The sequence below is a fragment of the Phoxinus phoxinus genome, assembly GCF_949152265.1.
Source record: "Phoxinus phoxinus genome assembly, chromosome: 2".
Lineage (NCBI taxonomy): Eukaryota > Metazoa > Chordata > Actinopteri > Cypriniformes > Leuciscidae > Phoxinus > Phoxinus phoxinus.
In genome coordinates this window covers 40,164,573-40,450,411 of record NC_136877.1, presented here as the reverse complement: position 1 = coordinate 40,450,411, position 285,839 = coordinate 40,164,573, and the positions used below count along the sequence as shown (strand labels likewise).

The window sequence follows — 285,839 nt, the reverse complement described above, 5'->3', positions numbered from 1 at the left end:
TTTTTTTCCAGCTAACAAAAAAAAGATTTTAATAGTTTTAGTTAACAATAGCAATGTTCTTTCTATCCTCCTTTTATGTTTCTCTTTGTCTCCTGTTCATCTCTTTTCTCCTTATAAGGTTCTTCTTATTTGCTGAAGACTTAGTAATGACAGTGCAGATGACAGAGAGTTCACACATCTAACCTCTCTCTTGTTTGAACGTGAGCCCAATGTTTATTTGATTCTTATCTGGATCCAAAACAGCATTAAGGTTTCTATCTGCCTTGACAGTCTCATTCATCTGCTCTAATTAAATCAAATGTTCTCTCTCTCAACCATCAGGAATACTGATCTAGTCGGATAAGAGAGAAGATTTGTCTTAGAATTCGCTGGTCTCTTGTCTCCAGCATCTGTCTCAGACTTTGTTAGTCAGACTGTTTCTTTAATGTTTGTTTACGGACATGTTTAATATTCTCTCTCTTACTTTTCCCCAACTCCAGGTATCTCAATGCCTATCCCAGTGATCGGACTGCGTAACAGAGATAAGGTCCTTATAAACGACAACTGTGCTCTGAACGAGGAACGCTTTATACTGGTTGGCTCTTTTGTTGCTTTCTTCATTCCTCTGGTCATCATGGTGGTCACGTATTGTCTCACCGTCCAAGCACTTCAGCGCCAAGCCACAGTCTTCCTCTACGAGGGCAAAGCCTCTTCTGAGCAGCCATTGCAGCCTCCAGCTCCAGCCACTTCCCAGTTGGAGCCGTCGGCGGCTCCATCGCGTCGCAGCAGTCTGAACTGTCTACGGATCAGCAACAGCGATGGAAACGCGCTCGGTCTGACCGTGCCCGCGGACACCATCTCAATAATCCCAAGTTCAGAAGCGCCGTCTCAAATGAATTCGCCCGCTGGACGGGACCCGAGTGGAGCCCGCGGGCGGCGCGGCATGATGCAGGCCATCAAGAACGAGCGGCGAGCATCCAAAGTGTTGGGTGTAGTGTTCTTCCTCTTCCTTTTCATGTGGTGTCCCTTTTTCATCACTAACGTTCTGTATGTCCTCTGCCGTGGAGCCTGTAACGAGCCTCTGCTCACGGAACTGCTCAATGTGTTCGTTTGGGTGGGTTACATCTCATCGGGTGTCAACCCTTTAGTGTACACTTTGTTTAACAAGACCTACCGAAGGGCATTTTCAAGCTACTTGCACTGCCAGTACGGACAGGTGGGGCTTAAACCCATCACTATACAAGTTCCTTGTCCATCCCATGCTGTCACGCCTATCCTGATCTGCGAAAAAGTTTCGATTGACCGGAACAGTAACTGCCGCAATGGGGACGGGAACGGAATCCGAAATCTGGAGCCCCATGACATGGACACTGACCCCGGACTGGAGCTGAAACTGGGAATATCAGAGCTCTCCATCAGCAGCGGTCACAATCACACAGAACACACCAGCAGTGTCTGAAAAATATCGTTTAGTTTGACCTGGAAAATAGGACAGGTGTGACAGAGCTCCAAGTGAATCTTAGATCTAGAGATGTCACACTTACAAGAACTTGTAACTCTCATCGACTGTATCACAGCATAGAATGTATGCTGAGTTAGCTACAGAAACAATAATCTGACCAAGGTCGGAAAAGGGAGATGGAATGTAACGTGCGTGTGCGTGCGTGCGTGCGTGCGTGCGTGCGTGCGTGTGTGTGTGTGTGTGTGTGTGTGTGTGTGTGTGTTAACAGGTTCAGATGTTTGAATGCCATTAAGTACTGCATGAGCACCCGGTCTCTTACTAAAGCAGCATTGGACATTATGAGACAGCAGTTTGTGTAAGATAGAGTCATAGCATCCTCATGTGGTCCGTTGAATTATTACAAAGAGACTAAGTGTGAATCCAAAAAAGAGATACTGTGTCATCCAAGCTAGTTGCATTACAATATGGATGAAGCTATGCCATCTAAATACATTTGCAAGTCAGATCATTGTTTGTGTAACTTGTAAACACCTCCAGTACGATATGCTGAATTCTTTGAGTGGCAGTAAAACGATCATAGAGTTGGGGGTCACATCTTATTTCCTGGCCTATCAATACAGAGGAAATGACTCCAAACCAGACCTAACAGAACAATGGGGTGAAAGTCGTATGCCAAATTCACACTGTAAAGGTGGCACCGAAGCGCTTTTGAAGTGGTGGTTAGGTGTCTTTACACAAACTGTTTAATGCTGCTCAGAATACATCTATTTACAAAGCAACTTCAATAGTATACATTTATAGTAGGCGCTAAGGTGGGTCAGAGCAGGCAAAATTTAGTCTGGCTTTTATGCAGCATTACGTCTTCACACAGAATTTTGAGCAGGCACTGAGCAGCCGTACATCAGTTGTGCAAAGATGCCTATACTTAACATAAAACTTTGATCAAGAATTTCAATTTGCATCTTTAATGCTAAAATGTAATGCAGTTTGAGCTTTAGTCCAGTCCAAACTGCTTCTCAAGGATTTTTTTCAGCAGGTATTAAAGTGATTTGCCTCTAGCTCTGGGGAACACGCTGTCCTGTGAATGTAAGGTTGGTTGTGCGCTGCCTCATCAAGTGGTCATGACGGAATGAGAGAAGCAGTAAAAGTGCACAAAAAACAAGAGTACTAAAACGATTTACTTTTTTTATGGACGAACTCTCCATGGCAACAGATGTTGGTCAGTAAGACCAAAAATGCTCATTTGAGGAATTCTTAGGTGGATATATAATGTATAAAGCTGTACATTTTTGCTGTTTTCCTGTGTAGAACCTTAGAATTTCTCCTGTATCACCTGCCCTTGTTCAAACTCCCATTTTTATACCATAGCCTGTAAATGTTTTACCAGATCCTCTTTTTTTTTTTCTTTTTTTTTTTACTCCCATCATCCTCACAATGTTATCATTTGGTGAAGCTGCTATTTATTTAATAAAAAAAACTATTATCATTGATTCTGCAGTACACCTCACTGTGGTGGTCATTGTGTTTGTAAAGTTTTGTAGATTGAAACATATATTTAAGAGTTTGGGTACATCTACAGTACCTACCTACAATGGAATCAAAGTGGTTCCAGGACCATGGACAGCGCCAGATGCATCAGTGGGCGGGGAATCTTTACATCTTAAACACAATTGCATATTTAAAATCGTTTTGTGGAAATTACATCTATAAGCCATCGGTTAAGATATTTTACTTCAGACTAGAAAAACAATGAATCTTATAAATACAGTTTAAGTAGGCTATGAACTAGCATGGAATTAATGTCAGTAAATTATATAATGTTTATACCTCTTTTACAAACTCTTAAAATTAGTTTGGTGTAAACTGCTGACAATAACACAGGTTGTAAAATTAAAAGCCACATGATGACGTAAAGTTAATCAAAATTGTGCTTAAATACAAGCATTGCCTTGTTATATGTTTATATTAATTTATAAATATTATATACATGTTTACTTCTAAAATATTTTACAGATAATGTACGTCTTTGGAATAAATATGTATATACATGTATTTATTATATATATATATATATATATATATATATATATATATATATATATATATATATAATCAATAGACATGTTGCCTACAATTTCTGTAAAATGTGTGTGTGTGTGTGTGTGTTTGTGTGTGTGTATATATATATATATATATATATATATATATATATATATATATATATATATATATATATATATTTAACAAGGCAATACTTTAAAAACATATTTATATGTATGTTTGTGTATATTTAAGTATATATATATATACATAGGCTATATACTTACCGGTGCTGCCATCTACTGATAGAAATACAAATGTACGGAATAAGAAACAAATTATGCATAGGCCTACTCTGAGCTCAAATTTTCACAATTTCAATTTAAACAGTAATTTACAAAAATATATTCCTAACATCCCCGCAGTGGGGACATTTCTGTTTAGAAAAGCTCATTAATTTGTCTTTACCTGTTTGTGCTTATAATGGGTTCAACCGACGACAGTACATATTGGAACCAGGCAATGTAGTCTTATTGGACCGTCCTCACTGTTATTTTGTAAAGATTTCTGAGGTAAAGTGCTCATTTTTTCTTCCTCTGCTGCTCCAGTCGGTCCTTATTTTGGTGGGAGGTGGTCAAGGCTAGAGTCTGCGCATGCGCGCAGGGCAGCGTTTATCTTGCTCTAGCAGAAGACTCGACGCTGTCAAGGAAACGCGCACGCACGCTGGGCGCATCGTTCCGAGATTTACAAACAACTGAACCTGTCTCGCGTACCGTTATTCATATTAGCCGTTGCAGATAATAGCCGTTCAGCGACGCATGCGATGTAACAATACAGTGGGGGAGAAACATACGGACCGAAATCAGAGAGACGCCGCGCCAGTGCTTGATACACAGGTAAACGGTCTTTTAATCGGTTTTGCATCTCTCATGGGCTTGGACAAAGCTGAGCTGCTAACGCTAACATCGCGCGCAAGTGCTCTGTTTTGATCACGTAAAAAGGCTGTGGTGTGTTTTGTTATGTGTGTTATTGCTGTAACGAGGATTAATGTAATACGGTGAAAATATTCGTAACATTGAGTGGGCATTTTATTATTATTTGCTTTGGTGAGAAATCATGTGGGACTAACAAATAAAATATGTTTTCAATTTAGACTGGTAACTTTATGAGAACTGCTACGTTATACATCCATATTTTTGTTTACATAATTTATAATAGGTCGATCTAGTTTGCCTAAGGGCTTGCTGTCTCCAGAATATATTAGATATTTCTTGCATTAACCTACAAAAACAAAATTATGGTAATTATAAACACAAAAAATAATGGGTGTATTTTTCTTCATCTGTCCACCCAAAGGCTGTTTATCTTTTCATATAATTACTCTCAGTCTCAATTAGGGCCTACCTGATTTTGTTAAACCCATGCACTTTGAGCTCTTTACCAATATTGGTTGCCTATAGGCTATATTATGTTGCATTTCTTATGAGCCTAAATATGTGGTTGGTATCATTTCTGAATAATAAATAATCTCAAAATTATTTAATTTTTTTTTAAACTGTTATATGTGAAAACATCTCCAGGGCCTCAAAAACTGCCCCAGACTTCAGAGGGTGTCAATTTGATCATGTTAGCCCAAGTAAATGGTGCGTGTCCACTGTCTAGCGTTCTCACCAACTTTGAAACGCCCCCCTTGATTGTGACTGTGTCATGAGCCAGAATGGATCTGTTTACTTGAACTTTAGCATTGATGTCAATTCTGTAAATGTACTGAATGGACATGTTCACAAGTCTTTAACGCCCAAGTCAAGTCTCAACAGTTTCTGTTTAGCTGAACTGTACGGTCTGTATTTGTACAGCAGGCCACCTCTCTGCTTTGTTGTGTTTTTGTGTGGAAATGTGTTTGTGTCCAATGCCTATGTAAAAGTGCTGTTTGCTGCTATTTTGCCTTTGCCTTTTGTTACCCTACACCAAAAAAAAGAAAATGCAAGCATGGTCTGTCTTTTGAGCCCAGCGAAAAGGGCTTTCTAGGTCACACTACATATCAGGCTACTAGACAGCTGGACTAAACCAGTGCCTGTCTCATTTTCTCTCTTTTATTCACTTCAGTTGTCAACATGAGTAGGTACTTCTTTAAATCATTTGTTTCTGGTTTTGTGAGCAAACCCAAAAACACACACAGACATACACACAGTCTGTTTTACCATTATGCTTACTCAGCAATTTCAGGCAGCGGTAGGGCATGATCGATGCTATGTTGTTGCAGTTACTTTACATGGGTGTCACGGTGGTCATCATTGATGTTGTGAATCAATCCACTTCTGTACAATGTCATCAATCTCAGACGGCTGGTCTGGATGTAGGCTTGCTGTGGTAGTCGGTGTTAAACAGTGTTCGACCGTACACCGATTACATTACTTGCCCACCGCCCCCACTGTCGTTTTGCTTTTTTTATTGAAATAAAAACCATTTAGTTCAGTAAGACAAAGGACGCTACAATTAGGCAAAAAGGGCCCTATTTTAATGATCTTGGTCTTTACTCTTTAGTCTAAGTCTTAAGCGCACGACGCAAGTCCACTTTTGCTAGTTTAACGACGGTAGTTTAATGGTCGGCGCACCCAGCACATGGTCTAAAAGGGTTGTCCCTATTCTCTTAAAGGCCATGTTGCAGGTTAACCACCACTGTCGATTAATGGGTACATAAATCACTCAAGATATGTATATCATTTTTAAAATGTATCAAAAATGGTCTTAAATACCAGTTTTTTACGTTTTTGGTATTAACGGTTTTTTTCACGCAATTCGCCGATGACGTCAGGTTGGGGAGACGTGGAGGAAAGGTAGCCTGATGGCCGTCAAAGCCGATGAAATGCATGGTCCGAGGAGAATGAGTGGAGAGTTGGTGAAGTGTCCTGGTGAGTTGCTATCATTTAGCAACGCAGCAATGAGATAACGACAAATTTTTTTTTACTGTCATTGAATAGCACCGAGTGAAAAATCAACGTTTTCTTTATAGTGGCGGTGATCATGACGTTAGTTCAGATAAGTAACGTTACCGGTAGCCTTTGTCATAGTACTGGTAAACTTTGTCTTTGTCATCTATAAATAGAAGGCATCGTGCTAGCTATATGGGCGTTTTTAAGCGTTTCTCTTCCTTGAACATTGAAAATGTTGTTGCAAGCGTAGCCGCCGCGTGTCTGTCGCGGTGTTTGGCAGGTGCTCGCGCGGGCGGTGCCATCCCGTGGAAACTGCGCTGGAAAGCTTGTGCTGTTGGGCAGTGAGTGTGTTTGGGTCGCTGGTCGAGGAGCTCACCCCGCAACCAGATGTGACTGAATGCTGAATGCATGCTGCCTGAATCCGTTTGTGCTGAAGATAACATACACACATCTCAGGCAGGATCATGGTCCCCTTCAAGCCAGCACGCACGAGTATTGTTTGTTTACTTTTTTCACAAAGTCTTATGAACCAACTTAACAGTTATAGGTGACTATAGATTTGTTGTATAGACAATGATCATGTTCTATAATCTGCGCTATCTGAATACTCTCGTCTACTACTCGTCTCTTTAGTCACTCTCAACGCTCTCAATGCGGGCTTTGGTTAACTCTCTCCCCAAGGTGACGTCATGGAATGCATTGTGGCGGAAAGGGGAATCGTTGGCGCTGTAAGATAGTACCTACTTTTTCGTATTATATTCCGTTTTGTGATACCCAACAACATAAAATACAATGGATAACAGTTTAAATGTTCATTACCAACAAGCAAATTGCACAAATTCGTTGAAAATTTTAACCTGCAACACGGCCTTTAATGAGTAATTTGTGTCTATGTTTTGGGTGTAACTTGAAATAAACCAATCAGAGTCACTGCTGAAACTAGCAAAAAAACACTTTAGTCGCGCATGGCGCCACGTTTCGCGTTGGTGTATGATAGGGCCCAAAGAGTCTGCTCTACTCCATCCAGCACAGGCTGTGGAGTCGTAGCAGGATTTCAGATAGATTTCACCTGTCATGTGTCGAGTGAAAGGAGAGATGACTGACATGATGATGGCGAGAACTTGGTGCTTGGTAAATATCGTATCTTGTAAAATGCGCGGTCAGTACTCCTATACACAGAGTATGCGTGATTACGAATTCAAACGCTAAAGTGAAAAGTTGGCTATCGAAAACCCCCAATTAATTTATTTAAAAAAAAAAAAACTCAGCATAACAAATTTTGTAACATGTATGCTGTCTTCAGTAATGCATTTCAAGACGGTTATTGTCCGGTTTCAAATTGCATGCCGTGAACAATGTTTGTTTTTTTGCATCTTATTCCGTAGGCCTAAATCTTTCCATGTGTTTTTTTTTTTTTTGGGAGGACTATGATTTTTGTACAAGTTTTGTGCAATGACCCTGAATCGGCCTAATTATGTACAGTAGCACGTTTAGAACCTAGTCAACTAGCCTAGTCATTTCAACCCACCAAGCTGATTTAGATAATGTTTAGTTTTGCACATCCCTAATTTGTCCTGAAATTTCTTACCCTCGGTTTCACAGGCTTAACTAGAAGCAACATGAACAGGAATTTCTTCAAATATGTCAGTGGGTGCCATTGTTTTGTCTCAAGATGCAAACCAGTAATCTTTTTTCTAAGGCACATTTATAAAAGGTACTTAAATTTAGGCCTAATCCTGACTTAGGGCCATTTCACAACTTTGTTTGGTCCGGATTTTCTGACTTTTCAGTTTGATCCGAATCAAAATTACAGGTGTGAAACCTCCCCTGGAGCCTGGACCACGGTCTGGACCAAACAGACAAAATTTGTTCCGACGAAAAGAGGTAGTCTCGGTCCGGATCAAACTGAACAAAGGTTTGGTTAATTTCTAGTGTGAAAGCATTTTCTGTATGGTTTGGACTTTCAGATCATTTACAGGAAGTTCGGGTGGTTCTCGTTGGATTGCTTGCAGTCTTCTCCTTTCCTGCCGGCGACGATAAAATGTTTGCACAACGAGGACGTTCATTTGGCGAATTTGAACTAGCCTCGAGTATAGTTGGTGCTGCAGGTAGTAATGCCGTAATAATAACAGTATTGTGGCAACGATATGCGTCTGTTCATTCATTCTTGTTAAAGTTACCTGCCGAATTGACAACACGCTGACGTCAGACACGCGTCCGTTTACAAACCAATCAATGTCAAGATGCAGCCCACATAGATGATGACGACAGGACGCAAGCATGTCATGTTACGTTCTTTAGTGCGCTCGCATAATGGCAATGTGAAACCAATCCAAAACTTACCGAATGTATACTTATACATTAAATGTATAAACTTTGGTTTGGACCTTAGTGCGGACTTTCAGGTGTGAAAACGCCCTTAATCTAAACCTTGTCTGTGAAACCGGGCCTTAAAGTCTCTATGTAATGGAAGTTGAAAAAAAGAAAAGAAACGCTTACATGGTTCACGACAACATTCTTTTAAAGAAAATAGATGAAATTGCATTAATTTTCATTTCATGCTGACTTTTTGTTTGAATATCAAACTGAAGTAATCATTCTTTTTCTTTTTTTTTTTGGTCTTCTCTGGGCTGAAGGTTTCATCCATCTCCATTCAGCCCACAGCCATATTTCACTCTCCAGTTAGCCCACCGCCTTCTCCCCAAACACCCCAGTTTATTTTTCCTGTTAGCCTGCCCCCTTTACACAGATTAAGGGATCCTTCCATGTCCAAATAAATCTACTGGAACTTCAGATACAAAGCAGGTCACAGATCAGAGCAGTCCTCAAAGCACTGGCTCCAGGGACTGACCCCTTTTGCTCCAAGCCTTAGCCAGGGGTTCATGCACAGGGACTCCAGCTAGGTCACATGGTGTCCTGGCTGATTTGTTCCGATTGTGCTGAATGCAGCACATTTAATTGTGTGTGACGGAGTGAGAAGAGTTCATGGGAGAGAGACAGAGAAAGCGTTGCTAACCCTCAAGCCCATCCCAGTTTAACACATGAACTCTTATTTAATGCTAAAGTTTGGGCTTTAGGGACCCTTTTTTTCATCTAGTAGCATTACAGCTTGTACGTGATACCATCAAAATCAGAGCTTTTGTTTAAATATCTGTCTGGAGCAAGATTAATATCATTAACAAAAACTAAACCAAAACTATTAAAACATTTTTCATTTGTTTCTCAATTAAAATAAAATATAAATAGTAGATAACTTAAACTAAATCAATTAGAAATGTTGCCTAAGCCAGGCACACAGTGCAATTTTTTTTTACAATTAATTTAGTTTTTGCTGTCGTACGAGCTTGCCGGCCATTTTTCTCTCTGGAGAAATCTTGTGGAAATTGTTGATGCTTGTATGGTCGCGGCTAGCATTGTGTGAGAGGAATTACTAGCCAAGCAGAGTATGTTACAAACACATGTATTTTCATATTTATTCTCAGTTTTCAGACTCCAAGGTCTGAATGGGCTTACCTGGTTTTGACATGTAAATGTTGGACCCTGCACTTTAAGCTCTTTACCAACATTTGTAGCCTATGTTGCATTTCTTATGAGCCTAAATATTCCGCTGGCATCATTACTGCATAAAAATCAAAAAAATAATCTCAACATACAGTATAGGCTATATATTTTTTTTTAAACTGTTAGGCTATGTGCATGTTAAAATATCTCCAGGGCCCCAAAAATGCCCCAGACTCCAGAGGGTGTCCATTTGATCATGTTTATGTTTAAAACATTAGTGGACTCGGCCCGATTTTGACCAGTGTATAGGCTGTCCCTATTGCTAAACCACGTCACATAGGCTATGAATATTATTAGCGCGCGGTGGCTGCAAACAGTGTGTGCATGCACTGACACACACACACACACACACACAAATAATCTGTTGTTTTTGTTGAAAGAAATGGCTGTATTGTTCTCTGCTTTTCACCAAATCGTTTGCACACTCGTCTTTTTTACTTTTTCTTTTTATATCCGAAACTAACATTGAAACCGAACTTGCCCGCCTTTAGTCAACTTACTGAAATAAATGTAAGTTTATAAATGTATGAAAATAAATCAAATGTAACCATATTTAAAAACAAAACTAATAAAAATGACAAAAGTACATGAACATTTAAACATGAAAACATATTATTAACAACAATAATAGGTCAAATATAAATTAAACTAAAATAACACTAATCTGAAGTCATTGACCCTGAAGGGAATAATGTGCATTTTGTTCTTTCTGTCTGTCTAACTATCTTGTCTGTCGAAGTGTTTGGCTTCTGCTCCTCTCCTCTTTTTTTGATCAAGCAACAATCGGGGGCATGAAAGGAAACCATGGCAACACTTCCTCTCAGTCTGCACTAATGACACTCTTGTTCTGTGTTCCGAACAGCACTGAATATTTAGGATAAGGGAACAGAATGCAGAATGTAATCGTATTTCCTTAAAGGTTTTTTTTTTTTTGGTGTCTTTGGTTGAGGGTTTGATCAGCATGGCTCCCAGAGAGCATTGATCCCGACATTAAATAGGGAAGGGAAGCCAGTGGTAAAGGGGGGATCAGGGGCTCTGGAATCTGAGCGGCTCAAACACGTCTGCTCATCAGATCGACCTGCTGTTTGCGCTCCTCTTGACATTTAAAACATCATTTCCTCCTGAAAACTGTTCAGTATAGGCTACAAGCTTTTCTTTCTGTCAGGCAGAATAAGAGTCAGTACGAGTGCGGCACTAACATTATTGCACTTTAATAAAATAATGTCTGAAACCACCACTCTGTTAACTACGCACAATATTTGAAGCAGAAATATGTTGCTGGTCACGTAATTCACGCTGCTGCGACTTGCAAGCGACCCCATTAATGTGAGCCACAGTATATGACAGATATTTATTATAGCATGATTTGTAAATCACAAACAAAAAAATGAAAAATCAAGCCAAAATCTAATTTTTCGTTTATTTAAACTATACAAAAAAAAAAAAAAAATGAATAAACGAGCTGTTTTTCATTTCTCGTTATTCCATTCCAAACAGGAAATGAAATTATCAAAAAGTACACAGACCATGTTTGCATATCAGCGTCTTTCTCAAACATGTAAAATTTGACATTTTTAAGCAATCAAACTCTGGTTCGGACCAAGTGTGAAAACACCCTTGTCAAAAAAAAAAATTCCCGATGCATAGCCTATCGATACCGAAATATCTGAAACCGCTTCAATACTAATTTTCCACACTATTGATACACTGATAGCAGCTGCGCTTTCTAGCTCTCTTCTCCTTTCTCCGACAGCGAGTTGATATACTGGCCTTCTCTCACTTACTTGTTTCATTCACTCCAGGTGAATAGTGTTGTTGTTATAGGGCCTGAATTTCAGTACGAGATTGCAGGTATTGCACATTATTTAACTCATTCTGCAGCTCAGAAGTACCAAATTGAGTTATTTTATTTACGTAAACACAGTCAATTATGTTTGTATGTCTTAGTGAACGTTTACAGTTGAGAAAGAAAACTCATGTGTAGCAATAGATGCATGCATGTTCTCTTAAAGGAGAACTCTGGTCAATTTTAATATTGAGCTCAATTTTTAGTAAATTTGGAGTGCTGTCAATACAGAGAACATGACAAAAATCGGTGTTGCCTACACCGTGTTATCCTCTTTTTTAAATTTGCACCCTATTGACTTGAATGGGGCAAGTTTTAAACCTGCTTTTATCCTCTTAACATCCTTGATGGGTCATTACAAGTGCCCAGCCATGTTGAGTGATTCCTTCAGAGTGAACACGGTGAATCTGACTGCATTAGATGTGAAAGATATTAATAAAAATGATGTTAATTCAACAAGCGCACATACCTGTATTTACTTCCTGTTTTCGGTCGAAGTCCAAAGTAGTCAATTGTCGAGTTCACGCGCGTGATCATAGGTAACTAAGCAACAGTGGAGACTCAGACTGTCAGCTGTCAGCCGAAGACGGTGCTGTGTGTTGTTTTGAGAATATCAGCTCTGATGGATATTTGTAAAAAAAAAAAAAATCTCATCTTAGTTACCTATGATCACGCGCGTGAACTCGACAGTCGACTACTGTGGATAATTTACTTGTCTTATGTAAATTCAATTCAGACTTTGAAATCAAGCTTCCTATTGCTGTTTGTAAGCTATTGCAACCGAATTATCCTATTGTAAAAACACAAATACAATGAGTGAGCAAACATGTAGCCTATGTGAGATGATGATAATAGTAATGTTATTATTCCTATAATAACCCACCGGCTGTTGTCAGGCTCCTTGTACATACACAAATTTCACTGGATTATTACAATTGTTGGCAAAATGAATGTGTGGAAATGTAAATTGATATTTTCTACTGAGAAACTACGACAAAATATATAAATAACTGGCCTAGAGTGCCTAAGAATTTTGCACAGTACTGTATATTAAACCAGTTATAGAAATACATTTTCACAATTTTTTGGATCAAATAAATGTAGCCGCAGATGGATTGCATTTGATTGGAACCTGTTAAGAGAATGAACGTCAGTGTTTGTGACTAATGATATAGGCCTAGTGTGTGATATTTTGCAAGCAGTCCGCAGGCACTTGGCTCACTTGGAGATGAGTGTTTGATCGCATTACATTGACTTTTAAACACATGCCTGTAGAGAGGGAGAGCTAGGCCTTTAATACCATTATAAATGCTGTCGGTTTCACACAGAGCAGATGATCATGCACTCATACAAACTTAATTAATGACACTGATGCACATCAAAAACAACATACATCCACAAAAGCGTAGTTCTGTGTTTAATATCATGCAAACAGAGACTACACACACGCTCACAGAGTCTGACTCCTACTGCTGTACTATAACTGCTCCTAATCAGATGATTGTGAATGAGTGTTTAGCGCTGGTTAATGAGGTGAACCTCATATGCTCATTGCTCTTAATATTCATATTAATATACTACTGCTTTACATTACCACACACATTACAGCAACTCAACAATTCACTCTGCTGCTGTCAGAGAGAGATGGGGAAATTCAGACATGCTTAGGTAGTCATTAAATAACTAAATGTGTGTGCGTGCGTGCGTGCGTGCGCAGTCCTAGTAAACCCTACGTTGTGGGGAGAAAATGTCCCCACAAAGATAGGAATATCAGGGGTTTTTTTTCTTCTTTTTTTTCTGTGATGTGTAGGGTTAGGAGATAGAATATACAGTTTGTACAGTATAGAAATCATAATGTCTATGGAATGTCCCCATAAAACATGGAAACCCAACGTGTGTGTGTGGTGATTTTCAGATCTCTGTGCTAATGTCTGTATCGGAGAGGGAGGGGCTTACAAGAGTGGGTGTGGCTCTGCTGCATTTCTGATGTCTTGTTGAGATGTATAGAAGGGATTCTCTCTGCACCATTTTTCACCATTCTCCCTCTCTCTCATTCTCTCGCTCTAATTCAATCCTTTCTCAGAAGCCATTTCAGTGTTGTTTCCATGGCAACATCATCAAGGCCCCTCCTGGCAAGGTGGCACATTTTTTTTTGGCTCTCTCTTTCTCTCATTCATTGCTTTACGTTCTCTCTGTGTGTGCTGTGCTTCCTATAATTCTCATCATTCTCACCATCATTTTTTCCAGTTTGTGTTTAAGGGTTCAAGTTTTTAATATTATTATAATATCATACTTTAGACCCCTAAACCCCTCCAACCCCTCACCCACATTTTTAGTGATTTGATTTCAGTACAAATTAAACTAAATGGAAATGTTGCTTTGGCAACTAGCTGAAATAAAAAGTTTTATTTTATTTCAAGTAACAACAAAAAAAAGCTTTTTTATGCTTTTGGTTTTAGTTAAATAAAACCCTAAATTACATGAAGAGAGAAGAGAACAAGAGAGCAGTGAGAGAGTTGGAACACCTGTTTTTATTTTTTTTTAAGTATGAGAATTTCTTGAATTTAAAATTGAGAATTTTCTCATACTATCACACCTAACACAAACCGGCAATTGAATTGAATTGAAAATGTGAAATTTAATTAAAAATTCTTAACCAACTGCGACCACAAAGTCTTTGCAGGATTGAGCCAGGTAGTTCTACGCACAGTGAAATCTTATTGGTCCAAAATCCACTTCATTTTATTCTATTAACAATGTGACTTTATCTGATTGGCTGAGATTGCATCAAGTTGCGCAGCAATTTCAAAGGAAACTTGATCCATCATGGCAGGTTAGGATATGGCGTTGGTAGTGACTGTGTTTCCGATCTTAGAGATCTGGCAATCTAAACAGCATTTCCATTTTGTATGCGAGTCAGCAGCAAACTAAAACTGTCTTGGTAGGTAACATTCCTGTAGCTCAACTGCCAGGCACCAGCAACGCCAAGATCATGGATTTGATTCCCAGTAGCATATCAAAATGCATATCATGAATTTTTTGAAGGTCAAAATCACTGGAAAAACGCTGAATGCATAAATGTAAATGTTGATAGATTAGAGAGCTCACAGTCACAAGGTTTTTAGAGACAGCCATGATGAACTGTCCTGCTTCTGAGTATTTTTCAGTCAGATCAGATGTGTCCTTTCATTCCCCTAAAACACATAGACAGATATTCTCTCTCTCCCTCTCTGTCTTTCCATTAACCCATCCTTTTATTACTTACACTTCACACAGTCCTGCCGAGTGCTCGGGGGAGTTAGGATTACAGCCCTGTCTCTCTATGGTCTCACTCATCTCTACTGCTTTATTCATGAGCAGACCCAGAGACTCAGAGAAGACGGACTGAAAAAGAGTGTGAATATTTCTGTGCAGTGTAATCTGTTATTGAACTGGTGTGTAATTGTTATGATGGTGTATAAAAGAAATCAGGCCAGCACTTGATGATCAGCTGAGCAAAATTCTCAATTTTTACATTTCCATCATTGACTGATAAAACATACAGTATCTGGTTTATTGCTTTTCTCTAATTAATAAACATTACCACTGTAAGGGATGCTAATAGGGATTAGAAGTGAAGAATAGGGGAAGAAATACAATTTTAAAGTGTCCCTATGGAGAGATAGACTAGGAGTTAGGATTTGGGAAGAGAAACGAGATTTCAGGTGTATTCCAGTGGAATAATTCATGGGGTGTTGTTCATTAAATTGGATGACCAGATCACAGTACCGCAGTGTCTGCTTCATATTGAAAGAGCAGAATCAAATGAAAAAAAAAAGAACTTAATAAGATTAAAACAGCTCTTGCTGCAGTTATTGGCCACGTACACATGAATGATCTCCTAAATTATCATTCCGTCTGTTTAAGAAACGGACGGGGAGATGAGTAGAAAAAAACCCTGAAAACAACCGTCGTAAAGGCATCCAAGTGCGTTAATAGCGGTCAGTGCTCTGCCTTTATTTTTCCACTGAATCTTTCTTTCTATAAAATTGTGTTCAATTATTTGTTGGTTGGGTGGTGTTCGGGGCGCAGAGAAAAAAATAAACTAATATTATAAATTATTATTACAATTTAAAATAACAGTTTACTAGGCTATTTTAAGATCTTTTAAAATGCAAGTTATTCCTGTGATGGCAAGGCTTTATTTTTAGCAACCATTATTCCATTTTTCAGTGTCACATGGTCCTTCAGAAATAATTTCTTATTATTTGCACAAAAACTGGTTGAAAACTATTGCGCTGCTTAATATTTTTGTGAAAACCGTGATACAAGTTTTTTATTAAAGATAATTTGATGAATAAAAAAGTTAAAAAGAACTGCATTTAAAAATAGTGTTAATTTATTAATTTAATAGTAATAACTTTTGAATGGTAGTGTAGTTAAATTGCTTTATTAGTATTTTAGTATATAGATGTTTTTCCATTCACTTTCAGACCGAAATAATAACTATACACACAAGAAAGCAGGAGCACTCACACAAATGTCTGCTGTCCCACAGGGCCATAACAGCACTCTTTTTCATGTCTCATTAGCAGCATACTAGCCCACTTTTGTTGCCAGGCGATCATGTCTGCATGCCCAGGTCACTGAACCATTGTGCCTGTATCAGTGTGTGTGATGCCAGTGACTGTCTTTATTAGTGTTTTTCTGTGGACTCGCAGTGAGTCCTGCTATGTATGGGTATGTCAGATGCCTGTATTAACTACAGGTGAAATTATTTTTCAGCACAACACACTTAAAGACTTTAAAGGAACACTCCGACTTTTTGGGACTTTAGCCTATTCAACTTATCCCCCAGAGTTAGATAAGTCCATACATACCTTTTTCATCTCCGTGCGTGCTATAAGTCTGTTTGACGCACCCACCGCTAGCCTAGCTTAGCACAAAGACTGGATGTAAATGGTTGCAGCTAGCATACTAATGCAAATAAGTGACAAAATAACGCAAACATTTTCCTATTTACATGTTGTCATTTGTATAGTCACAGAGTGTACAAAAAACAAAGTCACAAGAGACACAGACATATTTTAACCGTATAAATACTGGGAACTATATTCTCTGAAGGCGAAGCACTGCTGCTTGGGCGGAGTGATAACCGCAGCACCTGAGACGCGCTCTGAACGAACTCTCTGCTCCTCACCACGGCGCGTCTCAGGTGCTGCGGTTATCACTCCGCCCAAGTAGCAGTGCTTCGCCTTCAGAGAATATAGTTCCCAGTATTTATACGGTTAAAATATATCTGTGTCTCATGTGACTTTGTTTTTTGTACACTCTGTGACTATACGAATCACAACATGTAAATAGGAAAATGTTTGCGTTATTTTGTCACTTATTTGGATTAGTATGCTAGCTGCAACCATTTACATCCAGTCTTTGTGGTAAGCTAGGCTAGCGGTGGGTGTGTCAAACAGACTTATAGCACGCACGGAGATGAAAAAGGTATGTATGGACTTATCTAACTCTGGGGGATAAGTTGAATAGGATAAAGTCCCAAAAAGTCGGAGTGTTCCTTTAATATTTTTTAATTGGCTGGGAGGAAGGATTTAAATTTGTTTATTTTATAGCTATTTTATACTTTATTTTATAGTTATTCATTTTTCAACAATTTTGTCTGTGAGGGCTCCGTTTAAATGGATGTTTATTTTATAGCTCTAGAAATGACTCATAATTTCTCATTTGGTGTTTGAGTTCATTAGGTGGTTGGTTTGTGTCTTAACAGGCCTCTCTGTTTCTCTGTCTCAGCAGTAGTCAGTCATGCCGCTGGTGAAGAGGAGCATTGAGCCCAAGCACCTCTGTCGAGGAGCTCTGCCTGATGGAGTGGCCAGTGAGCTGGAGTGTGTCACCAACAGCACCCTGGCGGCCATCATCAAACAACTGGGCAGCTTGAGTGAGTGGCACCCTGGTTTTCATTTCTTTCTTTCTTGAGTTGTTTGTTCTTTTATATAATAATGTCATCTGTTGAAATAAGTCCCATTTGTTTTCTCACAATGTCGGAGGCTCTCACCCTACTGAAATGTCAGGGAAACAATCATTTAACCAGACTGCCATTATAGCCAAGTACTGTATACAAAATGTTTGATGTGAACACCATGAAAATATAGTTAAAATAACCAAAGCATGTTTTCCACACTTCCTCCTATTAAATTAAAACTAGGAGGTATTGTATTTGATCATTTTGATTAAAGTGTGCACCAATATAACAACAGGCAGAATTTGTTTTGCTAAAACATTAATATATGACTAAACTAGGGATGTGCAAGACTAGTCGACTAAATGGTACAGCTACTACTAGTCGAGATACTGAAAACAATAGTCGATACACAAGGACAGATTACTGTCCTTTTAATGTTACCGTGAAGAGCAGTGCGCGTGCCGCGGAAACGGAGTGTGGCCGGTGGCGCGAGTGTTAATGAACGTCACTGAGCGCTGTACCAGTCTAGAGTCCCAGGAGCTCCAAAGGATAAGAGGAGTGACGACAGTGGAATACGAGAGAAGACCAGGCATGGGAGTGGGACATTTAAGTTGCTTTTTGTCTATGTATGGGTGGCAGTCGACTATGAAGCACCTGCCGCTTACTTTCATTCTCTTTCAATATATCGCTCGGTATCTCACTATGGGAACGCCCCCAGGCGTGAAAGACTATGGAAGCACCAATTACACCATGTCTGTCCAAAGGATGGACCAATCACAGCTCATGACAAGGAGCCCATTCCCTCCCTATATATACAGCTGTGATCCCCCAAACGACATTCTTGTTCTCTTCCCCATGAAGACTTTCCTTCAGCGCTGCTTCAGTTCATAAACGTACTGTCAAGTTAAAATCTGTTGTGGATTCTCTGCTCATTACTGAGCTTCTCTGCTTCACTTTTATTAGCAGTGTCTCCTATCCTAGCTAATGCGTTAAGGCGAGCTAAGGTTACAGGATAGTCTGACTCACCATGTTGGTGTCCAAGGTACTGCTGGGCTTGCTAAAAATGAGAGACTTCACTAGGGTAGCAGCGAGGCGTCTGTGTCCTCGTTGGCACCTCGCGCGCAAGAGTGAGAATATCCGCGGAGTGCGTGATGACTCTTCGTCTGTGGAGAGATGCCTGTTTATTCCAGACAGGGGTTATTCTGGTGGGCGTGTCTCTGAGAAAAGTAGTGACGACCAATGCATCCCTGACGGGCTGGGTGGCTGTTTTTCAGGGCAGATCGGTAAAAGATCACTGGAGCCCTAGCTTTTGCAAACTTCACATACATATGTTGGAGTTGATGGCAGTCTCTCTGGCCCTGAAATATTTTCTCCCATACTTGGAAGGGTTTAATGTTCTGGTCAGGACAAACAACACGACGGTGGTGGCAAGTTCATTGCAACTGCACAATCTAACGCACAAGCCAATTGTCTGGGGCACTGCTCACTTTAACTCGGGCCCCGTTTGAACCACTGTAGAGTGTTCGTGTTAATATACTATACTTCTATGGGTCTTTATTCCCGGCGGGTTTACAGGCTCATTCTACAAGGGTTATGGCTACCTCATGGGCATTGTTCAAGGGGATGTTTGGTGGGAGATGCGTTACAGGAGTTGGCTATATCATAGTGAGATACCGAGTGATTGTTTGAAAGAGAACATAAGGTTACTTGAGTAACCCCGGTTTTCTGAGAACAGAGCGAGTTGTCTCACCAAGCTTCTACTCTCATATAACGGGGGAAGAGCATGCTTAGAATGCTGTTTTGGGGGATCACAGCTGTATATATATAGGAAGGGGGTGGGCTCCTTGTCATGAGCTGTTATTGGTCCGTCAGACGTGACGTGGTGTAATTGGTCCTTCCATAGTCTATCATGCCTGAGGGCGTTCCCATAGTGGGATACCTCGCTCTGTTCTCAAAGAACCAGGGTTACGCAATTAACCTAACATTTGTATTTATTTTAAAACATCCGTACATTGTTTACCGGTTCCCCCTTCTTCCCTGCGGCTTGAACTTTGTTACTTATTTAAAAGCATTTTAAATAGCCTAGCACATTAAAATAAAACACTTGGAAAAAGAATACCTTAAGAGGTAGGGCCTCATCTTTTTATTTTACCTCAGATGCCTTTTCTCTTCATGGAGAGCACAGAAATGACTGATCATAAGACAAATGAGGTGCGGGAGTGTTTTGAATTCGAAATAAAACAGAAAAGTTGTATGTAAGCTGTGCCATTTCAAACTGGCATAATTCCACCACAGCCATGCATAACCGTATTCAGGACATGCACGTAGGCTATAGGTGTGATAGCCGAAGCAACCAAATGCCCGTCGCATATTCACTTCAACTCCGAAAAAATAACTGAGTTTCAGAATCAGAATTAGAATAAGCTTTATTTGCCAAGTGTGCAGCGTTTAGTGGCATTTATTATGGGATTTGACTGTTTGATTAATAGATTGCTCAAATCGATCATATATACACAAGGCTTCAGAGGGTTTCTTGTTTTTGGACTAGTCGACTAGTCTGTTACAAAACTTCCGTTTAAACGACTGTCAAAATATCCCTAGATTCAACCGAGATGACACAAGCAAATTGTTTCTTAACCAGGGTCTTTATCTAGTTTTATCATCATGCAAACCTGCTTAATCTGAAGACACCTTTCTGGTCTACCAGCTTGAACAAGTTTTGCTGGTCCACTAGCAAGACCAACACAAAGCCAACGTGAAAATTAATTTGATCTTTTCAGCATGCCATTCTCTTCTGTCTGCATGTGTCTTGCAGGTCGTCACGCAGAGGACATCTTTGGAGAGCTGTTTAATGAAGCCAACAGTTTCTACATGCGTATGAATAACCTGCAGGAGAGAGTGGACCTGCTGGCTATCAAAGTCACTCAGCTGGACTCCACCGTGGAAGAGGGTAACATCAAGCATTAAGCTTTATCTCTAGATCATCTCCAGATCTTATCAAGCTTTCAGCTGTAGCAGGTAGCAGCTGGAGAGAGGCTGAGAAAGAGCATGTTTGCCTTCAAGTGCTGTCCTCTATAATGGTCTTCTTTTAGCCTGTAGTTAGAGGGATGACCCAGCTTTCTCTGACATGAAAGAGAGAGAAATCAAACTGTATCGCTTTACTCCTCCCTATACTCCTCTCATCTCTTTCTTTTGTTCTTCTTTTCTGTGGAATAGAAGAATCCAGTGCGCCTGGTGGCACCGTCTTTTGTCTCAATAAATGAAACGGATAGCATAGCTCAGCATGTCTCTCTGATGTCAGGCTGCTGTATGTGTTTTGATGCCCATCCTAGAACTTTTTAAATCTGCAAACACCCTGCCCATATGTAAAATTAAGATTAGGGCTACGTTACATGTTCTAACGATGTCCTCGTCTATTTAAAACATTCCGCCCCGCTGTGATCGATAACTGGAGAGCCGATAAAGAGGGTTTAATATGTTCCAGCTCCCCTGTGACCCCTCGTTTAGGGAGAAGAAACATCGACGTTTCTTTTAAAGTCCGAGCGATCCATTATCACCTGATTCACAGTGAGTGATGACCTCTCAACCACACCCGCGCTGAGAGCCAAGGCCTGCTGGGAATGCACACCATGCAGTTTCTGGACCGTGTGTGTGTTTATAGCTCTCTAATGTCTGTGTGTGTGTCTGTCTGACCTGATGCTGATCTGGGGTTTTATGTGTGCTGCATGCAGAATGAAGGCTTGTGAAGGAGACAGAAGTGTGTGGTTGTGTGTGTGTGCTAGCAGAAAGGGTGATGGGGTTTGCTGGCATTCATGGTTGTGTCTGATCCAAAAATGTCACCCCATCCCCTCCTCCCTTAATGTTCGTTCTAATTATTAATTTATAACCAGCCATCCACACTTAAAATCGAGTTTCTTTTGCACTCCAACAGACTGTATACAAGGACAAAACAGGTATTTAGAGATGTAAATAAAAAAATTAAACAAAGAGACAAACGAAGAAATCTGAAATTAATACAATAAGGCCTGTAGTCAGTATGTGATGTGGAAAGCTCTATGTTAGAGAGAAGTACATCATTGGATATTAATGTCTCACTGCCAGGATTATTCAAGTTCATTAAATCTAAAGCGGTAACACTTTACAATAAGGTCTCAATGCATTAACTAATGTTAATAAATAACTAGCATGAACTTACAATGAACAAAATATTTTTACAACATTTATTAACCTTGTTCATGTTAGTTAAAAGTGCATTAACTAATGTTAAAAGATACAACTTTTGAAATTACAAATGTATTAGTAAATGCTGAGATTAGCATTAACTAATATAAATAAATGCAGAAGAAGTATTGTTAGTTTGTGTTAAATAATGTAGTTCATGTTAACAAATGAACCCTTATTGTAAACTGTTACCACTAAAGCAATAAATAAAAACATTTTTGTTAATTGAAATGAAAAAAACGTTAACTTAAATTAAATTCAATATTAAAACTCAAACTTATTTTGTTTCAGCTATTTGCCAAAATTCAGCTATTCTCATTTGCATTTAGTTTATCTTGATATAATAAAATAACTACAACTTGAAATAAACATGAATAAAAACTGTATAGAAATAAAATAAAATAAAAAAATACAAATGACAAAAACACAAATCAAAATGAATAAACTTCAAATGAATAGGCATCAATTTCAAATATATATAACATGCACTGAGAGTTGCATCCAGGGCCGTCGCTAGCTGGGCGAAAGGTGACGGTGTCCCGCAATTTTAGCCGAGGGGGAAACCCCCACCCCCCTTCCGAACTGATTTCAAACAAGGGATGAAAAATGTGGCTCATAACTCATAGTATTTATTTATTTTTAAAGCAGAAACACCTTGTTTTATAAGTTGTCCCAGGTTTGACCTCATATACCCCATTCCTGCCATCAGATCAGCCAGTATGCTCAGCCTTGAATTATTAATGTTCAATAAAGTAGTACAGTGGCCCCTGAGGCACAGCCAGTGCTTTAATATTGCGAGTGTTCTCCAGTGGCATACATAATTAGAGGGTGATTGAGGCAGTCTATCATTCTTTACATCAAAACAAGCCCCGCCCCCTCAGTGACAGACAACCCAGAGACTAATGTAGAAGATCCTAATAAATTATTTAGTTTTGGACCAGAGCCAAGACATTAATTTCCACACGATGGCATGGATCACTTGCATCATCGTGACTTTGATGTTGGACAATATCTAAATAGCTCTTTCCCCCTGCTGTGCAGCGCTTTCTGTGCAAAAACATCATTTGTATAAAATAATTTTAGTCATAGTATATTTCTGTTGATAAAAAGGCCATTTAAATGTGTACATATTTAAATTGTGTGTGTATGTATGTGTGTATGTATGTGTATATATATATATATATATATATATATATATATATATATATATATATATATATATATATATATATATATATATATATATATATATATAATTACATTTACATTTTAGATTATCAATATTATCATTCATTTTAAGTTGTAAATATTTGTCATTAGTTATCACATTTTGTGACCCACTGTGATGTCCCAAGTTTTAATGTGTACACTAATGAGATTTGAGAGTTGAATTTGAAAGATTAGTTCCTTTTTCCAAATCCCACACAGTGTATAGATCATTACCTTGGTTTTGATTTGGATAGTGGCGATATACAGAACATCGTCACTGATGAAGCTCCACATTCTCCAAGTCATATGCAATCATTTTGCTCTTAAATGTGCATCTGATCTCATATATGTCTGTGCCATTCCAGATTAGTCCAGGGTGAGAAGCAGAGCATGTGAATAGGAGAATGACCATCTGCTGTCTCCTTGACAGCTCTGTCCTCTCCTTAAGTGACTTAAGCAGGGATTTCACACAGCTCTGCTTTAAGGCCCTTTACTCTTTACACTGATGACAGCTTGTCTTAGTCAAACCACAACTTTAATCACCATAATAGTAAACATTAAACCGATCGTGGGTAATGGCCATAAGTATTGGCTTATCATTATCCAGTCCTCAATGAGTGGCAGTTAACTGGCTGTCTTGTGGCCCACTGCACTTAACCGAGTATGTATTACAGAGGTGACGGTTCCTTTCTGGTTCTGGTGCTCGTGTATAGGCGGATCTTTTGTGACGTCATTGTTTATGTTTGTCGCGTTGCATCATGGGAATCGTGTGGCAAGAAACACCGCTAGATACCTGTAATTTGATTGTTTTGCACGTTTGGAGGAGGATTTAGACAAGAGGATGGTTCACTCTTGCTGTGTGGTCGATTGTACGGCTCGTTGGGGGCCTGATAAAAAGTTTTTTCGAATTCCATCCGAAAAGGATCGCGAAAAACGAAAGAAATGAAGTGGTTGTGTGCAATTAGGCGATTGAACCTGGACGCTCCGAAGAAGTTCCTGCAGCTTCTGATCGAGTTTGTGAGGCTCATTTGTTCATGGTTAATCTTAGTAACTATGTATTTATAGAAGATTGAATAAAAAAATAAAATAAAAAAGTATAATTTCTTCATGGTTAATCTTAGTAACTATGTATTTATAAAAGATTGAATAAAAAAATAAAATAAAAAAGGCTAATTTGTTTATGGTTAATCTTAGTAACTATGTATTTATAGAAGATTGAATAAAAAAATTAAATAAAACTAAGTCAAATCAACCGAGTCATATGTTTTCGCGTTCTGATTCAGGTGTCTTTTAGCACGATCACCCAACTTTTCGAGAAACAAAATAATCATAGGCCTCCAGACTTTTGAAAGCCTTTAATCTTTCATGAGTGAAGGGTCCAGGGGTTTCTATTAAATAAGAATAAATGTCTCCCCAGCAGATTGGTGGCCAAGACACGGGCGAGTCGGACCAACGTTTTTTGTCATCCCAGATCCCATATGGGCTTTGAATAACTTCGATTTTGTCACCAATACAAATTTTGAGCTTCTCTCCAAACCTCCTCCGGCCTTGAAATGTTAAAATGCTTAAATATTGTGGATTTCACCCGCTAACTCTCTTGAAAGTGCTCGTCGCGTCTTTACAGCCCACCATACTGTTTGTTTTGTTGCCACACAACCACTCGCTCATGCGTACAAAGATGTCAAAAAAGATCCTCCTATAGTAGTATGTCATTCATTATGGTAAGGATGAACCATTTAGCCTTACTTTGATCTGTCTTGCCTTCATATAAGTGTATTTAGTTTCATTGGTTCATTCTGTGAAATCTTAATATCTTAGATGGTCTCAATAAAGAAATGAATGCATAAAACCTGAACTCTCCCTCTGTCCCCCATCTTCAGTCTCTCTGCAAGATATCAACATGAGGAAGGCCTTCAAGAGCTCCACCATTCAGGACCAACAGGTGGTTTCCAGGAACTCAATCCCTAATCCTGTTCTGGAGCTCTACCACCGTGGAGACAAACCTCCCCCTCTCAATATTCTCAGCCCTTACAGGTGACATCATCATCCTCACTTCCACACACAGTTTTTTTTTCACTGACCAATTTTGAGATTTTGGGATATTTGTCTTCAATAACATGTCTTCTTTCAGACTTGTGGTGAAAAAAAAGTCAGTAATACACATTTAGGTCTTTATTTTACTACACTTTGTCTGTTTGCGTCTGTAGATTTCTCATAAACTCAACAAAAGTTGGCGTTCTAAATCAACACGCTGATCCGCGATCGCTGTCTGCACCCTGTCATCACATACACCGCTAGAAAGCCCTCCCTCTCTCTCTCTCTCTCTCTCTCTCTCTCTCTCTCTCTCTCTCTCTCTCTCCTGTACGATGCTGTCGTACAGGAGAGATTCTAAGTCCGAAATCTCCACTTCAGTAGCACCTATATACATCAAACTTTCCAGTCTTGTACCTAGTTATATTATGAAGACATTTACTGAGGGATTTGTAAATATATTATTCCTGTCCTGAAATGTATAACATTTTATTCCAAAAAACATGGCGAAAATCTATTTAAGGCTATTGACAGTATATTCTGATTTACAGGATAACAAAAGTAGATATCCATAAATCCCTCTGTAATTTTTTTCCCCATCTAATATGTGAACACAATGAAAAAATAATTTTGAACCTGGCTTTATCCAATACTCAGATTTCGGGTTTTTTTTCAATATATGCAAATTATTTAATATTTAATTAGATATTGCCTAATTTGCATATTTAAACATTAAATTACATTCTCATCTTAATGTAGGTAATCAACTGGGAAAGTTTCATGGTGATATCTGCTAGTTAAAATTTTTACCCTATTCACCTCTAGGGTCTCGCCTTAAATGAAGATATTTCCCGGCCTGGGGGAACATTTTGTACATTTTAAAGTGAAATACATCCATCTGGTGCACTTTGGGAGCAATATTAAGAGCTCCATACCCATTTTTAGTGACTGAATTAAAAAAATAATTAAGTAAAAAATCTTTGGCTTGTACCTGGCCTTCTTTTTAGTTGTGATAGTGTCTCAGTCCACTTTACCTTTGCACTTGGTGGTTTTAGAAAGCCAAATTATTTAAATAAAATAATAATAATAATTTTAAATTATTACGTTCATACGTCGCGTTTCCAAATGTGTGTTTAACTCACACCACATGAAGAGATTAAGTTTACTGCATTTGCTGTTGGATTTGAGTTCAATTGACAAATACTTTGTCCAAAGCAATGGCGCAAAACACAACATTAGAGATGTTTTATGTTATTATAAAAAAGTGCAAGTATATTTTCGGTTAATTTTGAAACTGTGGCGGCACAGATTAGATTGCGTCCCTGCTTTGTGCATCTCTGGTGTAGTGTGACAAAATGATAAATCACCTGCTGCTCATCAAGTTCACTCTCCTACAATGTTCTCAATCTCAAGTGTTGTCTGAAAGACCCATTTGTTTTAGCAAATTAGTTTGTTTAAACCATTTCTACCGTTCAATATTCTACAACCATCATATGTTCTTTCTTTATATAGAGATGATAAGAAGGATGCACTGAAGTTCTACACAGATCCCTCCTACTTCTTTATCCTCTGGAGGGAGAAAATGCTGCAAGCCACAGAGGACAAGAGAAAAGAAAAGAGGAGACAGAAGGTGTGTGTCTACTACTTGCGCTTTTTGTCCTGTTTCACTATCTGCTTTTTCCACAATCATGTGCTGCGATTGGGATGTCAAAAATACTGCAGCTTTGGTACCAAGTTTGTACTAAAATAAATGTTGTTGTACATGTTACTAACATGGTTAAGATTGACTTTAACTTGTCAACAAGAGCTGGAATAATGCTCGGCACGTCAGAGAACCTACCTTTGATTCCATGGCACTTCCAGGACCCTGGTAAAACCAGTTTCTCAGATTCATTTCCTCTCTACAAACCAGAAGCCAGTGTGTTTATATGCAAAGAAGAGAGCAGAAAGAAACGCGTCAGTGGACGTGTCTTTATGTGTGCATGAATGAGAGCTCTAACCCCCCCAGAATCTGCCCCTTCTCTCCAGACCAGCGGCTCAGGCCAGACTCACTCAGACCAGACTAAGTCCCACTCCAGGCAGGCCCTACTCAGAAGCCCCCTCCTGTCCTCCGTAAGAGACCTGCATTTCTGTCAGTCCTTCTATTCATCCGTCAATCCCTCTCTGCTGACTCCTGTTTATGCATCCACTTTCTTTCCCTACGGTCTCTTCACTTGCTTTTCTACTGAGTGCGTGTGTATGTTTAATGCATTCCCTGAATTATGTAGAAAACTTTCTTCACAGCATTTTCAGTGAAAGATGTGGACACTACTTTGCTTGCTTGACAATCTAAAACTCTTTCACCAAATGTGATTTGTGATGAAACCCTGGGCTTTCTGCAACATTAGCCTTTCTTTCTCACTCACTCTCATTTGATCTATTTCTCTCTTTCTCTCTCACACACACACTCACTCACTCAGGAGCAGCAGAAGCAGGTTGAGGACCCCAGTCGTGAGGTGAAAAAGGTTCGCAAGGCTCGAAATCGCAGACAGGAGTGGAACGTGATGGCGTATGATAAGGAGTTCCGGCCAGATGCCCGCTTCACACCTTCTCCGTACCATGGCATGTCCTCTGAAGGCTCCCTCTCACCGGACAACAGGTTAATGGTCTCTTTCACCTTTGACTCTGATCAATACACCATCATCAAAGAGGGCTGCAGTTCAGCATAACTCAGTACTGCCATCTGTTGACACTTTGAGCTGCCAACATCTGTTTGCATTTATAGAGAGACCTGAGCAGGGGCGTCATACAGTTTTCATTGGGGGGTTGTTTTGTTTAGTTTTTTGCTAGTACTATGTGTAGATATGTGCTGTAGATAAATTGTGCTGTCCATTGTTTTATTGGTGTGAAGAAATGGAAGAAGGATGTTTACTGGATTTTTTTTTATTACTATTATTTTAATTTACCATTTGAAAGTTTGGGGTCAGTAAGATTTGATTAATACTTTTATTTTATTCATCAAGGAAGGACTCATTAAATTGATCAAAAGTAACCGTAAAGACTTTTATAGTGTTACAGAAGATTTCTATTTCAAATAAATACTGTTCTTTTGAACTTCCTATTTAGCAAAGAATACTGAAAAAAAAATGTATCACAGTTTCTAAAATATTAAGCAGCACAACTTTTTTCAACCTTGATTTTCTTAAACACCAAATTAGCATATTAAAATGATAAAGGATCATGTAACACTGAAGACTGGAATAAGGGCTGCTGAAAATTTTACGTTGCCATCACAGGATTAATTTACATTTTAAAATGTTGAAATAGAAACTGTTTATTTTAAATCGTATTAATATTTCCCCCAATAGAACTGTTTTTCTGTATTTTTATCAAGTAAATTCTGCCTTGGTGAGACTTAAAAAAAAGAAAAAAGAAAAAAAAAGTGGCATGGTTTTGGCTCTTTTAACATTTATTCTGGTGCTTTGGCTTGCCCATAGACTTTAGAAGTCCACTGAGTGGCAAAATCAACAGTCAAAATGAGTATATGTGGTAATGAACAACAGAATACCACACAATAGATGCTTTCAATAGAGCTGAAGTTTGGAACTCAAACCATTTGAATTGCATTTAATGATTTTCTCTTCATGTCCTTTCCTCCCCTCTCTCTCTCTCTGTCTCTTTTCCGTCATCAGGTCGGTTGCCTCAGACATGGGTGAGCACTCTTACCCAGGCAGCCCCAGTCACCCGGCTCAACAGATGGCTGTGACCAGCGCCTACTCTGCTGCTGATGGCAAAGAGCACCTCATGGCCCCCTCTCATGTTCAGACCCAGTCCCTGGACCGCGGTTACCGGCCGGCCCCTTCCTCCTCCGCTCCACCTGGGAGACAGACCATCGGCAGGGTTCAGACCTCCCATGGACAGCCAGTCACAGACCCCGCTCTCAACGGACCACGCCCCCTGCAGGCTAAAGACTACAGGTCTGTTATTCTTTGGCTTCTCTTATACAGTATTTCCTGTGTAAAGTGTCTAAAGCAGAGTTTCCTAACTTTTTTTTTTTATGAGTGGAACCCTTATGATCTACATTTTTTAAATAATTTTAATTATACGTTATTTTTTATTTTATTCAGTTGTTTTATGCATTTCTTTTACTCTCTCATGAATCCCCTGCAGTTCCATCATATGAACCACTAGGGGTTGCAAAACCCTTATCTAAATTCTATTTCATTCATTGTTTTGTTTAGAGTCTGAATAATGTACAAAACAAATACAATCATGTGTAAAATTTTGCTAGCATCATGTCTGTGGCCAAGCACTGTTTTCATTCAAATTTTCGTTTGTTTACTATTTAGGATATTTTTTATTTTATTTATTTTTTTAGGTTTCGAGTTTTTTGACATTTGTATCTAGTATTCATTTTATTTTTTTTATTCCAGTTTTAGTAATTTTAGTACTTCAACTTAAATTTGTTTTATTTCAGTATGTCGGCAAGTTTTTTCAGTGAATTTTTTATTTTTCCTCATCTTTATTCCAGTTAACGAAACAATTTTTAATCATTTCAGGTTTAGTTAACAATAACAATGCTGATGCAAGAGCTTTATTTATTTATTTATTTATTTTTACAGCATAACATGGAGGGAGGGTTTTTGGTTCTTTTTTGTATTAGCCAAAAAAACATAATAAAGCAATATTTTCCGTCTTGTAGTGTGCTTCAAGCTTAAAGCTCATCTCTTGAGTAAAGTAGTTTGTCTGACCAATTTCTATCTCTGTTTGTATCTCAGTGGTCCGCAGTCTCAGCATCGAGAGTATTTCATTCCTCCTGCTCCTCCTCCACCTCCACCTCTCATTCCTTCCGCCCAGACTGCCTTTGACAGTCCCACTGGCCCCTCCTCTGCCCCGGCCAGTGCCATGCCATCTCTTACCCAGACTTACAACCCCTCTCCTCCGACTCCTGCCCTCCCTGCTTCTTACACTCCTTCCCCAACCCATCCTCCCCCCGCAGCCCCCCCTCCACCTCCACCTGGGCCACCCACACACCCCCACTCGCACCCTCACTCACACATCATGCCCAATGCCCCTGGGGAAGCACCAGTTGTCAGGAAGGGCCAGGTACCTCTCATCCCAATGAGCGATGCACGCAGCGACCTGCTGGCAGCCATCCGACGAGGTGAGAGGTCACACATAATGTAGGGTTTGGGTTTGAAGAAGTCAGAGGGTGACTGCAATCTATTTTTTTCTTGTTTCGATAGTGAGAATTGGCGGCATCATGAAAATAATGTCACAATGTAAAAACTCTTCATGTTTTTTTAAATATTTGATACATTCTTGATATAATATAATATTATACCATTCAAAGATTTAGGGACAGTACTTTTTGTTTTTTAAAGAAATTAATACTTTTATTTTAGCAAGGATGCATTAAATTGATCAAAAGTGACAATACAAAGACGATTATAATGTTACAAGTAATGTTATAAGTAATGACTGCTGAAATCAGGGTTGTATGATAGGAATAAATTATATTTCATATGTATTCAAATAGAAAACAGTTATTTTAAATTCAAATAATATTTCACAATATTACTGTTTTTGATTTTAATAAATGCAGCCTTGGTGAGCATAAGAAAGACTTCTTTCAGAAAATAATTAAAATCTTTTTTTATTATTATTTTAGGGTGAAATTTCAAATACTTGAGATTTACAAAGACACTAATATTACTACACTCGTATTACTGTGAATAGGAGAAATATGGTCCAGCCTGAAGAATGCAGTTTTTGTCATTATTTCAGTGTTTAGAGACTATGAGACAGTTGATGTTAGATTTCATTGGTGATTTCAAATATGAAATTGAATTGCAAGTTTGGTGAACAGCTTTGGAGAATTTGATGTTTCCCCATTCAAAGAGTACTTGCATGACTGAAATAGCTGCCCGAGAGGCGTTTCAAAGATGGCCGCCAAGTGAAATGACTTGCATTGAAGGAACTTTGAAAATGTGGCCTGAGCCAAATTTCTTAACAGTTCTTGAGAGGTTCACCCTTTTAGTTTTATATGAATTAATGTTCTGGCATCTTCTCTGGTCCTCCCCTTTCCATTTTTGTCTTATAGGGATCCAGCTGCGTAAGGTGCAGGAACAGCGGGAGCAGGAAGCGAAGAAGGAGCCAATTGGAAACGACGTGGCCACTATTTTATCGCGTCGCATCGCCGTGGAGTACAGCGAATCTGACGAAGACTCTGAGCTGGATGAAAACGAGTGGTCAGACTGAGACAAGAAAAACGACAATAGAGGAATCAAAAAAAAAAACATGAAGTAAGCGTTAGAGTGTAGGTTTCAGAGAACAGAATTATCACAACTAATGTAGCATGTCGATGTCTGTCTGCACTAATATAACATGGCTCCTGTGTTTTAAAAGAAGGGCTGCGTAACTACAAAGTCTCAAAGAGACTAAACCAGAAACTTTTGAATTTTAGATTGTACATCTTAAATTGAAGCCTTGACGGTGAAATTTAATGAGAGTTTTGACCCCATGGAGCAATGTCTGTTAGAGATCGGCTCATCAACGCAGTGGGCTTGAGTCCTCCGCCTGAGACTATTCATCACTCACTCTGAGTGTGGTGGTCCTACCATCTGCCCTCTCTCCTGCACTCTTTCTCTCTCTCTCTAACCTTAGAACATGACCTCATAATTATTAGAACCGCCAGCTGGATGATCATGCAATGTTAACGGTAGCTTGAAGGACCTAGGGCTGTGAAACGATTAATCGCGTCCAAAATAAAAGTTTGTTTACATAATATATGTGCGAGTACTGTGTATAATTATTTTATATATTTAAATACACACATGCATGTATATATTTAAGAAATATTTGCATGTGTATATACTGTATATATATATTTATATGTAATTTATATTATATATAAATAACACATTTTTCTCAAATATATACATTCATGTGTGTGTATAAAATATAACTATACTCCGTACTCGCATAAACACAAACTTTTATTCTGTATGTGATTTAATCGTTTCACAGCCCTACAGGAAATGGTCAGAAATATACCGTATTTGAGGCTATATACTAAATGATTAAGTAAACATTTTCATGTTCAAGCCCAAAGAAACAACTGCATTTGGACCTCTTGAATGCATTTGGACCAAGTATCAAGCAGATAACAAACCAGTTGAAAGTCTAAATAGCAATATTCTTGAGCGATTCGCTCCAATAGAGCACAAATACACAGTAGATGTTTATATTAGTGAAGATTTTCGTTTGTTAATGTATAAAAGTTATTCATGTTTACATCCCAGCTAATTGAACAGTATGGATGGACAATCTGAATCAGAAAATTGTATCAAGGCCGTGTATGTAAGATATAATCAAATTCTGCTGGGAATATAACATATTTTCTGTATCTAAGGGATGGCGGGAAGCTTAGTGATGATGTTTTACGTACTTTATTGGTGATTGCTATTTCCCCAAATTTAATTAAATAATTTAACCCATTTGGATGGATTGGAATGAGTTTTAGGGTTTTATTTGCTTTCTTCTTGACTACAAGTCAGACTTTTAAAGGACTTTGATAGTGCATTGGTGCATTCTGAATCCACCAATACATTAAAATCACAAATTGTGATTGCTGCTACTTGTAGGCAGTTACTGGTAGTGCAACTACAAACGACTTTAAACGACAGAACTGGGCTTTTATTAATCTACAAGCTCATTAAACGATACTTTAATACTTTGTTTTGAGGTTCAAGTGGTGCTGTGTTAGTAGTTATGGATTGTATCTTTAACTGTGTCGGTTCAAACTCTCTCTTTGTTTTTTCCACCCGGTCTTTTCAAGGATGGAAAAAGAAATCATAGTTTTCGGTGTCTTTTCAAATGGATACAGTTCATGGCCATCTGTTGCCTAAAGGATCAAACCATTCACTTGTCAGTCATCTCACTATAGCCACAGTAGATGTCACTGCATTGTTACCAAGGCAACAGGCACACCATAATTGAGCAGACAACAACGAAGACAGCTGTGCTTGTAACACAAACACAAATAGAAATTAACAGTGTTTTCTGTGTAATTGATCAACAGCTGGTTTGGGGTCATTATTTAATTTTAGTTTTGTTTGCTAGTTTTTTTAATTTGGAATCATCTTGCCCTCTAGGGTATTTGAAATGTTAAATATGCTAATTTGTACAGAATAAGAGCACTTCAGTATTTCAGCTTTTATTTATTTTTTATTTGCTTAAATGTGTCATTCACTGCACAAATAGGGAGGCTTCGAGTTTGAACTCTCCCAACTTAACAGCTATCGTGAGCTGTGTATTTAGCCTGTGTTTTGTATGTAAAGAATGAAGTCCTTTGTGTTTTAAACAATGTGATGTATAGAACTTTGTTAAAATGGCAGAACTTTGATTTATATAGATAATAAAGAGTATGAGAATCAATGTATCAAAAAAATAATATAATGTAAGCAAATGCTGCATGCATGTATGAACTGCCATTAAAGTGCTTCTTAAAACATTCCTGAGTGTGGTTTGTTTACATTTTAATATTTCCATTTCAATCTATTTATAAATAAATTGTACTAAGCTCAAAGCCATTTTTATTTTTATTTTTTGATGTTATGATTTGTTTATTGTTTTGTCTTCATACTGTATTTTCTTTAACTCCGGAACTATCCAGTGATCATAGAAAGCCTGGACTTTTTTTCTTTTTTGATTTCCAGGAATGAACAATTGGGATTAATAAAAAAATCTATTTTTTTGTGTGCCTTATAGTGCAAATCATATCCAAAACATTCCATCCGTTTCCCCCATAAAGTCACATTCAAATCTCTGGGCATTTATTTACTTTTCTTATTTATTTACATATGTACTCTAATATGAATCAATTAAAACTATTGGTGTGGATGCTGAAATGAATATCCACTCCAGCAATATCTACAACTTTTGTATTTATTGTTTTAATCATGCAGTAATCACAATCTACTACTAGAAAAGGACATTCATTGGCCAAAGTGTGTGGGTGAAAATAGAGCAAGCATCAAGTACCTTTTCTTGTATTACACAACCATTACTCTTAATCTCACTGTCTGTCCGTCCTTTCCTTAAACTCTGTCTCTATTTATTTATTTATGGATTGTAACCTTCAATTTATCCATATCATTTTTCAATTATGCTTTCTCATCTCCTCATAAATTGGCAGAGAACTGAGGGTCTTGTTCACCTGATCCAAACTTTGAGGAAGGTGTGATGTGCCTCCGTCACAGTCGTGACTTACAGCAGGACTGATCAATTGTGTGAATCTGTGACGCATCTCTCTCCAGTTTGTTTCTCTGTCCTCATTTTCTCCTTCAGCTATTTGTAGCTGACAAGTTTGATTTAAAGTGAATAAACCTGTTTGCTGGAAAATCTTTTTAGGGAATCAGGAAATTATTGTGACCGGGTGGGGACGTGTTAGGGGGCTCACTTAGTTTTGGATTGTGATTACTGTATACAGTATGTCGTGGCCACATTATAATTTTGTCAAGGTAATGTCATCCTTATGTTGTGGCCACACAATGTGCAGTCGTGGCCTCCAGTTCCTATGTTGAGGGAACAACATATTTTTACAACATACATTTCTTATATTAAAAAGGACTGGCATACATCAGTATGTGCCAATAAATTAGCATCTGTTTTCATTTAAAATGTTTAAATAACTTGTTATTGTTATTAGAAAAATTATATTAGCTACAAAAAGAAAAAAATATATTAATCTCATCCCACTTCACTTTCACACCCATTCACTGATATGTAGGCTATTTTATTTTTGTTTCATTTTTCACTTGATCTCATTACCCAATTAACGTTCTGTGTTATCTAATAGGCCTAGTAGGCCTACCATAGTCTATGTTTTGTAAACACTGTAAATTCCAGACAGTTGTGCCAATGAAGCTTTGATTTTATATGACTCTTTCTGTATAGGCACTTATGGGAATTTTTCACTGAGGCCATTTATTTTATTTTGGTTATAGGCTATAGGCCCCTATAAATAATAATATTAAAATATTAAACGACACGATCTGTGAATAGATGTAAACGGGTGTGGGATGGTACAGATAACAATGTTCTCTTGTAGGCCTATATTTTTTTTAAGCGCTGTCAAATAGATTAATCGCAACTAAAATAAAAGTTTGTGTTTATATAATATATGCACACACCCACATATATATAGATAGATAGATAGATAGATAGATAGATAGATAGATAGATAGATAGATAGGTAGATAGATAGATAGATAGATAGATAGATAGATAGATAGATAGATAGATAGATAGATAGATAGATAGATAGATAGATAGATAGATAGATAGATAGATAGATAGATAGATAGATAGATAGATAGATAGATAGATAGATAGATAGATAGATAGGCTATATGTGCCGATGTCCTATCCCGCTGGTCATTTCCTATAGGAAATAGCTATAGTGAGTAATTGTCAGAAAATGGTTTAGAAGGTCTTCTTTCCTGTTTTTTGTACATGTCTAATGGAGAACGAGACAATAAAGAAGGCTCGCTTCAAAGACAGGGGCAAACAGTAGCAGATGAGCTTGTGGTCAGATGAACTAGCGAGCTCATATTCAAGAGTGTTGTTTTGTTTGGTGCATGGCTCTCAAGACTTTCTTTCTTTATTGTCTTATTTAAAGTTATTTTTTAATAACTTTAACGGTACGTGGTAATAAAAAGAGGATATATTATGTGGCGTTCTATATGTTTGTGTCCTAAAGCAGTTATCGTGGTGACTGTCTCAGTAGTGCTGTAGTGTGACTCAGTGCTGTTGAGGCGGTGATGATACTGTCACCTCTTTTGACTAGGACAAAACGCACGCTTTTGACGTGTAAACAGTTAACACAAAAAGGCAGTACAAAACGTGTGTGTAGTTTCCAACCAGGCGAAAAGGACGCGTGACATACGAGATAAAATCAGTTTGAACGGGTCAGTGTCATTGGCTGCTGAAGGCTTGGGTCTAACCATTTCTGTGGGCTTAGGGGGGTTTAGCTACTGTTCATAGACTACCACCATTTAAGATAAGATAAGATAAACCTTTATTCGTCCCACAGTGGGGACATTTCTGTGTTACAGCAGCAAAAATTAAGAAATAAAAATATAAAAATAAATAAATAAAAATATACACATACTATAATAACAGTATATATACACAATACAAAATATAAACACAAAGAGGGGGTGGTCTACTGGGATCTACTGGGAACAGCTTTGGTTGTAAAGTCTAACAGCAGCAGGGAGAAAAGACCTTCTGTAACGCTCCTCCAGACACTTAGGATGTATCAGTCTGTGACTAAAGGAGCTGCTCAGTGATGTAACGGTTACATACAAAGGGTGAGAGGCGTTCTGCAGCAATGATGCTAGTTTTGCTACCATCCTCCTTTCTCCCACCTCCTGTACAGTGTCCAGGGGAATCCCCAGGACTGAGCTGGCCTTCCTGATCAGCTTGTCTAGTCTCTTCCTGTCTGCAGTAGAGATGCTGCTGCCCCAGCAGACCATTCCATAGAATATGGCTGAGGCCACTACAGTGTCAAAAAATGTCTTCAGTAACTCTCCTTGCACTCCGAAAGAGTCTGAAAGTCTGCTCTGCCCTTTCTTATAAATTGCCTCAGTGTTGTTTGTCCAGTCCAGTTTGTTGTTTAAGTGAACACCCAGGTATTTGTAAGAGTCCACTCTCCCAATGTCCTTTCCCTGAATGTTCACTGGTGATAAAGTTTGTTTGTGCCTACGGAAATCCACCACCAGTTCATGGTTCAGTTAACATGCCATAGATCAGGTTATTCAGCCGATCTATTTTGTCCTTTTTTTGTAGAACTTATAGAAATAATATATTTAAATTGCAGTTTTATCAACATTTAGATAAAAAATAAAATTGCCTTGTTTTTCTTCGCTCATGCCTTTGTCCCTATGTGGTTTATGTCTCTTGTATTGTCATTAAACCCAAGCTAAACAGCATGACATTATCGATGGCAAATTTGACAGAGAAGAGGATTATAATTGGTGAGTTAATGTTATTCCAGTATAGTTATCATTTAGGTAAAAAAAAGAAGACTGCACTTCTACAACATTTATTGATTTTTGCTCATGTTAATTTCAACGTTTACTAATGATTAAAATAAAAAGTTGTATTTGTTAACATTACTTACACAATGCGAACTATCAGGGTACTAAAAGGGTACACTTCTCAGATTATTAAATAAGTAAAACAAAGTTGTAAAAGTAAAGTTTAAAAAAGGTTATAGAAGTCTATGAAAATTGTAAAAAAAAAAAAAAATACATATTGTTGTATTACATAATATATATATATATATATATATATATATTTACAATACATTTTCAACTCTAAAACTTCAAGAAAACCCATGCTAAATATCTGAACAAGTTCTGGGCCAGATTGTAGGCTGATGTCTCAATAAATGAGCTTTAGGAAAAAATATTTGTGTGCAGTACCAACATTTTCCACTAGATGACATCCAGACTCCACCGATGACCCTTTGATTATCATATATGTTTTTAGTGATCTGAACCTTATGTTTCCATAATATTCCAAATATTTATGAAGTAGATATCCTAATAGTTAGGGCAGTAATGTTAATATTTGCTTTCAATTAAACCTCTAAAACCCAAAAATGTACGGAAAGAGTAAAAGCGCGTGTTATAGTCATGTTATAATGTAGAATGGCAAGTGTCCCACGGGTGTCGGGGAGGGGCAGTCTTAAAAATAGAGGTTAAAGACATTTTTATAAATCATAAATTCAGATATTTATTCTTTGAATTGTGTGAAAAGTATTGATAATTTGTATCCACTGTAAGATTATAACATGTTATCCACTTTGTCTAATTGTTTTATTATTTTATAATTTCTGGTTTGCTGTAGAATTGATACAATACAAATGGACAATGTTGCCAGTAATCAGTGCAATTATGCTTTAGGTATAAGGCCAAATATACAAGTTGAGTTTCACGAAATCTGAAACAACAAAACTTCATTTTGAAGTTCTGAGTTAAGATGAACAGAAGCAAACTAATTACCCATCCTAAATTGTACACACACACACATACATATAAGGGACACATAGGTCCATAGTGAACAAAAATGTCCATGTGCAGACACTCAAAAAATTTGAAGCATGGGAGTGCAGACTTAATTTTGGTCTTATTTTAAAGAAGACGATTGGCAAGTGAAATAAAAAAAGCTATATAGGTTTAAGTTTATGACAATTATTTATGAACAATATTGTATATAAATCATATATTTTATGAAATATGTTGAAGTAAAAAAAAAACTGAAAATCAAAACCATAAAACTAAATAAGTTCCAAATTTGAGGTTGATATCTCCAAAAACAAGCTTTTAGTAAGATTTAGTTTGGACGCATTTTCCCCATTAGATGCAGCAAAACTCCACTGGGACAGTAGAGTTTTTCGATCTCAAATATTACACACACACACACACACCAATTATAAACTGTACATAAGGGATGTTTTGTTGTTTAACACAATGTAGTTGTTTTATTTTGTGACTCATCAAACATTTTTGTCTTGTTTGCATTAGTAGGCAGAGGAACAGAAACAAACCTTCTCTGTGGAGCTCAGTCTTGCAGCATAGAAGTGAAAAACAACTGTATATAATATAGAACAAGAGCAGGGGGGCTTTGCTGTGGAACACCTAAGTAAGACCCTGTTCAGTAGGTTAAAGAGAGAGCGAGCTGCAAAGCACATAGTTATTGCATTACCTATACATTTGTTAACATTAAAATGTTAAATGTGAATTATTTTGGCAATCCTAGTGTAGCCTACTAAATGTCAACATACACAACATGAAAAATACTATCTCAGAACGGTTCTGAAATTACATTATATCATTCTTGCATTACTTTTTGCAACCTTCAAGTTATTTTGATGTAGCCTATATCTGGATTGTATTTCTGTATATTTGAATATTCTTACTTGATTAAATATTTTTTTAGACTGAAGATAGCATCTAAAGAGGTGTAATATGACATACTGTACATTAAAAATACTGTACATACATTACCATTACAGAATTAAAATTAAATTAAATTAAAAATGGAGCACCCCAAACAAGTAATTATCAAAAGAAATGACAGCAGTAGATAAATACCAATAGATTCTTCATTTGTGATGTGGAGGCAAACTGTAACTCGGGCTTTGATTCTTTCCGTACATTTTTATATGTGTTTTAGAGATTGAATTTGAATCAAATATTAACATTACTGCCCTAACTATTTCTAAATAGGATGTCTACTTCATACATATTTGGAATAGTATGGAAATATAAGGTTCAGATCACTAAAAACCATACATGGAAGTCGTAGATCTCATCGGTGGAGTCTGGATGTCATCTAGTGGAAAATGTTGGTACTGCGCACAATACAATCTTTCCTAAAGCTCATTTATTGAGACATCAACCTAAAATCTGGCCCAGAACTTGTCCAGATATTTAGCATGGAAGTTTTAGGGTTGAAAATGTTTTGGGACAAAGGCATGAGCATAGGGACAAACATTGGAACAAAGGCATGAGCGAAGAAAAACAAGGCAATTTTATTTTTTATCTAAATGTTGATAAAACTGCAATTTAAATATATTATTTCTATAAGTTCTACAAAAAAAGGACAAAATAGATCGGCTGAATAACCTGATCTATGGCATGTTAAATGGTGGTAGTCAATGAACAGTAGCTAAACCCCCCTAAGCCCACAGAAATGGTTAGACCCAAGCCTTCAGCAGCCAATGACACTGACCCGTTCAAACTGATTTTAACTCGTATGTCAAGCGTCCTTTTCGCCTGGTTGGAAACTACACACACGTTTTGTACTGCCTTTTTGTGTTAACTGTTTACACGTCAAAAGCGTGCGTTTTGTCCTAGTCAAAACACACGTTTTCAACGCCCATTTTTGTTACGATAGACGCGCGTCAAAAGCGTGCGTTTTCGGTGACCCCAAAGCGCACGTCAAAAGCGTGCGTCTTGACAGCCAAACGCGCGTTCCTGACGCGCGCTTTGATGCGAAAAACGCACGCTTCTGACGCGCGTTTTTTGTGTGCACAAAGCGCACGTCGAGAACGCGCGCTTTAATTGCAAAAACGCGCGCTTTTGACGCGCGTTTGGCTGTCGAACGCACGCTTTTGACGTGTCAATGTGCAATCGGACGCCTGGCCAGGCGTTTGTGAACACTTTGGCTTGCCATAATCCCTGCCTTTCACCGTGTGTTGGTTCGTGAGCGAGCGAGTGAGTGAATGAGTAGGCAGGTTATATGTGGGTAAACCTTACAGTCCTGCTGCCTCTTCTCGCATTCATTAGTTGTGATTCATCCAAATTACCAGCAGGATGCGCAATTTCTCACTTAGTCTACCATTCAATCGAGGGTGAGTTCTTCGTGTTGGTACATCAATTTCAATGTTTTCTTTGTGTTTAATATACAAGTGAACTCCATTAACCACAGTCCACCAATCTTTTCTTTCTCCCCCTCGTGTGCGTTTATGTGTGAAATAACAGGCAAGAGTTTACATTGCTGCTGCCGAGGGAAGCGAATTTTTAGCCTACCTTCAGCACGCGTTTGTTTTCAGTTTCAGCTTCCATTCCATAGGACATCACATTTTTCTGGTGTTTTTAAAAAGTTGTTGTCATTTGGTGCCACCCAAATCTATTTAAATTTGAACAAAATAATATTTTGAAGGTGATCATGGCGGCCTGTGACACGCAGGGCAGAAAAGAGTAGGCTTATTTATTTCTAACTATAAGGCTATGTATATTTAAAGCTACATTTTATATTATAATTACTGTTTTGCTACGGATGTGATATTAGATATCGTATTAGCATATAAGGGACCCCTACATTGGCCTAGCCTGGCTCCGCCCTCCTACGTGCTTCAGCTCAATTTTCATTTTCCTTCAGAGCTACGTCTGGGATTGTGGTGTATCATGGACTTTATGCACAGCTGCACTACTTCCTGAACTTTAGCCAGCTCCTTTGTTTCCTGTCTGCCATTATTGGACAAACTGATTAATCCAGGTGTGTCTGATTATTGTTGTTGGTCAGGCACACCTGGATTAATCAGTTTGTCCAATAATGGCAGACAGGAAACAAAGGAGCTGGCTAAAGTTCAGGAAGTAGTGCAGCTGTGCATAAAGTCCATTCTTGGGTTTTCTCCAGTCAATTTTTTACCGGTCCAATCAGCGAACAGAGGGAGTGGCTGAGAACGATGACGTTGAGGTTGTGCGCTAGTTTGAGTCGTCATACGTCATGACCAAACGTTAGCGATTGGTTATGGCAGATCCAGAGTGACTCTGAGCAGATCCAATAGTTTTAAACTTCAACAGAGCCCACAAGGAAGTTAACGCTTGTCAATGGAGAGAGGCCAGACTCTCTGTACAAATTAAATGTACGAGAGTCTGGTAGAACCAGGCTAACATTGGCCTACATGCCTGGTCAATTAATTTTTTATCATCATCGGTTTTGAATTATCTTACAGTTTTCCATTTAAAGTTATTTTTGCTATATTTACCTTTTTACCTATTTACCTTTAACTTTATTTGCTTCAACAAATTTAGTGTCAATATTGGATTTCAGTTAATGTATTAGGCTACATTTATGCTAGTATCTTACAGCAAATCAATAGGCCTATGTTTGGATGTCATTGGAAGTAGTAGGCCTATTACTATTCACTATTAGGTTATAAAGATTATATATTTTATTGATTATAACATATTGCTGCATTTAGAGTACAAATTTAAACATTAATATTTGGCTCCTAATTAGGGTCGGTGTTGTGCCGAATTTCGACCCGCCAAATTTATTACCCCCCTAGGATTGGTAGGTTTAGGATTAGTTGTGGGGGAGGGGTTAGGATTAGGCAATGAGGTACTGACTTCAACTAGGGGGTAATCATTTGGCAGGGGGTTGAAATTTGGCACAGCACCTGTTTGGGTGAAGTCACTAGGAAGATTGTTGTTCAAAGTAAAGGAGTAACACATATGTAATAACTGAGCATATATATAAAAAAAAAATTAGGAGATCCCCTATTAATCCATTGTGGTTTTATAGCAGTGAAGATAACTAGTAACTAAATTCTGCTGAAACTGTAATATGCCTAAATTTTCTACAGCAGGCGCTTCAACGTTGATCGCCCCTTCAAAAAGGCGCGAATTGTCCATCACCTCACAGCGTGGGCTCAGCAAGATCTCTGGTGTTCAGATCCCACACTCACCGTGATCCTGACAGCGTTACGTAAAACAGAACGGCTCAATAATTCATACGCAACCCTTTTAAAGCTGAGCCGCCTTCAAACGATAACCCGTACCGGTGTGAGTCCTTCCCCCTCAAACACACAGATGATAAAGACACCAAACAACCATAGGCCGTGATTGAGTTTGCTGAATTTTATTTGACAAAGTATTCTCCTCGTTTTGTTTTTTTCCTTTACCCCCTCTTTTTTTTTTTGTCTCGATATTGTCATATTTACAGTAATAAAAAATAAATAATTTTTAGGAAGGATTACATTCCACACTTACATTGCAATGTGTAGCATGTTCCTTTCATAAAGTGCATCGTATTTGTCAGATTTCAGTACACAATACAAATAGAAACAAACAAAGCAAGAAAATGATCAACAACGATTACATCACAGTATCAGAGCACCCATCCACATCTCTGACCGCTTGCTAATAAGGGCCACATAATTGTGCTGACAGTTTACCTACACAAGAACTTTCCTTTAGCTCTATAAATGAGTACAAAAGTGATTGTGGATCAAAGTGAGACTTCATCAGTAACAAGAGATTAGGATTTTGGAGAAGGGGCTACATTTGGGTGCAGTGGTTACATAACCCCAGAGGCTCTTCTAAAGGCTTACTCTCTCTCTCCTCTTCTTTATTTTAGGAAGGCGCCTTCTCACTCTAATGTCGCTGTTGATGGGAAACACAGAGCTCTGCTTAATGGCCCAGAAAACGGATTTCAAGTACCCCAGATAAATGTAACATTTCATGCTCTTCAAGGTTATTTTTAGCAGGGCTAGATTTAGTGGTAATAGAGCTTCCATGCGGTTAGGTGCCGTCATTCAGACGACCTCTCTCCGTTCATGTACGCCAGCAGTGACGTCATGACAAAGGACTAAGGTACGCTAGCCTCACTCTTAATGTTTCTTCTTTCTCTCTCTATAACTCTCAAAATGAGACCCCATCGCCTGTGCTGTAGCTGGGAATGCAGTCATCTTATATTTTATCCGCTACTGACTGAAGATATGTGAAATTCTAGATGGCTGGCTGCCTGACATACTTCAATTCTGTGATGATATCTGTGGTGTTAGTAATTGGATAGGTCACTTTTGAGCATGAGGCTGGGGGTGGACCATCTGTCTGTAGTCTGGCACACAAAAGGGCTGTCCCAGTCCAACAGAACGCTAAAGAGAGGACTGCATGGCCGGTAGCCGTACTGGGCTCCAGTGTCCAAGAGAGAGGGTGGGATGCAGCCGTTCCCTTGGCATGAACATGTGCACCACCTGGTTCTCTGGGTCTATTTGATAGCTTTTAGACCCTACTGTTAAAACTAGGGATGCACCGATATGAACATTTTGGCCGATACCGATCATTCTAAATACAGTCAAACCAAAATGTATTCAGACTCCTTCAACATTTCTCACATTGTCCCAGTTTATTCGCTATAGTTTAGAAAATGGTAATAAAATATGACAAGAACTCAGAGTTATCAAATCAGTTGATATTTCTCTGGTTTTGGCCATCCTTCTGTTAGACTGTCTCACAAAATGAATTAGGTTAAATCGCTGTCAGCTGTTAAATTTAAGTACACAATTAGATAATACCAATTTAGGTCAACTAATTACCAAGCAATGCTTAATTTTGTTCAGTCTGTGATTGTAAAAAGGTCGCATTAGCAATTAAAGAAAAAACACTTAGCAAAACATGGTCAGGTCAAAGTGTCTGAATAATGTTTGGTCCCAAATTTATATACATTTTACTGGTAGTCCACTGTATGAAGAATGTTTGGGTATAATATGTCACAGTTTACTTTATTTTGCTATCCTCGCTTACATAAATGAACTATAGTATCCTGCACCCACTAATAAAAAAATAATATCTGGTGTCTGAATAATTTTTGGTTTGACTGTATTTTAAGGCCGATAACCGATATATTGGATGATAAATCAAATTAAAAATTGTTATAATTTTTGGGAGCCTAATTACAAAAACAAAAGTCGCACCATTAAAAGCCATGTCCCAATCACACAATTATAATGTTCTCATTATAATTTTATGTAGCCTATATGACAGCACATGTTGCATAAAACTGTATTTTCCTGTATTTTGTAAGTGATTCCAATCATATTTCAAGCAATTCAAAATCATCATGGCGAACAGTGTGCAATAAAGTGTCAGCTGAAGAAAATAATCCATTATTTTTTACGGTACTTTAATATATCGGGCAAATTTTCTTATTGGGGCGATAACGATAACATAAAAAATGATCATATATCGGCCGACAACGATATGGTGGCTGATATATCGTGCATCCCTAGTTAAAACTATCCGCTACTAAACAAACGATATCTTGTCTGTCATCAGTAGTCAAGCTGCCTATAATCTGGGCACAAAGCTGTATTTGGACCACTGCAGGTTTGAAGGTGAATGGTACTGTGACTGTCGACACAGATGATGTTACAAACCATAATCCTTGTTTTTACTGATCTGATTAATGCATTAACTCAGTAAGACACTAGTACGTGAAATTATGGCACTTTCTGCCTTGTCAACACTCTTGTCAACACTTTTTGTTTCATGTGTTTGTTTTTTGTTTCGTTTTTTCCGTTTTTGCTTTTTCTAGGAAACCATTGATAAGAATACAGGTACTGAACACGCGCACATATACACACACACCAAAACGACATCATAAAACTCATGCCCTGATGTGTATAAAAATATACGTTTTCATACAGCATTGCATAAGAAAAATAACCGCTGCACCCCTGTACAAACTGAATCTATGGCATCCAATTGAGTACATTGTAGTGGAGATACATTACATAACGATAGAGATTTTCTGAAAAACATTGATATCTGCCAGGTGTCGTGTATTATAAGGGGTGGGTTATTTTTTTATAAGTGGGCACAGTGTGACAGGTCACTGAACCCCACTCCTGACATAAGTGAGTGGTGTATAAACAAATGGTCCGCTCACTCTCGCACACAGACACACAACCATTTAGGCGTATCACACAATCGCACAAAAAAAAATCACTGGAGAATTGTTCCACAGTGTCCAGACTGTGAAATAACTCCATGTAGAAGTCCATCAGGTTTTTGTACAGGTCACTAAGAGTATTGAGGTTAGTCAGAGGGCATCTGGATGGGCTCTCAAGGCCAACTTTGAATACTTGTTCTACAATGTGAAAGCGCATCCTAGAAAACAGTACATTTGATTTAAAGAGCTGAAACACTCTGGTCTCACTAACCTATTCTCAGAATCGTTTTATCATGTTCAAGTCAGGAAGTAAAATTAGCTCTGTTGATGGCCTCATTGTGATTGTAGCTCTGTCGATGAACGGTACATGCTGATTCATTATTGCAGAAGAGAAACGGTAAGGCCTAAATTAAGATTCTTTGCTGCAAATGAGGGGTCGTCAAAGAACAGCTGTGACATTCATTCCCCCCTCGAAAACGCAAGGCTTTGTTATGGTCATATTTCAAGCTCCACAAATATCTATGCATATAAAATATTACAATTAATCCTTTAGCTGTTAGTGGTTTCATTTGCGCCATTTTGAGAGTCATAGTGTTTCTCGGTTTTGTCTTTTGAGTTTCTTGTGTGTTTTTGGTTGTACAGCATAATATAAATCCAATTTGGCAGATTCAGTAATGTGTTTTTTGAAATCTCACATGCCATTTCAAGGCCTTTTGGGCTGAATCTTAACTTAAGTCCCTTCTGTCCCATTTTGGCCTAGTTATCTAAACTCTTAATAGGCCTGCATGTAGATCTATTTACACACAAGCCTGCCGCTAACACTGATGGAGTAATTGTGCAGTCTATACACACTCAGTTATATCTGATAATCGCTGGAATCATTTTGCTGTCCAGACCCAAATCTTTTGTCTCATTTAAGCATTCCTGTCCCAGTTGGTCTTTTGCAGAATTGCTTTGAAAGATGTTGTCTGCATCAAATTTACACCATTGTGGCTGACACCTCATTTCGCGCTTAAACTTTCATTAACCTGCCGTTATGCACCAAAACCAAAACGTGTGCTCGATAGATTCCAGAGACTATAAATGTGTGAAAATATGATTTGCTTCACGACTTTGTAGCAGCAGATATTTTGCTGTCATTAGGGACGTAATAAACCAATTCAGTATGTCTAAACAAACTGGCTTTTCCCAGGGAATCTTAAATTTATGAGATGAAGTTTCTCTGCAAATGACGTGTAGTAACAAATAAAAAGAGGTCTTTTTTTCTTGCATTATAATTTCAGTTAGTGAGATGATCTAAAATAAAAAAGTGATTTGATAAAACTGGCTATAAAGCGACAGATGCCAGAAGCGGTATAATTTTCACTCGCGGGACTGTGTTTTCTTTCTGTCATTCATACATTTTTAAGTGAACACGGATATAAGTGTTAGAGGCGGGTTTGCAAGGGAATAGCCTCATTGTATCTGCCACTGTCCGTGGTTCTGAAAGCACTCCCATAGCATGAACGTGTACATGAAAGCTGTTTACAGCTTTCTTCACACAAATCAGGTCGATTTTGTAATCATTTTTACTATTAATGGTGTTTTTTTAGATATATATTATATTGATATTTGTCACTGGGCCTGTACGACATACCTCAGATTATTCAGATCATGTCTACTATTTGATATTTTGTGACTGTGCATTAAAGACAAATGCAAATTATACATTTGCAGGTTGACATCTTGGATCTCAACAGCTACTGCACAACCCACAACGTTTGACTGGGATCCCATCAAGGGAAAACATCATATCATTAACACTGACACGGTACAAACCAATTATATGAGATAGACACAACTCATAGGTAGTCCGACCTATACATCGCTCGATGTCCTTGGCCGCAAGGAGAAGTTGGACGGCACGCATCCGCAGCAGGCTAGCCACAGGGATTTCTGGATGTCCGGATTTCTGTAAGCGTATATGATTGGGTTTATAACCGAGTTACAAGTCGCCGGCAGCACTGTTGCATACGTGTAGATCATTGGGTAGCTGGAGTCTGCCACGATCGAATACATAGCGAAGGGCATCCAACATGCGGCAAAGGTGCAGAGGATGACGGAGAGCGTGGATACACCTTTTGTGGTGGAAATGGCCATGAACTGGTGCTGAACAGCGATTTGCTGTGCGTGGCGGAAGGCAATCTTACAGATCTGTAGGTAAAGCTGCATCATGAGGGCAAACACCAGCAAGAACGTCACAGCGAGCACCACAGCATTGTTCTTGGTGACCGGCCGGCAGATACTGCAGCTGGCCTCGTCTCGGAGGCAGTTCCAGCCGAGCACTGGCATTAGGCCCAGGATGATGCACACCAGCCAGATGAGAACCACCACGACATAGGTGAATGTCACCGTGCGCTCTGTGTGGTAGGTCAGAGCGTTGTACAGGGACAAGTAGCGATCCACTGTGATGGCCAGGATGTTGAGCACTGATGCGGAGAAGGCGGCGATCAGCAAGCCGACGGAGATCAGAGTCGCAAACTCTTTGTTCAGCATATAGATGAAAACGAAGTTGAGAATGAGGCCAAGTCCTGCGAGCAGGTCCGCGAACGCGAGGCTCCCTATCAAAATGAACATGGGGGCTCTCAAGGTGGGCGTGTAGAAGAGGATGGCAATCACGATTGCATTCTCGCAGGAGATGAGCGTGCCTGTCACACACAGTGCAATGTCCCACGGGCTAACGGGAAGAGGCCTCAGCTCTGCCGTCCGCACCGGTGATGAGTTCCGCACATCCAGGATATTCCACGTGCCCGCCGTGGAGAGGGAAGAGGTGTTTTGAAGTTGGTTGCTCATTGCTGCTGCAAGAGAGTGAATCATAGCTGATGGTGGGGGGGAGGGGGTGAAAGAAAGAGAGAGAGAGAGAGAGAGAGAGAGAGAGAGAGAGAGAGAGAGGGGGGTGCGGTAGTGAAGATAAGAGAGAATGTGTATGTCAGTGGAAAGGCAGTGAAAATAGGATATCTGTCAAAAGAAATATGCCTGATGCCTCTGAACCCGATGACACAGTCTCTTGTTCTTAGGGCAGTCAATAAAATTACTAGGCTGAGTATGATATGCCTTTACAAAATTTGTCATTAGCTAGAATTTTTAGATTTTATAATTATTGCTGGCAAAGTGTTGATTTGTGGTTAATTAGAAATTAAATAGTCGTTGAGCACTTGCGAGGCGCAATTATCACATTTTGAACCACAAAAACAATGTTGCAAATTGCATCTGGACGAGCTGTAAATATGCAATATGTCGCTTAGTTTACTGCTGGATGTGCATTTCATTGGGAAAGGGCTATTAATCAAGCACCAGTCCCGACAAAACGCACGCACTTCACTTTGTTTCTATTTTTAGTAATTGTCTAAAAATAAGACGCGCCACCTCAGTGCTCGGGTCTCTTATGAAGGCATCGTGTATATGCTTCCAGAATCCACAATGATGCGCTTTTTCCTGACGCCATAGACGCAGACACATTTGAACTCGTTCGTTCATTCATAAATTTCCACCTCACCGACCTGGCTATATATAAACTGACCAAGAAAAGACTGCAAAGGACTCGGGGAGGTCAAGCCTCCGGCAATTTGTTTAAATACACTGGTGCCCGTTGAAAACCAATTATTGCAATTTAATGGCACGTTTAACTAAGACATATACATACAAAAGAAAGCACAAGTGCGCATCAGCATACGGTACCTCAGTGCCATGAAGCTGCAATGCCTTTTTCTCCCCCGAGCTCGCGCGCAGTCCGTGCCTGTCATACGAGAGGAGATGGAGATGAGAGGGGAGATGGAGGACCCAGAAAGAGACGAATAACAACATAAAAGAAGAACTAAAATGCGCTTTGTTTCACGTAGTTGAGTAAAACCGTCATCTTTGGCGGGTTAAGTCCTGTGGAAAAGCGAGGTGCCCGTCGGTTAACATGGCTAATTCTGTTGGTAGGACGATAGCTCTGCCTCGCTTGATATTCCCCCCATTGGACCTCAGCGATGATTCTCCCCTCTGACGTCAAGAGTCCTCACAACAGTCATGATCGAGTCTGTGAATCAGAGATGCTGTGGACGGAATATTAATAATAAAACACGTTCAAACAACAACACGAATCCCACTATAAGAGACAAGCGCGTCTCAGTCTGTGTCATTCCCCCGGTACCGGACCCATTGTCGCCGGCAACTGCTGCCGCTTTGCGCAAAGCAATTCAATTCTTTCTCCTTTTTTTCTCCAAGATTACCGACCACACCAAATTGTCCAGCTCACACAAAGGCAAAGCACCACTGTCTTTTGTTTTAAGTAACAAAATCTGTCTACTTTGCGCGTGTCTATGTTGTTATGCGTCTCCTTTTTATGACTTTCATGTGTTTTTTGCGGGATTTTACGCAACATATTGGAATTTGGCACCCGAAAATTCTAAAAGTATATATTTTTAATCGAGATGATTGTGTAACATCTCGATTCAGATTTCTAATTTAGTTGTTGTCTTTGTTTTATGAAGGATTGTAGTGGTAAGGATGAGTGTTCAGTGGCGCGCGTGCGTGCGTCTCCCACTATGAGGACACTTTCAAATACTCCAACAACAGATGTCTTTACAAGGCTGTTTATTTTTAGAAAGTCGCATTTCCTTAAATTGTGCATCTGATAGCAAATACTGGCAGACGGTTATGAGAATTAGTTTTGGAGCTGTAAATGGCATACAGGTTTTACCTGCTGTGACACTTGGGGCTGTTCTTATACCTCACAAAAACCTGTTAGTCACAACGTGCAAAAGAAAAACTGGACAAGGAACTGTACAGGATCAGACAAACAATGCATTGCAGGTGGCTTTTGTTTGTGTGCTGAAAATAGAGACATGGTGAGAAGGGAGGGCACTGAACTGTTTAAAGGAATGCTGTTTTCATTGCGTTTTCCCTGACAGACAATCTTATGAATAAGTAGTCGTGATCAGAATTACAATAAGTCTCAACATTGGTTGAGCATCGGCCCTGCAATGTCTATTCATTGATGGGAGCTCCCACCAATCCCCTTCACTCTCACTCCCCCATTCATCTTCTCTGCACAGCATTGTGGGTAAGCTATTACATCATCACTCTCTCACACCTTTCTCACAAGTATGCATGCACTGTTACAACAATAATCTACAACACCTTTCTGCATGATCGCACCCATATACACAAATTACCTGATACTCTTTACAAGTTGAACAAATTTGTATACATTTCGATGTCAATTAGCAATGCAGTTAAATCAATGCACACTGGTATTGGTATCTGGATAGACACAGGCCTATTTATTTGTCTCTTTAAAATCCACTTATTTAAATCAACTTGATTGGCCCTAGTAAGTTTCTTAGCTCTGTTTATCTTATTATTTGTAAGCAGCTACTGCCAACTACTCACTTTCTGTTAGACCATCTAAATAAACAAGTGCATGTCAATATAGTGCTTAAGTTGTCCTGAGATACTGTATTGATGATTAAATAAATGCATTGCAATCCCTCCATTCAGCTGAGAAGACTATTACTGAACCCATGTCGACCGCGCAAAAACCTGCTGACGCTTTCCAAACGCTGGAACTCGCTCGTCAGCAGATGCTGTAGCATTGTGTGCGCGGGTATGTGTGCATGTGACTGCCTCATCAAATGTATTTATCCGCTGTGAGCATGCCAGTGTGCTTCTATTCACTGTCTGTTTGAGAGCAGCAGCTTAAACACTCGCTGTGTGAAGGTTTTATTTACTGAGATTTTCTCAGTCGCAGCCCTCTCCAGTTTCAAACTGTTTTCAGTCTCCAGCGAGAGAGGCTCTTTAATGCAGCACTCTGCTTCTTCCAGGCTTCTTTCTGCTTCCTGTCTTAATGACACTGATGTGTATCTCTTGAGTGGGTGGAGCCAGTTACACCACCACAAAGTACAAAAAAAGGGAAGACGGCAATGAGAAATGGCACTGTTTTTGAGGTTTACACATTTTGAAAGCAAACAGTACTCATGGTCAAGGCCAAGGGTTTAATGCTCAAAGTTAGATATAGATAGATAGATAGATAGATAGATAGATAGATAGATAGATAGATAGATAGATAGATAGATAGATAGATAGATAGATAGATAGATAGATAGATAGATAGATGCACTGTAAAAAAATTGATGCGATTATTTATCACAACTTAAAATCCAACATTGTTTCAACTTTAAAAAGTATGTGTTCATGCTTGACTTAAAATATTAAGTTTAGTTAACTTTAGTTTAGTTTGGTTAAGTTGGATATTTAAGTTATCTGAACAAATTTTAAGTTGTTTTAACTAATCGCAGCCACATTTTTTACAGTGTGGATGGATGGATGGATACTGCTCTATCTAAACAATGGCACCTGTGATGCAAAACTATACTAATGGCTGATTAGAAAGGTCAATTATATAATTGTCTATGAAATGTCATTATTTAGCTTAGTTTCTGCGAAATGCTAAAATTTTGAGGTTTGTAATGTGCATTGAGCGGATAATAGCAGTTAATTGTAGTGCATATTGATTGATAGATGAGTTATTAGTAATTATGGGTGAAATGTGTCTAAAATGTCGCATGCAAGAAAGGTGGTGAAAAAAAAAGCTAGAAAGCTGTTTCCAGTCAAGATTTTAAGCAGCCTCCATAAGCTTTTCCTCCTTATCCATGTGTCAAACTGTAATCATTTCCTGTTTCAGAGAGAAGTGAGTGTGAGTGCATCAGATGGACGAAGAGAGCCAGAGAGAAGTGAGTGTGAGTGCATCAGATGGACGAAGAGAGCAAAGATGTGGATTTAATTCCATTTCGCGCTATAAGAAATTGATCTGAGTGTAACGGCCCGTTCACACCAAGAATGAGAACTGTATTAGCATCCGCACAAGTAGACGGTGTCGTTGTTTATTTTAAACAGGCACTGCCGTTAAGTGGTCTGTCACTTTAAATGCTGGAGCTCCTTTAAGCAGGATGGATTCTGATTTGATGTCAACCTTCTTATTGTACATTTGCTGGAAAAAAATGTTTTGAAAGTGATTCCGACAATATAGTTTCTCTGTCATTATCGTTATAGTTGTGGTGCGGACTCTGCCATTCTTTTTTATTCTTCAGTTCTTAGAACTTTATGGTCATCTTTATCATTATTGGAGTGAATGGACCTTTTTTTTTTTAAGAAAAAAATGCAGGACTTAATGACTGGAAAAAACATGCATACGTCACCAGAGGGAGAAGGGAATGTATGCAATATCCGAAATCATTGACCTTTTAAAATCATTACTAAGTGATGTTTTTTTTTGTATATATGTATATTTATTTGTATAGTCACAGAGTGTACAAAAAACAAAGTCATATGAGACACAGACATATTTTAACCGTATAAATACTGGGAACTATATTCTCTGAAGGCGAAGCACTGCTACTTGGGCGGAGTGATAACCGCAGCACCTGAGACGCGCCGTGGTGAGGAGCAGAGAGTTCGTTCAGAGCGCGTCTCAGGTGCTGCGGTTATCACTCCGCCCTATATTCAGGGGATATAGTTCCCAGTATTTACACGGTTAAAATATGTCTGTGTCTCATGTGACTTTGTTTTTTGTACACTCTGTGACTATACAAATCACAACATGTAAATAGGAAAATGTTTGCGTTATTTTGTCACTTATTTGGATTAGTATGCTAGCTGCAACCATTTACATCCAGTCTTTGTGCTAAGCTAGGCTAGCGGTGGGTGCGTCAAACAGACTTATAGCACGTACGGAGATGAAAAAGGTATGTATGGACTTATCTAACACTGGGGGATAAGGTGAATAGCCTAAAGTCCCAAAAAGTCGGAGTGTTCCTTTAAGTAAAAATACTGAAAGTTTTCTGTGAATGGAAGATTTAGGGTTAGGGGATAGAATATACAGTTTGTTCAGTATAAAAATCATTAGGTCTATGGAATGTCCCCATACAACAGGGAACCCCAATGTCTGTGTGTGTGTGAGTGTGAAAGAGAGAAGGAGAGAGAGAGAGCTTGCATTAATATCTGCCCCGAGCTGGTAATACCATGGGTCTAACTGGGTCAGTTTTCCCATCTAATAATGGCAGTATTATACATAGGTGCAGATAACTATTTATCACTCCTCTTCTTTCTTTTTCCATCCGATCTCTCTCTCACTTTTGTCGAGATCTGTTCTTCACTCGATGGGGTATTAGTCTGCAGCAGTAAACTCATGCCCAGTGGCAGTGGGGTCCGGCTGGCTTGCGTGAGCGGCAGGTTCCCATGTGTGAAGAGTAATCCCAAGGGGGGCAGAGACAAGTGTTAGCATCCACTCAGGATAGACTTTTCCACAGCTTTCACCCAAAGCCTCTCTGACTGATGAGAGCATGTCATTTCATATTAGCCCTAAGAGGGAGACAGCAGGGGTTTGGGCAATTGTGTATTTACGGAATGTGTGAAGATGATAGAGGAAGACGGAAGCTGATAGCGGGTCAGATGAGGCAAAAGCCAGCCAGAAAGAAAAGATAGTAGGGCTTAAGGGATGGAGTAGACTGAGCAATTTTGCTTCTTTTTTTTTTTTTTTTTACATTATTTTTATTTGAATTTTGCAAAATGATAAGCAATCATAAGGTACACGGCTTGTTTGGATTTTTACCTGCAATGAAATGGGGAGGGTTTTATTTGTCAGTGTTTAAAATATTTAACAGGGGAGGACTTAGTGATGCTAAAAGGGAAATCTTAAGAATTGGGTAATGATAACATTATGATGTACACAAAATTGATGATTTTTTTTATTGATTTTAATATATTTTTTTAAATGGATGTATTAATACCCAAATAATTTGTATCCAAATATTTTTGGAACCTATTGTCAGAATGACTTCTGTCAATCCATCATTTAGTCTGCTTTGAGGGGAACTATCTTCTGTGTATATTGTTGTTTTCCCATTTGGAAGTTTATTTTTCTATTTTCTCCTTAGATTTCACAACAACTTTTGGTGCGTTCAAGTCATGTCGGAAAGATCGTATATACAAGTCGAGCACACATGAACTCCACCACAAAGTTGTCTGTACGAGTTGGGGAGTGTCCGGGAGAAACATGGCGGAATACCACAGTACAAAGTGCACAAAATATGATAGCATTGTAATATAAATCAGGCGCAGCGTCAGTTCTGGCAGGTCACGTTAGTCAAGCACGCATCAGCTGATCCACGTCTACCTAGGAATACGACGCCTATCCCTGTATACATTATAAGCTCCTTCAGTATTATCAGCAGCTGTCGCGTTTCTCAGGAGCGAATTACCCTCCTTTATCCCTAGCTCCACCTCTCGCCCATTCAGGATTTGAATCAGAATAAATTCTCGAATGATATACTTTGAAATCTTGAATTAATGATATATGCATACATTCATGTTGGTTCTGTTCTGTTTACCCTAAGGGGGGTTATTGCTGCTCTCGCTGCTCTTATCCATGCTAGGCTGACTGGATGCGCAGGGGAAACCCCTCAAAGATCAACAAGCACACTTTTGTGCTCTAAGATAAATTTTGCTTTTAACCTTACTGTGAAGTTATACTAGTTAGACAGTTTTATGCTGTTTAGGTCATGATTTCGGTTCTCCCCTACTTGTTGATACGCTAGCACACGCTGCTAATAAATACAACTTTATACTCGCGTAGTCCGTTTGCTTTGTAATAACGATTATTGAAGTGAATAGAGACCTACCCAGCTTTGCATGAACTGTGTTGCTCCTTGATATTGTTAGTCCCAGCCTCCGTCTCGATTGGTTGGATATGCGGTGGTTCATTTTTTGACTGTGATCATTATGCTTTTGCCTCTATTTGGATACCTTGTTGTTACTTGCGTTTCACCTGTATGTCTTGAATATAGCCTTCGAACGCATATTGCAGCCCCTTTTGCCTACTTCTATCGGACACTTCATTTGCTGCTTTATAAAAGTTTGATAAAATTTCATCAGGAAGAGCTGTCACAGCATAAGCCATGTTGATACCAAACCAGAGCCCAGATGAAGTTGTCGGACGTAGCAACAGTATCTAAGGGGGGCGGGGCTTAGCCAAAGGTGAATTGTCAATCGTGTTTGACGATAGTGGTCCTGACAGAACAATATAATATGTAACAATAAAGTTTACAGTGGCTTCTTAAATTAATTTACATAAACATAAAACAGCAAAACACTACTGATGCACATTCTTTGTTCTTCATTTTATAGATTTTTGTGTAGTTAATTAAGAGTTGGTACATTAACGTTATGCTCCAACGAAAGTGACTAATTTCATAAACTCGACTTCCCAACTTTTAAATATGAACTTCCCAGGAGGACTTGAACACACCATTTTTTTATCAGAGTACTCCTCTATTAATTCTCTAAAACAGCTCCACCACTTGGTTATTTTGCTTTGGAATTAGCACCCTTAGCCTCATCTTTATCTTACAATTACTGAAGAGATGTCAAAGCTGATCTCTAGTCAATGCAAAAGGGCAATGGCTGTTGTTCACTCTGTTGAGGAGTCCATTGGGAATTGTTCTAAACGATTCACTGATCTTTAGATAATATTCCTCAACTGTTTAACCAATTAGCGTTTTCAGCTTGTACAGTTCCCCTGTGCACTGCTGTTAAAATTATAATCCTGTTCCAGTTGTGCTCTTTTGCATGATTAGTATTCAGTTCCTTTGAGACAGAAATCCACACATTTTAAATATTTATTTTCACACACCTTGCGAAGACTACAAAAAAAGAGACAAAAACCGTACAGATGCATATTTGAATCTGCATGGTACAAATGTGTATGTTTCAATAATTGTACATGTGTGATCACATTTGTATCAAGAATACACTCACACAGTCAGATAAAAACCGGTTTCTTTCACTGAAGAGTATCAAAGAGAGGCTCATTGTTTCATGTCTGGACGCGTTCTCATGGCAACCGATAAACGGTGAAACAATTATTTTACATGAACCGTCTGATGATTACACATTTTGTAAGCAACCAACCAATATAAGCTATACATTTAAGAGTGAATGTTGTTCGCAAGTGTAGCCTGCATGTGTAATCCTGCATCTGAATCACCGAGCCCCGGTCGTGCTTCTGCTTGCGCACGACAGGTAGGCTATGATGTTCTTCCTCTGCAGTGGTTTAAGTGCGCGTGGATACGCGATTGGATGACGTACCTCAAGGGGCACGGCAGCACTCCGGGAATCACGAAACTCTTTCTCTGTGAGATTTGTGTTCTGAGGCTTTCTGGAGCATCTTCAGATGTATCTCTTTCATCTCATATTGATTGCTCATAGTCATAGCACGGTTGGAAAAACAAAAACTCTACTTTAACTAGTTTGCCCCACATCTCAAAAGTAGGCCTAGCTGTATTTTAAGACGCTGGATGTGGTGTTTCACTGCATTAATGCTGAATATAATTATAGTGACCTTGATTATTTAATTGGGGCCAGTAGCATTAGACAGACAGTGAGTTTTAATTTACACCGCTGGGTGGCAGCAGAAAGCTACATCCAAAATAATGACTCGGTCGGTATAGTTTGTGGGGGTGTCCCTTACTCACGAACAACTTTATACATCATTAAGATAGCAACTACACAATTGTGATCTGTAATTGAAGCATTTGTTGGCAGGTTAATTGGAAATTATAAAATAGTCAAATACAAAATATATCACAGTCCATGTGCACTGACCATTCACTGTTCCCTGTTTTTTCTTCTTTTTTTTCCCTCAAACCTCCCCTCATTTAATTCTAAGTCGGTCATTCTTAATTGGTAGTTGTTGTTGTTTTTTGTTGTTTTTTACTTTACCATGCTAAAAATACACATATTAACTATTCAATATATGATACCTCAACTAGGCCAATAACTTATAATGGGGAACAAAAATGTAACTTAATCACCTTTTCTGTACTGGTATAGCCATCCAGATTATAAGTGGAATATTGATTGATATTGGTGCATATAAACTATGAGTCAGGATTAAGGAAATAATCTTTGCTATATAGTGGTTAATTTATTCATTCAACATTAATGCTAGTAAAGCATAATAAATGCACATGTAACACTTAAATTTGAATGAAAATCATTTCTAAGTCCCTGGTTTGGTGGCTGCCGCACGAGGAGAATGTAAATTGCCTCAGGCTGGCAGTTAGATGCCACTCAGGTGTGTATTAAACATGAAAGCACACGTCAATTTGTGGCAATATCATATCTTTCTAATGACAGAAAATTAGCATCTATCTACAGTATTGTGGATGTGAAAGAGTGCCTAGGAGCTAATAGCCATTAGAGCTTATTATGGTGATGGATGTAGATGCAAAACAAGAATTGTAGTACTTAAAAGATCATAAAATGAATGTGACCGCTCATTTTAACGGCTATGTACAATCATATAAGAGAAGGCAGGGGAGATAACAGCAGTTTACAGAGAACTCACATTGAATTTGTTGTTGCACTGGCCTCGTGATTTTAATCAAACATGATAGCAGTGACTAAACTGGTCTCTGAACAGCATGTATTTCATTGTGTATATTATATTTTCGTTTGAGAGTTGAGAGTGGGTGTTAAATGGCAAGAGATATGGTTAATGTGTTGGAGAAACTATGGGACAGAAAAAAACAAGGATGTAAAGTACTCAAACACACTAAAGTTGTCTCACTTTACTCCCACACCAGTCTTGAACGTCTTATTATGACTTCATTTCATTGTGTGCAAATCACTTAAATGTGTAAAATGGAAGTTTATTTCATCCATTCATGTTGAAACTAAACACCTTTTTTTTCTTCTCGTGGCATTAACTGAAAATGGGCAGGGGATTTTTGGTTCCGCATTCAATCTGGGGACCAGATTTGCAGAGAAATCGTTAATTTGTGAAAGTAAGTGTGAATTTGTAAGTGTACGTTTGTGAAAGTTTTTTTTTGTGTGTGTTTATTTGTTTGTTTATTCATTTATTTTTTAGAACAACATATGCAGAAAGAGACAAGCTATAGCGTTTAATGAAATGTTACACTAAGATTAAGAATAGTTATGGTAAAGTTTTGAGGGGTTTGTTTGGTCAAGAGTGGAGCTTGTGTAGGTGAAGTCGGTTATATAGCTGTATATCACAGTGTAAATATTAGTGGTGTAAAAAGTCTCCTCTCTCTTGCACTTCCTGCTAGCTACTAGTCAACTGCATTACCTTGACATGTCTGATTGTTGCTTTTGGGGTTCCTAAATTCAGGTATTTTGTTAAGAAACCTCATTAGGGACCAAAGTCCACAATATAATTTATTATTAATAAAAAAGTACGTCCATGTTCTTAAAAGCACATTAGACCTGATGCTGTGATTGTCTGACCCATTATTACCTGAGTCTTAATGTTCAGAAGAACACTGTCAATCAGCTCGATGTGTATAGCAACAAGTCATATTTCTTCTTCGATCCTAATAAACACCCTGACAGTCTGAAGTTTCAGACGCGTTCCTGTAGAGCATTGTTTCTGCATAGAGAACTGCAGTAAAACGATAGGTGAGGAAGTATCAGGCTAATCTCTCAAACATATATCTGTTGTCAAGCCATCCAGATGTGCTGACACACAGACGCTCTCGCGCTCTAGTCCACCCCTCCCATTCGATTCAAATCTTATCCGATGCTATGCGTACACGCGCGTATGTGCGCGACAGAAGCAGATTTGACAGTATCTAACCGCGCTGCGCGAGAGCCCACCAAGAGCAACAAGAACACACACACATATACACACGAGGGTCAACGGGAGCAGACAACGCACTATAGAGGTAAAACACCACATTCACCTTTTCATTTAGTCGGTCCAACCGCCGCAGACGGCATCGTGTGCGAGAGTGACAGTTGAGTCTATTTGTCCATTCAGAAAGTGATGGCCGAGTGCCGCGAGCATTAAATGAATCAAACCGTTAACAGTTTTATTCAAATGACGAAGCCGGAGATTGCTGCTCGCGTGAGATCGCTAAATTGTTTATGTACAACATAAATGCTGCCTGTAACACCGCTGTTTTGGGTTGGAAAGACACGAGAACACAGCTGGTGCTGGTGAGTCAGAGATATCTCTGTAAAAAAAATAATCTCCTCAAATCCAAAAGCCCATTAGACGCCTGCGTTTAAGTATTAGTAATGTCATTATTGAGTGGAACGTCTCTTTATTGCTCTGCAAAGCGACTGGTTCGTTTTCACACGTAGACAGCCAGCGCGCGACATCATAACAGGTAGTTATTTCATGTTTACAGGAGATGTGTGTGCTATAGACTGAAGTCTTGCAGAAAGCGTCGTGTTTTGGACATGGAGACATGTTAAGGCAATATGTTGGGGACAAGAGGCGTATTAATTTTATTAACAGATAGAAAGGTGATAACGGACTCGGAGTGTCGCGGAATCAGATGATTGTGAGCGCAACGAATGCGCAGCTGTGAACACACGCGCGGCGCAACAGTCAGCGAGTTCATGCATCTCTCAAAGCCCTGGCTGACAGCGACCGTCTGTGGATTATGTCAGATGGGTTTGTATCGATCCTGAGCGCTAATGGGCTTCACCGTCTGCATAAGGGTCAACGACGTGTCGCTCATTATTTTGTCTGTATCTATTTTTATTCAAAATGCAATTCATAAAGTGACCTGAATGCATTATACATTGTATGATGAATGTTTTCACTCTCTGAATTAAAAATCCATTGGATATGTGATGTTGTGAGGATTAAAGTATAAACAAGTGTGTGATGGTTTAAATCTGGAGATATATAGCCTAGGCTATATATATATATATTTTTTTAAATAATTAAAGGCTGATAAAAGGGAATTTAAAAAATAAGTTTTGTCTTATTTCTTAAAAAAGAGCAATGAATAAATTTTGTTGTAAAATATTATTAATAGGCTATTTAAAAACTTGTGTCTGCCAAATCAGTGTCATAGCCAATGTGCAGGAAGCCCTTTTTGTAATGTGATGAGAAAAGAGTAAAATCTTATAGGTGATATACACTCACCTATAAGATTTAAGTATTTGTACTTGGTGGTTACACAACTTTTTTACATTTATTTTTAGGCACGAAACAAACATGAATAAAAAAAAATCACAAGCATTGTGTTTTAGAAGATTTACCCCCCTTTTTTCCCCCAATGACCCATAATGCTATTGTGCAATAGACAAAATAATCCCCTGCGGAGGGTGAACCAACTCCAGGTAGTGGCTAGTTCCTCCTTATAAACACATTTAAATAAAATGTCTTCAAATAGTTTCAAGTTACGTATCACCTAGCAACAACCTCCACATCCCAGTTTAAACGCTCCAGTCTATGTTCGCAAAAACTATAATTTAAACAGAAAAGCATGCATACTACGCGTGATTTGGCACAGCAGCTAATTTGATAAAAAAATAAACATGGTCTTACCTAATGCAACAAAACAAAAGTTTGATTAAAATTCTGAATGAATGATATATAATATTATATATAATCACTAAAAAACTGTCTCTCATCTCGATTCAACGCAATCTCACAAAGTTCCGCTATAATCAATGAAGCTGACTGCACAATGAATCTCTTTTTTAGCCTACATAATGTATACACTTTGTTATAAGTTAACTTATAACAAGAGGATTTGCGAGCGTGCAGAACTCACACAAACACTCGGGCGCTTTGAGCGGTGAGTGGATTGATTCTAACTTAAACACGTCTGATTGGCCATTGTGTTCAAGAAATCAACAGATACGTTTGTGATTGGTTACATTGCTCAACGCTGGAAAACATGTTGTAAATAGAAACCTTTGAGACTCTCAAGAGCGGAAACACCAAAATCCGTTCCACCAATATTCTATAATTATGGAGAAAACTGATCCTAGACCAGCAGTTAACTACAGGCAGATCTTCCCTCTGAAAGCAATCAGAAGCAGAAGCAGTCAGTGGTTTGAGTGAGAAAATTCCATGCTAGTCTCAGCCTTATACAGGCTCCGCCTATTATGTCCATGTTGCTGTTAACTGGCCTTTGGTTTGTTCACTGGTATCTTTTTTTTTTGGCTCAAACCAATCAAAATAGAGGAAATGAATTTGCTATGAAAATTTTAGTTTCTAGAGCTTCCTGGGTCTAAAATGAAAGCAGAAGAGGTCTCTTTGGGAATCAATACTGCCGTTGAGCAATGCCTTCTCCGTTTCAGAGCTGACTTGGCACGAAGGAGGACTCAAGTGCAGTGAAAATCCTGTCCCCTGCACAGTCATGGCCTCGAAGTTCAATCCAAATGTCCTTTATGTCGGGGAGCCCCGGGAGTCCCTGACCTCTCCGGACCCTCAAGCCGAGCCTGGTGACGAATCATCGGACAGTGACGGGGAGCCGGAGGAGACCTCGCACAAACTCATCCGAAAAGTGTCCACGTCCGGTCAGATTAGAGCCAAGGTAGGATTTAGGGATATGAGAGAGAAAAAGATAACCGGCCAAATATTTTTTTTATTTATTGTTTTATTTTTAAGTAGAGAATTTTTTCTGTGAGAAAAGTTGCTGAAGTCACACTAGGACACCCCAAAAGATGAAGGGCTCAATACCCATGTGCACACACGCGCGCACACACACACGCACACACATTGTATGGTTGTAGCTGGAGTGCATATTGATCCAGGGGACAGTCGCTGATGGCTCAGAATCAGTCAATACTTGGCATGCTATGATGACTAGTACAGCGTATGTACAATATCAATGTCAGTTTGGACTAATGTTTATTCCTGAAACGGCAAAAGGATATGAGACAGTCATTAGCAAGCTTATTGTGTTACACATGGCAGAACCTCGTCTACAAAGTCGATGCACATGTTCTTTATTAATCAAAAGCCCAAATGCTGTTTATTAATTGAGTTCATTTTAAAATAGCATTTTCCTTGCAGAATGATTTGACAGTTTGGTGTAGAGGTCAGGCTGTTCAAAAACACAATGAGGGCTTCTCTGACCCTTGCGCCCTCACACATCTTTGTTTATTGTGTCAGCTTTGTGTTGCATTGTGAGAAGATGAGGACAGAAGAATTGTTAGAATTGTTGAGCAGACAGTGTAAAATGTGTCCTAAATTGATATATATATATATATATATATATATATATATATATATATATATATATATATATAAACTTCATATTGACGACAGGCACTGCAGGCAGAAAGTGTATCAGTATTTAGTGTCTCACCTGTGCTTCCCACCCCCAACAATTCAGTATTTATGTGTCAGGTGACCTTTCTCCTTTGACCCATGTCAGGTCCTGAGTGTTAGATGTGACTGCAACAGTGAGGCCACCTGTTTTGTAGCATGAGAGTCTGGTGTCATTGAAACAGAACAATGTAATGTTAGTTTGCTCTTTCGCCCACTGTTAAGCTTAGCAATAACTTAGTAACCAGGCCCATTGAACTTTCTTTTCATTTTTTTTCATTTAAGACTCTGTATTGCTACTCACAGAGTTCAAAGGTTTATTGCAGTGCCACCATAACAAATCATATAAGCTTTAGGCTTACCTTTAAACCGATCTCAGATCAGGCCTTTATCTGTGTGCAGATCAGGCCTTTATCTACTTCACCTTCCATTCCTTTCTGTTAAATAGCTGAAAACTGACCTCAGATCAGTTTAACCATCTGATCTGTTTAGAGTAAGCAGATCTCAAATAAGCAATGGCTTTTTGTACATGAACATTTAGATCATAGCTGTAATAAGATGAACCTGATCCCAGATCAGCTCATGTCAGTCATGTTTATCTTGACAGTGCGGTTGATGAAATGAGCAGAATATTAGTCAGTATCAGCAAGCCAATGAAGCTGAACTAATTGAATCAGGCAATTACACAGATGCCAAATAAGTTAACGTTTCATTTTGTCAATGAATGTCTAACGCTTCACTAGAACTTTATGTAGAAATTATTTGATAATTCTATTCTTACAATCTGGACATTTTTGGGGTCATTAAGATGTATGCTCACCAAGACTGTGTTTGTTTGTTATTAATGTATTTTAAAATATAATTTATTCCGCATCATTAATTCCAGTCTTCAGTGTCACATGATCCTCCAGAAATCATTCTAATATGCTGATTTGGTGCTCAAGAAACATTTCTTATTATTATCAATGTTGTGCTGGTTAATATTTTTGTGGAAACAATAATCCTTTTTTAGGTTTCTTTGAAGAATAGAAAGCTCATAAGAACAGCATTTATTTGAAATAATTTTTTGTAACAATGTGAAATTATTCACTGTCACGTTTGATCAATTTAATGCACCCTTGCTGAATAAAGGTGAATTTCTTTTTAAAATATTTTTCACAGAAAAAATTTGAATGTACTTTATGCTTGATAGTTTCACAAATATCTCCGTTTATCTTATTTAAATCTCAGACAAAATGTCCCTTGGGAGACATCTATGAAAATGTTGTGGTTTTTATTTACATTTTTCACATACACATTCACTTTGACAGGAAATAAGGGTGTGCTTACAAGCACTCTCCTTACTACTTGAGATAAAGAGCTTTAGGCTGACAGCTGCTGTTTCTGTTTTTGTTGTTTTGTTTTTTTACATTATCTGGACCTGAGTATTTGTACGCAGCATGTACTGTAGGCCTGGTTTCACACTTCACAGACAGGGCTTAGATTAAGCCAGGATTAGGCCTAAATTCAATTAGGACATTTAAGTAGCTTTTGTAATAGTGTCTTAGAAAACATTACTGGTGCGCATTTTGAGACAAAACAATGGCAGTGCCATATTTTAAGACGTGTCACTGCAAGGGCCGGTAATGATATCATTTCATGAATCATTCTGTATGACAAGCCATTGGTCGACTCAGATGTTCGGTCCAGATTATCTGGTAATGTGAGGCGTTTACAGGTCAAATCTTAAACCTCCCGATAAGCTCGCGGACACATCAGGGCCACCTCGACCAAATCAAACATGTTTGATATTTAGGATTTTAAATTGGGATGATTATGACTACATAAGTACTTCCACAATAGCTAATGAGAGAGACGAGTCAACTAATTTTGGCAACGGAGATGGAGGAACAGCTGGTCGAATATGACTGCCTTTAATGTCTCCTCATATAATATCTACAGCAAGTTGCCGCAACAGTTTCCATTTTTTTTTTTGCATCCGCTTCCCCGGTGAGATCATGTGAGGTGCTAAATCTGGCATGATAATCTTAGTCTAGTGTGTGATAAGCCACAATTTTCAAATATTGTAGCTTGTACACAGGTTTGAGATTTGAAAGAAGAAAATCTGTGAAGATTCCCCTTATGTCCGTGATGCAACCGGGTTTAGCAGTCGGTTAAGATTTATAAACTCCTGTAGTCTGAACCCGGATTCAGAGGCATTTTTATCTTCAATAGATTATGCCACAATAATTATTGCTTCCTGTGATACGCTAATTTTGACAGCACTAATCAAAAAACCAGTGTGTACTTACACCCGGAGAGGTTGCGTAAAGCCAGCCAATCAGACCGGAAATGACCATAGCAATCAATGCTTGCTATTTCTGTGTGCAATATGCATCAGACAGTCAATGAATGCTGATGGATTGTTGGAGGGTCATCAGACTATGAGACTAATGACAGGCTAATGGCGATGCAGAATTTGAAATTGAGTACAGTGATGAAACAACGATGAAAAGTAATTGTCTGTTTGTGTGTGAGCTTAGATTGGTGTCATGAAACACTGCATGCTTCTTCCTTTTGCTCATTAGTGATTTCCCCTTCATTAGCATACTTGTTAAACCATGCTACGTGTGACATGTCATTTCAGCCTGACTGGGTTCATTTATTACCTGTTGTTGGCTTGCACACACTGACATTTAAATGGGTAGAATCAAAGTTAACAACGTGTTGTGCGTTTTGTAGATGTCTTAGACAGTTACCCCATATGAGCGTTTTGATGATCTCCTTCAAATAGAGAAGTGAGCAGTGACTGAAATGTATTGGATATAACAATATAAAAAGTGTGTTTTAAGTTACTACTGTACATTTGACACCCTGAATGTTAAAAATTGGTCTAGGCCTAAATTAATACTTTTATCCGGCATTATTAATATGTTCGTGAGAAATACATTCTATTGCAAATAAATGATGTTCTTTTGATGAACTTTCTGTTCATCAAAGAATGCTAAATATAATGTATCAGTTTCCACAAAAAGCAGCACAACTGTTTTCAAGATTGATAACAATAAGAAATATTTCTTGTGCACCAAATCAGCATATTAGAACGATTTCTGAAGGATCATGTGACACGGTGCGTCGTTCACGTCAATTTAGCTATGCCATCACTGGAATAAAACACACTTTTTTAAATATTTTTAAATAGAAAAAAAAAAAAAAAATTAAAATAGAATTTCAAATTGTAATAATATCTCACAATATTACTGCTTTCATTGTATTTTTGATCAAATAAATGCAGCCTTCATTCAAAAACATAAAAAAAAAAATCATACTGACCGTAAACTTTTGAAATGGTGTTTGGAATGTATGTATTAGATTGGCTTCCGTTTTTTTTTTAAAGTTATATAATTATTACAGATAAACTCAGATCGTAATCCTAGAAAGGTCAAGCTGAACACATTTCATTTCTGGTATGCTGCACACTACATTCATTACAAAAGAGTAGGTAATGTGCCATTCCAAACATGCCCTGTGTGTTCCTATCTATGATTATGTTAATGATGACAGGATTAGTCAATAGGAGGAGATCTGAGAAATAAGTGTGTGCAGGGCTTAACAAACAATGTTTTGCAAATCCTGCTCAATTGTGCTGATGTAAATCTTTTGCCACATTACATTGCTAGCCTGGGTGACATGAATGATGATTTGTTCAAGGCAGTTAAAAACTGTCATCCTTGAACTGTGGTGTGAAGAGAGAAAAAATAGAGACAAATTGAGATGTTGTAGAAAGAGTTTGTTGTGTGTTTGTGAATTAGGAAAAAGAAGAGAGTAACAGTGATGTGTGTAGGTTTATCCTGTAACAGGTTTCCTCTGAGGGTCTCATTTATCAGTGTGCAATGTCAAAACTCTTTCTGTGTTAGATGGCCCTATTCTATTTCTTCCTCTCCAAGGGGTAAAGAATTACATAAGCTCTGTCTCTCTCGCCCTCTCTCTCTCGCTGCCCTTTTTGTTAGTGCCCTCATTAATTTTGTGTGCAGAAACTGGAGGCAGGCAAGGAGGAAAAGAATGTGTGTTGTTGTGTTTTGTGTGTGTTATAGCTGGGAGACACATTCAGTCCATTTGCTGAGAAACGGAATGACACAAGACATAATTCAGAAAGGGCAGAATTCCATGACAACTAATTAGCCGTGTCTCGGACCAAACGAGGATGACTGGTGTCCAGCTATTTAGTTTTTTTCTAAAGAAAGAGGTCTTATACAAAAGCAACACTTTATATTAACAGTTCGAAAAGCTGTAATTGTGAAAGAAATTGAGCAGGAAATGCAAGGCGTGCCGGGTGAGTGGCAAGGTGACTAAATGATGTAGCAAAAGACCAAGCAAAACATTTTGAGAAAAACAAAATTCTAGTAAGATGTCAAAATAAGGCTAGAAACGGAAAAGTGAAGATGAGTGCTTTCACTGTGGGTGTGACACTGGGGGATAAATATATCTTATTTTTTCCAGTTGATGTTGTTTTATGGTGATGTTATTATTTGACATTGGAACCAACGTTGTTAAATCAAAACGTAACATAAAATGTTTTTTTATTTATTTATTTTTCATTTAATCTGTATGTCTTTTTTTCTTCAAATGGGCATGTTACAGTATGGCCGATATTGGATATTTAATTGTTCATGCTCATTTCTTTCTCTTTTTTTGCCATTGCCTAATGCTCACTTAAAGTTCATTTTTAAAAACACTAAGAATTTAATAACACCATTAAATGCAAAAACTTTAAGATCTCAAAATTACTGTCTTCATGCCATAGATTATTACACAGTTTCACTTGTAGCATTTGAAAATACTGATCTTAATGTTAAGTGTTTTAGTTTTTATTTTAAATAATTTTAGTACAGACATCACCACTGTGCCACAGCTTCTGTATTTCAATCTGTTCTTACTGTTTATAGTTGGTTTGCATTTAGGAACTTCTTCCAAGAAGACTGTAGCAACATGTGAAAATTTGCCTAGGTGTCTTGAGAAGCCTGTACATTCAGACCATGTGGATGATGAGAGCTCTGTGAATGTTTCATGTGCTCCTGGGTGTTTTTGTTTGAACAGTCATGTAGATGATACTGAAGACCAACTGTATTCAGGAGGAGGTCAAGGGTCATGTTGTGTGTGTGTAAAACCCCTGTAGAATTACTTGAGGAACCGGGTAGTCTCATATGTCTAGGAATGACTGTGTTTTTCCCTTTGCTGCGTTTCCCAGAAGTTGACCTTATGTGTTATCTGAGAGTCACAGTGAGTTTAACCCTGAGTCTCAACCCACCACTTATGGCTCTTTAATGGTTTGGGTAACCTAAAAAAGGGATTATATAGTTCATTTTGGGGATTCAAGACCTGTGTCGCTTACTCTTACTGTAGCAATTGCATTTTTTCTAGTATCACCTATGTCAAATATGTCCAAGACTGAAAGAGCTGTAACTGAATTCTGCTAAAAAATCAACTAGACATCTTTACTCCACTTATCTTGTCTTAACTGGCGTTTTAGCTTTAGGATATATAGACAGGATGTCATAATCACATTAGACCTAAAATAGAACCTTGTTTTCTTATTGACATCACATTATGTTGACAGATAATTGTCTTTAATAAGTAAAAAGTAATTAGAAACAAAGACAGACTGAATGTCTGTCTCTAATCTCTTTCACCGGGAGACTTTAAACCCCTTTTGTATTGATGTTCTGTCCTAGTGGATTTTATGGGTCCATGTGGAGGAAGACAGCCTTAAATACATTATTACAAAGGACAAAGAGAGAGAACAGGGGAACTAGTAAAAGAAGACACAAGGGAGACTTTGATGCATATTTTTTCATGACCTTGTAATTACATCTCCCCCAAAAAATCTATTATTTAGTGTTGTTGAAAACTGTGTGCTGTTATTTGGTCTGTCCCTCAAATCAAACTGTCTGAAGATTCAGAAGAGATGGAGTAGTACTACTTTTATGGTGTATTTTAGGGCACTGGTAACTACAGTATGAACTGGCAAGCTGTGTAACACATTTTAAAACGTGTTCAGCAGAAATAATAATAGCATATGGATAATGACATGAGTAAATAATGAGTTAAAATTAACTGATCGAACTAATTTTTATTTTTAGATTAACTGAACCATAACTCTAAACCCTTTGATTCTTTTCTCCTGAGGATTTATCATTTGTTTCCCTTTTTGCGTTCACATTGTACCTGTCTCATTTATATCTCTTTCTTTTTTATCTCCCTTTCTGTCTTTCTTCCTCTCATCACCCCTCTCTTTCTCTCTCACTCTCTTTCTTTCTGGGTTAAACTTGAAAACCTAATTAGAAAAGCACCGTCCATCATTGCCTTGACAGTCCATTAAGGCAATGGAGCGAAGAAATGGAGAAGATAGGAGAAGAGAGAGAGAGAGAGTTAGGGAGACAGTGTAAGAGAGTGAAAGAAAGGGTCTGACAGAGGCCTGAAGGATCTCTGGTTTGTCCAGAAGGTGCCGAAGCGACAGGAAGATTGCAGAGCATTTAAATAACAGGAATAGCTGTCAGATCGTGTCTGTCTGTCTGTGTGTGTGTGTGTGTGTGTGTGTGTGTGTGTGTGTGTGTGTGTGTGTGTGTGTGTGTGTGCGTGTGCGTGTGCGTGCGTGTGCGTGTGCGTGTGTGTGTGTGTGTGCGAGAGAGAGAGAGAGAGAGAGAGAGAGAGAGAGAGAGAGAGAGAGAGAGAGAGAGAGGATGAGATGGAGCATTTTTTGTGTATATGTGTTTGGAAACAGAGGAGCTGTTTAAAGGTGTACTAATGTAAAGCTTTTTTAGATAAAATAAATGAATAGCACTAGGAATATAGGCTGGGTAAACCCAGCCCGATCTGCCGGCGATTTGATTTCGCCCTGCAGCTCAGGCTGGAAACCTGTACTTTTATCTCTCCTGCTTCCTTTCCAAATTTGCGGGAACCAATCACAAACTGGCTTAACCACCTGGCGCGCTATTGGCGGATTTAACATGATAACTATAGAGAAGCGACGAATCCAATTCCTTTTAACCTCTCGACGATGTTCATATGGCTTCTTTATATGGCTTCTATATGGCTTCTTTATTTTAGCAAACAAATCGCTCGACTGGGTGTAAATATATCACTCACTTTCATGTTTTTTTTTTTTTTTTGCACAACCTGCAAAAATTGCTCAATGTCATTGCTGCTTCTGCAAACCGCTGATCAATGCTACAAACCAACACGTTTGTTTTGTGCAAACTGGAGTTTTCGCGTCTGATTGGTTGAAGGACTCCAATTGCATACAGAGTCATTTGAACTGCCCGTTGATCACGCCTCTTGCGCAGTAGAAATACAGAGCAGACTCCTTCGACTAATGTTCGACTAATGAGCTTGGTCTGGTGATAGCCAGATTACTGGGAATAAGGAATCACAAGGAATTCAATAATTTAGGTTATAATGATTAATATTGATTATTGAATGATTTTGGTCCCTTAACAGTTCCATTAAAGATTCTTTTAATTTTCAAGAATTTTTGCAATCTCATTAACATAATTTTGCCAAAATGTTTACACAGATTGTAATGACTTTTTAATGTCTAAAAACGACTTTCTAAAAGCATAATTCTGTCCCATAGTTGGCCACACACACACACACACACACACACACACACACACACACACACACACATACACAGATACTGGCCCTCATTTATGAAAAGTGCGTACACCAAATTTCCAGCGTACACCCAAAACCACGGTGACTTTGCGATTTATCAATATGGAAGTTGGCGTACGGCACGCTCAAATCCTACGCCAGCTCAGGAGGTGGTGTACATGTACGCACGTTTTGAGTTAGTGCTGAAATGCGCAGAAAAACAATTCCTAACACCACAAAACGCACTGACAAACTAAAGATATGATATATTGTGACCCACTGTAAAATAACAACAACATAGAAATGATAAACTTCAGTGTTTATTTTTGTGAGTTAAGCCCGGCAGGTGCGCACGGACTGGGTTCAGTAATGAAAGGCTTTCAATGACCAAAAAATAATTCAGACTGACAAAATAATTAAAATGACATTCTTCTTCTTTTAAATAATAATAATACAAATAATAATAATAACAAAGACATTCTTCTTCTAAATAACAATAAGCGTCATTAATAATCAAAATCATAATAGCCTACTAATAAGAAGAATATTACAAATTGTCATGCAATTATTCACATCATCATCACTATTGTACACCCCATTACATGTGATGTCATGCGAAATTCAACGCTAATAGTTTCAAAACACGTGCTGTAAAATAATGCATTGTGATAGGTAATTTGCTCAGGCGGTGAGAGGAGTGTAAGCATAATCTTACGCCAACATATACGCCCGTTTCGACGCAAGATTGATAAATGAGGGCCACTGTGTACTGTATATTCTGTGTGTGTATGTATATATATATTAAAAAACAGTGCATAACAGACCAAAATGTAATTTGTTTTCTTCTTTCATTCTCATAAGAGTCTTTCTGACTACACTGGTCACGCTGTGTGTTATTGGTTCAACAAAAAACAACTGGCTCATATGAGTAATTAGTTTGTTCGTAAATCATTATTCACTGGTCACATCTGTGTCTCGGTTGCATACGTCATTGATGCTCCTCAGTTTAGAAAAGTAACCATTACATTCTAGAAATAAATAACAGTCAGTTTTATAATTACCGCATATAGTACGTATCCTCAATGTCATATGTGGTCGACAAATGTGATTTTCGGAGGCTATTGTATGTTTCTGATTCAATGGAAAAAAGTGATTTGTTTGTGGATCATTTGGTCTACACTGGTTAATAATAATAACAATTCATTACATTTATACAGCACTTTTCTCAGCACTCAAAGCGCTTTACATAGAAGAGGGGAATCTCCTCAACCACCACCAATTGGTTGTGCTGTATGTGTTTGATTCGCCAAAAAAAGACGCCACTCATAAGAATACTACATTGGTCATGCTGTAAAAAGAACCGGCTCATATGAATCATACGTGATTTGTGAATGGTGAGACTGACTGGTAATGTTGTAAGGTTTTGGTTCACTAAAAAGAACCTCAAAAGAGTCTTAATTCAGGGATCGGACTACACTCATGGTCAGTGCTCATGCTGAACTTCCTTTCTTTCTTTCTTTCTTTATTTCTTTATTTCTTATGGTAAGTGCACAGGGCACACATGTACAACATGCTTTATTTCCTACCATTTCTTTTTTATCATCTTCCATTCATGTTGTTTTCGCTCTGCTGGGCCCATAAGTGATCTGCACACAAACTAGCAATCCTTTATCCTCTGAAGAAAAGCCTGCTATAATGAGCTCTCTCTTTCTCACATTATGAGGGCATGTGTATGAGAGAGACAGGTGGCAGAGAGAGCAGAGGACAAGTGATCGAGAGGCACAGAGGTTCACAGATGCAGCAGGTAGCTTTTAGTTTCAGTCATCACAGGGGAACCTGGCACATGCGTCTACTGTGCATCTATTTTACACCCTAACTAGGTGCGATGAAGTGACAATTGGTAAATCAAATCTCTCCAATCTGCCTGTCAGTTGCTTTCTATTTCTGTCATGTCATTCTGGATAATCTCGCCCAGAGTGAAATCTCATTGGTTGAAACACATAGCTGTATATAAGCATCAAGTACGTTTTGATTGGTTCAAAAACCAATTTGATTGGTTTGATTGATTTGTTGCTTAATACAGCCTTTATTTTGTGCGTTCAGAAAAATCAAATGCTGTAAACTTTGCGGGTGTAAGACACAAGTGAAATTAATTACCCCAGTCATAATGTTTAATGTGTGTCAGTGAAAAAGAGGAAGAATGAGCTACTGGGTTGTTAGTATGATTGATAATAGTGTTTATGTCAGTTTCCATCTCTTTTCTTTGCTAATGAAGACAGATAGCACATCACAATATAGCATCAGTCATGACAAACACACTTAGCAGCAGCAGTAGCATCTCCAGTCAGGACAAAATGGAAGCCATCAGGCCATGTTGACGCCCACTCAGTTTCTCTCATCTATTTTCTTTTTCGTATAGTTTAAATGAAGAAAACTGAAGCAGGAAGGAAGTCTACTTCTGTGTTTCCTCTTTTGACACTCTCTGCTTTTCAGAGCATGTTTTGTGCCACTAAAAATAGCAACGGAGGGTTTTGATTCACACTACACACTCCACATAACAGGAAGCGTCCAGGGGTTACTTTAGTCAGGACAGAGAGGCACAACTTTAGTGTAGACAGAGTTTAATCAGATGTCATTGTTGTTGCTGTTGTTTTTTATCTTTCTTTTTTTTTCTTTTTCTTTTGTTCTTTCTTTCTTTTTTTCTCTTTTTTACTATCTATCTTCAGATCAATTGATGATCACAGATGGGTTCGCCAGTATGAGCAATGCACTTGCATAGAGGCTGATCTAGGTCAGATATGACTGTAGTCCAATCAACACTTGTCAGATGTTATTAGTACGTATATAGCACTGGTTCCATACAGCATTAATTGGGGTTGCACCGACTGTAGATTTGCAATGCCTGAGCCTCAAAATACCAGCAGTGCCACAGTATATTTCAAATGGTATTACGTGATTTATGGTGGTATATTGCGTGCAACAGAATGAAACACAATGCAGGAATTCAAAGATGAACTCAAAGATGCCCAAAACACCTGCCGTGACGTAGTTGTGCACAAGTCCACAATTAAAAATAGAGCATGTGGAAATAGTCACAGAGGGTCTGAACTGGCAATGGATGGTCTGAAGAGTCAGAACTGGTGGTTTTGTGGGCATGAGCAGTGCCAGAGTGATATGGTGACAATCTACACATTCATGCAGGCCAGAAGCCGAGAGAGAGAAAGAGAGAGAGTAAGCAACGGGGAGGAATGAGTCATTCATCGGTCTGGTCCACTCGAGGAGTTTTAGAGGAGAGAGAGACAGACCTCTTCTCTAATCAAAGGCCATTGTTCTGTGCCCGGCTCTTGTCAAATCTGGAGCGGTCCAGTATAAAAGCTCTCAGAGGCGATCATATGCATCAGCACTGCACCAAACAACACCGCAGTGTAAACACACATACACACGCCACTGTGAAAGCCTAAATTTACATGAATGCACACATTTAAGCACAGATGCATGCAAACTGAATGCGTAATGCAGATGATCTGGTTTCCAAAAGAAGCCCTCCAGTTTCTTGACTGAGGTTTAGATTAGTCGATTTGAAGGAATGCCAGCTGGTTTACCAATGTCAGGTCAACTACTACTACAGAAGTGACATGTTGTTAACACTGAGCTGTTTGGGGTGTGAGGTGGAAGGATCAGCATTTCTATATCTGGGCCATTGTCATCAGTACATGAAGGAAGTGGTTTTTGGTTTCATTTGTAAAGAAGTTTCATATTGTTCTTCTTCTTTCTCTTTTACCTCTCTCTCTCTCTCTCTCTCTCTCTCTCTCTCTCTCTCTCTCTCTCTCTCTCTCTCTCTCTCTCTCTCTCTCTCTCTCTCTCTCTCTCTCTCTCTCTCTCTCTCTCTCTCTCTCTCTCTCTTCCAGTAAGCGTTGCTAGCAGGTCAGTCATTTTTAGGCTAGTGCAAGTCTATTTGTGGCTGTGGTCAGGTCTGCAGGAAGATGGTTTTAGTGTGCTTGTTATTTCCTGTGACGTTCATCCGAATCGAGTCCAAAAATGATCATACTGAGAAACACACAAAGATATAGAGGAAGATTTGGCTAGATGAGTGAAACAGACTGCAAGCAAGCAGGGTGCCGTGACACGTGACATGGCGGTCAGATTTCCCAGAAAGCCACTCATGAGAGGTGTGATTTAGCAGAGGGTTTGCTCATCGTGTCTAATGCATAGAGGGAATATTTCAAACTTAGTGCAGAACAGATTAAACTCAAGTGCCTTACTTTAGAACTTGTCCTACTTTACCTGTATTCACCTTGTAGGTGAAACTGACACTCTCTTCCAGGTCATGGTTACTGGATGAGCTAAGAAGAAAGATGGAAAGAGGAAGATAAGGGAGAGATGAGAAGGAGAGAATGACTAGCTTTATTATCATGTTCTGCATTATCATTGTAGGACAGCAGTGGAGTTAAATACCAGTGCCAAACCAACATCCTCGAACAGCATGGCAATTTGCAGCAGGCTTGGCTCAAATCTGTTTCATCTGCATGAGAAGAATTGAAATCCGCCTTAACTGTTTTATCAGGCAGAAACACATTATTTGAATTATTAAATCATTATGTCTGTTTTTCTGATGTTAGATGCTTATCTGTGAGGTTAAGCTCTGTTCGTGATCATTTTAGTTTAAATATTGACAGTGGAGCTGAAGATGCTCTTGTTTTTAAGACAGCCTGGTATGGGAATGTCGCCAAGATGAAACTAATCCCATCTCAACGTCTAATCTTATTAGAACAGGATACACATACTCACTCTCTCCCTCTGTGGTACCTGCTGTCAGGTTTGATGCCAGAGAGGAGGAGTCTAGAATGATGTCTCATATTTCACTTTAAATCACAGAGACGTTTTCTACAAGTCCCTTCGTCTTGTTAATTTCACAACACTAGCAGTGTTACTCCACATGAAGCACTTGAGAGAGTGTATCTCATCCATATTTTATTCTATTCAGGCTGCGTTTCTTGTCTGTAACTGTAGATGGTCTGTTGTGACAGCGATCAGTTCCTTGAGGTTTCTCCGTTGTGAATGGAGCAACATCTCTCATTGTTCAGAGGGCTGAATTGTAGCCGAACAAAGTAGGACGGTGTTGTTTTCAGTTCTCAGTGTCAAATTTGTGTGCAGGTGGTATTATTTAGAAGAGTTTAGGTATTGGTTTGACTGAGTTTTATCCAGAACTGTGCTAAAATATAGTGAAAGAAGCATTTTGCTGAATGATGTTATGATTATAGCTCCAGGACAGAGAACATGTTTAGTTGCTGCATCTCTCATACATACCCATTCGCCCACACCCACACCCACACACATACGCACCTACATAGACTGTACGAAAGTATCCTAAAGGTTGACTTTTCTCTCTTTCTCTTTGAAAATTGAAATGGACTTTTACCTGAACTTTTTCTAATGTCTCAGTCAACATTACATTCACACTTGTGTTTTAGGAAGCCACACAATTAGAATATAATAATAATAGTATTAATAATTTTAAGGTTATTATTCAGTAATTATTTATAAATACTATATTTTAATATTTTTATTATATATATTATATTATTATATACGCTACAGTAAGGAAATTACAATACTTTTGTCCTAATTTCTACTAGCCTAGTTCTACCAGACTCTCGTACATTTCATTTGTACAGAGAGTCTCCATTGACAAGCGTTAACTTCCTTGAAGGCGGGTACTCTGTTGAAGTTTAAAACTATTGGATCTGCAGAGGTACTCTGTTGAAGTTTAAAACTATTGGATCTGCAGAGGTACTCTGGATCTGCCATAACCAATCACTAACGTTTGGTCTTGACGTATGACGACTCAAACTAGCGCACAACCTCAACGTCATCGTTCTCAGCCACTCCCTGTGTTCACTGATTGGACCGGTAAAAAAATTATCGGAGAAAACCCAAGAATATACCACAATCCCAGACGTAGTACTGAAGGAAAATGAAAATTGAGCGGAAGTACATAGGAGGGCGGAGCCAGGCTAAATTTCTACACTTGCGAGAGATAAATCCTCAGGCTTTTATTTTGACGGAAACTGCAATTGAGCTTTTATTTTGGCGTAAAACTAAATTTTCTGTGAAAACAGGTTTACAAACGTGTTACAAATTATGTAAATGTGAAAATAACGCGTAACTGGTGGTCGCTACATTCCCAAATGCACGCTAAACTCGCAGTACATGCAGAGATGGAGTTCATTCACTGTGAACTGAGCCGTACTCAGATGTGGAAAACACCGGTGTGAGCAAAGTGCACACTTCGATTTGAAGCACGCAGTGCAAACAGATATACACTTATTTGTACTCATGTGTATGTGTGTTTTTGCTTTCGGTGTAATGTTGTATACTGAATAGCAATTACTTTTTAGAGCTAAGAAGGAGGGACTGTGAAACAAAAGTGGTTTCAGGTAACGAAAACAAAAAAGGAGAGGTGTCAGAGAGAGAATGAAGTACTGTAAGTAGAAAGAAACTCCTCAGAGAGAAGGAAAACACAGGGTTAGGGTTTGGGCTATCAAGGTGTAAGGTTAAACCCTTATGGTTGTGCATGTGTGAGTGTGAGTCTGAAAAAAACCCTGCAGCTCTGAGGTCTGTACTTAATGTTAGAGTACATCCTGTCTGTGAACCCTTGAGCAGCGTGTATCATTTACACGACATACTATAACACCTTTTCAGCAGAGTCAGGACTAAATCAAACCTTAGTGCTTCAATTACACCCATCAGAAAACGATTTCTTCTATTCAAAATCTCTGGCAAGACCTGAGCACTCAACATTCCTCCTGTGTTTCATCATAAAAGTCTTTTTCAGAATAAATGATAGTCACAGCTCTAGAGAAGATATGTTCAACTTATCCAGTTTAATTGTATAGTACTAATAAATTCTCTAATAAAGTTCAAATAAATATTGTTTCAAAGCAGCTTTACAGATAATTGTCCCTTAATTATCCCTCATTCATTAATTAATTCGTTCATTGTAGTTTTGGACCCATTTGACTTCCATTGGACAAAAAATATTATTTTGTGTTTGGCAGAAAGAAAGTCATGAATAATGGCAGAATAAAAATGTTTGTGTGAACTATTCCTTTAATTTAATTGCTTCATTTGTAAATATTTAAAATAAGTACACCCTTTAGTAAAGAGTAGTGACAGATAATTTCTTCCATATAGAGTGCCGAAGTTATGACGTCACTTTGTAGGCCAAAACGCGGAAGTGAGTTAGCATTTTAGCACTTCTGGTTCCCTCGCCCTAAAGTCTATGGGTTTTTTGAATGGGTTTTTGCTAAATCGCCTGAAATAATGTCTGTGGTTAACAAAGCCTCTAAATGTTTTCGCGTTTTGATCTATGACATAAAACACACCAGTTATAACCTGCTTGTGATTTTTTTAAACGTTTATTGTGACTTAAAAACGGTGGTTGCTAACAAGTTGCTAAAAGGGACTACATCCTTTGGCGGGGACTTTAGACGTCATCATGACAAACAGGAAATCTCTCACTACTAACCCGTGTTTCAGCCTCAGGTTCTTTATTTCTGTGGAGAGACTGTTCGACAATGGTGTTTTGTTTTGTCCCGAGATGCAACCACAAGTCGTTGAATGAAATATGCTCGTTTTAACGTTAGTGCTTCTGAGATGGTAAAAGCGCGGTTTTTTTCTGGCGAATTAGCAAATGGTATGCAAACATACAATCAAACATAATACAGTGAAAGATAATCTTTATTAAAGTTTATTTTGGGCACAATGATCAGGCATAATAATCTTAATCACAAAGAAAATAATATTAAGGTTTATATAAACTAACAAAATAATAAACAAATAAATAAAACATTAACAAAAGATAAAAAAATCTCAGAGAGGCACGCATAAACAAAATTAGTTTCTAACATTTTTGGAAAAAACGAATGGGCAATATTTCTCATGAAAAAGTGGATAAGTGTTCATACCATGGGTTCATACACAGCGCAGATCATAATGAGCGAGCGTGTTTTTTAAATAAAGTTTGATGAAGCTTGATGATGACGTTGATCCGCAACCATGGTCAGAGTGATGTGCTGTAGTCCGTTAATAGCCTACCGTTAGCATTTTATATCTGATGGCTTTATTTAGGCTTCAAAATGTATACATTTTGGATTAACTTGTAAAGATTATCTTGATAGACAAAACGTGTAAGGCTCACAACTCTTTGTTGAACACAGATCTTATTTTTGGCGATTTTCCAAAAGTCTATGGGGAAAATGCATAGCTTTTCGATCGAGGGAACCCATGCGTTGCTAACTTCCGGGTTGGCCTACAAAGTGACGTCATTACGGCACTCTATTGTGTGTAAAAAAAAAGTGTAAGAAGGTGGGTTGGTTTTATACATCGGTTGTTGATTGGATGGAGGTAGATCTGAATGCAAGCTTACAGTCAGTTGTAAATAAGGGGCGGGGTTTATGTTGATTTAATAATTGGGAAAGTTCATCATACGTCACCAGATCTGCCGCAAATATGCCGTTTCACCAGAAGGTCGAGTTATGACATTTTGATTTAAAAATATGTGGTCAAGGTGCATTTAAAAAATAGATTTTTTTTTTTTCTAAAATAAAAAAAATTGGTAAATTTCCATTCCATGCTCCCACTGTTTTTGCTGGTTTTAGCCTAAAACTCTTCTCCTGGTTTCCAACTGGCATCTTTGATGAATCAAGCATAAATATCAGATACTAAACATGGTAAAAACATTTATTTGGATTGATGGGACAGGGAAATAACAAAGGAATTACAAAGGAAACTGCAATGCCTTAGGTCCCTAAGAAGAGAAAAGGAACTTTATTACCATCTAGCCATTGAATCAGGAAAGGCACAAAAAAACCTGAAAACCAGAGCAGAAAAGAGTAGAATGGGCCGTTGTGAAACTCAAAACTGAACCACACTTTATTCTGAATTGTAAAAAATATGTATGTTTCAAAATTGATGTCAAAGGGGATGACTGATTCGTGTCACCTTACCATATTCAAATTATTTTTGTACAATTGTGGTCCATTCTCAACTTTATGTTTAAAGGGATAGTTCACACAAAAAAGAAAAATCTGCCAAAACTTGTAAGACTTTCTTTTGCGCATCGCCCCAATAACTTACTTTCTTCTGTAGAAAAATATCAGTTTAAAGGATATTTCAGTCAGAAAGAAAATAATAAAGATTTGAAACAACATAAGGGTGAGTAAATTATTAAATAAGTTTTGTTTTGAGTGAACAATCCATTGAAGTATTTTTAAGCACAATCTACAGAAGTACAGTAATACTGTATTTTAGCTATACTGTTACCCTATGTTGTTCCTATAAAGCTTTGTTGAATCATACTCTGAGGAGGGGGAGGAGGGCTTCCTCGTGTTTTGCCGTCTTAATATAGTGTCACCATCAAGAGGGTACACACAAACACACACTGAGTGCAGGTGCAGATGATATAATTCTGGGGAGGGATTCTGTGTCACCCTGAGATGAAAGCACTGAAGCACCCTCTCCACACACCCACACACACACCTCCTCAATCAAGTGTGTTTGAGGGTTTGGGAAGGAAGAAGCATGGCTGAGTATAGAAACAGAGACAAAAAAAAAAAAAAAAAAGATGAAGCAAAAGAAGACACCGCCGCATCTGTATGTGCATGTGTAAGAGAAAACACAAGCACCATATATGTTTTTTTTTTGTGTCCTGCACTGCAAACCACATCCGTGCTTCCTCTGCTCAAAACGTCACAAACTTTTACTTTTGAATGTACCAACAAGGCTTTATGGCTTTACCTTAATGGCTTACTTTCTTCTGAAGAACACTAACAGAGATATTTTGAAGAATGTTTCAGTCAGAAAAATGTCATACAGGATTGGAATGGCATGAGGAGTAAATCATGACAGAATTTAAATTTCTGTTAAGTTATCTGCCTTTTCTGTAAGCACCACTATATTTTCTCCCTCTAAACACAACTTCTAATCATTAAACACACAAAAAAAAAATACTTCTCATCTCCGCTAATGGAAATATAGAAGCCTGTTTCCACCTCAGTGTAAAAAATACATAAAAAGACAATTGTGACTAAATATTGCAGCTGCAAATTTATTTTCCTAATTGTGGCTTTACTGTACATTTGTGACTATTTTCACTTAATTGTGACTTATATTCGACAATTGCAAATTTGTCATATTATCATAATTACCATTGTATGTCTTTATATTTTACATTTATTAATTTATAGCAGACGCTTTTATCCCAAGCCACTTACAAATGATAACAATAGAAGCAGTTCAACTAACAGTAGGACAAATATGTAAGTGATGATCCCTCTCAGTTCAATCTAACGCAGTACATGTATTATTCTTTTTTTGTCTCATAATATGACTTGTGTTTCTTGCAGTTGTGACATTGTGTCTCACAATTGCGACATATATACTTTTTAAAACTTTTTTTACTCAATGAAAACAGGCTTCCTTAAAGTAAAGTCTTGTTAAACGCACATTTTGCAATAGCTGAACCCCCGTGGCCCACTGGAATGACCCAGCACAGTTATGTTTTGACCTCTACACTGCTATCTACTTACAGTATTTTGTAACTGTCAGAAACTTGCCTAAGAGTGCGATGAAAGTGCTGGGTATTGCAGTGAGCACACCAGAGACCGGTTGCAACGCACGGATTTCACCACAGCATTCTGCTGGGCGGAGCCGGGGTTATTGGGAGTTGTCTTTGGTGCTCTCCTCTCACCCTGATGCTAATCAGTGCTTACTATCATTTTTCATGAGTTTTGTAGATTAAATTTAGTCCAGCTATATTTATTCTCAGTTTGGTCCCTGTCTGTGGCCTCTGACTGACTCTGTCTCAAAAGCCACATTGTGACGGGTTGAAATTCTATGTGTGTGTGTGTGTGTGCGTGTGCGTGTGCGTGTGCGTGTGCGTGTGCGTGTGCGTGTGCGTGTGCGTGTGCGTGTGCGTGTGTGTGTGTGTGTGTGTGTGTGAGAGAGAGAGAGATAAGTGAAGAAATAATATTGAGAAATGACTGCGTGTGGCAGAGAAAGTGTGTTTTCCTCTTATATTTACTCTAACATAGTTTAGCAGCCTCTCTCTATGGCTAACTCTCCATCATTCGCTCTTTCTTGTTCTCTCCTCACATTGTTTATCACCTGGTGCTGGATATTGGAAAGATGTCACTGGTAAATAGACAGGGTGCCATTTATCCAGCCCCTTTCCACTTTCTCTTTCTGTACTGTTTTAACTTGTCTCCCACTGCGTTTCTAATCGTGTCAAGCTGTGTGTGTTGCACAGTGCCCCAGGGACCAGAGTGTGTGTTCCCGTGGTTAGATTATTTTCTCCTCTCAATCTTTACCACTTGTCCATGATTGCTTGATGAAACAAGGAATAATGAGAAATGTTCACCTACATGAGACCGTTGGAGCTTTAGCAGAAGATTCAGGCAAGGCTCCAAACACCTGCTGGGTTCATAACCGCTGCTCTTACAATCTATATTTTCAATATTTCTCTTTATATCTATCTCTGGTGTTCCCTCTCTGGGATGAATTTAGCATTGTAGTTTTTAGCGTACACTCTTAAAGTGTAACTTTAAAGATTTTCAACCTGCTTTCTATTGTTACAATGTTGGTAGTATATGTAAATGAGCTGTTTACTAATTCTCCATGTTACCTGGACCGAGAAATTCACGCTTATTTGTCATGATTATAAACGCATCATACTTTAGACAGCTCCAGGGCTTTCATGAAAACTACAGATTATACTTCTGCATTTTTGTACCCCCACCCACAGACAGTCAGATTGATAGAAGGTTATTACCAGAACAGTTATTGTAAAGGTATTGTCTTGTCACTGAAAATGTATCATACTTTTAAACAGCATTATGGTAAAAATGGAATGCTATAGCCCCGTTCACACCGCCAGCGACACGCAGCGACAAAGCGACACGGTCCCATTCATTTCAAAGGAGCGCTGGCAACTTTCGGCGACACGAGCGACAGTGATTCTTGTTGAGAAATTTCAACTTTATGCAAATGAGAAGCGATTTTCGCGAGCGACAACCAATAGGAAAGAAGACTTTCAGTGGAGCTCACGTCACCGTCTCGAGTGCAGGCAAGACAGAAGAGTTTGAGGGCGATTTCACTATATGATTTGACTGTAACCAACCACATACATGGATATAATAAAATGCTGCATGGAAAAGAAACCGTCGACAGTCTCAGTGAGTTTAATTCATATTTATAGTTTGAGTGTTGTAATTTTATGATTCATTTTACAGTTCCCCCTGCATTATGTTGACTATTAGGGACAAGAAAATGTATTATTTGTAAAATTCGAATGACGTTTTAGTAATTTATGACAGTATGATTGAGTTTAATTTGTTGACTGATCGATCGGTAATCTAGTAAATGATTTAATCCACTGAACACTGCTGTGGTAAAATAAAAACTCTCCCAACAGCATGTTTCTTTTGAGCCTAATTCCTAGTCAAATTAAAATTATTTAGTTGTATATATCACTTGTGATGGTATTTTGTAGTATAGATATGGCCAGACGTGCAGTCTACCAATAACATTAGAGCAACAATACTAGGAACGCCCATAAGCGACTACACAGTAAAAAAAATGATGATTCTTTGCAGCCTTTAGCCACTGCCTACAACTCGCTAGATCCTTCACTGGAAACCAAAAGTAACTCCACTAAATGTTGACTCTTTACTTCTTGCGACCGGGAACAATATAAGTGACTAAAAGTTTGCCAGGAAGTATTTCCTACTAGAGCAAGGTGGTATTTGACTAGCAGACTGGTGGGAGTGGCCTTGGACAGCAACATGCATTATGGGTGTTGAGGTTTTCCTAAGACAACAGCCTTTTATCTCTGTTTTCTCTAGTCAGGTAGTATCGATTTCAAAAAATTGTTTAGCCTATCTACTGCATGGGCAGCCATGTTTTATTGAAAGACAATTTTGCCAGCATTGAAGTACCCCTTTAAAAATAAGAACCTCTGAGAAACCTTTTTCCACTTCATGTGCAGTGGAGATTTCATGGATGTTAAAGGTTCTTCATGGAACATTTACGCAAATAAAAAAAACTCCAAAACACCAAAACATGCACACGTTTGTGTTTCATTGACTTATTATATATAGAGCTAATCATATTTTCCATCCCATATCCTTTACTATGGCTCAAGATGTTTGACTAGTTAACTAATCATCCATCAACTGTCTAGCTTCTTAGTATAATATTTTAGTGCTTTGCTTTATCTTTTAGACAGTTTATGCACCATAAAAACCTCTCTGAAATTATTCCCTTTTTTGAAACCTTTCATCTACACCCTTGTGCATTCAGATGAACATTTCGCCTGCTGCATCACGTCTTCCGCACCACGAGCATCATGTTTTTAATGTCCTTTCAAGTTAAAAAAATATGTCTCGAGATCCCACTATGCCTCCGCTGCTAACCCGCAAACAGAACTGTCATAGAAACATTTAGCATTTGTATTAAGACATTATTTATATGTTTATTAAGCCGTTTCCCTTCTGGAAGCTAGGCTGGTCCCCATGCACAGGTTTTCAGGTTTTACTATCCCTGTAAGGATATTTGGTCTCCACAATGTAGGCAAAACTTGACCCACACACATAGTTACGCATAAAGACACTTGTGTTATCCCACAAATACAGTATGCCACTTCAGTCATTATGTGTTTGTGTGTGCGACTGCAATGCGGTGGTTACACAACAGCAGGGCCTGAGGGGGCGGCCAGAGAGAGCACACTACACACCAGTGCTCTTCACACTGACCCTAACAAACTGCGGAGGAGAATACACACACACACACACATGGTTATGCTTCCTCTCACTCACTATAGCTCCAAGCAGTGTCTATTTTTATTCACTTTCTAGAAATGTGCTCACATTGAGCAATGCCCTCTCTTAGAAAACCAACATCATGTAGAATTCTCCTTGGAATATTTTAACCATCAGTGACTTTGTTTTCACCAACTAGTTTTAATAATTTTGTTTAATTTATCTTTGTCAAACAAGGGTGATAAAGTAAACTTACATTTTCTGAAGATAATGTGTGTGGTGTTTGCAAATGCAGAGGTCGCCTCCACAATGCTAGGGAATTGTGGGTGGTTGCCGGGGCCTTGCCGTGTGGTTGCTGAGGTGTTCTGTGTGGTTTTTAGTGCATTGATGTGTGGTTGATAAGGTGTATTTAATTATTTTATTTATTTTTAGTGTATACCAGTAACAAATCTTAAGTCTGACTGTTTAGAGACACCTCTTTACACAATTTGAAGTATCATTCATATTTGCACACTACAAATACATTAGGCTACAAAGACACACAAAGCCTAATATTTACAATCATGCATGCAGTAAATAAATGGAAAAAAGTACTTAGTAATTCAAAAAATTAACTACTAAGGGTTAGGTATTTGAACAGATCCCTAAATGTACACTACCATTCATTAGTTGGAGGTCGGTAAGATTTTGTTTTTGAAATGTCTCGTATGCTCTCCAAGGCTGCATTTATTTGATCAAAAATAAAACGGTAGTATTTTAAAATATTATTACAGTTTAAAATAACTGTTTCTATTTTAATTTGAAAATGTAATGTATTGTTATGACACATCTGAATTTTCTTCAGCCATTCCTCAAGTCTTCAGTGTCACATGATCCATCATTCTATTATGCTGACTTTCTTATTATTATTAATTTTGAAAACAATAGTATTGCTTAATATTTTTATGGAAAAGTTTTAACTATCACATTTGATCAATTTAATGTGTTAAATTGCTGAATAAAAGTATTAATTACTTTTTTTTAATCTTCCCAACCCCAACCGTTTAAACAGCAGTGTAATGCAAATATGAACAATACAGTAATTATAGTGATGCTTTAGCGAGCACCACTAATAATAAAATAATCCAAATATTGTTTATAGTAAAAAGTCACAAATGAAGAGATGTTCATATGTAGCTCTTGTCTCTTAATGTTAGACGTCATATAATATAAATTTGACTTGTAAATCTGCCCGGTTTGCATGTCAAGGTGAACTTGTGGGCCTGAGAAACAATTATGGCCTTGACACATTTATATCGTGGTCTGATGTGGGCTATATTTAGATGGCTATTTTTGGTCATAAGCTGTATTTATTTATTTTTTTATTTTTTTATGATTCGAATAGTGCCGTCATTGTCAGGGTGTTCCTTGTTGTCCTTTAAAAACACATGAGATGCAAAGAAGACTCTGACTCTGGTCGATTATTTGAGAGATCTGTGAAAACATCTCTGCCTGCAACAACATTATCATATGCAAAGGAAGACACACACTGAGTTGGCAGCAGGATTGTTTTCTTCTTCGATTCCCTATTTGGCTTGTGTTGAGCGTTTGCGGGAGAGAGAGAGATGGTGAGAGAGGTGTGGATTCAGCCTTCAGTACCATCAAGAAGGCCAAAGGAATTTCCCTCTTTCTCTCTATCTCTCTCTTGCAGTGGCCATAGGCTATGTAAATTAGGGCCTTGCTCTGCTAAATAAAGAACACTCAAGAAAACAAGAAGGTATATAATAAGACAAAGACATGACAAGAGGGGGGTAAAGAAATGAAATGATTTGCACAGGCCTGAAATAGACAGAGAAGATGGCTTGAAAGTAGAGAGGACAGGAGAGTGGGAGGACGGTGAGGTGAGTGTCGGGTTGTGTGTGAGTGTTATTGAGAGCTGTGTATAGGGCTCATTTGCATGTTGGATGGAGCAAGAGAAGGGGAGAGCCTTTCACGCCCCCACTGAAGGACTACCACACTGGACTCACAAAAACAGACACACACATGCACTTAATTGGACTGGCATGATGACAAATTCACTTCAGGACTGCCAAAGTGTTTTAGCATATCTGCATACATTGAGAAATGTGCAAATAAAGTAAATTAAGAAAAGTAAACAAGTAACATGTAAACTATCATTAATGCCAAATTAAATTAAAGCACTAATTCATAGACATTCTCTTCTACACCCGTATAAACCCACACACACTTAGTCACAAACTCACACACACAGATGGAGTTCTTTCTACAAGAGCCTCTGAGTGCTCTCCAGCACATATGTACTGTAATCTGTACACAGACACACGCTCAGATTTGGCTCTGTCGAATCTCTTGTACTAACACAGTTTCTTATTAACATCTATTAGCAACAGTGTGACTATTTGACCTGAGACTATATGCAAATCGGAATACAAATGAGTTTTTTGAGTATGCGAAGTTTGGCACTTACAGTGTGCTTTCACAGGCTGTTTACCACGTAAAATACTGTGTCTGCATTCTCATTAAAATGACAGAGGAACTCCCTACTGCAGATTTGCTTCTCTTTTTTTTTCAGATCCAATTATCCTATCAGCACAACAATTTCAGTGAAAAGTTGAATTGAAAAATGGCATGAATCTCAGAATGTCTTTGTTTGAATGACAGCAGCACTGCGTGAGCTCCGCAAGTTTGGAAGCAAGAACATGATTAATGTCACAAATGTACTTTTTTCATTAGTGACCTAGAAATGCAGAATCTTAAATATTTCTTATTCTTAGTTGCTAGTATCTTTGCCATCATGGGAATAAATTATATTTTAAAATATATTCAAATAGAAAACAGTTACTTTAAATTGTAATAATATTGCAGAATATTACTGTTTAGTGTGATAAAAATCAGTTTAAACCTGTAAATAAAAAAAGTTTTAGGATTTTGAAAGAAGAAAAAAAGAAACGTAATGACTAAATTAATTTGAAATATTTAAGATTCTACACTAATTCTAGGTCACTAATCAAAAAAGTACATTTGTGACATTATTAATCATGTTCTTGCTTCCAAACTTGTGGAGCTCATGCAGTGCTGCTGTCATTCAAACAAAAGGCGGACAAAGACATTCTGAGATTCATGCCATTTTTCAATTCAACTTTTCACTGAAATTGCTGTGCTGATAGCATAATTTGATCTAAAAAAAGAGAAGCAAATCTGCACAAACTAGCAATGAATAAGAAATATTTAAGATTCTACACTAATTCTAGTTGACTAATCAAAAAAGTAAATTTTTGACATTTATCATGTTCCTGCTTCCAAACTCGTGGAGTTCATGCAGTGCTGCTTTAAAGGAAAGAGTGAAAGTCCTTGTATACTGAGTCCGAAATTTTCATATGCGTTTTTTTTCCGTATTTGTCATTCTGTAGCTCTGAATTGTCAAAACACCTCTCAAAATGCTTGCTACTTATGCAGAAAAAAACTAAGAAAATCGAACCCGAGTAAAGGAAGCCATAGTTGAAGAAACGAAAATGTGATTGAAGGAGGTGGTATAAGTAGGTAGTTGCAGTGCCCACACACACACACACACACACACACACTAACTGGACATCACTAGCTGTGTGTTATTGCTGGAATCAGCTGATTGGAGTGGTTTACTGTAATTGAACTGGAGCAGGTTATATGATCCTGTCTGATTATCCTGTGGAAGATGATATCAGCACATATCCTGCTTCAGAGACCAGAGAGATGGAAGATCCTCATTGACGTAAGGCTTGGTAAATAACAGTTTGTATGGCTACACACGTATTCGTCACACATCACGAAGCGGAGTATTGGCTGTCAAGAGAAAGAAAAGGACAGAGAGAGTGAGTCACAATTAGGTGATCAATGAAAGGCCTGATGATCCGTTAATGCGCTGCTGGGACTCTGTTGGTCACACTGGGCGATATGGTTTCCTAGAGGAGAGGGAGAGATCACAGGGTGCTGTGGAATCTCACTGTCTGGACACACACTATTTGAATATGTGTGTTATCGTTTCCTCTGTCGTGATGTCGGTGGTGGTGCCAGTTCTCTGGGTTCGCTCTATACTTTTAACTAAAGTACACTGCCGTTCAAATGTTTGGTCAGTTTTTTTGTTTTTTTTAAGAAATACATTAAATAAACAAAAGTGACATATATAATGTTATGAATGATTTCTATCTTAAAAGATCTTGAAAAAATGTATCATGGTTTTCACAAAAATGATATCACAATATTACTGTTTTTACTGTATTTTTGATCAAATAATTACAGCCTTGGTGAGCATATTAAAAGAGAAAACATACAAAAATCTGACCGACCCCAAACTTTTGTACATTAGTGTAATGTTGGATTTGCTTTGAAATAAGAGTGAATATGGGAAAGCATGCTCAATAGAATGTTAGCATGTTAACAATAGCTATACAGTAAATAGTTAGCTATGCCACATCAATAGGTAGCAAAGACTCTTCTTAAGTGTAGATGTTGTCTATACCACTCTCTTTGAGCTGTGTAAAGATGCTGGATTAAATTACTTTGGATCTTAGGGTGCTTTCACACCTGCCTCATTTAGTTCGGTTGAATCGCACAAGTTCGTTGTCCCCCTTGGTGCGGTTAGTTTGGACAGGTGTGAATGCACCAAATGCGGACCAAACAAGTTTACTGTACCAAACGAACTCTGGAGCGGTTCGTTTGTGGTGAGAACGTGATCCGACCTCGAACAGACCCAACTGCCAAAGAACTGCACATTTTTGGACTAAACCAGCTGCCATAGTCAGCTGCGCTGTGCATTATGGGATGAGGACTAATGTTTGTTGACAATATTTCTGGATGATGAGCATGTCACTGTTTAGCAGGTTAATTCTGACCAATCGAAGTGCTAATGGAAATACGTTCAAGACACATCTGGCCAACAAGTGATGGGGATGTTGTCACGCGACTGCATTTTGGTTCGTTTCATCAACTCAACTGATTCAGACCAGAGCAATCAGTGTGGTGTGAAAAGGAACCAAGACGCATGAAAAATGCTACAAAGTATAATTTTTCTCCCTTCAGATGTGAAAGCACCCTTAATTCTCAAAACTAAAGTCAGTAGACCAGATCTGAGAGAGGTCCTCAGATCCCCAGCCAAGCGCTGGCTTTGGCACCGGCACGATTATAGTGGAAAAGGGATATGCGTGTGTGTGATCAGCCTACAGGCCCCTGAAGAACCCCGTCATTATAAACCTTATTTTGGTTAACACGTTAAGAGGATGTCATTTGAATGTTTGGAAAGTTTCTGTTCTCTTCACTTATCTAGAGAGATTTATCTTTATAGAGATCATGCTCTGTGATTGATTAATTCAGCAGAAAATATTTCGCTGCCGGAGGAAGCCGAGCGCTGCCAGTAAAGAGAAGAACTGCTGACGAGACACACACAGAGAGCACACACACACATGCTGAAATATAATAACATTCACTTATGAACGCAGTCAGGAGAGGAGACGACACAGGTGTACAGCTGCGACCTGCGCACACAGAACAGGTGCTTGGTCAGGTGTGTGTGTGTCTGTGTGTGTGTCTCTCACTGGAAAGGTTAAGTGGAATGTTAGTCTACAGCTCTCTCTCTCTCTCTCTCTCTCTCTCTCTCTCTCTCTCTCTCTCTCTTTCTCTCTCTCTCTCTCTCTCTCTCTCTCTCTCTCACTCTTTCTCCGCTGTGTGTGAGTGTGCACTAAAATTCACAACATCTGTATGTGGTTTCACTGGTTTGTAATCTATCTTTCCCACTGGACTCGCTGTGTTGAGTGTGTTTATGTGTTAGGGATTTATTAAGACTTAATTAGGCTTGTTGTGTTTTATAGTTTCCCTTTTAAGCCAATTTTTGTGATTGTTGATCTGGCAACGCTGCCAACAACAACACACGCACACATACACAGTGGGACTGTTAAAGAGATGTACAACCACAAGCAATTCTTCACTCTTTATTCATCTTTACAGGGCTGGCATTATATTATCAGCTACTATCTGTTATGTTACAGTAATATACAACATTGTAAACAAAGATTGTCAAAGATTATATGAACTATGTTAACTTAAAGGATAATTCCGGTATTTAACACCTTGAGTCTATATTGTAGTTTGTTTTGGATGAACAAGAGTGGTGGACAACATTTTTTTGACAATGGTTCCTCTCTCTTGAGTTTTTGACTATAAAAGAATTGGCCATGGACCCATTTAACATTGGAGTCAATGGGCATGTCCGAAAATGTCATTAAAACAACCTTTAACATTAGTTTTCAAAACTGTGCAACTCACCGAGTGATTAGTGATGTTAGTTGATGTTCCAGAAACAAAAAGTGTTGCGAAATACAGTTCTACCAGAAAGACTCGGGAGATAAATTGATATAACAGCGTATATTTATTAACAGCCCAGCAAGCATGAATTTATAAAGTTCTTTGGCATAGGCCCCGTCCTTAGAGAGCAGGGTAGCGGAATCTGCATATCCTGCCTGAAGACGAAGGCAGGGGCGCAGCCGACCCCCCTGGAGGTTAAGGAAGGGACCATCCTGGTGGTGGTGGGGAGGATGAAGGGGAAGGTACCATCTTGGTGGTGGTTGGGGAGGATGGAGTTAATTGGCAGCGTCAGCATCTGCGAACTCAGACGAATGTAAGTACCGATCTTTTATACTGCGAGTGTTAGCACGTGATTGGTTAGAAGTGAAGTATTACGTGGCACGCTGATTGAGTCTTCCTGGCAGAACTTACGCTAAAGCTTTCATTTTCTGTCGTGTTTTATTCGTCATTTTGTAAAATCCCATTGAATTCTGTTGAAGGACTGAGTGCTCGTTAATATAAATGCGCTACCGGAAACGGAAAGGGGGCTGTTTACATTTGGTCGATGTAGTCTTTTTGCTCGCTTCCGTTTCTCATAAGGCTAGCGAGCAGAGCAATAAACAAGAAATAAACAAACAAAACCTTGAAAATATTGAAAGACGTGACCACTGACCAGTGCAATATGAAGTTGAACTCGACTGTGACCGTGAGTGTCCCGCGAGACATAAACATCGGTTATCGCCATCAAGTGGTCGGGAGTGTGCTAACGCTTCAGATTCAAATATTGAGCGGAAGTTACACGGTTGTGAAGTGTCTGAAAAAATAGTTCCACTATAGCAAAATAAACGGATTGGAATCATATATTGCGACGATATATTGTTTATAATCATCAACGAACACCACTAACCACTCGGTGAGTTTAACAGTTTTGTGAACGAACATTATTGGCTGTTTTAATGACATTTTCGGACATGCCCATTGACTCCAATGTTAAATGGGTCCATGGCCAATTCTATTATAGTCAAAAACTCGAGAGAGGAACCATTGTCAAAAAAATGTTGTCCACCACTCTTGTTCATCCAAAACAAACTACAATATAGACTCAAGGTGTTAAATACCGGAATTACCCTTTAATGTTCATTAATTAGACAAATAGCCTACAAAAAAGTGAATTCAGTTGGATTGAATTAAATAGAATGGAACTGAATCAAACCAAATTCAACTGAATACAGGGGGTCCATTTTGGGTTGTTAGGTTACGTAAAGTCAGCATGAAATGAAAATTCACCCTATTCATATATTTTGTGATATTGTAGGCTAGATCTTATTGTAAATGAATCATGTAGCCTATACAGTATGTTTATTTTTCTTTACTTTTTTGGACCTTGTGATTTTTTTTAATCAAAATGTCCAAATCATTCAAAGAAACGTCAGTCTTTCTGACGTATGCTGGACTTCTTCAGTCATTCTGCTTAAGCCGTGCCCCTTTCTTACAATCCACTACAAGCTTGCATTCATTTTTGATGGAAAACCAATGAATAACCGATGAAAAGAACACCTACTTTTTTTCCCTTTTTCAATTATCTTTTTCACTCGGATGTATGTCACAATACGTAAGAAAAGATTGCGTCTTTAAGCAACTAGCCACTTAATAGATGCTATAACTACATGGCAAAAATCTCTCCTTTGAAACCCACTGTAAAGTACTTATGTATTTTGACCAAATTACATGTAAACATTAAAATATAAATTGCCAAACGTTTATTATAATATATATTTTTGGAGTGCCTCTTAACATTCAAATGAACAAAATATTAATTTAGACTTGTGTGTTTTCCTGCTACAAGGCCTTTTACTGTAATAGAACCATCAGTCACATGGCATATCTGCATGCTATAATTTTAGGTCTAAATGCTCATTCTTGTAAAAAAAAAAAAAAATGTAACTTAACTTTTTAAATAGTTATTTTTTTCTTCTTTTATTGACAGTATTTCAACCATGTAAACATGTGCGTATGTTGTGGAGCAGACTATATTCCACTCACGTGTGTAATGAGGTGGTCTGGAGCCCGTGTGAGGGCTGGAATGTTGTTTATGGAGGGACAATGGGCTCTTTAGTGGAACACCGCTCATCCCGCTGCCACAGAAATGGCTGGGGATTGTTCCCGTGGAGATGGCACAAGCGGCAGAGCACTCAGGGTTGAGGAGGATGTCGTGACTGAGCCCAGCGTTTGCGTGTATGTCATGAGGGAGCAGCAGTGACAGGACTTCAATCAAAAGGCCTTTGTTCAGTCCAGCCAGCGCTCATGACACGAGCAGCAGGTGTTCACTCTGTAGGTGTTGTCACATCTGTGGGACGTCTCAATCCCTTTCTTCCTCTCCCTCAGCCTCAGCCTCCATTCACACTGTGTTTCTCTAGTCATAACCTGTTCTCTTTCTTTTAGCCTTGCTGATGCTTTTATTCATAGTATTGATTGTTAATCTGGGATTATTCCCTGTGTTCATTAATGTCTGGTTGAACTTCATTTATTTTTGTACATAATAGTTGATATTATAATTTCTGACACCTTATTTTATAATGTACATATTTATAGTTTTATATGTAAAATATATAATATATTGTATTTTTAAACGATTACATATTTTTTCATACAATGAAAAAAATAAGTACAAGGCATTAATGAATAATACCTTTGTACAATATATTTATATTATTTAGAATTATATTTTACTTAAATTTTATTTACATAATATTATATATATATATATATATACATTTTGTATAAGTATTATCATAGTTATATTTATTTGTTACAACTTCTATTTATTTATCATATATATATTTTATTTTATTTACTACATCTTTATATTTATTAGTGCCTTGTTGTAATTTTACTTTATTTTATTTAGCCTACATAATATTTTAGATTATAAATACAGAAACATATTTTATTTTTAGATTCAAATTTTATTGTTCCTGTCACTGCTTTTATTGTGTGAATAGATTTTTTTCTTTTGGGCAAAACATTACTTTAAAATTATTACAGTAATGAATACAGTTTTGACCTGCACTCTTTTTTAAAGACTTTCTTTTCTTCGTCAGTTAACCTGTCTTAATTTAATTTCTTCATTGTCTTTAGTCTTTCTCTCTCTCTGTCTCTCTCAAGGGATTATGTGAATCAGTCCCAGATTTGTGGCGTATGCTGGAAGCAGTCGTCAGTAATTCTGCAATGAGATTAGAGCGATCTCCCACAGCAGTGTGTGTGTGTGTGTGTGCGCGTGTGTGTGCGTGTGTGTGTGTGTGTGTGTGTGTGTGTGTGTGTGTGTGTGTGTGTGTGTGTGTGCGCGCGTGTGTGTGTGTGTGTGTGTGTGTGTGTGCGCGCGCGTGTGTGTGTGTGTGTGTGTGTGTTCTAAAGTGTCCTTCAACTTCCTAATTTGAATCATAATGGCACACTGAGATAATCTACATTTGGAACCAGCCATGTTTAATCAGTCAATACGGAGGAGAATTTCTGCAGGGAATCGTGTTGACTCTGATGCAGACACTAAATCTGACGCCGGGTTCATTAGGTTTAATGTTGGCAGTGGGCTCTGTCTCTCCATAGTCCGTACACAGATTAGCTGGCTCAGCTCCATATGTCGTGTGATTCTGCCAATCCCCCTGCATTTGTTTCGCTCTCTCGCAGGAAGTGACATAGCCTTTCATTTACTCTCCAGCAGCAGGTCGCCTTCAGCTCAACATGTTGATGTGGGAATTTGTGTTGATTTACAGTGTGTATGTGTGTATGGCCTGGTGGCCCTTCAGATCATCCGTCTCCTCGCCAACCGGGGGGGCCAGAGTAGTTGCTATGACAACCCTGAATGCCATCATAATATCACGGACCGCCATGTAACATCAGCTGTGAATATCCATGTTTCACAAGTGAAATTGCGCCAGTGTGAATGTTGTGTTTGGGTATGTTGATGTGTGTGTGTGATAAGCACACACTTTAGTGTTTTTGGGCTCAACAGAGACAGTAACAGACCGTTACAAATAACTGCAGTACTGCTTTAGCTGCAGCAACTACCGCCCTCTAGTGTCTTCACTATTAACTGCAAGCCACAAATGCTCTCATTCATCCTATTCTCATAAACAGAGCCATAAGGGTTGATGTCTTCCTTCATTCAGCCTTGCACTGTAGTTAGGAGATGTTTCATCTCATTACCAGGCTGTAAAACAGCAGACACATCAAGACAAGGAGGTTTAGAGCGACAGTAATATGTTAACTGAAGATATCAAAGAGATGAACATATCGTTTTGATCATTACAGTGTCTCCTTATCCAGCACTCACGAGAGAATCACATTAGAGCCTCAGCCTCCTCTTCATGCTTATATCTGGCTGTATTCCCTTCTTTTTCCGCCACTCACCAAATGCATCTTGCTCATCTTTTCCACATCCCACTTGTTTCTGTAACAGACACTTCTAGGTATGTTTCACAGTCAAGATTCTTAGATTATTTTTTTAAATGTTCTAGGCTAGCATGTTGGTTTGCTTTGGAACAGACTTGCGTACATCAGATGAGAAATAGGAAATATTTATTTAGGTTTCTTTGAAATATCAATTTTTGACAGTTTTATGCTAATGTATATATAGCAAGTTCAAAAAGAACAGCATTTATCTGAAATAGAAAGCTTTTGTAACACACTACCATTAAAAAGTTTGGGGTCAGTAAGTTTTTTTTTTTTTTTTGGGGGGGGGGGTCAAAAGTGATCAATCGATCAAAAGTGACATTAAAACATTTATAATGTTACATTTTTCTGTCCTGAACGATAGGAATAGGAACATCTGTCTTGACCTATAGGTGCTTGGGATTTTCAGTAAATCTGTGAATAAAGACGCTTACCAAACCAGTTTATCTAGTTCTAAATATAGACCTTTACACGCCTCTGTGTGTTTTCATTCTCAAAGGGTAGGTCCGCGCGTAACAGGATGGGCGGTCTTATCACTTCACCTGTAAGAGGAAGTTCTTTTTCAGAAGAAGGCGTGTCTTTCAGGTGCAGCACAAAGGAAGTTACTGTGTGAAAGTGTGTGTGTGTGTGTACATGTCGATGGCTGAAGGGACCCATCATGCCCAGGCTGTGTCCAGGCGGTGTGTGTTGCTTTGCTCCATTCTTGTTCGGCTGTGATGGGGGTGGGCAGGGAGATGCCAATTGCTTGAGAGAGGAAGACTTTTTGGAAACAACCTCCAGTAATTCAGTTAGAACAACAGAAGGACAGACAATCAGCAATAGCATCTCGTCACAGGTTTGGATAGGCTACTCCTTATATCACTGTGTACTTTGCTCTAGAGTGAGCACTGCAAACTGTGTTCGTGTGATGTTATTTTAGTGATTATGTGATTTGTTTGATTGTGAGGCTCATCCCGGTCTCATCCGTCTGATGATCGCTTCCTGTCACACCAGTTGACTCATGATTGGCTTTGTGCATTCATGCATATGTGTATTGGCTTAGATTTCTGAGACATGATGCATGATGTGTGTGTGTTTGTGTGTGTGCATCATAAGGTTTATCTGGGCTAGCAGGACATGCTTGTTTGTGCTGATCTGATTACCACAGCATTAATGCTAAGCCTATAATGAATGACAGAATTGGACAGTCTGGACAGTTAAAGACACATGCATAAAGTTCTGTTTATGTAATGCATCAAATGTATGTATGAATATAGTAATGAATGCATGGGGAAATTACTAATGTATATCCATGCATCAAGTATAGTGGTTCTCAGCCAGGGGGCCAGGGCCCAATAGGGGACGTCAGCAAACTTCCAAAGGGACCTCAAGATGACTTAAAATGATTTAAAATAAGACAAAACAAGCATGAAAATAAGCTAAAACAATTACAAATCTAGATATTTCTTATTATTTGATTCTTTTTGATAACATTTAATAATAATTTCTAGGTATGGCAAGCTCTAAAAAAATGTTATTAAGTAGAAAGTGAGTTTTATTGAGTTGTGGCCTTGAAGTCAAAAAGGTTGATGCTGATATACAAGGACAAAAGAGAAACATAAGCATTTTGTCTCAGGCCATCAATATTCAGTGGACAATGCCAGGTTATTCATATGAGATCTTTTTAATATCTCAATTGTTTCACCTGGAAATTTGAATGAATGGAGGGCTTTGGCTTAAGTATTTTCTGATTCATTCTCCTGAGACAAAAGTCTTGTTCAGATGGCGCTAGTCAGGTAAATTCATGTCTGTGTTTTTCTCACACAACCTCAGGAAAAAATTTGTCCCGACAAGAATATGATTGCAATTTGTTTGCAATGCTTCTCTTTTATTTTGGCCTCTGTTGAATACAGAGCACCTCCATTATCTTTTTGCCAGCTTTCTGAGTACAATAACATATGAGTACTGTTCAAATGTAAAAAGACAATTAAGAAGAGTCCAATCACAGGCCGGGTCATACCTGAGTATGATCCTCGCCTTAATTAATTCCTTTTCTAATTATAAACATATAATGTACATGAAATCACGGACATCCTAGGTTAATCAATGTAACTGAAACATTTGTTTGAAAGAATAATCCCTGTCTAGTGCTAAAGATCTTGGTAATCTTATATGTGTCTCCTATGGAAGAAATCTCAGTAATGTCACAAACTGTGCTGGATTTGCTATGATGCCAAAATGGTTGTCAAACCTGATCAGATTCTTCCAAAACCAGATTATGTGAGCTATGCTAACCACATTCATTTCATAGCTCTGTACTCATACTGAATGTTAATAATTAGATCCTTTTCATTTCTTTTTTGTTAAGGTATTGTCTAAGGTATTTTAGGAGCAGCTTCTGAGACCAACTGACACTTAAATTAAATAAGCTATGAATAAGTAAGAATGACCTTGTGGAGCAGCATTCAAAACAAAATAAATTAACCATTTATTGTTAATAGTTTAAATAGTAAGTTTAAATATGGCCTACAGGTGAAACTCGAAAAATTTTAATATCATGCAAAAGTTCATTTATTTCAGTAATTCAACTTAAAAGGTGAAACTAATATATTATACTGTAGGCTATATATAATTTTGATGATTATTGCTTACAGCTATGAAAACCTTTTCACAATATTCTAATTTTGAATTTGGGGTTTTCGCTGTAAGCCATAATCATTCAAATTATAACAAATAAAGGCTTGAAATATCTCACTTTGCATTTAATGAGTCTATATAATATATTAGTTTCACCTTTTAAGTTGAATTACTGAAATAAATTAACTTTTGCACAATATAATTTTTTTTCGAGTTTCACCTGTATAAACTTAAGAAAATTAGAAATGTCGCCTTGGCAACTGACAAAAATATTCAAGATGAAGTAGTAAAGCTAAATAGATTTTTTTTATTAATAATAAAAATAACACTTTTTGGGCCCTATCTTGCACGCAATTGACTTTATACACCGACGCATGTATCATTCCTATTTTGCACCCGACGCACAGCGGACTTTTCCCTCCACAGACGCACGTCGGTATATTAGTGAATGAACTTACGCTCCCGGGGGCGGTTCAGCGAAAAGAGGAGGCGTGTTCCGGAGCAAACGTTCCCTGGTGCTATTTTGCAGTTCCAGAAAACAATATCCGCCATCTAAAGTCAGTGGCGCGTTGCGCGTGTTATTCATATGGTATTTTAAGGGCGCATGCTTGGCCATAATGTGCACAACGCACATACACTTTGATTCTCTCATCTACACAGACGCAGCAGTTCCCATTTTTGCAAATCATACATTATTACAAGGAAAAATATTAACACACGAGGGAAATCATTTTGTGTCCATGAAGACGTGGAAAAATAAATCTAGCTTACACATTTACCCAAATTATTATACGCCTGTTTAACCGAAGCTAATTTGGCTGGGTTTCTCCCCTCCCCAATGTCACTTCTCTGTCTTTTACGGCCCCGATGAGAACGTCGGTCTCCTCGGCTGTGAGTGTGAACCGCTCTTGCCGCGCGCCTGGCAAATCCGCCGTAATAATAGCAATCCGCCATGGAACAAGCGCGCCTGCTCTTAAAGGGAATGTGAGATGACGCTCTGATTGGTTTATTTCACGTTACGCCCAAACCACACCTATGAGTAATGCAGCTACTTCAGGCCAACCCATTTTAGATTTGTGTCTGGCGCAAGAGTCATTTTTCCCACCGGTATAACAGCGCATCCACCCACAGTTACTTGCGTTTCGCACTTGATACTGTACTTGCGTTTCAGATCGTTAAAATAGGAACCATAATGCTAAGATGACATCTCTCATTCGTATTAGCATTTCTATGTAAAAAGGAACATACTGTATCTGCCTCCTGACTTCTGTTTTTATCACAAGATAATGAGATATCTTTGAAAGGATGTTGATGGAGAGATCAGCATGAACACTTAATGATCTGTGGCAATGGGTTATGTAGGATTAGCATTTATCAGCTCTCTCATCTCCGCTGATTCGGTCACCAGCCAAAACCCATCATCGTATCGATCGATGAGTGTTCTTGTGTGTCTTGACAGTCTATAAATTGGATCAAACTTATGTCTACAGTATATATCTCTCAAATACCACTTCCTCCTGAGGTCTGAAACGCACCCGATATGGCAGCTCATTCAGATTTAAAGGCATTAATTTTTAACATCTAACAAACGCTAATATCTTACACAGCAGGCTGACGCGGTTGCAGCATTAGATGCTCTCTAGAGTGTGTGTGTGTGTGTGTGTGTGTTGGTGGGGTACATCTACCATGTCACTTGACCATTTTACCGTTCAAAGAACTCAGTCTTTTATGCTCCTCAGTCTCCTTTGTCTCCTCCCGTTTACAACTTGAATGCATTTCTTTCTCCTTTTCTCTTGCTGTCTGTCTCCCATAAGCTGATATGATGCAATGATGCTCTGATTTTTAGTACGGATTTTTTAGATCATTTAAAGTTTTAATTGAGGTAGCCTATTTTGAATCATATATTCAAGGTTTAGGTGAAATATAATAGTTTTGGACATTGCGAAGCCCATATCAGTGAGTATCTCGGCTGTCGTCCGTGTCTATGGGTGCAGCCCTTCATATGCACATTCATTATAGTTATATAGTGTGTCACATGATGTATTTATTCATCATTTAGTAAAACTAATATGCTAAAAGACATGTGTGCAGCAGTTTCCATTAGCGCGCTGCATGTGTAGGATCTGACAGTGTTACTGAATGAGTCTTGGCTTCTTCAGGGCGACACCTCGGAGGTATAAATTCTCAGGCTGTGTGATTTAGTCTCTAATTAGATCGCACATGCACATACACACTCGGAGGATGTACTGCAGGGGCTGTAATCAGTTCATTAGGTTAATTACTAGCTGTGAAAGGGACTCATGGTCTCTGTGGGCGCTTTGGGTAATTGGTCTGGCTCTAACTCAACTTTAACCAGACTGTGCCATCTCACCCTGACTGGCTCATTGGACACACATACATACAGAGCGTGGAATCAAACACACTGCACATTAATCCGATATGATCTTAAGGACCGTCATTTTGTACAGTAAATGATGCAATCGGATCTGTTTGTTCAGAATGCGTGATCAATATCCGGTACATCTGCATCAGTTGCTATAGTGATGAACGAAGCGTCAGCGCAATGTCAAGAGACTTACTCATATGACAACTGAGAGCAGCTGCCAGTGAGGATGGAAAAATGGAAATAATATGAACTCACAAGGCACATGAGAGAACGTGACAGAGGCATTGCTGACTTCCATGCACAAGTTTTCGATATGACAAAAGTGTAAGTGAATATGAATGTATTCAGACACTGCTCCACCAGACAATATTGAGCATTTTGTGTAATGTTACATAAAGGCCATACAAGCTTTTCTGTGGAGAGCCAAACTAAATGTATTACTTGAAATGCAATCTGACCTTTCAGACTATTCATAAAAAATCTGATCGGATTTCAAACTGTATATGACTGTGATTTTAAAAATCTGATTTAATTTGGTTCTCTGCCACTGACAGATGAGTCAGATCTGTCCAAATACATCTGGTTTTTCCTGCCTGTCTGAACAAAGCTTTAGAGATCTCAGCATCAGCCTAGTTCTGTAATTATTTATGAGAAGTAGGAAAAGATTATGTTTTATATCTGAATCAACAAGGGATTTCTTGAGGGGGAAAAAACAGTCTGGGTTTTTAATGATTAGGATCTGTGTATTTGACCAGGCTTGGCTGAACAAAGAAAGTGTCTTCATTAATTTTAAATGAGTTATTATTTTTTTCTTCAATGTTTCTGGGTAGTGTAGCGTATTGCCCTGCATGCTGTTAGTGCTGCACAATCTTTGGCCACGTCTTTGGAACGCTGATCGTTTGAATGGCAGCTTTGTTTGCTGACAGCTCATTGGTGTTTCCATGGCAACTGATAGATAAGGGTGATTGGCTGAAATTGGGGGATTTTCAGGTGATTGTATTCAGCCATTCATTAACACATACAAGCAGTGTTAGTTTTTCCAGTAAGGTCAGTAGGTCAGTAAGGTCAGCTTATACAGTATATACTGTAAATTGATTTACTTATTTTAAGCATTTGGCAGTAGGTCACTTAACTAAGATTCCCTGCATTTTATTTTATTTATCTCTCGAATGGACAGTGTGGGAGTGTACACATTTGTTAATGATGCTTTTATTTCTCGGGGATTCAATATTTCAAGGACCATGCTATGCTTTCTTTTTCATTTTCTCCCATTGCTCCCTTACATATTTAGTGGAATGATCTTTCTTTCTCTCTCTTTCACTATCACAAATTACTTATTTGTTCAACTGACATTATGAGTATAATGACACGTGATTGTCCTAATAGCTGTTACAGCTTTTACTTAAAAAGCCACTCAGACCCGCTTTAACAGCAATTCTGAGGTCAGAAGATTACATTATTAAAGTTTTTTTTAATGGAGTCTTTCAATAATATTTATTAAGCAAAAGCCATAGTTTATAAAAAAGTAGGTTCATTTCAGAGCAGAGAAAACCTGAACTGAATTGAATTATTAACTTTTGATCCAAAGCAGCACCACAAGGCCATGTGTTTGCATGGGGACAACAGACTAGTGGATCTAATCAAGGGGTAAAGGTTTGACTGGTTAGCTGTGATTTATTTCCTTCTGATAGATGGCATAATCAGTTTTGGGGGGTAATGCATTACAAGTAATGTGAGTTACATAATCGGATAAACTTGCAAAGTAACTTGTAAAGTAACATTTTACTTTTAAATTTACAACTAAATATCTGAGTTACTTGTAAATAAGTAACTCAAGTTACTTTGTTTTCCCGTTTATAAATTAACACTCTCCTGTCCCCATGTTGAGAGAAATCGGAAGTGCAGAGGCGTTGTGTGCGCTGTGTAAACATGATGGTGATTGTAGCTCTACTCTAGTCTAGACTAAAGGTCCAGTAAGCATGCATTTACTCATCTCACTTGAAGAAAAACAGATTAATTATTCCTCTAAATGAATAAAAACAGTGAAATACAAACTCAGAATATTACGCAAACCTGCTATAGTTAAATGTGTTACAATATACATAGATACTTTATTTATTTAAAGGGTTAGTTCACCCAAAAATGAGTGTTCCAACCCCGTAAGACCTTTGTTCATCTTCGGAACACAAATTAAGATATTTTTTTATGAATTTCACTCCTTCATAGGCTGCTAATCGATATCTGCCATCCTAGAAAAGTTAGTAAAGACATTGTTAAAATAGTCCAAGTGACTACATATAGATAATGAATAGTGAGCCTATGTTCTGACGTACAACCCAGAAGCGCTGCGCCAACTTGACCACTTGTCTACTTACACCATATATTTCTTTTATTTGGCCCAAGAGTGCAAGTGGGTGGTAAGACTGCAAACTAGAGGTCTTCACGGGTCTATAATTTCAAAAGCTGGACCCGGACCCGTGCAGATCCGAGAAATGCCATAAATGTACTCCCCGGAACCAATCTGGACCCGTCTATTATTTGATAGCTGGACCCGAATCCGGTGGGAAGGCACAGACCCGAATCCGGTGGGAAGGCACAGACCCGACTGGACCCGATTGTTACATATTCCACATTAAATTGCTATTACAGTTTTTACCAACTGTTTACACACACAATCTTTTCATGTCACACGATTTTTGAAACCTCTCACTCAAAATGCAAAACTACAATAAGCTATTTCTCAGCCTTTGACTCAGTTTTCAATTGCATAAAACACTTTTTTCAAAACACTACACACAATTCTCGACCTAAAACACAAAAATCTAATGGGAAGTGACTTGCTTTCCTTTTCCAAACAAAATGCTACACTTATTCACCAGGCCACACACACACACACACACACACACACACTCCTCACATGTGCAAACACTACAGTAATTGCTGATCACACACTCACTGCTTTACTGTAGTATAGGCCTATGAATACAGTAGGTCACATGTCAGATTACCTGTTTTGAACAATGTATTCTTGGGACCCCCCAGGATCCCCCACACACAACAATTGTGTTCTTTACTGTATTCTAAAGAATATTTTTTTGGTTTACATATGTTTATGGTTTTTTTGTATGCTACTGTAAACAACAGTAATGTTACTGTAAATATTTTCTGTTTCAACATTGCATTGGTGTTTCCAGTGTAGATAATTCATAAGGTTTACAGTGTACTTGTCTCAGCAGATTACTGTCACTGTAGAACATTACATTGAAATGTAGAAGTCTATGAAAGACAAAAGAGCTTTAGATTTAGAACAACAGTGTTTGCATTATATATCCAAAAATTTACTATTATGAAAGAAGTGTTTGCCATTTGATGCAAATGCTTCATTCTGACATGTGTTTATGGCATTTTGAATGCAGTGTTACATTTTGAAGGAGATGTGAGGCAATTTGCATTTTGTGTGTGCAGTTTTGGGAATTGTGTGTAGAGTTTTGAAAAAAGGAGACATAGTTTTGAAAACGTGTGTAAGCAGTTGGGAAAAACTGTAACAAGTCAAATAACCATTTGCGAAAAATAAAACTTTTTGTCTTACCTAATTTTAGTAGCCGTCGTCTCCCTTTAATTGTACCTGACTGTGATGCATTACAATCCTCCGACAAGAAAGTTCTATCCATGTTATTCCTCTCATTATTCCAAGCTTAATCCACTCTTGGCGGAATAAGTCCCGCCTTTTAAGTATGAGAGCCAATAGCAATTGGTAAAGTCATTGTGTCACTGCAGAAGCTCTGATTGTCATAGAAACATTGAGACTGCTTATTCGCTTTAGCTGCCTGGATCAACCTGAAGAGCTTTTTAGCGCAATTTGTGTTTTTGTTTTTTTTACCTTATTTCCCGGCTCACGCTTTTCTTATCCTAATTTTACAAGTTGCAAGTTACAAAAAACACACAAGCAGTGCTGACTGACTCTGATCACGGCCGGGTGTTCTCCGAGTCCGATCGACTCGGGTATTACACACAATAATAATAAACCCGTACGGGTCCCGGGTCGAATCCCGGGTCCTCAGCTCTCGGGTTCTCCATGTAGACCACTACTGCAAACGTGTGTAGAACTTTTGATTACCTGGCCCTGATGCTTATTAATTTCACTTTAGGTGTGAAAGGGCCTTTACATTTGGCAAAAATAGAACTTTTGTTTTTTGTTATTAAAAGTAAACAAGCAAACCCCGCTCAGGTGAGGAAAACGTAACGCAAAAGTAATGTAACACATTACTTTCCTTAAAAAGTAACTAAGTGATGCAATTAGTTTTTTATGGAGTAATATTGTAATGCATTACTTTTAAAAGTAACTTTCACCTAGCCTGGCTCCGCCCTCCTATGTACTTCCGCTCAATGGCCTTCAAGGAAGTTAACGCTCGTCAATGGAGAGTACGAGTGAAATGTACAAATGAAATGTACGAGAGTCTGGTAAGGCTAACTTTCCCCAACACTGGGCATAAATACACGCTTTATACACAGATTGTTTCAAAACAGCTTTAGTGGTAACAAGAAAATGATTCAATGATGCAAACAGAGTTCATTTTGGCTGTACAGCAGCTCTAAAAGAAAATTGTGTAATAGTTCAGCTGAAAAGATCATCAATTATTAAATTAGTTAATTTCATCCATAAAGCTGATCTGTGGAAAACAGTGATGTCATCATCCAGCTCAGTTCAGTTCTCCCCAAAGTGACCCCAACTAAGCAAGCCAATATATACGTATGCATTATATAGTGATTCAATTCAATTCAATACGTCCCTGCCAACTGTGAACATCACAACTCGTACCCATGAAGTAAAAATGGCAGCATAGTCTGTACTTCTAGCCTGGCGTTGGCCATTCAGATAAAAGGGAATGCTGACGGATAGCTCTCCAGGTTTTATAACTCCTTGGATCTAATCAGCTTTGCTGTAAGGAATCGTGGGATTTGTAGTTCTAGCTCTATGTAGGACATAGCAGAGGCACTGTGCCCTTCAGATGAGAGAGAGGACAAAATAGGAGGATAAAAAAGAGAAATGAGAAGAGAATGACAGCAAACAGAGAAGGGAATTAACAGGGAGAGGCGAAATGACGCAAGAAAGAAGAGAGAAAGGAGAAATAGAAGAGCTGGGTGAATACAGAACTGAGGATTTGAGAGGAACTAAAAGAGAGAGAGAGAGGAGGATTAGGAGAGGAAGAGGTAGAGATTAAACAAAAATAGCAATCATTGTGAGATTCCTCTGAGTCACCATCTGACATCACTGTGTGTGTGTGTGTGTGTGTGTGTGTGTGTGTGTGTGTGTGTGTGTGTGTGTGTGTGTGTGTGTGTGTGTGTGTGTGTGTGTGTGTGTGTGTGTGTGTGTGTGTGTGTGTGTGTGTGTGTGTGTGTGTGTGTGTGTGTGTGTGTGGAACCAGCTCTGTTCTGAAAGGATGGAGTGAGTGATGTCTGGGTCTGATGTTTGTCTTGCTGTACAGAGAGGCTTCACTGGCAAACTCCTGAAGTTTAGTCTCTCACACACACTTATTTGTTTTCGTCATATTACATGCACAATTCTATTTACTGTGACTTTTATTGTGTTTTCATTTTTGACCTAATTATATTTTCTATACAGTATATTCACTAACCCTTTCAATTTTTGTTTGTTTTTGTTTCCATAGTGTATTTGTTTTTAGATTACGTGGGGACATTTGGTTTCCACAAAAATAGCAGACCCTGCTAAAAAAACAAAACTGACCCATATACATACATGCGAACATAATGAGAACATACATTTTATACAATTATTTTGATGTTATGTTATTTTTATATCAATCTAATTATAATAACTTTTGACTCAACTAATCCCTAAATCTACTTCTCCAAGAAAACATTATTTAATTTATTCTGTCAAAGGGGGGTTTTAAGAGATTTAACTACCTTCTGGGAGCAATTCACATATATTTATGAGCCCTGCTGGGAGTCATGGAGAAAATGAGACACCTGTTTGAAAGGGATGTAGAGAGTATAATCACCTGCAAAAGTGACTCAGAGGTTACATTGACATTGCAACTGAATGTGGCTCAAATCCTCACATGTGACCTAACATTTAAAATTCTGATCTGGGACAATTTGGGGCGGATTTACTAAACAGGGCAAATTAGCTTGAGGGTGCAATTCCAAAACAGCGCAGATGAGAGTGGGAAGTTCTGCGCGTGATCTACTGACGACTCGCAAATTAAAGAACACAGACGCAGTCAGATCATTTCCATAATAACTAACGCAATCTAGGTAGCGTCTGGTTTAAGACGTGCTTTTTTGGAGGCGGTAAATAATGGCGCAAACATAAGTAAATGGGCGAGCGGAAACCTTAAATCACCTTGCGTGATTCATTGAAATACTCTCCTCCCATACATTTTGCGTCTCAAATTGGAAACTCCTACAAATGCATATGCAATAAGGTCAGTGGCAAAAACAACTCTGTCCACGCCTTTTCAGCGCACATTTTTCACTGCATGTCTTTAGTAAATCCTGATAGTAGTTTTATAACGGCAAAAGAGTGTTTGTAAATCTGGCCCTTATGTAAAGCTGTGTATCTGATTTTCAAGTGTGAACAGTCATGATGAAATTTAAAATGCATTTTTTTACATGTTAATGCTAAAAGTTTGTCTATTTTCAAATGATAAGAAAATATATTATATTATATTGTGTCACATTTCAGGGTAGTTTGTTTAATGTATTATGGTCCATTTAGGAGAGTGTAAAGATATAGCCAGTGAGGTACATACTTTCTTTCCCACTAGACTAGTTTTTTTTTTGTGTGCAGTCTCTTATTGTCTCTGTGAATTCACTCCCTTCATGTGTACGTCATCATGACTCTTGGCAGATTGCCTGGCTAGGTTACTCACTTTGATTTCCTTAATGATTAGCAACGGCACTCTCGCTCTCCTTGTTTTCAGTGTGACAGCAACTAGAGACAGATATGCTGTCATTTCTGTCCCATCAGCCTGTCTCTCTGCTGAGCTGCTGGTGGTGTTCTGCCACAATACACTCATGAAATCCACATCTCACGTCATCAGAGGGCACACTATGCCCCTACATGTTCAGACAAGGACAAACTACATCGTGATTCGATTTTACTGCTTAAGTGGAAGTACAGCTGTATTTGATGACTTCTAGAAAGTCTTTTAGCTGCTCTGCCCTTCAGACCAGATTGAAGTGTCAAGGTTTATGATGAAAGTCAGCGATGAATTGAACACCTGATCATGTTTTGGAGGCCCATAGTGAACTTTATGGAAATGTTGCAGCTCCTCCTTCAGTGTTGTTGGATCTTTAATCAAGAATTTCGCTACGTGACAGATCAGGTTTTTTAAATGCTTTACCGTAACGCCTTTACAGCAAACCAACGTTTCCTATAAACAATCAAGCAAAGAAGGAGTGAAGGAAAGTGTTAGAGAGAAAAACTGGTTTTGATTGTGTTGTTATGGTAAATCTGATAGTGGCTCATAGATCGTTTTAACCAATAAACATGCAATTCCACATAAGTGTTTCCCCTGAAGTCACTTACAATGTGTGTAAAAAATAACTATTATCATACCGTAGTGATAAGTAGAATTCAGATTTCTCCAGATTTCCACAGAATTCAAACATCTATTATTAACAAAGCTATTAAACAAACATGCATGGTTTGGTTAAAGGGATAGTTCACCTAAAAATGAAAATGCTATCATTATATACTCACCCTCAATTCCAAACCTGTATGAATTTCTCTCTTCTGCTGAACACAAAATAAGATGATAGACCCCATTGACTTCTTAGTATTTTCATCAACTGTTTGGTTACCATATGTTCTTTAAAATATCTTTAGTGTTCAGCAGAAGAAAGAAATTCATACAGGTTTGGAACTTGAGTAAATAATGATAGCATTTTCATTTTTGGGTGAACCATGCATGTTTGTTTAATACATATTCTTTCTAATTTTATACTCTTGTCTATCAATAAGAGTATAAAGCTCTGTTCAATACATTTTATCATGTTTAAAACCAGAAACAGCAAAAAAAAGTCCACCAATTCCATCTGGGCCTGGTGATAAGCCATTGTTATTGAAGTAGGTCTACAGGATTGCTAATGCAAGTTGGAGCCGCAGGGGTTTGTGTGTGTTCATTTCTTATTATGATTTAGTATAACAAACTGAAAACTGAATTCCATGCACATGCAAAAGAAGCAATTTATAACACCAGTTAATCCATTGGGCTGTGAAGCAGTTTCTAAAAATAGCCAGTTCTAACATGGCATGAAAATGTTTCATTATAAAAAATGTGGCAGTAGGGATACATGAACAGAACACTATTATAAAATATGGTTGTATTTGCAATAGCTGTCTTGTACACGTTTTTAATTTATTTTCTCTTCTCTGCATTGTTTTGTAGAAGAGTGTAAAGGAGGGTATTCTACTCAAACAGACCAGCTCTTTTCAGAGATGGAAGAGGAGATATTTCAAACTGCGAGGCAGGACTCTCTACTATGCCAAAGATTCAAAGGTAAAAGCATGGCCCGTCTGGGATAGATTGAACCTCAGGTGGTGCTGAAATATACAGTAGGTGCTTGTTTCAGTGTTTGTTGGTGACAAAAACATGCTACTTTATTGTTGTAGTCTCTCATATTTGATGAGGTCGACCTCTCAGATGCCAGCGTGGCCGAGACCAGCACCAAGAACATCAACAACAGTTTCACAGTAAGCAAAACCTCTTTTCAATTACTTTATTTAAACCTTGTGAACCATTTTTGAATATGCCTATGTTTATGTAGGTATCTCAATCATTTTTCTCAATCATCTCTCGTTCTCTCCCAGGTTATCACTCCATTCCGTAAGCTGATGTTGTGTGCGGAGAGCAGGAAGGAGATGGAAGACTGGATCAGTGCTTTGAAGTCTGTACAGAAATGGGAGACTTATGAGGTCAGTGTCTGAACCTTCACATTTGAACCCCTCCAAAATCATTCAAAGCTTTAGTTAATGTGCAATGTGCTCTTTGTTAAGTGATCAATAAATGAAAGCCAAAGGAGTAACTAATATAATTGTAATTGTGTTCAGGTGAAATATTGATGTAAAGTAGTTAGTATGTCAATCCATGTGACTTTTAAATCTTTAGAGCTTTTTGTGAGCCAAAGTTTTTAAAAAATAACTCCTAACAGATCCCGGGCTAGTCTTTGTCTATAACAGTAGCTTATGTGTTGTATTTGACCTTTTCTACTCCTCAATGCACACAGTTTCTACCCAATAAAATATTTTAGAGATTGACATAATATAAAATGGCCATTGCTTTTTCACATTTTATTACATTACTTTTGAATTTACTTAGATAATTTAAATTTAAAACATTATGGCCATGTTCACACAGCAACAGAATACCGTTCTCAGTCCTCTATTTGAGTCCTCAATGCGGTTACGTTCACACAGAGATCAGTTGTTTACGGGAGTGACAAGTATTCTATAACCGAACTCACATCTGTCAATTTTCAGGACTCACAACAGCATTCTCGTAAAACCCGCACTGTGTGAATGGAACCGGTTTGGACCACTAGTTGTCTTTCACATCACACAGTGCGAGAGAGCCGCTCTACGCTGCACAAAGGCGTGTCTACTGTTTGTTGTGGGTTTTGTGTGTGGTTTTGCTTTTGGTAACTTACAGCAATGGATATATGATCTGTGTCATCTGAAGGTTTTAGATCCAGTCACTGTCCTCCACCGGAGCGGCTCCTGTTGGTTTTGTGCTCTACGCTTGACTGAAAAGCTCTGCTCTCCACCTAGATATAAAAGCTGCTGTCGGTTAATGAAGATTTGACGGATGAACTCGCGGCTCGATTGGACTCTTGTCATGTCAAAAGTGATAATACTTTTAAGTTTTTTGGACGTCGCTATCTTTGATATTACTTTGGTCACTGTCGCTATTGTTACTGGTAAGAGAACACTGGATTGACTCCCGTTGCACGTTCATACAGACCGTATTCGAGACGCTACTGTAAGTTGTTGTTTGAAAGGGACATTTCGAAACTCACACCTGTAAGTAAATGCAGTTGTCAATCCCAAAAGAGAGTAATCTTGAGGCCCCCTGGTTGAGAATCACTGCAGATCTTATTATTTGGATGTGTATTTATTTATAATGCAGTGATGTTGACATGATTTTTATGATCACAGGCCAGTCAGTTTAACATGGAGCACTTCTCCGGGATGCATAACTGGTACGCCTGCTCTCACGCCCGGCCCACCTTTTGCAACGTGTGTCGAGAGGCTCTGCCGGGGGTCACCTCTCATGGTCTTTCTTGTGAAGGTAAACATAAACACAAAGCTTTTTTTTCCATGTTTCCCATATTTGTTTTGTTTTTTTTCTCTCTCATTCATTACGAACAATTTGTTTGGATTTTCCCTTTTCGTGCCATTTACCTTTTCATGCGTTGTTTATTCTGCTCGTAGAACGAACAATGACGGTGTTTGTTTAGTGCGTAATCAAAGACTCATGAATACGAACATTGCCTTCAGCCTGTTATCCCGTTCTAGTGATGACCTGTTTATTGTTATCTTTTCTCTGCGTGTGTGTTAGTGTGTAAATTCAAAGCCCACAAGCGCTGTGCCGTGCGATCCACAAATAACTGCAAGTGGACCACTCTGGCGTCCATAGGAAATGACATCATTGAGGATGAGGATGGGGTAAGTGAAGCTTTTAAATTCTACATGCATATGGTCTGAGTGGTAATCTGTACCTAAATTAGCATGTTTGTGTATTCAGGTGTCAATGCCTCACCAGTGGTTGGAGGGAAACCTGCCGGTTAGTGCTAAGTGTGAGGTGTGCGATCGAAACTGTGGCAGCGTCCGCCGACTACAGGACTGGCGGTGCCTCTGGTGCAAAGCCATCGTACGTCACCTTCTTGCCCACTCTGTTAAACCGATCACAGTGCTGTGTATCAATATTGCATTTCACCCACTTCACTCTGTAAATATAAAAACTAGAAATACCACATAAACACAGTTTACAGGAAAGACTATGACATCATATCTATACAGGTGTGTACCTTGTGTAACCAGTATGCCTCCATCTGTTACACTGATGGATGTTAGCTGTCTGTGAGTAGCCAATAATATATGTCTCTGTACATTCCCTCTGTGTAGGTGCATAATAGCTGTAAGGAGCAGTTGGGAAAGGTTTGTCCTCTGGGTCAGTGTAAGGTCTCCATCATTCCACCCACTGCACTCAACAGCATCGACTCTGACGGTAAGGGTTGCCCTGGCAACTGCATCAGCTTAGCTGTCTCCATAACGCTTGTGTACATTGTCATATGTTTTTCGTTGCGAATGACATTATTTAGATCAAGCATAATTATCAGTGTCAGTTAAAAATACCATTGAATAAAAATGTTATTCCAGTTATTTCATTACTTAATATATATTTACACTACCGTTCAAAGGTTTGAGGTCAGCACGATTTCTCTCTTTTTTCGAAAGAAATTATTACTTTTATTCAGCAAAAATGAAAATATTTCTCAAGTAAATGCTGTTCTTTTTAACTTTCTATTTTTTAAAGAATCCTTAAAAATTTAATTAAAATATAAATCAGTTACTTTAAATTGTAATAATACTTCACAATTTTACAGTTTTTACTGTATTTTTGATCAAGTACATGCAGACTTGGTGAGCATAAGAGACTTACCGGTATTTCAAAAGCATTAGAAGAATCTTACAGACCTCAAACTTTTGCATAATGCATTCATCTAGAGATTTTATGGGAACAATGTCATTCTTAATGTTAGTAATGTTCTTAAAGAGACAGTGGTTAAAGATGGTTACATTTCCAAACATGACACCCCTCCCAAGTGCTTTTCCTCTCCTCTCCTTCTCTCATTCCCACTCTCTTTCCCCCCTCTCCAATCCCACCATTGTCCTTCTTCATCATCCCTTGCTCACTGCAGGCTTCTGGAAGGCCACCATTCCATCCTGCTCGAGTCCTCTGCTGGTGCTGGTGAACAGTAAGAGTGGCGACAACCAGGGTGTCAAGTTCCTGCGCAGGTTTAGGCAGCTTCTGAACCCGGCACAGGTCTTTGACCTCATGAACGGCGGCCCACAGCTAGGGTGAGATCAACGTCCGCTGACAGCACACTGCAATATCAATTAAAAGACTTTGTAAGGCAGTTAAAGAGTCAGGAATGAATCATTCACTGTAGCTTTTAAAACAACCCAACATGTTTATTTGATAGCTGTAACATTCTCACTAATTATGCACTTTCAATCTTAGAGCAGCTTTTAATAGTATTCTGTTTTGAACGTACAATTTTGTTGGCAAAGTGAATTTGCCCTCTGAACCATATTTGTTGTTTTTTATTTTTGTTTATGTGTACAGGCTTCGCCTCTTCCAGAAGTTTGAGACCTTTCGTATCCTAGTGTGTGGTGGAGATGGGAGCGTGGGCTGGGTTCTTTCTGAACTGGACAAACTCAGCCTGCACAAACAGGTCAGAATAACCAGAATAAAGTATTTTAATGAAAGCTTATGAAAATGTGCACTAGGGGTGTGCAACGGAGCCAATATCTGTATCTGTATTTCTAACAATCTTAATAAATGAATAAAGTGGGCAGGGCTTTAACCAGAAGTTCGTAAAATTACATAAGAAGCCCGTTTTGTAATTTTGGTCCCTTAGTTTTCATTTAACAAATGCCTTGTATAACTCGTAAAAAAAAAAAAAAGTTTTATATAGCTACTTATAAAATGTATTGAAATGTATCTTCTAATTGAAACAATAATTCTAAATATTAAATAAACAGGTAAAATATTTATTTTTATTTTATTTTTATTTACAGAGGATTCATCCACAACTTCAAATAAAAAGATAAAAAATAGCTGATTAGAGAACATGAAAGAAAATATTCAATAGTTAAAAACGGCTAAAACAACTTTTACTATCCATACAAATGCAAATCTGAACTAATTATATAAAGAATATACGTAAATGCCTCCCGTCTCTGGGAGAGAGTCAGAGAAACATATCATATCGTACAAGGTTTAAAACATTTTAATATTAAATGGTAGAAAATGTGTATGATATAATATTTTATTTGATATTACTCTTGACAAAGCTTGCGGCAATTTGATTTGATTGATTTTCAAAACCTCCTGAACGGTATTTTACATATGGTCCATTTTTATTTTGTCGTCTTTAGCTCTAGAAGTACCCTCTTATTGTGTTGTGTTGTGTGTGTAACAGTGCCAGCTGGGCGTGTTACCGCTGGGCACAGGAAATGACCTGGCGCGTGTGCTGGGCTGGGGAGGACTCTGTGATGATGATGCTCAGCTGCTGCAGATACTGGAGAAACTGGAGAGAGCTACAACCAAGATGCTGGACAGGTGAGAGACAAAGACAAAGAAGGAGAATGAATGAACGAATGAGTGGATGAATGACTCTCATCAAACTCATCTCTCTGTTCCTGAATGTGCGTGTCACAGATGGAGTGTGATGACCTATGAAGTGCCCACCAAACAGACTCCAGCCATTTTAAAGGAGGAGGACCCATTAGACTCCCCCCTACAGGACCCATTAGACTCCCCCCTACAGGTGACCTTTATTTCTTAAGCATTTACTAAGAGAACAGGTCTTTTAAATTGTAATTATATTTTACAGTATCACTGTTTTTACTGTATTTTTATCAAATAAATGCCATGTTAGTGGTACTTCTTTAAAAACAATAAAAACAATCTTAAATTGTATTTAAATGAGATTTTCTGTTTTAAAATGATGTTTTTAAAATCCAGATTACACAATATGCTGATTCTGTTGCCACTCACTTGACCAAAATCCTGGACTCTGACAAACACAGTGACGTTATATCATCTGCTAAGTGAGTAAACAGTTGATTTGTGTTTATGAATGTGTTGTGCAGGTTATGTTTATAGAATATGAATATCATTCTTTTTTAAATCCTTTTGAACCTCTACATTTTGTATTCCTATCTCTTTCATTCACAGGTTTCTTTGTGGAACAGTTAATGAGTTTGTGGCTGAGGTCGGCAAAGCTTATGAACGGGCCACAGAGAATAAAGAGGAGGCCGATGCTATGGCAAAAAAGGTAAAGCTGGAACACTCAACTCTCAAATAATAAGCCAAAGGAACAAACAAATATTAAGTAAAATCAACACACGATGAGCCAAGTGAACAGTTTAATAATGAGCGAATTAGCAGTCAAAAGATTAAACGAAGAGCTAAACTTAAACAAAGTTAAATGAAGAGTCAGATAAAGTGTTAAATGTCTTTGGTTCTTTATAAACTCTTTTGATTTGTGCGTGTGTGTCTATCTCAGTGTGCCATGTTGAACGAGAAGCTGGACTCTTTGGTTAAGGCTCTCAGCGAAGATGCCAGTGCCCAGGTGGTACCAGCCGGGCCCATCTCACCAGACGAGAGCGACACTGATCAGTCCAGACCCTTCAGATCAAGAGAGCAGCTCATGCTGAGGGCCAACAGCCTGAAGAAAGCACTCCGACAAATCATAGATCAGGCAGAAAAGGGTAATTCTTTACAATATATGAGTGCATTCATCAGTGGAAGTGGAAAGTCATTGGATTTTGGGCCAGTGTTAGAACACATAGAATAAACATCAAAAAGAAAATAACTCAAGCATTGTAAAGTACTCTAAGGCAAAACTTCTGTATTTCATTAAAGGGTTAGTTCACCCAAAAATGAAAATAATGTCATTAATGACTCACCCTCATGTCGTTCTAAGCCCGTAAGACCTCCGTTCATCTTCGGAACACAGTTTAAGATATTTTAGATTTAGTCCGAGAGATTTCTGTCCCTCCATTGAAGCTGTATATACAGTATACTGTCCGTGTCCATAAAGGTAATATAAACATCATCAAAGTAGTCCATGTGACATCAGTGGGTTAGTTAGAAGTTTTTGAAGCATCGAAAATACTTTTTGGTCCAAAAATAACACAAAATAAGACTTTATTACGCATTGTATTCTCTCCCGGGTATGTTGTCAATCTGCGTTCAGGACTCCGCAGTGACGCTGCTGACGGAAGACGCTGATGACGTGTTATCTGGTGCGCCCGAGCTTCGTTTACAGTCTGAGGAAGACGCACGCTATATTCAAGCTATTCTACATTGTTTGCGTGGATATCATTTTTTTAATGGTGCGTAAATGTGCATGTCGCGGATGAGACACTTTTACAGCGTGCGTTTCCCTCAGTCTATAAATGAAGCTCGGGCGCACCAGATAACACGTCATCAGCGTCTTACGCCATCAGCGTAACTGTGAAGGATTGACAACAGACCCGGGAGAGAATACAATGCGTAATAAAGTCTTATTTTGTGTTATTTTTGGACCAAAAAGTATTTTCGATGCTTCAAAAACTTCTAACTAACCCACTGATGTCACATGGACTACTTTGATGATGTTTATATTACCTTTATGGACACGGACAGTATACTGTATATACAGCTTCAATGGAGGGACAGAAATCTCTCGGACTAAATCTAAAATATCTTAAACTGTGTTCCGAAGATGAACGGAGGTCTTACGGGCTTAGAACGACATGAGGGTGAGTCATTAATGACATTATTTTCATTTTTGGGTGAACTAACCCTTTAAGATAATTGTGAGATAACATTTTCAAAACATGCCCAGAGAGAAAAACAAGGCTTCAGTAATTAACATTTTACTTTTTTACCATGATTGTATTTAAATAAGATAAAACTACAATCTGTGGTTTGCAGATACAGGAATGTACACGCATGTTACAGTGGCTTCTGGGAAACTTTACCCAATATTTAATTAGGTTGCTATTGATTGCTTTCTTTCAGTGGTGGATGAGCAGAACAGACACACTCAGGTACAGAGAATGTCATCCTCCTCATCAATCAAAAGAGGCAGCAGTGAGGACCTCAAAGAGGCGGAGCCACGTGAGTGACACACTCTTCTCGATTACATTTTCCCCTGCACATTTTTATCTCTTTAGTTCATTCAAACATTGGCATTTTGATCAATTAAAGATGTTCTTAGCACAATTGCATGAAAACTATGTGTTTGCATGCCCTGTTGAAAGTAAAAAAACTACATCATACAACACAGACACTGTCTAGAAAAGGTCGTCCCTCAGAACTGTCAGAAAAAAAAAGGCCAAGGATCACTTTAAGGAGCAACAGTTCATTAACATCAACTATATCAACATGCATAACACTGCATTAGCTCACATAAATGGCTGCACTAAACCCATTTTGCATGAATAACTGTTTTATTTATTTTATTATAAACATTTTGATTTAGAAAATATTTAGATTTTTATGTAATATTTCTCTAAATGAATCACTGATATATGAACGCATGAAATGAGTACTCTGAAAACTGAAAACTACTTTCACTGATGCTAGTTTTTACTAAATCTACTCTTGTCAGTGTTACTAACAAATGTGTGTAATCGAGTGAGCTTAGTTTAATTTGAATTCTTTAAAAGAAAATAACTTTAGCTTTAATTGACAAGTATTTGTTCAGTCAACTGGAAATTAGTTTTCTTAACTTTAAATTCACATGTAAACTACTCTGTGTATTTGTTTGCGTTAATTAATGTTTGTTTAATTGGTTAGTTACGTTGGGTGTTAATCAAGTAACATTTAATAACAAGTAACTCAAGTAAGAGTTATTTAGTTATAAGAAATATTATTTTTATTAGACTCATGAAATTTACAGTTCACAGTGCTCAAATATTTAAACTCATATGGTTTAAAGAAATCTGTTTCCTCAAATTATGTAACTCATTTACTGTATGTATATGTAAAATTAAGACAAAGATTTTCAGTCTTACTCAACTAAATTTTAAGTAAGCTAGTCATAATTATATTAAGCTTTGAATCATTTTCAAGGAGTACATCATACACAAAATACCGGTAATTGAATTAAACTACCAAAAATAAGTACCGGTAGTAGCATGAACTTATATCTAAAAGTAGATCATTCAACCACTTATCGAAGAAAAAAGTGAAAAAAAGTAAATTCAAAAGCTTTTTTTTCCAGAACAGTTTAATACACAGTTGTTATTATTGTACTATTGCTATTGAAGTTTTTGTAGTGATTCTATTTTTTTTATTATTATTTTTTTATGGCTGCATTTTGCACATCACTCTCTCACTCTTCTATTCCTTTATTGCATTGGCAGGTCAAAACACATTGAGTCCAACCACCACAACCCCTATATTACTGGAGAAGTCCGAGAGCTTCAGCACTGTGCTTTTCTCTGAAGAGTCTGTGTAAGACTGTGCAAACACACACACACACACACACACATGGCAGAGCTCTTATCTTTCTCCAGAGAAGTGCAGTAATGACATCTGAGGTTCCAGTAGCTCTAAAACCATGTTGACAGTGTAATATACCACAGTGTTTGCTATTCCACTCACCGACACACTAGTCCATCACAGTCTCAGTGGACATAAATCTATTTTTATCCCAGGCCTATATGTTTCCATCTACAGGCTGTAGGGCTCACATTTACAATGTTAGCATTATTTACATAATTATAGATCTGAAAAGAGTTGTTCTAGATTAGCTAAAATTTTATTTTTTTAATGTTTTTGAAAGTAGTCTCTTATGCTCACTGAGGCTGCATTTATTTGACAGATACAGTAAAAAACAGTAATATTGTGAAATATTATTGCAATTTAAAATAACTGTTTTCTATTTAAAATTTTAATTTATTCCTGTGATGGCAAAGGTGAATTTTCAGCATCATTACTCATTGATCATTCTCATATGCTGATTTGGTGCTTGAGAATTAAAAAAAAAAATTTAATTAGATATCTGTATTATATAATGTTTAATAGATCATTAGAAGCTTAGCACTCCTCATATCCATCACTATAAGAGACAGTTGCTTATGTGACATTGCAACAATTTAATCTATAAATGAATACATTTTCCTTGTGAATGATGTATGATGAATACATCCACCTTTTCTGTTTATTTAGCACTTCAAAAACATTTTTTATTCATAAGTCAGTCCTTTTGTGACTCAGCTTACACAATTCATCCTGCTTGTCTCTCTGTTCCACAGGCAGTGCACAGAAAAGTGTGTGATGAATAACTATTTTGGCATCGGGCTGGATGCCAAAATATCTTTGGAGTTCAACAACAAGAGAGATGAGCACCCAAAAAAGTGCAGGTAAGAAAGAAGAAATGTTTGATAATTGCAGAATAGGATCCATCAAATCCAAATGAAAATGTATTTCAGAGATGTGGCATTACTAGTTATAGTTTTGCTTTTAAAGTTGTTGTATTTTTCATTGATAATGTTGTTTATATATTGCTGATTAGAACAGTGAAATTTCATAATTTTTTTTCCACAGTAGTCGCACTAAAAACATGATGTGGTATGGAGTGCTAGGGACCAAAGAACTGGTGCAGAAAACTTACAAGAACCTGGAGCAAAGAGTCCAGCTGGAGGTATGAGCATGTGTTGGACACACAGAGAGAAAGGGAATGCAAGATGCTGACATTTGGGCAGAATGTATTTCTCCCTTTTCTGACCTTTAAGGGGAAGAGGAAGTACTCTTTGTGCCATTTACTTCACTTCACACACTATGAATGATGCTTTGCCACTGTGTATTTATGTGTAGATGTAATTTTCATCTAAGTGGTCATGGTTTCATGTTTCAAACGTTGTTCTGAGAAGCTGTACATTACATCATATGTCTCTCTCTCTCTCTCTCTCCCTCTCTCTCTCTCTCCTCTCTCTCTCTCTCTCTCTCTCTCTCTCTCTCTCTCTGTGCAGTGTGATGGAGTGCCCATGTCCTTGCCGAGTCTTCAGGGTCTTGCCGTTTTGAACATCCCCAGCTATGCAGGAGGCATTAATTTCTGGGGTGGCACCAAAGAGGACAATGTGAGTCCATCAATGAAACCGAATTTCAGTTCAGAACTTATAACTTTACTTTCCGGAGGGCAGTTCAGTTCAACAAAGTGAAAAATCAGAGTCTGTGCCGTTCATTTATCCTCAGTGCATCTTTTTAATGTTCTGAGCTGTCAATAAACAATGCCTCCTAGCCAGACTTTCTTCCTGCAAATATGACTTTCAGAATACATCAACCACATTTACAACCACTCATCAATCCATCAATATCCTTTCATCATTTTTCAAAATGCATTGTGGCGAATGGCGAATAAACAGGAAGCAATATGAAACTGGTGTGGCGAATAAATGGTGGAAAATAGAAAAATATGAGAGCGTAAAAGAGCAGTGCAAATGTAACAAGTATGATCATTTACAGTAAGCTGAAGTCTACATTTTAGAAAAATGTTAAGCTCTTGCTCATCCAGTGTTTCTTAAAGGTACAATATGTAAGATTTTTGTAATAAAATATCCATTTTATTACAAAAATGCATATTGTTATATATATTTCCTGCAGCTATGTACTTACAATATCCCAAAAGTTCCCAAAGATTTTTAATCCCAAAGAAATTTCCATTTTAAATAATGGCTCGTCCCTGGTCATTATATCCCTGACGTAATATTCGCGTTATCCTTGGTTTCTGCTCGTACTGCCATAGTAACCATGGCGACAGACGTGGACAACTGCGTTACGTCTAGCGGCACGCTCACGCTGTTGTTGTTTCGTTCCGTTCAAACATTGTGGACCATGGCAAGCAGACTTTGGGACAAAAGGAGAACTAAAATGAGGATCAATATCAGCGTGGTGTTTTCGAGATGCCAAGAGCTCCGTGTCCGTGACTTGACAGAGACTTGACAGAGACGCCACTCTTGCATGTACTTTATTAGACAGGTGAGCAAATAAAACAAATCAATGTTATATAGCTCAACATGATTAAATGTTAGAATATGATCTGTATGTTATTCTAATATTGATCTATATTGCTAGTCTCATATGGCCAACAAACTAACACATAGAATAACATTATAGCTTTCAACACACTCAAATGCAGTTTAGTGTGATAGTGTAGAGCAAGTGAAACAGCGCTGCGTTACCTAACAAGTTTAATTCGTCAAATAAACTGACCTGTGTGAGTAGTAATTCTGCACTTGCGGGTAGTTCGGTAGAATGAAATGTCCTTATTCCTTTATATCCGCGGGACTCGCGTGTGGCGCTGATATCTGTCTCTCATTAGCAATCGCACCCTGCTTCATACCACAGTCATGTTAAAAAACATCAATGTATTCACTCATCCATAAACATTATTAGATCCATCAGCTTGACGACAAGTTTCATAATTCCGCTTATGCGCCATCAACCTACGCCTTTGTTATTGTAAGAGGTTAGCGACCCCTAACAGGGTTACAAAATTACATATTGTAGCTTTAGGTACACAGTGCAAATTTTTTTTTGAAAAATACATATATAACAGAGGATAGCCAACCTGGAGTGATGCTGTTTGGATAAGTGTCAAATTATTTCCTGTAAAGTGGAAAACCATGATATAATTTCCCAGTAAGAATCAGAGTGCACACATAAGACATCTGGTCCTTCCTGTGTTTCATGTTTCAAGCTGCTTATCTTAACATATATATATTTAGATAGATAGATATAGACTTGTGTAAATAAAGAATAGTTCAGATTTTCAGAATGTGGTTCAACGGTGGACGTTATGAAATATTGTCTGCCATTGTATTTGTTTGTGTAGAATTTTGGAGCTCCATCGTTTGATGATAAGAAGCTGGAAGTGGTGGCTGTGTTCGGCAGCATGCAGATGGCCATGTCTCGAGTCATCAACCTACAACATCACCGCATCACACAGGTCTGAACACTAGGACACAATGCAGAATTTAACAATTATTATATTATATATATTATTATCTTCCCGTCAATTCACGGGTTGGAATATAAATTAAATTCAACTACACCCTAACTGGAATTTGAATCATAGTGACAGCTCCTTTGTTTCCTGTCTGCCATTATTTGACAAAAACTGATTAATCCAGGTGTGTCTGATTATTGTTGTTGGTCAGGCACACCTGGATTAATCAGTTTGTCCAATAACGGCAGACAGGAAACAAAGGAGCTGGCTAAAGTTCAGGAAGTAGTGCAGCTGTGCATAAAGTCCATTGCAATTCAAAGAAATTCAACAGTCACACGATGGAGAAATTAGTCCAAAATTATTTTTGTGACAACACAATAATTGCATCAGTAATTTAGACTAATTATATCCATTTTGAAGAGATTAGAGTACATTAGAGCATTCTGGGAAACGTTTTCTTCAACTGTGGTAAAAATGAAACTCAATTTATTAAATATAATGAAATATACAGAACTAAAATAAAATACAGTTGTCTATACTCTCTTTAAAATAAAAGTAACTGCTGTTGGGTAGGTGAATTTTTAAATGTTGATCATCTAATGTTGTTATGTGTATATGAGAACTTGTTTATGGGTTATTTCTGGTAAAATAATTTAATAATATGTATCATCTGGCAATTTAAATGTAATTTTTCATGAGTCATACGAGTTCAGATGTGCTTTGACACTGGCTGTTTCCTCAGTGTCGGCAGGTGAAGATCACTATCCTGGGTGATGAAGGCGTACCTGTGCAGGTGGATGGTGAGGCCTGGATTCAGCCTCCTGGCATCGTCCAAATTGTCCACAGGAACCGAGCCCAGATGCTCACCAGAGACCGGGTCAGTGTGTGTGTGTGTGTGTGTGCGTGCGTGCGCTCATCTTATTTTCTCTTCTTTAAAATATTTGTCAATCTTTCTGAACAGACCAGCATCGCTAATCACCCCTATGTGTTGCGTGATCACTTGTGGGATACTGGTTATCAACTGTCCCCATTAGACTAACCAGCAGAACCTCCTGTCAGTTTCACCAGAAAAACAAGCTTTTTCAGCTTAGTTTTGCAGATGAACATGCATACACTATCATTCAAAAGTATGGGGTTGGAAAACAAAAATTAAAAACAGGAAATGGATCGTATTTAAAACCGAAATTGAAAGGTTATGTGCATGTGCAATGACGTAGAAATTGTGTACGGATGTATAAGATGAGCTGTTGTTGAATATGTAAGGGATAATCCATGGCTAGCTGTGTATGAAACTTTTTTAATGCATGACGTGGAGGCAAATAACTGCCCAACGCGAAGTGCATTAAAGCTAGCCGTGGATTATCCTGCTTATACCATGGTCATTTGCCAGCACTGACAATTTAAGCTGTTATTGATGTTTTCAGCGCAATATTTGACCAGAAGGGTAAAACTGACGGTTATTTTCGTCAGTTACTGCTCGTTATATCTAGCATTCTGCCCGCTTTGAATCAGACACAGAGATAAAGTAGTGCGGTTAGATTACATTTATTTGAATGAATGAATTGCATTTAGTTTAATTAATCTCTCTCTCTCTCTCTCTCTCTCTCTCTCTCTCTCTCTCTCTCTCTCTCTCTCTCTCTCTCTCTCTCTCTCTCTCTCTCTCTCTCTCTCTCTCTCTCTCTCTCTCTCTCTCTCTCTCTCTCTCTCTCTCTCTCTCTCTCCTCCCTCCCTCCCTCTCTATCCTTCTCTCCCTCTCTCTCTCTCTCTCTCTCTCTCTCTCTCTCTCTCTCTCTCTCTCTCTCTCTCTCTCTCTCTCTCTCTCTATTAACAAAGAAACTGTGAGTTTAATTACTTCAAAATTGCAATGTTACCCCCTCATTCCTGAGAAATATAATGTAGCAATTCAGTAGTGAAGCTATTTGATAACTAAAAGTCGTGGACAGCTTTGATAAGTTTCTATACTCCTGTTTTGTGTGTGCGCAGCGCAAACTCCGCTCTCAGTGTGCGAGTGACATGTATGTGTGCGCTTCAATGAAAACAGTGCATTAATATAGACCGGTGATTAAACTGACTTGGAACTACCTGTGCATTGAACCGTTTTATTGGACACCTTCCAGCCAATCAGAATCGAGTATTCAGACAGACCATGTTATCAAGTGTCATAAATGACTGTGGTGTCAAAATTCTAAAATTCTCCTTCCACTCATCGTCTGTGAAGCGCTGCAGGACAGTCCTTGCTTCGGACTCTCATCCACAGACGCCTTGTTTTGGGCTCAGGAAGGGGTGTGTTTACTGCTTGATAAATATAAGCAGCGCGGCACAAAGCTTCATGTGCTTGTCATCTCCTAATTAGGACCTGAAACAGATAAATATTAGGTCTGCTTTTTAAAACAAAGAAAAGGAGGATGGTTACAGCTGGAAACTGTATAATCATGCAGTGTGCGCATGTCAAAAAGATCAAATCTGCACACAAACCAAACCCGATCACTTTATTTAGCATTCAAACAAAATCCAATCCATATAAATGTAGCTAGTGTTACATGATCCTTCAGAAGTCATTCTAATATGTTGCTTTAGTGCTCAAGAAACTCATTCTAATTGTTATCAATGACAGAGACCAGTAACTAGGCCATTGTACTCAATATTAGTGTAGATGCTCTGCATTCTGTCAACATTGTATGTTGCTGTGACACAAGGCATTCGAGAGCACGCTGAAATCGTGGGAAGACAAGCGGAAAGGAGACAGCCGCCCGGCCCGGCCCCGACTGAACTCCCAGCAGTCCATGGAGTATCTGACGGAGGAGGAATGCGCACAGGTTCAGCAGCTTGGCATAGTGGCAGAGTCACTCATCTACAGGTATGTCTGTGTGTGCCTGTATGAAGAGTCTATGACACCTACACAAAAATAAGTTTGTAACCCAACAGGAATGTCACACCACTGTGAATATCAATGCATATGAATGTGAGACGCCCTTTCATAACTATTTGAGGACTATTAAAGAAACAAACTCTGTCCATTTTACCTGGAAACCGCACCCATGACTGGAACTTCTAATTCTTAGAAATGTGACACTTCCTTGTATTGATTCACAAGTAATTTTAGATTCACAGTTGCATTTAAAGCCTTGTATTAAATGGTGTATATATGGATGGGAATATATGTGTTATGCTGCTGCTGAATGTGTGGTTATGTTTTGTAGGATCCGGGAAGTGGCAAAGACTCATAAGGTGGTGGAGCAGGAATTAGCTCATTCTGTCAATGCCAGTGCTGCGGTCCTCAGTGAAGCCTTCCCCTCCAAACCCTCCAGTCCTGAGGTGAGCAACACACACTTGTGACTAATATATTTAACAACTACATTCAACACACTTAACCAATTTATTCATTCTGTTTGTATGGCAGAATTGAATTCATTTATCATCAAGTTCAACATTTTTGATAAATCACCTAGATGCTAAATACACAGTAGGTGGTAAAAGTTTCTAAAAAAAATAAGTGAATGCGTTATCTGAATTCACCACATTTTGTGAATATATACATATCACATCGCTTGAGTCGAACTCCAAGCGTGAACTCCATTATGTGAACTCCACACATTGTGTAAAACCTGATGATCCTGTTCTCCAGCATGATTTGAGAATGATCCAAAGAGCAGATTGAGCTTCAGTGGAAGCAAGGAAGCAATTACAAATAAGTTAAGGTCACGAATGTTCTTTATAAAAAATTAACATTCTTTTTATATGGCGGGTTTAAATTTGTCAGGTTTAAATGTCATATTTTCAGTGTGAAGCCCTCTGTATATATTCTTAGTTCATATCAGTGAGTGATGTGATGAGGATCGGTGCAGTCTAGCTCTGCTTTAAAGGTTAACAGCTGCACCTTTCAGTCTCCAGCAGGAATAATAGCAGGTCCGTCCGTCCCGCTGTGGCTTTCAGCATGTTCAGCTTTGAGCTTCTCACGCTGTTCTCCACGGGACCTCCATTGACCAGCGAATAGAAGAATAACTGAGTGTTAATCACTGAACAGCAAGAGTCTGACAGAAAGTCAAACTGAACTTGAGCTGTGATTGTGTGTGCGTGTGTGTTTCTCTGCAGGTTTTGAGTCGCAGCACTGCTGTAGACATTGTCAACAGCAGTACAGTTCTCCAGCAAGAGACCAAGATGCTGCTTGAGGGAAAACTGCTGGTGAGCCGCCTCACTCTCTCTCTCTCACTTTCTCATGGCCTGTTCTTGTACACAAGTCATTCTGTATGAAATATGATAAAGGCATTTTCTGTGTATATGTGTGTATGTAGCAGTTGGAGTCTTCTCAAAAAGAGGAGCTTCTTTCAACAGTGGATAGTCTCGGCGCTGAGTTACACAAGCTGGAGGATATTCACTGGATCTGTCCCAGCATGCACTGCTCTGAGGAGGTTTGTCCTACTCCACATGTCTTTAGTCTCCAGTGGAGTTTCATTTTAGTTTGCATTACTTTTTCTATAGAACACAATAGTTGGATTCTGAAAGTAAAAAATACATTAATTTTCTCCAAAGAGAAGTTGTTTAGATATGGTATGATTTCAACTTCTTCTTTTTTTATCACAGTGCTAAATTCCTGATGGAGTATTACTAGTCAGTATTAGGACAAGGGCATGTTTTGTTTTCCTTGTCGTTCTCACAGAGCTGAACAATTTATCAGAAAAATAATTGTAAATATGATTACAGCTGCCTAATCGTGCCTATTTACCTGATAATAAAAAAAAAAACAGATTACAGCATTATATTTTCTCCCTTTGCATTAAGGGTTGCTACTGTCCATGTGCCTTTGCTGCATTGAGCATTGTAGCCAATCACAGACATGTTTGTTGAACGCAATGGCCAATCAGAGGCCGTTTAAACGAGTCACTGCGCCGAAGATGCATTTAACACAAGCCCATTGAGTTGTTCTTGACTCCCCGTTCTTTGTTTCACTCTAGGACCCGTCCCGTGTGTTGGTGAAAAGCAGTATGAAGCTGAAAATCATGCCCAAGGGCAAGAAAGAGAGAGAGAGGCTGCACAAGCAGCGGTCCAGCAGCTCTCTGTCAGGTAACAGACACAATCTCTAGCAGAAACACAGTATTACCAGCCTCATAATCTCTCCGTCGTGGTCAATTATTGTCAGTACACTCATATCCAGCTGCAGTGAAGTGTAATATATGTGGCTCGCCCATGTCATACTAAGTGCCAGTCGCATTGCCTGGTTGTGAACTAATAATCATCTCATGTAGCAAATATGTTTTGCATAATATTCCTTGTGCCATTTACAGATGGTTTCAGATGCATAATTAATCACCTCACAACCTTGATCTTGATACATTTGTTTGCACCACTCAGGATCTTGGGATATCAAAGGTGGGGTGTATGATGTGGATCCTGCGGGCAACTGAAGAGCTGAAGTGGTTTGTGTGAGGACACACTCTGCCACGGGATGCTGCTTTACGCCCAGTTAGGGAGGGCGTGACACCACCTGTGCAGACACATGATCCCCGTGTTTGTGAGCTTTTTTTGGAGGGGCGTGGCCCGGCCCGGCCCGGCACTGCATTACTGTGCTTCTGTTCCCTTTCTTCTCTGCCTGCGGATGGTGTCATGGGAGATGCTCATCATCAGGGAGTAGGAAGTGGACCGTCCACCGTCTCTCTCTCTGTTTTCAGCAACGCCACTCCCATGCACGACCAAATCCGTTCTCTTTTTCTTTTCTTTTTTCATCTTTTATTATCTTGCTACTTAGTATTCCAGCCGTCAGACACAAACTATAAACTTTTTTTCACTCTCCAAAGGGAAACAAAAAAAGACCCCGTCCTTTCGCCGCCTGAACAACAAGAAAGGAACAAACTAAATCTAACAAAACAATTGTTCTGAAATGAAGACAATTAAACACATGCAAAAAAAGAAGGAATATCCTGATGATGAATGTATGGTGGATCTGTAATATTCGTCAAACTGGCTGAATAGTTAATCTGCATTAGTCTCTGTAACTATCAAAGACCATCTCAGTTTCTGCATGCCTTTCATGCCCTTATGCAGGAAAAAGGTCTATTTTTTTTCTCTTTTTACTCTCAGATCGTCAGCCAAGTCGTGATGGTGTATCACTAGTGTCAATTGAGCCGTTGTTCTAGAAGCTTCAGTACCGTAACTCTTGTGCCAAGTGAGTAAATGGAGTGCAGTGGTTTTAAAGTGAGCTGTTTCTTTACTTTTTTTCTGCAGGGAAATCTTGTCAAAGGAAGTGATGCTGTATGTCGTACATTTCAAGATGTATTTTATCTCGCCTTGCACTTTAATATAGAAAACAAATGTTTAAGAGGCAAAGTAAAAAAAAAAGGTTGTGTGTTCTGTTTTATCATATGAAAACTGGTATCCCATTCATGGAAAACCTATGAGATGTTACATATAAGGCAGTATATAACCAAACTTATGAATGTTATTCCACTGTCGCCCCTCTCAGTCTGTATAAGGAATACATGAGGTAAAGCAAAACTTGAACTTGACTAATATATGGTATGGTTCTCAAGCAGTATTTATCAACACACTCCAATGGTACAGTTTTTCCATGAAAAGAAACTAATATACACAATACCGGACAACTTAATTGTTTTCTTGATAGTTGTGAGCCAAAGTCTAACAGTGTTGCTCTGTAAAAAAAGAAAAAGACATCGCAAACGTGGTATTGATCTGAAGTCAAGGTACTGATTGTGCCCCTAAAAGCTGAACTGTATTTTTTATTATTTTGCATGTCTTTGTTTTAAAGTTTCACATCTGTGATGAACTGTTGCTGTGTGCGGTTCAGTTTGGATTGACACAGCAAACACATTACTTGACCATCTCCACGTATCAGCACATCCATTATGACACTGGCGATCGGGCACAAGCGGAAGGCAATGATTTTATGAACCGAGAAAAAGAACCAAAACAGAAGAGATTGACTTTTTATTTGCTGGTACCAATCCTCTTCATCGTCAAGACTACTGTTTACTTTTAAGATGTACTATTTATCCTTTTTATTTAAAATATTTTTTTGCCATATGGGTTGCAGTCAAGCTTCCATGGCCTTAGACCCTGTCTGACTGCAATCGCCTACTTCAGGATTGTTGCTGTTGACTTGACGCAAAAATAAAGTGTGGCCATTGCTGTTTGAACTCTTGCGCTTTCTTGTCATGATTTCAGAGTATACTTAATCTAAGATGCGACGGTTTACCACGTCCAATTTAGAACATACTTTGGATTCATTGCAGATTTTTAGCTGGACATAGTAAAGCTTTGGGGTCAGTAATGTTTTTTTGTTTTGTTGAAAGAACTGGTGTACTTGTATTCAGCAAAGATGCTTTAAATTACATTGTTACAAAAATATTTTTTAAATAAATGCTGTGCTTGTGAACTTTCTATTCATCAAAGAACACTGAAAAAAATGTATGACGTCATCCACAAAAATCTGTTTTCAAAATTGCCCACATCAGCCTATTAGAATGATTTCTGACGGATCATGTGACACTGAAGACTGGAGTAATGATGCTGAAAATTCAGATTTGACATCACATTAATAAATTGCATTGTAAAATCAATTGTATTGAAGTACAAAACAGCTATTTTAATTTCAAATTTTTCACAATATATATGTATATATTTGTGTGTGTGTGTGTGTGTGTGGATCAAATAAATGCAGCCTTGAGGAGCATAAAATGCTTATTTCAAAACATTAACCCCAAACATTTGAACAGTAGTGTGTATTTTCAAACGCTCTATGAAACTGTGTGCACAACTAGAGGATACGAGTTTGAAGACTTCTCTTATTTATTTTAGCAGACAAAAACAATGAAAAACTACATTTACTTAAAAAAAAAAGTCTAAATGCATGAAAGAAGCAGCCCCACATTTGTATAAATATATCATGTGTTATTGTAAACAAATTCATAACTTCAGAAATACATAACCATTTGCACCGCAGAATAAATGTTCATTTTACTGGAGGGACATCAGCAGGCTCTTCTAGCTCAGGGGGACCATCTTCCTCCTGTTCTTTGTTCTCCTCACTCTCTTTCTTGTCCTCCTCCTCGTCATCATCGTCCCAGTCAGACTCACTGATGTCATCATCTGAGATGTACCAGTCGGGTTTGACGTTTTCCTGTTCTGTGTTGTTCATGTCATTGGTGACCTCTGGCTCTGGTTTGTGTTTGGGGTCCTCGAGTTTCCCCCAGGCTACAGCATGAGCCTTCCGCATGGTCACCTCCACTTTAGAGGGCACCATGTTCACAAAACTGCTCTTCTCGTCAATCACCTGACAAACCAGCAGTGGACACACGTCAGGTTGACGGCATTCAGGGATTTAAAAAAACAACAACATATACCTGTGTTATCGTTAACTTAAATGGTATTTTGAAATGGAAAATCTGTTTTTTTATCTCATACTCAAATTTCCAAACCTCTGTAGATTTTTAAGACCCTATTTAACATGACTAATTCATACAGTATTATATTTGATATACAATACAATAATCTGTAAATATTTTCTCAGGGTTTTTCCCACCACTGATTTGAAGAATCTTGACCTGCATACAGTCAAACCAAAAATTATTCAGACACCAGATTTTTTTGTATATAAAAAAAAAAAAAGACAAATGTTGCAAACTGAAAATTGTTAACTAAAATAAAAACTAAACTATTTAGAAATATGAAAAAATAAATAAATAAAAAGCACATAACAAAATTAATAATTATAAGGGATGCACGATATATCGGCCACCATCGGTATCGGCCGATATTTGATCATTATAATGTTAGCATTATCGGCCCAATAAGAACATTTGTCCGATATATTAAAGCTGAAAAATAATGGATTATTTCCTTCAGCTGAGACATGTTTGGTTTTGATTTTGCTTTGTTTGAAATATGATTGGAGTCACTTTGAAAAGGAAAATACAGTTAAGTGCAACATGCGCTGCACAAGTCTGTCATAAAGGCCTACATAAAATTATGATGAGAAGATTATAATTGTGTGCTTGGGACATTGAGAGACTTTTGTTTTTGTAATCAGGCTCTCAAAAATTATATAAAAATTTTGAGTTATCAAATATAAAGAATTATCGGTTATCGATATCTTCCAAAAATGTCATATCGGTGCGTCTCTACTAAATATTAAAGTGAAATTTACATTTTAAATATAAAAATAAAAGCTAATTCAAAATATGAATATAAACTTTAAAAGTATTTTTAACTACTTTTGTAAAATTGTTTCTTATGCACTAAACAAAAACAAAAAAGAGATTTTTTTGCCTTTAATAGGATTATATTGCTAAACGAAAGAGTCATTTCTAAATCATAACAGACTGTGAACGTAGAGCAATCTTACCCCCCATAAGTGGATGTCCTTGTGAAACACTTTGTCACCCTCAAACTGAATGTGGCATGTTAACTGCAGATTGATGGAAAAGACAGAAACATGTATTGATGGACAAAGACTCGGATGCATTGCTGTTTTTAAGGGATGAGGTAACAGGTTCATTTAAACTCACCACTGTGCGGTTTGCCTCCACATAGGAATGCTCTGGACTGGAGTTCTTGGCGTAGATTGTGACCACGACCTGGTTTCCTGTTTGGTGCCAATCATGTCGGCAAGCCACTTTCTTTTTGTCCTTCATACAAAACACAAACAAAACATACAGTCAGTAAATACATTTCTCCAGAGAGGGTTAGTTGGTTGTTTTCTGATTATACAATGCGTGTCCAGTGATCATAAAAAGTCTAAGCTCTTACATGTTTGGGGATCCAGCAGTGTTTTCCTCCTGTGCAGCCCTTCTGATCCAGGAAGGCGTTGAAGTCCGTGGTTTTTATGCAGCAGCAGTTCCAGTATTTGTATCTAGACAATGAACAGCAGGTGTGAATTATAATGCATTTCCCCTCTCAGCTCATAAGTACTGATAGTAAGAGCACTTTTGTGTGATCGCATCGTGATCTCTTGTTGAAATGGACAGCACATGTGGATCTGAAACCAAATGGTTCTCTGAGAAAAGCTTTATGAAAACAGGCCATGCTTGTACTGTAGGATTTTTAACAGATACAGGAACTATTTGTCTGTTTGAAGACAAGTATACCCGTTTCCAAATAAAGACTCAAATGTTGCAGTTTTCTTACCCTTCATGGAAGACAGGAGCCCCGGGATGATGCAAGCAGATCTCTGCCTCAGTCTCTGGACCCTCGTAAATCTGAACACACACACACACACAAACTTTTAACAACTACTCAAAGTAAACACACAGATGTACCTCACACCACCACACACTAAAGAAAGACATTTCTCATTGCTCCAGAGAAACACTCATAGTCAGAAACTCAGCATATTTACAAAAGCAAAACTTTAAAGTGCTGATGCTCCTAAACTCAGCACAAGCTCTGTGTCATCCGTTTACTGCCTTCACGCCTGAAAATACACTCATTTTTCTACTCTTCCAAATAGATAAATGAGCAGGAAGCTGTAATAGAGCCATATGTGTCTGTTTCAGTGGATAAAGGACAAAACACCATTAACAAGTCTGAGAAACCCAGCAATATGTGTTTAAAGGTACACTATATACTTTTTGGGGGGTTTAAAATTAACTAAATTTAATTAGTCGATACATCATCAATCTTTCTTCCAAAACGTGTTTTTGTCTTACCTTGATGCGCCTATTCTAAGTGTTTATATTTTAGACACAGCGGGATGGTTTTCGCGGGAAATTGATTACATCCGTCATTTGCCCGTGTGTGTCTCGTCATATCCATGAATAGATAAGTAAATTGATTCGGCTACTTTGACAAGTTTATGGTGTGGAAGTGGCTTAGGCTAGTTGTCACAACGAGTGAGAAAGATTGACAACATGGAGCAGCTAAATCTCCAACCTTCATGGAATCACTAGTTTAAAAAAAAAAACCTGAAGGAGAGTCTGCAGGCGAACAGATAACGTGACCAAGCAACATCGGCTTTTCGGAGATGAGATTTGAAATGTTGTAAAACCGATGCAGAGATGATGTCTTTATTACTCAACAGGTGAGGTATTTTATTGAACAGATGTAACTGTTCAACAGATGTAACATTATATGGCTGTTGTAGAGCTGAGCTGGAATTTATTTTCAAGGAAGCAGTTTACTACCATGTCTATTAATGGATATAGCTACAGCATCTTTAACTAGCCAGCTTGAGATCCTTTCCATCTAAACTGGTTATATCTTTTTAACCACAAAGTGAATGTTTTATGAGCAGGAGGATGACCATATCCGCACATTCACGCAGAGCCAACACTGTTCTTCCGCCAAATGCATGCCTTTTATTTTTTTAACCGCTAGAGGGCCACAGTGTACCTTCAATTCTGAACGGTTCTGCTCGTCGGGTTAAAGAATTGGCTCCTTTTCAATTCAAGAGATGAAATTTCTATTTAATTTGTCATGACCGACAGGGTACTGAAATGGAATGACAGGAAGAGGAATTTATTAAATTTGCAATTTAAAGTCTATGCTTATGTTGTCTGGAACCATGGTGCTTAAAATGACATTCAGTGCAATATATGAAATATCCTAGATTGAATTCCTATTGGTGACTTTTCAAACAATTTATGATAATATGCTTGCTGCTTATTCATAGTAAAATATAAAAAAATATTAAAAAAAAAACTACACTAACATCAGTTACTAAATGTAAATGTAGGCTAAATTATATTCTGAATAGCACACGTCCCTGCTGATACAGGTTTAGTTTTCACCTGGACTAAAGAACAGCTCTGCTGAGTAATTAATATGAAAAACTTCTGGGATTTCAGCAAACTAATCCATTAAAGATGATCCTTTCCCAGAGAAGGAAAGCTTTAAAAGAAGGCATTAGGGTCAAATCCCAGTAAGGAATATTTAGTCATTAATTCTTTCTCATCTGCTGCTCTGTCTCCATTCAAAAGTCAAATGCTGATCTAGGAACTAGTTGTAAGGAGCAAAGTTACACTAACACACTCGAGATTATGAATGATTTTCTTCAGTGGAGTCTGTCTGTACATGAAGCGCGGCAGTGTCATTCTTTAGTATGACCACTAGATGGCATTAAACTGCATATATTGTTAAGCAAGCTGATTTGTTTCATTGTGATGTACATATTACATGAGCACTTACTGTTTTGCATCCTGTGTTTTTGCACCTAACACCAATCACGACGTTTTGGCACTCTGTGGGACAGCGAGAGGGAAGAGGTGAGAGTAGGAAGAGAAGACAACAAAGTCAGATCGTTGAACAATAAGAGAAGCTTTATAAGACAACCAAATCTCAAATCTCAAAATGTGCAATAGTCACACTACGTATGGTCAATCCTGCAGCCAGTGACAACACAACACAACACAACCCAACCCAGCAGATCTGAGAGACAGCAGTGTTTCTGTGCGTGTTTTAACGGTCCTATAAAAGTGACAGATTATGGACAGGACAGGTGGACCTCATATCCACAGCTATTGCCAAGGACTGAAATGACCTTCTGCATAAACACTTCACTAAAGCAGTGCGGCTGACTGCCAACAAAAAGGTGATAAAGCGAATAATATGATTAAACTAATCATCGTTGTGGATAAGTAGAATCAATAAATATGCTTATTAATGTATAAAAGGGAAGAGAAAATTGAAATTAAGTTCAACTAAATTAGAAATTTGACCTTGGCAACAAGCTGAAATAAAATAAGTTCAAGTTATTTCAGTATTTCAAAAAATAAGTTATTTCAGTCAACTTTTATTTTGTTTTAAAGGGATAGTTCACTTCAAAATGAAAATTCTGTCATCATATACTCCACCCTCAAGTTGTTTCAAACCTGTATTAATTTCTTTCTTCTGCTGAACACAAAGGAAAATATTTTGAAGAATGTCAGTAACCAAACAGTTAACTGGTCCCATTGACTTCCATAGTATTTTTTTTCCCTACTATGGAAGTTCATATTTTCATTTTGAAGTGAACTATCCCTTTAAGTAGCAAAATGGTTTTAGTTTTATTTTAGTTAATGGTAATAACCCTTACTATTAAATACAGACTTACTTGCAACATGGATAAACATGATTTATGCAAAACAGTATTTTTGGCTGCAAAGATAAATATACATTTATTTATATTTACTTGAATCTTCATTCATATAAAAGTATGATGTTAATATAAATTCAATATTAATAATAATTAATTAATTATTTTTTGTTATTGTTGGACTGCAACATTATTTTTGATGACCTCAATGTATTATTATTTTTTACTTCAAAGATTAAAGTTATTTTATGATTTTAATATTAAATAATTGTATTAATGTGGATACATCTTTAAAACGAATTAATTTCATTGAATAATTTTAAGGACATTTTTGTTTACTTTAGTGTTGGGTTGTCAATTAATGCCCAATTTAAAATCTGGGTTCTGGAGTAAAAACCAGTATAGAGCCACTGCATTAGTATCGATCTGCAGTGAAAAACTATATTTTACTCAGAAACTGCTATAGTAAATTTAACAACAGCAAGTACCACATTGAATTAAAGACCTATTTTTGAAGTAGAGCGGCTGAAACAGTGTTTCCATGTAAAACGCACTCTAATAACCTTAGTTTTGTTTTATGCTTGTGTTGCAGGTGATCCGGAGCATGATGACCAATAGGAATAATGGGATTGCTCACCTAGCTTCTCTCTCTTCTCCCTCTCAGTGATCTCTATTTTCTCCAGGATCTGAGCCAGAGAGGGAGAGACCTTCACCTGCAGCTTTGCCTTGGGCTCTTCTGAGCTGAGAAGGAGGGAATCGAAAAAACATGTCACTGTCTGTTTGCATTCAACAGTCAGAGGGAGCTCGACTTCTAAGAGAGACATAGAAAGGGCTTCAGAGAATGAAAACGAATGAATTTGTATTCAGAACAATGTGTGGGTGAAAGAGCACGATGTGTGTGAGAGTTGCAAATTTACCTGGGTCTCTCTTTTTCCAGGGCTTCAGCAGATTTGGGTCCCTGGTAGATAATCTCTTCTCCACTGCGCTGCTTGACGTCTCCCTTCTCAGACGTCACCTCCGGCCGCAGAGGCTCCTGAGGCTTCTCGTCACTGTGACGCCCGCGGGTGCAACCCTGAGAGGACAAGCACAAGACAGGACCTGCCAATCAACATGTGACTGCAAGAAAGGAATTAGCAGACCCAGAGCAGATCAATTACATGTTTGAGATTGTATGAATGCGAATGACATTGTGAAAAAGCATTCAGTGATGTTTGATTATACTTGTTTCTGAGATTTTGTAGCACTAGCTCTTAACATTCAGTAATGCTAATTTGGTATTTAATGAGTTGCTTCTAATAAAAGTATCTGATAAATGAATGTTAAACGTCCAAGGGTGCCTCAAGATGACTTAAAATTATTTAAATGTACGGTAAGTGTGATTTCTAGACCTGGCAAAAGTCTGGTAAAATACCATAAACATCTGTATGTTTATAGGCCTATATTTATGCCAAGCACTAAAATATTTTATCAGGAAGAAATTATTTAAATGAAATAAAAAATCGAAAAGTAAAAATTACTTTCGCCTTCAAATTTTTGTTGTGGACAATGGGGCTTATGTCACTGCATTAAATTAGCATATTTGAAGACATTTTACAATATGATTCAGTTAGTTAACAACTGCATTAGGTGTCATAAAAAATTAAATGTTACAGCATTTATTAATCTACAGTAATGTTAATTTCTAAACTATTATTAATTGATTTCCCTGCAAAAAAAAAAAAAAAAAAAAAAACTGGTATTAGCTGGTTTAAGCTGGTCTCCCAGCATGACCAAAACCCCTCTAAAACCAGTCATGACTCAACCAGCTTGGTCTTTCTCTCTCTCAATGCCCCATAATACAATGTTCATTTATAGGCTACTATTTATAAAGTGCATTAATGTTAACAAATTGAGCTTTATTGTTAAGTGGAACACCAAAAAGGAGTTTTTCTGGCTGTCAGACATTTTCTGTCACTTTGTTACTGCGCGTGCAGGGCATGGAAAGCAGCGCGAGATGAAACCGTCACGATTATCATATTATTAGCATACCTTGATTGACAGGAACTCTGAGAAATCTGTCGTCTTCTTTCTACAGCAGGACCAGCCCTGAGGAGAATAACCCAAACAAAGAACCACATCAGACAGCCAAGAAAAAATAAAACAAAAACGCATGAATATTAGGCTCCCTATGCAGGCAAACACGCCAAAAATGTGCTTATCAGGTTATGACAGCGCTAGAACCGAGAGCAGCCGGCGGTCTGTGCAGACAAAGACACATTCTGAGCTCACCTTTAAGGCATCGTGGAAGATTGGCACTCCGGGGTGAAACTGACAGGCATCTTCAGGTGGTGAGAGAGAAAATAGGGGTTAGCAGGAGACGTTTATCTACAGAAGTCCATCCTCATTACCTTTTTTTATGAACTCGACTCAAAAGGACTCACTGGCATAATGGACATTCAAACACACGGACAGCTAAGAGATGAGCCATTTATGGAAGTAACATTTGATTAGAACACCTCCAAACGTGCCGGGGACTTCGTGGATGCAATAAACCTCTATGGACACACACTAAATCACATTTTTTCTATCAATATTATAAAAAAAAAATTTTTTAAACATGTTATTGGCTAAATGGTAGCTAGCTGGAGGCCAAAATGAAATCAAAGTTAAGCCGTGTTGTGGCCACCGAGACCAGCGGCTCTCATTCTCACTGCAATCAGCTCAGCTCTATTTATATATTTCAATTTCTAAAACAGCTTCACTGCAGATCTAGCACAGAAAGTGATAAAACACTTCTCCTACAGTTATGTCACTCTTAAAAGTTGTTGGTAGATTTATGTAACATCAGGCCTGTAGGCCTAATACCAACCATGAGCTTCACAGACAATTAAATTATTCAGTTTACTTTAAAAAAGTATATGATCATACATACATACATACATCGATTTATAAATAGTGGAAACAAATATATATATATAATATATATTTACAAATTACCATCTGAGTTTTTATCAGCATCAAATCGATCCCCGCAGCCTCTGTTGTAACACAGTAGAGCCATGTTGGCTTGTTTGATATTCTGGTTGACTTTGACTCTTTTCGTTGTTGATATGCTCTGTCCTGCGTTCGTCTTGGGTACTTATGAACTTGCCCGGCCCCTGAGAAGCCTGTCCAGAACTTTCAGCTGAGGAGAGATCCAGAAGGAACAACCACGTCCAAGGAAAGATATGGAGAGAGATGTTTGAATGAGTGGGCTGAATGAACTCTTAAAAATAGCCAGTGCCATGTGCTCTCTCTCTCCTTACAGCTGTTAGGGTCAGTCTGAGAGGGTGTCACATTCCTGAGGGGAGAGGGGGAAGGGGGGCACAGCAAAACCCTCTACAAATGCCACAGAATAAACTGAAACCTGTCTTTTTAAAAGTTAATTTGGGTGGGTTAAGTGTTTTTTTTTACTTAACTTGATTATCATTAATGGCAGACAAATCAACATAATTATGAACTGCATGTTGTTGTATTTTTATTTCTCAAATAAATACATACATGCATATTAAAATGTAATATGTAAACAATTTATAAAATGTTCAGTTCTGCAATTTCACTTGAACAGCTGTGTACTATTCTGGTCTCCTATTAAAATTCAGTGTGGCATATTGTGGCTTCTTTAAAATAAAAAAAAATGTATCTGCCGTATCTGATGAACATTAGAGATCAACCAATGTTGTTGTTTTACAACCAATACTATAATAAAGATTATTTTACATTCAAGTGTTCCCATAACTGATAGATAACTGATTATTATTTTAGTTTAATTTATAACTTACAAATGACTTGAAAATTACATTGATTTAAAAAAATCATTTTATTCAGCAAGGTTGCACTAAATTGATTAAAAGTGACTTTTTAAAAGACTTAACAAAAAAAACTCAAATTACTTACTAATTTCTAAAGGATCATGTGACACTGAAGACACTGAGTAATGATGCTGGGAATTCAGCTTTGCATCACAGGAATACAATTTAATTTTTTTAAATAGGCTATATTAAAATAGAGAACAGTTATTTTAAAGCTGCAGCCCTTAGTTTTTCCTCTTTGTCGCCATCTCTGTTCGAAATCTGCAATTGCAGTTGTTCACGGAATTATCAACTTTACGTGGGTTGTGCCCTCTTATATACTGTCTATGGTTGTGCCCTATGGTTGTTTCTCGGCATGATGGCACAGCGCGGACGAATCCAATGTTTTGAGAAGAATATGTGGCTGTCAATCAAAGCGCAGGTGTGGAGCTGTCATTCGGAATTACAGATTCTACTTTTTGGAAGTATGACCAACATAAGAATTTTCACCGGAAATGTCATCTAAACAGTAAGTAACATCCACTTTTGTTCTGACCAACTAGGGGGGGGGAAGCATTGCAGTAAATCGCACTGATTAAATCTAATGATCGCTTATCATATCACGTCAAACCGTGCAAATTATAGCTACTTTCTCACATTGTTAAAGGGATAGTTCACTTTGAAATTAAATGTTGATATGTTTTAGCTTACCTGAAGTGCATCCAAGATGTAGGTGTCTTTGTCTCCACAGTAGTTTCAATTTTGATATTTTTAGGTCAAACCGTTGTTGTCTGTCAGTCATATAATGGAGGTCTATGGGTACAGACTCCAAGAGCATGCACAGAGACGTCCAAATTAAACAATTCCCCATCGTTAGTGCACATTGATGGCCTAAGACACGAAACGAGCGGTTTGTGTGAGAAAACGAACAGTATTTATATAGTTTTAATCTATTTCAAGCAACCACGTCCTAGTGATCTGTTTACTTAGTCTGCGCAAGCGCCGTAGGGCGCCGGAATGCTCCGGAAGTGCTCTTAGTTCTTGATCTGTATATTCTGTTTCAAATAAATACGGCATACATGCCAACCCTCCCGATTTTTCCGGGAGACTCCCGAATTTCAAAGCCCCTCCCGAAAATCTCCCGGACCGACCTTTCTCCCGAATTTCTCCCGATTTCCACCTGGACAACAATATTGCTACACCATCCGTCACTGGGCGCCGTTTCAGACCGAACAATAATAAAGGTTACACACCTAGAAGTCAAGCGCGGCAATCAGAACGGAAAAAGAAGCAGTCTATGCGCTGTCAGAGCCGTCTATGGGTTTGCGAGCCTTCGCCGCACGCGCCTCTGCTGACTGCGCGCGCGCCTCCCCACGAGGCATTTATACTTCGCGCTCGCCGGTGTACTATTCTTTGAAAAGACAGGGTGCGACTCGGTGTAATTGTCCTCTAAACCATCAGGAATCAGCGGTGAGAAGAAGTCAGGTACACTCGTGAATGTTTATTTTAGTACACTTTAGTAGGCTACACCAAAACCACACTACAAAAGAATCGTGCAAAGCAGTAAAACAGATTATTCAAAAAAAAAAAATGGATATGAGAATGTAATCTACAACTAAATTAACGTTATCTTACATAATTTCTATGTTTTTATTTAGTCTTGTCAACCTTTTTATAAAACATGGGCATCAAGGTCTCAAGGTTGGCAAGTATGAAATACGGTTGTGGAAAAAAATTCAATGTTGTCTGTTGATGTCTCAAAATCGTCTTCCATTGCGATTTTCTTTTCCGTCTAAATAACTTTAGATGTTCTCAGTGAAAGGTAATACTGCAGAAATCTCTGTGTACACAATGAGTGACGTACATGCGCGAGAGAGCATTCCGGCGCCCTACGGCGCTTGCGCAGACTAAGTAAACAGATCACTAGGACGTGGTTGCTTGAAATAGATTAAAACTATATAAATACTGTTCGTTTTCTCACACAAACCGCTCGTTTCGTGTCTTAGGCCATCAATGTGCACTAACGATGGGGAATTGTTTAATTTGGACGTCTCTGTGCATGCTCTTGGAGTCTGTACCCATAGACCTCCATTATATGACTGACAGACAACAACGGTTTGACCTAAAAATATCAAAATTGAAACTACTGTGGAGACAAAGACACCTACATCTTGGATGCACTTCAGGTAAGCTAAAACATATCAAAATTTAATTTCAAAGTGAACTATCCCTTTAATGTTAACAACATGACAACATTTAATGCCCTTCTGATATTATTCTTGTTTTCGCATGGTTTCATGCGTTTCAAATCATCAAATTGATAAGTCTATTTATATCAAGTGCTGTGAGAAAAGGCTGTAAATCTTCACCTCCAACATTCTCACACACAATTAAGCCTACTAACAAGACACTTTCTTTATGTGTACAGATGTGACGTAATGACATGCTCGAATTTCCCGCGGAAATCCACCAGTAGGCTACCACTGGAGTTAAAAACAAGCTTACCATACTTGCTCAATTTATTTTGGATAATTTTTAACCCAAATAAGTTACGGACTGCAGTTCTAAATTCTAATAATATTTCACAATATTACTGTTTTACTGTATTTTGATCAAATAAATGCAATTCTAGAGGGCAGAAGAGACTTCTTTCAAAAAACAAATCTGACTAACACCACATTTTTTGAACAGCGTATAGCCTACATAGGATAAACCAATTAGCGAAAGCTTTTTTTTGCAAATACAGTCAGTTTGAGTCATGAAAGTCGAAAGGTAGCACTTACAGCTTAGTGGATGCCGTTTTAAACGGTCGTGTTCTCTGAGGGTGGGATTTGGGTTCCACAGCCACAGTGGAAGCACAAACTTTTCATCGAGCAAAAAATTGATTTCAAACTATATCTTAGAAACAGCTGACAGGCACAAACCACAAAAGTAAGGATTATCGATGTAATTAATAAACAAGCTGCAGAAGAGAAACCTTGAGGAATGGAGTCAGATACAAGTCCTGACTGTGTAGATGAATATTAATAGATGTTCAGAATAAGCAGCCGAGGTGAAATCTGTTAAAAATGTCCTTTATTAAGAAACCGGTGAGCGCGAGCGTTAATTCCATTTATTCACCAGGCATTCACTCGTGGTTCAGGTTAGAGGCTTGCAAGTTGCAACCATAAATTTTCTTCACAAATACAGACAACAAAACAGTCAGAGACTGAGACAGAAAGTAAGAATAAAATAACTTACAAAAACTGACTCAAGCAGAAGAAGAAAAAAATCGCAAGGAGGAATATAACATACCAGATCAGCACAACCAACCACTGATAAATCATAAAAGTAACAGATATACACAGAACCCGTCCATCACTACGACATCGACTGCTTACTAAAAAACAGCACCATATTTAATAGAACTTCGCAAACGTTACATGGAACTGTGAAACTTTCTCAGGCATGTCAGATACAAAAACATGCAAGAAAACAGGTACAAATTATAAAGCGATCAAAAGAAAATGGAGTAAAATCCATCACATCTCTTGGTCCTGGGTTGAGCATCTCAATGCAAGCGTACAAAAGACAGTTCAGGAGAGACTGGCATCATAAGATCATCGGCTTCAACCAGTGCTGTGTGGTTCATGAAGCTCACGGGGAAACCAAAGGCAGTTGCAGATGAAACGTCAATGATGAGGGGGTTTGACTCGGGTTTAGTTACAGACAACCGATACAAGCATTCTAGCAGACTTGAGAGAGTTGGTGTACACTGTACAAGCACAACCAGACATGTCTGATTCTCTTCCCCAACGATACATACCCAAAAAAAAAAACATTGACTGCACTAAGCGGCTGAGCTCAAGTTACTGCTTCAAATCAAGATTAAATAATCTAAACCACAATTAGTTACTTAGTAACTAATGAAACCGAATTGAATGTCTGGCCATATATTACAAGAATGTCGTGATGTGAATAGGAAAGACTAATTTAACCTCTCACAGAACCATTTTATCATGTAGATGGACTGTAAAGTTGGGGAAAAGCACCACAAGATGGGAGGTATTGCCGTACATCCTTTTCCACACACATCCAGCTCCACGTACACTGTTTGGACAATTTCAAAACAGCTGAAGTTGGTCTTAAAACAGAAGATTCACAAAGAAACATTGGTTGAATTTGCAGTTTCCGAGTCCACTGTCAAAAAGTGCTACAAAGAAATAAACAGGTGGTTCCTGTTGCAGTGAAACTCGTGCAATAGATTCAACAGAAATCACATTGACAGACGCATAAACGACACAACACGGCACTATACAAATTCGACCAGGTATTTAAAACGTGCGTTCATTAAAAACCCTGCATTATGGGCCATGAGGCAGGCATGAAGTGCAATTTCAAGAGGCCAGAGAAGAGCAAACAAAAAGAACCGGACATCAGGTCCTCCAAAAATGAACTCGAGAGCAATGATCTCCCTGCTTGGGATTTAACAGGGCTTCAATCTGATCGGATGAACAAAATGGCGGAGAAAGAAAGAAAAAATGAAACTAAACAAAAATAAAACAACAACTCAGGAATGAAAAGGGACTTTATTTATGTCAATGAAAGACAAACAAAAAAAAGTTAAACACAATCCCACAATTTCTGCTTTTAATTTTCACCATGCTGAATAAACTCCTTATGGTCTGCATAAATAAATGACAAAACATACAGTGAGGAAATCAGCATAAATGGAGGTTCTCCTTTTTTTTTTTGGCATTTTATGATAAATATAGATAAGAAAAAGTTGCTGCATTGCTCCCCGGGCTGATACACGGGGATGATGGCGCTTCTACTGATTACATATTTCTAAATATACTGCATATATCTCTGTAACAGGAAAATAAGGATAAAACGATGCTTATATGAATGAAGCAGACACATAGCCCGCTAAAAAAAGCCAGGACAGCTCCATGACAACGCAAAGGTGAAGAGGAGCCTGAACACCAAGCATCCCCACTAGACGTGTGTGGCACACGCTGACACATCGTTTCTCAAAGGCCGCTGCTCGGCTGAGTTTCCCAGGCCAGATAATGAGACGAGCCAAGGCGTATGAAATCAGGCTAAGTAGTTCAGAAGTAGGCCTACTCTGGATTTGGCTGCTCTTCCGTCTGGCCGGGTGCTCAAGATAAAGGAGGTGAGTCTAATACACTCAGACATTTGCTTTGTGTGCACAACCGCCCCATAAACACTAAAACAAAAGACTCGGGTCACAGTCTAGCAGCTGTTTATATGAAACATGGCACTCAGTGACCACAAGGGGGAGCTGTGAGAACAAGAACGTAGGGAACGTCTCTCTGCATAGCAGTGGTGGTGCTAAATATACATGAAAGTTTATTTCTTGAACTAGCTATAACTTAGCTAAACCAAGTAATCCAAAAGCGATATTCTCAGGTTGCCAAATAAACGTGTATTTTAAGACACATTCTTCACCACAGGCAGGGCTGCTAATGCATGCAGAGCTTTTAATTGTAGTTTTAAAAAGACAAAATATGGCTGAAAGAAAGAAAATGTGGAAAAGCTGTGTTCAACGGCATGTGCCAAGGACCTGAAACTGAAGATTACCATGGAAACCCCGGCTCATGATGGAACCCTTGCACATCTTGAGATCTTTCACCCTCCCTGAAGCTCACAATCACATATTCACTCTCTCACTCACGCACACACACACACACAGCCTCCGGTGACGGGATAATAGAATAGATCCTAATTAAACAACATCGCTCCTCAGTGCCCCGTTACCTTGCAAACCCAGCGAGAGTATCAACATTGAGCCTGCATATAAAAAGCATTCGGTCTGAAGCAGCTGGACCCTGACAGCGCTCAAAGGAGAATAAACTCACAAGCTTGTTAAGAGCCGCTCAACAAGGAATTAGTAACCCACTCACACACAGAAATAAGCAAGCAGAGAAACACGGTGCACATTGTTTCTTCAGAAGGGAGCACACAGCACGTATTACAGCAACGGTGTGGAACTTGTGCTGATGATTTTTAGCAACACACACACACACACGCACACACGCGCAAGCAATGACCACACTTGACCTGCTGGAAGGTAGACTTAAAGCTATAGTTCACCCAAAAATGAAAATTCTGTCATGTACTCAACCTCATATCGTTCCAACCAAACCTTATAACTTTCTATCGCACAAAATATGATATTATATTATAATATATTTTGAAGAATGTTGGTTACTAAACATGTTTCGAAAATCATTGTATGACAAAAAAATAAAAAATACAATCGAAGTCAATGGGAAACCAAAACGGTTTGGTATTAACATTCTTCAAAATATATATATATTATTGTGTTCAGCAGAAGAAATAAACGCATACAGGTTTGAAACCACATAAGGGCGAGCAAATGATGACAGAATTAACATTTTTTGGATGTACTACCTTTAAGTGGGCTGAACCTAGTGCAAATAAATGTGAAAGGATGCACGTCTTAAGCTTACAAACCCCAAAAATAATTCTGATAATGTACACATGACTGACTGTAATAAACATGTCATAACAGCTCTATAACATGTCTTACAGGTTTTTTCTTATAAAAAAGGCTCATCACAGGTGGAATTAAGAACTACATTGCTTGGCAGAAGGATTATTTGATATATCAATAAATTAAATGTTTGATACCTTTCTATCCTTTTTTATAACTGTTTTATAAAAACCATGTGAATCCATGGTTTACAGTGATTTTAGAACAGCTAAGCGGCGTTGTTAAACACAACCCAGAGTGGAGATTCTAAAATCACTGTAAACCACGGCTTCACAGGGCTTACTGCTTTGAGTTACTATGGCACAACCGCAACCACACTGTATCTCCACTGCCGTTCCGTCAATCCATGCAGAATAAAAACTAAACATAGCATGAAGAAACAAAGCAGGAATTATGGGATGATGTGAAGGCTGGAGTGGAAACCTGCTCTATAAACGGTTAAAGGGATTTCAGGAGGATAGAAAATGCTTTGGCTGCAAAAGCAAAAATAAAGATACCCTGTAAACAGACTAAAGGTAGATTTTAGCTATTGATTTTGGTTCCAAAGTTGGCAAACACGAGAAAGAATCGTGATGTCAGGCGCTGGGTACAGGAGCTAGCTTATGGCATTTTTCGGATTACAAATGTACATCATTTGGCAACATAAAACAGACCAAAATTCATGTCATTCTCCAAAATAATAATGAAAAAACAAAACAAAATATATATAACATGCTTTCTAGGAAAAAAAGATAAAAAAAATAATAATAATTAGGAACAGATTTTTCTCCAATGCTTCCGGTCACCTGCTCCCAGGGTGGGAGGTACATGTGGGAGTGGTCTCAAAGTGTGAGATGTAGTCGTAAATACATGCATGTTTGGATAACACACAGAAGAGCAAGAGCAGATATGTTTATCAGTGTCCTGGAAGTGACAAAACAAGGTGGGAGGCCAGTAAGAGGGGGCTCTTCATGTGGCTCGTGTAACAACAGTTAATGTGCGTGCGTGCAAGACCACCATCGTGTCTGAAACGACAACCCCTAAACCAGTATAAACAAAGAACTACTGACTGGCTGTTTTGCACAGAAGCCATCAGTAACAGTAAGACATGTTGATTGTTAACATTAGACTACTGAAAGAACTAGATATAAGAGACAATCTCAATGTTGTATATTATGTTACACATGAATGCATGTGTAAAAGTGCTAGGGGGTGCGAGCACCTTAAATAATGGGTCAAATTCTTTCCTTTTCTGTTCTGAAATGAGAAGCCAGGGCATTGTGTTATTGATCCATTTAAACATGTTTATGATCTAGTAACCTGCATTTTATTTGGCGATATTTGCCATTTTCCTGAACTCAGCACAGGCATCTTCATAACACAGCAAAAGATGACAGTACCAGAAAGTCCACTGTAATGGGCTTCAGATTTAATTAATATTAATTGTGAAAGAAAAAAAAAGAAGAGTGCTTGGTGCATGGTAATTTAATACCGGCAATAAAATCCACGATTTCCATGATGTATCACACCTGCCAGTAGACACAGTGCCCCAGGAAAGAAATAAACCTCAAGAGATGAGAAATGAAACTGTGTGCACTCTCATTTGGTGTGTGTGTGTGTGTGTGTGTGTGTGTGTGTGTGTGTGTGTGTGTGTGTGTGTGTGTCGTTTCAGACAGTGAGGTAAGCATTCTTGACACAAACACATTTCTCTCTATATGCACTCTTTCTTTTTGTCTCGCCCTCCTTTTATCCGGTGGTGTTCGGATCCTCCTCTCACTTGCTTGGTGTTCCTTTCAGCCGTCTTGTTTGGAGCTGTGCTGAAGTGCTGCTTACATGAACTGCATCTGTAAAAAGACACACAAAGAGTTATAAATGAAGAAAACGCCATCAAATCACTCAGTAATGACAGTGTGAATGCAGCAGTACTGAATGTCTGTTAATGGAGCATCTGTGTACTTATCACAGTCATGGAGCTGTGTGTGTGTGTGTGTGTGTGTGTGTGTGTGTACCTGGGCTCCGGGGATGGGGGTGAAAGGGTTAGTGGGTCTGAGAACAGGCTGGCTGTACAACATGGGTTGTTGGGTCATCACTGGAACCCCTCCCATCTGTCCTAGCTGAGGAGGAACCTAAATCCACACAAACATCCAGTGTTAATTTCTTTTCAGCCATTGACCATTTCATTCATCTACATAATATCCGTGCAGCCACTGTAAGGTCACAGTGCTCACCATTCCATACACAGGCACTTGAGGTGTTGTCATGGGAAACGCCATGGGAGCAGGAGCCTGTGGGTAACAAAAAGTCACAAATCAACCATCAATGCGCTGACTGATCAAACAATGCTGCACTGATTAAGGGAACAACGACATACTGATCAAACACTACTGTATGCTCACTCAACACCATTGTGCTCACTAATCAGGTTCATTTAAAGATCTGCTTTAATTGCACTCTTTTGTACCCACGACAGGCTAGGGGTACTTAAACTTTCCTGCACAGAAGCCTGGACTGGTCATGCAACACTGGAGCAAAAACATATGACTCGAGGATTTGACACGTCTCTATTACTAAAAGTTTCACTGAAAAATTACCCTTAAAAAGTTTGGGGTCAGTGTGATAAAAAATAAAAAAAGTTAATACTTTTATTCTGCAAGGATGCATTAAATTGATCAAAAGTGAGAGTGAAGACATTTATAATGTTACTAAAGACTTCTATTTCAAATAAATGAATCATCAATCATTTCAAATAAATTCAAATCAATCATGGTTTTCACAAAATTGCTTAGCAGCAAAACTCTTTTTAACATTGATAATAATAAGAAATGCTTTTTGAGCAGAAAATCAGCATATCAGAATGATTTCTGAAGGATCATGTGACACTGAAGACTGGAGTAATGATACTGAAAATTCAGCTTTGCATCAATGGAAACGGTTACATTTTAAAATGTATATCAAAATGGAAAAGTTATTTTAAATAGTAATTTTTGGTTTTTGATCAAATAAATCCAGCCTTTCCAAAACATAAAAAAAAAAAAAAAACTTACCAACCCCAAACTTTTGGATGGTAGTCTAAAAGAGTTTTCCCTAAAACACTTGCTTACCTGAATAACTGTCATGCACTTAAAAGCCTAACACCTCATTTAACACCTCATTCTGAACATGACCAGCATTGATTTTTACTCATTGGCATATAGCATGTATTCCTCAGTTTTGAAACGTAAGCAAGTTACGTAAAATGCAGTCCCTAAACACACACATTTGCACAGGTCTGGTTTGCAAGTCAAAAGATGAATGCATCAAATGCTACAGAAAGGGCACGGGAGACCGAACAAACATCTATATGTCACAGGGAAATCAACATATGACATTTTCTGTGTTTATCAGGCATGAAGTGGAAAAAGAGGGTGTTGGAAGTCAGAGTAAAGAGCCTATTCACACAGAGTATCCATTTTCAGCCTCTTCACACACAGAATGTCAAAATTGCCTTTGGGTCATACGGTCTGAAACCAGAGACTCAAAGAGACATCAAACTATTGTTTTTTAATTAGTCTCAAGAGTGCATGAAACATAAACAGTCACTGTGGTAAACAAGCTCAAGCAAAAAAAAACAATGCACCATATTATTAACAGCTTTGCCATAATTATTATTATAAGTTAAGGATTCGCTAATACTAAAAATGTCTAATGTTGTAATGTTTTATGTTACGCTTTTGTTTTAATCTATAAACTTTTTTTTACTATTTTGTCTGAATACATAAAAAAAAACAGTAAAAACTAAAATCAATCATTTTAAATTATACAAGTGATTTTAGGCATCAACACATCCTAATTTGACAAGGGTTTGTAAGTTGCTTCAAAGCACATGAACAACCAGAGTGTTTCTCATTTCCGTTCATATACGCAAGCTTTTCTAAATAACTAACCATTTTCACTCATGATTCATATCACTTTACTGAAAACTTAATTCATTAGACTGAATAGCTGTAGATAGAAATAAAAAAATTAGGTGTGGAGAAGCAGAGTGTGAAAGAGAGAGAAATGTGAGGGAATAAGAGTCGATCCCTCTCAAATGATACTCAAGATAATAGAATTTTCAGTTGTAGGAGGTACTTACATAACTAGTATAGAACATTCCAGTCTGCTGGGTTAAGCACAAGAAAGAAGATAGAGAGAAAGACAGAAGCATACAGAGTGAGGAGAGATGAAGACGTTAGACGCGGGGAGAAACAGGCAGAAAGATGCAGACCACAGAAAAGGTGGAAGGAGACAGAAAGAAAGACATTGAAGGTTAGTCATTCACAGACATCTGCTCTCTCTCAACTCATGCAGTTCAGAGGTCAAACTACACTGAACGCCCTGAGCGAGACAGAAGACACATCGCATCTCCGCACACACTAACACCTCACCTGCCCGACTGGATCAATACACACAAAACACACTCACACTCATATTTCCTGAAAATACACAATATAGTATAATAGCAAACAAGAGTAGAATTTGCCATCTCAATACTAGTGACATCTAAATGAAATCTGGATATTTGCTGTGAATTGAGCTTTCCAGCAGATGGATTGCTTTATGTTTATAAGTTTAAGAGTAGTTCAAATGATGTGTGTGTGTCTGAGAATAAGTCTGTTTACATATGCAAGAATGTCTGTATATATATATTAAGTAGTGGTTAAATGTACAGTCATCCGGTCACAGGGTGATCAGGGCATCAGGAAGTAAGGACCCTTAATTTTGCTATGACCCTACTTACATGGCTAGAGTACTAATAAATAAATGGACATGAAATATTGAGTGGAAATTATTGTTATGTGAGAAGAAATAGACTGCAGAGTGATATGAGAGACAATAAAAACTGCACAGAGATGTAGGAAATCATTTGCCTCGTAAATTATAGAGTTTAGTGTCCTTTGTCCAAAACAATTCAATCTGTCTATTAGTGTTTGAATATACACTACCATTCAAAAGTTTGTGGTCGGTAATAAATGAACACTATCATTCAGCAAGGATGCATTAATTTGTTAAAATTAGTTAATTTAAAATTAGCACATTCATTAAAAGTGACAGTAAAGATTGTTAAATTGTTACGAAAGATTTATCTTTCAAATAAATGCTTTTCTTTTTAACTTTCCACTTACAGAATCCTGAAAAACTGCATCAGGGTTTCCACAAAAATGCAAAGCAGCACAACTGTTTTCAGCATAAATAATAATAAGAAAAGTTTCTTGAGAAGCAAATCAGCGTATTAGAATGATTTCATGTGATACTGAAGACTGGAGAAATGATGCTGAAAATTCAGCTTTGTAATCACCGGAATAAATTAAATTTGACAATATATTAAAATAGAAAATAGTAATTTTAAATCATTAATATTCGACAATATTACTGTATTTTTTCATCAAATAAATGCAACTTCTTACTGACTAAAATCTTACTGACCTCAAACTTTTGAACAGTAGTGCAAGTATGTTTAGATGGCTGTATATTAGTCTGTGTGAGTTGGTGTATTTGCATGCGTGTGTTCTCACCATGTGTGGCATGGGCATGGCGGCAGGTGGCATGGCAGCGGGTGGCAGGGGGGCGGGGCTCCAGGCAGTGGTGCTGCTCATTGTCTTTGACTGCCAGTTAGTACCACCAGTCAACTTCTTCTCTCCAGGCTGAGTCCAATGCATGTCAGATCTGCATGCAAACACACAAAGAGAGTCAGAGAAGCTACACGCTGCCTCTTATAACAGGTTGAAGCACACAACCAGAAATCATTCAGATAATTAAATGTAAATCCTCACTTTTTGACTAGTGTTCCCCCAAACTGCAGGTCTAAAAAGAGAGCGCGGGAAGGAAAGAAAGAGACCATTAGAACAGCCTCACATCAGCGTAATATTGGAAGACTTACAGCAGTGGAGGCATCAGAGACCTATTCATTTCCCATAAGCTGGGTTTAATTCATCTCTGTCCCACAAGCGCACACACATAGCACCTAGCACCATATGGCTGCTGACTCTCTGTTCAGTAGAGTAGCACAAATGCAATTTGAAGGTCAGGGACTTATGACCAAGTAAATAAAGAAAGCCACACAAACAGACAAATAATGCTGCGAGGGAAAGGGACTCACTGCCTACGAGGTGAGCCAGTGACGAGTCCAGGTCATTGGCCAGCAGTTTACTGTCTGTATGATGGGACATGACCGGCACCTGACTGTGAACCGGCACCGTGGGCTTCAACAAGTCTCCTAACGCATCATAACCTGGAACAAAAAGGACTGATTATTCCATTGATGAATCCATTAAAGTATTATGAGAGTGACAAAGCACTTATTTTTGCTGCAGACAGGCACCTAACCAGAAGCGACACATCAAGCGACCAGCAATAAAAGCTATTAAGGACATTTAATCGTACGTTTGATTACCAATTCTGCGGTGTTGAGTTTTTTTAATCAATTAGGTATCAGTTAGACTTGACCAAACCAAATTCGCTACTGCGTGTTAGTCGTGATTGTTACGATTAACCCCTGAAAATGATCAAATTTAAGTTGTACAGATGAACAGCAGTATCAGATCAGTGCTCTGTATTCTATTGGTCTTGGGAAAGAAAAAAACAGGATCAGCGCATGACAACTCAATATAACTGTACATGAAATATCATATACGCTCTAAACGGAAGTGAAAGTGTCACATTGAGTAGCTGTAACACTTTCAGTATGGACACATAAATTGCTAGTTGCTGGAAACTTATCGCATTGGGCTGGTTAGATCATAAGTGTTATGGAGCAGACAGACAGGAGTAGGAAGAGAGAAAGCGTGCTGAAGTCCTGCTGATCTTTATAATGATGTGAGCAGCGGGGATGAGCCCCTGTGAGGCCACTCATGGCATGACAAAAGACCCACAGAGATGTAGAGTAGAGCATGAGGTCAGGATGGGAGGAACCACACTGAGATCTAAGAGGAAATAACATGGCAAGGGTCCTTAAAGAAACTGGACATTTATGACATCCCCTTTTCTTCTTATTGAGGCATTAAATTCAACATGGAAACTAAATATTGGCCCTATTTACCTTCTTACTACATGTTTCAGGTCTTATTGTGCATGATTAATCAGTGAAAAAAATGTATTTGTAATCTTCATTAAAATGTAATAAATCTTAACTGATTTCCCCTTTTTGGCTGACGTCACATAGGGCACACAGGATATTGATTAAATGTTATACTTTTGATATCAATTGAATTGGAAAAAGTGGAAAAAGAGCTGTAAAACTATTATCATTTTCTGTAACTAAAGTAAAAGCTGAAATTAAATAAAATGTGAATATTAGACAAATTAACTTATTAAAGCTAAATATAAATATTATAGAATATAAATAGAAAAAACTAATAATAAATGATAAAAGCACATCAAATTGCTAAAAATTAAAAATAAAATTAAAATAAAATTTAGAAAAATAAAGGCCAATGCAAAATATGAACAAATATTTGACTATATTTGTGTATAAACAATACTAAAATAGCACAGTTGTGAATGTTATTTCAAGTTGACTCAAACAGTTTCATTAATTGAAGAGCCCTCTGATGGTTTTCAAATGGTAAATAGCACAGGGCCTTTTGCTAATTCTTTTAGTACCGGTAAATGAGAGAAAGTGAGAGAGACAGTCTGCTGACACATGCCAGATTTATACAGTTTTACTTCCTGCTTCGCCAGCAGGAACAAGGAGGCCAAAAAAATAAAAAATAAAAAGAGGAAAAAGGGGTGGGTGGAGACAAACAAAAAGAGCAAAAGGTAAGAAAAAAAAAAGAGGCCAATGAAATTAAAAAAAGGAAGGAAAAGGGGCAGAGAGAGAGAGTATATTGGTGAGTGGAAATGTGTGTGCGTCTGCGTTCTGTGTTCAGATAAGGAGTGTAACAAGCGATTAACAGATGGAGAAAATGCCAGTCAGCACGCACGCACACACACACACACACACACACACACACACACACACACACACACTGGATGGATGAAGGGATGATATCAGACTGTCCACAGCCACAGAGCAGCGAAGTGAGCGAGTAAGTAGGGGGAAAAAAGCATGAGCGTTTCCCCAAAGAACATTCCCAATCTCTCCAGAACCGAGTCAGGCGGGCAGGTGCTGCACAATTGGTTTCAGCTTTCCAGTAGCAAAGCTTCACAAACTCACCATACAGCAAAACCAGCAGAAGAGATTTATTTTGGGTGAAGGTTACTAAGTTTTGCAGATATTAAGCGCCACAGCAAGGACCAAACCTTTAAAGATTAATAAGCGCAGTTTTGAATAGATCACACTTGTGAGATATTTTACCAGCTGATGGCTTCACATCACTATTGGAAGCTTTAGTCCCAAATACAGCATCAAAATCTACATTCATGGTGGGAATGGAAGCCATGGGATGAAGAGTGCTGCTCTCTAGACCTGAGAGTAACACACACACACAAAACATGGAAAGATGTCACACAACACATTAGGAATGTTGCTCTGCAAAATACCAATGAGACTGTTCCCTCATCTTTTGACCACTAAACTCCCATGACTTTTCCAGGCATTTGAGATTATTGGATAAGGATTGAAAAAAGTTGCTTAGCAATTCACTATCAACATTTCCTTGATTCTATTGATTTTCATGGATTTTTTTTTTCAACCTGAAGGGGAGAATAAATCAATCAATCAATCAATCATAATTGCACCAAAATAAAAATTGTTCAAAATTAAAGTTCAAATTCTCATCAAACATAATTATAGCCAATATGTGTATGTCTCATTTGTATATACTATTGTTGAAAAGTTTAGGAAAAGTGAAAAGTGGCTGAATTTTATTCAGCCACAGTGATTTAATATTAATGGTGACAGATATTTATAGTTACAAAAGATTTCTGTTTCAAATAAATGCTGTTTTGAACTTTCTATTCATTAAAGACTCGTGAAAAATATATATATTTTAAGGTTTCCGCAAAAAAAATGAAGCAGCACAACAAAAAAGAACGATTTATTACTGTCCCCAAACTTTTAAACGGTAGTGTACATGACCTCTTTTCTGGCAATATATTTCAGATGAGCCACCATTTAAATTGATTCTAGAGATGCACAATTCATCAAAAAAATTTAATCTGAGTAATGATATGGCCTATTAAATCACTGTTAATCTAAAATGGCCTATTATTATTCTTGTTATTTTGTAGTTTTTGCACATGCTATTTTAAAAGTGATTTTAATATCTTTTTCTAAATAACAGCAATAACATTTTTTTCAAAAGTTCCACATATTACAATTTACATCTCAATGCCTGTCATAGTAAATCGCAATATAATTTTTTGGGGGGCCAAATTGCCAAATATATCCTGTATATTAAAGTTTCTGATAACAGTTTCCATCCATCCAAGAATGCCATTAAATGCCGATTTTGTCTGAAAATGTTATTAAATACCATTTTCGGCCCAAGTGCTTCAGACAGCCGAAAATTCTGTGGATTCCTATAGTTATTGCACAATTTCTAATGTAGATAACAATATACAGCTTAAATCTGTGCCTGTGGCTCTTTCTCACTCCTCTGCTCATTACTCAGCAGTCCTTCCCTTTTTTTTTTAACACCTCATTCCTCCATCTGTCTACATTGGTGTCTTTGCGCTGTTAGTAGTATATGTGGGTCTCTAGAGGCCTGAATCTCATTGTGCGTCTGGCTAGCCCTCAGCGCACCTGCCCACTAGCTGTAAAGCGCACGCTCCAAGTGCATGCTGTGACCTACAAATCCTGGCATAGTTAAGAGTCTGGCAGTGTGTCTACACTCTGTACCTTGTGTCCTCAATTCACACTATCCCAGCAGATGTACTGAACTGCTGAAAATGAACTTCTGACACTAAGCAAGGCTCCCAACCACAGAGATACTTCCTCAGCGTAATGGTACCCAAACCGGTCACGCTTCAGAATATCTAGAAAACGTTGTACTAAACAAACACAAAAGGATGGATGGGTACAGAAAATTTAAAAACAAAAACAGGGTTGGGTTGCAAATCCTAGCGAGCTGCTAATCTAGACAGCACTTCAGGACATCACTGGGCCTACGATGCTCTAAAATGATTCCTATAGCACTGTCCTAAATTACGCACTTGATGTGGACTTCTCTCAAGTTTTTTCATGAAGTCCACAAAATTGTAGGACGTCTCATTTGTGATCTTTTAAACTAGAAGAGTGCTCCCTTTGGGGTCGTGATGCACTCTTATTATGCATTTTTGCAAAGCAAACACCACTGCACACTACAACCCAACAGTCTATACGACATTACACTACCTGTCAAAAGTATGGAATAATTAAGAGTTATGTTTTCAAAATCTCACTCACCAAGTCTGCACTTATGTGATCAAAAAAAACAAATATACTAATATCATATATACATATACAGTAAAAAACTAAAATATTGTGAAATATCAAAATTTTAAAGAACTGATTTCTATCTCAATATATTTCAAAATGTCATTTATTATTTAAAAAATATTGTTAATTGAACCGTCTACTCAATTTTTTTTCAATAAAGCATCACGGTTTCCACAAAAATATTAAGCAGCCGAGTCAGAGTTAACATTAATAATAATAAGAGCCATTATTAAAAAATGACCACCAACAATTATTGATAATAACTGAGCAGAAATCAGCTTATCAGAATATCTGAAGGATCATGTGGCACTGAAGACTGGAGTAAAGGCTGCTGAAAATTCAGCTTTGCCATCACAGGAATAAATTAAATTGTACAATATTCAAATATAAAACCATTCTTTAAATGGTAATATTTCACAATATTACTGTTTTACTGTAAATGCAGCCATGGTGAGTATAAGAGACTGCTTTCAAAAACATTTAAAAAGTAATTATTCCACATTTTACTGTACACAGTGTGAACTTAGAGGACACCAAGGGCTCATGGCAGCATTTGGGACAGGGAACACAAATACAGCTTGTAAGGGTTTGAAACAGACAATGTAGATAGGAATGAACTAGCAAGTGAACGAACAAATTATTAAATGAACATTTACTGCAAGTTAACAAAGGATTGATCTGTTCTAATGATTTTTCTGGAACTATATTAAAAGGTCAGCGATCTAAAGTGGTAAAGCAACAGAGGCGGCATTAGTGATGGGGTGTGTGTGTGTGTGTGTGGGTGGAGTGGAGTGGGCCGCACCTCCCCAGGCACTGCTGCTGTTGGAGATAGGAGCGCTCTGCACAGCAGGAACAAAGGCAGGCTGGAGGTCAAACAAGTCACTGGTGAGGTTTGGCATGCTGTGAGAGGGGAAAAAAACGGACGTTAGTACAAGAGTAATATATTTAATTACTACCACAGAGATTGTGTATATTTTGTAAATATATTGCAGTATTTTATGCTATTTTATAGAAAATGTAGTATTGTGTGCGAAAATATTTGAAGGTTTTCCATTACTAGATCAGAGGTTCTCAACTTATAAGACAACTTATAAGCAACATTGCCTTTCAAAAGTTTGGGGGGAGTAAGTTTTATTTTTATTTTTTTTGAAAGAAATGTATACTTTCATTCAGCAAGCACACATTTAACTTTAACATTGCAGATTTCCGTTTCAAATAAAAACAATTCATTTGAAGTTTCTATTCATCAAAGAATCCTGAAATACGGTATTCTGATATCTACAAATATATTAATAAGAACCATTAATAATAATTGATCACCAAATCTGCATATTAGAATGATTTATGAATGATCATGTGACACTGAAGAATGTAGTAATGGCTGATGAAAATGATGACTGACGAGTCTGACGTGTGTCTGCATGAGACTCCAGTCTGACGACTGTTCCAGCATGAGATAGAAAACGAGATACCGAATTGATACCGATATGAATTCTTATCCCATCCTATTTTCTGTTACTGCCTGAATTTCACATTATTTGTAGCGCAGCCATCCATAATCGCAGTAAGATTTATACTTATGATGATGGTGATGATGTAAAAAAAGACTTGCTATTATGATTGTCAAAACATTTGTTAGCCGAACTACACAATTTTATTACGTTTAGTGACAGCATGGTGCAATAATTGGTATAGGCTACTGCTGTGCTTTTATTATTGCTTGATACAAATTTTACAATCAGTTTAATTCTTGTGGGTTTTATTCCGATCTTGATTCAATTTGGATACAAATTAGGTACAGTAGATGTAAAATTTTCTCAAGAAAGAAAATCTCACCTACAGTAATGCTGTAAACATAAGCTACAGAGAGCCCTGTCAGCTGGTATTATTAAAGGTTAAAAATAACAACTCAAATTAAATATAGGCCAAATGTGTTTTTTATTACAACAACTTTATAATATTTTAATGATACAAGTAAAAAAAAAAAAAAAGTAATAGTGGACATATTTAGCAAAATACTAATTTATACTAATACTAAATATAAATATATATATATATATATATATATATATATATATATATATATATATAAAATACCATTTTTTTCTAGCCAACTTACGTGCTGTGGTCATTAAATGGCTTTCCTGATATAAATGTAACGTTTTGTGATATTGTACTCCAGCTATTTTATTGACCTCTTTCCGCGGCATACATGTCGGTAAGTTGTAGGCTACTGTATCTTTCAACACACACGTTACACACCTATTGATCATTCGTGTTTATTTACTATTAACTAGGCTAGTAAAGAGAGATGATCGGTTCACGTGCCATTTGAACTGATGCGCTACAGCGATCGGTCACATTTAAAAGCGCCAAAACGAGAGCGTGTGGAAAGGGTCAATTGCGTGAGTCTCACGGTCAATGCGTGAGAGTTGGCAGCTCTGCTAATGAAGAAAAATAGATTGGGTGTGTGCAAGACATACGACAATGTTTACAGGATGCATTAGGAGGAGGTCAAACTATACTCATTGGTCAAGTGATGCTGACATTATTACGGTCTGTGACACTGGCTCAGATTCTGTAGAAAAGAACAATTCTTTGTAACTGTGTGTAGTCATTAAGTTGGAAAAGCAATTCAGTTCCTACTTTAAGTGAATCTTAGTTCCTAGGACATCCACAACACATGACAAAATGAAAACACGTTTATTCTTTTGTGGCACTTATAAAAATACTTTGGCTCCTATTTTTTTCCCTTATAGGAGGCGATGGCTCCTTAATTTATTTTTTGTCTGGGGCCCTGTACAAGGCATTTTCATTCTCACCAATGACACATTTTGATTATACCACTGAGAACCTTATAGTCCAGAGCCAATAATCAGCAAACACCTCCAAAAAGCATTAAAAGTCAGACTGGGTGAAAAGATTGGGTCGTGACCACCTGTCCACATCTTACGACAACCAACTCACATCATCGGCGAGGCTGACTCCCACAACAATCACGAGATTCATGATGCCAACAGTAGTTTAAAACCAGCAATCAACCCAAAAAGAGCCAAATGCAGTGTATAAATTCACCCAGACATCTTTTAGATATTAAAAATCTCAAACTTTTGAGCAATGTGTATTTTTTGTATGTTTACGCTGAGCGTCATACATATTGTAGACGTATTGTGTTTTGTATTATCGTTCGTATGCTATAATATCTACTGCAGTCATGTACAGTATATGTCAATGACCTGTTTGTTGAGGGTGGGCTTGTGGTGTTGGTGAACAGGTCCATGCCCGCGCTGTGGTTGTTGACACTGCCCATAGACTGTGTGCTGGGGGAGGCGGAGGGGGTGTGTATGCCGATCTCCTTCAGACGCTGGTTCTATACAAACACAGGAAAAAAACATTCACAGAGAATGTAAAGTATGTTAAGACTGGGCTGTTTGGCTGAATACTTTTTGTAATGGTCACTGTAGAGCAGGACAGCACAGAGCATTTCCATATCTGAGCTCTGTGAAATCTTGACGAGCATGATGCGTTTTGAATTATGGGAGGTACTTCTGGATTGGTGAACTTCCACTCAAAAAGACAAACAAATTATGATGTTGTGACAAAAATACTCCTTATCAGTCAGTTTGACTGAATGAGCTGCCAATTTACCCTCATGTTTTATTTCCAGACGTCAGAAGAATAACGTCACGCTTGGTATTTTAATGTGATATTTTATGGTATCAGAAAAATATCTGTGACAAGAGCTCTTTACAGTCTGCTGCGTTTTTTTCCTTCTGATTGTTTTCTTTTTTACTTTGTATTCCACTGTAACCGTATGAAAAAGATTAACTATGCTGCGCATTTGTGGTCTGCTCTCCCGATTTAATTTAGGATACATCCCATGAATGATTCATTGGAATGCACTAAGAATCTCTTGTCCCGTTTCGAAAGCAAGTAAATACAATATTTGCTATCTGTCAAAATAATGGGAAGTACTTTGAAAATATTATCACTCAGTGCTAACATTACATAATATACAGTAGATAGACAAATATTACTTTGTTGTTTCACTCGTCTGTAATATTGCTGCAGAAATAATCAAGATTTTGGTGTTATTCATCTGTTAATGCTTTTACACTTTTAAACTTTACTTTTAATGTTCGATGGTTGAAGGGTGAGTAAAATAATGTTACTTCATTGTACCCAGCAATAAATAAAAAAAGGGTTTATTGAGCTGCCGCTGATAGAGCGATGATCGTTTACAGTTTAAAGGAAGTTACTCCCATAATTTGCGGAAAGCATCATGGGGCGTGCGAAAAAGGTGGATAAGAGATGGCTGAAATCAAAGATGATCTCCCAAGTCACTTCCCTTGACAGAAACTAGAACAGCCTAAACCAATCATATGAAAAGAACAAGAAAAGTCATAAATCAATAATATGTTGGACCATTTCAAGCCAAGCAAGTCACTAGAGTAAAATTAGTTGCCTTTAGATCAACCAAAACCTAGAGCCATGTCTGGTCTAAAGTCTGTCCATGCTGCCCAGAACAATATTAAACCAGGAGTGTCTTAAAAAAGCAACAACAGCAACAATAATAGTTATTATTATTAATTATAGTCATATCGACACAAATTATTTGGCCAAATGCAGCCCTACAAACAACCACAGCAAACCTGGAGCTTTTTTATTTATTTAAAATCTCATTTTAAATTGCAATCTTTACTAAGAAAAACTGATTTTTTTCCAGCCCTAGATTTTCTAAAGATAGGGGAAGTAGGTTGCGACATGTTGAGGTTTTATGCCTTTCGATGTGCCCTTTACAACACTGAGAAAATGTGGAAAGAAAATAAAAAACAAAAAGAGAAAGCGGTAGCTAGAAAACTTGCCCCTCCAGGAGTGTTGAGAAAACAATCACAAAGAAACACCAGTTCAATTTCACACAAACTTATTCGAACATGGCCTGTGTAAATATTTTGATGTTGGACTTTGAAATTGCTCTGAATGTTTGCACTATTCAGATACGGAGCCACGGTGCATCTGGGGATAACATTGTGCATTGTGCGAGTCTGTGTGTGTATTTGTGTCCCACAAGGTATGACAGTACCTCCTCCTGATGGGGACAAAGAAGTTTGATTAACCTCGCTCACCACTTACTGCTGGAGGCTAATCATTGAAGGTACAAGGGCGTATTGTATAAACAATCATGTATGTGTAGGACACAATGTTCCCAGAAAAGCAGCTCCAATCTCGGTTGCAAGTTGCAACAGCCTTCTCTAGGAGGAGTTGGGATATGTCTATATTGTATACTCTTTATATTCTATATTTATATATATATATAAAATCAAGGAGAGAACATGTTTGTTCACAGAACATAATGGGAGAGATCGTGGCCTACCTTGAGTGCTTGCAGACGGGCTTGCTCCTCCTCCAGGGCTTGTTGCTTCTCTTTCTCGTCCATCCTGCTGGATGAGAAGGAGAAGGACATCCCGGTGTTGGACAGGGTCGACACCGCATTGGACAGAGTGTTGGCTCTGCAGACAAAAACACAGATCCACACGGAAGTGAGATTTCCCTTTCATTTCTTTAAGACCTGATCAATTTAACACTGTTCACAACCCCAAAAGAAGTGGCTATTAGAGGATGGATACCCGACCCGAGCCCGACGGGACCCACCGGTACCCGACGGGCCGGGCCGGGTTCGGACAGATTTTTAGAAATTATGTTTTGGGTTCGGCTCGGGCTTGGTCACATCAGCACGATAAGGCATTGAACATTTTAAATTTAAAACAGCTTATTATGTAGGTAGCCAATGTGCCTAATGCTTTCACTTGATGCAAACGATCGTTTTTGTGATTAAAATACATGTAAAATATTACCATAACATCTGTCTTCCCATGTGCGGACATTTGTTTATGTAGCCGTGACAATGAAACACGTGCATAATGTGCGCGCGCCTGTGTTAAGCCTGTGCGCGCGCTGATCCTGTTGACATTTCCGATTGCCTTCCTACAGTTGCTTAATAAAAGCGGGCTTTCCACACAAACAAACGTACAATTGTCATTAGTATGAGAAAAAAAAAGGGGATTTTAACTGCCGGTCTCGGGTCAGGCTTGGACAAATATCTTTATGCCTGTTGGGCTCGGGTCGGGTTTAGTTACTGCTCTGTCGGACGCGGGCCGGGCTTGGACAGAAAAATCTCTAGTGGCTATATATAAATCTCTTGCTAATGTTGTTGCAGTATCACGTGCTGTTAAGAGGTGAGATACAGTAACTTAAATTTGACTACATATTTAGTTTTTTCTGTTTTAAAATGTTGAGATAATTGAGATGCCATTAGCCTAATTAAAAATGTAAGGTTAATTGCACAATAAAAGCAGTTTTATTTTACACAAAATGGGGCGCTTATTGTGCCCATCATATGTTATTGTATAACCAGCCTGCTACTCAATTAATCTTATTCAATCAAAAGACTTTAATTCGCCATATTTATGATCAATAGCAGTAATGGCTGTGAAAACCAAACACATGGTACCACCAAGAAAACATTTTTTAATAATATCTATATAAATGTCAGTGAATTTTAAGATTTGGTACATTCTGTAAAAAGGCTTTCTGGACCTGTTATGGATCAAATCCAATGATCATTGCTTTTCTTGTTATCTCTGATCATTACCATTAACTCATGGTAATCCAATCCTTTTTTCTCCCATCTATTGATAAATATGGTAAACATGGTAAACATGCTTGCTTCTCGCGCAAGAACGAATCTCATTGGTTCTCGCGCATCATGCCAGCACAGTTGAGTGTCTGTGTTTACCATATTTGATGAGCTCTAAGTCAGTTGTGTGAATCAAAGCCCAAATTAAACCTGGTCAAGCAGTTGTGTTTGTTCAGAAGACTTGGATTAACAGCTCAATTCATATGGATGCATTCTACGAAGTCTTTATGAACCTTTCAAATGCGTGAAAGTTTTATTTGGCTGACAATTACTTCCCAGACAAATCCCCAAATAGGGCTTTACAATGTGCTTCTGGATTGTTTGGATCAGTGGGGTTACGTACCTGTTGTCAGCGGAGAGCTCCTTGGTTTTCTTTCCCTCCAGAGAGGCCAGGTGCTGCTCAAGAGCCTCCAGGAGACTGCTGGGAGCCTGCAGGAGAAAGAGACGAGTCAAGAACTCAACAAAAACAAACAGCAACCGGCTTAAAGAGTACCACGCTCACACAGTCAAACACACTTAAAGGGATGTTTCGGAGTAATTTTAACCTAGGGTCCCTTTGCACCATGACCTCGAGCCAAAAAGCTACACTTTTTCAGCAACACCGGGTGATCACGCGAGACTTTTACGGCTTTTCCCAAATCACGGAAGTGACCTCAACGTCCGGGTTAGCGGTAGCATAAGCCATCAGGCAAATGTTATTTAAATAAACTGATGTACTTACAAACTTTCCAAAGCCTTGTTTTATGAGTACAAAACCTATTTGTACCACTGTAGAAGTTTGGTACCGTTCCGGGCATTATTAGTGGGGGGTCATTTGAGAGAAACAACATTCGGATCCATTTACGCCTGCACTAATATTTCTAAATAAGCTCTAACTTTAATAATGTTCGACCAAGGGGAAAAAAGCTTCTGGGGGGGTGTTTGACTCGAGGTCATGGTGCAAACGGTTGAAATTACTCCGAACCATCCCTTTAACACACATACACTCACTCGATCAACCAAAGTTTCAGCAAATAATAACAGGACCATGCTTTAAGCTTTTGTGAAGAGGAGTACAGGCAAAGGATAAACAAGCTCAGAAAACAAGAGAGAGGAAGAGTACAAATATAAAAAGAGAGGAAGTGGCATGCACACTTGAAAATCCAAACCTCATACTAATGACAGACCCATGAGGTCAACAATATAAAAATCCATGACATTAAACCCTTTACACTGGCTTTTGGAACTAGTACTTCAGGGTTTCTGCAAGACATTCTTGTGTTTTGAGTCGCAAATCTAACTAAAACCTTCCTCTGAGCCTTTTATACCGATCTAGGATTTATTTCCTTCGAAAATAATTATCTTAACTACATGAGGAATCATTAAACGATACAGATCAGCAAACACGGTATGTGTATGTTAGCACCTAAGAGCAGAGCACACACACACCTCGTGCTGTTTCATTCAAATGAGAGCAAATGTTAGCACAAGCTCAGAGCTCATGGTTGATGAAAAGAGCAGGTGCTTTGAGCCAAGTTTCCAGAACAGACAAATCGTGTATAAACTGCTCTTACGGACTAAAGGGAAGGTGAGCTATTTGACTGAGCCTAGCTGGCAGCGCTGGCCAACATGTCTGGATCTGATCTAGGTTGGCTTTTTCTCCACATCGCTGAGAGGGCAGTTTGGGTTTAATCCATCCCATAGCAAACAGAAGCCAAAAGAGAGGAAAAATACATGTGCAGCAGTCTACAATTTAAATAGAAGTAGAAAACGAGCATTTTAACTAAGCGGGAAAATGTATTACTTCCACAGAAGTGAGATAAAAAAGAAAGATGAAAGGGTAACAGCTTTTAATTTGCTTCTTTTCTGTCTGATTTGATTTCCTCTGAGAAGAGACGACGAAAACAGGCTTTTGATTAAATGGCTACATTATAGATGTGCGTGCCGGCTACGCAAAGGACAAAGTGAGGTTACATGAATTCTTCATCACAATCCTACAAACGAAGGGCCGCTGGGGCAGTTTTCTCACGTAAAGGCGAAACCAGGCATCGGGTAAAAAACATATAGCTCTCGTTCTGTGCTAGAGAGCTCCACCTTCTCCAACTTTGATGGCCAGGGGGTTTACAAGCATGAAGGCGCCATGCAACCCAGCAGGAGATTTGCTTTTATGCTGATCTGAGCCAACGATTTGATCAAACCATAAAGAGACAACTGCACGTCTGGTCTCAGATCAGCAGAAAAAGCGATGTACAGCCATGCCTGCAAAGTGACAAGGCAGAAGATGGCAGTTTGAGACACATTTAATCAGTTAGCCTGGTTTTAAAGGGATGAATCTGCTGATGCAGTCAGGAACAAACTAGGGCTGGGAGATATAGCTAAAAAAGTTAACTCAATATTTACCATTTGATTATATATGATATCTCAATATATACAGTATTTGCTCTTAAATTAGTGACTTTTCATTTAAGGGATAATTTTTTCAACCAGACCATTCAGATTTAAGATTCAGACTCAAAATACAATATAATTTAGTTAAGAAATTAATCACAAATAATAATAAAAAATACATAAATGTATGTATTTTTATCATTTAATAAAACATTTTATTATTTTACATAATATTATATATAAATTATTAATCAATATTACATATTATTATTATTATTATATGAATATGCATTTATATTATTTTATTTATATATTTATTTTTTAATCATTCTTCTCATTCCAAAACTATGTGGAACAGCACAACAATACATAGTAATAAACAAAAATCATTACCCAAATATTTTTGCAGAAACATTAAGGCATATCAGTTTTATTTTTTATATGCCCCTAGTTTCATTCAAAATATGGTATTATGATATTTTTATTAAAATATTAACATATTTATGTACCCATGATGAGTGCAAAACTGCCATAGTTTCTTATAAACATAAATATTATGGCTGGGCATTGACACAAATTTCACGATTCGATTTTAATTCACAACCTTGCGATTGGTTCAATTTAGATTAGATTAAAAATCAATTATTTGCAGTCTATCAGGTTCAGTAGATGACAAATTTTCTCAAGGAAAAAAATTTCTCAACCAATGCTGTAAACTATACCTGGAACCCCTGTTGGTACATTACTACAATATTAAAGGTTCAAATTAACTGATTTATAGGCTACTTACATTTAATTTATACATAAGGACGTTTTTATAGTAATAACGTTATAATACTAATTTTTTCCATGACACACGTTTCTAAAAAAAAATTAATAAACATTTAAATGGTGGTTGTCATAAACACATGACGTATTTATTCAAACATATATTAAAGAACAGGAATATGCAACATAGTGCATATATTTAGCAAAATGCTCCTTTCAAGACACGAAACGGATTTCGCTAAGTTGTACTTTATCTCACAAATACCTTTTCATGTTTATTTTGTGCTACAAAGTTTTGTTCATTCACCAACTGAAAACAGCATAGACTAAAAGATAGATTCTTGGGATTACCTAGATTAACCTAGCACTAATAAATATTAACGATGCTGGTTAACAACATTTTTAATATGTGGTAAATATTTGATTTATCACCCAGCACTAGTATTGGCCCAGATTATGTCAAATACAAGCAGTGCAAATAACCCACCACCTACAAGGTAAGATCCTCTAGTCGTCTGAAAGGAACAATAAACAATGTGTTACTACACAAGGAAATAACCTTTCATTCAGTCTGTTAACCCCGTTCTGTAATGTCAACACATTCAAACACAGATATCAAATTTGCAAAGCGTAGTTCCTTAAAGCTACACTGAAATAGTGTGATCATCACTAAACACACAATTGAAAGAGAACTAAACAGAGAGGGACTGTTTGATATTTGATCGAAGTTTTTAAAACCAAACACGAGAGGACGCCTAAATAACAGTGAGCATGGGTACAAAAACAGCACATCAGACAACAAGAGATAGGACGAAGACAGGTGGAACATGGAGAGAAAAGAAAAAAGGGAGAGCGGTGGTGTGATGGACGACACAGCAGCAGCATAGTGAGGAAGAAGAGGGGGAAACAGAAAGTGGAGATGAAATGTACACTGACCTGAGTGAGATCTGGGATGTCACCCTGATCAATCCCAACTTGCTGTGTCATAAAAAAAACAACAACAAAAAAGGTAAACAAACAAATAAACGCGGGGGGAAAATATGAAAAAGAACATAACGGATCAATACCTCATGCGGTGACTTAAAAATGAAAGAAATTAAAGTAACAGTGGTGTGGCATGCCGAGAGCCACGGAGGACCAATGGGAACGGACACAGACATTGATAAGATCTCGCACAGTTGACTCTGCCGTGTGGAGTGGTTAACATTCAAAAACAATTTTGACAAATGAAGACTTTTAAATGAGACCCAATGGGGGTAAAACAGCAATTTAGACAAGCATCTTACATTGTGATGGACACTGACTCATTTTCAAATCAAATCCCTGAGATATTTGACGCATCAGAAGAACAGCCAGTCTGAAAATAAACCAGACAGTCTAACGGCTGGCTGAATGGACGGAGCTGGGAATTGTGGGAAAGAAGGCAGCAGCATGGAAATTCATCAGTGTCAGAGAGAGAAGAGGGAGTGAGAGTCCTATTAGCACCAAACACAGATCGTCTTCTGGGCCAGAAGGAGAGAGAGAGACAGGACTCTGAAACTTTAAAGGTCTCAACTTAAGCCGCGTGAATCCACAGTACGAATGACAGCCATCAACGGCCACAGTATGAATGGCAGGAGACAAATGACACATGTTTCCACAATGTATACAGCAGTCTTAGTGGGGTACAATCCATGTGCAGTGTTCCCACACTTTTGGACCAATAACTTTCAAAGATAGCTTTTACAGTCGTTCATGATTACTGGATTAGGATTGTAGAGATTTCTGGGGGTGAATATACATATGTGCACTACCGTTATAGGGTTGGTAAGATTTTTATTTAATGTTTTTGAAAGTCTTTTATGCTAACCAAATCTGCATTTATTTGATTTTTTAAAAAAACATGTATATTGTGAAATATTACAAAATATAATAAACATTTTCTATTTTAATGTTAATGTTTTAAACAGTAATTTGGTTCCTGTGATGGCAAGCTGAATTTTACTCTTCAGTGTTACATGATCCTTCAGAAATCATTAATTAGCTGATTTGGTGCTCAAGAAACATTTTTTATCGTTATCAATGTTGAAAACAGTTGTGGTGCTTAATATTTTAGTGGAAACAAAGATAGAATGTTGTTTGTTTTTTACAATATATAACTTTGGATAGGAATATTTAGCAAATTTAAATATTTTGTAACATTATAAATCTCTTTAATTTCACTATTGTTCATACCTTTTTTAATATATAACAATATCAAATCAAGGTGAATATCAAATGAGACCCTAAATCAACAGATGCTATATAATGCTGATTCCAGTCTCTATTAATCCAATGCCCATTTTTCCACGATTCACACGAAGGATGAAATGCAGTGACAAACAAATCTTTTTGTCAGAGAAGGCACATGTATATTCTTATGGGCACAGTCCATGAGGATTGTGCAAGGCAATGTAATGCAGTGCCACAACACTAAATATGGTCTCTGTGCATGCAACTATCCAGAGAATATAAATTCCAGAGCATTGTGGGATAGAGAGAGAGAGAGAGAGGGATAGAGAGAGAGAGAGAGAGAGAGAGAGAGAGAGGGAGAGAGAGAGAGAGAGGTCTAGACAGCCTGTCTAAACTCAAACCTGTCATATCAAAATACCTCTGATTTGTGTGTGTGTGTGTGTGTGTGTGTGTGTGTGTGTGTGTGTGTGTGTGTGTGTGTGTGTGTGTGTGTGTGTGTGTGTGTGTGTGTGTGTGTGTGTGTGTGTGTGTGTGTGTGTGTGTGTGTGTGTGTGTGTGTGTGTGTGTGTGTGTGTGTGTGTGTGTGTGTGTGTGTGTGTGTGTGTGTGTGGGGTGTGTACCTCAGCCACTTTAAGGAACTCTGACAGCTTGGTCATCCTGTACAGAAACTTTTTATAGATGTCCAAAGCATCTTTGCACTGGTTTTTCTTCATATCAAAGTATTTCTCTGAAAAGGGAAGAGAGAGAGAGAGAGAGAGAGAGAGAGAGAACAGAGAGAACGATTAGCAGAGTGACTCAAATAGATAAAGACTGCAATTACCCATCAGAGGACTGTCAAAACACTCTGGGCTGACGGAGACAGGGGCATATAAAAGCTGCTGTAATGGTTCGCTCAAGGACAGCTAGCACTCTAATGCCTTTTCAAACCATCAACCTAAACGCCGTATGTTACAACATAAAACAAAATAATTAAAATCATGGGGAAATTACTGGCTTAACGACTGAATAATAGAGCTTAAACAAAGAGCTTAAAAAAAATCTAAATCTAAAATCTGACCTCACTTCATTTAAGGGTCATGAAACCCTAAAACACCTTTTTTTTCATGTTATCAGATATGTACAGGTTGCACATCAATGCAAACAACAATAACAGACGTGATGTTTATTATTAAAGTCCCCATCAAATCAAAACAAATTATTATTTTTTTGCTTTTAGTATGAATAAGTTAGCTTTAAGGTTATCTATAAGCTAATGTGCTCCAAAACAATGACAAAATTCACATTTAGAAGATTTAAGCATTCAAAACTTACAGTCTCTCACTTCCGCCAATATGGATCAACAATTTTATGACATTGCCCTGCACTTCATCTTCTCATCAGATTTTTTGTCCAATTAAAATGCTCTCTAGAATCTACAGCATCCCGCCCCAAATAGAGGATGAAGCTGTGGCTGAAATCAGTCACTTGTTCACACTATTACTAACGATTCAGATAGTGTAAACATGCTTTCCATTTGGGCGAATGTAGTCTAGTTTCGAGTGTGCACAGTCTGCTCCGGTCCACAGACACAATAGCTAAAAGTGGTTATTTTTTCTTTTTCTGAGCCATTTTGTTCTTCCGGTTTAAAAAGCAAAGTTGAACCAATGTCACGAAAAGTGAGGTTCAACATCAACTGTACGGTTCTTTGCTCAGAAAGCAGAATGACTTAACCCCTAAAGCAGAGCGTGAAAGAAGAACGCTCTCTAGAGTAAGAGGGAGTAGATTACTCTTACCCAACAGGTTGATGACGCCCTCATTATAGGCAGCAAACAGACGGATGGAGTCTTTGAAAAGCAGCATGAAGGCAGCGTTGATCACTCCGTTAGTCAGCTCATTAGGGTTAGCCTACAGACACACACCCACACATCCACACGAGAGAGTTCATATCATACCAAATAGCTTGGACTGAATCAACATCGATGTTGCTCTGGTAGAGTAGGGTTTTCCAACCTGGGGCTTAAGGGTTGCCAAGCCTACTTGAATTTATCACTTCAATCACACGAGTAATCAAATAATCTGCACTGTAAACACTGACCGAACTTTCCAAACAAAATCGCTTTCATTATAAGAATATAAAAAGAAGGTTTTCACACTGTACATATTCATGCATTCTGTCTGCACAGATTTTAATTGTTTACATATGCACTACTGTTTTTTTGAGAATACCAAAACATTTTTGAGAAATTAATACTTCAGCAAGGGTGCATTAAACGGATCAAAAAAGACAGTAAAAACATTTATAATGCTTCAAAAGATTTCTATTTTAAATAAATGCAAAATTAGGGGGGAAAATTACTATTTTCACAATTGATAATAATAATAAAATGTTTCTTGAGCACCAAATCAAGCATATTAGAATGATCATCATGTGAAACTGATGACTGGAGTAATGGCGGCTGAAAATTCAGTGGTGTCTTCACAAGAATAAATTAAACTTTAGCATATATTAAAATAGAAAGTAGCTCAATTAAATTGTAATAATATTATTTCACAATATTACAGCTTTTACAGTATTTTTAACAAATAAATGCAGCCTTGGTGAGCATAAAATCCCCAATCTTTTGAATGGTACTGCATGCATTTTTTAAATGGGGGTTATGAAGCATATAACTAGTAAAACAAATACAAGAGAAAAATCATTGGGAAGTTTTAAAGCACTTATGCATGTTCTCCATCACAAACCTGGAAATCCAGCAGCGCGTCCAGCTGGTTTTGAATGATAGGCAACGTCTTGATCAGCTTCTCTGTGTTCATGGTGCGCATGACTCCATCAATACTGCTCCATAAACAGATAAACAAACAATCAGTACTCGCTACTTACTCGCAATCTTAATTAGCGCTTAAAAAAACATCAACTACTTAATCAGCTTTTAAAAACAACTTAATTATCAGAGTAATGAGCTAGCATGATTAGATTGTGTCCTGCTGAGACAATGTGTTTGAACACAATCTTGACTCAAGGCAGAAGTGAGGTTTACCCACCCTCTTTTCATCTTGGTGAAGTCCACAGCCACCAGCCTATAAGAAAGAGCTTTCTCGTTTAGATATCTGCTGTACCGCCTGATGAACGTGGACATGTCATAACCTGAGGGACAGAACGAGGGGTTTATCATCAGTGTGTGTGTGTATGCATACAATGCTTTAGAGACAGTAAAGGTGTTTCTTACATACCTTGCAATGCACCTTTGTCAAGGAAATTGTTCAGATTGAAGAGCGTGTTTCTTGAGGCCAGATACTGAATGAAACGCTGCGGGTACAGAGAAGAGATGACACAAAAGTGTAAAGTTACATGCTAGACATAATTCTGCAGCTCTTAATCTGTCACTATGCGGGAGCGACTTCATCCCTGACATGCGGAAACTCCCCGCTGCCGAGTTTGCCGTACAGTACACCGTGTGAAATCTAGACCTGTGTACAAGACCAGACTCCTCTGAGCTCTCTTTGAGCTGCCAAGTATGTCTATTGCAGCTCCTCTCTTCCGTACATCCCCATCCCATCAGCTCACACAACTGTGGGTTGAAGAAGACAGCAAAGAGAAGCACACAGCATTCTAGGAGCTGTTGTGAACGGACATGATGGGAGTTTTGGGAATGCAAGAGATTTACACTAAGATATGATGCATTCCGAACTCATTCATGCATGTAGTGGACATGACGGGTAAACCGAAAGTAAAACAGACTCTTGAACGTTCATTGTACCCTTATACAGACCTCAAAACAATCTGGTATAAATATTGTTTAGTAGTAGTTAGTGATGAATAGAGGAATAATCATGTTCTAAAATGTGTTGTGGTCCAAACACGCATACCATATTGTAAAAACGCAAGAGACCTTGCATTTGTGACACTGATCTGCACAAAGCAACAATGGACCACCCACTCACCTGTCAATCAACCACTTTACTAAAACAAGGGTTTAAAGTCGTGATGTGACGGAAGTAGCGACAGATCTTCTCTGCCTTATTGTGACGTATATCCGAGTGAAACTTAACGAAAAAGTGTAGGGAGAGGACTTTGTTGATTGGATGGAGGCATATCTAAAGTTGATTGTAAGAAACAGAGTATAAGCAGAGAATTCCAACACAAGTCATCAGAGAGAAACATGTAGTTTCACAGAAATATTAAGTTATGATAATTGAATGAATAATTACAAGATAAAAATATGCCTGGATAATTAGTTCACAATAAGATCAATATTAATGCTGACCTTTACTAATTCTGCATCTTGAACACAGATTTTAAAGAGTTAGTTCACCCAAAAATCCTGTCATTAATTACTCACCCTCATGTCGTTACAAACTCGTAAGACTCGGAACACAAATGGAGATCTTTTTTTGATTAATCTGAAAGATTTCTGTGACACTGTCCCTCCTTTGATACGCAACAGCCACCTTGACGCTTCAAAAAGTTCATGAAGAGATTGTAAAACTAATCCATATGAATGGAGTACGATTGAATACGCTTTATATGATAAACAGATTTAATTTAAGCTCAACTGAACCTGCTTATCACATGAGAACAAACGTCTTGCAGAAGCTCAAACGTGCTGCGTAACCTCACTGCTTCTGGCACGTCAAGCGAACATGTTTGAGCTTCTGTTTACCATAACTGATGTGTGAGTGGATTAATTTTTATATGTGAATAAAAGCCTAAACTCAATCTGTTCATCATATAAAGCGATTCGGTATCTTCAGAAAATGTTGACAAAATTTTATGAAGTGTCAAGTGGTAGTTCCGTAGCTGTCAATCGAGGAAAGATCTTATTTGTGTTCCAAAGATGAACCAAAGACATGAGCGTGAGTAATTAAATGACAAAAAACTATCCCCATCCCTTTAATAACAGGTGCAAACAGCCTTCAACTGCCTGAAACACACTATAAGCTGGTACATCAACAAATAATTAGTAAGAAAATCTGAATAAAACTAATTGTGTTTCCTGGAACTGTATTCGTCAATGTGATTTATGGGACACTACAAAGTTATCAGCCACCAGAATGCAGTAAGTGTAACCTTGATCTTATTTTGTAAATCAGTGCACCAGAGAAAGAGTCAGCAGGAAATGTACTAGTTTTTACGTACTGGGATGGAGCCTTAGGCTTGTTTCACCTCAGGGGACAACCAGCATGAGGACCTGGTGACAGGCCCAGCGGTCAGGCAAAATCTGCTTGGCGCAGAAGAATAAAATAGACCTGGCAGTGGCCATTTCTGCCTGTGGCAAAAGTATTCTAAGGTCGAGAGTCACTGAAATCACAGAAGGTTCCTAAAATGCATCTGAAGGAACGGGAAGTTAAAAAATACTGCATTCCTAGAGCTCTGCTTAAGTTGGAGGATCAAGGGTGGCGATCCACAGTGGCGATCTCCCTGTAAATAGAGGGAGAGAGGCCACCCACCCTTTGAAAAAACCAATGATCTCTGATCTCAAAGGAGCTCCTGGTGCCTAGGGTGGCCCTGGTCATGTGATGGCTTTGAGCGAGTTTCCTCAATCTCTTTTACAATTTGTGCAGCTCTATTTTACTATGATTCATACATTAAAAAATGGACAATGGGGGAAATACTGATGTAACACAGGTGGTGCATGGAAAATATCAGCAAAAAAGGTTTTTAAAAAAAAAACGTGCAAATATAATAAATATTATTTATGACTTCATCCAGAGTCAGTTATTATTGACATCAGCCATAGTTTTAACAGCAGAAATCTCCAATGAATAGAAATCTATTTAATCTATTTCTATTTTTTTACACGGTATAAAAGAAAATATACAGTGTAGCGGTCTTAATATTTTTGGGAGTCCCTCGCAAGGTTATCAAATTTGGGGGGCATTAGCATCAAACATTTTGAAAATCGCTGATCTAGCAGTGTGTTCCCAATCATTCTCCAAGAAAATACTGGCGTGCTTCTGCTTTGCACCCGACCCGTGCCTCAAATGCTGGTCTAAAATCCTTCGGGATCAGATCAGAGAAGCGGAGTGAGGCAGACCGCATTCAGACCATGAAGAAAATCCCCAGGAAAGCAGCTGTGCGGAGCATGAGCAAGCTCTCTCTCTGGCACCATGGCTTAACCTTGGAGAGAAACCTCTTGGAAAATGCATGGCCGAGCCAGTGAGCACCAAAATGCAGAGAATTTTGCTCCATTCCGGAGCGCTAGATCAATATGGATTACGAATTCAGTGGAGTCTGCAAATCCACGCTCGCTCACCTGCTCCTCTGCATGAACGCCTCTATCCTACATTGCTTAGGTTATTCAAAATGTCAGAATTAAGGACGATAAATCTAGATTGATAGGCCAGGGAGGGTCCCGCATTCTCTGCTTAGCAAATAATTAATGTGAGAACAAACCTCAAGTAGTGTCAGAGTGAAGCATCATTTATTATTAAGGCAGGAGGCACTTCGGCAGGGAGCTTTCTCTCCCAAACAGAGGAGCTTCTATAACACAGCAGCTCGGGCTGGGGGAAGATATCAGCAATCTGGGAACAGGGATTGCTCATGTTTTAGCCGCTGATTTTGCACGTGCAGTCGGGAACTGATCCAGAAGCAACGCTCGAACTGCTGTGTGAAAACTGTATGTGTGCGTGTTTGTGCGCGAGAGCACTAACCCTGCAGGGAACATGTGTAAATAGGCTGCATGATGATGCCCTGATAATGTGCCGGCTGCTGGTCTCCGCTCTCTCGATCCATGCATGTTCTGAGGTTTCTATGGATACGGCCCGAGCAATTACTACGGTTAGAAAAAAATAAAAGCTTAAAGAAAAATGGCGAGCACAAAAAGATAATGACGGGATGTGAAAGGAGGCGAGTTGTTCGATAGCGATTATTTTCAAACACCAAACCAATTTTGTTTGTAAAGTTAAGAGCTGGAATTGCATCTGATTCACAATGAATGCCTGAACTAGAATACAAAGTGAAAATGGGTCACCAAATTGAAAAAAGCACCAAACTTCACACACCATGCAAAGCTGAAGTAGTTTCACGCTCACAAAATCTCACCAGCAAAAAAAAAAAAGAAAAGTAGTAGCCTAAATCATGTAAATGTAAACCATTCAAATTAAAAATGACCCTATCACACACCAGTGTGGGCAGTTTTTTATAGCAATGAGGAAAAGTGACAAAGCATCATGGATAACTCTACCCCCATGTCATTTCCACTACGTCGACAACCACAGAAAACAAATTGTCAATGGTTCAATCCAACAAGGTGAGTTCACCAATTCCCACATCTAGTTTATCCATATTCCCTACTTATGCATTACTGACTGATTACTGAGAAGCAGGTGTTTGTTTCCTGCCAAGATTTGCCATTCCTGCCTGCAGGGTAGAGAGGGAAAAAAGACATCAGGGGAGTGAGAGAATGTTTCATAAAGGTAATAATTACCTTACCTAGCGCACATCACTCACAAACAGCATCCATTATGCAAACAGATCCCACACAGGGACCTGAACTCAAGAGTCAGCACATGGCCAGAATGCTAAACAGCCCAATTCACAGCTATGTCAGAAAAGCCTTCAAAGTCAACATGAAACCGCATTTGCAGTCCATTCCTTTAGCGTGTTACTTCATTAATGTGACGCATTTCCAAATTTGACTGGATAAATCAATAAATGTTTCTATGTATTTGTATGTACGAGTGTGTGTGTAGTGTGTGTGTCTGTGTGTATAAACACACGTGTTGTTTTTTTAACATGTTACTTGACAGATTTGGTCAGATCACTCGAACAGAACTCCAGAAAACAGAAGCAATGTCTTACACCCAATTACACACACTTTTGAATTACTGTATGAAGGGAAACAAGATCTTGCAACTTCCACGACTCCATAGATTATACATTGCATAGCATTATATACAACAGCAACAAATGAATCTAGCGACTGTTCTCTGTAGTTCGTCAGCGCTGAGCACCTGTGTTCACACTCGCAGAGCATATTCAAGCCTGACATTTACACGGACTTAATAAAATTAGATCTCTAAATGCTGAAACTCTTCGGTGGTCTTGTGTTGACATTAATCTCCTGTGTTAACTATCAGCCAGATTTCAGAAAGGCTGCATTAATTACAGCAATAGCCTTAAACAATGCCTACAGCTATTTGGCTATTGATTAACATTATCCAGGAGCCCGTGCGACCTATGTGGCATCAGCTGCGCAAGAAAGACGTTTCAGATGTGGAAGGTAATTAAATTTTAATGAAAGATAAGACAACACTTTATTTTCTTCTCTGGACTAATATGCACTGCATAATGAGACCAGGATTAAATAAAGTAAATAAGAGTCAATTTTGATTTTTCTATAGACACAGCTGCATGTCCAGTGATGAGACAACAGTGAATAGATCAACCGATCACACTTTTTTTTTTTTGCTGAAGCAAAATTATTAATTGGAAGGGACAAATGTTTGACACAATGTTTATACCACATTCATTAATTCCATTCAATCTTCTGGTCAATATTTGTGTATTTCCAATTATTAACAAGTGTTTGTTTTGTCTATGGGAAAATTTGTCTTTTCAACTCAAATAGTAGTGCCCTATGATTTCAGAAAGCGTGGACAGAATCAAGGAATCCAATCCATAAAAATGGAATTGACAGTATAATGTGGAATGTCACGACATTTGGCAAATAAAAAGTAGGAATGCACACTTAAATCACAATATTAACCAAGTGTCTGTGAATATTCAAACGCAAAAAGGATGCCATTTACTTCTGAAGTCTGCATGTTTTGCATGTCTCTGTGTGAATGAGTGGCGCGGTTTCGCCAAACACACACACATACTGAAACACGTGTGGCGCTCATGGTGTTTTCAGCATCTCACTATAGGACAACACTTTCCAGGGCTGAATCTCCAGAGTAAAAAAAAGAAAAAGAAAACAATTTACTTTTTTTTTTTTAAAGGGACACTAAGTATCTTTTTAGGTATTTTATTATCTAAAATCAATATTTTTATTCATAAATATGTCCTCAATGGTGTACAAATACCTCGGGCAATTATCAGACTTATCCTTATAAATGAAGAATTAATTATCTTTATATACATGGGACGGGTAGGTCCACGGAGGCTTCCATGTAGTTCCGCCATCTTGCAAAACTATAATAGCAGAGAGGGACAAAAAGTACTAAGCCAACGCGTTTCCACAACGCGTTTTCGTTCAGAGCCAGCTGAAACCAGCAGAAACGCAGGTGCAGAGCGGTGAGAGGCGCTTGAAACTGCACCGGCAAGTTTAAAAGTCTGGATTGCATTGTTATTATGGACCATACATATGCCAAGCCACAGGAGAAGAAAACATCGTCGCCAAAAAAGTCAAAAATAGAACGTAAAATGCGTGGGATTTCCCCCTTTCTGGTCAATGTATCCCTGCTCCCCTCAAAGTGATCATAGTGCTAACAGACGGATCACAAAACTTATCACGGATCCGTGGTTTGATTAAAGTCAATTTTATTTTAAAATGATTACTCACTCACTCTTGAGCGTCTGGCGCGACTCACGCGAGTGATTTCAATGTAAAGACGCGTTTATGCGCGTCTAGAGGTCCTGCGGCGCTGTGTTTAGCGCGGCTCGGTAGACGCGAGCCTCATTCCACTCCAGTTTGCGCGAATGAGGCGAATTGCTATCACAGATAATGTATTTTCTATCATTTCACTGTAGCTCAGCATCGTGATGTAAAGTTAACGTTATTGCATGATCACAGTTCATATGTGTAGGGAAAGATAAGCTAATAGAGTAAAACTATTGCGTTAGGCTACTTCAGTTAATAAGAAAAAATATTTTACAATTCCTGCACATGCAGTGATGAAGTTCATGTTCTCATGATTTATTTTTATGAATAACAATGTTTCAAAACATCACCCCTCGACGAAGTGCTATTAGAAGACATCCTGTCAAAGCTTTTTGGTACATATCGCCTACCGTAGATGCAATGCGCGCGAGGCGCTGGAGAGCAAAATTAGTTTGGATGCAAAATACGAATTCACCACTAGATGGGAGTAATTCCTACTTAGTGTCCCTTTAAAGGAGTCATAACCTAGTATTACCTTGGATACCCATGCTCTATTTTAAGCCCCTTTCACACAGAGATTCCGGAAAATACACGGATAAAGTGACCCGGGATTTGACCCTGGTTCGTTTAAAAATGGTTCATTCACACTGCCAGTGATTTGCCGGAATCAGAGAGCGCGTTCACACACAACCCGGGTATGTCCCGGATAGACGCGTGACGTTATGATGTGACGTATAAGGTACGCGTCGAAAAGACGACGATCATTTTTTTTCGGATTCGGTCGTACACTAACGCATCACGTACCGTTCCACAAAGCTGGCGAACGATCTCAGCTTCGGCGCGGATTGCAAGGAGCTCTCGGGTCTCTGCTTCAGTCCAGTTTGCAGACATCTTTTCGTTCTTTCTTGTATCGATGACACAAACTTTCTTCAAACAGAGTAACAGAGTCGCACGATAACTACGTCATTGCGAAGGCTCGTGCATCATCACTACGACACACCCCTTACGGCATTTGTCCTGGCTTTTGTTCACACAGCGCGCGTTCCGGGTCTGAACACGGCAATGTTACTAGGTCCCCAACCCGGCATCGATCCCGGCATTAAACCCGGGTCGTGTTTGCGTTGCGAGATCTGATGCGATATTTTGGCTGTCGTGGACGGTCATTTTAATAATGCAAATGAGGGGCGCGTTGATTGGTGGCAGGAAGGAGGGGGGTTGACACCGCAGGTAACTTCAGCATATCATTCCAAAATGACATCATGGCGCAAGTTGTGAATGAACCCGACCTGGCGTTTATATACTGTCTGTGCCTGGCCGCGACCTACGGAATTCAACCGTAAATGCACGAGCCAGACTCTGAACCTGAGCTTGAAAGGGAAGATGTAGAGTCGATGGAAGGACGTCTACATCAAGATGTCTCTGAATGGTAAAGACAATCATTTTGACTGAGACATACATTATACCTTTTATTTAATGTAGATTACATTAACGGAGATGTAGTCTACTTTTTTTTATCAGCTTACAGTGGTTATTGAGATCAACGTTTGCTATCATGTGGTGTTTTTGCCTGGTTTCACGTTGTGGTTTTTTAGACATTCAAATTTGTGAACGATTCCGGCGTAAAATGATTAGCACAGACACCTAACGTTAAGCCAGTGGGAAGGGTTGTAGGAACCACGTCATTAAAAACGAATTTAATCCACTGGTCCCTGACAGCTTGGTCCGTTCTCGGGAGAGAAAACACATTTTGATTCTGGCAGTCAACAACAGAGTAACTCACGTGTGCACTACGTTTCTGCATCTTTCGCGACTGAATATGAGGGGGAGAGGGGCAGGGCGGGCTTCCTGCAGCATAGGTCTGCGGTGTCCATTTATGGTATATCCGGCCCCGTCTTGACGTCAAGACGGGGGAGAAATTAAAATCTCGTGTTTGAGTGCGCGTGCACGTGGGCTGGTTTACGAACCCTGGGATAAACAAACGCTTCACTTTTGAATATCAGCTTCACGGCCAGTGTATACTCGTTAGGCAATCATAACATACATTGATTCTCGTGGAAAAGTGAAAATTACAGGTCATGACTCCTTTAAAAGTTAGTCAGGATTAATCCTTTAAAATGTGATTCATTCAAATAATGATAAAAAAAAATTACAAAAAAAGGATTTTGGACAAAATATTAAAATGAAGGAAAAAGAACTACTTTTCAATCTACAAAAAATAAAGTAGAATTGGGGTGGGGGGGAATTGTGTTTTATCATTTCAATTAATTAGACATGGATTTTGATCACTAAAATTAAATTTAACCATTTAACAAATATCTAGTTAAATTTAAAATGGAACAAAAAAAGGAAACCAGACAAATTAAAACTGAAAAATAATTATTTGGGAATAAAATAAAACTATTTTACAGGGCCCGAAAATAGTATTGACAGAGAAGTTAATGATGAAACCAAAAGGACAATAAACTCTTTATTAAACCAACCTTTATTTGAGCCTCCAGCTTTAAATAGATCCACTGAACTTCCCTCACACACAACCTCTCTCAATCTTCAGTATTGGCTCACTCGCACACTCAGTCTTCCTTCGGTACCCGAAACGAACCATTCAAGATGGACAGCAGGGGCAGTGGTGTCCCCATACAAGGTTAAGCAATTTGTCTACTGTGTGACCCCTCATGAACCAGCTGATTAAAATTCCACCCGCTTCTCTTGCTGTCCCTTGCAATTTCTATCTTTCTCTTAAAGTTCCTTATCCCTAAAGTTATCCTACCTAGATGTTTTTTCAAACCCCCCTCCCTTCTCTCCTATCTCAACCCTAGACAACATACACTCCCAGTGACGTCGTCACTATAGCAAATTGTACGTTCGGTATCTGGGCCATCGTTGAGTGACATCGCCCTTTTTCTCTCCTATTCGCACAAACGCATGGGCAAACGCCCTTATCAACAATACCTTATCTGCGGCCCTTCCTGTGCCCTCTCACGGACTACTGCTGACAAGACAAATGTCCTCCAAACGTCTCTGCTCCTCGACAGACAGTGATAACCAAACGTGTGTTTTTGAAACCATAATGGGGTAAAGGATTAAGACCAGTCCTGACCTGGGCCAGACGTTCAGCTCCGATAACAAAAACCACCCCTGGCTGATTAGTGCCCCGTCATGCCATAGAACAGGGTGTGCTGAAGGACAGTCCTCCACGCTCACTATCTCTGACACTGGCGAGCACAAGACGTATAGTGAAGGGCTTTTTATTTTATAGTCCAAGGGAACTAACAAGGACACATGTGAGAGTCACTAGCACTGCCATTGTTTTTGTGTGTGCGTGTGCCATTGTTTCCTGCAGAATCTATAGTGCCAGAAAAAGTAATTATATCCATCCCGAGTTGTGAGCTTGCAGTCTAAATTGAATGTGATGAGACAAAAAGGACAGTGCACTGCGAAATAATGCCAGGACAATACAATAGATGCGTTTTCTTCACTGGCTCCCCTTGAAAAAAAAAAAAAAAAAAACAGTGCGACTAGTGTAGTACATTTCACAAAGTAATGACTCAACTCTTTTAATGAATCGTGCAAACTTCTGATTCACTGAATCCCACAAGTTATCTAACTGACAAACCGTCCCTTTCAGGACATGCTAAAAAATATAAAAAAGATATTGTAGCTAGGTAAACGTGTGTGCATTTCTAGAAAAGCTTATGTAGTAACAATGCATTAAGCAGGCCACGTGCACATCTAGGTCACGTCCTACTGTATATATCATTAATGTGTGTGTGTGTCATGTTCTCACCTACCTGCTGTTTATCATTACTACATGGACTACATGTTTGTGCTTGTATACAAGTATCTATCTAACTCTTGTTGCTGCGCATAAACTGAACACACTTTCAAACTCTAACACTGAATTGAACTATTAGCACATGCCTAAGAGTGTTTTTTCACTTCACTTTCAAAATGCATTAATAACGTCCAACAGCAGTTAAATATTTGGTCTGACAGTCCTACATTTCTATGAATTATGAAATGATTTTATATTTATATTAAAATGTACTATATAATACATATTAGATAGAAATTGAGTGGCATCGCTCCCACTTTTCCTCCTCATTAGTGACACCCCTGTAGATATGTGGGGGGGAAAATTCACCTTTCAAAAGTTTGAGGATTTCTTAAAAGAAATGAATACTTTTATTCAACAAGGAAGCATTAACTGTATCAAAAGTGACAGTAATGTTACAAAATAAACTCGGCAAATTTCCCTTTTTTGGGTCCTGCTACAGGAGGCATGAGGACTGCAGATGTGGCCAGAGCAATAAACTGCAATGTCCGTAATGTAAGACGCCTAAGACAGTGCTACAGGGAGACAGGAAGGACAGCGATTCATCCTTGCGCCAAACCACATGTAACCATACGTCCCTCCATTATTCCTTTTCTGTTGATCAAATGTCTGTGAAATTTTTGTCTTAGTTGGTGAATATACACAGTGGCGCAAAAAGTGGGTATGCGCTATATGTGGTGCATAGGGGTGCCAAAGCGATAGTTTAAAAAAAAAAAAAAAAATGGGGGGGGGGGGGGGATTTTATATATGTAGCTGCTGTTTTGCGTTTCTAAATCATTTTTGCATTTCCTCTATGTTACATAACATTTTAGAGGACTAACAGGCTAGAGGCGTCCTCATAAGATTCCATTATAGAATTCAGCGTCGTGAGCGCTGAGCGAGCAGGTACGAGTAGTGAGTTGTCGTCGAAAAAGATGGACAAAGCAAAAAAGCTGTCGGGGGCTAAAAATAGAAAAAGAGGGAAAATTAGATGGCTAAATAAGTGGATGGTAAAGGCAACAGGTATGATTTAAAGTGTGACGTCCAGGTATGTAGGCTACTGGCCACTGGGAGATTCCCGGTGGGCCGACGTGCTTTTTGGGCCGATAATTTATCTATTTATTTTTTGTCTTTGTCTTGACGGCCCATAAAACTTGTACATAGGCGGCCCATTAGTTTTGTTTTGTTTTGCTTAATTGGCGGCGCTGGGTTAGTGCCAGTGTAATTCATTGGTCAAGAAAAGTCAGCGTTAAATTTTTTTCTGACACCGCATGAAACACGTAGATCAGCGGCCCATTGGTTCTTTTCTTGATTGACACTGGGCTGGCCCAATCACATCTTTAATGTTAAGTATAGAAATATAGTCTTTCAAGTATAGAAAATAGTACAAAACTAATTCCTTTATTTTTCAGTGCATTTGGCCAATGCAGCTTATAGCTTCTTTTTTTGGATTCATCACTGTGGGATATAGTTCAACTGTATTAATAAATGATAATTTTGTACTCATTTCATCTGTTAGCGCTCACTCGTTCCTACTCACTCATTACATGGCACACTTATTTATTTATTTGGCAAAATTGTTGCTGCATATGTATACCCCTCTGACACCGGGTAGTTGCGCCACTGCATACACATCGATAAACATGATAAACGCATAATAGAAACACTGATAATAATAAGAAATGCTTCTTGAGCAACAATTCAGCATATTAGAATGATTTCAAAAATCATTTGATAGGAATACTTAAATAGACCGAATAAAATTATTTCTGAAAGGTCATGTGACACTAAAGACTGGAGTAATGACGCTGAAAATTCAGCTGCACCATCAAGAATAAATTACATTTTAAAAATACATTAATGTAGATAACAGTTATTGTAATGGTATTTCACAGCATTACTGTTTTTACCATATTTGATCAAATAAATGACTTTTTTCAAAAACTTTAAAGCATCTTACCAACCCCAAACGTAAGTACAAAATATTCATATTCAAATATGAATATTAATATTGATGTACATAAGGCCTCAAATGGTCAATAGCTTTGAACTAAGAAAATGTAATGCTATGAAGAAAACATAAATCCATTTACGTTCTATTAATTGAATTCATATAATATAATTTATTATGTTTTGTTAAATGTTGTAATGAACATGCCTGGATAAGGCTTTAGGCATTCAGCTGAACTTAGGAGTGTCACTCGTTTAGTCTTTCCAAGTTGTTGCAGGTCACTTTGACTCATTTAAAACATCATCACAGATTTACCGCAACTTAACACCATTGGATCTTCAATGGTAACTGCACAGAAGGTTGTCTGATATGAACCACAAATCAAATAAATAAATAAAAAGCAAGTTCAAGTGCAGAATCTCACCTCATTTCCATACATCATTAGGTGGTGTGTGGTGATGAGCGCTTTGAAGACCACAACCCAGCTGTTGTTGACGGTTCTCTCAAACAGTGTGTCAGCCAGCTGGGGAACGTTCACATTCATCTCATTGGTGCAGTGGATCAAGTCTGAAAACACACATGACGCACACGTTAGAGCGACACACATCACTGATTCGCATCTCGAATTGTTCTAAGACCCTGCACAAGATGTTCCAATAAACACAGCACATGGCAGGGCCCTCGCTTTGCGTGAAACATATTAATGCATCTGCAGCGGGTGCTAATGGAAGCAGATCTCAGCGGACTCTCATAATATCTCTCAGTATTCTACACAGAGGGTTAGACAGTCGTTCTGTTATGCAACACTCACAGACAAGCAGAGAAGAGAAGATCCATAAAGAGAGTCGCATCTTTAAATATGCAGGAGCACCCCAGTTTTGCTTTGCGTACTCGCATACGAAAGCAGCATCTTTTGAACGCCATCAGATGCTCGAAAACTCGTTTCTGTTCTGTCCTGTTTGCATAATGAAGACATTCCTCCTTCAACCCACAGTGTTCTTTTTAGTTCTTCAAAGGCAAAACTCTTTTCTCCCTTCCCTTGAGAGAAACATCTTTTCACACACAGAGCAGGTAATGAGGGAGACGACTCCTCCGTATCTGTCGGATTTTGGCCCTGTGGGCCTGTCTGTTGTTCTAATAGGGAGTTCTAGTAGTAAGTAGTGCAGCTCCCAATTGGAGTCTGATGATGAATCACAAGGATCTGGTAAAAGAGACGGCACACTAGTATGTGCTATACATCTACGAAACACACTTACAGCATGCCAGCGAGGCACAAATGGCCTATAAATTGAGGATGTAATGCACTAGTGTGGAAGCTAGAGTGTGTGTTGATAAGCCTCAGCCGTGTTTTGTATACTTAGTGGGTCATTATAATGAATGCCATATTGTTATTATTCTGTAAACGTTTTTCACAAGTAATGCAATTTAATGTTTACTTCAGTTGGCATCAACAACCGCAGTTATTTGTTGAGAGGATTATGATGTCCGTTAAATAAATAGAAATTAAATAAATAGCAGCACTAAGCTCAATGGTTTGATTCCCAGGGAATGCATGTAAAATGTATACCTTGGTAAATTGGTGTATGTACTAATAAAGCAATACATACGAATTTGAGATGGTTTGATTTTGCTCATTTGGTAATATTGTATTTAAAGAAAGGCAATAAATATATTATTGCGCAGACAATAAAAATATATATAAAGAATGAATGTGTTAAATAATGTTTAAGTCTTTCCTTCCTGTGACAATAGCCTTTTGAAGTGTAAAGAGATAGTTCACCCAAAAATTTAAATGTTGTCATAATTTACTCCCCCTCATGTTGTTCCAACCAGTTTTTTTCTTCTGTTGAACACAAAAGACGACCTTTTTGAGAAATGTTGGTAATCAAACATTTCCATAGAATGAAAAAAAAATACCATGGAAGTCAATGCCTATGGTCAACTGTCTGGCTACCAACATTCTTCAAACTATATCTTCCTTTGTGTTCAACAGAAGAAAGAAACATGAGGGGTGAGTAAATGATGACAGAATTTTCATTTTTGGGTGAACTATCCCTTTAATAATTAAACATTAGGCAGGATTGTGAAATTTAAGACCTCTTAAAATGATAATTAAAACTGTAAACATTTAAGATATGAGACTTTCTATGGCCTTAAAATTGTTCAAACTGAGTTTAAGACATTTTAAGACTTTTTGAGGAGCTGCAGGGACCCTGTAACAGTATCTGCCAAATGCATACATGTATTAACAGCATAGTTTGAGTTGTGCGAACAGATAGAGAAGATATTTTGAAGACTGTTGAAACAGTTGAAATAACTGTCGTAAAAACTTTAAATAATAAAAAAAAACAGAGGCATTTTTCAAAATATCTCCTTTAGTGTTTCTCAGAAGACAGGTTTGGAATGAAAGGAGAGCGAGTAAATTACAGAATTTTTATTCTTGAGTGAACTATGCCTTTAAATGAGAGAGATTTTCTTTCATACTTTTAAAACGACTTATAACTGAGCTATTTTGGAAATTTGGAATTGAATTGAGTTATGAACAGGAATCAAATCTGGAGATTTGTAGCAATAGCCAGCCTTAGTCGCTAGGGTGTTATGGGTGGTTGTTAGGTGGTTACTAGGTTAAACTAGATGGCTGTTTACTGCCCAAATGCAAATAATCCCTCCCTAACTCTAATGATATTCTGATCTCTATAAAACGCTCAGGGTCCCTCTTTAGTCATGTCTGTGGCATCACCCACTAGGGGGAAAAAACCTGATCACTTAGAAAAGTAATAGCACACAGAGGCACGCTTTGAGGTATCATTCATACCCGTAGCATTAAAAGGAGTTACGTGCCAACGTTTAGTACTTAGGTTGAGCAACAGTAATTGTATTGCAAGCAGCATTAATAAATCTGTGCGATCCTGAAGATTCAAGTCAACTCCACTGAGCTATTCAGCATCTCTTCCCTAAGATGAATGCATATTCACGTACTGTGACTACTATTAAAAACACACTGCAGCCTGTTGGGGGATGAGTTACGAGATTGCTGCCTATTCAACAGTGTTTTCCCCATTTCTCTCTCTCGCTCTTTCCTGTACTGAACTGCACCATGGCTTTTGCTTTCAGAGCTGGGTCTCCTTTCTTCTGTCTTGCTTGTTTTCTATGATGGTCAGAAGGAGAGCCTGCGAGCTGATTGGCTCCTTTGGGAGGGAGGGGGAGGGAAAGGGAACGAGAGTGAAAAACTCTTCTGAAGTGAGGATATGTGCTGATTTAATCAGATAAAACAGGGCACATTTGGTGGTATTGATCACAAATTCCATCGTCTTAAACGGAGAAAGACTAAGAGAGGCACAAATAACAGAGTTAATGCGTGCAAGAAACTCCCCACCCTGACCGATTGAAGCACTGGGAATGTATGTGGTTGAATGGCTGATTACACCCTGGATCAGAGCTTTCAGACATTGCATATCAGGGCTGTTTTCTTGCAATATTGTAATAATACTTTAAATCCCTGTATCAAATGTATGTTGGTTACTAAACCAAATAAGCAGGTTGCCTAAATAAGAACAAGCTATTAAACAGGCATTCCCCAGTCCAGTCAAAGCTACTTCTTTGGTCAGGTTACCATCCACATACTTTTGTCTCTGTTCCCTTCAGAGAAACATTCATATAATTATTTAATCCTTAGCACGTTTATATTTATTTAAAATGAATCGTGTAATTAATGATAATTAAAATATGAAAAAGTAATACTAACCATCAGGGATTTTTATAATGGTTTATCATCAAACCGGTAACCATTTCATCCCTACTTCAATTCCGATCAAATTAAATTGTGATGCAAATCAATGAACTGAATTATGACATATCGTATGGTACAACGTGTATCGCATCATGAGGTAGTTAGCGATAGCACATGCCACATGATACTAATCTCCAATTATCTCCTTTACAATGCTTCTGAGTGTCACACACCAAGTTCACAAAAGTAGATTCCCAGAGTGACTGAGAACAGGCAGCGTTTCACACCGCAACCTTTAAATAGAGTTTCTGACAGTGTTTCACTAAAACAGACAATCACACTTCCATGTTATCCCTTACAAACACACACACACACCTGCATGGTTCCATGCTGAGATGTGTGCACCAGAGCGTGAAATGATGTGCAGTGGTGAGAATCGAATCCGAGAAAGGCGGTGAAAGGAAGCTGTGGCCCAATGATGTCACTGCAATGCAGCAAATGAAGAGTGTTTGAGCGATGAGGTCACACACTTTCAGTCTGCCTGTGTCAAAGTCTTATTGTTAGCCTGAAAGACAACGAAACCCTTTGGAAACGTTCATACCGGGCTGAGCCTGCCACCAGTCAGAGTTGACAGAGGCTCAAAGCATCCTTGAGTTTCAAACGCACACGTCGCTGCCATAATTGGCCGATGGAGACTGGTTTGGAATTAAAACCAGCTCTATGCAAGAGTGAAAAATGAACAAAATTACAAATTAAAGCACGTTTGATTCAAAGCATGATTATTGTCTGCAGTGCCCGGGCTTACAAATTAATCTGGATTGAGCCTTGATGAGGCACAGGAAGTTTGGCAGGAAGCCTCGTCTGTGTGTGTCTGTGTGTGTCTGTGTGTGTCTGTGTGTGTCTGTGTGTGTCTGTGTGTGTCTGTGTGTGTCTGTGTGTGTCTGTGTGTGTCTGTGTGTGTCTGTGCGTGCGTGTGCGTGCGTGTGCGTGCGTGCGTGTGCGTGTGGAAGTAAATTGACCAGGTGGCCTGACAGTCTGTCCAGCTGTCAGCCAGAAGACCGTAGCTGGTGCTCACCTCTGAACCGCCACAGCTGCCATGCTAATTACTTGTTCCAAGTGTACTAATCACTGACTCCAGGTCAGTTCTCTGTGGCCCTCTGCTTCTGGAATAATGCACTAGAGGTGGATTGGGAACTGACATTTCAAAGTATTGCAATATGTTATTGCACAATATTCTCAGACAAAACCAGAATCCCAAACCAGTTTCATTCACTAAGCTCATTTAGAATATTCCAAATTAACAAATTCATGTGCGTATTAGGCTTGCTGCGATAGTCTGTGTTACCGGTGTTCAGCCATAACACCAGTTACATCACTTGCCCACCGCGGCACCGTCCACCACAAAGTTCTCCTGTGCGTACGAATATGAAATAATCCATGCAATTATTAGTGAATGAGAGACACAATATTTCTAGTTACATAAGTATTTTTGGGCTGACCACCAGTCAGGCCTGCTAAGTCTGCTAAGTTTTCGTGCTACAATAAACATGGTACTATCAAGGTACACATCATTACTAATTTTTCTGACGATGAAATGCCAACTCTCTATAAGCTCGCTAGTTTTATGGCTCTCCAATGAAATAAAAGAAGAAAGTTCAGTACTTCTTGTGCAAAGCAGTGAAGTCCAGTGAAGATGAATGGGAAATCAGTTCAAAAGATAAACGCTCGCAATTTCACAGTTCTAATCATAATAAACTAAACACAAAATGAAAATACTACCGTATCAAGACACTGACGTCAATATAATATTTGTATCATCTATAATATCGTCAATATAATATGTGTGTAGTGTGCAGACATGTTTACTGACTATATGGAAAGATTTATTAAAACAATTTCACTAAATAAAAAAATATATATAAAAAAGATTGTGATTTCCTTTGTGGAAATGCTAATCACTAAGATTAGAGGACCTCCAGAACTGTTGATGTTTTACTCTATGCTCAAAAACAAATGCTAACCTCTTTAACCTGCAGATAAGGACAGCCAACTGTTTTGGATTTAATGAGCGCAGTCTTTTATCGGCTAACCGCTTCAGCTAGCTTGAAGGAGAACAGCAAGGAGAATTCTTCTCCAAATAAACGTCTGTGCTCCCTCTGTCTGGGGAACCTGGGACCTCTATTAAATATAGCTGGGATTCTTTTTGAGAGCTTGTTTGCTATGTTTGTATCTCTGCCTCCATTTCCTTCAAGATGTGTGTTGATGGCCTTGTTGCTGTGATTGCGAAGTGCTGGAAAAGGAAATTATGCTCGTCTGGTGGATGGTCTGAAATGCGGTGAGACGAGGTCGTATTTGATCAGCGTTCTGGGAACATAAATGTGATGATGGTGACATTTTTGTAAAAGGCCTATATGGGATTCCTGAACAGTGAGTTCAGTGACACAGTTCTGTGGAATACCGCAGCTATTCCTCACATGTCATTCCCATATTTCTCCCTCTCTCTTCTTTTCTTTTTCACCAGGACAACTTTGCAACTAATCAGCAACTTGGGAGCACAGCTTGTAGAATTCTATAAAGCTCTAGTCTATAATAAAAAGGACAAAAGAAAGCCACACAATCATATATATATAAGATCAGCCGCCCTTTATTTCTCACAAAGCCCAAGAAATGTCATTTAAGGCAAGGAATAGCAGAAAGTAGAAAAATCGAATGCAAGTCTTTAAGCATGAATGCTGACGCATTAATGTCTACTGTCCAAAATAGCATGATCAAATTAGGAAAGGTTAGGAAATTAGGAAACTAGAATTCAGATCATTTATATTTGTGGCCTATATATATATATATCCTTTAAAAACGGATACATGAGAGGTTTAAGCTTACTGGAAGTCTATAGTATTATGTGAATGTGTGCCTCTATATTCGCAAACACCAAAAGAGGGTCATTCCGTGTCAACTCAACCAGAGGTCCCAGGCTAAAAATGTATTATTTTTTTTCTGCTGAAATAAATGCATAAATGAAGAAGAAAGCTAAAATCTTACATTTAATGAATGTATATTGACTAAGTAATCCACTATTTTGTAGAGGAAGGTCAAAATGACTATTTTAGCCTGAGATTTGGAGCCAAATTACAGGGGGGTAAAAATGACTTTAGAAAGATGGCAGCATCATCATTTTATTTTTACACGGAGATTGGCAAGTCTGTTAGTAAAATCTGTTGACAGGTTTAACAGATTGCATTATATGCCAACAGTGACAGATCAAAAATGGGGAAAGCACTTCTTGTGTTTTTTTCCCCAAGTTTGCATGCCCCCATTTGGCTCCAAATCTCAGGTGAAAATTGTCATTTTGACCCTCTCTACAAAATAGTGGATTACTAGGGGTGTAACGATACCTTCATTTCACGATTCGATATATATCACGATACTGAACTCACGATACGATATTATTGCGATACTCCCAAGACATATGATAAAAGGTTAACAAAAAATACTGTTGATTAAAATGCTAACTTTGATATTACATTGTGGGTTTAAATGAACAGGTTTGGACTTGGTGCTTGTAATTCAAGGACAATGGTGACACCAGAATAAAAATATTCATGATTCTGAAGCTGACCATTGCATTATTATACATTATAATCAACATTATATAGTAGTTTAATGTAGTACTGACACTAAAACTCTGAAAACATGATTTTTTTCTTATACAGTAATTTCTATTTTGGGTGAACTATCCACGATACATATTGTCACTATCCACGATACGTATTGTTGCATTTTTGTATTGCGATATATTGTGGCACGATATATTGTTACACCCCTATGGATTACCCATTACATTTAACATTCTGGCTTTCATCACTATTTATGTTTGTCTCTCATCGAAAAAATTACAAAAATCAAACAAAATTTGAGGCGGGGAAGTTTATGAAATTCGTTTGATTTGACATGGAATGACCTCAAACCGTTTTTTTTTTTTTTTTTTTACAAATTTACTGTCTTCAAAATTACATTTCAAGGATTACTCTCAGACTTCCAGTTATTATGCTTCCTTAAGACTGTCTGTTTTTAGTGAGGACACGGATAGCAATAAAAGGTTACAGTTATGTAGTATCCGAAAGTGAAAACATGTAGTTTTGCACATATGGGCGTGAGAGAAAAAAAGGGCTTTGAGAATTCTCTCCTCTGAGATGCGTCATAAATAAAGTCCCAGGTTTTGCAGAGGAGATGTCAGAAGACGAGCCAAGGGCTCTTATAAGGTACAAAACAAGCTATCAAACAGAGCCAAAGGCCCTCAGCAGCTATAAATAGGCCACATCAGCACTATGAGCGTGAAGGGAACAGAAGCAATGTGTCATGCAGCATGTGGAAGCTCTCTTAAAGTGGTGCAGTTGTGTCCTCACATTGAATGAAGCTCAACAAACATTGATCAACTGCTTCTCTACCTAAAAAAAACATCCTCTTTTATCAGTCAACTAGGGCTGGGCATCGTTCAAAATATTTCGATCCGGTGCCAATTTCGATACCTCTGTTTCGATACCGGTTCCTAACGATACTTTTTTTCGATACCAATTTTATGAAATCCATTTTAACAAGATTACATAAGATATTACCTCAGAAAAACTTTTATTTTTTATTTATTTAGTTTTATTTTTTCAGTTTGACACATGCTCCTTAGCCAGTGCACAAAGGAACAAAAAATGTTTTCTAAAGCGCTCATGCTCACCAAAGCTGAATTTTTAAATAAAAAAATACAGTAAAACTTTAGTAATATTGCGAAATAGTATTACAATTTAAAATCGTATCTCTTATATTTTTCAAAATGTAATTTATTCCAAAATCATTACTTCAGTGTCACATGACCCTTCAGAAATATGAAAACAGTTTGCTGCTTAATATTTTGGAAACTATGACAATTTTTTTCATGATTCTTTGATGAATAAAACATTCTAAAGAAAAGCATTTATTTAAAAACGAAATATTTTGTAACATTACACATGTTTTAATGTCACCTTTGATAACTTTAATGCATCCTTACTGAAAAAAAAAAATCTGACTATACCAACACATTTTTGAACGGCAGTGTACTTTCAGTAGGTTATTATTTATTGCAATATAAACACTGTCCGAGTGATCAACAAGGTATCTCTTCATTTACCAGTCGAAGACGGAGCAACTTTCTGCTCTGATGTTTACTCCGTGCACTGTCAAGGTCTTCATCCTATTTGTCGTGGTACCGGTCTTTGCAGCAATTATTTTACCGCAAATACTGCATCGCGCGCTGTTGGCATCGAGCCTGGACAAATGTACCCACACTTTTGATCGACTTTTCCACATCTTTAAGGTATTATGTGTGTGTGCTCGCATCTCATATGAATATGTGCGCGGAGAGTTTGTGTGTGTGTGTGTGCGTGTGTGCTCGCGTCTCATAAGTATGCGTGTCGAGAGTTTGTGCGTGCGCGCGCGCGTCTCATATGAGTGTGCGCGGAGAGTTCCGCGCGTTTCGTGTGAATAGAGTTTGCATTTATGTGCGTCGTTGTGCATTTCATATGTATTTGTTTGAGCGCTGCCGTTGACGAGTTAACTCCTTAGGTATCGAAATCTGGAACCGAACAACATGTCATTTTTCGATACTCGATAGTATCGAGGCAATTCGGTCGGTACCTAAAAAGTATCGAGACTCGGTACCCAGCCCTACAGTCAACGTACCGTAGCTCCTGGCTCTATTTCTGCTTGCTTGCTTCTAATACAACATGCTTTGGTGCTTAATAAATACAAATACAAACATCCATCATCCACAAAATTACAATGAGTTCATAAGTAAAAGCTACTTATCTGTGGAGCAATTTGCTCTTGCAGAGCTGATGGATGTAAACAGTGGACAAAGCATCCTGAAGGGTAATCTGTATTCTGAAAGGCTGGGTGGTATTTCCCAAGACATGTTTGAGAATGGCTGTTTTGTCTTTGCTGCACAGCATCATTTCAGCTGTCTAGTTCTAAATCAGAAGCACTTCACCTTTAACCCTGACACACTCCAGATTCAGACTGCTGCTAGTTGGATAGTCTCAGGATTATTGACTATGGGCGTAAAAGTCTGCTTTAGGCATAGCAGAACCACACACATTCAAAATCAATTAGTCTGGTGGGTTAACTGAATGACTAGTCAAATAATCAATCTTAAGAATGGTATCTGCATCAACTTAAATGCTTTTTAAGACCTGCACAAAAACAATTAATACTATATGGGCACATTGGGCAGGGAAAAGCAGTGTCTATGGTAACATTGTAAACCATAAAATGACTGTAAAAAAACAATTTTCAATTCAAATACAGGTTTGATAAAAGTAATTATTTTCACTATAGGCCTATAACCAGGAACGATTATATCGTGTCAATCAAAATCTGCAACTCACACTGTGTGAAGAAAATTTCGGTTTGAATTTAGGGCTGTCGGAGTTAAAGGCAGGGTAGGTGATTTGTTCCAGAAACATTTTTTGTTATGCTGGTTAACATCCTGATAGCAATCATTAAGTTAAATGGTCTAAATGTATTTATTTGTATAGGCTATATATTGCAATGGGGGGAATATTTGTGGGTCCACTCCTGATAATGCCAAATGTATTATGTTACCAGTAAAAAGTAGCCTACATTATTTTAAATTTATCTAGTCAGTGACAGAGTGCAAACATATTAGTCTAAAATATTTCTGTATTTTTAGCTTCAGAATCATGAATATTTTTTTAGATTCTGGTGTCACCATTGTCCTGTGCATTGGGTTACCAGCACCAAGTCAAAGCCCATTATTTCCACTCCCAACGTAATACCAAATTTAGCATTTTAATCAACAGTAAAATTTTTGTTGGCCATTTCCCATATGTCTTGGAGTATACAGTAGGCTATAGCAATAATATTTTATCAAGAGTTCAGTATCGCGATATGTATCGAATCGTGACATGAGGGTAGGGGTGTGCGATATCATGATTTTTGATCGTGGACGATTAAAATGTCTCCACGATCTGCTTTTGAAGAAATATCGTAGGATTGTGCATTCTACTAGTTTGCAGTTCTGGCGCCTTCATCTCAACATACTGTACAGCGCGACGTATATATTCACATGAAATGCAGAGGAACGGGACACTGTAGTTCATAAAATTGTATTATTTGCATGTGCTTTAAAGCCTTGCCGGTTACACATGTCATTCGCTGCTGATACGCTGTTCTATCGAGCGCTTTTCTGAGTGCAAACACCTGACGCGCACATGCACTAAAAGCCTGTCTAACAGCGCTTACTGAACCAAGTTATCTTTCGAGTCTCATTGTGCTAATACTGTCAAATACACACAAGGTTTACATAAACAAAGTTGGTTATGTCTAAAGTGAAAGAACAACAAAAAAATTGAGAGAAAATCTGCTTGTCAAATGTGTGTATAGAGAGCCTAAGTCCCTCCCCTTCCGGTTGACAACCATGGGACCTTATTTCGGGAAAAATATTGTATGGTAGTCAATGGCGAGAGACAACAAATATTTTTATCTTGTTTGAATTGTGCCCTGAATTACACATATGATGTTTGGCAATTTACAATATACATTTTAAAGTCAAGAAAGTCGCAGTTTGATGTAAAACTGTTGAGGTATAAGACTGTGAAAATAAGTAATTACAAAGACTACAAACCGAAAAGGCGCAAATGTGACATCATACCTTTTCTCTCAATGAATGAAGCTAACTTTACTGAAGCTAACGTCTGTCATGTTTTCTATAGTCTTACGATATAATCGTAACGTTACGCCGTGATGCCTGAGTGTGTTGTACCAGACTCCACACACACGAGCAACGATGACGTATAGTGCGAGACGAGAGATGTAGTTCATTGAGCGATTTTCACATAAAACTAAATGTTACTCTTCTGTTTTATGACAAACTGCAACTTTCTTGACTTTCATAGTTATATTTTAAATTGACAAACATCATATGTGTAATTCAGGGCTCAGTTCGGACGGAATAAAAAGATAAGTTGTTTCTCGCCATTGACTACCATACATATTTTTTCCGAAATAAAGTCCCATGAGACGGAAGCGGAGGGGCGGGACTAAGGCTCTCTATATTAGACTCGTTGCGTGCCGATCTTAAAGTGACAGTAGCCCTAATAGTAAACATGCTGCCGCTTGTCCTTAAAGGTTGTATCAGCGATTTCAGGCGCAAAAATAAATTATCACATTCATCTAATCTTTCCTAACGATCCGCTAGCTGCCCGCCCCATAAGCAAGCTGTCAAAAAAACGCATCTCTGTAGGCAGCCTAGGCTCTGAGATCGAGATACGATTGCTGAGATCTGCACACAAAAACAATTGCCTTTACCAACCACTCAAAACCAAAATAAATAGTGTTCAACCAATCACCGACAGGGGCTGGGTGTTGTGAGGGCTGAGAGCACGAGCGCAAAACCTCACAACACCCAGTCCCTGTCGGTGATTGGTTGAACACTAGGCCTATTTATTTTGATTTTGAGTGTTTGTGAAACCGATTGTTTTTGTGTGCAGATCTCAGAGGCTGCCTACAGAGACGCGTTTTTTTTTGACAGCTTGCTTATGGGGCGGGCAGCTAGCGGATCGTTAGGAAAGATTAGATGAATGTGATTATTTATTTTTGCGCCTGAAATCGCTGATACAACCTTTAAAGGGATAGTTACCCAAAAATAAAAATTCTGTCATTATTTACTCACTCACTCTAAAGTTGTTCCATACATGTATTAATTTCTTTCTTGTGCTGAACACAAAAGAAGATATTTTGAGGAGTGTGGCTAACCGGGCGTTTTCTGGTCCCCATTGACTACCATAGTAGGAAAAAATTATGGAAGTCACTGGGGTACATCAAGTGTTTTGTTACCCACATTCTTCCAAATAACTTTTATTTTCAACAGAAGAGGGAGACTTATTCGGGTTTGAAACGTCTTGAGAGAGTAAATAATGACAATTAAAATTTTTGGGAGAACTATCCCTGTTAATAAAACAACAAAATACAAAGAGCAAAACACTCACTGCTCTTGACTGAGAACTTTAATAGTAGCTTTAATAAGAATCAATGTACAATTTATACAGTGAAGTCTTTTGTGTTTTATTTTCATATTTGTTCATTTAATTACTTTCTTCAATGCTGTTAAATACACCTACTGTAGCTGAAAAAATAAAGCACTGTTTATTTCATTTGTATATTAAGTTGTGTATGTGTATCTTTTCTTTGTTCTTAATTTTTATTAACAAAGAAAATGACAAATAATTTTTATCTTCGCCACTTTGGCCTAAATGTCTGCCATTCTTTTTTTATTTTATATTTTGTTACCTAAGGCTTTGTTTTTAAAATAGGGACATTAGTTTGGCTGTAATGCTCAGTCACTTGCAAAATAGTAAAACCAACATGAAAAGGAATCGTGATAAAATCGTGAATCGTAATTTTCCTGAAAAAAATCGTGATATGATATTTTTGCCATATCCCCCACCCTACACATAGCGGTTCAAAATATGGGTTATCGGTCTACGTGATCTGCAATAATCGGTATCGGTCCTGAAAAACGCATATTGGTCGGCCCCTAATTATATGTGACTATATGCAACACAATTGTCAAAGTAACAGCTCTTTACATGAACAGGAGAGAAAATACATAAAAAAATATACATGCTTTATATAGGCTATGCATATATAGGCCTTATAAGCTGACCGCAATCATTACACACATGACTGGCAGAGAAAGAAAGGCAGCCCTGAGACAAATAGAAAAACTACTAAATAAAATTCCTTGATACATAAATAAAAACTTTTGCAAATATAAAACTGGTAAATAAAATGAAAATAAATAAACAATAAAAAAAAATCTACTAATTAATCAGCTTCGGCTGTGTGTCTGTCAGCGCAAGAATTTTTCGTGGCTTATTGTGATTAATAACACTCTAACGTGTCAATAACTTTAAGTAGTAGGCTACAGCGAGGTTTATATAACAATTTAGAATATCGATTTTTGAAATGTGTGAATCAATGCGAATAGGCAGAAGTTTGATTTTTTCCCCCACCCGTAATATTTATATATACATACACACATACATATAGCCTATACATATACTCAGAAACAAATGAAACTCTTGAAGAAAAAAACTATTGAATGGCTCTCAAAAATACGATGCTACAAAGCTTCCAAACTTAGCTAGGGCTATTAGTTCTTACTCAGAAACTCTCATTAAAGCTGCTTAGTTATTTGTAAACACAACATTTTCCCCAGTGGACTAATAAAATCCAGTGCTACCCGTCACCCCAAAATTGCATTAAATCAAGTCAATTTATGGATATGTTGATTTAAGCCTTCTTTTGTCATTTTTGTGTGCAATATCCATCAAGAGGTCCTGTAAATGTTCAGTGAGAAATCTGAAACTGAGACATGTGGCAGTGTCATTTTTGTACCAATCTGAGAACAATTCCCCAGTTTGCTTACTGGTTAGAATGTAAGACTGAGCACAGATCCCAGTTCAGTAAGCTCAAGTTCTACCAAAAAACAGTGTCCCACTCGCGGCTTCCAAAGAGGTCAGAGAGCAAAATCTGTTTGTTGACTCAGTACAAATCTCACTGCTGTTTGCAAAGAACAGGAAAGTGAATGCAAACTGGACAAAACTAAACAATACAAGATAGAATCTTCAAAAGAGAGAGAAAAAAGTGTCACATTGACATTTACTTCTTTGTTAGCCATCTAAATTTCCAATCTCACAGACTGCTTAAGCCAAAATGAAAAAGCAATGAATGAACACTGGGCTTAATCTGGGAGATAACTATGATAAATGATAGGGATGCAGTAATATTACAATTCTGGCAGATACACAACACATAAACCAATAATTATTTGAAAGTTATGGCTAATAATAACCAATAAATGTTGATACATTAAAATTGTACTATGTTTTATGTCTAAATAAATAAAAACAAACTAAAAATTAAACCATTTATAATGTTGTGTTGCTCAAATTCACCCTTATAAATATACAGATTACAAAATTAAAAATAGATATTCTTTTTGAGATGTGTTAAAGATTACACGTTATTCAATTGTGTTTTAAAAGAATGCCTTTAATTGAGCATTAGATGACGGCAAAAGTAATCTAAATGTTACCCGTCACAAAAAAATTCCAATATCAACCAACATGAATAAATTGCAAAGAAAATCTCTAATATCAGCCGATAACCAATATGATGCAAATGCATCCTAATAAATAATTATGACGTATATGGTCTTGACACAACATACGTCAGGCTTCTGAAATTCCCCAATTCTAAGAACCGGTTAGAGCAAGTCATGTGGAAATGTTTTCTGGATAGTACTTCTCTGCTTTGAGCAAAAAAAAAAGAGGAAGTAAGCAACACTTGACCTTGTGTAATTCTGAAAATATTGTGTTATGCAGTGTTTGCAAGATTAAAACAGCAGCAATGAAGCTGGCAGATCGGGACAGACTACCGTACTAGGCCACATAACCCAGTGGCTAACACAGGAAACAAATCCAGACAAAACATGAGGCTGTGTTCTGCAAACACTGACGAATCAAAGACACAAACATAAAACAAACCAATCAGGTTTTTTCGTTTGCTTGGCTGCAAGTCAGCCTGTGGTTTTACAGCACGACAGGTGCCGAAGCAGCCAGCCTCCCTCGTTCCATCGGGGGAATCACAGATAAAGGTCTAATAAGAAAGAAATCCCTTGATGAAGAGCATTTTGCACCAAGATGCATTTGTCTGTGTTCAGAATGTCAGACACGAGTCGTACAAATACTTCAGCAGCCCTCTGTTCGTAATCTCTTTAGACACTGCCTATGTGAAAACGAAACTGACGTGCTGCATTCTGCATTAACTCTGCTTTTGTCAAGAGAATCAATGCCTCAATGCACACACGCCTGTATTGACCTTCATCGCTCCCACACCATCTCGACGATGACTGTTAAAGAGGGATCACACAAGACGTGAAGACATTACGCACACCACATGACTTCAAACACGATGTATCAGAAACCCTGACAGCTGCAATTACTGATTCAAGCAGAAGTGGTTATTATGAAGCAGATATTAATAAATAAGCTGACTGTATGATGACATAACTGCTTCAACATTGCTGCAAAAACGCATATGTAATTACAAAAAACATAAAATGGGCCACAAAGTCAGTAAATGACCCTATACTGCCGCGTTACAGTGGCATCAGCTCCTTGAACTGACAGCGTCTTAAGACAGATCAGCATTCCCATCACGAGCATGTTCCAATTCATCACTGGTGTCCAGACAGCTGAGGATGTGCAAGCCAAGGCTAGTGGAACTGCATGCCAGGGATGCAGTAACACTTTGAGCTTTTTAAAAGCACCCAAGAATACCTGCGAAGAGACTGTGCAAGTACAAATACAGGATTTTTTTTATCTTTTTGGCATACTCACAATCAAGGTGTTTCTTTTTTGGTCCACTGACTTCATGCGTTGTGGCCTTGCAGAGAGCTTTGCTGATGGCTGATCCAGTCATGCTGTGCTGGGCCGCAGCGATGCGATCCGTGATGGACTGTCCTGACATTTTTATTCAGCTCTGAGATACGAAAAATCAACACTAAACTTGACCTGGTCTCACTGTAGACGCGTGTATTCTCACAACTATCTAGTATAGGAGTTGACAATTTTACAAAAATACACTGACTTGATGCAGTTTGATACGTTTGAACCGCCACCAAGTCAACTGGCACTAATTGATACACTTGAAGTTAAAAAAAAAAGGGAAGGAAAAGTTGACTTAACTAGTAAAAATGTCACAACTAGATATGCCGTAACTAAATTGGAGGGGGATCTAAACTTTTGTTAGCTAATATTACTCATACACCATTGGCACCAAGAACAGATACTGGTATCATTGAAGTCTGAAGATACAAAACAACTGTTGGAAAATGTCATAGCTATCGGTCAGGCCAGCTCAGAGGATTCAGGCAGAAAAGATCACCTGTCAGCCAGCTTGAGCCTCACCAATTAAGACCTTTTAAAAGAAAACAAACTGGATATAAGACGCGCCAGCAAACTAGATTGAGATCAGATAAGCGAAACTGTTCATTCTTGCCTGTATAAACCTGCTATTACACTGGTATCAAGTCAAGAACTCTGACAGGTTTTCTTGCGAGAAATATGCATAGACATACAAACCAAACCCTATAAGTGACTTGGCAAAGAGGCGGTAAGAAAGGTGGATTAACTCAAAAATGTAACTATACAGGTAACAAAACAAAAGTATTACGTAACCAATCAATTTAGGCGATTTATCTAATCAACAACCTAAACTATCTGCCCAGCCAGCTGAGTAGATAAATCACATCTGAGCTTGAATTATTGCTCCAGCTTTCTTATATTTAGACAACTAACGTTACTAACAAAAACAAATCCTGCTCGAGCCTAAGATATTCCTAGATAACACATAATCTTCAAAAAGAATGGTAATTGTTGTTAAAAAGAAGTCCAGCGTGCATCGCGACGAAGACAGCTGAAAGTGTCCGGCTCAAGTTGGACTCCAGCCCGGTGAGCCAGCGCGTCTAACCGGATGCCTGGTTCTCTGCCCTTCCGTCCCGCTTAAAGTCTCCTTTTAGTCCGCGTATACGACACGGTTCCGCCCGTGGTGAGAACGACAGACGTCGAGTTGCTTGGGACTGAATTGAGGGGTGGTTTAGCTATAACCCCCTGTCTGTCTCTGTATCTGTGGTTGTGGTTCGAACTGTCAGCTCTGTGTTATTCCGGTTTGGTGAAGAATGCGCTGGCGGAGCCGTTCAGGACAAAATGGCTTCGCTGTGATCAGGTGAACGAGGAGCTGGAGTTTGATTGGGCGGGAGCAAGTGGCGTTCACTCGTTCGTGGGAAATAGCGTTGCCACTTCTTACCCAAACTCTTGTTGTGATAGCCTACTTTTTTGACAGTTATTCCACAAATGAAGATTGCTTTTGAAAACCATTTGAATAAATATAACGAATAATATATGTAGATATATATTGATATATACATATATATATAGCCTATAGCAGTTTGTATATTTTTTTTTTATTCATTTACACATTATTATTATTTTTTTAACTATCAAAAAATGTAATTTAATTTGGCATTTCCAGTTGACATCACAACTTCGCGAACTTCCTGACCTGCAGTTCAATCATTAGCCGTTAGGGACTCAAAAATCCAGCTTGGGAATCAATAATGTTTTTGAATGACATGGCTTTTTATCGAATAAAACATATTTTATGTTTTCATGGGATACATTTTATATAGGTATTTAACGAAGGCTAATGTAATTTAAGTAGAATGTTTTGATCAAGGATCTTGTTTGAATTCCACGTAGGCCTATTTGGAAATCAGAATAAAACAATCAGTCACTGAGCTACTCGTTGTCTAACAGTGAGACTTGTTATCTTGTATAACTTGTAAAAAAAAAAAAAAAAAAAAGTTGAAAATTGATCAACTTATTTTGAAGTTTTAAGCACTGTAAAAACATGTTGTCAACTTATTGATCATACTTTTTTTACAGTGAAATAATACTTTAATGAAACACTATAAACAATTAAATAATAAATTAAATAATACAATTAAAATAAAATACATTATAAATACACATATAGATTCAACAAAAGGCATTATATGGCAAGTTACAAAATACAATAGATAAACAAACATTTCACACATTTTACTTGAACCTTTTTTATTTTATTAGATGTATAAATACTACAATTATGGAGTGAACAAATGAATAGCACTTAAATAAAAACAATGACCTGTGACCTCTAAAGCAATAAAACCCAGTGTCAGAGTCAAAGATGGTGTGAGCAAAAAGGAAATGTTTCTAAGGGAAAGTACAACATTCAACACACCTTTCTGTATGAGGAAGTGGTTTAAAACCACAATGGTGTCAACCATCGACTTCATTTGGGAGGAGCATGAGAACATGTATTGTTTTGAAATAAACTTTGTATGTATAAATAGCTTTATTTGAACTGTCACATATGGCTATATAGTGTACTTTAAAAACTGATGACACTCTGGCTAAACCTCAGAGCTAGCTGAACAAAGACAAGACATTTGTTTAAGTAAACCTGTTTTTTGCTATAGCTGTTTTGACAAAATTACTATAAAATTACTAAAAGACTATTCACGCTGGGGTATTCTTGTGCACAAAGACAATGCATTTGCAATGAACATTCATGTGTTTACACTGGAACACACACGCAATATTTAAGTAATCTACAAAAGTATTTCTACAAGATCTAGTACATTTTTGAATAGGCCTACTGGCAGTTAGGCGATGTGAACAGCTGGTGTGTCAGCCCCATCTAGAGGTAAGCAGATGCAATTATTTCCATGGCAACTAGATCCAGCAGTAGCCCTTGGCAACTGATCACTTCCCCAGGGAGCATAATGAAACAAGAGATGTTGATATGTAAATAACATGTTATAGTTCAGATTCTGCCATTAAATGTAATAGAACGATGCATTGCATCACTTTATGGATCACTTTATTCTTAAAAAAAAAAATCTGGATCACTTTAAATATACAAATTCATAAATTCTGTGGACCAAGAAATTAGAAAATGTGCATTTTTCACATAAATGGTTTCAATTTTGTTAGTCCTTGTATTTAAAAAAGCTCTTTACATTGACTGGAAGTATACATGTGGCACTGACTGTCAGATCAATGCAAACAGAGGATTTGTGAGAAGGATTTCTCTTGATTGACAGACCATCCAAAACCTGCTTAAATGGTTAACCCCTCACTTTCGTTCAGTCAATATTTGCATCATCCACATAGTCACATGTCTGATTCTTTAGAGGCTAAATTAATGCATTCACTGCCAACATGTCAGGCCTTTGAACTGTGAATTTAGTGATCATGTAGCAGGTACTTTTATCTAAAGTGACATACAAATGAGGAACGTCACAAAAAATGTATAATGCCCATTCTATCTAACAATAACATTCTGATGTCCTTAAAGATGAGCCTTCAACTCTGTTACATGAATGAAAAAAAATTATGATTTGCTGTTGCACGCAAGCTAACATAAACAGTCATGAAGATTGCTATCACACAATTCCTGACATGCTCTCATCTTCAGGTCCAACAACTACAGGCTGGCAGCAGCCGGTGCAAATGTACCGCAGCACGCAGAGGTAAACACTGCCGGACAGTCCCACGGCCAGGACCAACAGGATCAGACTCAGGTACGATGGCCCAGGCTGGTATGCGAATTCAGTGAGCATGTCACTGTCCATTACTGTGGGTAGTTCAGAGAGCTGTGCTGTGGTGGATTGAAAAGAGACAAGCTGAGTTTTATTTAGCAATTAATTTATTATAAAAATCATATCATCATGGTCTATTAGTAATATTTTAACTACTGTTGAAATCTCTGTTTGTGGACAGTTTATTATTTAATTAATGAAATTTGTATTGTTTAGTGATTTTTTTTTGTATGCACCTACAAAAATGTCCACTAACCCAGTCATGAGTCATTAAAGTATCAAATTATATTTTTAAAAAGGCCATCTTCTTTTTTACATTGTATTGCATAATGCACATGTATTCATTTTATTTCTTTATAAGGCTTGTATGTATTAATGAAGATGTGTGTTATTTCAGGTTGTTTTGTGACTTTTTCTATTAATTTTACAGGTCCACCTTGAAATTCACTGAAACACTTTTATATAACAGAATAGATACACCAGTTAATAGACACAGCATACAATTAATAATAACTGTTACACTTACGAGATTAATAAATGAAGAGGGAGGCTGTCTGATAAGATAAAAAGCAATAATAACAACACAATGGACAATATAAACAATATTTTATAAGCAAATGATTCAAGGCAGTATCCTACCTGAATTCAATGGGGAAATAAAAAGAAGCAGCAATTCTGTCCCCATCCACAGCATTATGTAGCCTGTAGAGTTTTACCGCTCTGTTGCTGTCGTCCTTGGAGGCAGCAAAACAATCTTTTTTATTTTATTTTTGAAAATTATAATTTACTTTTGATTGATCACTTCTGACTGGCCTGTTTTGGATAGGCAGACATACCACCGTCCCTCAGTTGTGCTGCTGCTTACCAAAATATCTGCTCAAACTTGATTTCAAGAAAACAAATTACACCGCCTCTCTTTCCGTTTTTTTCAAAGGTGATTTGGTCCCAACAGTCGTCAACCTTTCGACATCCCCAACGATGAGCAGAAAGCCGGTAGCCAAACAGTTTCCTGACCAAAGCACTTTTACGGAATTCCCTTTGCTCAGTCCGTAGCCTTATGACAACGCGGCGTGACACTATCGCATATTCTGGAGTGTCGAAGGAGCAAGTAGCACTCCTTGCTCTATTCGCGGTTTTACTACAACATACCTGTAAAGCGATCAATATCCTATCCTCCGGGGATGCTGTCAGACCAACAATTATTGCCCAACTCTGGAAATACTACAACACGTTTACAGTTACAGCACTGTGCGATGCTCTAATGCTCTATCATTAGCACGTCCAGCTCACCGCTCACAGCATATTCCAAACGATAACCTGTGCAATTACCTCTCAAAATCATAGAGTAGCTATCATCACCCTTCAGATGCACAATTAATAACGCTGGAAAGAAATCACGCCTCACTTGTTCTTAAGCATTTGTGCAATTATCTTTTCTGGGGGTTATTCTTATGATTAAGTGTCATCGCATAATGGATTATTTTCCATTTAAAAAATATATATTTTTAAGATTTTAAGCATTATCACACGAAGACCTGCTGACAAGCCTAGCAGGAGTTATTTTTTTTAATTTATAGAGTTGTACACCATTTTAATAAGAGGAATAATGATGGTAACGGTTTATTCATATTCTAGGGACACAACTTCAAGTCTTTTTAATATTATGACCACTAAATTTAAAAATGATTTAAATAAGTACATACCTTTAATTTATTTAATTTTAATTTATTTTTAATTTATAATTAAAGCCTATTAATTAAGCTTTGCATTGCTCAAGCTTTGTACACGTTCATGAGCGACATGTTGGCTAAGTCAGTTTCGTTGTTGTGGAAAGACTTATGTCATAAGTTGCCATAAAATTATTCATCATCATGTCCTCTGAATAAAAAGTGGGCTTAGTTAAAGGTCACTGTTAGACACGCTCTGTGGCAGACTCTTATGAGGCAAAGAGGACTAAAGCAGTCCAACAAGCAGAGATAAACAATTGAGACATGATTAATACTGTGAGATGATAAACACCTTGTAGCTACAAGATGCAATTATACAGATAGAGTTACACCGTCCAAAACACTTCCTCAGATAATGTGGGAAAAGTGAAGCCTGTTTAGTAGACAGATGGAAAATCAGTGGATTATGGCAAGTCAGACAACACAGACATGGTAAACAGACAGTGTAAAATGGCTGCTGTGAGCAGACAGAAAGCATATGGGTGATGACATAAAAACATTCAAACATCCAGTGACACATTTACAGGCACGCGCCTCCTCAGAGTCAGCCGAGACAATTCACAGCAATTACTCGTCTGAAGCAATTGCTTTCCATTTTTTTGCATATGGACGCACACAGACATAACACTTGACTGTGTGAATTTCATGACAGTAATGGAATATATTTTGCGTGCTGACACATGACTGCTTTTCCTTGAATTTTATTCATATAAAACCATTACATTTCAAGATCTTACATCATCCTTGATCCCACAAACCAATAAAACATATAAAGTACCTTTTACACGTCAAATAATAACTTATATATATATATATATATATAAGCTATTACAAGTTAAATACTGTCATGTGTGCAGGCATATCTCGAAAAGCACTACAGGCAGTATTTGGTCAAGGTGTTGTTGTTGGTTCAGATGGGCTTTCCATCTTTGGTCTGCATCTGTCCAAAAATTCCAAAAATATCTCAGGTTGATAGGCAGCAATGGCACTTATGGCATGAAACGGAAGTTGTAATAGTCTTTTCTTCCCTATTGTGACGTATATATCCAAATGAAACGGCTTCTCAAACTAAACAAAAAAGTAGGGCGGGACTTGGTTCTGTCACATTTCCAGGAGTTCTCAGAAGCGGAAGCTGTTATACTTGGGTAAACTTCTATAACGGTGAACGGGAGACAACAGCAAATATTTATTTTTCAATTTGATCCAATAGCAAAAGAAAAAAATCTGTAATAGAGTTTCCAGATTTTCCAAAAAAGGGAAAAAATAAAGATTGATTTTGTTGGTCTGAGATAAAGATACAGCATTAATTTGTTTCTTGACATTTACTGACAAGGTAATAACATAATGTGTATAACTTTTTATTTTTTTATGAAAATATGAAAAAAATTATTCGATTTGCGATGTTGATAACTGTGGAAAAGCGCCATCGCAGTCTATGTAAAGGATCTATCGGGAATAGATTGGATGGTTGTGGTAAACATGTCATCAAAGAGATGTCAGGAGGGGAAGTTATTTTGATTAACGATTACGAGGGCACATGAATTTTAAAAAAGTATTGATGTGCACGGATAAATTATTTATAATGAATAGCCTATACCATTAAAAAAAAATGTCCATTTTGATTTCATGGTGACATTAACTGTGTTTTTGAGCCTCTGTATCTGTTGAGTGTACATGAGCTTATTGTAGATTGGATTTAAAACAGCACACTTCCACACTATGTAAATGCATGCACACATTTCAAGTCTGAGGCTTTAGATGCAGATGTGCACACTGCTTTCCTGCTGCAAGAGCTTTATTTAGTTGTGAGTCTAACATTAAGTATTTATCAGAGAAAACTCTGTGTAAACGCTGCATGTTTTATTGATGACATTGTTGTTTTTGGCATGTGTAAATGTAAGTGCATATAAGTGTTAAGGCTTCATGGTCTTGTCTTTCCCACAAAGGCTTACTTCAGCACAATTTGAAGGCCCAACAAAGGGTGTGACCTATCTCTCTCTTTTTCTCTCTCTGTATTTTTCTTCCCCACTCTGTTCTTTTCACCATCTTACTCTATAATTCACTGTAGGGTTTTCAGCTGGACTGGAATTTTGTGCAGGCAGAACATCTAGAGTCACTGCGCTCTTTTAGGTTATAATCAAAAGCAGGCAGGATCAGTACACTGTTGTCTGATCCCACAGGAACATTCTCCTCGTCGATGGCCATTATATTTTGCACAAGACACATGATGGCTGCATCAATGTTTGTGTTGTCCTGTTAAAAAAAAGAGGAAGGAAGAATATGAGTAGAAATGTCTTTTAACATGTGCAGCTACTAGCAAGGTTAATATAATAGTAAAAAAAAAAAAAAAGCCTAAAATTTGTACCTTCGCAGACGTCTCATACCAACCCACAAAATTATGGTCCCTAGAGAAATTGTCGAGTTTAGGCATTTTGGAGCATAAACCATGTCTCTGTTGGTCACACTTGTTGGCCAGCAGGACAGCTGGCAGAGGACGCCCACTGCCAAGGGCAACTTTAGAATCAAGATCTTTCTTCCATTTCAACACAGCTTGGAAAGTGGAGGCACGAGTCATGTCAAAAACCACAAGTGCCCCTACTGCCTCTCGGTAATACACACGTGTCATGTTGCCATACCTCTCTTGGCCTGTAAATAAAGGGGAAAAAAGTGAAAGATAGTTTATGTGTATTATTTAAGTCATATTTTGTTCTTGTTTTATGGTCTTGAAGTGCTATTTCACAATATTTTTTTATTTTCTTAGACTGGCAAAACTTCAAAATTGTGGATGGTTTCCTTGACTGCAGACAAGACATCTTCCCATATCACAAATGACATGAGCTTGACCACACGGGAAAAGCTTAAATCTGTCAGAACGGATTCATTTGAGAGCGGTTCACCATTCATCCCAGATTTCTCAGCATAGTTAGCTTACTGTGCTCAACCGTGCTGGTTTATAATTATTTACAACCATTATTTTTAAGTATTTTTCTACACATATTTTCATCTAACTCATTAAACTCATTAATATATTACTCATATAATATTATGTCAATAAATATAATTTGTGGCTAGTCTGGAAACTTTTAACTTTCTAACTACCATTCTAATCCTGATTTCACAGCCACACATGGAAAAAAACATGATGACGTAAACATGTCTGGATCAGCACGGTTTCACAACAAGAACCATTCGGCCTGATGGTGGAAAAAACTTATTTTGTTGAAGATCTTATATGTAGCTATTAATGCATTATCATGCTGAAAATCAAGGCTGAGGCTAGTTAGACAGCTAAGGGTTCGCAGTGCAGTAGCATGAAATTCGATCTTATAAGGTCCTCTGTGAGGCCATAAACTACTGCATTCAATTGGGGATAAGACTGTCGTGCAATCTATTTTTCTCAGTTAAGTCCATGCTTAAGGGTGCAGTCATCTATATTACATGCTTTCACAGTCAACAAACTGCTGATAGAAATCTTTATTTAAATCTTAGCAGTTTTTGTGAATTTAACATCTTATTAAAACATGACAAACAAAAACCTAACTCTAATTGTAAACACATCTCTGAGTATTCCATTCTGTCAGTCATGTTGAATTTAATGCATTGTTTTCTGGTGCGATTTTGTGCGTGTGAGAGCGATGGAAAAGGTTTTGAGTGTTTTCACATGAGACCAATATAAGCACGAGACCAGACCAGTGAATATAAACACGGGACACACATTCCTGCGCCTGTGCTTTAGTTTAATCTGAGCATTAACACAGAGAGGGATTCATAGCACTGTGAGTAGCACATTGTCACTCACAACAGCTGAGAGAAGAAAAAATATCCCAAACAAGGCATGCTTTGGAATATGTAATGTGTCCAAGCCAAATGTTTAGAGCATTACTCCAGTAATATTAATCATCTGTCTTTTTGTGTGTGATTCTTTTTCTTAAGATAAAGTATTATGTTACAATGGTGCAAGATTCACTGTGGATGGTCAATAAAACATCAGTGCTAGGAAATTGGTTGTTAGAAAGAATTATTCTGACATCCTGGTTTTTTTTCTAAACACGGTTAAACATGTTTTAACATTTATCTAATTTTATTTCCATTTAATTTGTTTTTATTAATTATTTTTAGTTAATTTGTGAGTTTTCAGGCTTTTGCTCAATTTTCTTCATCAGTAATTAAATTCAAAGTGGTATAAAAACAAAAGTACAACATAAATATATGGCTATCTGACAGACATCACAAAAACAACGTTTTCTTATAGGCCTATGCTAAATCAAGAGTTTATGTCCTAAAAACTGCTTGGATAATGTAAGGAATTAAGTAGCCTGTACACTATTTAAATGTTTTGTTGAATGGGTAGGCTAGGCTATAGCATGTCAAATTGTAGGACACTGCTGTCACTGCTTGAAATACTCTCAATTACCCATATGTTCATTTCTTTACATAGGCTTATTGGTTTTTAGATAAGCCTGACTATAACTTAATCACTAACATTGCAGGCAAAGGTAAGGAATAGGCTACATCGGTAACTGACCTGCAATGTCCCACAACTGCAGTCGAATGACTGTCCGGTGATCCCAATTCAGGACTTTCAGAGCAAAATCCACACCGATAGTTGCGCGGTAATGTTGAGAAAAAATCTGATGCACATAACGCTTTATGATCGAAGTCTTCCCCACACCTAAATCTCCAATGACAAGTACTTTGAGTAACCGCTCCTGCTGCATTTCAGCAATCTAAACTACATGACAAATATATGCAGAAGAAAGAAAGCTTGTAAAACTACAAAACAGAACAAAAAACGCCTTAACGCGCGCCTGACAGTTGTCAAACTGAGTGTTTCACTGGAGGTGAGAAGTTTCACACTTAATTTGCCAGTCGACAACTTTTCATGCGCGGTGGATCCGCTGTCAAAAACAAAACAAAAAATCCTAAGCCTATCTGACCGATCTTCAAGAAGCTCTTCACAGTCTGCCTGAACTTTAAGACTAGGAGGAGATTTTGGTCCAGCGTTTATCAAGACTCGCCTGTTAAACTACAGCTCCCGTCATCCTGATTATATGGCGTGTTTGCTCATAAAACTTCAAATAGATGGCGCACATGAAAATACATAAACTTTATCAATTAATTAAACCTCAAGACACTAAGATATATAGTCTCAATCTCAAGACTAAAGTAGCCTTCTACTTTTTGTGATGTTTCAACCATCCTAAATGTAAATGTATTAAAACAATATTTAGGCTGTAATTTCCATGTGATAGACCGTCGCCTATATTTCTTTTAGCCAGTTTAAAAGGATAGTTCACCCAAAAATGAAAATTGTGTCATCATTTAGGCCTACTCCCCCTCACCAACAGTCTTCAAACTATATTCTTTTGTGTTCAACAGAAGAAAGAAACTCATACAGGTTTTGAGGGTGAGTAAATTATGAGGGTGAGTAAATTATGACAAAATTGTAATTTGTTTAAGACAACTTTTGCTGCATTTAAAAAAGTGTTATTTTTAATTAAAAGCAAGGATTGGTCAAACCACTGATCTGTTTAGCCTATTCAGTGGGCCAAACATTAAAAACTGGGAAGGTAAAACTTTGGGTGTAAAAACGCTTTGGGTGTAGTACATATAAGCGCTAGGCCTATGTCTCCATTCATTCATTCATTCATTCATTCATTCATTCATTCATTCATGTATTAATTCATTCATTAATTCATTCAAAACCCATACTGATCATCAACATAGGCTATAAATACTTTGTGTAGGCTAGTCTATTTAGTAGCCTAGGCCTAGTCTAGGATTAATGTTTAAAGAACAGCATTTTCGTTTGATGGTGAATTCCCAAGATGACAATGGTTTACGAAACAATATAAATATGTGAAAAGAAGGAGGGAATAATGTATGGGGGTGTATGAAACGCGTTTGTCTTTCGCTGCTATTAGGAGGCTTATGGTACTGGTGCTGATGCGGAATGAGTCAGGCTATATGATGCTTCTGCTGTCGCTTCCATTTCATCAGCACAAAACATCCAAACATTTCTCCATCTTCCAAGCGTGGATCAAAACATGACAGGCGTAAATCATCTTTGACTTCCACGCGACTTTGATCCCGGCAGGGACCATTTTAACAACACGTCGACTCATATTTAGCAACATCCAAGCAAAATAGACCGCCTACGCGGAGCAGTTAAGGTTTGCACCTGTTTTTTTTTTCTGTAGAGACGAATGTTTTGTTTATTATTCGATATAGGCTATTATGTGAGTAGTTTATGTCCGTCGTTTCATCCAGCGGTTTCTAAAGAGGCTTCAATCCTTTTAAAGATTATGGAATCTGCCGTTTGGTAGCTTTGAAACGACCAAACAAAACAAAAACAAAAAACAACGTAAGTAAAGAGCGCCGAATAAGGGGTCTTTTACACAAATGCTTCTACACAAAGACAACGCTTGTTAAACAGTTGTCTGTTTTGTAGATTTAGAATAAGAAACATTCGTTATTATGACAAGGCCAACGATAGCCAGCTACTAGACTAGCACAGCCACCAGGCGAGCCTCAGTAATCTTAACAGGCTTCATATTTTGGTAACTGTTAGAGTTTGTATTGAGTTTCCTGCATATATATGACTAAGGACCTATAAACTCAAATGACTAAAAATTACTTCGTAATTAGGTTAAATGTGACACTTAAGATGAATCATTTTTATTATTATGTAGCCTATATTCTTACTGAAAAAGTGCATTACGTTCATCCAAACAGTATGGACACGGATTTGGCTTTGCCAGTTATCCCACTTTACTTGTATTCATGTTAATTCATGTACTTGTTATAACATGTTACGTGTTAAGATGAACTTTAGGGATAGGTAAAGTTTAAACCACCAGACGCTTATTTCTGTACGCCTTAAAATCAAAGACTAAAAGGATGATTTTGTGCCTCAACTACCTTTCTGCGCAGAGCAAGGATAGAGTTGACTGAGATGATTGTCATGCCGTGATCATGTAATTGCTGTAATATTTATAACTACAGCATTCCCAGATGAGGTTATAAATGAATTGCAACAGCTTTAAAGCGAACTTTACTATATTTCCTCCTTTTATGTCAAGCTGATTTGGGTGAATAAAATAAGGAATGTTTCTCTTTCTTTTCAATTTTGTCTTTGTAAACCATATATGTTTTGGCAGTAGGCCTATCTAATTCACAGTATAAATTCACTTCTCCACTTTTTGCTTTGACAGACCTGAATAGACATGGAAGCAATTTGGCTTTACCAATTTCGACTGATTGTCATCGGGGACTCCACTGTTGGAAAATCATGTTTAATCAGGCGATTCACAGAAGGCCGGTTTGCGCAGGTGTCGGACCCGACGGTCGGGGTGGATTTTTTCTCCCGCCTGGTGGAGATCGAACCTGGGAAACGCATTAAACTGCAGATTTGGGACACGGCAGGCCAGGAACGCTTCAGGTATTATAAATCTTTATCTTGGATCATGTTACATGAGACCTTTCTCATGATTCTGCATCTCTGTAAATAATTGCCCAATATGTATTTATTGTTCATAGGGATGGTTTACCTAAAAAAAATTAAATCCTATATACCCCCAGTTCCTTAAAGATATACAGTGTGTCTATGTAAGTAATATCACTGATTATTTCTTCATAAAGATTTTTATGCTAATGGTAACATTATTTTACATATTTAACTTTGTACAGTGTGAAATAGTTGTTTACACAAAAGAAACCTCAACCGTATTAAGTTTCAGTTAGATAAATCATCTTATCCATCCACATGATCCGTGCTGATGTATTTCTCCCAGACTTGATGACAGACTGATTCACACGTCACTAAAAAATATTTTCCACCTTAGGTGATTCAGAGACACTGTCTATATTTATTTATTAATAAATGCAGCTCAAAGGCCTCTTTACCAACAGAAGGTTTTGTAGAACTCCTATAGGAAATGGAAATAATTGATGAATCACTGCCATCTACAATGTCACAAATGTCTTAAAACTTAAAGTGATGTCAGTAACTCCAGAGGCCCCTCAGCATCCTTCACAGCTCAGTGTGTTCCCAGTGGTACTCCTACACAATCTCAGACCTCTTTTACAGTCTCACTCTGATGCCTTTTTACAGTTTTTTTCACCTGCTTGTTTTCTTCTCTGCCTTCTGTTGCAGTTTTGCATTTCCTGTTCTCTCCGTTCCTGTCATACATAAATACCTTTCTCGGGTCGATCTATCTATATTAGGCCTATAAACCTTAATCTTCAAGTCTTTTAAAGTTTTTTTCAAAACTATAAAACAAGGCTTTTTGAAGCCATATTGTTGTGAAATGTGCTTTTCTAGTTAAAATGATAGTTATATGAATTTATTTGAATTTCTGCTCATTTGAAAATCACATAACGCAAGTAACGGCAGATCTTTTCTTCCATATTGTGATGTACAACCAAGCGAAAGAGATTATCAAAAAGAAAAAAATGTAGGGCAGGGTCTAGGTTCAATCCATGGTTGTTGTCAATGTCCACTAGAAGATCCTATTCAATCTGTGCTTAAGGTCTGTGTGGAGGACGTGAGCCAAGTTTTCAAAATACAGAAGACCAGGAAAGCTTTAGGCCCAGATGGTGTTGCACCTGCCTGTTTAAAAGTCTGCACAGAATCTTCACTGGAGCAGTGTGAAGTTCCCTGCTGCTTCAAACACTCCATTATCATTCTGGTCCCCAAAAAAACCAAAATCACTGGACTTAATGATTACAGACCTGACACTCTTACATCTGTGGTCATGAAGTCATATGAGAGACTGATGTTTGCCTACCTGAAGAACATCACTAGACCCCTGCTTGATCCTCTTTAGTTTCCACTCAACATGGGACTGCATTATATCCTGCAACATCTTGACAGACCTGGGACTTATGCAAGGATCTTATTTGTGGACTACAGTTCGGTCTTCAATACCATCCTCCCTGATCTTCTCACAGCCAAACTGACCTAGCTCTCTGTGCCCACCCCAATCTGTCAGTGGATCACCAGCTTACAGACAGACAGGCAGCAGCAGCTGTTAGTAAGACTAGGGAAACTCACATGCAGGACTCCAATCAGCACTGGTGCTCCTCAGGGTTGCGTCCTCTCTCCACTGCTCTTCTCACTGAACACAAATGACTACACCTCTAAAGACCCCTCAGTCAAGCTCCTGAAGTTTGCAGATGACACCACCGTCACCTGGCTTATCAGGATAACAGAGGACGAACAACTGGTTTCCTGGTGCAGTCATTATAACCTTGAGCTGAACACGCTCAAAACAGTGGAGATTATAGTGGACTTCAGGAGGAACACCCAAGCACTCCCCCCACTCACCATCACAAGCAGCATGGTGGCAGCAGGGGAGTCATTCAGGTTCCTGGGCACCAAAACTGGGACAATCACATTGACTACCAGCAGAGGTTGCTGCCACAGGAGCTGCTGCCACAGTTCTACTCAGCTGTCATTCAGTTTGTCATGTGTTTATTTATAACTGTCTGGTTTGGTTTAGTCACCAAATCAGACATCAGGAGACTACAACGGACAGTCCGGACTGCGGAGAGGATTATTGGTGCCCCCCTGCCCACCCTCCAGGACCTGTACACTTCCAGAGTGAGAAAAAGAGCAAAGTCAATTCATCACAGACTCCACTCACCCTGGCCACACCTTTCTGGATGGCGCCTCAGATCACTAGGCACTAGAACATCTAGTCACAGGAACAGTTTCTTCCCACAGGCTATTTCTTTATTGAACAGTTAAATGCCTTCCAAGTGCAATACCACACTTTTTTGTGCAATATCCTTGTAAATTAATTTAGTCCTATTTATTCATATTTTTGTTCACAATACTGTTAATATGTTCTTCATAATCTATAAATGCTTATTCTGACTAAACCTACCTGTGCCTTTAAACTTTTTTATTGTTAAATGTTATGCGTTTTGTTATAGTTATGTGTGAACTGGAAGCTTCAATACCAAGGTAAATTCCTTGTGTGTGCAATCACTCTTGGTAATAATTTTTTTTTTCTTCTGAACATCCAGTTGACATTTTAATAAAAAATAATGAGGTCAAACTAAAAAATAAACATATGCATGGATAAATTGTTCATCAGTCAGATCAACAATGTGCATTTAGAAAATAGATGGGGTGAATTTACAATTCATACTATATGTAATGCTACCTAACATTTAAATTGTATTTTACCTCAATTCAAATTCAAGAACATTATTTCATTCTGTTATGCTTTCTTAAGGTCTATTACCAGAGCGTACTACCGTAACTCTGTGGGAGGTCTGCTGCTCTTCGACATAACCAACCGTCGCTCCTTCCAGAACGTTCACGAGTGGCTAGAGGAAGCACGCAGCCACGTGCAGCCCCACAGCATTGTCTTCCTGCTGGTCGGCCACAAATGTGATCTGGAACCACAGCGCCAGGTGAGCCGGCAAGAGGCTGAGAAGCTAGCGGCTGCCTACGGCATGCGCTATGTGGAAACTTCAGCACGTGACGCCATAAATGTGGAGAGGGCATTTACGGAGCTAACACGGGATATATTCGAGCTGGTAAAGAGTGGGGAGATTACCATCCAGGAAGGCTGGGAGGGAGTGAAGAGCGGGTTCGTACCAAACGTGGTGCATTCGTCAGAAGAAGTGACAAAGGGTGATCGTAGATGTTTCTGTTGAGTCGGCAATCACCACCCTGGTACCTATCAAACCTTTGGGCCCTGGTGGACAAAAGAAACGCTTCCTCCAATCACAGGGTCAGTCTTCAACTCCCTGATTATGACATCATCATCCCCTTCCTGCCTGCTGAATGCCTAATTGAGTCCCACCATGCCCTATTGCTTCACTTTTCTATACTACTTTGCTCATTTCCCTAATCACACGATCTTGTATATGGCCAAAATGAACTCTGTTGACTGCTGAGAATGTAAGGTTAGTAAATAACCTATTGCAGAACCCATACCGAAAAGGCCAGTCAGAACTATATCTGCACTTTAACTGTATCTGCACACCTGCCATTATTCTATTGAGCCACGAAAGTTAACTTCCCAAATAAAGATGTTTTAGCTTTGGATATCTCCCGTATCCGGGACTAAGCTCCAGGTATCTTCTACTGATTTTGATCATGGGAGAGATAAAAGACTAACAGAAGTTTAACTTGCTTACTTCACAGATGAATGCTGGGATACCCATTTCTGGTGACTCAAAGATCTCAGACTTGAAAAAATGTGATTGCTGGAGGTGTGATGTGTCTGATTATTGACTTTTAGCAACAAGAAAGACAAAAGGAAGGAGATAAAATGCAATATACTACATGAAGAATTCCAAGACTGAAAAACCATGACCTGTAATGTTTCTGAATAATTCCCATATCAACCAAAACTAGATTTACAATTTTAATTGTGGTGTGAGACAAGTATGTCACTCAAGATGGAATGATAGTCCATAGCATCACCCAAGAGGTTTGTTTTAATGATCTAATGTGAAGATCCATAAGGGACTACTTAAAATAATACATCCTTGAGCCCCAGATGGATTATTCAATTTGTGCATTATTTTACAATAACATTTCACTTATCACACATTACCACAAGATGCCTCTGGTGCTCACCAGAATTACAAATAAACCTTAATCTGTTATTAGGTACATCTTTTACACCTTTTATCCCAAAGAGTGTTTCTGATGTTACAGCTTGTGATTGTACTATCTAATGTGAAAAAAAGCAAGCTCTTCCTTTAGGTTTCCACACTGCCCAGTGAGGGCCTTTATACACGTTCATATATTCTGTATCCATAGAGCTTGCATTGCCATGTATTTAACCATTACTTTATTCATCTATAGCATCTTTACTTTTTGAAATGACTTGCTCTTCACTTTCACTCTCATCCCTAACAAAATAAACCCATAGCCACTTTCTCAAATCTGATTGGAGATGACTGTCCATAACTGTGCACAATTGGCTGAGTAGTTAATCTGTCACATTTTTGGATCAAATGAAGCCATTTCTAAACATGGCTGAAACAGGGTCTCAGGGAAGGACCAAAAGATTTTGAATTGTGTTGACCACTTGCTCGCTCTTTAAACTTTTTTTGATGCTGATGTGGATTTGCAAGGACTGGCTGTACAAACACTACTGACTCTGTACCTCTTTATCAAGGGGAACTTGAAATGTACTACAGATTAAAGTAACATGTTAAATATGTTCTTGTTGCATATTATACAATATATCTACATTCTGCCCACTATTTTGGGGTCCTTTTACAGTTTAATGAGGATTATCAGTTGTGCTGCAGCTGCTCCAGAAGAATGTAATTGAAAGGCAATGGAAGTTTAACACAAAATTAGTAGTTTCAGTAATGCACAAGTGCTTGCCAAAGATTGAAAGAAAGGGACAGAATTGCAGGCACATATTTAATTAGTTGCACTCAAATCTTATTCATCTCGCTCACTGCCAGAACCTCAATCAGACGAGGAATTATAAAAAGCTACGCAGATTAAAAACACAGACCAGCTCATCGATTTTGTGCCTTCTCAAAACGCTTCATTATTAGTTCCTTGTTCAGTGTTTAATGGCTACAATGTGACAAATGAGCACAGATGAAGGACAAGAGATGAAAAAACAGACACCAGAGGAGGAAAAGGGAAGTGGAGAAGGAAGGAGGTTATTGAATGAAACATGATGTCCCCCTGATATTCTGCATGCTGCATTGTGACAATGATCTCACCAAGACATGGCAAGACAAATCCCACAGAAAGAAATAAGACCATAGGAGTTCAGCTTTACAGTTTAGCTTTAACAGAACTGAAATTGCAAATGTTTACCAAACATCAAATGAAAGGAAAAAGGGCACAGAGGAAGACAAATGTGTAGACCCTTTGGAGAGAACCCCCATCTGAAAAAACGAATAATTCATCATAAAAAAAAACAAAAAAAACTACCATTATTATTTTGTTTGATGATTTTCACCTTTTTACTTGAAAAAATACTTTAAAAAGTAACAAATCAACAGATAACAGTTGGTGCAAACAGATAGATGTTGGTGAATTTTCTGATGGGGAAGGAATTCGAGTGGGGTGGGACCGAACTAGGCCTCCTTTTCTATGACTGCTCAGCAGATTTGAGGAGGTTGTCTTTGCTCCTTCTCTTGACATCCCAATTGTAAACACGAGCCATATCTGTGAGTAGTGGTTAAGGTGTATCTGAAAACTTTGGAAAGTTATTTCGGCTTTTTTCCTTACTCCGTTACCAGGAGGAACATGTTCCACTTAGATGACAAGTCAACAAATCTTTCACTAAACAGATCCTAACAGGTGGTGAGAACAGGTGGCACTTATGGCCTGTCTCTGATTTGCCTGAATGAGTTCTTTCTTGAAAGATATCTACAGATGTCATTCCATTAAAAACCATGAGAGTTTGCTGAGGCAGAGAATATGATGTGGAATATTCCTAAGCAAAATTCACTCAATGATCACATAAGCAACACACGACATCTACATAAATATCCGCATTGATAAACATTAACAGTTTCAATCACATTACAGCTATGACAAACACAATTACCCCTTTTCCACCAATAGTGTTGGAGCCAGTGCATCTGTCCATAGCTATTTTATTTTTCCATCCAAAGTTGCGTATTTAACTTGTGCGGAAAATTTAAATATTGAATAAAACATTTGCGAATCATGGAATAATTTCCATGATGTGTTCAAGAGAACAAAATCGTCTCTTCAGGGGAAATTGGAGCAAAATATCTGTAATAAAAATGGATGTTGCATCTCAGAGTGAGCAGACGAAACGCAATAAACGTCATGTTATCTTGCATTCGGATGCCTGGTGTTTGGGAATAAAATCATGGGAGATGCTTCTGGGAGGGAATTAAACCAAATAATTTTAATGACAGACTTTGGCTCAGGCATTTCAGAATGATCAAGCCAACGTTTGAGATTATGTGCAACGAAACTGGTCCACTGGTTAGTCCAGTTATCCAATCACATCCTCTGTTGAGGCAAAGCAATTTGAGTTATTCTTCTTTATCAGCCTCAATTAAGTGCATAAGTTTTGTATGCACATTTTTATCATTTTTAGAAAATTAAAAATCGGTGGCTGGAAACATATCTCATCTCTCTCACAAATGGCCTGCATTTCCACTGATATGAGAGCCCAATAACGTAATTAACATGACTGTCAAGTCATACTCATAGCTTTGAGAATATTTTACCAACTGAAGTCATTAATTCAGAATCTTTATGCAATCACAAGCTGGCTTTTGAGGTAACAGTCAGAATGTATAAAACAAATTTCATTCAATCATGTCACACATGATATTTGTAAAAAAATATATATATATATATATATGTGTGTGTGTGTGTGTGTGTGTTTTTGGTGGAAGTGTTTTCACTGTGATAATACAAATAAATACTTTGAGTAAAGGACTAATCAAACACAATGAGCACTATGGAAAATTATTCATTCAAACCTGATTCTCTATATTTGCCATGGTTTAAGGATACTGACTTCAGTGGTTGTGAACTGGTCTCTGAGGAAGTCAAGGTCCTCTTCCAGAGAGTCCAAATTACGGGAAGCTGTACCCAGGTTTTTTTCCAACAGCGCCTGAGCCTCATCAATATCATACTCCAACATGACATTAGCCTAATGAACAAAAACAATACCCATAAGCAAGTTTTCATAATAACAATTAAAGACATGTTTCTGGACATTATCAACATGAAAGTTTTTCAAGCCCAAAAAGTTACTTGAGTGCTTGTCCTTGAGCAGAAATATTTTATTGAAGTACAAGTTTATTGGTATACATTTCACATGTTCAAATATATACGCACTACGCAGTGATCATCAATGATGTCAAAACAGGAATATTAAAGTCAACGTGATATGGTGTTCACAACTCATTTTACTTCTATTAAGTGGTGCAGCCAATGACACAAATTAAAACAGTGCTTGATTTTATCAGTCAGGAAATTATTGGACATGAAAAGTAATTATTGGTCCAAAAAAGTAAATTGGACCAAATTTAGATTTTTGATACAGCAATCAACACTTACCCCAAGCCACAAACACACTTTATCTGTGGGTGGGACAGAGGCCTTGCAATAGACGTTATCAGCCAACAGAAAATGTGTCTCCATGGGATCTGTAGTGTCCTGTGATTGGACATAGATAATTCAGAACAGAAAAACAAACAAAACGAAGAGACAGTGCAAGAGTGATTGAAAATGACAAAGAACAAAACACTTGCAGCATCCAATTAAGCATATTATCCATCCTAAATGGAAATTAGAATTAGTGTGTCCCTAATTATAGTATTTGGAAATGAGTGTCCAAAAAGTACACGGATATTCACAGTGAGTGCAGATTTGAATTTTAGATCCATGAATACTCAAATATTAGGCTAATATTAACCACAACCTATAGTTCTTATTCAATCTACATCATCAATGTTCGCGGCGGCCATGTTGTTGACATAGAACCCACGGCAACTGTCAGTCTGTCAATTGACAAGCGAGGCAGGGTCGGTATTATCCATGGTATTATCGCTGTATTATTATTTATTTTTTTAAACAGTGCGATGGTGTGTTGTGTACTACACTGCTGTTCTAACAACAGCAAGAAGAAGTTTTTATGCGATACCGACTGTCAGAAAACATGAAGGGAAGGAGACAGAGGAGTTGAGCCAGCGCAGGAGAGACTTGTGGCTTGATTAAAAGTCCGCGTGAACCGGAAGTTGCAAACGACTTTTCTCAAGTGATGACACATTTCCGAGTGAAACGGAATATTGAACAGAGGGCAGGGTTTTACTTGAGCGCTCCTCCTCTCCATCTCCTCTCCATAATTTTATGCCGACTTTAAAGGAGAACTCCGGTCAATTTTAACATTGAGCTAATTTTTTTGTAAATTTGGAGTGCTGTCTACACCGTGTTATCCTCTTTTTAAAATTTGCACCCTGTTGACTTCAATGGGGCGAGTTTTAAACCTGCTTTTAGCCTCTTAACATCCTTAATGTTTCATTACAAGTGCCAAGCCATGTTAGATGATTCCTTCAGAGTGAACACGATGAATCTGACTGCAGTAGATGTGAAAGATATGAATAAAAATTATGTTATTTCAGCCAGCGCAAATACCTGTATTTACATCCTGTTTTCGGTCGAAGTCCAAAGTAGTCGATTGTCGAGTTCACGCGCATAGGTTTAGTTACCTATGATCACGCGCGTGAACTCGACAATCGACTTACAAAAAAAAAAAACTCACCTAATGCTGTAAACATACAGAGAGATATGCGTTTTTTTATTATAACTTTAATGATACAAGTAAAAATATAATATGTAATAAAGTACACATATTTAGCAAAATACTCTATAGCTCTTTTTTCTAGACAAATTATGGTCATCAAATGGCTTTCCTGAGGTAGGCTAAATGTTATGTGACATAATTGTTCTCCAGCTGTTTTATTGACCCCTTTGTTTGATTGATTGGTCGATATTATGTATGAGGAATATACATTTCGGTAAGTTGTACTGTGTCTTTCAACATTGTCAATTTGTGTTTATTTACTAGCTAACGTTAGAGATGATCGGTTCACGTGCCGCTATAGGGATCTGTCGCGTCACATTTACAAGCGCCAAAACGGTATTTATTGTTTGAATTTCGTAATAAAAGTGACAGAACCTGAGAGCTGAGATTTTTTAGATCAACTGCTCTCTCTAGTCTGTCGGTCTCCGTGTCCTCTTTGCGTCGCGATTTTTCTGTGCGTGAGAAAACTGATGTGTGGCGTGACATGCTTCATGGTGAATGCGTGAGAGTTGGCAGCTCTGAATAAATATCCGGATAAGTTACGGCTGGCAATAAGGACGAATCTTTACTTAAGGCTATTGGGTCTATTTGATATGGGTCCACGCCAATCAAGCCTATCTTCTCTTGATACCGACGAGATGAAGCCATTAGGCTACGGCTCCCCTCAACTAAAATCTGCGTGCGGCTACAGACAGGACAGATGTCATGTCAACAATATGGTCGCAGTTAGCTACTTCCGGTGTTTGCGAATAAGGCCTATGGAGGACTTTGGAGGAGCATTAAAGACCTACAAACGTGGAAGACATGCAAGATAAAAGGGTTTGAGTCATTAATTTCTAACCTGCAACAACATTGTTAAATTTGCATGCAAGACCCACGACTGGCAGATCAATGTGCTACTTCTTTTCTTTCCAATACAGTAAGAAGAATTGTTGAGTAGCATAAATTAAATTAACTGAAAAGTGGAATGTGTGTACGAGGATGTTAAAATAACAATACAACAAAAGTAGCGAAAGACCACAATAAGATCTATAACATGCATTCAGCTAAAAGAAAGGGTGAACTTGCATACTCTTCTGCTACACACTATTTTCTAAATAAGAGTACACACTTTTAGGGCATAGGCTAGTACAAGTAAAAGAATTGGAATGGGGCAACTCATTTAGAAGCAATATTTTTAGGAATCAGAAAGTTGATCTTTGATTAGCGTCCCTCCATCTATTCACATGTATGGAGATATAGGAGTTAAAACTGATCTTAAAGGAGTGATGGGCTTACCTTCTTTTTCTGCATGTGCCGTAGAATTTCTAACGTCTGTTTGATTTGTGGAATCTGGCTTTTCAACCTGAGAAAGACCAAAAACATGTCAGCTTCTAGTAAATTCAGCAACAATATTTTATCTTTACTCTGTGTGATACAAGTTAGATTTATTAAACGCAGTAGTAAATCACTGTTTATTTAAAGGACAGCAGTAGTCTACAACAATGCAAGGAAACCAATACAAACGCAGAGCATCCTTTAGAATTGTCACAGAAACTAATCATTACTGTATGTACTCTATGTACTAAAACGAATCATAGTCAAACCTGAGTTTCTTCTGAGACAGATTGAGCTCCATATATTTATATTTCTGATATTGCTCATCCAGCTTCCTCAGCACGGCGTCTGCTGTGTCATTGCCTGGCTGTTTCATGAAGGCATCCACATCTTCCTACAGAACCATAGTAATAGTTAGCATCTAAAGAGCTTCATTGATGCATTTATCCTATCAAGTATTTCATTTCTGGTTAATCATGTTTTAAGTGTCACTCAACGCTCACTGCACCATCAAGACATAAGCAAGTAATGCCTGTACGTTAGCCTTATAAGGAGAAGAGCAGGGCGCTTTCTATCTAAGAAAGCCGTTTAAAAACCAACACAATAACACAGAGATTTCACGGGAAACTATCGACAATACGGACATGAAAATGAACTATATGTCATATTTCCCACTGACCACAAATATTGCTTCGGGGATTCCGAGGTGTTTTTTCTTATTTGCAGCTCCTGCATTGCCACTCTCTATGGTCGTCGCCATTTTGGAGAGACTTGCGGCTCTTCCTCTTGACGCACGCGCCCGTTGCTCTTACGCACGACGAGCGCTGCCTGCATAATAAAAGTAAAGGAATCTGCCTCTAAGCCGTGATGTCCATGGGTCCACCTATGTTTTTATTTTTTTCATATTTTTTTATTCTCATTAATCGTGCTTCGAAATGTTCCTGATGTTCAAATTCAGTACATTATTCAAATTTAGTGAGTGTTTTGTACGCTTCGTCACTTAACAAATCAGCCTGCAGATGTCAGTGTTGCCCAAACGACCCCAAGAAAGAGCACGAGGCGGTGGCCGTGACGTATGCAGTGGGTGGTACGCCTGAAGTTTGATCTAATACATTTGGTGTGAAAAAAAAAAACAATCGATAAATACAATAACCATTTATCTTCAATTTCAGGGGTCAGGGTCAGGTCTCTGTTCTGCCTACTAAAACAATAGGATACAAGAGGTTCAGACAGACACGTGTTTTGTTACTGCCACCTTCCACTGTGTGCATTGCAAGTGAGTAAGTGAGTCTGCGCACGAGCTAGTGTGTGTACTAAAATAGGGCTGAATTCGGAATCGCATACTACTCATACTGTCTATGATACTACTCTATGTCTGCCATAGAAAGATGTGGGAAAAAGTAGCACGAGTAGGATTATATGCAGTTGGGAAATCAGTAGTTTTTTTATTATTAGTGGATAAACATAACATTATACATGCACGTTCGATCAAATGCAAATATTATTATGATACAATTATGCATATAATAAATTATCAACTAAATACTTTGTAAAGCTCACAGATATTGCATTGCCAGAATCCCAGGCCGAGGACGTGTAAATAGCCTTGTTTGTGTTTGATATAGGCCTACACCTTCTTGCTAGCTTGAAAGGACTTTCCTTTTTTCATGCCTGTCATGGAAAAAGACTTAGCCTACAGGTGTAGCCCTGAATAAACTCCCGCAGTTGTGTTCATCACTCTGTCGTGAAGAATCGTGACAATCACATTCGTCAGAAAAGATAAAAATGTCCAATTTGCCGTGACTTTACTACACTAGCCGTTGTATTAGAAACAGCCTCGCATCGTTAAATCGTGTTTTTATTGACTGACAATCAGGTAATACACAATATCGTTATGTGTATTACGTAAATGTTTGTAAAAAATTAAATATGAAAAACTTTAGTAGATTTGCAATGTTGATAACTGTAGAAACGTGTCATCGCAGTCTGTGTAAAGGGTGGCAGGACAGGAGGTTCTGTTGACGAGTGAATACTGTTGCAGCTGTGTTTTCACAGAGAAAAGCACATTATTCCAATGTGGCTGTTGCTGAAATCAGTGTCCATCTACAATCAAGAGTATTTACAAGATGGATATGTTTACAAGATGGACAAGTTTATATGGCTTGATTTAAACCAGTGGCTCTCAAACATTTTGACTCCAACATTGTCAATTCAAAGGCCCCTTCATATCTAGGCAAGACATAATATTTCCTTGGATACATCTGCTGTAATGATAAAAAAGATTGTTATTTTTTATTCCTTTATTTGGTGAATATAAACTAGGAATGTAGATGGAAATAATTAACCATGAACTAAACCACAAATAATTGTATGATTCCAGATGTTTTAACAATATCTTCAATAAGAGTTGAGGAGATAAGATACTTATTAACAAAATAAGAAATATGATGTCAGTTTACATTTTGAATAATTTTTACTTAGAATATCTAATATACTATTTATTTGGAGTCACCACCACACATGCTGAAAAGGGTGAGGGCTCTTTCTATTTTAAATGATTACTATTGATTATGGACTCTACTGATTATAAATAAAACTTCAAACTGATTAAGAAAGATGTGAAGGTGACACCATCAAGCATATTTTAATTGAGCATGAATAATAAACATATTAAATTAAGACTGAAATATGTAGATGACAGGGACGTTACCAATTCCAAATTAAATAGGCCTACATACATTGCTGGCAAAAGAACAAAATAAAAACAGGTCCACTGCCAGTTTTTTAAGTGTGCAACCAGATTTCATTGAGGCATACTGCTTATCCATGTTATCTGATAAAATGTAACTTCCAGGAAACATACAATGAAATTGTGTCATCAACTCAGTTCTCCCCGTTAATAGACCCACTGCAAAGACCATTTCACCTGGAACTTCTTCAGACACGTTTGATAAAACACAAGCCGTAAAACTCTTGACAATCAGAAGGATTAACAGGCCTGATCAGTGCGCAGGGCAGTGATTTCAGATGCTGTGCTCGTCAGAACTGCGTCAGAAGCGATGAACTCACTAGAGGAGAGAAGGATTGGGGAGGCGACGCTTTTCAGGCACATTCATAGCGCAGCGAGTATCAGCACTGGGCGGGTGTGAAGAAACCTCTGGGAAAGGAGGAAAATCTTGCTAGTTCTGTTTTGTATAACAACAATAAACAGGCGTAAATTTTTAATCTACTACAACCAATAAATTATTCAATCTTGTGTCTCTCTCCGCCTAAAGCGAAAGACGGGCGAGTGTAACGTGCGGTGAAGAATCGTGGAAGCATCTTTTCAGGACCTTGGACAGAGCGCGCGCATACAATGGCTCCAGTGACGACAGAAGAAGAACATTTCGGTAAGTAAATGGTTGTTATTTATCATAGTCGGTGAACAAACCTTATTTGTGCATGGTTAAAGATCTTAATCTGTTATTACATTTTTGGAAACGTAATGTGGCTCAGTGATGATTTCTCTGATGCGCGGGCACAGACATAAATAGGCGCGTGCTCTATTAGTAGCCTATGACATCACTGGTGTATGAAAATGTTTGAAACGCGTTGAGATGCTTGTCAGCAGCTTTCAACGATTACTTAATAATCACAGAAGAGTACTGATTTGTTTTCTGAAAGAAAGACAAAATAAGGCTGACAGAGCACCTTAGCTAATTCAACACAGAGGTGCTGCACCCACCTTGAAAACGGAAATTTCCATATTCCCAGACACTACTGCACTACCACATGATTGTGGTTTTTCAGGCTTTCATGGCCAACTCGATATTTACAGTCCTTTATAGTAGGCCTATATAGTATGATTTTATATTTTAGGAGTGGCATTATTTTTCTTTTGCATTGTTTGCTACAACTGTTAACATCAACACATGTCAGTTGCCTATGATGCAAATAACTTTATATAATTTCCGTATTCCTTTCCTGGTTGATGTGTTTTAATATTTCATGGCAACAATGAAACTACATATATCTAAAAAAAAAAATCTAAATATATATTATTGTTCCCCCCTCCCCTCAATTTCCTGTTTTATTCACAGCGGAGGTTCCTGTGAGTGTGGCAGTGGTGAGTGTGTTTGGCCTGGTCTTCAGCGTCTCCATCTTTGCATGGATTTGCTGTCAGCGCAAAGCCAACAAGACCAATAACAAGACCCCACCCTATAAGTTCGTCCACATGCTGAAGGGGGTTGACATCTATCCTGAAAGCCTGAATGGAAAGAAAAAGTTTGGAGGAGAAAAGACACCCGAAGTCCATGGAAAACAGACCCTCAGTCCCAATGGTGGGCGGCCAGAGCTCCATCTGGACCTGGAGAATCGAGATCTTAATGGAAACTTTACCTCCAAGCCACCTACTCTCCAACTGAAAGTGCGCAGTTCCCCAGACCTGGACATCCCGTCTCTTGGGCCGTGTGGTAATCAGGATGCTGGTACTCCAGAAAGCATCCTATCCAGTCAGACACCAACACCGGCCGTGGAAAAATCTCAGGACAAAGATGGTGGCCTGGGGACTCTCTTCTTTTCAGTTGAGTACAACTTTGAGAAGAAGGCTTTCATGGTTCACATCAAGGAAGCACATGGGTTGTCCCCCACGGATGAACAGTCGTTGACCTCTGACCCATATATTAAGCTGACCTTGCTGCCTGAGAAGAAGCACAAGGTGAAGACACGTGTCCTCCGGAAGACTCTGGACCCGGCCTTCGACGAGACCTTCAGCTTCTACGGAATCCCATATACACGGGTTTCCCAGCTGGCTTTGCACTTCATGGTGCTGAGCTTCGACCGCTTTTCACGTGATGAGGTGATCGGAGAGACCCTCGTTCCTCTGGCTGACATCGACTTGTCCGAAGGGCGGGTCCTCATGAGCCGGGACATTATTAAAAGGAATGTCAGGGTAAGAACAGCTTTAATTATAGTTTCCTGTATTTCTCTGTTACAACCCATATATATAATTTTTATACTGTTATTATTTGATATATTCATTTTTAATTTTTACATTTATATCGTTTAAATGTATATATTTATGCATGCTCTCATAGATTGCACAGCTAAGTTTAATTTGAAAGCACATACATGTACTGTACCTTTGGTAGAGGACTGAGATTTTGGTAATTTTTTTAAGGTCTTAACACACCAGTCCCAGCTCATGTGACAACTGAGATGATAGTTTGGTCTTATTTAATGTGGGCAGTCAATGACACACCCAAGCATGGAAAGAGAAAACAACTAATGGTGTGTGTCTGTTTTTCCATTTGGGTCAATAATTAGTCTTTGCCATCCATCTTAAGGCCCACAGCTTGTTAATTTTTAATTGACCATCTAATGGACCACTCACAGCAACAAAAAACGTCTGCCTTTACAGACTTACTTAGTATTCAGGCTTATAATAACTGTACTAACATGTTCACAAAGAACCAATTTTCTTGTCACATTTAATGCACTCATTCATGCACAAAAGACTTTAAAAGTATGTGGAAGGCTACTAATTTAAAACATAGCCTAGTGAACAGGGCAGAAGTCATCATCTTTGACAAAATCTTGTTTTGGCAACACAATGTTACTGTTATGCACATAAGAATTCACCCCATTTGAGATGAAGGGAAGACTATTATGTTTCATTGGTGACTTTGACTGCATATAGTTAAACACAATTATGCTTCATCGGTTGAGAGACATTGGAAGTCATCGCCGTGGCAGCAGCAGAACCCTGCTGATGTGTTGCCAGGGCAACATGCTGCCATGTTCACACATAATTGGAGTCATACATTGGTGTTGTGCCAAGGGAATGATTCACAGTCAGTTTCTCGTAACAATGAGGCACTGTTTTGAAGTTTGCCCGCTCTAACCTGCCTAGGGTTAGTTGCTCAGACGTGACATAATAAAAGAAACCTTTTTGGGGTGTGTTATGTTGATTGTGTCTAAACCAGAGAAAAACATGAAAATAAATGTCTTTCCTCTTTATCTTTATCTGTAGAGGAGTGCTGGTCGAGGAGAGCTCCTTCTGTCCCTGTGTTATCAGTCTACCACCAGTACTCTGACTGTGGTGGTACTGAAAGCCCGTCACCTGCCCAAGGCTGACTCCAGCGGACCCTCAGGTGAGGTCAGAGTGTGTGGGGCAGATAGTGGTGGTCATTAGCAGAAGCATCATGCTTAATATAGTGCATTTTAGGTCTATTATATGGTCTATTTTATAGATGGATGAATGGATGGATGGATGGATGGATGGATGGATGGATGGATGGATGGATGGATGGATGGATGGATGGATGGATGGATGTATGGGTGGATGGATGGATGGATGGATGGATGGATGGATGGATGGATGGATGGATGATGGATGGATGGATGGATGGATGGATGGATGGATGGATGGATGGATGGATGGATGGATGGACGGATGGATGGACGGATGGATGGATGGATGGACGGATGGATGGACGGATGGATGGATAGATAGATAGAGATACTATTATAGTTTTTCTTAATATTTTGAATTAGTTTTTATATTTTTCATTTTCATTTGATAGTTTTAGTCATTTTATTGTGCGGTTTTGGCATTTTTTATAGTTTTTTCGTTTATTAGTTTTTTTAAATGTCTATATAGTTTTTATAATATTTTATGCATCAAGTTAAACTACAGTAAGTGAATATGGAAATGTTGCCCTGTCTACTAGCTGAAATAAAATAAGCTTAAGTTTTTGTTTTTAAGTTTACTTTTCAGTTTAATTGGAGTTCTAATAACCCTGATTAGTACATCAATGTGTCGGACACTTATGAAACCCTTCGTACAGCAGAGATGTGATCTCCCAGTGCACAATACATCATTTCCTGCACATCGACTGAAGTATTGATTTCTGTCTCACTCTGTTTATTTCTCTATCTCCCATCTCTTTTAGACCCTTACGTGAAGGTGAACTTGTTCCAGGGGAAGAAGCGAGTGTGTAAGAAGAAGACGCACGTGAAAAAGTGTTCCCCCAACCCCGTCTTCAACGAGCTCTTCGTTTTCGACCTGCCCTCGGAAGACGGCCTGCGAGACACCAGCGTGGAGCTCCTCCTGCTGGACTCCGACAGAACGTCTCGTACACCTGTCATCGGCCGGCTCCTCCTCGGCACCTCGTCCCCCGGCACCGCCGGCGAGCACTGGCGCGAGATCTGCGACCACCCGCGCCGACAGATCGCCAAGTGGCACGCGCTGTCCGAAGACTAGCTCTGCTGGTCGCCATGCTGACAGATGCCCAGGAACTGTCATTGGAATTCATGGTTGAGTGGGCAGGATTTGAACTGTGGACTTGTCGCGAGTAATATCTGTCAATCAACTGATCTCAGTCATACAAGTCATATCATTGGGGTGGGGCTTCTTCTAAAGGGGGAGGCGCCAGCTGAACCCGGCCAATTATTGATTCCAAAGACTGTCTCAGATGCCCAATGGCGCTTTTTCTTCATGCTTCATTCGAAACCTGATCGATCACCACCTTGTGCAGTACAGAATGTCATGTTGCTATTGCTGTTCTTCTCTACTCACTGTTAATAATACTCCATCATGCGATACAATTAAGATAATCCTGGTAATGTGATGATGTAAATTAACTGAATGACCTGTTTATTTTTTAAAAGATGCTTCTATCTTTTGTTTATTCTGACGTTGAAACTCATTTAATCTCTTCCTTTTATACTTGATTTCTCGACTTTGGTTTGTTTTTGCATTTTTTGCCTGACGTTTTTGTAAGTTAACATGGTGTGGAAGCAGCCTAAATTAGGCACAAACAAGCAGAGACTGATGTGTTAAAGCAGGACGACTGCACGAACTGAACAGGACCGCATGCAGTGTGCGTGTACATGTGTGAATGTGAGCGTGTGTGCGTGTATCTGTGTGTGTTCTGTATATAAATGTGTATGTGTGTGTTAGTTCAGTTCCAGTGGAGTGTGTGAGACAGAGTGTTGTTCTCTTCACTGTGAGCACAACGGTGGAAGTGATGTATATGTGTATTACTATAAAACATCAAGTTCTGAGAAAGAAATATTGTATGTCTCCTGTGTCATTTAGTTAATCTAAATTCATTCCATTAGATTGTAATGTTATTTACTGTGATGACTAAGTCTGAGTCAGTGGTTCTGCGTCACAGTCAAATCAATAATAGTAATTGACATTAGAGAGAAAGAGAGAGATGATGTGAAAAAGTAATCATTTTATGTTGCAAGGATGCATTAAATTAACAGTAAAGATAATTATAATTTTACAAAATATATATCAAACAAATATTGTTCTTTTGAATTCTCTATTTGTCAAAGAATCCAGAATTTTGCTATATTTGTTCAATATTTATGATGATGATAAGACATTTTTCTTGAGCACCAAATCAGCATATTAGAATGATTTATGAAGGATCGTGTGACATTGCCATCATAGGAATTAAATACATTTTAAAATATGTTAAATTAGAAAAAGTATTTTAAATATTACTGTTTTACTGTATTTTGTATCAAATAAAAGCAGCCTTGATGAGATTACAAGAGGATTATTTTGAATGATAGTGTATGTTTCCTCCCTCCTTATTTGAGGACAGTCAGCAGGAGTTAAAGTCCTTTGATGTATGACATCAGGAAGAACTCCGTCCTTACAAAACCTGCGGGTGGGATGAGGCTTAGAATATCAAGGGCCTAAATGTTCTGTTTCTCATTGGATCTGTGGCAAAATGAGCTTAAGCTCTATTACTAGGCATCGACGTCAGTCCATTGAGTACAGTACTGGTGTGTCAGTGCTCCACGTTTCTAAAAAACATGTGTTACTTAGCACACGCGTGAGCACCCACGCTTACCATAAATAGTGAATTACCTCATAAGGTTCACACACATTTGTAAGACTAGAGCAACAAGAATAAGAGAAGCTGAGAGACACTTAAAATGACACTCATGCACTCAAATAAACACACACAGGCTGTCGTGTTTATTGATTTCAGTCAAATTTATTTACATTGCATGTACAGAAGATTAATAAAGGAAAATAGTGTGATAAAAGGGAGATCATACCTATATACAGAGGTTTGTGTGCATGACAATGACAAGTAAACGAAAGATCATTTCATGTCAAATTTGTAGATCTCACAGTGAGAGTGACACTGATGTGAGTAGAGAAATATCAAAAGAGTGAGAGAAAAGGTAGAGAGAGGGAAATTGTCATGGCACAGGAATAGTAAAAAGGTGTATGTGAAAAAGTGTTCCCCCAACCCCGTCTTCAACGAGCTCTTCGTTTTCGACCTGCCTGTGTGTGTGTGTGTGTGTGTATGTGTGTGTGTGTGTGTGTGTGTGTGTGTGTCTTGTGCAGGCCAGTTAATGTATGAGATGACTGAAGTTCTGACGTCAGGCAATACAATGATGCATCAGTTGCTGTTATACATCAGAGAATAGGTCAGCATAAAGAGCACTGGGAAAGATGCAGATGTGGCCAGTAAACTCCTATGTCCGTATAAGACGCCTAAGACAGTTCAACTCACTAGGTTTTGGAACAAAGCTAACATCTGAAAAGACCAGCAATGTCCACATTAGAGACCACCTCCAGCAGTCAGACACAAATCCCCACCCTGTTCAGTCCAGCTCTGCGGGAGCTGCAACATCAAGCTGTGAATCAGCTCAGACGTTTATGTGTGTGTGTGTGTGTGTGTGTGTGTGTGTGTGTGTGTGTGTGTGAGTGAGTGTGTGTGTGTGTGTGTGTGTGTGTGTGTGTGTGTGTGTGTGTGTGTGTGTGTGTGTGTGTGTGTGTGTGTGTGTGTGTGTGTGTGTGTGTGTGTGTGTGTGTGTGTGTGTGTGTGTGTGTGTGTGTGTGTGTGTACGCTGGGATTTTTTATAGTGCTCAGATGTAATGGAAATGCATTTTAAATGAGGCAGTGTTTCATGGAACGACAAATGAAGGATTGCTGTCTCCTGGCTGGGAGAGAGAGAGCGAGTGAATGAGGCAAGGAGGTTATTGTCTAAACTTTTACAACACAAAAGTGCTTTCATTTCTCTTGCCAACAAAGAATAAAATAAAACTGGGGAGTGAGGAACTTAAAAGTGTGAGAGAACATGAAATAAATAGATGAAGGGATACAAAGTACAAGTGGAAGAGGATGGTTTTCTGTCTGGAGAACAGTTAAAACTGAAATAGTCATAAACTGAAAGACAAAAACAAGGTGGAAATGAAATAGAGGGAGAGAGATAAAGGCAAAGGGAGAGAATTAGAAAGATAAAAAAGGAGAGAACATTGATTCTGCCAAGCATTGTGTTCTCTGGAGAAAGCAGATGAAATATAGGGTGATGTGAGAGAGAGAGAGAGGTTGTGAGACACGTGAGGTTGGGTCTCTGACTTTTTGGTATTTAGAGCAGCCGATGTCTGTCTCGTCAAGAAATAAATTATTAAATGAATGAAAATAAGATTAAAGCACAGAAAAGAAAAGGGCCACTATGATATGGGCTGAAGAACACACACACACACACACACACATACACACACACCTTTCTGATGACACACATGTACTTGTTGGTCATGTTGCACCTGTGCACAAAAACTACAAGTATGTTACCGATTTTTGCTACAGAAAATAGCAGACCTGAAGAGGGCTGTGCACAGGAGATGCGTTTGTATTTTTACAGACCTGGAATTTTTTTGCAAACAAGACTGGGAAAATATTCCCAAGTCCTGCAAAGTCACCAGGTTTTTGGAGAAGCATGTCAGGAAATGTTTTTCCATTATTTTTATTCTCTCCGGAATGTCCTACAATGCGCATATCAAAATATGTCATATGAGCAATTAAACCTTCTGCATTTATAGAAATGATTACATTTCCAGCCAAATCTGAAAAAATATCATAATCACAATCTTACCATAATGCCTCAGGTTGAGTAAAAAAAACTGCTTTTTAATGTAGGCTATCTGAATAAATAAATCATTTGTTTAAATAAGTAAACAAGAAAAACTCTGTTGTGAACCATTGAAGTCGGCGTGAAACATAAGTTGCGATAGTATTTTCTTCCCTATTATGATGTATAAAATGTAGGACTGGACTTTGTGGATTTTGAAATTAATTGATTGGATTGTTGGATCATTGTGGTTTGCTATTGTAGTGATGTCATGTGAGTGACAGGTTGTCCTGCCCTCATGCCAGTAAACACGTCATCAGAGAAGAGAAGATAACAAGGGCATACAAATGTAAAAACAAATAATGATATAGGCTACATGGATAAATCATTTCTAATAAATACTGCAGTACATAAAAAAACAAGAAGTCTCCATTTTGATTTCATGACGACTTTAAGAAAACATTTTTTATAAGAGCCTCTTATTTTCTATTGGGAAAATTAAGTGCTTTTGAAATGGTTGAAATGGGCTGGCTATAAAAAGTGACAAACTGCATGAATGAATTAAATTGATTCACGGTTGGCCTAACTGTCTTAATAACAGGTGAATGTGTCCAGGTGCATGATGGGCCACTGGAGGAGCATGCTGACTCATAAAGCTAAAACTACACGACCTTCAACAGCAATGACAATTAAAGAACCACAGAACCTTTTTTAAGGGCTCCTATTCTTCTTTCCCAACACACACTCTCAAAGAAATATATAAATAACAGCTTTAATTGGGGACCTTTTACAAGAGTGGCTGGATATGAATTCATTTGCATGAGGTCCTCTGTCTGCTACTGACTGGATGAGTCCTTCTAGCTGTTGGCTAGATGAGGACTTTTTTAACAACATAGAACTCTGCAAATGGATTAATGGTTGGATGTAACAATTGTAGTTAGACAGCATAAATGTAAAGACTGTCTCAAATTGTTGGTTAAAAGAAATGCTGTTTTCTGAAGTAACTAATTTTGGCTAAAAATCTTTGGCAAAATCCAAGATGGCAGATGAAAAACACAATAGCATGCATGCATCCATCATTCATCCATCCATCCATCCACTCTCTCTCTCTCTCTCTCTCTCTCTCTCTATATATATATATATATATATATATATATATATATATATATATATATATATATATATATATATATTTGCATAAAATCTCAATGCAACATTTTCCCCACAACAAATACTGAATTTCCATGATTTATTGATGTTAGTTGTGTACATGTCATGTGTATACTGCATAATTTTGTACACATTAGTTTAGTTGATAATTTTTCCTCTCATACACACATTGGTTGGGACTGAGGTTGAATAAAGTAAAAAACAGTAATACTGTGAAAATGTTTCTTGACCACTAAATCAGCCTATTAGAATGATTTCTGAAGGATGGCGAGACACTGAAGACTGTAGTAATGACTGTTGAAAATTCAGATTTGCAATCACAGGAATAAATCATATAATATATTACTGTAAAATAGACAACATTATTTTTTGACAAAATTACTTTTACTTACTGTATTTTTTATCAAATAAATTCAGCTGAGGTAAGCCTTCAGCTGCAGGAATAACTATCCTCTAAATCGCACACAAATCTTTCCGGGTTTTTACTTATTTATTATACATCATCTTTATTAAAGGAATAGTTCACCCAAAAAAGAAAATCTGTCATCATTTACTTACCCTCAAGTTGTTCCAAATCTTGCTGAATACAAAATATATTGGAACAAATGGAAACAAATAATGTGAAAGTCAATGGGGCCTATCAACTGTTTGATTACCCACATTCTTCAAAATATCATCTTTTGTGTTCAACAGAAGAAAGAAATTCATAGGTTTGGAACAACTTGAGGGTGAGTAAATGATGACAGAATTTTCATTTTTGGGGGAACTATCTCTTTAAGACATCTTCCTTGTTGACTGCTGGCTGCTCAACACAGCGTATATGTGATTTTATCATTGTGGGTACATTTGGTCCTCAAGATGTTGACAAAACCTGTCCAGACACACAGACACACATTAGGTGTCATGTCTCAGTGACCGCCATGATCCAGTTTTCAGAGATGAACCCATCCCACTCCAGGGGGTATCAGCACAAAAAAAATACTGTCTGTGTGTGTGTGTGTGTGTGTGTGTGTGTGTGTGTGTGTGTGTGTGTGTGTGTGTGTGTGTGTGTGTGTGTGTGTGTGTGTGTGTGTGTGTCAGATGCCTAGGCAAGGGAGTTTTGCTTGATAGCCTCAGTGAATACAAGACTGAGCAGTTGCACCTGAGAAACTGTGAGTATGAATTTCTGAACACGGCTCAGAAAAGACACCACTACACCAAACTGTCAAGGCTAAACTCCTTTGGTTGTTATGGAGACGGAGAAGGTGAATGAACGAGGGAGGGAGGATGGATGGAGGGAGGGAGAAAAAGAGGGAGCAGTCGTGACAGGGAGAAAGTATGCCCGGCGGGCCAAAATCAAACTGGCAGGAGTGTGACATGACAAATTGTTGCTGCGCCCCACAAAACGCTGGGAGACATGATGGATGGTGTACCAGCACACAAACAGCTGAGCACACACACATATAATCGGTAAATAAGTCTTCTGATAATGATAGTGTGTGATTTGAATTCCAGGCAGAAATCGCTTCCAAGGAAAGCACATTACCATGTACCAGAAAAATGAGAGGATGAAAGGAGGGAGAGAGAGCGAGAGCGAGAGCGAGAGAGAGAGAGAGAGAGAGAGAGAGAGAGAGAGAGAGAGAGAGAGAGAGAGAGAGAGAGAGAGAGAGAGAGAGAGAGAGAGAGAGAGAGAGCAAATGAACACAACTCCGGAATTATGGGCTTTTTTCCATTTACACAGAGGTCTAATAAAAAAAATGGAATAAAGAAAATAATACACCAGATATTCACACAATGCAACGCCTGTCCAATGTTGGAGATTAATGTCAATCTGGATTGATTGGATTCTGACATTAACCTGATTTTCGAATTATACAGTAACATTAAGGCTAACACATTCATACTAAAAGCCAAAAATCTTGAAATAGGGCACTATTTGAGGGAACAGCCATTTGGGGTTCGAAACCATTGTGGACGTTATTGAGTGCACTTATTCGATCTCACATTCAATCCCACTACTGAAACTGATATGAGGCATTCAGAGGCATAAGGTACTTTAAGTATTACATAAAACAATGCAACAATAATAAAACAATACATTGACATTTACTTTTTACTTTTGATACTTAAGAACTTTTAAAAACAAGTTTACAACTTTTACTTGTGACAAAGTAATATTTGACTAGTAGTATCTGTACTTTCATTCAAGTAAGGAAGTTGTGTACTTTGTCCCCTCTGCATTTATGAACACTCTGGACCCCAGATTGCCCTCCAAGGCTGATCTGCATGTGTTCTGATACTGATCTGTGAGTTGGGATCATAAAGATTTATTTAAGGAAAACAATTTTAAAGAACAGAATTTCCATCGCCAAATGATGACATAAATAGAATTTAAAATAATTCTTGCAAAAGGAAATCTTTGCCATTCTTGCAAAGGTTGCAAAATTCTTGCAAAAACCTTGTAAAAGGCATTTTAATAACTTTTTATGACTTTAAAGGTTTTTAAAGGAATTTTCCATGAGCTTTTGGTATGTAAGAGTTCATTGTACAATAAAGTTTCAGAACTCAAAAGTTCCTTGTAGTCCAAAAACAGCTTTTATTGAAACCAAGCTCAGAAGACGACTCATTTGGGATTTTGTCACATTATGACTTAATAGTGCGATCTGCAGAATCAGATAAAGGCCTACTTCTACATCATCGCGTCTTTGGCCCCGCCCACTGGCCCCCGCCCTTGTTTCTCTGAGTAGCAGGAAAAAAATCTGTTATTACATACAGAAAGCGATCAAAGAACTCTCCCTTTATAAACGCTGGAGCTGTCAATCACACAGCGCGAGTTCTGGACTCGTCAAAACTCCCGTTATTACACTGCACAATAAATCTCTTACTTGCATTGTGTTTGCACTGTTAGTTTTGATTGAAGCATTCGTGAGAGTGCAGAAATCGAGTTGCAATGACAAGATCAACAGACATGTCTGACTGTCAGGGAGGATAAAGAGAGATTGGGGAAGGCCGAAAAGTTAAACAGGGTTTAAACCGTTTTCTCAGTTTCCTTTTGTGCTAAAAGACTCTCTTGAACAATTTATCTCCTCTCACACTGTCTCACTCTCATTCTATCCATATCCATATCTCATTTCTGCTCTCTCCCGCTAAACTCATCTGTTCCCTGTGGTCATCTGAAGACTCACTATGAACAGGCATTAGTCAGCTCAGTTGATGGCATACATTCTTTAAACCTCTCTCTCTCTCACACACACACACACACACACAAACACACACACACACACACACAGGAAGACACAGACACACACACACACACACACACACACACACACACACACACACACACACAGAAAGACACAGACACACACACACACACACACACACACACACACACACACACACACACACATTATTGCTCTCTCTCTCTTTCTCTCTGCAAACATTAGTCTCTCTCTGCCGCTGAAAACTGAACCGGATCATATATCCTCTATCGATCAGCCTCAGATCTAATCGGCCAGCCCAGCTTCCCTTCTTTATCTCCTCCTTGTACTTTGTGGAACCTAATTTGTGTTTGCTGCTTCTAGCAAGACCGACCTTTAAAAGGACATAAAGACCGGAAGTGGAGCTAAATGGCAAAGTCAAATAACTCAAAACTCATCTCTGTCTCCCATCTTAAAACTTTTGAGTTAGTAGTAAAATGAAAATTAAACAAAAAAAGAGGTAATTCTTCCATAATTTATTCACACTCATGTTGTTGGGTGAAGGGATATTTTACCCTGCAAAAACAAACTGCAAGTACAACATATAGGAATATATGTCCTTACAATATGGAGTTATATAAGTTAAGTGCAGGAATCGAAAAACAAGCACATCGATTCTTGGAAAGGAAAGAAAAGAACATTACATAAAAGAGTCTCCAAGAAGCACACAATGCAGAATAACATTTGCTTAGCCATATCCATAAAATGGAACTAGACTCTTACAGCTCTCAATGTCATTTGTCTGGGTTTGTCAGTGTAACCTTTAAGGTGCTTGTTGCTTATTCAACCAGTGACATTGAGGAATATATATACTGTGTGTGTGTGTGTGTGTGTGTGTGTGTGTGTGTGTGTGTGTGTGTGTGTGTGTGTGTGTGTGTGTGTGTGTGTGTGTGTGTGTGTGTGTGTGTGTGTGTGTGTGCTGGTTACACCAACACCACCTACAATCCTCAATACAAGCACACACACTTACACATGAGGGATGAAGAATATGTCTCATATAGAGGGATGTTTAATGCATCCGTGTGCTTCTCTTTCTTATTAAATCCAAAGCCTCCACTACACTACAGCAAAGAACTCTGAATGGATTAGAATTTAGACCGTATGTAGGTTTAGTTAATTATGTTGAATTAATTTGTATTAAACAGTTCGTAAACATACTTTATCCCTCAAATAACCTGTTAAACAAGAAAGTATTATGCAATCATAATCAGTAATATGCAATGTCCAAAGCAACAATGGATCAAGTTGACTTTTATTGTATGAATAAAAAACATTTTAAAAATAACTTTTGTGTTCCAAAGAAGAAAAAAAGTAATATGGGGTTGGAATGAAGGGAGGGTAAGTAAAATGACAGAATTTTCATTTTTGGGTGAACTGTCCCTTTAAGAAAATAACACATCCAGCTTCAACATGGGAGCTTTACCCAGATCAGAGCTCCGTGGGTGGGGTGAATTGGTGCACAGATCATGAGGCCACTGCACTACACAGCCAGATAATTGAGTCCACATGCAGGGCTACAATCTACAACTGGCCAGACAGTCTGTGCATCCTTAATTAGAGCGTGTGTGTGTGTGTGTGTGTGTGTGTGTGTGTGTGTGTGTGTGTGTGTGTGTGTGTGTGTGTGTGTGTGTGTGTGTGTGTGTGTGTGTGTGGAAATGAGCAAGCATCGACCAGTTTTGTCCATGCAAGGAGAATTTCACCCAAATCGCAAGATCTCAATGTCCTCTGTGTCATTCAAAAAGGCTTCACACACCCGGGCATATACACAGAACCAGTAAGCCATCATTAGCATGTGCAAAATGCATACTAGTTTCAATATATCACATTAACATTTATCGCCTTGTTTTCTCTAGCATTTTCTACTCGATATTGCATACTCTGATTTTTCTTCTCCCCATTTCACTCCATCCATCTCTTCATCAGTGAGACCTCTGAGACTTTGAGTCAGGGTGACTATCAATCAATGGTAGGGCGTGTGTGCTTCTGGGTTGCCTCAACCCACACACATATGCACGTACTGAAAAATTTATGACTGAAAAAAAGAGTTTAAAAAAAAGGTGTACGAAAGGGAGGAAACGAGAGAGACCGGATAACAACTCAGCGCACACCAGCATATATTTGCTTCTTTGATATTACATATGCAGAAATGAAAGCTGTTTGGGGGAAACATTCACATGCTTAAAATATACACCTACTTTTTTTTCCATGCAGGCTTGACTGTGAGTAGTTGGTTTTCTTTGGCTGTACAAACAGATTGTGATTGTCAAGACCACAGTAGAGCACATTTTTATGCAATTCACAAATATCCCGTAAACATTATCAGAAGGGAAGGGCTGGACAATTAACTTTGCTTTCCCTCGCTGTGCTTATGTGGGTGTCTTTGTATTTCTGTCTGGTTTCTGCTGCCACTCTATGATTCAACATCGACCCAGTCAATAATTCAACCTTCAACTAAGTCATCTATCGGTCAGTCAGTCAGTCAGTCAAACCCCACCTCCCTCTGGAGCTCCAAACAGAAACAAGTTTACAACATTTGTGGACAGACTCAGTTAGACTACAAATTGCTTTCTCTCCGACCCCTTTTACGTTGAAAGTAAATCTCTTTTTGTTCTGGCAACACTCTTTTATTATGCAACAGACATGCCCAAACACTGAACCCTCTTACAGCATTGCATGCTGATTACATAATGCAACTATACACAGGTGCAGTTCTGTTCTTTTACTTTTTAATGTCTATTCATTCTTAAAAAGGAGCTATGTTACATCATTAGTTTTGCGTTATCTATTTTGAAATGATGCCTATAAAATAGCTTAAGGGCTTAACAGATAAAAATAAAAAAGGAGAAAATGTATTTGATTTGATTTGAAGTGATAGATGACAAAAAAAAAAGATTAATGCAGTAAAACGATATGTTCTTTCACATGGTAATTTGGGTAACAAAATGTAACAGAAAGGGTTACAGAAATGTGAATGATTGAGGAAGACAGAAGATGCTACAGATTAACTTTGCCCTGCTCTGGCCAGCCAGGTCAAATGTGTTACTGTACATGAGTTAAAAAATATATAATATTAACCTTCACATGTCAAGAGAGAACAGGGGAAGTAAAGAGAGAACAGAAATCACAATGTCTAGAAGAAAAAGACTGGGGAGAGGGTGAGAAAAAGGGGCGAGGACAGTGGAAGTAAGGAAGTGGAAGTGCGATTATCAGAGAGTTCAGTCTGAAATTCCCTTGTAGATGCATGATTTCGACTGGGAACATGTGGATTTTGGAAAAAAACACACCACAGCAGCCCGGAGGCCTAAAACAGCGTGTCATCGGTGCCATGCTGTACTGCACTGGAGAAATGAAACAATTACACACTCACATACAGGGTAAGAGACCATCTTACAGTACACAACAATCAGCTCATACTAATGTACCAGTACTTTGGAATGTAAAAGTAAAGGAGTTTATAAGTTCACAACCTATAAAAAATTTAGTTTTTTTTCTGAAAATAAAAAGCATGATACAATTACTTAAACTAAGAAAACTGTGCTGAACAATCAAATTTGTATGCACATCGCACACATCATTTTTGTTGATAAATGTTGGTAAAGTTTATATATATATAGTATATATATGAAATTCACATATCCATGCATTCGCAAAACCCTCTGATCAGTGTTGGGGGAAACGCATTACACAAGTAACTTGAGTTACGTAATCAGATTACTTTTTTATGTAACTAAAGTAATGCACTACTTTTAAAATTCACAACAAAATATCTCAGTTACGTTTTCAAAAAAGTAACGCAAGTTACAGGGTTTTCCCATTTATTGACTGACAGCTCTCTTGTCCCAATGTTGAGAAAATCGGAAGTGCAGAAGCGTTGTGTGTAAACATGATGGTTATTGTAGTTCTAGACTAAATGTGTCGTGCATTTACTCATCTCACTTGCACACAAAAAAGATTCATTATTTTTCAAAATGAACAAAAACAGTCAAATGCTAAATCAGAATATCACTCACAAACGGAAATGTACACAACCTCATGTCATTTACGCAGCCTCATGTCTGTTATGTTTGCTGAGAGACGAGGCAGAGAGAGAATCCACTTGCACGCATGCTTTTAATGACAAGACTCCACATGACTAGACAGGAAAATCTAGGAACAATCCACCACAAAACAACGACTAGCCAAGCTAAAAAGCACAAGCTTAAATACGAAGAGAAATCAATGATAGTTACTGTAAAGACAAGTGTAACTAATTATGACGGTAAATACAACAACTAATACGACAACAAGGAGAGACTGCACTAAACAGCAAGAGAACAAACAATGAGAACAGAGAATGCACTTCAACATAAAATCAATACAAAACAAAAGACAAAGAACCGGGATCGTGACAATGTCTTTTGAAACCCGTATGAGTTTCTTTTTTTTGTGGAATAAAAATGTCTAACCAATGAAAGTATGAAAGTGAAAAGTGACCAAAGTCAAGTAAGACTTTCAAGGCAAAATTTCAGACAAAACTTTCACATAAAGCTATCGCATCAGAAGGTGTGGAATATATTGAATGAATTGTCTACATTTATGAGGCTTTGATGCTTTTGTGGTGCTTTTTGTGGCACATCCACATTCTTTGTGAAGATACCTGCGATATCTGCTACATATTGACAATGATATTGACAGATACATCTTTTGTATTCCACAGAAAAAAGAAAGCTATATAGGTTTGAAATATATGATGACAGAATTTTATTTTTGGTGAACTATCCCTTTAACGCTCTATGTATCTCTCTCCATCTCTTTCCCAACTCTCCCAGATAAATCCTTCCCGCTGCAGCTCTCTGAGTGGTGTTTACGTGGGATCTCAAGGGTGATTCTGCTAAACAACCCCCTGAGTGGAGCTCTGATTCTGGCAGCATTGCTGCTGGAGAGCCCCTGGCAGGCTCTGCTGGGGATGCTCGGCCTTTTGGCCTCCACCCTCACAGCTATAATCCTGGGACAGGACTGGTGAGGAATTACACACCCACACATGCACAAGCATACACATAGACCAAAACATGCACAAATAAATGCATACTCAGGCAGACAAGTATGCATGAATAAAACACAAAGAACGCCTATAGCAAAAAACTAAACAAATAAAAACCATATATGCAGAATGCACAAAAGCACAAGCAATTACAATAATAAACAGATGGACAACTACAAAAACAAACCTCAGAGGGAAAAATGCTTTTACAGCTGCAGTCTAGATGAGTGATGTTTTGACAACATTCTGTTGTCAACTGATTTTTAACGAACAGGTACAAAAAAATAAATTCTTGAAGTCTGTGTTCACACACACACTTTTTGATTTTTGATGTTGTTGATTCACTAAATAGAACCGGCCCATAGAGTCATTCGTTCTGGAATCGGACTTGAATTGGTCGCGGTATTTGTTACTGATAACCGGCTGAAAACTTATCAGCCGGTTCTTTTTGAGTCATAAGAGTCATTCAGGCGGGATTCGGACTTCACAGGTCGCTGACTCGCTGTACTGTGATTCACTAAAGACCCGGCCCTCTCACAAATGGCATTCGTGCGGGAATCGGATTTTGTCATGCACACAGAAAACACACGCTGCATCGAATAATGCTCTTAGTGTGTTAAATAGCACATTTTATCTAAGCACTTGACGGGCATGGCTAAAAGAGAAGCACAAGATATGTTCCAATCTCACATGTAATCGTGTGTGTGTCTGCAGGGAGGAGGTTTCCAGTGGCCTTCATGGTTTTAATGGAATGCTGGTGGCTCTGCTGATGGGAGTGTTCAGCTCTGCTGGAGATTGGTACTGGTGGCTTCTGCTGCCTGTGTGTCTCGGTGGAGCTACAACGTAAGAGCAAATGAATTGATGCCAAATAGATTGTTCTGTCTTTTCCTGTCACATATTCACATAATACAAATAATTGCTGACCCTCCCAAACCCAAATAGCCCCTTTTCTCTCCTGTCTTAGAACGTTTCTTTCCAGCAGTTTGGCTCCGGTTCTGGAACGCTGGGATTTACCAGTTAGCGTCTTCCCCTTTAACACAGTCATCGTGCTGTATTTGGCCTGTACTGGCACTTCTAACTCCTATTTTCCAAACCATCCTGCCCAGCCACCAGGGGCGCCAGAGAGCACCAACCTCACCGAACTACATGTTCCACAGGTGAGAGGATGAAACAGAATGGAAGCAAATGAAATTAGGAATTGAGGATGACAGAGAACATGAGAAAGTGATATAAGAAAAGGCAAAAGCAAATGATTTGCCATTCATGCTTTTAAAATATCCTGTCATCTTTTTGATTGGGTTTTATTGTAGGCCTATATTCTGCCACTCATTCCCTGTAGCTCTCTCTGACTTTTGTATTTTTCATCTTCCTGTTTTGCCTCTTTAACCGCCTCTATCTGCACACACAATGCATATTCCTTCCTCAATCTTCCCTCATCATCCATCCATTTTGCATCTCTCCTGGTGTGTGTGTGTGTGTGTGTGTGTGTGTGTGTGGTGTTTAGATCTTTTATGTCGTCACGATGATGATCGTATTTATTGGATTACTCTGGTCTGTTACAGGGCATTAGGTTGCGATGGGCTGATCCACTCTCTGGCACACTATAGCAACTGACTATTATGGGCTGTTTATAGCCAACATATTTATGCACTAAATTGTATCTGGTGCTTTTATCACATATCCATGGAGACAGCTTGATCCAGTAATGACTGGTGCATAGGGCAGAAAGAAATAATGGAAAACAACTTTTATATTTATTTTGTATCTGTTTTTATCTCTCACTTTCATGAATATTCAATGTGAAAGAAGCAGAGTTAAAAGCCCATTAAAATAGGCTTTTAAAATTAGCTCATATTATATCTACCCAGAGTCAGCAAATTACTAATGCACAATATTGTGACAGGATTATAATATGGGAGATATCAGTATAATATACATTTTGATCTATGCTTGCATACTTCCAAAAGTTGACAAAACAACCTTTAGCAGGGATACACATTTAAGATAATTTAGATAATGACTATGCAAAATAGATTTCCCCAGCTTCCTGTTTAATTAGGATTGGTCTATTAAATATAATAGAGCATGAAAGAAAAATATTTTATATTTTCCATCAGCTCCTGCAGGGGGTGGTGCTTGGCGTGGGGCAGATCTTTGCATGTGACACTCTAGGCCCATCTCTGCTTATCCTGGGTGCTGTTTTTCTCTTCTCACCCATTCTGGCCGTCCATGCTCTCCTGGGATCTGTCATTAGCACTGTGGCAGGTAAGTCAAAAACTATTATTATTATTTTGAAGGTCTCAAATAATATCTCAAAAGTTTCTGCTGGAGAGCAATGACACTGAATGGAGATCAATTCGAGATCTGATTTTTCAAGATACCAGTCTGCAAGATCTAATATTATAAAAAAAAATATCAAAATATACAAAACCACATTATCGGGAAAATGCTATCCAAACTCATTTTATAGCTGTTTCTGTATGCCTACAATTTTCTCATTAGTTTCTATTTTCATTTCAGAATTGATACTTAAACATAATTGACAATGCATTTGAGCTATGAAAGAGACACATCTGAGCAATATATATTCTCTGTCTGTATGGTGTTTTAAAAGGATTTGGATAGAGATACTTCACGGAACAAATCAAACATTGGTGGTTAAATCCTGTCTAGGGCTTTGTGCTGAATATTCTGGCTGTGTAGCTGTGTTTTGCTCAGTCGAAGCAGCCTCCAAACAGATTCCCTTAAACGCCCACTATGCATGAGATGATCATTTGCGCCTGCTGCTTGATATTTAGCCAGTTTTACTGCTGCGTTTGCCACCTCAAGACCGTGAAGGAGTTTTTACCCTGTCACTCATTCTCTTTTTCATACACACAGACACAGTCTCTCTTTTATATTTGATATAGTACACAGCTGTATGAGACATATGAGTCATCGAAGACACTACAGAGGTAGGGGTAGACTGTGTGTGTGTGTGTGTGTGTGTGTGTGCGTGCGTGTCCGTTCCCTCGTCCCCAGCACAGCACCCACTCACTGTTTCGTTTCATCCCCTGTGTGATTCACACTCACAAACTTCAAAGCTCTCATGTAATATTCCATAAAGGAGCATCAGAGAGTCTTTGGTCTTATTGGAGATTTTGCAGTATATCCATGTGTGAGGGTGTAAGGCAGCTGTCTGTTATTCTCCATAGAAGTGAGGGGGTTGTTGAGCCCCATTTCTGGGTTTTTCCTCTTTTCTTACCCTGTCTGTGTGTCAGCAGAACATTGACATTTAATTCGGGAAAGGTTCAGAATGCTACAGGGTTTAAAGACAGATGGAAAGAATGAGAGAAAGCAATGCTGGATTATGGATGGGGCAAGTGGCTCTGATTGTCAGGGGCCTTTAAAGTCTCAGGCTGCATTTCAAATAATGCATATAAATCAGGATATTGGAATGATTTCTGAAGGATCATGTGACACTGAAGAGTAATGGCTTCTGAAAACTGCTTTTTAAAATATAAGTATTTAAAAACTAAATATATATATATATATATATATTTAAATATATTTATAAGAAAACAGTTGTTTTAAATTGTAATAATACAATAAAACAATATTACTGTCACAGTCAGCCACACGTCACAGCTCCAATCATCACTCAATCACCAGGACCCGCCCACTCGTTCACAATCACCAGAGTAATGACTCGCTGCACCTGCACTCCCTCATCAACACATCCTTTATATGCCCTGTTCACCTTTCACTCCTTGTCTGGTCTCGTTGCAGTATACACTGCTTCATGTCAGACTCCTTACCAATCTACTCACCTGAGACCATCTCGTCCTGTGTCTGTCTTCTGCCTGTGATCCAGATCGCCTGTCTTCGTGTTCACTTGTCACCTGCACAGAGAATCCACTTTTCAGTCATTCCCAGCTAAGTCACCATCATTCTACAAGTCACAATCATCTGGTTCCCGTTGTTCCACCACCACTCTGCTTTTAAAAAGCACTGTGTGCACCTAAACCTGTCTGTCTCCTCCTGTGTTTGTGATAGAAGACCAGACCTTCATGCAGAGTCCTGTTGGAACCAGCGGGGAGCGTCCACCGGATCAGTTTGCCAAACCTGTGCAGGCGGTTCAGCAAACTCTCCCCTCTGCACCACCCACTCCTTCGCCACCTGCCTCTACCAGTCCCATGGCCCGACCAGCGACATACAACGGTAAGGCGGAGGATTGCAGTGGGTTCCTTCTACGTTTTTCACTATATTTTGTAAAGCAACCACAGCTTTTTTCCACCAAACGGGCCTGTATCACCTTCATGATTTCCCTGCTATCTGGATGCACAATTCATTGGGCCCAGTCCATCTGGCACACCAACGGCCCGGTCACTACTTTATTGGCATCCTTCATCAGTCATTTCAAGGAAGTCTTCGGTCAAACTGCATCAGAATCATCCATCCATGATCAGCTGTTCAACCTCTGCCATGGTAATACTTCTTCTATAAATGCCTATGCTCTGCAGTTCCGCACATTGGCAGTATCTAGCGGCTAGAATGAGACTACCCTGTTGACAACCTTTCGCCAGGGTCGGAACCCAGAAGTACGCCACCAGATGGTCATTTATGACAACACTGTCGGTTAGGAGAATTTCATTCAGAAATTTGTGTGCATCTCTCAACGTCTTTCAGCCCACTCATTGAATCAACCCGCTTTGCATCCTTAACCCATCTCTCCATCTGTAGCCCTTCCAGCACCAGAACCCATGCAGGTAGACACTTGGTAGACCATCTGTCCAACGCTGAGCGTCAAAGAAGACTAACACAGCACTTGTGTCTGTATTGTGGGGGAGAAGGTCATATCATCCCCAACTGCCTGATACGACTACTCCAGCAGTTAGTACCATCCAGTTTCTGCCCAAAGTTCGCACGCCTGTCCAAATTCTAACCCCAAAACTTCTCGTTTCAGCGCAAGCGTTCATCGACTCCAGGTCTGCAGGGAACTTCATCTCTCATCAACTTCTCCAGAGGAAGCGCTGCTCACAAGAATTAGCCATTCACACCATCCTCGGCAAGCCACTGGGCCGTGGTTGTGTTCTCTGGCAAGAAGTGCCACCACTTCTCCCCCACAGTCACGCTACGTGTCGGCTGCCTGCATGAGGAGAAGATCTCGCTCTTGGTGCTGGAAGGATCCACCACTGACATCATCCCAGCAAGAACCCACCATCAATTGGAACTCTGGAGAGATTCTACAATGGAGTAATTCCTGCTTCCAGAACTGTCTGTGATCAAACAGTCTACACGTCGGACCTGTCGACATTCCTCAATCTTTATCCAGTCTCCAGTTGAACTCCACCTCCGTTGAAAGCCCAGAGACTGAGAGTGAAACTGAAATCTCTCCAGAGTACCGGGCGTACAAGGATGTATCGACCTGCTGCCTGGGGCGACGCCATCTAAGGGTAAAGTCTACCCACTGTCCATCCTATAAAAGAAGGCCATGGAGGAGTACATTCAGGAGGCTCTCAAACAACGTTTCATCCGTCCATCGACATCCCCTGCCGCATTCAGCTTCTTCATGGCCAAGAAGGACAGAGGCATGCGGCTGTGTATCGATTACCGGGCCCTTAACGCACAGACTGTTAAATAGTTATCCTCTGGCCCCTGCCGTGTTGGAACAGCTCTGTGGGACTCGCATCTTCTCCAAGCTGGACCTGCAGAGCGCCTATAACCTCATTCGGACACGTGAGGGTCACGAATGGAAGACGGTTTTCATCACTCCGGCAGGTCACTACGAGTACCAGGTAATGCTGTATGGCCTGTCCAACTCACCCTCCGTATTTCAAGGCTACATGAATGAGGTGTTCCGGGAGTATCTCCAATGCTTCGTCATTGTCTACATCAACGATATCCTGATCTACTCCTGGAACCTGGCCGAACATCGCCACCACGTGACGTAGGTCCTCAAGAAGCAGAGAACACCTCTATCTCAAGTTGGAGAAGTGTGAGTTCCACACACCATCTGTCCAGTTCCTCGGGTACATCATCGACCAACAAGGTATCCAGATGGACCAGAGGAAGGTGCACACCATCCACAACTGGCCCCAACCTGTCACTGTCAAGGAACTTAACTTTTCGTTAACTTCGCTTAACGCTTTGTTAACTTCTATCGCAGATTCATCCAGAATTCCAGTCTCCTCAGCTCACCTCGCTCCTCAGGAACCTGCACAAGTCTCTGTCCTGGAACCCCTCGGCCACCGAAGACTTCCAACACCTGAAGGATGCTTTCACGACCGCTCCAATCCTGGTGCACCCAAATCCAGAACTCCCATTTGTGGTTGAAATCGATGCTTTTCCCACTGGGATTGGAGCCGTGCTATTCCAGCGGCAGTCCTCCTTGACTCCAACCATGCGCCTTCTATCCAAGAAGCTGTCCCGGCGGAGCAGAACTACGACATCGGAAATCGTGAGCTACTCGCCATCAAGCTCGCCTTGGAGGAATGGAGACACTGGCTGGAGGGAGCTCATCACCGCTTCAAGCTCATCACCGATCACCGGAACCTAGAGTATCTTCGAGAGGCCAAGTGTATCTGCCGATACACAGACGTCCCTGGTCCCACCTTGGCATTGACTTCATGACAGACCTTCCTCCATCCAACCATCACACCTGTGTATTTGTTGACCGCTTCTCCAAGGCCTGTAAACTCATTCCCGTCAAGGGCCTGCCCACCGCATTTGAAGCCGCAGAACTCCTGTTCCAACAAGTATTCTGTCATTTATGGTCAGAAGACATCAGATAGAGGTCCCCAGTTCATCTCCCGGGTGTGGAAGGCCGCGTTCAAGGGGCCTTACATGAACCATGATCCCACCCTGAATGTAAGACTGCCTAAGACCTGTTATCTGAAAACTGTGCCTCACACACACTCTCTCTGAACATCCTCACCCTGTAATCAATAACACTCTCATCCCTCCACTCATCTTACTATTCCATCCTCTTTTTTCATTGATCAATGATTCACTCTTTTCTCCCGGGTGTAGAATTTCTCTCTCTTACTACGGTGTGAAATTACATCTGTATTTTACAAGACAAAAGATTTAACTTTCAGAGTTCTTCACAATCAAGCCAATGTGCTACGTTTTTGGAGTGAAACCACCCTCCAGAGTGGAAATCTTAAAAACGCTCCACCATCGCATTCCTGTCTAAAGGGTAAAAACGGTAAAACCGCAAAAGTCTGCTAGACAGTGAAGGCGTCGCGTACGCGTTTACGTCACAGGCATGCGCCAGTACAGGAAAATAACAAAACATTATCAAACTAATAGCATTCATTTCATTGACAAAAAAAAAAAAAAAATCTGTCATTTTGAGCGACACGCGAAGAGCACCGAGGGTTAAAGCAGCAGCTTTACTGTATTAAACATGAAAAACTGTCAGCGTCTCTTTTTCACTTTCAGTGCTTCACATTGCCACCTAGCCGCCTGGAGTGCATAGCCTACTACATAGAATTTCACACACTTTTGCATCACCATATGCACGCAGATTTACCCCCCTTAACGCTCGTCTAAACGCAGAATAAAAAGTGATAACGCAACGCCACTTTTGCGTTTTCTCTTCAGATAGTGTCCGTGTAAACATAGCCTTAAATGCAAACTTTTGAAAACGGGATTAAGAGGTAGTTTACATGACAACGATTTTCCTTTGCCTTTTTTTCCCCAACATGGATCCACAAAAACGACAAATTGCTGTATTATGCTGCCATGCCAGTAGTTGGCGATGTCAAAGAAACACCGCACGCCTATAGACTGACACATAATACACATGTGCATGACGTCACCATTTTCACAAATATGCGTTTTCAAAAACGTGCACTTTGAAACCTGTTTTCAAAAGTTTGATTTTCAGACCCCCAAAATGCTGTTGTTATGTAAATGAATGGCCAAAACGCATACAAAGTTTTTTACGTTTTTAGTTGAAAAGTGTTTTGTAAACGGCCAAGAAGTTACTTTGGCTTTACAGAATAGTGTGAAGCTATTAGCAGCAGACTTGATCAAACTTCACACTATTACAAGACATGATGTGGTGTGATTTATCATATGTGATGTCACTTCCTTCCTACATTACACAATCAAGTCTAATCTATAGGTTGAATCAAATTAAGTTAATTGTCAAGACCTTCTACACCAAACAAATTTTTTTGTTGTAGTAGTGGAATGGTGGAATGGTGGAATAAGGTAGTTTATGTATTTGTTTGTCTAGAGATTTCACTGAATCGAAGCAGGGACCCCTAACATTATTATGGAGCATGAATTGTGGTCCACTGATAATGAGATCTGGTGTTTAGCAGATAGGCTGTTCATGTTGTCCTCTCTACATGACTCATAGTATAAACCCACTAAAGTTAGCATGGGTTCACAACTGATGATCCCGCACTTATGCACAAACAGGAGCCCGTAACCATGGTGAGATGCAAAACAGGAATAAAATTAATCCATTCTGGGTCACAGATGTTGAATTTAGGTTATAGAATTGCATAGATAGCATATATCACTCAATTGTACGTATTATAACTGCATCAAGAGAGTATGAGTAATGGAAACACTGGGAAAAAAAACATGCTTTGTGATTCACAGCATTTGCATTGGAAATGAAGACCCTCTCACCCTGACACTGATTCCCTGCTGCACTCAAGAGTGTGTGTGTGTGTGTGTGTGTGTGTCTGTCTTTTGCTGCTATTCTTCAAGTTTCAAACTATTTTAGTGAATCATTAAACGAATCATTAAATGTTCCACATAACACAATCTGTTTTACAATTAGTTGTCTACGGATGTTTACCAATTTGTAGCAGCTTGAAATCTGAAGATCCGTACAACCATGCAAACCGATTCATATGACGCATAAAAACATTTGTTTATAAAAAGGAAACAAATATGTGAGAGAAAGAAGGAGTGAACAGACGTATGACCCTCCTGGGTCACGTTGTTGTGCTGTTCAGATGAGAATGAGAAAGAGAGAATTCTGGGTGTTTCCTTTCCTTCTTTTATTGGTATCCTATACTGAGGAGTCCTTCACTACAAAACAGCGAAACATAAAGAGTCCCAAAAGAGCAGTCAGGAAGATGCACTCACAGTAGAGCTCATTTTCTTTTCAGTGCCCCTGCATACATTACTTGACATATTCAATGAACAGGGTACAAATTGAGACTTAAAATGCCTCAAAGTAATTTTTATTATGCTTCTTTTTTTTCTTTTTTTTATCAAATGGTCAATAAAAGGGTGTGCTTAACATTATGAATGTTCATCATTATCTGTAATGGTCCTCACAGGGGCGAGGAGAGTTGAGGATCTGTTAGCAAGCAGTCTTTATTTAATAGACACAGAAACATGATCCAAACAGGAAGACAAGAAACACAAGAGAGACAACAGCTTTACATAGAGGACAATAAAGACAATGACTGAAACACAGGAGTATAAATACACTGGGTAACAACAGGCTTCCAATTAACAGGTGAAGGTGATTAGTTGGCATGTTGACTAACAAGGGTAGCTATAGAAACTAAGGTAAACAGGAACTAAACCACAGGAACTGAACACGGGTACAGCAACGCAGCAAGAAAAAAGAATATCAAAATGTGAAACAAAAAAATGCTAATTTCTGTCATATATGATTCTTCAGAAATCATTCTAATATTCTGATTTGGTGTTCAAAAAACATGTATTATTATTATCATGTTGAAAACAGCTCTGCTGCTTAATATATTTGTGTAAGCTGTGATAAGTTTTTTTTCCCAGAAGTTTTTTTATGAATAACGTTTGATCATTATGTGTCCTTGTTGAATAAAGGTATTGCAGTTTTTTTATGAGCTTTGGTACCATTTTCACAAGTAACAACAGATCTTCAAAAGCGCGCGTTTTTCAAACATTTTAGCATATTTTCAATTGTGTTAGTACAATACACAAAATCACAAAGTATCCTTTTCACAACACAAAATAACTGTTTCATCTTGTATATTGAAAAAAATTTTTTACAGTAACTGCCTTTCATAAAGCTCTTACTATCAAACTTTTAATTTGCATTTCTTCTCGTTCAGTTTAATACAGTTGTCTATTATTTAATCCAATTAACCTTAATGGTTATTCAATTAATCATATTTTTATAGATATTGATTATATAGACCGTTTCTATAGAACTTTGTCTGCAATTTACGATGTGAATAACCAAATGTAACCAAATGAATTACTTTTTACATAAGTGTTTTATAGAGTGAGTGAGTGAGTGAGTGAGTGAGTGAGTGAGTGAGTGAGTGAGTGAGTGAGTGAGTGAGTGAGTGAGTGAGTGAGTGAGTGAGTGAGTGAGTGAGTGAGTGAGTGAGTGAGTGAGTGAGTGAGTGAGTGAGTGATATAGAGCAGGATAGAGTACAAGGGAGAGGAAACAGTCAATGATTGTATAACATCAGAATGATCAGAGATGTATCAGCAGAACGGTGAAAGATGGCATTAAATACAGCATTTTACATTACAGTATTTATGCCATACTGTAAACAGATTACCATGCAGAGACTGCCACATTACTTTAACTCACCCTTCATCTGTGTAAAGGTGTAACTACAGCATAGATTCAGTCATATGGCAGTTAAAACATTTATTGTATTGCCAGCAAACACCTGTTCTAGCACAAAACCTCATGGCAGTTTCATTACTTTATCACAGCTTTTGATAACACACTAGATAGATACTATTGCAAACATCATGAATTCAATAGGTAGTGTAAGTGTATTTTCTAATGTGGCAACTGTAACCTGTATTACTGTAATTATTTCAGCAAAGGGTGATTTGACAAATGTATCTTGCATTGTTTGCTGTTGAATGAACTGATTGTTAAAAATTAAAATTAAATTGAAAGAAGATCATACTGTTGTGTTTCGGTGATTAAACCAAATGTTCTCATTACACATTACAATAATCTCGTGTTTGAAAAAATGATTATGTGTACTGAAATGTGTAGAACTGTAATGAATACATGGGATCAGGTTTTGAAATGATGACTATAGCTGTGTTACAAGTGTGAAAGTTTAGATTTTTGTACAAAGAGTTTTGAAAATGTACACTTGTGAAAATAGTACCAAAGAGAATAAAATAAAACTGTAATTCTTTCTTCCAAACAAAAACATCTGACTGTCCTCAAACGTTTGAATGATAATCTTGTAACTGTTGGACAACATGTCTACATAAAAAAATTATTATAGACTAACAGACAAACAGACAGAGAGGAAAGGTGCCAGTTCTGGTATACAACGTAATGGATTTTGACATTTCTTGGTTTCTGAGAGAGCAAGAGCTCCTGAGAGCAATTCCATGTTATGAAGGCGTCTGTACAAATAAAACGGGGTAAATTGAGGGGAAGGTGAACATGGCTTTCTTTGAAGGTTAACTGTTGAATGACAGAGAACTTGTGTTTTTTTATCTTTTGTCAGTCAGAATCAGGTTCAGAGCTTTCTTGTTAATGAACCCCGACAGAAAGACGATATCATAATACCCTAAAAATACTTGTGACATATTTAAGTCAATCTATTTTTTTCAAATAACATTGCTGAGTAATATAAATATATATTCTAAAGCCTTGCCTGTTTGAAAAAAAAAAAAAAAGTAAAAGTAAATTATCAAGTGTGAGCATGTGGCCATGCATATATATAAAATATTAGAAAGGCCTACTGTAAATAAGTCCTCTCAAGAGACATGTTTTTGAGTTTATCGAATAGATTCATGCAAAATGCATAAAGAGAGAGAGCATTAGAGAGAGAAAGAAAGATGATACAATAAAAGAAAGCTCTAGGGAATGGTGGGTGGTTAGTGAAGTCTGAAAGCTTGGACAGGAATGTGGGGACAGCAACTATAGACTAAAACCGAAATTCTGTAATGAATATACACTGCCACCTTCAGATCACAAACAGAACTACCATGAACCCAAGTCCACTTATATGCCTTAGTGTACTGTACACCAGATATCATTATTTTACAAAATACGCCAAAAATCAAAACGAACCTATCAAAAATCCTAAATGCATCATATAAGATGCATAATACCTCCTCAATGCCATTAAAATAATAACATATGTGTCAAACAAACATGTTTACTGTTTGCTTACTGTAAATGCAACGTGAATACAAGATTTTAGGGAAATGTGCCATGTTCAGAAAAAGCATAGGCCTACCTTTACTATTTTTGCAGTAGGTTGAGCTGAAGAAAAGAGTCCACAAGCATGGACCTCTGAATCTGAAGAGGATCTGTATATGGATGGTCTCTGATCTCTTGCCATATATTCATCAACCTTTATGCATAGAAGATCCAGAGCTGTTATCTTTGCAAAGAGAGGTTGCACAAAGTATTAAATGAAGGGGTGCCAATAGTTGTGGAATGCATATATGTCAGAAAGAAATTATGTTTATTGTCCCCGACACAAAATTTTGTAGTCCCATGTAGGCACTTGTCAGCAAAGTAAAAGCTTTAAAAAAATCTCAAGGAGGTATTACTGATGCATTTTATGTCATATAATAAAATGGGAAAATATCTTGAGCTTGTGTTAACATTGACCTTATTTCAGGCATTTAACGAAAAACCTATTGACTTTGGGATGATGGAACGGGAAGTGCAAAAAAAGTTAATCTAAAAAATAATCTGAAGTGTGGACTGTTAGGCCTTGTCCCAAATGGCATCCTAAACCAATTTCCTACAAATCTGCACTTTCGCGATGTAACGCTGCCTGCTTTGACTGCTGCAAATGCTGCTCAGAGCCAAATGACGTCCAGCTCTACCTCCATGGACCTAATGGCTGGTTTAGTTTACCGATAGGGTTATAGGTAGGATTAGGGTGTGGTTTGACCGTCTAGCAAGGGGGAGCTGACCTTCGAGCTCAACCCATTTTGGCGTGCCAAAAGCTGAATTGCTACAACAGAAACCCCTAACCCTGCCCCATACCCTGACAGACAGTTTTTGTGAACAATGACCTTTCTTCACGTCTCTACCTGTCGACACACCCCACCCTTTTGTCCTGCAGAAATCCACTCTTGCAGAAAGGGTATCAACGGCGCATATCAACCGCAAAGGGGGCGCTCACGAGCACACTTCTGAAAACGAAATGAAGTTTTAAAGGGATAGTTCACTTTGAAATTAAATTTTGGTATGTTTTAGCTTACCTCAAGGGCATCCAGGATGTAGGTGTCTTTTTTTCCGCAGTAGTTTCAATTTTTATATTTTTAGGTCAAACCGTTCTTGTCTGACAGTCATATTCAAATGTGCTTTCGCGCGTTGGCTGGCGCTGAGCCAGAGACGGACGTGCTCAGTGCTTGTCATATATCACAACTATTCAGTGTTTTCAACCACATAATGTTTATTTTAGGTTTCAGGCATTTAAAATCACATAAGTACTAGCAAACCAATGAATTTGAGTTTGTAAAATACACACAGATGTCTATGGAAGCGGCAATAATAATCCGCTTTATAATAAGCATTATAATAAGACGACACGTTTTATTCATATCAGATACACAATGTGTAAGTAGCTTTACATTTTACCCTATTCTTCTCCCAGTTAACCTGCCACTTACTTTCATGTATTTCGTGAGAAGTGGAGGAATTGACGTGTTGTAAATTCTCTGAACTGTGGCACAAACTAACATGGCGCCGCCCATCGCGCATACAGCTCAACTAACGCGATCGTTATAAAAGTGTTTAAACAACCAAACACATCCACATGCACATATTTGACAATCGGAATATCTGTGTTTCATGTTATATCTAACATATTGTTGAATATTTTGAATCAAAAAGAGAAAATTACATAAAAGCAGATCATCATTCATTCAGTGCTGTGTTGTGTTTGCGCTGTGTCACGTGACAAGCAATGACGCGTCACCATGGAAACGATAAAGTGACAGGTTCTAAATAAGGTCACCTTGAAAAACTCACGCTGGGGGGTCAGTTAGAATATTTTAAACTTACGAGTGAAAGGGTTAAAACAATTCCCCATCGTCCAAATTAAACAATTCCCCATCGTAAGTACACATTGATGGCCTAAGACACGAAACGAGCAGTTTGTGTGAGAAAACGAACGGTATTTATATAGTTTTTACCTCTTGTAACACAGCCACGTCCAAGTGATCTGAGGGCGCGGGCGCTTCCTTCTGTGTGACGTGTACGCAGACTGGTGCATAGATATATATACACTAGATTTCGCATTAAAGACATTCGTTCCAATGAACTGCCGTAGCCAAGGCGACATCTAGTGTATACATCTATGCACCAGTCTGCGCACACGTCACACACCAGGATGCGCTCGCGCCCTCAGATCACTTGGACGTGGCTGTGTTACAAGAGGTAAAAACGATATAAATACCGTTCGTTTTCTCACACAAACCGCTCGTTTCGTGTCTTAGTCAATGTGTCCTTACGATGGGGAATTGTTTAATTTGGACGATGGGGAATTGTTTTAATTTGGACTCTGTGTATGCTCTTTGAGACAGTTACCATAGACCTGCATGATATGACTGTCAGACAAGAACGGTTTGACCTAAAAATATCAAAATTTAAACTACTGCGGAAAAAAAGACACCTACATCTTGGATCCCCTTGAGGTAAGCTAAAACATACCAAGATTTAATTTCAAAGTGAACTATCCCTTTAAGTAACAAAGTTCAGGAGGAGCACGTTCAGGTAATCAACCAATCAGCACTGAGGAAGCCAGTATAAATATAGCCTTCCCTCACCTCTGTCCCATGACAGTTTCACAGCATCCCTCCACCACCACTTCACCTCACCCTTGGTTGGTTTTCTATCCCAGTCAAAAGGGGGGAGTTCTCTGGGTTCGGGCTAAATTCCGAGCTCGGAGCCCTCTCCAGGACAGCACGCCAAATACGCATACATTTCTATATCTGATTTCATGTACATGTGAACTCGTGACAATGACAAATGGACAAATGCACACGCTGCAGCCAATGTAAGTCCACAAGACCGTAAGTGCATATGTGCCATTTGGGACAGGGCCTTAGTATAACGTATTGGTCAATAACTATACTGAAGTTATCTCTGTTGCCCCCTGCAGGCATGTATATGTCGGTGCAGTACAGCTTTCTGTACTCAGGCCTCTCAGGGTTTAATGGTGCTCTGGGTTGCATGGTCGTGGGGGCATTTTTCATATTTAGTTGGAGAACACATCTCTTATCTATTGCAAGTGGTGAGTAATGCACAGATACATCCTTTGTAGTGTTGTTTTATTGTTCTACAACTAAATTATATATTCCCTCTGCAGCCTTACTTTCAGCTTACACAGACATTGCCTTGAGCAACCTGCTAGGAGTTGTGAGTAGACACACACACAAACAAGCGCGCACACTCTGTCGACCACATCCTCTGGGTTTCATATTCATCCAGTGTTTGTTTGTATCCCTTTGACCTGTGCAGGTGGGTCTCCCAGCAAGCAGTTGGGCTGCAACTTTGACAGGCACTCTCATGCTGTTGCTGACAGGGGAAAACCTGAAAGAATACAGAATCCCTACCGGAAAAGTAACCTCACCAGAACAGAACTTGCACTCACACAAGCAATGGTCTGCGGCCAATACAAATGCAACTGATGCATAGTGTTTAAATAAATGCATATATCATGTAGAAATATACCGCTGTGACGGCACATTTAAAACGATATACTAGAAAATCCATTTATTCAGGAAGAATGGATTAAATTGATCAAAAGTGACAGTAAAACACTTTTATAATGTTACAACAACAAAAAATCATAGAATCATCTTCAAAAATACAGAAAAAAATGTATCGGTTTCCACAAAAAGTATTAAGCAGCACTGTTTTTAATGATAATAATAATAGATATAGCTGAAAGCAGCAATTATCAGGATTTAAGCGTTTTAAGGCCTTTAAGCGCATGAGATCAGAGATGGAAAGACATCCAATACAGGCAATTTACTCAGGAAATATGTTTTTTAAGCGTTTTAGTTTAACAGTTATAGTGCCAGCTATGGTCCGATCTTGATAGAAGTTGGCATGCTTCTTTAGAGTCATATGCTGCATGTGCTCACCTAATTGAATATAAATTTATATACATACTGTGTGTGTATACATATATATATATATATATATCAGATATTACTATGGCAGTGAAATTAATACAATGTAAATATAAAACATACCAATAAACAAAAGAGACATTTTTCCAGAAAGGAAAGATTTTAATGATGCTGTAAACACGTTTTATTCCATTATTACAAAAACCGCAGTTGTACTGTACCATAATCTTTAAAAACATTAAATGCAATCAATTTAACATTTAATATTACTACCTAAGCTTAGACCTTTCAGTGTATATATCACAATTCTGACATTAAAACCTGCAGAAATAGTGAAAGTGCTCTAAAAATTTAAAACTGGATGCTTTAAAGTTAGCATGCACAATCAAAAGTGTCTTTTACCATAAATGTACAAAAATACTAGAAACAATAGCAAAACAAAACTCTAAATCAATGAGATTACATCCAAACAATATCAAATCAATGGAACAAAAAAGCAGATTTAATCATGTAATTCTTTTATGATTGCCCATGGGGATTAAAGAAGGCTATTGATTAAAGATCAGAAGGCATATTATTGAACTTGTGGACAGACGTGCATACAATGAGTGAGCGATTGAGTGTGTAAATGTGTATAAAAGGACAAAGTGAGATGGCTAGAGCTAACAATTGCCTCAGAAAATTAGTGAGTGTGTGTGTGAGAAAGAGAGAGAATTCATTCAAAGGAAGAGCTATAAAAAGATACACCATGATTCATCAATCTTGTAGCAGTGGCGGTCAGGGCTTCTTCAGCACGTTGGAGGAGCTATTATGTGTCTTCAAGAGTCTGCTTTGTGAGCATGTCCATGACTGGCTGGAGGGAAGATTGCTTGTGTGTGTGTGTGTGTGTGTGTGTACACTGAATACAAAAGAGAGACATTGTGCTTTTTGCTCCTACAGCCATCCACAGCTGCAACACAGACACTTTCAATAAAAAACAGCAAGTTTTATTACCTCCCAAAAGCAGAGCCAAAGGTTTGTGCGAAGACTGTGAACCAATAGGAGAGCTCCAGATGCACAGTGCAGTGAGAAAGCAAACAGATCGCTAATTAGTAAAGATGAAGCTGTAAACAAGTCATCACTATTAAAGTATCATTTTGTCTGGTCACACCAAGTTCAATGTGACTAAATGTCAGGAAATTATAAAAGAATCACAAAAGTGCCTACAGACAATCTCTGATAATCCCACAACTACTATCAACTGTTTTGTTTTTCTTAAACCACATATCTATACCTACATTTCACTAAATTCCTGTCCTATTATTCAATGTTGTGGTTTTTGTTAAATGTTTTCATACATTTTTACTGTGGCTTGCACTATTATAAATAAAATATTAACAAACAAAACATTTTCACACTGAAACAAATCACAATCTGTCCAATGCCAAATTTTAGTTAGTCTCAAAGTCAGATCATTATAGTATGATATTTTTTGATCTGATCGTAGATTTGATTTTGGCATGCAGTATGCATTGTTTAACTAGATTTTTTTTCCTGCCAAAATTCAGACCTGTGAATCGACCTTAACACTTCACCAAGCGCTTTCTAAACCCAGCCATTTTTTCGAAGTACAACCATAACCCCAGCTCTGGTCTCAAACATGGCAACATGTTGATCTAAAAACTTGATCAAAGACTGGATCCTGTGTGTTTTGACTATTCGCTTATAACAGCCTCCCTAAAACTACGCCCTCTCTAGGTTGTGCTTCTCCACGGAGGATCTCCAGAAATCCCAACTTTGTCAGAAATTCCATCCGTAATCCATCTGTAGGCTGGACCTCGCAGAATACACCCTGTGAACCTGAGGAAGAAATACTCGGTTATCAGGGCTAAAATCTTCAATAAAAGGCTAAAATGCTTCAAATTACAGTAAGTGTTAGCTCACCGTTAGCTTTGAGGGCCGTTAGCAAGGCCGTGAGGAGACTACGACTGACGCTACAGTCCACCAGATCAGGAAGAGCCTCAAGCCTAAGCTGAGATGGGAAATGATATAGCAGGGAGTCTGGGTAGTCGTGTTCTTCGTGGAAAAACAGCAGCGCCTCCTAGGGTTTCAGGGAGGAGAAAGTGCAATTCAAACCATGTCAGGATTAGGGTACTACTGCACCATTTTAAAAGTACTGTGGTATAGTTGTGTCTCTGTGTAGCTTTGCGTTTAGCTGTAACTCTGACCTTTGTTGCAGTATGTCCACTGGCTCCATGGGGGCGTGAAGGATATTTGTCCCTCATAGCAGGTAGCCAGGTGGCCTGACACCGTTTGGCAAAAGAGCGGACATCCAGAATGCCCACAGCGCACCCACATACACCTAGTTCATCCTCCAGAACTAAGCTGTACTCTGGGCACAAGGCCAGAGACGCACCCAGACACCTGAAACACAAACAGGTGGATATTTCTCATATACCTCAACTGATTTTCAGGACTAAGAAGAAATATATTAAGGCATTACGCTTGAGTGCAACCTTCCTTTTCAGCTATTTTCTCACAGAATCTGTCTTCCCTATATACACACAACCGTTTGTGAAAGAAGTCTCTTATGCTCACCAAGGCTGCATTTGTTTGATCAAACATACAGTAAAAACAGTAATATTGTAAAACATTATTACAATTAAAATAACCGTTTTGTAGTTTAATATTTTTTAAAAATGTCATTTATATTTGCGATGCCAGAGCTGCATTTTCAGCAGCCATTACTCCAGTCTTCAGTGTCACTTGAAATATGATGTACATTATAAATGTATTTAATGTCACTTTTGATCAATTTAATATATATCCTTGCTAAATAAAAGTATTAATTTCTTGAGTATGTATATAAGTAATGATTATGTTGTATTTTGATCAATGTAGTGTCATAATTTTCAAATGTTTCAATCTAATAAATAATAAACATCAAATGAAATGGCTTATTTGTGTATTGTGATTTCAAAGTGCAAATGTTTTGATTTTAAACTTCTTTTGTTTATCTCAGGAATCAGTGACTGCAATTAGATGATATAGTTTCTTAATTCTTACTCAGACGGAGGCATCTATTGAACAATAAAGATAATAGAACATTTTATATGTGGGCTGTGATATGCTTGAGAGCAATTCTTGCCTGTCCCCAATGAAGTCTGGATGGGAGATGGCAGTGTCCTGGCTCGCTTTACCCCTCTGATGCAACTGATGCACTATTCGGTACAGCTCCACCTAAAGTTTTGTGAAGAAAACAACAACGATAAGAGTCATAAATGTATAATGAGGTGCGAGTCAGTGGGTTAACAATTATGCTTGAGTCACCTTGTCTTTTTGCTGGAATGGCCGTATGTTGTAAAGTCGAGATGTGGGGAACAGAGGGGGAGGGTGACTGAATAACTCACTGCTGGTCCCCACAGGCAGAAGCATCTGATTCACACCAACACCAGAGAAAGAAAGAAAGAAAGAAAAAAACAAGAATGAGACAGGAAAAGATCAAGGAGACTGTAAAAAAAATCTAGCAATTTATACTAATTTAATGAAATTCATAACTGTTTTTTTTTTTTTACTGAATCATTAATTATATCATTCCCACCTGCACCTCTCCAGACAGCCCCCCTTTAAACACCCATGGCTCCGCCTCCACACCATGTAGCTCCGCCCCTGAGGAAGCTCCACACCCTGTCAACAATTTCAAAGCGTCAGTTTTTATGCATCATGCTACTGTTCAATAGTTTGAGGTTAGTCCAATTTTGTTAATGTTTTTAAATGCATGAAGTCTCTGCATTTATTTGATTAAAAAACTGAGTAAAAACATTAATATAGTGGAATATTATTATCAGTTTTCTCTTTTAAAATATTTGAAAATGTAAAGTATTTCTGTGATGGCAAAGTCGAAGTTTCAGCAGCCATTACTCTAGCCTTCATTCTGATTTGGTGCTCAAAAAACACCTTTTTTATTTCTTTCATTTCTTTTTTATTATTAATGCTGAAAACAGTTGTGTTGCTTAATATTTTTTGTGGAAACGTGCTAAAAAAATCCCAGGATTCTTTGAAGATTAGAAAGTTCAAAAGAACAGCATATATTTTGAAAAGGAAATACTTAGTAACATTATAAATCCCTTTACTAAAAAATCTCTTTAAAAAAAAAGGTGTTACTGACCCCAAACTTTTGTACAGAAGTAGCGCAAGAGAACATAACCAGTCAATGATGACTTAAATTTCTGTATTTTCCTCACACGAAGTTAGAATATGGCTTCAGAAAACTATGCAAAAATGAATGTGCTACAGTATATACAGCATGTGCATGTTTGACACTCACAGTGGAAGCAGTTTTTCCAAGAGTCTAGCGGAAAACCTTCACTCAGTATACGGCCCTCTGTGAAAGGAAACATGCTTGTGAAAAGATGGGAGATGAGGGCGGGAAACTGGAGGGAAGGGCGATCTACAGGACAAAACTTCAATGGTGATTCACGCTCAAAACACATGAGAAGACAAGATCCTCTCTTCTTAATCATCCATACTACAGTATCTCTCACCTAGCCAGCAGATGAAGGCCTTGGCCACCAGCAGGGTGTTTCTCAGGTCCCAGATGTAAGGGTAAAGGTCATAGAGAACAGCCCTATTGATGCTGTTCACAACAGCACTGTGCAGTATTGCCACATCATCACACACGGCCAGAAAACGGCCTGCACAAGCCCGCCAGTCCTCTACCTGAGATAGCAAGAGATATATTAACAACAGAAAACACAAAGTACAACACATTCCAACACAAATATTTAAATAAAGAATTGGGGTTGTCGAGCACATTAAACACATATTATGAACCACATCCATGTTGAATCATTACTATAATTTCAGTAGCATTCACAAACAGATCGAATGACATATGAATCAGTGGTGAATAGAAAATATGTAATAAAAAGGATGTTTTCACCTTCCGTGGCGAGGCCTTCTTGCCGTTGACACTGACGCAGTGACAGTTGGCTTTGAGCCACGTGAGATCCTGCAGGAGATTCTGAGCGGGTGGTCCGTGTTCATGTGGCAGGTAGTGCAGGCCAACCAGCAGTCGGACCTGGGCCTCGCTGAGAGGAGCCCTCCCAGAACACAATCCCCTTCTAGAGCTCTTTTCATGGCTGGTGCTCCTGGAGACCTGGTTCTCCCCAGCTTTCAGATCCTGGCTCATAACCGGGTCTGCTGGGATTTCATCGCTAGCAAGAGCCCCTGTGCTCTGGGAAGAGGTTATGGGACATTTGGGCTGGGCTTCACATTGATTGTCTGAGCTGTCGGAGGACTTTGATTTAACAGAGAGTTTTGAGAGCTTGGGGTCTGTTGGCCTCAACTGGCGTCCTAAAAGAAAGATTTCAGAAACTTGTGTGAAATAACTGGACTAAAAGATCAGATTCATGTCAGCAAAGAGATTATTTGTGACCTGTGAACAGCGTTGGGGGGTAACGCATTTCAAGTAATGTTACATAAATGAGTTACATAATCAGATTACTTTTTTCAAGTAACTAGTAAAGTAATGCATTACTTTTAAATTTACAACAAAATATCAGTTACTTTTGCGAATTAGTAATGCAAGTTACTTTGTTTTCCCATTTATTGACTGACAGCTCTCTTGTCCCCATGTTGAGAAAAATCGTATGTGCAGAGACGTTGTGTGTAAACATGATGGTTATTGTAGTTCTAGACTAAATGTGAGCAGGCATTTACTCATCTCACTTAAACAAAAAAAAGATTCAGTATTGCTCAAAATGAATAAAATCAGAGAAATGCAAAATCATACTCATACTACATAAACCTCCAATAAATAAATATGTTAAATAAAACAAATATTTTAATGCATTTGATCTCACTTTATTGACCGATGTACTTGATGCTGACCCAAGCAAAAATTACTTCAGATTTTTTTTTTTTTTTTTTAAGTGTTAAACTTACCTCTCCTGCATCCTATTCTTCTGCAATCCAGAATGTCAGCACAGGTGAAAGGTTTGTTTGAGCTGTGCCCTCTACTGTACACATGTGAATTTGCATTTCCTTCAGCCTTTTTTATTTTAATTTTGGTGTGAAAGGGCCTTTACATTTGTCCAAAAATAAAACTTTTTTGTTATAAAAATAGAAGCCCAGCCTAGCTGAGAAAAAGTAATGCAACGCATTACTTTTCTTAAAAAGTAATTAAGTGACGCAATTAGTAACTTTCTAACTAAGGGAGTTACGCAATATTGTAATGCATTACTTTTCAAAGTAACTTTCCCCAACACTGCCTGTGGAAGACTAGGAGTGCCACTTAAAAATAAACTGAAGAAATCAATGATTAGTTTATTAATTCAAATATCAGTTTGTAACTAAAAGTAAAACTATTAAGAATTGTTTTTGTTAATTGAAATTAAGCTGAAATCAAATTAAATTAGAAAAACTTTAATGACAATTAGAAATATTGATTTGGAAACTAGCTGAAATACGTTAAAGTATTTAAATTACTAAAACTACATATACTTAAAATATATATATAAATTAAAAATAGAAAAATGTAAATGACAAAAGCATAACAAAATTACAAAAATTTAAACTAAAATTTAAATATAAAAATTAAAGCAAATTCAAAATATGTAAAAATACAATAATAGTATAAATAACACTGTCAAACAAAATCAATATGATATAATAATATATTTTCATTATTACATTTTATTTCATAATAAAGACAAACTAAATGAATTAAATGTACATTCATGTAGATTTTAAAACAGTTTGATTCATTTAAATGTAACAATTTATTTTACAGTGATTTATTATAATAAAATATATATTATTATTATTAATGGTAAAGTGATTTTGTAATTGAGTATTTTATTGTTAAAATAACTACATTTTTAAACATGAATTGAACAGCTAAAACTAACACAAAAAAAACATGTTATTCCTACTTGTGACCTCCTACGCGTGTATTAAACTCAGATGTGATAAATAATTTTAAAGGTAAAGTGTATTGTCTGTCCCAGTTGAATATGGGTAATATAAGGGTGTAAAACTGTGTAAGGGTGGATGTTGTACCAGGCTGTAGAGGAAGGCTGAGTTCCTTCATCCAGTCTTGCAGGGCGGCTGACAGCGCTCTATCCACACGATAGGCCTCTTCATCACCTACAGAGGTCAAACTGTGTCATTGACGCAAGGAGCAGAATGTTCCTCTATACACTTTATTTTATTTTTTTACATTTATGCACTTGGCAGATGCTTTTGCCCAAAACAACTTTCCTTGCATTCAAGTTATATATTTGATCATTTATGCATTTCCTGGGAATCAATCTCAAAGCTTTGGCATTGCTATATATATAATATATGAGCTTCTCTCTGTTCTCATTCCTCTCTATCCTCCTTTACTCTGTATGCCCCATTCTGCTCTCACCTTTCCCCTCTTCCTTCACTTCTTTATGCCAGCTTCCCAAGGTATGCAGAGGGATGAAGTTGGCTTCAAACTCGCAGTTTGGATTAAGCAGCAGACCCCTCAGATGAGACCTGAGTCCGGGGGGGCGGCCCTTAAAAGGCCCCAGGAAGACACGTCGGGAGTCATAATCATTAGCATGGAGGTTGTCCCAAATGAGTGGTGGCCGTCGAAGCACCATCTGAACCTCTGCTAATGATTCGGCACTCAGTTCCCGTGATATCACCTTATTTCCTACAGGAGAGTGAAGGACAAAAATGTAATGTAATGTTATAAATGTGGTTTACGTTTATGTAACCAACTGAAATTAGCTATGTTTCCATCCACCTATTTTTATGCACATTTTGGGACATCGCATAAAAAAGATTATGGAAATGCCAAGATGCGTATCAATTCTAAAAAATGTGCATAAAAAAACGTTGAAAAAACTCAATTGAGGTGGACATTTTTTTATCCGATAAGAAGACTTGCACATGAACTATGATGGAAACACATTTACTGAATAAATAAATTCCCCCCGATGCGCAACAAAATACTTGCATGACTTTGCCTCAACAGAAGATGTGATTGGATAAATGGACCAGTGGACCTCATCGCACACATCTCAAATGTTGGGTTTGGTCATTCTGAAATGCATGAGCCAAAGTCTGTCATCAAAATGCTTGGCTGGAATTCCCTCCCAGAAGCTTCTCACATGATTGCATTCACAAACACCAGCCATCCGAACGCAAGATAACATCACAGCGTTCATGGCGATATGTCTGCGTGCTCTGAGACGCAAGTAATTTATGATGTACAAAAAAGAGCCACAGTGGCTTCCCCGATTACACAAACTTCTATTTTTATTACATACTGTATATTTTGTGACAATTTCGCAGGAAGAGACAATTATTCTCTTGAACACATGGGATGGAAACTGTGCTTTATTCGTTAAATTTGCAACTTTGGATGAAAACACAGCTATTGTGTGTGAATTTTCAAAGGACACTGGCACATGTCCTCACCGGTCCAGATGACAGAGATGCCAGGGAGAAGATCCTCCCCAATCGTCAGCATGTAGGGAGACTTTGACACGCTAGGAGAGCACAGAGAACTACAGTACTCTAGAGAGAAAAGAAATAACAGCACAGAACTGTTTTATGGGAAGGAATGAGAGAAAAATTTAAGGAAAGACAGAGAATGTAGATGGGGTATTAAGACGGGAAAAGCAGTATTTCTTTTCTTGCAAGGTATCATTAAATAAATTTGTCACTCCATTAAAATGATTTTTGTTCTACTGAACTAAGCTTGATATTATGTATCGGCCTACCAGTGGGACAGAAAAGGAAGACAGGTGGTTCCCCCAGGAAACGGAAGATCTCATTGGCCACGGTGACCTGGGCGTGAGCGAATGAGGAAAAGGCCTCTGTATCTGACTGGCACATGGAGTGATCAATGTCATCAAATAGGAGGGCAAAAGCATGACAGCCCAGGTCTGACACCTAGTGGTGAAATTAAAGAGAACAAAGCATTCATGAACTTTACAAATTAGTCAAACAACAAAACAATTGTGCAGATACAGAAGTTGGAACAATATTAACATGAAATAACTGTAAACTGTAAAAATATGTCTTTGATCACAACAAAGTGGGATAAAAATGAAAAGATACAGAGGCAGAAAACAAGTGAGTTTGCTTACCTGTCTGAGTTTGCGTTTGAGTAGTGTGAGGTCACAAGAGCTGGAGAAGACGATGTCCTGACCCGGAGAAAGAGCGTATACAAACGTCAGACCCCTCGACTCTGCTTCACACACCAGAGCTTTCAACTGAGCTGGAGACAGTGAGAGAATGAGAAAGTGAAAGGTTTCCAGGTGTGATATGGCCCTAAACAACTGTCATGGATAAAAGCTAGCAAATATGGCACCTTTATCATGCTGGAATTGCACTATATTATTGCAATACTAATGATTCATTATTCATTACAATAAATATATCAAGTTTTATACAGGTTACCATATGAAAGCCTACACTGTAAAACAATTATATGATCAATAAGATATGAAGACATATGTCCATCTGGACATATCGTCCCCTTGGAATTATAAGGTTCTATCTGACATTTTTGTCAAAATTGAGTTAATCACATATTCTTATTCTGTGACAACTTATTTACATTATGTGATGTTGTTTTTTAAGTTGTGTACATTTTGGAACTTTTTATTTAGAAAATAAAAAGGTTCATTCTACACAGTCGAATGGAATGCAAAAACTTTAAAGCTCAATATCTCAAAACCAGTCAGAATGCAGATAGAACCTTATAATTCCAAGGGGACGATATGTCCATGAAGACACATTGCTTTAACTCATCAAAATAAGTTATACAAGATTTTTTTTTTTTACAATTACAAGAACTAATTTTTTTAAGTGGGTTTCACCCAAAAATGAAATTTCTGTCATTAATTACTCACCCTCGTGTCATTCCAAACCCGTAAGATATTCGTTCATCTTTGGAACACAGATTTAAGATATTTTTGATGAAATCCGAGAAGTCTTTCTCCTACGCTGCTGATCTAGTAAACACAGTCAAAGACTTTAAAGGGACAGTGCAGCTCATAATTGGCCAGCTCCAGCGTCAGCATCACACGCATGCACCGTGGTGCTCACGTGAACAACGTCGACCAATAATGAGCTGGCGTTCTGACCTAGAACCCAGAAGCGGGTTTGGAATGACATGATGGTGATTAATTAATACAGAAAAATATTTTTTGGCGGGTGAACTAACCCTTTAAGTTGAAATAACTTAAACATCCAAGTTGATTGTACTTAAGGCAGGAACTTTTTTTTTTACAGTGTAATGACAAAAAAACTGTAACCCCCCATACTTCAACATACCCTCTTCCTCTGCTGAATAAACTTCCCTCCACAGTAACCTGTGCTTCAGATCATCTTTAGGGCCATACAGATATGTGTTCAAACCCCACATCTGCATCCTGAAAGGGACAATGGGTGCATCATAGTAAGAAAAATAAGTTCAGAATTTAGAATGGATCATGCTATAAGAATATTGTGTAAGAAGAGAGAGAGAGAGAGGGTGGGGGGGGGAGAGAGAGAGGGGGAAAGAGAGAGAGAGAGTAGAGAGGCAGAAAATAGAGACGTCCAATGATCTTGCATAATTAATAATATAAGAGGTCACATTTCCTGCAGAGAATGAGTCTGAGTTTAAAAACAGCAAATGGTCGATTCCTTTGCAGAGAAAATGTAATGGTCTGCCCCTCTATGAATTCCAATCTATCTGTAAAAAAAAATCATTTATTTGCAGTGCAATATTTTATTGTTATTTTTAGTACAACCATTACCATGCCAATGACAATGTTCTCTAAACAAATATTGATATGCATTATCAATGCAGAGTTTTAACTTGAACATTCAAGTCACAAGGGATGCTTTTTTAATTAACTCCTTTTGATGATATAGAGGTCACATTAAAACTGGGGAACTTCTTACCATGCCTTTATTGTTTGTTTTGTAATGGATTTAATTATTTAAATCCAAATCTTAATAGTAAAATCTTTCATTTGAAAAAAAACTGTCAATCTACATGACCTATCATACACAATGCGGCGTCAGGCATGACGCAAGTGTTTTTTGCTAGTTTCAGCCCGACACAGTTATCTTTTTCACGTCCTGCGCCACGTTGTTTAAATAGCAAATGCATTCGGGCCCATCTGTGCGCCCATGGGCGTGTTGGTCTGAAAATGAGGTGTGTTCAGGCGCATTGTTGGTGCGTTGCTATTTTGAGGCAACTTTAATAGACTGTACCATTTTTTTTAGACTATGCGCTTAGATCGTTAAAATAAGGCCCAATGAGTGAAGAAATTGTTTTAATTTTTCCCTTTAAAAATAACAAAAAAAATTCAGTTTGTACGTGGTAACCATTATGTCAGTGAGATGAAATATATGATACTAAATGTGAAGAAAATAAATACAAATTACAAGTTAGTTCACCCGAAAATTGAGGTCGAGTGATTAATGGCAGAATTAAAATTTTTGGGTGAACTAACCCTTTAAATGTAAATTTCATAATCTAAAATATCAAATAAAAAATATCAATATTGTAATGCATAATTTACAATCAAGCCCTACATTTGCCAAAATTATTAAAAACATATTTAATACTACTTACCAAACATGAAATGCCAGCTATTACATAAAATTAAAGGGCACCTATTATGGAATTTTGAAATTTACCTTTCATGTAGTGTGTAACATAGATCTAAGTGAACAAAAACATCCTGCAAAGTTTGAAATATGAAAGTGCACCGTGTATAAAGTTATTGTATTTCAAAAGTGAGAGTCGACTCTGAGTCATTTTTATGAATCGTTAGAAGACCGAAGCTTTTTCTCTGACTAGATGACGTCAACTTGTCAAGTTATTTGAATACGATACGCCCACTTATTGCGCTCCAAGGCCAGCAGGGAAAACATCATGGCGACGAGACGCTGTGTTCTGAAGTGCGATCTGCCCATAGACAGTAGGATCTGCCCAAGGAGGAGCATTTGAAGACTAAGTGGCTACAATTCATATATACAACTATACCACAGAAGTATAGTCCGAGCCTTGTGCTTTGCTCGCGCCATTTTGAAGACGATTGCTTTTTAAATGCAATCAAACTTGGATTCGCGAGCCGCCGGCTGATATTGAAGGAAGGTTCAGTTCCAAGTGTATTTGCATCATCTTCCTCCTCCGTATCACAACCTGTAAGTGTTATTAATAATTTTTGCTTTTATATTTTATGTAGCATGCTTAATTATTTTGTTTGTTGTGTAAGCACCGTTTAGCTTCTAGGTCTTCAATGACAATTGTATTGAGATATGTGAAGTGTTTGTCGTTGTTTTCGGAGTTGTCTAAAGAATAGAGTAATACCTCGTAGAAAGGTAACTGCATTTTTTGTGTGTAAAAACGTTATGTTTATGCATCGGGCTAACGCAAACAAAGACTGATTGTGCTTTTACAATATAAACTCTGGGCTATGCTCGCTAACATAACATTAAATTATTTATCTTATTTTTCGTTTTTTACTACAAACTATAAAGCAGTGGACTATAATCATTATTATAATACAATTTAATTGATAAAAGCATCATTGTACTCCGTGTTAAAAATAAGTATTATCTCTGTAAACACTGCTGGGTCATCTGACCAATCAACGCAGATTAGCGTCGCGCAGAGGAGGGGTTTGAAAAACGAGTCGTTGAACGAATCATTTGGGAGTCGGTGAGCAAATCAGGTAAAAATAAATGCATATTATACGAAAACAAAAGTGTTTTTTGTCATTGCATGCATGTAAAACTGTTGTTGGGGACTCCCACAACAACATTAGGAACATTTTAAATGTCATAATAGGTGCCCTTTAAAGACTTATATCAAAGAATAAGAAATGGGAAAGAATGAGTGAATCATATGCAATTAATCAAAATTAATAAAATAAATTTAAGTCATAAGAAGCTGTAAGGGAGGAGAACTTGAGTTCAGCTAATCAAACACAGATCTGCCAGTCCATGCCAGCTGACTGGGTAAAGTGTGAGTTTGTTCATAATGCAGCAGCAGAGAGAGAAAAACTGCTTTATGACTGAAGGGGAGCAGGGACTCAATACAGGACAGCATACAGGATGCCTGTTTTAGATGCTGGTGTGTTGGTGTCACCATTAGGCTTCTTAGCTATAACTAAACCAAGAAGACTTCCTAGGTTAACCAGGTTGGCCAACTCAGTTTTGCTGGCTTCTTAAAATAAGTTTAAGAAAATAATATTTAAAATAATAAGATAATTTTCAAATAAATGTTTATTATTATTATTAGCATCTTATTTCTACTTTAAGTCTTGCTCTTTTTCTACTTCACCCTTGCTCTGATTCAAAGATGCAAGGGAAAATGGACTTGGTTTCATCATGGTGTATAAAGATGTGTGAAACTGTGGCTCAGTGGAGTCATGCTGGCACCAATGTCCAGCCATTAGTCATAAAAAGCCATTTGTCTCTCTGCCCACATGCTTTTACACCTCTGCAACACACCAGCTGCTCTGTGCTGCCCCCTGGGCAGCCTTACTGCACTGTTCTGATACCACCGTGTTATCAACATGATCCACATCAATATATTACATTGTATAATCCCAGACTTATTTTTAAGGGATCTTCTATCGCGCTACAATCCATCGCGCTCTTTAAGATTGCTAAATTCGAGGCTTCTGGTCGTACCTAGAATATCTAAGTCCACTAAAGGAGGGAGGGCGTTTTCACATCTAGCTCCTAAACTCTGGAATAGCCTTCCTGATATTGTTCGAGGCTCAGACTCGCTCTCGCTCGCATCTCTTTAGCCAAGCATTCACATAATGCATCTCATACCTTTTATACTACAGTTAAATCAGATCAAATGCATTCATATTATGAACAGCAGCTATGCTAATTATTTCCCATCTGCTTTTTTGCTGTAAATAGAGTTTGCCAGCTCCAGTTATGTATCCAGCCTCTCATGGAGACTTCAGATGCCCCAACGCCTGTGAAGAGACGACTCAACGCCGGCGATATGTTATGCCATAAATTAATACATGATTAACTAACTGTATTTTTTCTATGTACATTTCTGAAATGCATTTTCTGTAAAGCTGCTTTGAAATAATATGTATTGTGAAAAGCGCTATACAAATAATTTTTTATTGAATTGAATTGAACTTATAATATGTAATATTTTGTGTTCTTATAAAGAGCAATCTCATCATCCCATTTAACTGTGTGCGTGTGTAGTCACTGATCCAATACTCACCATTGAAATAGTACCTTCCTTTGTTCCATTGACCAGGGTCTCCCATAGAAACCTAAGGAGTAGAGTATATATATCACACATGCAGACACACACCTGATTTTTTTCTCCATTTACACAAGGCAGCATTTCATAACCGTCACAAATCTTCAGTATTTCTGTTCTTTTCCACCTCCTCTTCACTGCAACCCACTCAAAACAGGCGGGTTTTGGGCAGACTCTGAAAAATGGGCTTGGCACATCCATCCCATACTGGACCCATTATATAATACCGGCCAGGGTCATCACCAAAGGTGTGCATAAGGAAGCAGTGCAGGATTATAAACATCAAAGTTTTTTTTGAGGCACTCTTAAGCAAGTAATCTGCATAGTTTTTAGGGTTGTCAGATGACTCTGATCAAAAAGTTTATACATTCCGCTATTTTTACAGTGTTTTCTGTACAACATTTCACAGAGACTGCCATGACAAGTCTTGGATTTGCTCTGAACACTCTCTGAACACTCTTTCTGTCTAAGTGGGTACTAGTTCTTGGCCAGAATAAACTGCGATGAGAAGCAGATCTACATTGGTTTCTGCTTGATTGTGCAGAAAACATGAAATCTGCTTTCGAATAATAAAACATTTAAATACACAAAATTATAGTAATTCATGAAATAAAAGTATTTATACAACTATGGTACATATCATTAAATATGTTACATCCATATCTACATTTTCAATACGCATCCATCCTCAATACCTCTACTGAGAGCTAATGAATACATTTTGAAAAATGTTGAAAAGTTGTCACTGACAGTGTTTGGGATCACACATCATTATGTCATTCTAGCATTCTCGATTTTGCAGCATTAAGAAAGACAGTGGTTGGTTATAATTTATTATTCATGTTGGCTGCCATGCTGATGGAAAAACATACCACACATATTTTCCTGCTTGATTTGCTTCAGTAATTATGAATATAAAGTGATTGGCCCTACTGGTATGTGAACAATACATTAAATAATACATTAATTAACAGAAAATAATGATGTTAATGTTCATATCTTAATATCGAATGCCTTGTAGTCACATTTAACAGATAAGAGATGGGTAACGGAAGCCAGCTGAGAGCTGTGCAGGTAAAACCTCACTCCCCTGATCTCAAGAGGCAGGCTAGCGGATGCAGTCTTTAGCGCGCCCGCATCCCATGCCGGAGACCCCGATTCGAATCCCGCTCAAAGTGGGTAGAGTCAGACTGGTTACACAACGATATAAACAACTTTGATGTTATAGATCATAAATTGCATGATCCCTTTCACAAGTTCTAGCTACAAGTTTGCAGCTGTAAAACATAAGTGGGTCAGTAAGAAAAGGCTACTGGAATCCCGCAGGGTTCACTGGGGGGAAGTGACAAATTACCCACCGAGCCAATAATGTGACACTGAGCTACAAACAAGTAAGGCCAATTAGGAGATATATGCACAACATGCATGCATATGTGTGTGTGTGCACTGTGGATGGAGATGGAGATGTGTGTGTGTTACGGTTTCTGGCCAGCTGCTTCCTATCACACTCCAGTATAAATATGGAAATAAATACCCAGGATGCTCCACGTCGGCTTAATAAGATGAATTGCATGCACTACTAGCCCATAAATGAGAAATTGGTTAATTCAGTATGTCAGTATAGCGTGGCTTATTTTTTCCCCGTAAACAATTGTAGTAAATAATGCTTTGAAGATACATAGTCAAACATGCATGTTAACGAATACATCTATATGTGTGGCTACCATACAAGCATTCAGAATAATGATGTGTGCGTAAACTTACCCTCAACAACCCCGCATAAAAACTCGTGTCGTCCCTCCATCATCGCTATGATTGTCTATCAGGATCAGGATGGGGATTCAGTCTCTCCGGACTGAAGTCTTCAGCCGCGCATCCTCCCCTCCGACACACACAGAGCGCGTGAACTGAACCCGCAAGCCATGATGAGAGATATGAATTGCGTTTATTATTGCATTTATGTGTTGTTGTTTTCAATCTTCAAACATGGGAAAACTATCAAACGTGGTCGTTTCTTGAGTAGGCTAGGTGAGCTCGATTCTGCCTCCTGTCTATTCACTCAGTGCACTCTACGCAGTGTTGCCAGATATCTCAAGAGAAACATGCACAAGTCCTATAGGCTACTGCTTTTATTATTGCTTGATACAAATTTTACAATTTCAATTTAATTCTTGTGGTTTTATTCCGATCTTGATTCAATTTGGATACATATAGTAGATGTTAAATTTTTCTCAAGAAAGAAAAGCTCACCTAATGCTGTAAACATATTGCTAGAGAGCCCTGTCAGCTGGTAGGCTATTATTAAGGGTTAAAAATAACAACTCAAATTAATAGGCCTAATGCGGTTTTTATTACAACAACTTTATAATATTTTAATGCTATAAGATGCGGAAGATTCCCTGACCTCACAGGGAGAGGTGGGATGTCTGTATCCCATATTTGTAAGAGACTTAAAGGGATAGTTCACTTTAAAATGAAAATTCTGTCATACTCACCCTTAAGTTGTTTCAAACCTGTATGAATTTCTTTCTTCTGCTGAACACAAAGGTATTTTGATATTTGATATTTCAAAATATCTTCCTTTGTGTTCAGCAGAAGAAAGAAATTCATACAGGTTTGAAACAACTTGAGGGTGAGTAGGCTATATGATGACAGAATTTTCATTTTAAAGTGAACTATCCCTTTAATGGGGGGTATAACGGGTGTAACATAGGTTATAATATGCGGACATGGCAACACTGACTCTACCGGTAAAGCATTTTGCTCCACCAAGCGGTCAGCGTGTATAATATCATCAACACACAAAAAATATCAATCACTGCTGCCTGTACACAATTCGATTTTTTTTCTAAATAAAATTTAATTTAAATTACCATTTATATTAAACCGCGTAGGCGCCGGATATTGGTGGTAGAAATAGATTATTAGAACTCTTTTTGGATTAAAGGCGAATGTTATGTGTGGTTGTCTTGGTTACACTGCAACCAACTGTGGGAGTAGAAAAAGGCGCATGAACTTGATTAAATAACGTTACGTTAGACTTCCTTTTGTCGTTGTAAGTGTGCTGTATTCGAGATAACAACTTGTCAAGGAGGTTTCAGGATGTCATCAAAGAAGAAAAGCGAGTCAAAGCACCAACAGGACGCAAATGCCTCGGCTGAGAGCGCAGAACATGGTGAATCACAGAGAGAGATGCTGTTACACAGGGAGTGAGTTATTGTCTCTGTAGAGATTCAAATAACAGTTTAAATCACTTTTGGGGTAGATAGTTCATTAATCTGGTTAATATTGCTTTGCAATAGATATGATACTCTTACTGAGAACCTAAGCACACTGAAGATGAGAGTTGAACTACTGTATCCTTTTGCACAAACAGTAACAAAATTCCTTGCTGAAATTCCGCTGGGTTCATACAAAAAACACTTTCACTAGTTTTTCACTGCAATATTGTAAACGCAAAAAAAACAAAAAATTCCACCAACCTTGTGTTTTCATGTCGATTGACCAATAACACTAATGCAGTCCAGCTAGTGGCTCAAACTGACAGATATTATGGATCTGCATTTGTGTTAATGTTTGACAGTTTAACACAAAATCAACTCCAGACGTAAAGAAAACGAGTTTCTTCAGAACGAGGTTGATCAGACACGTAAAGAAAATGTAAGTTCTCACAAATTAACACAATTGTTTAAAAAAATATATATAATAATTATAAATTATTATCATAATAATTAATAATATTTGTTCTAGGCCTATATATAAAATCATGATCATTCTCATTTCCTATGCTGTGCAGGTCGAGTACATCTCATATCTTTCTAAGAAGGCAGAGAAGAGACAGAATGCTATAGTTACTCAGAGTGATCAGAGCCATCAGGAACTTGAGGAGCTGCAGAGACAGAGACAGAACATGCAGGATAAACATGAGGAGAAGAAGAACGGTAAGACAAGTGTGTATGTATCTGTACAAGAAATGAAGGCTAACCGTAATCGTGTGGTTATATTTTACTGTAAATGACTGAAAATGTAGTGTGTAATGCCCATACTTTATTACACAAGTAATTTTACCAACACCAGGTACAATCAATTGCTCACTACAGTTAGTTAGCCAGATAGTAGTTACTTGGTTAGATGATAACATTTGAAACACATCAAATGTTGCACTTCAAGTGTTTGTGTTTTCAGAGTTGCAGAGAGAGATCCTGCAGGCGGAAAATCAGCTGGCCAAGCTAAATATTGAAATTGCAGACCTAAACGAGGTTAAGGTAGCAGGATCTCTCTTTTTTATGATTCCTTTTTGTGTTTGTACAGTTAAATTAACCAAATGAAATTACAAATATTCCGAAATATTTGTTGAACTTAATTGAAAAAAGGTTAAGTGAACTCAATAACTGATTATATTCAAGGGAGGGTGGGTGATTTGTTCCAGAAAAAAATTTTGTTATGCTGGTTGAAAGTCTCTTCACATCCTAATTGCAATCACTAATACATTTAGACCACTAGTTAAGTATATATATATATCATCTGTGGAAGGCGAAGGACCATAACATTTTCATCCAATCATTGCAATCAGTTCAAATGATACGATGTCCTACCTGCCTGTCAATGTATGTATTTTATTACCTCCGGTCGCCCGGCTCACGCAGACATCACGTCATCAGCGTGTTTCATGCTATGCAGAGTTAGACAGACGTCGGTCACTGAGCACGGCAACCGAAACAGCAGCTACCTTTTACAGTTCCTCCTTAACCAAAACAACGAGCTTATGCTGACGTCGACACTATCGATTCCCGAAATGAATCTGCAGCTGTCAGCTGGTACAGGTCATTGCTCTTTGAGTTGTTTATGTTCAATGTTATTGTAATGTTATGTGCTTTGAGACATGAGGTTTAACACCGCCTCGAGTCTCGTGACACTTTTGTTTGCTCCCTGCTGTACGCGTTCATGTGTTTTGAAGGAGGCGTGGCTTTAGACAGCACTCTGAAGGGAGGGTGGGATCTTATGCTTTCTAATCTAGCTTGCTATTGCTAGCCTTTCTGAAAATTGCCTACCCTACCCTTCAAGCTGAACTTAAATGGAATGAGTTCAGCAGAGTTCTAGTTCCCAGCTTGCTTCGCGTCAAACTGCCAATGGAGAATAAATGTTAAAATCAAGTGTTATTTTGTCTGTTTTGTCTTAGTATTTAATCTTCTGTTATGTTGGGGCTTATAGGGTTTCTGTTATGTTGTGTTTTGTAGTCTATAATTTAGCGTTTTACCATTGTAGTGAACAGTGGAGCCTGTGGTTAAGTGGAGGATTGACTGCACTGTTTGTAGACTATATGTGGCATGTTCCGTACATGCACATGTATAGTGATCTGCTGCATCCAAAATCGAATACTTTCCTACTATATAGTAAGTGAAAAACAGTAAGCCAAAAGAGTAGTATGTCCGAGTACAAAGTATTAGAAAAACAGTAGGCGGAAAAGTTCCCAATGACCCACTACCAAAGCCACTTAAAGGAGAACTCCAGCGCAAAATGAACCTTTGGTCTAATTACACATTGTTACCTAGTCAACCGTTATCTGAGATTTGTTTTCATGATTATCGAATGTAAATAGTTTTATCTCTAAAAACAGTTTAGCCTATAACGCTAGTATAACGCTAGTATATTGGGCATAGTGTAATGACAAATAAAAATCGCTTGTTAATACCACTAACAAGGCTCAAAATAGCCCCACACTAACACGGCAGCATAATGAGGGTCCCTACATGCAAACCGAAGCATTGAGAACTTTGACAGTGTCCAGACAGTTTAATAAGAAGATATTTCATACATACAGTCAACTTCGCGAATATAGGCAGAAGCCATCTTTGAAAAACAGACTCTATCAGACGATCAACGAAACGTCGATCCAAATGCACTGAACTGTGTAGAATCTCATATGGTCCAGCGCATTTGGATCGACGTTTCGTTGATTGTCTGATAGAGTCTGTTTTTCAAAGATGGCTTCTGTAATTTATTCATTCAAGCTGCTTTGAAATTATGTGTACTGTGAAAAGCGCTATACACATAAATGTGAATTTAATTTAATTTTCAAAGCTTGTGTGCTGTATTAGGTTCTGAAACAAGTGTGACCTAGTGTCAGCATTTTCATATATTTGAGGATTACATAATTGTTTTCATTTATGAATTGCTTTTTATATACATATTTACGTATTTGTGTTTGACGTAGACTCTACAAAAGCAGCAGTTGTGTTATATCACTGAGCTGGAGAGGGAGCTGACTTCTTTGCAGTGTTATCATACAAAGACTCTGGTTGCTCTCAAGGCTGATTTCAATAGAAAGATGAAGAGCCAGGAGCAACAGGCAGAAGACCAGGTGCAAGCTTTGACTATCTCAGCCAACAAGGTGAGTGAATGCTAGTTGTGAAGTCAATCAGCATGGTTGTTTGTCAAACCATGGGAGCTACCGAGTCGAGGCATTTTCTCTTCCCTCTCCCTAGGAGGCCTCTCACAACGTGATATCCTATACAAATGGGGTGTATCAGAAGAATAAAAGCCTGTGTGAGGAGTTAAAAAACCTTGTCCAGAGAGATAAGGCTCTACAAAGTCAATGGGATGCTCTGCAGAATCATCGACGACAACTGTTGCTGGAGCGAGAGTATGTGGAAAAGCTTCGCACCCAGCGTATTTCCTCATGCTCAAAATCCACAACACCACCGGGTGCAAACAACAAAGAACACCCCCAGAGCAACCACCAATAACTGGAGCCAGTTCAATTACAACGAGGGAATTGTTTCATGTCATTTTTCCTCAATCACTTTCAATAAACATATGAATACTATTATAAGACTCGAGAAGAATTTGCTGAAAGAAATGAAAAAAAAAATGCTTTGTTTAGTGATCTCTATACTACCGGTATCTCAGTAGACCAAGATACAGAAAGAGTACTAATGAAGTTTGTGTACAGTTTCTTTTTATCACTCAATAAATGGTGTAAAGTGCACTTGCTGAGCTGCATAAACATTCTCTATTTTGAAAAATCTCTCTCTTTTTTTGTTCATACAATGAAAGTCAGTGGGGTCTAATGTTATATGGACAAAAACAGTTGAAACTGTTTTCAAAATGTTAAGCAATAGAAAGTCATATAGGTTTTGATTAAATAATGACTACATTTTTGGGTACCGGTATATTTAATGATTTGGATAAACCTGAACTGTGTATAAATGCAAACTCAGAAACTACCAAAGAAAATGTAGATAGTTTTAAGTGGCATAAAGATGTATAAGTCATGAAGTGGTTCATTAACATTTATATTGTATATATTTTATTTAGGCTTGATTACAATGAATGATTTTTTTATATATTTGTACTCTTAGTTAACGATAACAACAGTGAAACCGACAAGTATAGGCATAGACTGTGTTTGCTGAATGATGTGTGTGTGTGTGCGCCTTTAAATGTTTGGATGTGTGATTTCTGGTTTGTCTGGTTTTTCTCTAAAGGAAGTGATAGCCAATCTTTCAAAGATTGTGTTTACAGCAGAAAGGCGATTCAGTAAGCATTTGGACTAAATCATTATTTGTATTTATTTTATTCAATGCATTGTATACTATTTGTAAGAAATGCCCTGACTTTTCTCTTACACAGTAGAGCAATTGTTTCAGGGATGAAGTTGGTTGGAATGGCTCTGATATTTTGTGCACTTACAGATTTAACATCAGGTAATCATTCTCACCTTAAATTAAAAAACAGACAGTGACATTTTAAAGATGCAGTGCTACCAAGTCTATATAATGTGGTTAATAAAACCACATGTCTTGTTAATCTGTATAGTCACTAATCTGTTACGACCAGTTCAGACATGTTTCTCTTTGTCTTAGAGCTGTATAATGTTGTGGGACCTGCGGCGCCTCTCTTCACTGTTGTTGGTGAAGATGTGATCCTGCCCTGTTATATCAAACCCAACACCAGTGCTGTGGACATGAAAGTGGAATGGTTTAGACTTGACGAAGACGAAATAGTGCATCTCTATGTAAATCGTGAAACCAGAATCACAGAGCTCAGTGAGTCCTACAGAGGGAGAACAGCACTGTTCCAAGATCTACTACAGAATGGAAATGCATCGCTCATACTATCAACAGTCCAAGTCTCTGATGAAGGAGTTTACAAGTGTTTTATTGAGTCCAGCTCCTGGTATGATGACATCACTGTTAATGTTAATGTCGGAGGTGAGCAGACTACTGAAATGATATATGTGAATGATTTTGATGACGTTTTATATTATACTTTTTAGTGCTTGGATGTTCTTTGCAACAAATTCACACAAAACTAGCTCAGGCAGAAAAAATCTCTCAGATTTACAGCGCCTTTGAAATAAACTTAAAAGTTCACACAATATACAAGCACAATATGAATTATTGTTATCCTTGATCTCTGCAGCTATAGGAACTCATCCACTGATCATTATAGAGGAGTTTGATCATTCAGGAGGGCTTCGTCTTCTGTGTGCATGTGAAGGCTGGAACCCTGAACCCGAGCTTCTGTGGCTGGACAGTGAAGGAAATGTTTTGATTTCTGATACTAAAGAAGCGCATAAAGATGCAAAAGGCTTCAGCGTGAAACACAGGATCACTGTGCATAACAGTGAGACCAAGTATCACTGCAGAGTTAAACTGAAACATCATATGCTGCAAACGGACATCAGTGTCTCAAGTAAGTATGATTTTGGTAGTTTATCATGTTGTAGAAAAAGGCTTCCCCTCTTTGCAAGAAATCGCTCAAGTCGAGAAGTTCCAGATGGCAAAGCACCAGCTGATCATCAATCTCTATTGGAACTTTCATTCTTATACATTTACTTCCAACCTATTTAACCAATGAGCATTGGGTTATCTTCCATTTTTATTTCACCTGCCACAGTTATTTAACCATCTTTCTGGCTTCTCTTTCAGAGAGGCGTGCCGCCAAGTGCTCTATTTTTTTTAAAAGATCATCAGACATAACAGATAAATCCCAGAACTTGTACCATTCAGTGACTGGTGGAGGCTTCCCCACTCTTTACCATAAAGTTGAGGTATAAAACAGTAATCACAGAGACTCGCGGCTTAGTGAGGCCTGGTTTCATTAATATAGTATCCTATCCAGACTATTCTGCATTAAATTATATATTTAAAGGGGTGGTTGATTATGATTTCACTTTTCTAACTTTAGTTAGTGCATAATGTTGCTGTTTGAGCATAAACAACAACTGCAAAGTTACAACGCTCACAGATCAAAGCAAAGGGAGATCATTTATTTTAAAGAAATCACTTTTCAAGGACTACAACAAACGGCTGGTAGGAACTACATGACATTCCTCCTGAGTTAGTGACATCACTGACCCTAAAATGTACATAAACCCCGCCCCCCGGAATGCGATTTATAGATTATCATGACAGAATATGCTAATCAATAACTAGAAGACAACTACACATAAGCTACATAAATTCACCAACTAACCATTCACTAACCATTCAGAAATGTCCTGTTGCTTCTACATGTTGTCACTTCTTCTTGAGTCTCTCCATCTTTGTCTGACTCAAGTTTAAACATAAAAGGCTAAGGCTACGTTTACACGTGGACGGCTATTTTCATAAACAGACATTTCACCCCTCTCCGTTTTCAAAAATAACATTGTGCACACCTGTCAGTTTTCAGAAAAGTGTTCGTTTACATGAACCCGTGTATATGCCGTCAAGAGCATGCCAAACCTGTAGGTGGCAGTGTAACGAGAAGCTCAAGCCCACGTTAGCCAATCAGTTTACATGCAAACGTGCAAACGAAGTTTTCCAAAATCTCTACTCTGGCCGGAGTTTTTAGAAAGAATCCTTTTCAGAGGCGAATTCTCCGTTTGTGTGTAAACGAATGGCACAAACGAAGGGAAATGTCTCCATTTTTCAAAATAACCATGTGTAAACGGGGCCTAAGTTTTTGTAAGTGTTCTGTGTGTGTGTGTGTGTGTGTGTGTGTGTGTGTGTGTGTGTGTGTGTGTGTGTGTGTGTGTGTGTGTGTGTGTGTCTGTGCCTGTGTGTGGTAATCAAAGCTGCAAACTCACATGAGCTCTTGAAGCTCCGCCCTCTGTTACTCAAGCAGCAGCTCATTTGCCTTTAAAGGGACACACACAAAAACTGTGCATTTTTGCTCACCCTCAAAAAGTGACAATTTTAACATGCTATATAAAAATATCTTTGGGGTATTTTGAGCTAAACTTCACATACACTTAGGGGACATCAGACTTATTTTACATCTTGTGAAAAGGGCATTATACCACCCCTTTAATAAAAAAATATACTACAATCATTCTCAAATTTTCAAGGTATTTTGATGCAGTCGTGATGATTCATCATTAATTATGATTTAATCACAGATTTGCACATTTATTGTTGCCTAAATGTTTTAGTACACAAAATGTACTGTTCGCCTTTGTTTGTTTGTCTGTATTTAACATAAAATATCTAGGCCTATCTATTGCTCACATGTCATACTGTGTGGTGGTTTTTGTTACAGGTAAAATGTTTAAAATTTGGAGAACATCAGTCATTTGGATTTCAATTACAGTTGTCTTCGGCATCATTACTACAGTTGCAATTGCTACTTTTGTTTACACGAGAAGAGGTGATATCTGTTTTTGATTCATTCATTTTAATGCAAAATTTAAGTCTTAATTTTAGCTGCATCTGAACGGAAAGAAATAGTTGTGCAATTATAATGATATGATTGTGATATAATCATTTATCTTATTTATATTTTACAATTTCTTCAGTTCGCTATTTGAGGAGGATTCGAAAAGGTGAGAATGCATTGTAATCTAATGTGATTTGTGGAATTTCTGTGTTCGACTAAATTAATTTTAAATACATTTAAAATAATTTCTGTTTTTAGAGATCGCAAAGAGAAGAAAATATGCTGGTGAGTAAGAAACAGAAATAATTTATGTCTTTTTAATCTGTGGTGATATGGCATCAGTATATTAGCCCTCAATATGTCCCTAATGTATGTGATGTTGATATATATATAATCATTTTCTCATTTGTATTAGTGGATGTGACGCTGGATCCAGACACAGCTCATAAATCTCTCATCTTGTCTGATGATGGCAAACAAGTGCGACGTGGAAACAAAAAACAGAATGTCCCAGACAACCCTGCGAGGTTTGATAAATGTGGTAATGTCCTGGGAAAGCAGGGATTCTCTTCTGGAAGGTTTTATTTTGACGTGCAGGTGAAGGGGAAAACTGATTGGGATTTAGGAGTTGTCAAAGAATCCATTAACAGAAAGGGGAAGATCACACTGAGTCCTCAGAATGGATACTGGACAGTGCGGTTGAGAGATGGGAACCAGTATAGTGCCCGTGCTGGAACCTCTGTCTCTCTTTCACTGAAAGTGAAGCCCCAGAAGGTGGGTGTGTTTGTGGATTATGAGGAGGGTCTGGTCTCCTTTTATGATGTGGAGTCCAAGTCTCATATCTACTCTTTCACTGATCAGTGGTTCACTGAGGAACTCTATCCATTCTTAAACCCGTGTACAAACATTAAAAGCACATACTCAGCCCCAATGATCATCTCACCTGTCACTTTCAGCGAATGAATGAACTCACGTATAAGTAAATATAAATTAAAAACAGTTGTCTTAATTAGATTGTATTAAATATACTTCCTAATCAACATCTTGTATCATTATTTGTCAACTTTCTTTACATTTACATTTGGCAAACACATTTTATTTGCAGCAGTCGCTAATGGCCAACTCAACACTGCCTCTCAAATGATGAACTCTTTGTAAGCAAAATGTCAATAGTTTGTACGTTTCCAACTAGACTATGTTTTTTTATTTGTGACAGATAGCCTTGTTAGAGTTAGATCGAGGACAAGTTCCCCAGCATTTAACCTGCTAATGTCACGCAGTTTGGGAATGACTTTGAGAATTTGTTTTACTCAAAAAAAAAAATGCCATTAAAGAACCATTTTTGGTTCCCCTAGAACCTTTCACAGAACAATTCTTAAAAGCACATTTTTTCTTTGTGTGAAACACTTTTTAATACTGTAATCTGAAGAACCTTTTTTTCCACTATAAAGAACATGTGCAATGGAAACGTTCTGTGGATGTTTAAGGTTATTCACAGAACCAAAGATGCCAAAAATAACCTTTATTGGTGGTGAATTGGGGTTGCTGAGGAAGTGTGAATTGAAAGAGCAACTGCCAGCTTGTCAGGCAATTATTAATTTATTTTAAACGTGATAATTGATTTTAACATTAACATTTAACATCACACAAGAGGTAAGAGTTGATATCTGAGCACATTCATCAAATCTTCTTGTTTCACTTCACATATTCAGAACGTTTTGTTACAAATGTAAGATCTCTCTCTGTCTTTACTATGAGTCTCTAAGACTCTCTTTATGAAACTGACCTTTGGATTCGGTTTGCAGTATTTTCATGGTGCATGTTAATATATTACTAATGAAATTGTATTTGCTAGGATAAAGAGATTTACTTGGACAACTCGTTAACTGATATAGCCAAATTTTTATTTCATGACTTATGTCTGACTTTATTATTAACAAGGTTAAATAAAATAAAATAAAAAGTATATTCATTCAAAACATTTACTTGACTACAACAGTCTTTATTATCATCTTCAGTACATCAAAGTACAACAATAATGATTTCAAACGGGACATGCTGGTGTAAAGTTTGACACAACAAATATCACACACAATTGTTAAAATGATCTTCCACTGTGCCTATGAAGAATCATCAGTTGACTTTACATACGGTAACACATCTTGTCTAATTATATGCATGACAGAAATACCTCACAGAATATTTTTGAATATATCATCTTAAAAAAGAGATTATTCATCCAGAAGATGGATGATGAGGAGTCCAGGATGCTAAAAAAACATTTATTTATCATTGTTTATTGCAGCTAGAATAGACTCTCCCTAATCACTTAGAACTTAATTATTTGGGTACGTTGATGACATTTGGGAACTATCATTTAGTGTGCATTTACATAAGAACATAATTTCAATTCTACATGAGAACTTGCTTTAAAATAAGATTAAATGAGTGCTTAAATAACCTTTAAAAAATATTTTTACAAGTGACAAAAAAAAAGGTTACTGCATGAAAACTTTTATTTAATTAAAAATATAATTCACAATATAAACAAAACAATAAACAAGAAAATAAAAAAACAATGCGTTACAATTATACTCGTTACTCGTGTTTCTTTGGGTTTGTAGAGTTATGTTTTCCAAGGCAAAGTCTGTTGTACGTATTTGTTTTGAGTTCACACAGTAAAAAACCTTTGGTTGGTTTGTTTCTGCTGTAATAGGTTAGCAGCTGTGAAGTATTAATCCAAGGTCGCTTCTATCTTCCATGGACTGTTGCCCGGGAATTCATGTATTTCTGATCCAAACCTAACCCTGCTGTGATGCTGTAATGTATGCTCGGTGTGATCTTACGCTCCTCTGTGATATTATTAATAATAATCATTTGTTACATTTATATAGCGCTTTTTCTGAGACCTCAAAGTGCTTTAAATAGAAGGGGGGAATCTCCTCAACCACCACTAATGTGCAGCATCCACCTGGATGATACGACGGCAGCCATATTGCGCCAGAACGCCCACCACACACCAGCTTACTGGTGGAGAGGAGACAGTGATCAAGCCAATCAGTATATGAGGATGATTAGGAGGCCATGAAAGACATGGCCAAGGGGTAAATCTGGCCAGGATGCTGGGGTTACACCCCTACTCTTTTTCAACAGACATCCTGGGATTTTTAATGACCACAGAGAGTCAGGACCTCGGTTTAACGTCTCATCCGAAGGACGGTGCTCTTTTGGCAGTATAGTGTCCCCGTCACTATGGGCATTAGGCCCACACAGACCACTGGGGTGAGGGTAAAAAATCTTAATGCAAAGAGTAGCTCCTAGTGACAAAATTCTAAGAAAATTCTTAGTAATGTGGGCGTTTACTCTTAAAATTAAATTTTTAAAATCCTAGTAAAGAAAAAAGTAATTCAGAAAGCATCTTAACCCTTAAAAGAGGTCTTAAGGTCAAAATTGGAATACAGACGAGGACTTTGAAGAGGCTTAAGAGTTTCTTTAGCAGAGGAGAAAATGACAGAGAAGAAATGTGTTGCAGACAGTGAGTTAATAAGACGCTATTGGTTAGATTGTGCAGGGATCATGTTTGTGACCGATCTGACACACTAACATCTCCGACACAGCACAGGAATGCCATAGCACCAGAAATTAAAGTAATCAGAT

The 285,839-nt window shown here is 38.3% G+C and overlaps 14 protein-coding genes across 32 annotated transcripts in view; 8 read left to right on the top strand and 6 right to left on the bottom strand.

The window, feature by feature from the left end:
• htr2cl1 (5-hydroxytryptamine (serotonin) receptor 2C, G protein-coupled-like 1) overlaps positions 1 to 2,936 on the top strand; it is an 11,767-nt gene extending 8,831 nt beyond the window's left edge. The window contains exon 2 of the mRNA XM_079592516.1: positions 480 to 2,936. Within this exon, the coding sequence (XP_079448642.1) occupies positions 480 to 1,438 (959 nt within the window). The 3' untranslated portion in view covers positions 1,439 to 2,936. The remainder of the gene's footprint in view (positions 1 to 479) is intronic.
• Positions 2,937 to 4,081: 1,145 nt separating this feature from the next.
• On the top strand, positions 4,082 to 33,726 carry LOC307011284 (actin-binding protein WASF3). Of its 4 annotated transcripts, none has more exons than XM_079636755.1 (11): positions 4,082 to 4,377; positions 17,606 to 17,747; positions 20,587 to 20,721; positions 25,082 to 25,235; positions 26,745 to 26,862; positions 27,261 to 27,344; positions 27,692 to 27,870; positions 28,904 to 29,188; positions 29,990 to 30,375; positions 31,315 to 31,516; positions 33,052 to 33,726. In XM_079636755.1, the coding sequence occupies exons 2-10, from the start codon at positions 17,615 to 17,617 to the stop codon at positions 31,470 to 31,472; spliced, it is 1,632 nt and encodes a 543-aa protein (XP_079492881.1). In that variant the 5' UTR covers positions 4,082 to 4,377; positions 17,606 to 17,614; the 3' UTR covers positions 31,473 to 31,516; positions 33,052 to 33,726. The 4 variants fall into 4 exon arrangements, with proteins under 4 accessions (XP_079492881.1, XP_079492883.1, XP_079492884.1 ...); XM_079636756.1 differs by having other exon boundaries at positions 4,168 to 4,377; positions 17,603 to 17,747; XM_079636757.1 differs by lacking the exon at positions 27,261 to 27,344 and having other exon boundaries at positions 4,124 to 4,377.
• Positions 33,727 to 45,109: 11,383 nt separating this feature from the next.
• gpr185b (G protein-coupled receptor 185 b) lies at positions 45,110 to 49,445 on the bottom strand. Its single transcript, XM_079604786.1, has 2 exons — positions 49,188 to 49,445; positions 45,110 to 48,328 (listed from the first exon to the last, which is right to left on the bottom strand). Exon 2 carries the CDS (start codon positions 48,324 to 48,326, stop codon positions 47,328 to 47,330), a length of 999 nt encoding a protein of 332 aa, XP_079460912.1. The 5' UTR covers positions 48,327 to 48,328; positions 49,188 to 49,445; the 3' UTR covers positions 45,110 to 47,327.
• Positions 49,446 to 59,090: 9,645 nt separating this feature from the next.
• On the top strand, positions 59,091 to 127,712 carry LOC307011199 (diacylglycerol kinase delta). Of its 3 annotated transcripts, XM_079636600.1 has the most exons (29): positions 59,091 to 59,233; positions 61,617 to 61,852; positions 108,219 to 108,329; positions 108,443 to 108,523; positions 108,641 to 108,745; positions 109,985 to 110,117; positions 110,388 to 110,494; positions 110,574 to 110,699; positions 110,954 to 111,056; positions 111,751 to 111,910; positions 112,179 to 112,287; positions 113,038 to 113,177; positions 113,277 to 113,385; positions 113,583 to 113,668; positions 113,796 to 113,895; positions 114,127 to 114,331; positions 115,629 to 115,727; positions 116,978 to 117,068; positions 117,872 to 117,979; positions 118,164 to 118,260; positions 118,589 to 118,696; positions 120,451 to 120,564; positions 121,307 to 121,441; positions 123,261 to 123,421; positions 123,765 to 123,879; positions 124,657 to 124,746; positions 124,857 to 124,973; positions 125,517 to 125,625; positions 125,914 to 127,712. In XM_079636600.1, the coding sequence occupies exons 1-29, from the start codon at positions 59,110 to 59,112 to the stop codon at positions 125,964 to 125,966; spliced, it is 3,432 nt and encodes a 1,143-aa protein (XP_079492726.1). In that variant the 5' UTR covers positions 59,091 to 59,109; the 3' UTR covers positions 125,967 to 127,712. The 3 variants fall into 3 exon arrangements, with proteins under 3 accessions (XP_079492726.1, XP_079492727.1, XP_079492728.1); XM_079636601.1 differs by lacking the exons at positions 59,091 to 59,233; positions 61,617 to 61,852 and adding an exon at positions 95,374 to 95,634; XM_079636602.1 differs by lacking the exons at positions 59,091 to 59,233; positions 61,617 to 61,852; positions 108,219 to 108,329; positions 108,443 to 108,523; positions 108,641 to 108,745 and adding an exon at positions 109,629 to 109,746.
• A 408-nt stretch (positions 127,713 to 128,120) lies between these two features.
• On the bottom strand, positions 128,121 to 136,882 carry LOC307011332 (cysteine and histidine-rich domain-containing protein 1). The gene is made up of 11 exons (XM_079636852.1): positions 136,562 to 136,882; positions 135,854 to 135,903; positions 135,614 to 135,670; positions 134,503 to 134,657; positions 134,223 to 134,326; positions 132,700 to 132,752; positions 130,702 to 130,772; positions 130,324 to 130,426; positions 130,083 to 130,202; positions 129,920 to 129,982; positions 128,121 to 128,848 (listed from the first exon to the last, which is right to left on the bottom strand). The coding sequence occupies exons 1-11, from the start codon at positions 136,623 to 136,625 to the stop codon at positions 128,528 to 128,530; spliced, it is 1,161 nt and encodes a 386-aa protein (XP_079492978.1). The 5' UTR covers positions 136,626 to 136,882; the 3' UTR covers positions 128,121 to 128,527.
• Positions 136,883 to 141,943: 5,061 nt separating this feature from the next.
• LOC307011260 (phosphatidylinositol-binding clathrin assembly protein) lies at positions 141,944 to 199,252 on the bottom strand. Of its 4 annotated transcripts, XM_079636708.1 has the most exons (20): positions 197,783 to 199,129; positions 182,025 to 182,167; positions 169,525 to 169,600; positions 169,336 to 169,438; positions 169,036 to 169,129; positions 168,087 to 168,198; positions 166,935 to 167,041; positions 165,040 to 165,081; positions 164,598 to 164,618; positions 161,312 to 161,397; positions 159,646 to 159,781; positions 157,508 to 157,641; positions 155,074 to 155,171; positions 152,208 to 152,318; positions 150,012 to 150,143; positions 149,686 to 149,716; positions 149,428 to 149,578; positions 146,122 to 146,178; positions 145,903 to 146,019; positions 141,944 to 145,737 (listed from the first exon to the last, which is right to left on the bottom strand). In XM_079636708.1, the coding sequence occupies exons 1-20, from the start codon at positions 197,910 to 197,912 to the stop codon at positions 145,723 to 145,725; spliced, it is 1,896 nt and encodes a 631-aa protein (XP_079492834.1). In that variant the 5' UTR covers positions 197,913 to 199,129; the 3' UTR covers positions 141,944 to 145,722. The 4 variants fall into 4 exon arrangements, with proteins under 4 accessions (XP_079492834.1, XP_079492836.1, XP_079492835.1 ...); XM_079636710.1 differs by lacking the exon at positions 152,208 to 152,318; XM_079636709.1 differs by lacking the exon at positions 164,598 to 164,618.
• A 5,347-nt stretch (positions 199,253 to 204,599) lies between these two features.
• On the bottom strand, positions 204,600 to 208,301 carry LOC307011368 (ras-related protein Rab-32). The gene is made up of 3 exons (XM_079636928.1): positions 207,844 to 208,301; positions 205,684 to 205,964; positions 204,600 to 205,571 (listed from the first exon to the last, which is right to left on the bottom strand). The coding sequence occupies exons 1-3, from the start codon at positions 208,034 to 208,036 to the stop codon at positions 205,392 to 205,394; spliced, it is 654 nt and encodes a 217-aa protein (XP_079493054.1). The 5' UTR covers positions 208,037 to 208,301; the 3' UTR covers positions 204,600 to 205,391.
• A 953-nt stretch (positions 208,302 to 209,254) lies between these two features.
• On the top strand, positions 209,255 to 214,715 carry rab39bb (RAB39B, member RAS oncogene family b). Of its 4 annotated transcripts, none has more exons than XR_013800413.1 (4): positions 209,255 to 209,682; positions 210,533 to 210,759; positions 213,563 to 214,066; positions 214,483 to 214,715. XR_013800413.1 is itself a non-coding variant. In XM_079636942.1 (3 exons), the coding sequence occupies exons 2-3, from the start codon at positions 210,545 to 210,547 to the stop codon at positions 213,987 to 213,989; spliced, it is 642 nt and encodes a 213-aa protein (XP_079493068.1). In that variant the 5' UTR covers positions 209,270 to 209,682; positions 210,533 to 210,544; the 3' UTR covers positions 213,990 to 214,715. The 4 variants fall into 4 exon arrangements, 2 of the variants coding, with proteins under 2 accessions (XP_079493068.1, XP_079493069.1); XR_013800414.1 differs by having other exon boundaries at positions 209,297 to 209,491; XM_079636942.1 differs by having other exon boundaries at positions 209,270 to 209,682; positions 213,563 to 214,715.
• A 780-nt stretch (positions 214,716 to 215,495) lies between these two features.
• vbp1 (von Hippel-Lindau binding protein 1) lies at positions 215,496 to 221,875 on the bottom strand. The gene is made up of 6 exons (XM_079636986.1): positions 221,613 to 221,875; positions 221,203 to 221,327; positions 220,895 to 220,961; positions 218,371 to 218,469; positions 217,822 to 217,960; positions 215,496 to 216,486 (listed from the first exon to the last, which is right to left on the bottom strand). Exons 1-6 carry the CDS (start codon positions 221,691 to 221,693, stop codon positions 216,410 to 216,412), a joined length of 588 nt encoding a protein of 195 aa, XP_079493112.1. The 5' UTR covers positions 221,694 to 221,875; the 3' UTR covers positions 215,496 to 216,409.
• syt4 (synaptotagmin IV) lies at positions 221,798 to 229,474 on the top strand. Of its 5 annotated transcripts, none has more exons than XM_079636814.1 (6): positions 221,798 to 222,020; positions 222,106 to 222,209; positions 224,209 to 224,322; positions 225,013 to 225,863; positions 226,944 to 227,064; positions 227,866 to 229,474. In XM_079636814.1, the coding sequence occupies exons 3-6, from the start codon at positions 224,289 to 224,291 to the stop codon at positions 228,174 to 228,176; spliced, it is 1,317 nt and encodes a 438-aa protein (XP_079492940.1). In that variant the 5' UTR covers positions 221,798 to 222,020; positions 222,106 to 222,209; positions 224,209 to 224,288; the 3' UTR covers positions 228,177 to 229,474. The 5 variants fall into 5 exon arrangements, with proteins under 5 accessions (XP_079492940.1, XP_079492941.1, XP_079492944.1 ...); XM_079636818.1 differs by lacking the exon at positions 221,798 to 222,020 and having other exon boundaries at positions 222,071 to 222,209; positions 225,013 to 225,639; positions 225,820 to 225,863; positions 227,866 to 228,980; XM_079636815.1 differs by lacking the exon at positions 222,106 to 222,209 and having other exon boundaries at positions 221,800 to 222,020.
• An 8,792-nt stretch (positions 229,475 to 238,266) lies between these two features.
• LOC307011338 (urea transporter 2) lies at positions 238,267 to 259,594 on the top strand. 4 transcript variants are annotated; one of them, XM_079636865.1, is made up of 9 exons: positions 238,267 to 238,430; positions 239,449 to 239,585; positions 241,020 to 241,209; positions 241,946 to 242,074; positions 242,196 to 242,388; positions 243,349 to 243,496; positions 256,297 to 256,428; positions 256,504 to 256,553; positions 256,656 to 257,435. In XM_079636865.1, the coding sequence occupies exons 2-9, from the start codon at positions 239,453 to 239,455 to the stop codon at positions 256,830 to 256,832; spliced, it is 1,152 nt and encodes a 383-aa protein (XP_079492991.1). In that variant the 5' UTR covers positions 238,267 to 238,430; positions 239,449 to 239,452; the 3' UTR covers positions 256,833 to 257,435. The 4 variants fall into 4 exon arrangements, with proteins under 4 accessions (XP_079492991.1, XP_079492992.1, XP_079492990.1 ...); XM_079636866.1 differs by lacking the exon at positions 238,267 to 238,430 and adding an exon at positions 238,885 to 238,914; XM_079636867.1 differs by lacking the exon at positions 238,267 to 238,430 and adding an exon at positions 259,491 to 259,594 and having other exon boundaries at positions 239,404 to 239,585; positions 256,656 to 256,757.
• On the bottom strand, positions 257,547 to 273,642 carry LOC307011231 (protein O-GlcNAcase). Its single transcript, XM_079636666.1, has 17 exons — positions 273,303 to 273,642; positions 271,497 to 271,548; positions 267,572 to 267,669; positions 266,380 to 266,510; positions 266,011 to 266,182; positions 265,706 to 265,804; positions 264,666 to 264,935; positions 264,314 to 264,400; positions 262,194 to 262,606; positions 261,796 to 261,970; positions 261,579 to 261,635; positions 260,853 to 260,938; positions 260,582 to 260,686; positions 260,400 to 260,491; positions 259,480 to 259,675; positions 259,196 to 259,352; positions 257,547 to 259,111 (listed from the first exon to the last, which is right to left on the bottom strand). The coding sequence occupies exons 1-17, from the start codon at positions 273,343 to 273,345 to the stop codon at positions 258,975 to 258,977; spliced, it is 2,370 nt and encodes a 789-aa protein (XP_079492792.1). The 5' UTR covers positions 273,346 to 273,642; the 3' UTR covers positions 257,547 to 258,974.
• A 640-nt stretch (positions 273,643 to 274,282) lies between these two features.
• ccdc166 (coiled-coil domain containing 166) lies at positions 274,283 to 278,558 on the top strand. Its single transcript, XM_079636904.1, has 7 exons — positions 274,283 to 274,747; positions 274,841 to 274,894; positions 275,144 to 275,198; positions 275,335 to 275,479; positions 275,724 to 275,803; positions 277,753 to 277,929; positions 278,024 to 278,558. The coding sequence occupies exons 1-7, from the start codon at positions 274,641 to 274,643 to the stop codon at positions 278,282 to 278,284; spliced, it is 879 nt and encodes a 292-aa protein (XP_079493030.1). The 5' UTR covers positions 274,283 to 274,640; the 3' UTR covers positions 278,285 to 278,558.
• Positions 278,559 to 278,992: 434 nt separating this feature from the next.
• Positions 278,993 to 284,157, top strand: LOC307011305 (butyrophilin subfamily 1 member A1-like). The gene is made up of 8 exons (XM_079636792.1): positions 278,993 to 279,077; positions 279,171 to 279,244; positions 279,404 to 279,751; positions 279,963 to 280,235; positions 282,066 to 282,173; positions 282,322 to 282,348; positions 282,441 to 282,467; positions 282,598 to 284,157. The coding sequence occupies exons 2-8, from the start codon at positions 279,190 to 279,192 to the stop codon at positions 283,143 to 283,145; spliced, it is 1,386 nt and encodes a 461-aa protein (XP_079492918.1). The 5' UTR covers positions 278,993 to 279,077; positions 279,171 to 279,189; the 3' UTR covers positions 283,146 to 284,157.
• Positions 284,158 to 285,839: the final 1,682 nt, after the last annotated feature.

Coding starts and splice junctions, on each gene's coding strand:
- LOC307011332 (XM_079636852.1), bottom strand. CDS start 136,625: ATGGCTCTACTGTGTTACAACAGAGGCTGCGGGGATCGATTTGATGCT. Junction 130,773..132,699: donor AAAACACAGGATGCAAAACA/GTAAGTGCTCAT, acceptor GTGTGTGTTCAG/ATTTACGAGGGTCCAGAGAC. Junction 129,983..130,082: donor TGGAGGCAAACCGCACAGTG/GTGAGTTTAAAT, acceptor ATCAATCTGCAG/TTAACATGCCACATTCAGTT.
- syt4 (XM_079636814.1), top strand. CDS start 224,289: ATGGCTCCAGTGACGACAGAAGAAGAACATTTCG. Junction 224,323..225,012: donor GACAGAAGAAGAACATTTCG/GTAAGTAAATGG, acceptor TTTTATTCACAG/CGGAGGTTCCTGTGAGTGTG. Junction 227,065..227,865: donor TGACTCCAGCGGACCCTCAG/GTGAGGTCAGAG, acceptor CATCTCTTTTAG/ACCCTTACGTGAAGGTGAAC.
- LOC307011231 (XM_079636666.1), bottom strand. CDS start 273,345: ATGATGGAGGGACGACACGAGTTTTTATGCGGGGTTGTTGAGG. Junction 271,549..273,302: donor TTTATGCGGGGTTGTTGAGG/GTAAGTTTACGC, acceptor TCTACTCCTTAG/GTTTCTATGGGAGACCCTGG. Junction 267,670..271,496: donor AGGAAGGTACTATTTCAATG/GTGAGTATTGGA, acceptor TGTCCCTTTCAG/GATGCAGATGTGGGGTTTGA.
- LOC307011284 (XM_079636755.1), top strand. CDS start 17,615: ATGCCGCTGGTGAAGAGGAGCATTGAGCCCAAGCACCTCTGTCGAGGA. Junction 17,748..20,586: donor CAAACAACTGGGCAGCTTGA/GTGAGTGGCACC, acceptor TGTGTCTTGCAG/GTCGTCACGCAGAGGACATC. Junction 25,236..26,744: donor AATATTCTCAGCCCTTACAG/GTGACATCATCA, acceptor TTCTTTATATAG/AGATGATAAGAAGGATGCAC.
- LOC307011260 (XM_079636708.1), bottom strand. CDS start 197,912: ATGTCAGGACAGTCCATCACGGATCGCATCGCTGCGGCCCAGCACAGC. Junction 167,042..168,086: donor GGGCGTCATCAACCTGTTGG/GTAAGAGTAATC, acceptor TTCCCTTTTCAG/AGAAATACTTTGATATGAAG. Junction 149,717..150,011: donor ACTGGCTCACCTCGTAGGCA/GTGAGTCCCTTT, acceptor CTCTCTTTTTAG/ACCTGCAGTTTGGGGGAACA.
- gpr185b (XM_079604786.1), bottom strand. CDS start 48,326: ATGATTCACTCTCTTGCAGCAGCAATGAGCAACCAACTTCAAAACACC.
- LOC307011305 (XM_079636792.1), top strand. CDS start 279,190: ATGAAGTTGGTTGGAATGGCTCTGATATTTTGTGCACTTACAGATTTA. Junction 282,174..282,321: donor TTTTGTTTACACGAGAAGAG/GTGATATCTGTT, acceptor CAATTTCTTCAG/TTCGCTATTTGAGGAGGATT. Junction 282,468..282,597: donor AAAGAGAAGAAAATATGCTG/GTGAGTAAGAAA, acceptor CATTTGTATTAG/TGGATGTGACGCTGGATCCA.
- rab39bb (XM_079636942.1), top strand. CDS start 210,545: ATGGAAGCAATTTGGCTTTACCAATTTCGACTGATTGTCATCGGGGAC. Junction 210,760..213,562: donor GCAGGCCAGGAACGCTTCAG/GTATTATAAATC, acceptor TGCTTTCTTAAG/GTCTATTACCAGAGCGTACT.
- LOC307011199 (XM_079636600.1), top strand. CDS start 59,110: ATGTGCGCGACAGAAGCAGATTTGACAGTATCTAACCGCGCTGCGCGA. Junction 112,288..113,037: donor AACTCAGCCTGCACAAACAG/GTCAGAATAACC, acceptor TGTGTGTAACAG/TGCCAGCTGGGCGTGTTACC. Junction 114,332..115,628: donor CATAGATCAGGCAGAAAAGG/GTAATTCTTTAC, acceptor GCTTTCTTTCAG/TGGTGGATGAGCAGAACAGA.
- LOC307011368 (XM_079636928.1), bottom strand. CDS start 208,036: ATGCAGCAGGAGCGGTTACTCAAAGTACTTGTCATTGGAGATTTAGGT. Junction 205,965..207,843: donor GCAGTTGTGGGACATTGCAG/GTCAGTTACCGA, acceptor CTTTATTTACAG/GCCAAGAGAGGTATGGCAAC. Junction 205,572..205,683: donor GGTATGAGACGTCTGCGAAG/GTACAAATTTTA, acceptor TTTTTTTAACAG/GACAACACAAACATTGATGC.
- vbp1 (XM_079636986.1), bottom strand. CDS start 221,693: ATGGCGACGACCATAGAGAGTGGCAATGCAGGAGCTGCAAATAAGAAA. Junction 218,470..220,894: donor GGCACATGCAGAAAAAGAAG/GTAAGCCCATCA, acceptor GTCCAATCACAG/GACACTACAGATCCCATGGA. Junction 216,487..217,821: donor GTTCACAACCACTGAAGTCA/GTATCCTTAAAC, acceptor CACTACTCACAG/ATATGGCTCGTGTTTACAAT.
- ccdc166 (XM_079636904.1), top strand. CDS start 274,641: ATGTCATCAAAGAAGAAAAGCGAGTCAAAGCACCAACAGGACGCAAAT. Junction 275,199..275,334: donor ATCAGACACGTAAAGAAAAT/GTAAGTTCTCAC, acceptor TATGCTGTGCAG/GTCGAGTACATCTCATATCT. Junction 277,930..278,023: donor TGACTATCTCAGCCAACAAG/GTGAGTGAATGC, acceptor CCCTCTCCCTAG/GAGGCCTCTCACAACGTGAT.
- LOC307011338 (XM_079636864.1), top strand. CDS start 239,453: ATGATTTCGACTGGGAACATGTGGATTTTGGAAAAAAACACACCACAG. Junction 239,586..241,019: donor ATTACACACTCACATACAGG/GTAAGAGACCAT, acceptor CAACTCTCCCAG/ATAAATCCTTCCCGCTGCAG. Junction 241,210..241,945: donor ATAATCCTGGGACAGGACTG/GTGAGGAATTAC, acceptor GTGTGTCTGCAG/GGAGGAGGTTTCCAGTGGCC.